Raw genomic sequence first — 284,103 nt, forward strand, 5'->3', positions numbered from 1 at the left:
CTCTCTCTCTCTCTCTTTCTCTTTCCTTCTCTTTCTCTTTCCTTTCTCATTCTTTTCTCTCTTCTCTCTTCTCTCTTCTCTCTTCTCTCTTCTCTCTTCTCTCTTCTCTCTTCTCTCTTCTCTCTCTCTTTTCTCTCTTTTCTCTTTTCTCTTTTCTATTTTCTCTTTTCTCTTTTCTCTTTTCTTTCCTGGAGGAAAAGTCTCTGACTCGATGAGCAGTAAATTCCTCTTCTATGTATGACTCAGAGATATCAAAGCAAACTGAATTACTTCCTCATGTTGGCAATTAGTAACTCTAATTGCAGCGTTCCATTCATTTGCAAGAGAGCTGCACATCCTATTAACCCCATCCTGCCTGCTGCCTTCTTTTAGCAGTTCTAGGAAGAGACAACAGGAGCACAAGTGTGGGGACAGGGTTTGGTCTCTTCTCCCAGCTGACAGGTTCGTGCAGAGCATCAGAGAGATTTTTAAATTAATTAAATTAAAGTTCTTTCTAAAAGAGGCAAGGCAGTGCTTAATGGTTGCAAAAGGCAACACAAATGAAGGTGTGAATTTAAGAGGAAGTCAAACTTGAAAAGCTGCGATTTGTCTTGGTTTTTAATAATTTCTTGATCTTTGTTTTTAATAATTTCTTTTTCCTAGAATAAAGTAGATTTATGGGTTTCAAAGGAAGCTGGTTGGAATATCTCTTTGACATTCAATTGACCTATTATAATAACAACTGAAAAAGCTTGTATAAATTGACTCCTTGCAGAGACAAAGGCAAGAGCTCTTTCTTAAAGTCAGGTCAGAGAAAGTCAATGCAGGAGTGTTTGTGTGACTCCAAGCTCAGCCTGAAGTAGGAATTCTGAAGGTCAGATGAAGAACTGTTTGGTTTTGTACATAAGTAAATAAAAATTCCCATTTCCACGTGGGAAAGAATGAAACAGAACTAACTCCATCATTGGTGTTTTATGAATCAAGATCAGGTGTTGCTCTAAAAATACATTCACCAGTTCAGGTAAGAAATATTTCAGGCAAATTCAGTGCTTCAATGCATGCAGGACTTTGCATCAGTGGCCACAACTGTCACTCCAGTTTTTATAACTTAATAAAACAACCTAATAAGGTACTTTGCTAATCTCAAGCACAACTTTCCCTCCCAGCTCTCCAGATCTCAGAACCTGTCTACATGGAACATTTATGTGGGTGTAAATACAATTTCATTTCTGTTAAAAGGTATCTGCAAGCATGTGATTCAGATTTTTCCATTAAGGTAGCTTGGAAGTTGCTCTAATACTTTCACACCAAAGAAAACAAAGGTAAATCACATTACAGCATGCTGCATCCTGGAAAACCACATCCAAAACAAACAAACAAAAAATCCCCAAATCCCTCTTTTTAAAGTCAATCTCTTGAATCCAGGGGGATGGTGTTGAGGTGTGGTTTTAAGATGCCTGATGATGATATAACTAGAGATGTATGGAACCTGCACAGGTGTGCTCACATAAGCACACAACCCTGTACTCAAACATAAATAAATTTAGGTTGATGTCCAATATTGACACTGAAAGGCTGGAATCTTTTCATCTGGTTCCTGTCAGCACTCAGCAAGTGGGATCAAATGTGGAAAAATAAGAAAAAAACAGGAAAAGGAGAGACAGAAATAAATGTGGTTGAAGAGCCATGACTTTCAGCTGAGAGAGGGAAAATGTCTCAGGTGCACATATCCCTTCAGAGCCAGGCATGAAAGGAACCCCGTGGGGAGAGGGACAGCTGGGCACTGTGGGCAGCTCACAGACACAGCAGCCCCACCCTGTCTCTAATTGTTATGAAAATCCTGGGGCAGGATCAGAAGCAAATGATTTGCATGGAAAATTGAGCCTGTTCTGATCTTCATCTCTTCAGAGGCTTCAGTGTGGGTTTTTAAATTAGAAAAAATATGTGTGCTTGGTAGATGGCAATTAGTGTTCATTAACAAAACATGCTTTGGATCAACTCTGAGCAGTCCCTTTCCCTTCCTCAGGGAAGAAGGAAGTGATGTGTTCCTTGCTTTGAGTGTGGCTGAGGTTTTGATATGGTGCCTTGGCTCCTGAAGATTTTTGTGTTCTTTACACCTAACATGTAGCAAGGCTTGGGCTGGATGAATGTTAAAGCTGTACCAGGTTGTCTGGCTTAATTCTGAGACTGACTTTGGCACCATGAAACATTTTCTGGACTGAAAACCTTGCTCTGGAGCAGGCTAACTCAAAGTCTCAAGTTTCTTATGGGTGATTTCAACCCAATAGCCAAAGGCACAGAGATATTCCAGCTAGAGAAATCCTGCAGGGAGGAGTGTCCAGCTCAGGGTCTGACAAACAAAGGCAGTTTCTCCACAACACTTCATTTCCATAAAGATCAGACGGGATATTTCAGCCATCCTGCATCAGTCACGCTGCTGGGACGGATGGGATGCAAAGCCTGGGAAATGAAACGTCCAGCTGCTCTCACCAGATGTGCAGAGGTCACATCTGGATCTGCAGGGGTCACAGCTGGATCTGCAGAGGTCACATCTGGATCCCACGGGGGTCACAGCTGGATCCTGCACAGGTCACAGCTGGATCCCGCACAGGTCACAGCTGGATCCGCAGGGGTCACAGCTGGACCCTGCAGAGGTCACATCTGGATCCCGCACAGGTCACAGCTGGATCCTGCACAGGTCACAGCTGGATCCGCAGAGATCACATCTGGATCCCGCACAGGTCACAGCTGGATCCTGCACAGGTCACAACTGGATCCGCAGAGATCACAGCTGGATCCGCAGGGGTCACAGCTGGATCCGCAGAGGTCACAGCTGGATCCGCAGGGGTCACAGCTGGATCCCTCAGAGGCCACAGCTGGATCCTGTAGGGGTCACAGCTGGATCCCGCACGGGTCACATCTGGATCCGCAGGGGTCACAGCTGGACCCTGCAGAGGTCACATCTGGATCCCGCACAGGTCACAGCTGGATCCCACACAGGTCACATCTGGATCCGCAGGGGTCACAGCTGGATCCGCAGAGGTCACATCTGGATCCCGCACAGGTCACATCTGGATCTGCAGAGGTCACAGCTGGATCCCGCAGGGGTCACAGCTGGATCCCGCACAGGTCACAGCTGGATCCGCAGAGGTCACAGCTGGATCCGCAGGGGTCACAGCTGGATCCACAGGGGTCACAGCTGGATCTGCAGAGGTCACAGCTGGATCTGCAGAGGTCACAGCTGGATCCGCAGGGGTCACATCTGGATCTGCACAGGTCACAGCTGGATCCCGCACAGGTCACAGCTGGATCCGCAGGGGTCACAGCTGGATCCACAGGGGTCACAGCTGGATCCCGCAGAGGTCACAGCTGGATCCCGCAGAGATCGCAGCTGGATCTGCAGAGGTCACAGCTGGATCTGCAGGGGTCACAGCTGGATCCGCAGGGGTCACAGCTGGATCTGCAGGGGTCACAGCTGGATCCGCAGGGGTCACAGCTGGATCCTGCAGGGGTCACATCTGGATCCGCAGGGGTCACAGCTGGATCCGCAGAGCCAGCAGCCGGCACTGCCCGCAGCCACCGCCAGGGGGCGCTGCGGGCCCGAGCAGCGCCGGGAAAGGGCCCGGAGAGAGGGACAGGGATAGGGGACAGAACCGGGACAGAACCGGGACAGGGATAGGGGACAGAACCGGGACAGAACCGGGACAGAACCGGGACAGAACCGGGACAGAACCGGGACAGAACCGGGACAGAACCGGGACAGAACCGGGACAGGGATAGGGGACAGAACCGGGACAGAACCGGGACAGAACCGGGACATGGATAGGGGACAGAACCGGGACAGAACCGGGACAGAACCGGGACATGGATAGGGGACAGAACCGGGACAGAACCGGGACAGAACCGGGACAGAACCGGGACATGGATAGGGGACAGAACCGGGACAGAACCGGGACAGAACCGGGACAGAACCGGGACAGAACCGGGACAGGGATAGGGGACAGAACCGGGACAGAACCGGGACAGAACCGGGACAGAACCGGGACAGGGATAGGGGACAGAACCGGGACAGAACCGGGACATGGATAGGGGACAGAACCGGGACAGAACCGGGACATGGATAGGGGACAGAACCGGGACAGAACCGGGACATGGATAGGGGACAGAACCGGGACAGAACCGGGACAGAACCGGGACAGAACCGGGACAGGGATAGGGGACAGAACCGGGACAGAACCGGGACAGAACCGGGACATGGATAGGGGACAGAACCGGGACAGAACCGGGACAGAACCGGGACAGAACCGGGACAGAACCGGGACATGGATAGGGGACAGAACCGGGACAGAACCGGGACAGAACCGGGACAGAACCGGGACATGGATAGGGGACAGAACCGGGACAGAACCGGGACAGAACCAGGACATGGATAGGGGACAGAACCGGGACAGAACTGGGACAGAACTGGGACAGAACCGGGACAGAACCGGGACAGGGATAGGGGACAGAACCGGGACAGAACCGGGACAGAACCGGGACAGAACCGGGACAGGGATAGGGGACAGAACCAGGACAGAACCGGGACATGGATAGGGGACAGAACCGGGACAGGGATAGGGGACAGAACCGGGACAGAACTGGGACAGAACTGGGACAGAACTGGAATAGCAGGACAGGGACAGAGCCAGGACAGGGGGACACAGAGCCAGGGAAATGGCCCCAGGAGAGCCGGGACAGGGGGACACACAGCCACAGCCAGGGAGAGGAGAAGGGAACATCACTGCACCATTTTCCTCTCGAGATGAAGGCCAGAGAAGCTAAAAGGCCGAAACAAGTCTTTGTTAACAAGGCATAAAAGGGAATGTGGCCTTGAAACCAGAGAGCAGGGAAAAGAGAGGAAGATTGATAAGATGACATAGAAAACAGCATGTGCACGTTCTGGAGTATTTGTCAGCTCCCAGCTGGTCCTTATTCCCAAACACACTGGTAAGTTACCCAGCCTGCAGGCTCTGCACTGTTTCTCAGGGCATTAAGAATTGGCTAATAAAAATGTGTAAAAATGAGAGGAGAGTGGGAAGCTGGAAACAAAACTAGCTCATTGAAATCAATCAGTTTGACAAAGTTCTTGCCAGTGACATTTCAAAGATCCTGTAAGGTCCTGCTAGAGAAGAGAGCAAACTCCATGCCAGCCTGTGGAAGAGCTGGGGTAATTCAGGTGCTCACCCAGAGTGGATAAATCCTTTCCCCCAGGTCCCTTCTGTCCTTCTACCACTGTGCTGCTGTGCTCCCAGCTCCTGCTGGGATGCTCAGCACATGAAGCTCACGTTTGTTTTCATCCACTGAAGTCCACATGGGACCAGGGGTTTGACCCTCAGAGTACCCAGTACCACCAACCATTTTTCGTTCATCTTATGTGAAACAACATTGTTTTAGTCCTCAGCTGAGTGGGGGCAAGCTGGGCAGCTGCTGTGGCCACCAGGCTCCCACCCTGCAGGGGCTGGGCCACCTCACAGCGACCCTGGCAATGCCCTGGGGATCAGCCTTGGGGCTGCTGCTCTTTGCTTGAAGTTCTGCCCAGAAAAGGCCCCATGGACAAGTCAGGCTGGGATCTTGGTGGATCCCAAGGACTTTTTGCCTTTTTCTATTTATCCTTTAAGACTTAGTGCACTGGAGACCACAGGGAGTCCATTACCTGATCAAATAACCTGCAGGTACAAGGAGTTGTTTTTACCAGGTCTAAAGGAACATAAGGGATCTGTGTGTCACCCCCAAGAGGGCAACATAAAGACAGCAGCTGCCTGAAAACACATTTTCCATTCCTGTTTAGAGGGTTCTTTAAAGATGTGGCTTTTTACACTCTGCTAATTAAAAATGGTTCAGGCTTGCATTGATCATTTGGTATAAGAACTCATATATTCACCTCCATGGAAACTGCAGAAGGCAGGAGCATAAATCCCCAGTGATTTTGTGGAGTTTGTGCTCCTTGTCCTCATCTCACAGTAATTCCTGTTTCTCCTGTGTTTTTTACTTGTTCTCAAAGCAGGTCACTGCTCTGTCCTTCATGGACAGCACAGCAGAGGGGAACTGACATCACAGTGGGATCAGAACCAGTTTGTTCACTCCTAGGCCAGGCCTCACCTAGTTAGACCCCAAAAAATAAAGGATTGTGATTAGAGCAGTTGTTCTAGGCACACCACAGAGGACACTAAACCCATTTATTGCACCCATCTGCCTGCAACCAGTCCGGAAAACAACAAGTTCTTTCTATTGCAATGTCCTTGAAATACAGAACAGCTCATTGAGATTGGATCAGATCCATGCAGCTTTGTGATGGGCATCACCTGAGTGTGTGTCTGTGGAACATTCCTCTCCTCACAGCTCACTTTGGGTCTCACAGTGACTCTGGCACAGCCTTCTGCTCCTTCCCAGGGCTCACAGGCCTTAGCTCTGGGCACTACAAATGAGAGATTTTGTTTTTAAACTCTCAAGTAGATGCACAAGGCAGGAGAGAGCAAGAACTTATTTCAGGAAGGTGTTTGTGGCAGGAGGGTTAAAATTAGACCATTTGTTCCTAAAAAGACAGTGTAGAATGACAAGGACTTGGCAAGAGGCTCTCCAGTTGGGAACGTGACACAGGAAGCTCCTAGATGGCATTTGGCAGTGATGTCACCTGGTTCTGCATGGAAGGGTCCTGGGAAGCTCAGGGATGGAGCCCTGGAAGCTGTTCAGGGCACTCAGTATCTGCAGAGCAGGGCGAGAGGCAGAGGCGTCGACAGCACCCACGGCCCCGCGCTCCCCGATAAGGGAATCTGCAGCCAGCACTCACAGCTGCTATTCCTGCACTATTTGTCTTCAGCAAAGTATCAGCCTCCTCTTCCTGTCATGCCCCCCCTCCTCCTCTTGCTGCTCCAGGAATTCCTGCCTTCGGAGCTCTCTGCCCTCCACACAGCACTTGTGCTTCACAGCCCAGGCTGGCGGGATCATCAGGGAACAAATTGGTGGGCACTGGGCCGAGAAAAGCTCAGCCTGGAGGGTCAGGGATGTTTCCTCAGTGAAGGTGCTTTGAAGCTAAGCTAAGGAGTACCAGAAATCAATGGAAATCAATCAATTGAAATCATTGAAATCAATCAGTTTGACAAAGTTCTTGCCAGTGACATTTCAAAGATCCTGTATGGTCCTGCTGGAGAAGAGAGCAAACTCTATGGGTACTTGCTTTGAAGGGTACTTGCTTTGAAGCCAAGCTAAGGAGTACCAGATCAACCTCTCAGAGCTGCACAAGCTCTGTTCTGAGGTTTAAAGCACAGTGCTGTAGTGGTTAGGGATGTGTGGAAAATAGCTCTGGAAAAGCCACACGGTGTTACTGTTACCTCTCTCTCTCTTTGCCTCTTTTGGGCTCAATTCTCTGTGGATACAACTTTTCTCTAGTTTCTCAGCCTCCTTTGGGCTGAATTCTTCTGGGATCCTCCCTCGTGGGGAGTTCCACTTATCTCAGTCTTTATGATTCGAAGAAAACTCTTGAGCTCGTTAGAATTTTGTTTCTCGTGTTTATTGAAGGATCCTTACAAAACTTAACAGGTCTCTCCAGGCTGGTCACAAGGTTAATCTTTGCAATTTGGCACATTTCTTTCTTCTGATGGTACAAACAAGGCCTTGTGGCTCACTTCGTGTCTGATGCACAAAATGGCCCCGAACTACTCAGTTCTTTTATCTTTATACCTATTTTTACCCAATTAACAATAGACACGTATATTATTTTTCTTAATGACTCAATGACCCATCACCTCTGTGATGCACTGTGGTATTTTCTATCCAATCACTGACTATTACCCAAAAACCTCCAGGAGAAGAACATGAAGAAGAAAGAAGAAGGGACAAGGGACAACACTCTAAATCCTCCATCTTGTCTCTTGTTCTCTAAACTACTTTTTCACCCAGTGATTTAAGAAACTTTCTAATGTACACACTTACACTTTTAGCTTTTTTCATCTAACTTTATCATTTGTTTTCATGTATCACCATGAAAACATGATCATGAATTTTATATTATATGAAATTCAGTGTTTCCTTGAATCCTAGAACTAAAAATTAAAAACAAGGGCACACACTCTGTATCTCAGACTCCAACAGTTACAGTGGGGAAGTGTGAAAGTTTTAAATGCAGAATCTCTCTTCCAGTAGAAATTTTCTGGTCATGAGGCAATTACTGAGTGCCTGCAGAAGCTCTCATTCATTCTTGCTTCTGTGATGTCTCGAGGTCTGTGTAAAGATGCACAAACAATCTCAGGGGTGCAACACACACACATTTTTGCAGGGGAGAAATACAAACAGTTACTGAGACTACAGCCCAGATCATCAAAATGATTCACATTTCCACTTCCCAAAGCAATACTTAAATCCTTGGTCAACCCTTGGCATACAAATGTAATTGTATGCCTCCCATACAAATACAGAATGAAAGACCTAAAGTAGCTAAGTCATAAAAGTCTAAAAAGTCTAAAAAGTCTAAAAAGTCTAAAAAGACTTAAAAGTCATCCTGTTCTTAATACTTGATCCATGGTGAAAGATGAACAGAGTGAATGTGCTCTAGAATTTGGAGAAGTGAGTACCTACAAAACCAGCAGCAAGAGAACATGAGAACTGTCTGCAAGTCAGGTCTGTTTGAACTTTAATCAAAGTTTCCTGTGCTGTGGGAAAAATGAGTCCAAATAACTCAGCCCATGAATCCAAAGGTTCATCTTGACTCTGACTTCAGTGATCAACCCATGGAACCATGGACCAAAAAAAGCCCTCAGCTTTGTAACCCACTGAAGTAAGACCTCACATATAATTTAGCTTATAAACCTCCCTGACTCCCTTTTTAAAAATTATTTTTTTTTAACTGACTAATTTTTTGGTTTACATCAGTTAAAAAATTCAGTTGAAAACAAAATCAGTTGAAAATTCAGTTTTTGATCCAATACTTATAATGATTTATTCTTTCAAATCACCATTAAATTTCCTAGAAAATAAAGTTTGCTGTTTTTCTCCTATTACTACCTTCCCTCCCTTCCACTCCCCAAAAAAGCCATTAATATAGGTGTCTTTTCTGATTTATCTGGAAGGGAATTACTGTTCTAGCTGTGTTTGGAAGTTGGGATCCTGAATTCATCTTAAGCCTGCTGAAGTTAAATAAAAGTCAGATTTGGAGCAGTGTAGTTATTCAGGCCTTTACTCCTCACTGTGTGAGAGCAGCTCTGCTTTATTAGTGTGTCATCTAGAGGGTTTATTTTATTGTCATTCATTTTATTTATGTGTCATCTATGTATTTATTTTATTTAGTGTGTCATCTAGAGGGTTGATTTTATTGTCATTCATTTTATTTATGTGTCATCTATGTATTTATTTTATTTAGTGTGTCATCTAGAGGGTTTATTTTATTGTCATTCATTTTATTTATGTGTCATCTATGTATTTATTTTATTTTGTGTGTCATCTAGAGGGTTTATTTTATTGTCATTCATTTTATTTATGTGTCATTTATGTATTTATTTTATTTAGTGTGTCATCTAGAGGATTTGCACCCTGATTCACCTCTGCCTCTTACAAACCCTCTCTCTGCACTAAAATACCATCATGTGCTAAAGTGTGAAAGATCTCCTTGTCCTGTTAGACTTGTCAGGTGCATCTGACCTATCTAGGCCAAAGAATGTTCATTCTTCCCATGGCCAATATTTTAGGCCTTCTTGGTCATTTCCTGTTCTGCTCTGGCCTCAGATATGATGTCATGGCTCACAATGGTCCTCACACTTCAACACCACGCAAAAAATGTGCTGTTATCCTCGGGGAGGTGACAGGGTAAAGCAAATCCTCTTGGTCAAACAACACAGGAGTTATGTGAGGAATCTCCAGTGGGAAAGGGATACTAAAAGCATTTTCTGCCTCTGTGGCTTCTATCTGTGCAGCCCGTACTGATGTGTTGGTTTTAACAAAACAGTTAAGGCATTTAAAGCACAGGCAACTGTTCATAAAGCAGTTTTTTTTAAAGATGGATTTTGGGTGCTGAAATGAAGGCCCTCTGGAGGGTTCTCCCATGTTTCAGAAAGCACTGAAAATATATTTTCTATAGAAAGCAGATTGTGTGGCTGTATTCTTACCCCACCTTCCCATTACTGCTTATTCTTGCATAGCTTTCCCATCCAACTTTAAAAGATAGAGCAGATAAAAAATTAAATTTTTATTTTATAAATTTTATTTATTTTTAAAATTAAATTTAAATTTCAGAGCAGATAGAGCCCAGTCTGGGGGATGGAGTGAATGGATACCCAGAATAAATTGCTCCCATGATCAGGAAGTTCAGAGATCAAACTCAGCCTTGGCCATTCTGCTCTCAGCAGAGGGGCACAGCGATGTTCCCTGGGGTGTTGAAGGTCTGAATTAAGGGTGGCCATGGAGGAAAGTGAGTCCAGCATTTCCTGCAGCCTCTCAGGGACACACAGACACACTGCACAACCCTTCCCTGTGCTGCTGCTGCTCAGCCCTGACTGCTCCACTGAGTACAAACAAACTAGAAATGATATTTGCTGGGTGGCACACACAAAGCTGACTGTGCTCACTGGGAGCTGGAAGGCAATGGTTTTATTTGTGCAATCAGCCAAAGCCTTCCCTGCAGCAATAGAGCTGTAACATTTATAACAGCAGGGATTTTAGTCCCATACAGGTTGAAAATCTTTCAAGGTTTGGACTGAAACACCTCAAGAGAGGGAGAGAGAGCTACAGCTGTAACTGTGCAGCTGATCAGCACAACCAGTTTCTTGAACCCAGTCTGGTCCACAGTCATATTAACTTAACTAGAAACCTCAATTTTCCAGTGATGTGGTGAACTGAAAACCTTGGTGAAAATTTCTGCTCATTTTCCCCATCCATATAAATCCATTGAAAGTGTGGGAATGACACAGTTTGCCATTACAAAGGAGAGATTTTGTGAGCTGAAGCTGACACCACACGTGTAGGTGGGAGCCTTTGAACCTGCCCTCATCCTGAAGGAGGGATTTAAACTCTAGGTTTTGCAGTGATTAAATTATTTTGATTACAGGAATGATTCTCCTGCCCATTGGCACAGCTGCAAAGGCTTCAGTTTTCTGGTGGCATTCAGTTGTTTAACACAAGTGCATCTTTTGCCCCCATAAATTAATTCAATTAATTTCTGTAATTCCAGAAAACTCTGCCAGCCCATAGACACTAACCAATTGACTCCAAATTAACTTTTATGGAGTGAGACTGAAAGCAACTTGGGAGAAATCATTGCTTTCCTCAGCATCCACAGGAAGATTTAACTGCTTGCCCATGATTTCTGTCTCAGGTGTGAAAAACGAGGTTCACATAATTTTTATAGAATTTAAAAGTTTAATAAAAAAACAATTAGGAGAAAAAATGAAGTATACAGATATGGCTGGGTGTCTCTGCATTCACCTTACTAACAAAGGATTGTCCCTTAAAAACAGAACCCTGCTACATATCCATAAATTCTCATACATATTCAGACATTCTTCTTAGGATCTTTGCTTGCCCCCTTCCCAATAGATCAATCTTCTTGGCACCATTGAGATTTACATTCTCTGATACCAGAAATGCAATAAATTCCTCCCCCAGAGTTCTGGTCACTGTTGTCTTCATCTGGATAAGATAGTTTACAAAAGGAAAAAGAAAGTGTCTCCAGCTATCTTTTTCAGTCTTTGGGTTATACAGACAAAAGTAGTTTTTGTTTTAATACTATGCCATAGCCTAACATTTATGTATTATACCACTATTTCTAAGTTTCATCAATAACAGAAATAAAGAAAACTATATTAATACAACAAAAATTTCCATTCTTATACACATAACATTCATTTTAATATTTGTGAAAAGCCAACAATATAAAATGTATCTATAACACAGGGAATGCATTTGGTGTTCACATCCCCAGGGGAAGCACTGCACATCCCCTTTTATCTGCCCCACTCTTTTATCCAGACAGTGCATCCCAAGGGAAAGGGGTTGACTCCAAAGTTGTGGGTGCCAATCCTTGGTGGCAAATCTCTTCCAGCCCACAGCAATCCCTCAATGTCAGCACAAGGGCACAGGGAGCTGTGCAGCCCCTGGGGACAGCAGCACAGGGCCTGATCCCCCAGTGCTGAGGCTTTGCAGGGAGTGACTGGTGGGAATGGCAGGACCACGGGGTGCCTGGTGTGACAGGGGAGGTGTCACTGTGGTGCTGACACTGGATTTTATCTCAAGCATGAGCACAGCCTCCAGCCCTGTAGCCTGAGCACCTTATCACAGCTTTAGGAGTGTTAAGTTTTTGAAAGGCTGCTCGCCAATCACGCTGGGCTGAGAAGCAACAGCTAAAATATCCTGCCCCTCTGGCCCACTGCCATGCCACCCTCCACCACAAAAGGCTTCAGCTATTTCCAGAAGCTTGGCAACCACAGTGAGTATTTTCTGGGAAAACAAAGAAGAGTTGTCAAATCAAGAACAGTGGGTGATAAGAGCCACCACAGCCACGCTGAGTTCCTGAGACAGAGCAGCTTCCCGAAGCTGTGGATGGAGCTGCATCCTTCCCTCTGCAGCTCACCCACCCAAGGCAAGAAGGTGCCCTCTGTTCACACACAGCCCAATGTGCATCCTCTGCAGAATTCCAGGGAGGCCATCCTGGCACAAACTGCAATGCCTGACATGAAGGATTTGCCTTCTAATCACAATAAGCAAGAGTGGGTACGTGCAAGTGTGCAGTTGTACCTGACCTGATGAGCAGCACTGATGAAAAGGACCGTAAATGTTTGTAGGAAGAAGAATACATGCATGAATCCCAGACAAAAATCAGGGTAGTTTATCTCCCTGTTCTCAAAACACAGGGACTGATCTACAACACTCTCTAGTCAGGCACATTCCACAAATCTGAGATGTGTCAAAACTGTTGGACACTTGGGATCTTGCTCTGGGAATCCAAAATTGAGGTTATGTACAGTGTCACTCTCACAGGATGAACAAAATCTGCTGAGGGTTTTGTGGAGGACAGGCTTTATGTAATGATCACATTTTTAGTTAGTTAGGTTATTTTTAGGTGCATCACCAGTCTGTCAGGGGAGGGAGAAGGGAAGTAAACAAGCCTGCAATGTCTAGGACAGGCGCTGTTTCATTCCTGTAGCTGTTTGGCCATTTCTAGAAATGGCTTCACCTCCTGCACGCTCCACACTGACAAATGGCATGCAGCAATAAATAGCACAATGGGATAGTGTGACCTCTTGCCCCTTGATTTGGCTGCTTGGCAAGAAAACCTTGATCAATGGGTGCTGGTGACACTGTTCCCAGCCATGCCAGGATGAGCTGAGCTGCAAAGAAAAACCTGGCAAGAGTTATCCCAGACAAAATGCTTAAGAAACATCCTCCCTACCTTCATCTCTTCTTACACAAACTCACATTCTGCAAAATCCACGATGAGAGTCCAGATTAACACATCTAGTTATATATAGCTATATATATACATATCTAGTTATATATATATATATATCTAGTGTTAAACTAAGCTCAGCCATCCATGTGACACTCAAACTTTTAAATTTCAGCACAACCATTCATATACCACAAGGGCCTTCCCAAGGCACAGCCCCTCACACACTTCCATGCCTAAACCTCCCAAAAACAGACACTCAGAACCTTGTTGTAATGCATGCACCGTGTTTTTGACTATGAATTAATCGTTTTACTGAAACCTCTCGGTGTCTGGTGTATTTTCTCTGGTTTTAGCAGTTGTTCTCACACTTGAGGCATGCTCTCTGCTCACCAGGAGAGGTCACCACACACCTCAATAACCAAATGATGTTGATGGGATCTCACAGGAGGGACCTTCTGGATGGGCTGGGAAAATGGGATTTGCCATGTCCACACTGCCCACAAAGGGTTCTCTTTCTCTCTCCTGTCAGAAGTGCAGACTGATGCCACAACTTCCCTGTGTGCAGCTGCTCCCACGGAAAATCCAGCCTTTCTCCAGCAAGGCAATAATAACATGTAGACAAATCAGACCTCAGATCAAACACCAAAGGTGTCTCATATTGAGAGTCTGCCAGTTTATTCACCAGCCTTCACAGAAGTAAAGATGAACACCGTTTATTTCTATTATTAACACACCTTTTATAGGGTTCTACAGGGTCTGCAGGCAGAGCAAGCTACTATTGGCCAACACACACAGGTTTACATTCTTTCTCCTACACACAAGGATATTGTTTTGCTTTACTCTCTCTTCTGCAGGAAGGTTTCAAGGACTTCAGCCTTTAATATCACGACTTATTTCAAAGACTGGTTTGTGCAGACAGGCCTTTACTAATATATAAAATATAACAACAGTCTCATAAAACACAGAGAAGGAAAAACTTGGATTCTGAGCAGTTTAGTGCAAGATCAGCCCATGAATTTCTGAGATCCAACTTAAAGATCATGGGGAAGTAAGAATGGATGCCACAGGACTAAAAAGACCTACGTGGCTTAGAAGGACAGCTAATCCATGTCTTGGCTGGAGTGTGAATATCTATTTGTCCATGTAGACATTCCCACCTTCCCAAAACAAGATGAACAGATGCTGCTCATTTTGCTAGAGATGAATCTTAGCCAAAAAAAGGAGTTTCAGGTGAGGATTTGTGGAACATGAGTGCTTCTTTAGGCCTCTGCCTCTCAGCAGGCTCTTGTGCCATTGCTCTGAATTCCTCAGCTTGTTTCCTGTTTGTTTGAGGATCCATGTTAGGCTCTCCCCTCCATCCCTGCAGCTTCCCTGCTGGGCTTCATTAGCATCAGAGGAAGGTGATAAATGTGCCTAACAAGCCTAAAACTAAAATTTTGAGATCAAAACCCAGTTCTCCAGAATCATCTACAGCCTGCTCCTAAACACCAGCCTGCTGCCCTCCTTGTCCTCAGGTGGCCTTGGACCCTTTTTGTGCCAAAGGGCTGGAGAGGAAAACACCCCCTGTCCATCCATTCAAAGAGATCAGTGAGCATTAATTAGTGAGCACAGAACAGATCAAAGCAAATCCATCCAGAGCAGTGAGCAGAGAGGGGTCAGGGCAGCGAGGGGACACCAGGCAGATGTCAGAGCTAAATGTTAAAGCCTCAGTGAGGGGCCCCTGGTGCCAGCTTCCATCACAGACTCTGAGATTCCCACTGCAGAAACGTCACTGCCCTTTCAGCCAGCCAGGGAATGTTGGCCTGAGCAGCTGGGGAGGAGAGGGAGCCTAAAGGGGTCACTGAGCCAGGGAGGAGGGAGATGAGTTACTGCAGCAGTGCTCTCATGGCACCTTACCCAAGCCTAAGATGTGCTATCAGCTTCAGAGCTCAGCTTCCTCACAGCATGAGGACACACATCACACGATTCCAGGATCAGAATCTATCCCCAGAGGAATAGTTTGGCCAATCCTGCTCTTTAATCAGATTTCTGGTGATACAGGAGAAATATCTCAGGAAGCTGGGAAACAATTTGTTGTTGGAGATGAGCAGCACAACCTGCTGCCTTCTTGATTCTTCCTTCCATCCTGTATGAAGGACTTGCCATACAAAGGAACACTTCAAAAAGGGACACAAAGCCATTTCCTACCTCCAAAATATTTTCTGCTGTCCTCAGGGTTTCCTCCCTTCTCCCAGGCTGATGTTTGTGCTGAAGTCTCTGTCTTAGCTGCACCACCTCAATGATAAATCTCTGTGAATATTCAGACATTGAGTTTGATGCTCATCTGAGCCCTGAGAAGATCTGGAATGTAAAGCAGAGATATTTGCTGGATGTATTTCTGTTTCTAGCTACTTGCCACTGCAGCAAACCTGATCTGAACCCAGCTGTGGGTTACCTGGGCTGAAGCTGCTCTTGATGCCTGGGTTATGCAGCACTCTCTGAAATACAATCCCATGGAATGGCATTGTCTGGGGAGATGGAACATCTTTTTGTTGTGTTCATGGACAGCATCCAGCTGCAGTGCATTGAGAGACAATGACACAAATGGCAACAGGAAAAATTCCAAGTAGATATTAGTAAATCATTGTTACTCGAAGGTTTCCAAAACTCAGCTTGACAAGGCATTGAGAAATTTTGTCTAAGCTGGCTCTGCTTTAGCACAAGATTGCACCACAAACCTCTAGAAGTCCTGTCCAGCCTTAATTATTCTTTTACCAACATAGTCATAGATGAGGACTGTACCAGTGTATGAATGTCCAACAGCAACCAGAGACAATTCAGCAGAGCCCCAAAACAACTTCAGAGATCTTGAGCTCCAGAAGATTTATTATCCACATTATACAGACCTGTGACAAGCCAATCAAAGCAACAAAACAATCCTGGGCTTTTGGAGAGGGGAAAAGATGAACCTGAAACTGCTCTGACCTTTTCTTGCTGTGTTGTTACACTGACAAGTGCACACCTCAAACCCCTGGGATGATGATTTCATTTTCTAATAAGATTCATATCAAATGTGCTTTTCACAAACATCAAGAAGAAAAAAACCCCAACAATACAATAACATCAGACACCCCTTTCTGTCACAGAGGGATGTTTTTAAACTGTTTCCTTAAAACACCCATTTTAGAGACACTTAAAATTATGCCTCAAACTGATCTGCCCATGTAAAAACATTGAAAACATTAAACCTGCTGGCACATCACACAATTCCAGGATCAGCAAGTTGATACTGAAAACTGGTTTGCAAGCTTTCAATAACTCAAATATCAGATGAAAAATGCCAGATGGTCCTTAATTTCTATTTTCTCTGTTGAGATCCAGCTTGATGGCCTTTAACTCTGTGCATCACATGTGTGCAAAAATGCCATGAAAGGGCAAGAAGTATTATTGCATACTCAGGAACATTTCCATTTTTCAGTGAAGCCAGATTTCAAGCCTGTTCTTCCTTTCAGACTGATTGCAGATTTAATATAAATTGTGTACAATAGACTGAGAAAGATCACATAAAGGAATTATTTTAAGCTGGATCCAGGGAAAGAGGAATTTCTTCCTCAGTTTAAGCCTTGTAGAAGCTGTCTGTGCATGTCAGTCTGGTTTTGGCCACACTCACAGTCATTCAGGCCAATAACCACTGCAACTTGTCATATCTGTAAGACTTAATTTTTCCCTTCTTCTCCACACTCTTTCACCTCTTCAGTCAATAACATCATATTAATAAGTTATATTATAATGTTGTGATATCATTATTATGTAATAACACTCAGTTCTTACACAGCCTGTTTTCTTAGCCCATCACTCTGGTTTGGTGCTTGACAGTGACAAAGGAGCCAGGTGAATGTGTGGTGGATTCCATTCCCCTCCTTTCTCACTTTATGGTTCTCTCACAGTTGTTTTTCTCTGGATGAAGAAGAAAGGTTTAGCAGTCAGCCCAAGGAGCACAGAGCTCTGCTCACTCATGGACATCAGTGGCACCAAAGCAGCAGAATGATGCTGCATTGCCTAAGTGGAAAATGCTCCTTTAATTCACCACCAGAAAAGAGAACTATTTCTTCCCTCCTCCTCCTCCTCTTCCTCCTCCTCCTCCTGGGTGGATGAAAACAGATCAAAACCTCAAACCAATCCTTGCTCTAGAAGGAGCTCAAAAGGTAGATTTGGGAGGGGTTGGAGGAAGATATAAATGCTGATAGCTGGAGACACAGAGCAACACTGAACTGGAGAGACTTAAGGGAAGAGGAATCAGAGACACCAAACATGAATCTGAAACTTCTTTTTTCCCCTGGATTCCTTCTGCTGCTTATTGTCAGTCAAAACCAGGCAGAAGCCAGATCCATTTCCAGCTTACAGGTAAGTGATGGGCAGCTCAAGAGATTCTCCTTTAGCAATTAGACATGTCAGATGAGCTCTGTTTCTTCCAACCCCATTTAAAAGAGACATCATGACAGCAGAAATGCTGAGATAGGCAGACACAAAGCTGTTAAATGGAGGAGACTAAAGTGATTGATCACTGGATTTAAATTTCTAATCACATGAGGCAACTGAAAGGAAAATATTTGGGTTTTTTTCCCTGTGGGTTCAGTTAGGGGATTGTACATTTAGGCTCATCTGGTTACTGAGTGTAGCAATAAGCTTTTGGAGTAAAAGAAATTATTCTGGAAGGACTGTGGTCTAAAGCCCTAGAGCAGTCACCTGAATGCTCCTCCCTGAAGCCCCCAGTTTTAGCTGAAAAAGGAATTAAGGGGCTGTACCTGCAGGATCTCTTCCTCAGCTCTGCAGAGATGCAGCCCCTGCTTGTGACTACCAGGTATAAAATAGAAGAAAAAGTGTGTGTGTGTGTACCTATGTGCATTTGTCTGTGCAGGAATTCCAAGTCATTAAGCAAAAACATTTCAGTTTCTGCACTGGGGAGCTGGAATTGCCAGTGTGCAAAGAAATGCATAACATAATCCTTCAGAACCAATTTCAGCACGTCTCCTGCCATTGCATTAATTCTCTTAGATATCAACTATTTTTTTTTTCTTGTTCCTTATTCACACTTTACCAGGTCTTTTTCAAATTTTTCATCATTTATCCCATAAGCCCAATTCCAGGAAAGGCTTCACTGGCAGTCTGACAGCTCAGAAATACATCCTCAAACTTAGCACTGAGTATGGCTTACATGGAAATAATGAGAGTTCCCAAACCCCTCCTTCTCCTCTCTTCCCTTTCCACCTTCTTCTCTTCCCTTTTTCCAGAATGTGGCCAAATTGTTAAATGAGGAGCTGGAGCAGCCCCCTGTCTCAGAAGAGAGGGACCATGAGCAAGATGAGCTGATCCCAGCAGGAGTCTTTGATCAGCCAGACCCTGAACTCCAGTGGATCCCAACCCCCAGGGACCAGCCCGAGAACATTTCCATGGGTGACGGCGCCATCCAGAGATTCTTCAGCGACCTCCTGAGTTTGTCCCGTAGATACCAAGGCAGAAGAAAAAAGGGGCTCTCCAGGGGCTGTTTTGGTGTCAGATTAGACAGAATTGGGTCACTGAGTGGACTGGGATGCTGACTCTGCTATGGTAAGAGAAGGGCAGAGGCTGCTGGTCTGTGTATTCATGTATAACTTACAGAAATATGCAAAAAAGCAGCGTTAATTCAGCTTGAAGGAAATGGTGCCTTAAAGTAAGTTTTACTTTCCTGTCAGTTTATTATTTTACCTTCCTCAGAATTCACTGATGTAGACTTAAAACCTGTGAATGCCACACCTCTGCTTTTCTTGCTTTCCCTCCTTCCTCTCAGTCAGCTGTAAGCATTTCATATTGTATCAGAAGATGAGAGAGCTTTTTCACCAGCTCCACAGGGATACTTGTTTCAATCCAAACAAATTCTGAGCAGAACAGTGGGGCTAAATCTGCCACTAGAACAGTAAGAAACCAGTTAATTTCCATGTGTGAAATGCTGTATGCTTATCTTTCTATTATTTATTCATCTTTATTGACAGGATTGTGGTGTTTCAAAGCACCCCTTGCTTTCTACCTGATGTACAAATGCACCCACCTCTCCCCTGATATACCTGGCCAACAAAACACACCTTTGCTCTACTGCCTGTTTGTATCAGAGAAGTTATTTGTGAACATCTATCTGAAAATTAACCACAGAAAATACATTTGTACTGTTTGTTTACTGAATGTATAAATGAACAAGTCTCATTATATCACAGGTAATAAATTGTTTTCCGTAATGTAACGAATTTGCTTCAAGGTTTGCTGTGTGATTTGTTCATGTTTCATTCCTGAAGCAGAGCCCTGGTTTGCAGTTAGACATGAGAATTCAGGAGCATTTCAGAGGGCTGCTGTCTGCTAAACACAAACCAGGACACAAAGCCCCAAGTCTCTGCCCCACAGTTTGAACAAAGGGCAGCTCTCTTGGCAGACATCACTAGAGAGCAGTGACTCTGTGTTTAGATCTGCCACTGATGGAGAAAAAAAAAAATTTCTTAGTAGTATAACTCATTAAAAAAAAAAAAAAGAAGAAAAAAAGAACCCCCAACCAAACAAAAAAACCCAAAACCAAAACAATACTACCCTCCTTTGAAGGAAATTCAAAGGCACCCTACTCTTCCATAGGCAGATCCAGGTATTTCAAAGCACTGAGAAGAAAATTGAAAAACATATCCTGAAGGCTTCTTTGTTTAACATTTTTGGTTAGGTCTAATGTTGTTTTCTAGTTAATCTGTTTAAATTAACTTTATTAACAAAGCAGCAGCAGCTGTGAAAATTATCTGTTGCCATATATATAGGCAACATAGCTCTCCACTGATGGATTAGTCCATAATGAATTTATTACACTCTGAATTGCCTTTCTTAAAAAAAAACAAAAAAACAAGAAAATTAGGATTTACAGTAATCAAATGAAGAATTAGAGTCCAGAATGAAAATTGTGTTATTCTTCCAGCATGATTCCATACCAATAGCTAGTCTATGGATTAAAACCAAGTATTTACTTAGGCTAAGAAGAAGCAGATTACTTGGGGGAGCTCAACAGAAAGCATCCAGCTTTCTTGGAGTCCCTCTTCAGGTGTGCTACCCCAGGGCTGGCCCAGGTACAGCCCCTGTGGTGGAAAGGTTAATAATCCCCAGAGCCCATCAGGATGTCAAACAATGCAGAGCTGGTGTTAATGGGAAATTTACAGCCTCCTTTCTAATAAATCTGAGCCTAAAGCTTGTTCACAGCTCCCAGTAATTCTACAGCAGGGAGGATCTCACAGACATAAAGGGTTTTTAATGTTGAAATTTCACTGAAAACCCAGTGAAGGACAAGCACTAGTGAAGTTTATTTGCAGAAAAATAAAAGACTTCAGAGTTGGTTGAAGTCTGAGCTGTGAGCACTTGTGAAAAGAATCCTTCAGAAGATGAATAAGAAACAGATAAGAGTTGCAATTACAGAGGTCGAGCTGGTAATGTGCCATCCCATCACCTGGCATTTTGTGGAAACATTTTAAAAAGGCACTTTTCTCAGAGCAAGAACCATTTATTTCACATTAAAGGCTCTATAATTAGATCCCCAGGACTGAAGCCAGGTGTGTTTGTAATTCAGGTAATTCGCTGAGTTCTATTAGCATTTAAATAATCAAAGCTAAGCTTTGAAGTGAGGATGCCACTCAGATGAGGGAAGCTCATCTTGAGCTGTGCCATTTCCATCTTTGCTAAGAAGTAGTGCATGAATTTACAGCCCAGGGTAACAGCAGTTGCTGAGGAGAAAAGCCTCCAATAAAAGAACTCCTACATGGAAAGAAACAAGCAGATATCTTCTCAAATATGTGGGCTTTTGATGTACCTGATTTTAAGTGATGTTAGGCAGCAATTGAGATTTGGTCTCATCAAATATTCACTTCTGGCTAGTTTATTAATAGAGGGCCTGTTTTATTTATTCCCCTTGATAATCACACAGATCCTGTTCAGTCTCACTGCTTTATCTTTCTCCACTTCTGTCTTCAGTACACACAAAATTGAGGATAATGCACATCCTCGCCCAGATCTGCTTTCATTTTCTATCAACAATAACCCTCTCACCTGACATCATCCTTCATTCAGCTACTGTGCTTTCAAAACACACCTCTCCTTTCTCTGCCAGGTTCTTTGCTGTGCTGCTTTAAACAAACCCACTTGCCAGCTGTTAAAACAGCTGGATGCAAAAATCACTGTCCCACACCAGTTGATATTGCTGGTTTGATTCCATTCTAAGCAAATGAAGAGGGCAGAAGGCAGAGGCTTAGTGAAATTGTTTTAATATTACCCAGGCAGTGAATGAAAGGACCCTGCCTGCTGTTCTGCCTCTTACAGAGGGAAAGGTAAGGAAGGGTTTGGTGACAATGCCAGAGGAACTTTCAAAGAAGGAAAATCTCCTAAACCCAAGTCTCGGGACATGGTCTACTCACATAGCACAGAAATTTGTATACAGAGATGAAAAAGCTGCTGTCCCAAGAGCTGCTGCAGACAGATGAACACTTTCAATTCCTCCCACTTGTCTCCCTCACGGAGAAATGATCTATCCCTCAGCCCCCTGGAGGGGAAATCAACCCAGCTCTCAGCTCCTGTGTGTCTGAGGCAGAGCAAACAGGCTGAAAGTGCAAAGTTCTTTCACTGCATCAACTCCTTCCTAACAGTGATGGAGAGTGGAGGGAGAGGAAATCACTGGAAGAGCTGGTGCCAGGCAGGGGAGATGGCTAAGGGCACTTCTGTCCCTCTGGAGCAGCTGCTGCACTCAGGAGACCCCCAGCTCCTGCAGGGTGACCTCTGGGGCAGTTGCCACTGTTCCCTTATCCATGCCAGAGGCTCCAGTGCAGCACCTCGGCTTCCAAAGGGACCTGGAAGGAGGCAGCTGAGCTCCCTCCGGGCAGAGTGGGGATAGAAGGACAGACATCCATGGGCAAAGGAGCAATGCAGAATTTACATTATAGATAGAGAAAGGGGGGGATATAGGGAGATAGGGATAGGGATAGGGATAGGGATAGGGATAGGGATAGGGATAGGGATAGGGATAGGGATAGGGATAGGGACAGGGATAGGGATAGGGATAGGGATAGGGATAGGGATAGGGATAGGGATAGGGATAGGGATAGGGATAGGGACAGGGATAGGATGCAGGTCCCGGCTCTCTGCTGCTGCCCGCTATGCCCTGGGCAGAGGAGCTCGGTGCAGAGGTGCGGTCCCTGCGGGTACCGGGGCAGAGGAGCTCGGTGTGGAGGTGCGGTCCCTGCAGGTACCGGGGCAGAGGAGCTCCGTGCGGAGGTGCGGTCCCTGCGGGTACTGGGGCCGGGGCTCCAGGGCGGCCACCCGCACCCGTCCCGCCGGGGCAAAGCGGCAGGAGCGGCGCTCCCCGTCCCTCCTCTCCTTCCCTTTCCTCTCCAGAGTCTCCTGCAGTCGCTGCGGCAGCTCCGGGAAGAGGAAGGGGAGCCGAGCCTGGGAGCTGAGCCGGGGGCCGGGGCTGAGGACGGCGGCTGCGATCCGGAGCTCCCGGCTCCGGTCCCGGCCCCAGCCCTCCCCGGCCAGCCGAGGGACAGAGCCAGTGAAGGAGTGAAGGAAACGCCTGTCCTCCCTCCGACAGAGACACTTCTGCCGCTGCTTAGGGACGAGGATGAGGAGAGCCGGAGCGCAGACGGGCTGCGATGGGAGCGGAGCGGGGAAAGCCGGGGCTGCCGCTGGAGCTGCCGCTGTCCCCGGCTGAAAGCCTCGGAGCGGCTCCCCCCGCAGCTCTCTGAGCTCCTCTCACAGGTTTCTGGAGCAGATGGAGGAGCTGAAGCCGGCACCGGCTGCCCAGAGGTTCCTGAGTCTCCGTTTCAGCAGCCATAGCACCAGGCTGCCCTCGGACCCGACACGGAGCAATAAACCTGGTGCCAAGCCTACATCGCCTTTTTTGAGTGGGGTTTTTTTTTGGTCACGGTTTAGCAGATGGTCAGAGGATACAGAAACCCCCTCCAGAGCGCTCGTCTCCCTCTGCTTTAAGGGCTCCATCCTGACCCTGCCTAGAACACCCCACCCGTTCTGGAAAGCCTTTTGCTGGAGGGTCGCAGCAGCAGCAAGGATGCTGATTGCATCCTTCCAGGACTGTCAGTGACCCTGCACACTGCACTGAAGTGGGACCGTGGCAGTGAGAAAGCCATGCCTTTCCCGATGGCTTCACTGCTGCCACCAGGGAATCCTCCCCGGAGGACAGGGGTTAATTCCAGGTGCTGTCCTACACACGCCGCTGTACCGTGGGCTGAGCCGCATCAGTGCCAGGCTTGGCACAGGGGGGTTTCTAAAGGCAGAGGGGCTCCATGGCTTTAAAAATACACCCGGCAGCGCTGCCTCTGCAGGAGAAGGGGTGCGAGGGCTTCAGCACCCGGGACAGACGCCAATCGCCCCGAGCGCCTGCCCGGGGCTCCCTGCAGCCTGCACTCAGCAAAGGAATGGACAGCCGCATCTCAGAGATAATGTATCACGATCACCGGGAGAAACAATCCGTGGTTAGCATGAAAATTAATTTCTCCCCTTGGAAAAAATGAGAAATGAGGCAGCACTTCATTGCAGGATGACCACTCCAGACATTTTTATATTTGTGTTTTGATTCTTGTCTGATGGCCTCACCTATTAATTTCCTTCTCAGTCTAACTAACATGCAGGGAGAGAGCCTGGGTGGGATGTGGCATAGTTTTATCGAAGGTTTGGTCACCGGGAGATGGAAGGAATCCAATTGCAGCCTCTTCCTCAGAACAGGAGGCTGTGTACAAGCAGCTCCCACTCTCCAGCTCAGAATGGCAGTAGGAGAACAGATCACTGGCAGGATGTGCAGCAGGTCAGGGCAGCACCTGGGGCAGGTCCATCCATCAGCAGATGGAACCCACATGGTGCCAGCCCCTGAGTTTGTGGTCCTTAGCCTCACAGGGCTGAAAAACAAGGACACAGAATCATCTTGCAGGGGAAGGGACAATGTCACCTCAGCTGAGCTCTGTCCATCGTCATCACAGGATCCACACATGGGCTGCCAGCAGAAGCCTTGGTGCTGTCCCTCTCTGATCTGAGCAACCAGAGCTGCTCTAACGCAGCCTCATGTCACCACACCTCCCATCCCATCCCATCCCCTGGGAAGGGGGAAATGGGACAGATTCCCAACCCTAAAACCACTCACAGTAAACTTTTTAGAAGACCCTGCTGCCCTGTCAAGGCAGATATTTTACCAGGGAAATGCCCAGCTGAGCATGGGCAATGCCTGGATCTTGATTCTCCACTACTGGGCTATAAAGCCTAAAGTTCATATTAATTTACCAAGGTGATAACACTGAGATAAACAAGTGACTTTTATAGCTTTAACAATGATGAGCTGAGTTCTGACATTTCTGCTTTAGCAGAACTACAAGATGGATAATCGAGGGCAGAATTTGGCTGTGAAAATACAGCTGCTGCTGTGCTGGGCAGTCATTTAATCCCATCTCTGCACTTGACTGCATTGTACATGGAATACAGCACAAAACTTCCTGTCTTAGAAAAGTATTGTTGAGGCTGAAGTCATGCTGCTGCATCTTATTTATCTGCCATGGAACACAGAAGATGAAAAAGAATGAAGCAGTAAAGAAAATACAATCTCAGGGTCCAACTTAATGACTAAAATCGTGGGAAATTAGATTGTTTCACAGGGACAGGTCACACAAAGCAAAATATTTCACATCTGAGATTTTAATATTGTATTTCTCACATTTCTTGCTGCTGGGTTTGTGCTCCAGGGGCTGCTGTACAAAAAAATACCCCAAAAACAGACACAAAGGAAAACTCAGAGCAAGCTACAAACAGTTTTGTACAGAGCGAGCAGTAGAGAATACTTAGTGTGTAGGGGGGTGTGAAAGGAAAGAAACAAGAAATACAACAATAACAGATTTTAATTATCTTAAATTAGACACTCAAAATCAATGAATAATTCTGGTTTATCTTCTCCCATTTTTGCAGTTTACAAAACAAACTAACACCTTGGCACACACATACACACAACAAGACCAGCAGGAAGAGAATAATTGTAACTAATTAATGAATTATACAGACACTGCAGTACAGAGTATTAATTTTAAAAATGAAGCTATCAGGATCTTAGCTATTTTTTAAAATAGGAAAGTGTTGGAGCACATAATAATAGGAAAAAACTACTATTGCCTCCATATTCTGAAAAGAAAAACATTGAGGAAAAATAGAGCTCTTATAATAAAATGCTTCATCAGAACATATGCAGAGTTGGGCTGACTTTGGGCTGTATTAGGAAAAAGTAGCAAAAGCAACATTTGAGTGTGACTTCACAACCTTGAGAATGTCCTTTCTAGTATAATTTTGGTAGCTGATCATGTGAACAGTATGTGCACATGTTTGTACATAAACACCATGTTAAGACATTTAAGACATGGGAAATATTTTATCATTCTATTATTATTATTTTGAAAGTGTACTCAGGAGATTCTTCTAAGATCTATGTTCATATAAAGAGTCAACAAATTATTACTAGACTGACATTCAACTTACTCATACATTTGTTGTTGTTTCAATTTAAAATAACAAGAAACATTAGGAAAATGTAAAAAAAGCCATTGCTTCACGATTTAGAACTCTTGCATTTCTGTAAAAAGATTAATTTTTAGTTATACTATAAGCACAAAGACAACAGTGGAAGAGAAATTTGAAGCATTTCTGTACTTTTGTAATTTCTTATTTAAGAATAGGCAGTTGCTAGCTAATTTTAAGACATTCAGCACTTAAACAAAACAAATAAATACTTTTCGTTTTTGATATATTAAATTAAAGATTTTGTTTTAACTCCTCACAAAACACACATACACACAAATTCACCCATTCTTTCTTTGGGACAAATTCTGATACCTTTCTGAATAACACCAAAAGCTATCTATTTAAATTCTCATCAAACAAGTTTCTTGTAAAAGAAGATTATTGCTGAATCTGACTGATTGTTCTTTAAATTTTATTGATGCAGGGTCAAGCCTTACCATCAATTCTTAAAGAAATCCCATTATTTAAAGGTTTGGCTGTTAATAAACACTAACGCTTTTCAGCGGTGCCGCCGCCGGTTGTCGCGGAGGGCTGGAGGCACTCGCTCTCAGCGTGCACTGAGGTGCAGATGGAGGTGCTGCCCTTGTTGGTAAAACACAAAATCTCAGTGGTGATATCACCTCAGCAGCAATGGGAAAAAAATCTGGGATTTTCAGCACACTGAAAATCCCAATCACACACTCCGTGGTGTGCGGTGGCCGCGCGTATTCCATATATAGAAGGAAAGCACGTCCTGAAAGTCAATTTATCTTCATTCTTGACTCTTCAACAAATACTCATCTGAAAGTCTGTTGTTTCCCCTGTAAAAGGCAATTTCCTTATGGAAATCTTCTAACTGAGCAAAGTTTAGAGGAGTTTTGGGATTGTTTCCCATCTCTGTAAATCTGACCATAGGGGTCTCTTGAAAGAGAATTGCTAAGAATTTCCAACTGGACTATGTAATCACAGCGCCTGGTATCAAGAGGAGGGGGAGTGACATGAAATCACTGACTTGTGACATACATTCCTCAGCAACAGCAGCTGCTGCCTAATGACAGCTAATAAAGGGAATCTTCCCTTGACAGAGCTGCATGCCTGCAGTGGGACTGGAATGTGCCCAAGATAAACCCACTGATAACCTAGGAAGCAGGGATCACCCAAAGAGTATAAAAGACAAGCTTCAGAAGGCAGACAACAGGACAAGGAAGAGAGAGACTTGAAGGGACATCTCAGAAGAAACAGCTTGAACTTCCCCATTCCCAACCAAGTCAGCGCCATGGACACTAAAGGCTCATTTTTCTATGGCTTCCTCTTGCTGCTGCTCATCCAGCTCCAGCCCAGCAGAGCCAACCCTATCTACAGCCTCAGCCCTGCCAAAGAACTGGCCAGCATGGAGGTGAGCACTCTCATTTTAAACTTTTGGGGTGTGAGGTGTGTTTTTGGAGTGTGAGCTGGTGCTTTGCCCTCCTTTTGCATGGTTGGACTGCAATAACCACAAAGCCATCGCATGCCAGGGGACAAAGCCTCAGCTCTACAAAGGGGTTCAGAGAAGCTCTGTAGGGAAATATCTTCCCTTGTTTGGTTCACCTGAGCTCCTGGGCAGCAGTGGGAAACAAAATTGGGATGTTGTAGGATATCTGCTTTGGCATTTCAGTTATTTTTCTTTTAAAGATACATCTTCCTGGGAACAAAGTTCCAGGGAAGGAAAAAAATCATCAGAGTAGCTCTGTAAGAACAAACAGAAAACTTTGAGGTGGGGTCCTGCCTGTCCTGCTGTCTATTTGTCTATCCCTGCTCCACAGGGCAGCCATGTGGCTCTAGCTTTGCGAATTTGAGAGATCTGGTTGTGTATGGATGATGAGGAGGCAAAGTGGAGCACCCAAAGACAAACTTTTAGAAATATTACTAGAGGAATAACAATCATTTAGTGTGGCTCATCCAGAAAAGCTTCCAGAGCTATAAAGTTACCAGCTAAGAATTTGAATAAATTATAAAGAAAATCCATTGTTACAGCACAGTGCAAACTTGAGACTCTGATGGGATCTGAAAGCTCAAACCTTTCCTTGGGCTGGTACCAGTGCCCAGCTTCTCAAAGCTGTTCTCAGGCCCTAAGAACAAACTCCCTGAGCTAATAAAGACAACTTAAAGCTGCCTCTGGGCTGTTTTCAGCAACCAGGAAGAGTGGCTTCCAAATGCACTCACTGTCAGGCAAGCCATAAGGCTCATTCCTCTCTATTCATATTCTAGAGATGGGAAATTACATTCCTCTAATTGGGAATTAGAGCTGCCTTTGAGGAGGTTATCTGACACAAAGCTTTACAAATTACAAGTGGTACCCAGGAAGCAATCACACATTATTTTACCATACAGGTATTTTTAGTTACTTTAAGGAGTAATCCTGCAATCCCTGGGGCAGAGATTAGTGAAAACACCAAGAGCTTCTCCAAGTGATGTCCATTGAAATAGCCAGGGGTGACAAATCAGCAGCTTCTGAGAACGTGGGAGCGGGTGTGTGGCTAGAGGTTCTCTCAGACTGTACCATGGGTGGCTGAGTGGTATTTCCCTGTGCAACCCACATCTTGAATCCTCTCCTCTGCCAAGATATCTTCCAACCTTGCCAGTAAAACACACATGGTGGCAAGCAGCTCCACTCAGTTCACAGGGTGAAGCTGTATCTTCCCATAGATGGAATTACTGTGAACAGGGATATATAATGCAGAGGACAGAGCCCAACCACCACCAGTAAGGCCAGGATTCAACCTGTCAGTCCCTAGGGTGGGCTATCAATAAATGCAGAACAGAATCACTGGAAGAGTTAACAAATGACCACAAAACAAGGAGTTTCATTAATTTAATTCTTCTCTTGCAGGCTCTGCTGGAGAGACTGGAGGATAAGTTTGCAATGATTGAAGCCCTGGAGTCCAACCCTGACCTGCAAGAACCCAAAACCCAGGAGGAGATCCTGTCAGAACTCGATGACAGTGACAACCAGAAGGCTGAACCCAGGATTGCCCCCAACACCCCTCTGTCCTACAGGAACCCCTTCCTCAAGAGACTGAGGGGGCTGCAGATGCCCAGGATGATGAGAGATTCTGGCTGTTTTGGGAGGAGGATCGATCGGATCGGCTCCCTGAGTGGGATGGGCTGCAATGGTGAGTCCTGTCCAAGCCACTTCCCTGAATTAGCACATTAGTGTCCGTGTCGTGGGACAGGGAGGGAGCAGCTTCTCATTTAAGTCTTTAGAAAGACACAGTTTGAGAATGGAATTAATCTGAGCCCAGTATTTAAGCTAGTGTTGGTTTTTCAAAAGCACTGCTGACAATGGTGACATGCACCAAGACAAAAACAGATTCTAACAACATTTATTTCATGTTTGGTTCGCAGGTTCCCGGAGAAATTAGGATCAACTTCCTTATTCCCTGCTCTGAAGAATGCTTTACAGTACCCCTTCCTCCCAAGATGAAAGCCAGATGCTTTCTAAGCTCCTCAACAGAAAGTTATTCCTATTTTTATTTATTTATTTATTTATTTATTTGATGTTTTTTTAAAGAACATTTCTTACTCTAGCACTGACAGACCATCTTTAAATAAAACTAACACATTAGACATCTGTGCTGGACCTCTCTCCTGTCTGTTGCATTAAATTATCTTGTGTTTGCCTAAAGTTAAAAATCTTAAATTTTCTTGATATTCTGGTACCCACAAGCCTGGATCTTACTTACATGAGACAGAGAAAGCATCAACTTGGTAAAAACGAAAATGAGTTTTTGACTAGAGGCTTTTCCTCTGCAGTAAAATGCTAAGAGGTTAGCAGGGAAAAAAAAACCAACTTGCTTAACATTGAAAGATCATCACAAGTCCTCCTATAGACAGGGTTTCAGTAATAAGAGAGTCCTTTTGCTGATTCAGATTATTCAGTCATGGGAACTACCACAAATGCTTCATGTAAGCAAAAGTTACATGAAAAGAAATAAATAAAATCATTACACTCCACAAGTTTTAAAATAACCAGAGGGAGGAAAGGGAATTAATTGTATCTGTTTTCTAGCAGTGACCAAATAAAGGTTACGAGCATCAACAGAAAGATACATCATTAACTGTGTCTTGTCTCACTCTGCACCTGGCTGAGATGCTGAATCCCAGAATTTCTTGAAGGTTCCTCAAAGGGTTTGAATATTATCATGATGTTCCTCATGAGAGGGCAGGTGGGATCACTTAACTACACTGCAGCTTGTACAGAACATTTATCACTTTCTGGGAATGGCTCCTCACAAAGCTGTTCTAACACAGCTAATGGCAACACTGGAAGTCTCATTAAGATTTATTTAACCTTAGTTGCTAGATTTCACACCTAGCAGCTGAATTTGACCCAAAACATATTCTAGTAGCCCACCAAAGAAGGTAATATTGCCAAAAAAACATTCAGTCAGCATCCCAAGAACAAAGAGCTTGGATCCCCATGTGAGCCCTGGCAATGGCATCGAGCCTGGCTCAACACCACTGTCCTGTGAGTGACTGCACGTACTGCTAGGGACTGTGTTATTTTGAGCACCTCATGAGCCTCATTCCCAGAATCTCAGGGTATGGATGCTAACTCTGAAACAGAGTGACTGTAGAAATTACAGGCCACACAGCTTTCTCAGTCTTGCCTGAGAAAGTGGCCTGGGAAATTATGAGGAGGATTTAAAACAATCCTCAGAGACAGAAAACAGCCTTGCAGGTGCTGTTTGTCTGTTCCTTGTTTTCTGGCAAGAGAAGGTCGAGGGGTGGTGAACCCCAGTGACCAATGATGGTGATGTGTTAGTTTACTGACCAATAAGAGTTTCCTTTCTGTACTTTCCATGTATTGGTCTATAAAAAAGACCTGAAGCAATAAACTGAGAGAAATTCTCCTGATTGACTCCTGAGAGAGTCTGTGTCGTTCTTCCAGCTGTTCCTGATAGAGCGACATCAGGGCATTCCCAGTCTCATTCCCACGTACCTGAGTACCCTGAGAAGATTGTTCAGGGCTTAAGAAGGCAGCACCAGGACAGACACAGCTGGAACAGTCCAATTCTGACTCTGCTTATGCAAATGCACCTGGGGACAGAAATGCTACCTGGTGAGGAGAAGGTGTGGAAGGCAGGTGTTCCAGAGCTGCTGACAACAGCTCTCAGGCACCACAGCTCCAGGGAAAGGGTAAATTCAAGCACACACTCATCCTGCACAGGGCCAGTCACAGCTAAGGCTGCTGCAACACTTAACTGGGGCTCATGTCACACATCACATTTCTGACACCCTCCCAATCGCTCCCTGTACTGCTGACATGGCCTCCAAGAGGGATCTGTGTGCTCCTCTCCACACTGGGCCTTGGGATTCTTTCCTAGGGAAGAAGGGCAGAAGTCCAATCTGAGGGAATAATTTTGCTGCACTCCAACAGAAAACCACAGACAGTGTCATATAAATCCTCTCCTTCCAGCAGCACCAGCTACAGATAAAATACTTTGTGGAATAGTGTCCACACAGATTTCCCTGAAAGAAAAATAAATTCCCAGGTTAAGATTCCCAGCAGTATCCATGGGAAATCTCTGCAGTGAAAGCTACAGTGACTTTGCATTTATGCAATTTCACAGATCAAGAGGGTGTGAAGTCACCCTTTGGGGAGCCCTTGTGGGGACAATGGAGCTTTGTCTTCTAAAAAGGCTTTCCAAACACACCCATTGCAGCACGATGGGAACATGCAGATGGACCCCTCCACACCAGCAGTGGGAAACAGCCTGACTTCCCCTGTGCTGCTGAAAGTAGAAACAATTCATGTACTCTAACAATAGCTCTTGTTGGAGCTGAATTTTACCCAGTCAAGCACAACTTGCACAGACACTGTAAACTGTCCCTCCCTGTCAGCCCCTCAAGGCACAAATCACTGATTAGTTCAGTGGAATGTGCTAAAAATGGCAAGAAGAGGCAATGCAGCCTGACCTAAAGCCAGGTGGGTCCAGTATTAACAGCAAGCCAGTTCCTGGTGGAACAAGTCTGTATTGGCTTGCAGACAGTATGTTAATAGACCCTGAGGTCTGGGAGAACCTAATTGAGGGTAAGCAATCGAGGAAAAAAGCATCTCTGACTGGATTTTTACTGCTACTCCCATACACACACTGAGCTGTAAAGCACCCTCAGGGAAATCTCACAGCCAGGTCAGAATAGTGCTGCACTCAGGAGTAAGCACTGGGAAAAGCTGAATGGGAGAAACTGGACAGTGATCAGTTCTACAGGCAAACATCACCCCTAAGGATGAAAAAAAGTTGCCACTGTTGCTATGAGAGCTGGATCAGCGAGAGCAGGGAACAATCCTGGGAACAGCCATCATGTAAATGAAGAAATATCCCAGTAGGACCAGAGAGGCTAACACCCTCCACAGAGCTATTGTGACATTTGCCACCTCCTGCCCTGCCAGACTTCATTCTAACTTCCTAACAGTACCCATGATGGGCCCTGCATAATTCAGCAGCTTGCTTTGCTTTGGTTTCTGAAACACAGTAATTCCATTAGTGTGCTCCATGCACTCTGTAAGGCATGAGCCTTGTTTGGAATAGGGGTCTGCTTGGCATGGGATATATTTGCAAATTAGATTTAATGATTTCTTTGCTCCCTCAGACACTGCACCATCCCTACCCAGCCTCCCACTAAACCAAATGCTTCCACTGAAATCCAGGTTGGCAGGCAAGATTGCCAAGAGGAGCTGTCAGCACTGCTGGGTTTCTCTAAGAAATCCTGTGTGAAGTCCAGGGCACACACCCTCCAGTGCTGCAGGGAGACGTGGAGCTGTGCCAGGTCACATCCCAATCTGGCTGCAGCCAGCTTGTTTGATTTACTTCCCCTGAATCTTGGCCCCCAAAGGCCTTTGCTGATTGACATCTGCTTGATAAGTGTGTCCTGCACTTTTATGTGGGAAGGAAGGAAGATTTGGAAGAATTTCTCCCCTCTGTTACCATCTCCTGGCTGCTCTCTTGGAAAACCAGCACAATCCTGTACTTCAAGAGCAGAGTGGGGAGGAGGAGAAGTTTATGAAAATAGAAGGTGGTGGGAAGGCAGCTAGAGTCAGGCCAGTCATGCTGGGAATTGGGAGGATAGAAAGGAGAGATAAAACTGGTGTGTTAATTCAACCATCCCAGAGATATTCTCTCTGCTGATATAGGCAACAAAAAGCTGCTGGGGGAGTCAACAAAGGTCTCAGAGTTGTCATGTCTGATCTGTTTGTTGTAAGTTTTCAACACAGTATTGTTTTCTACTGAAACTGTATATATGGGTTCCAGTCTCTGCTCCAAAATGTTTAGAGGATCAGTAAGATGTGTGTTAAACCATACATAGTCCATACAGGAATTGAAGCAGCCTGGAGAAAGGGACATCCTGCTCACTTTTAAAAAATTATCTCAATCTCCAGATCTCACTGACTGATTCCCCTTGTGGAGCTCACTGATGTCTCATCCCAGCTCCCAGGAAGCCTTTTCAGACTCTGCATTTGAGCAGTGGATGCAGAGGAGGCTGAGTGTGTCCCACTGCCGCTGAAAAGCCCTTCAGCACCCTGGACAAGAAGAGCAGCTTCACTCTCTCCTTCCACCCCTGCAACAGCCAAAGCTCTGGGCAGCCATCCTCTGTTCCTTCCAGTGCCTGCTGCATGATCACAACAGGGAATGCACATGCCTGTGAGGATGCACACACACTGAAGAGGCAGCTTGTATCCTGCTAGCAAAGCAAAAATTTAAAAAATAATAATAATAATCTCACTGGACACCAATATTTTTTTTCTGCTAGGACCCCAGTGTGTTGTTACAGGGACAATGACACGTGGTTGGACTCAACAAGTCTATAAACCTCTCCCATTCCCTCCTGTGTTGCTGCATTTATGACCAAAGGCAGCACAGAGCTGCAGCAGTTCCCCCAGTCCTTTCTCCTGATGACTCCTTCCTACCCTGCTAGGTTATCCCTCCTATTCCTTGCTCAGTTAAGACCACTGTGGCACTTCTTCAGCTCCTCAAATCAGATTTTCTGCCATTCCCTCCCAAGAGATGGTTTTACCTAACTCAGGCTTTCCCTGGCATGACATACCCACCAAGGGAGAGCCAGAGGGCAGGAGGCAGACAAGCTGCTGGCTAACTCTGTGTTACAGAGCCTCAGAAAGCTACCACGTGCATCCTGTGCAACACAGCTCCCTGATGCACACAAACATGGAAAAGCAGCGAGCTTTTTGGGTCAGATTATTTCTACAGTGCTCAAAGACTTGTATTTTTTGCCTGTAAGCATGTGATGAAAACTCAAAAATTGTCACAAATTCTTTTCTGTAAGGCAGACAGCAGGACACAGTAGGAAAGATAGCCACAAATTAAATAAACATTAAAGATGGAATTAAGATCTTTCACATCCTGGAGAGGTAAAGCAAGAGGTGCCACACTGTAGTCTAAACCTCTTTCATAAACTTACTGGGAGGAAGGTGAGTTCCCAGGTAAGAAAAGCAGCACAATGTGCACAATTTAGCTCCTTATCAAACGTGGCAATTCCCACCTTTGAAACAGCTGTTGTGAGAATGTGGAACTCCAGTGGTCACAACCTAATGGATCACAGCCATTCCTCTCTGCCTGGCTCAGGGCACCTTCTGCACAAACTGTTAGATCCACACAGTTCACAAATAGCAGCTACTCAACTACTTCAAATAATTTTCTTGGATATTGCCATGTTCTACTAGTTTTATTATCATAAAGGGCAAAAATAAAACAATACTAAAAACATCAAAAGGCCTTGAAAGTGCTGAAGGAGACACACAAACATTTTACTCTCAGACATGTTACAGCTACATGAATACTTCCCAAGTGCCATAGTTCAAATAAAAATATATTCATACAAATTTAAAAAAAATACAATTTATATACACACACCATGGAATTAGCTTACATCATTTTGTAACAAAAAACAGTGCAAAAAAAAAAAAACCACAAATGGAAAGGTAAGTTGCTACCATTGGAATGGTTCACAGTAATTAATAATAGGAAATAATAATTCAAAACTGCATAATTAACACTGCACAGGAAACCACGAGGCAAGGGAGAAGGCCCCAGACTAAGCCCCTAACCTTGCCATCAGAACTAACCCAGTTCTGGGTTATCTTTCCCTTAGTGTTGCTCTGTTAAAACGTTACAGGCACCTATGTTAGAGTAAGTTTCTTGATAAATCACTAAGCAACTACAGCCAGGGTAGAAGTAGTGTGTTGTAAGAAGGGAATTAAGTAACTGAAGTGTGAGAAAAAGACTGATTCAACACAAGCTCCTTGGCATCAGTCCTCATCAGAAGGGAAATGCTGCATCTCCAAATGTCAGGTGAACTTGAAATTCCTTTTCTGCAGGCTACAGAATGGTAACTGGACACTGAGATTTCCCTTTAAAGCAGCTGACAGGGTCACCCACCATCCTCACTGAAAATTCCTTTACTGAAAGAATAAAAGGGTGTGTTTTCCAGCTGAAACATTTGACTAAGATGCCCAGGCAGAGCAGACAGTGCTGCCAAAAGGTACTTGGGGAAGCATCTGGTGCCCAGAAAAACCTCAACAAGATTCTCCAGCCTGACTTGTCTGAATTGACCAGCTCTAGCCTCAGCAGCAAAGACATCCTGCAGCAAAATACCCTGCTGTTTGTGTAAAGAAATAAAACAGGACCAGCTCATGGCAAACAACCTAAGGAGCCTTATTCATGTGCAGGAAGAGGAACCCTCCCTTCCACACACATTCAACATGAGCAAGAGGAAAAACATTTGTCATGGGGGGACACAGGGCATTCTTGACAGGTGCTCTAACAGTACAGGATTGCCAATTCCACATGAGTGATCTGAAATCCCACAGAATCCCACAGGATTGCTACGATTCGTAACTACTCAGGAGCACAAATCTTTTGAATGAAAGGTAACCTAACATAAGCATATTTCAAATGTAGAGTCCAACTTCAGGGAGTGCAAATGGGTGCTGGAAGGTTCCTGGGAGAGCTCAGTGTAAGACCAGAGCTCAGGGAAAAGGCATTTTAGACAACACCTGCAGAGACTATCCTGACAGAACAAACATCCTTACTCTACTTAAAGGGAAAGAACTCACAAATCAAGAGTAGTAGCAATAGCAACTCCTATTCTCTAAGGAAATAGAGAAAATCAACAATTGCCTTTCTTCTGTCGCAATTCCCACCTAAGCAGCTCCTTATGGCAGACAACAGGTTAACTGGATGGCTCAGAGGCTGAAGTAGAAGCTTTTCTGGAATATATTCCCCATGTAACTTGTCCCAGGATCTTGGCTGAGAGAATGCTCTGTGCTTTATCAAGCCAATCAGCTCTGCAGTCCCTGAGGCACAGCACTGGCTTCCCACTGAGGGTTATCTGCACAGAGAACTCAGGAGGGCAGGTACCTGCTGGAACAATACAGGTGCTGGCCAGGATGGTACCTGCTAAAGCACTGAACTGGCTCCAACTGGTTCCTAAGTGCTGATTTTACCCTTACGGGTTGCAAACATTATCCCAAACATTTTTAGAGCACAGACAGCCCCACTTATCACCTGTAGGAGATCCTGCCTTAGTCACCAGCACTAAGTATCCCTCCTTATGGCAGCCTGAAACTACAGCAGCTCCTCCATGACACAGAGATAACTCAACCAAGCCCAGAGACCGTCAGTTCTGTTTGCCTCCAGCAACACTTCTCCATGATCTGAGGATGTGGAGTTCCCTGGTCTCTGACTCCAGCTGGAAAGGTGCACCAGGCTCTCACTGTTTGAGCAGTGCAAGGACAAAGTGCCTACAAATGCCAAGAAATGCAGGAATGTCAAAGTGGAGTGCCACCAAGCATCTCAGAACAGTCTCTTAGAGGGAAATAATATCAACAGCTAACAGGAAAGAGATATCCCTTCTCTGAGATGCTTTGCAAATGTATTAAACATTTATAAACCCAAACAGTAACTGAAATGTAACCATTTTGAACTCCAGATCTGCTGAGCTGCTCTCAAAAGTCATCTGCTGTCAAAAACATCACAGAAGAAACACTTCCTCATGAAAGAAGGACAGAAATTAATGAATCCAGAGTGAAAAAACATGGGCAAAGGATATATATATAGAAAAGAAGTATACCTGTCTTGCAAAGACAGGTGTATTTCCAAAATGCTGGATTTTTTTAATCCTGCTTTTGCAAGAAACCACCCTCCAGAGCAGCTACTTGATATCTGCAAACTTCAGTATCTCCTCTCAGCGGTGACAGCAACCGCCTTCTCACACAAATAAGGCAACAGTTGCAGGAACAAGGGAGGAAGAGGAAAAGGGAGACATACAGGAGGAAGGGAAAGATGCTGCAGTTCTTTGCCCAGAGTAAGGGCAGTGGAGGGAAATGGTTCTTTTTTCCAACTCTCCAGAAAACCCCAAAACAAAACGGCAGAACACACAGTGTCAGGACAACATCTGATGGAAGGAGATAACTGGGGGACAGGGGAAGAAAACACCTGGATCAAGAGTTGTCAAACCAAGTGCCTGAGGCCAATCAACAGCTCTGGGCTCAGGCAGCTCCTCTAATTCTCTGGCAAGCAAGATGTTTTCCAGTTCCCCAGGCTTGATATGCATGTGAGAAGCCAAACGGCGAGTCCTGGGCCTGGTGCGGCCCAAGCAGAATGCGAGCGTGTGTGCAGGCTTGGAGGAGGGAGGAAGCCACACTGACAGAGGGGCAGGGGCATCAAATGGTCTGATAGTGTTGTCTCAGTCTTGCCTGCAGGAATTCATGGGTCAGGTTGTGCCGAGTGATTATCCCAACAACCTTAAACAGGAAGAAAAGAGGAAGAGAAAAGTCAGTATCAGAGATGTGCCACTAACAGACATCCATAATAAAGTGGTCGTTCTTTTCAACACCCCAAAAAGAAGAAACCTGAAAGCAGTTCTTGACCAATGCTGAGTTAAAGTGGATTCAAGTTGAAATTCACAGAAACAAAGTCCCTCCCCTCTCCCAACATTTACTCTCCAGGCAAGGATGCTGATTTAACTACACCCAAACAAACAGTGTAACCATTGCTGTGGTGTCTGGCACCAGCAGGAAGGGAAATCCTTTCCATGTCAGATGGCATAAGGATGTAAAATCCTTCAGGAAGTGAAAACTGCAGTTGGAAATAACAAAGCTGTCTTTTAGGGCTTCATTCAAGACATTTCTCGTATTCCACATGGCATGACTTCAGATGGCTCCTATCAGACACATTCAAGGAAGCTCTAAAGGCCAAAACAGAGAAATGGCCAATTCTAGCTAAGAGGTGACTGCACACTGGCAGGTGACAAAAGGGACCCTCTCCCAGCCTGCTGTGGATGCAGTCAAACCACTTGTTTCAGCTGATGAAACACCTCACTGATTTTACACATGGAAAGATTTTAGAACTAGGCTGTTCTCTGGTACAGCAAGAGCATCTTGTACTAAAATGGGACAAGCCAACATCTCCTGTGTGCAACTCACAGGCCTTGCAGAGTAACTCTGGGGAACCCTGAGGCAGAAAAAGCAGTGCTGCCTTACAACAGACCAGGTCAGGCTTAAGGGAAACAGCTCCTCATTGTGGTTATAGGAGGTTGCTGACATCTACTGACTGTTCCTGAGCATTGTAGATGGCAGAGACAAGGACAGTGAGTCAAGCACAAACCATTTAAACACTCCTTTGCTTTGCTGTTCCTTTGAGTAGGAACAGAATACAACTCCCTTCCTACAGAAAAACCTCTTGCCCCGACATACAGGAAATTTTGCTCCTGGCTTTGAATAAAGCTGTGAAAGGAAAGGCAAATTAGTAGCTTCTGATGAGCTCAAGGCCTCTCAACAGATATGAAAATGGGACAGCTTCTGTCCCACACAGAGCTTCTGAGACAGGAGAGATGCACCTCCTGCTCTTTGCAGGTAAAGGGGAAGCAAGCTAGGACACAAAAGATGGCAACAGTCACAGTAATCAAGCCTTCATGGCCCTAAAAAAACCACATTCTGATCTCTTTAAAGCTTTTCTGTTTGATGTTAGAAAAGATCTTAATTGTCCCAAAGATGGAAAATGTTGCACAAATACTGTGGCTTCCTTGTTCTGCTAAGACAAGACAAGGACTCACCTCTCCAACTGCATTCACAACCGGTAAATGCCTGAGTCCCATTGTCCTGAACAGATTGAAGACTTGTGACACATGAGTATTTGGAGAGACAGTAAAGGGTGATGGGTTCATGTATGGGGTGACATCCTAAGAAAGAAAAACCATCATGTTATTTACCAGAGGCATTTTCACTGTTTCTGGGAATCATTAACAAGCAACTCCTACAAGTCCTCCACGGCACTGATGCCTGGACAGAATATTTGACTGTGGTCATCTTCTATTTCTGCACAAATATGACACTAATTTGGTTTGGTTTGTTGAGAAGCATTGGACAGGCAACACCTTATTTTAGAAGTAAAGCACAAATGAACACTGTTACCTCACAGCAGAGGATTTCCACATGCAGAGAAGGCTGAGTGCTTGAGGAGCACAGGATGTTGGTCACTGCACCAAAGAGTGTATCAAACATGCTCCCAATGTTTGTAGTTGTAAATATGTATCAGAAGACACTGTCACTCTGCAGTGCATATCTTACCACTATCATACGAGGGTTCAGCAATGTGAGGTCCAGATCATGGATATCTGGATAGCGGGGATAATCCTCTGACATCTCTGCGTGGGACAGACGGGGCTGACTTGCACTCTGCAATTGAAAGAAACCCCAATGAACTCATGTGTCACCATTCCAGACAATGCAAGCAGCACAGCAAACCACGCTCCCTAATTGCTCCCCCAGATCTCCTCCTCCCACACCCACATCCACCTTCTGCAGAAGTGCTGTTACCCAGACCTATGCAGACTTTCAGCTGATAGAGAATGGACCTGCTCCCCAACCTCTGACAAATCTACACTCAACACTGCAGGGCAGCAGAAACCAGCCTTGTGGGAGCTGGGCCTCAGATACTCTCACTGATCTCAGTGACACAGCTGACATTGTTCTGCTAAGACCTCTACACACAGCAGTAAAACACACAGTATATACTGCTGGGTGCTCTGTTTGCATTTAATATCTGCCCTCTGTTCTCCAGTTCTGCATATCTTTATGCCATAGATTCATATCTTATATTCTTTGTATCTTCATGCAACAAATGAGTCTGCTGGATTACTTTTTAAACACTGGCTGTCCTTTCCCTAGGGATATTTTCAACTTCCTTTACTCTAAGAGCTGCAAGAGTGAATTCACATTACCTGTCTGCAACTTTTAGAATACACATGCATTCCTTAAAGTGTAAAAATAGATATATTCTTTTTGGCAGCCCATGAATATTGTTCCCAGCCTCCTCAGCTGAGCAGACAGGGATGTCTGCTGCAGTTCCTGAACAGGAAGACTCACCGACTGGCTCTCGGAGTAGCAAACCCCCCGGTCAAGAAGGGTGACCAGCTGTGAGCGCAAGATCAAGCCATGAAAGGTCAAGGGTCTGAAGCGTTCCTCCATGGTCCACTCCTCACTGGGAGACTGGTCAGGGTACAGGTTGGGGTAAGGAGTGTATCTGTGATGGATTTAACACCATGTGTTACAAGCTTCACATACCCCAACTCCCAAAAGAGCAGCTATTTCAGCTCTTTGCAACTTTCTCCTGAACATTTCAGGGACTCTTGCTAGGGACAAGCAAGTCTTCAATGCACAAAAAAAAATAGGAGAGAGGGGTCAACAGCCATTAAGTGATCAGAGCAGCAGAACAGGACAGTCTCCTGACTCAATTTCAAATCACTTGCTATTAAAGCAATTTTCAGTGCCAAATTACTCAGATTCTAATAAAAGCTGAAGCATCTGGAAAAATGTCAGGGTCAGGATGCTGCCATTCATGAAAGTCACTATCACTGACTTAGGAAATTATCCACTAGACTGTGCTTCTGCTTGGAAGTAACAGCAAGGCAAGCCTGGTGACTCAGCCCAGTTACCAGAAAGTAATCATGGGATCAGTATCATGGCACCAGGTCATTAGCTGGGATTAAGTGAGCTTTCCAGAGCTCTCATGTTTTTGCAGACAAGAGGACATTGATTTCTACAGAGATCTTCCCAGGTACTCCATCCTCTCCAGGAAATATGTCTGTATAGGTGTTTGAAGGAAATGTAAGAAGCTGGACATAATCAACCCACTTGCCTGGGACTTAGTCACAGGTGTGAGCCACAGCACTGGCTCCTCAGACCTGACAAATCCCTTCTAAAACATGGACACCAGCACTGTCTCCACTGACATATGAAACGACAGAGACTGTATGAAACACTCTCTACAATACACCTCAACATATGGAGAAACCCTGTTTCCATACATTTGTGCCTACCAGGACCTCACCTTCTCTCCAGCATCTGTTGCAGCAGATCCTCCTTTTCAGGAGGCTCCTCTGTTGCTATGTGCTCATCACACATGTTCCTCAGCTCACTCGAAGGGTAGGATTTCATGGACTGGCTACGCTTGCGCTGCTCTCCAGCTCGGGTGAGGATGCTGGATTTCTGGACACAACAATTTTCAGATACTCACTAAGCAAGTCAACAATTATCCAAGAATGACTATGAACTATTAGATCATAGCTTTGTGCCACCACATAACATGTTCATTAGCCACTGCTGCTGCAGGACTTGCAATAATAGCCAATAGGACTGTGCAATTCAGTAACAAATCCAAATGTTTCCATGTCTATGCTAAACAGATTACTTTGTCCTCTTAACTCTTGCCTCTAGGAATGCACCCCACTCTTCTGTCTCTACCATCACCCAGAGAATGGAATGGAGTTCTTAAAAATTTTGTATTGCAGTAGGTACTTATCTCTGACCTGAATTCTGCCCCAAAGCCTAAATAACTACAGCAAAACAAAGCTCTCTACTTTTCAACCTATCAAACAAGCAACTCTTTACCTTGAATTTGATGTTGTTACTTATCAGCTGATTTCCCTTCATGAACTCCCTCTCATTGCCCCGATTCTCTGTCACCACAGGGAAGGCATGATGGACAGTCGTGCGCAGGATGCTAACGAGGGACTGGATCCGGGTGTGTGGGTACACATACGTCAAGTTGGGTTCCATGATGTCACTGGCTCGTAGTCTGAAGAAAGAGAAATCCAAGACTGCTGTATGCATCACATCAGTGACAGAAGGCTGGTGATGAACAAACATGGAAACAAACCAGTCCCTAAACAAGACCCTGAAGGAATCTGCTGCAGTTAAGTTCTGCTAGCTCCTTTTTTACCTGTATGTTCACCTTCACTGTGGTATCAGCAGTGGTGGCACATCTGATTTTTTAAATTTGTTTTCTTTTTATAACAAAACATTGTATCAGTAATGCACTAGAGGAAAGGTAGAATGTTTTAATTTGTAATAATGTTTCTAAACACTACTGGGAAGAAACAACAGGTGGGAAGAAGATGACATTCCACAAGAAGGGAAGTCCAATGGAATGTTTTCACAAAGTTCTTGCTGAACCTCCCAAATGCACCCTGCAGATTTACATCCATCCACCCTCTCAGAAAGGGCTTCAGCATCTCTTTCCTGCTGCAGGCCTGGTGCACAAGTCCTTTCACAGCAGCCCTCACGGTTGCTCCTCAGAGCAACCATGTTCATTGGAGATGAAGCATCATCCTCCTGAATTAAAGCATTTCTGAGCAAGAATCCCCACCACAAACTCTAACCCACAGCCTGGCCATGAAGAGCAGCCTTACTTATCCATTTCCACCTCTGTTTCCCACTCCAGAAGAGGCACTCCTCGCAAATTCACATGGATGTCATAGATGCCTTTGTTGAAAAAGTCTCCTGTCCACTTGGCTACCTGCATGGCAAACACAAGGTCTACTGAGTTGTTGTTCCAAGACTTCTTGGCTTATGACAGCCCTGAAAGTAACGAAGATTCAGGGCCAGCACATGTTCAAGCAATCTGCAGAAAGCCAGAGCTAAGGCCCTGCACTCACCATGAGGGTGATCATTATGGGGAGCCCATAGGTGATCTCGTTGGTGGACTCGATGAGGATGACAGTCAGGCTGATGGTCATGCGGACCACTCCTCCCAGGAATGCTGCTGCCCCGATCAGTGCAAAGGTTCCTGAGTAGATGTGATCCAGGCCAATGTAGCTAGAGCAAAGCACAGAGCCCTCAGATTAGAAAAACCTGCCTGAGAGCTCATGGTGCACCTGCAGCACATCCCTCACACGCACACTTGATGCACCTTTTGAGGAGGTTGGCGACCAGGCGTCCGAAGGCAGCCCCACAAAGCAGTGATGGTACAAACAGACCACTGGGCACAGAGATCCCATATGTCCAGCAGGAGAGTAAGAAATAGAGAAGGAAGAACAGGGATAGGGTGACTGGGCTGAAAGTACCTGCAACACAAGAAGAATCATGACTAAAGGGGTACAGGTCTGTCCAAGATAGAGTCTTGCACCATCTACCCCTCAGCTCACAGCAGGCTCATCTCACAACAGCTACTGAGCCTCCCAGTCCGAACACACAGACAATGAGTAAGTGAAAAGAGAGGAAAAGCAGGCCTTTCTTCCCATAAAGGAGACTTTCACCAGTTGTACTAGCAGTCCTCCAGAACCATGAAGGCCTGAAGATGCTCCTAGCCTTGTGGTATTGTTTCAGGTAAGATGAAGCTCTGAAGCTTAAGTGTGGGATGAGGCAGTCTCTTCTAAGTACTCACCGTCCTGGTGGAAAAGCTGCAGGATAGCTGACTCTTGAGGGTTGAAGAAGAGTGTGGCCATGTCATTGTACGTTTCATTTGGGCAAAAAAAAGTTTTGATGCTTGAATTCACATCCTCTGATATATCCTAATGCAGGACACAAAAGACACAAATAAAATTTTAGAATTCGCTGTCTCCTACATTAGCCTTTGGGCAGAATGGGAATAACACTTCTGTTACTGTTAGCCTTGCTTTGGCAAGTTCAAATAGCAGACATGGGGCCTGCAACATCAATGGGCTCCTTGACTCAGAGCCTGAGTTGCTTTTTATAAAAGCACAATGTTGCTTTCATTATTACCCTAAACTCCTGCAGCCCTCCATGGGCTCTCACTGCAGTTCTGTTATGTACTGCATGCTGTCAAAAGCTCATTACATGCCTGTGCTTCTCTGCAGGGTGAACAATATGACAGGGAATATAATTTTCAGATAAGAATGCCTCACCTGCAGGCTCAGGGTGTCATTGCCACTGTGCCTGCTGGAAGACATCTGCCGGCATTCCCCCAGAACCATGGAGGCTACAAAGACCGTGACGGTGGTGGTCAGTGACACAAGCAAGCTCTCCAAGACTCTGAAAGACACAACATAAATCATACATTGAAGCCACACTCAGCACTGTAACCTATTCCCAGTTCTCAAATGACTTTGATAAGGCTGCAAGAAGCAGCAGTCACTGTAGCTTAGCATCAGAACAAGGGACACTGCAAATCAAGTTGAATTATGACTTGGTTCCCAGGGATTGCCTTAGCTCCCCTTTTTAATTACCTGCCCCAAAAAGAAGCTATTTCTGCCCAGAGAACACACAGCAGTCACACATGAAAAGCCCCAGGGTTCAGTAATGAGGCTGTTCACATGGAAACAATGTTCTGTACATCCTTACAGGGTCAAAGGGTAGATAGAGAGACTGTGCATCACCCTGCCCAGTCCTATCTCTTTTCTAACTGCTGAAATACACTTCTTTTTCTTTTTAAACCTGAGTTTTGTGTTTAGAAGATGTCTAGAGCAAACAAACAGCTACTTTCAGAATAACACAGAAGATCCCTCTCTAAATAGCACAGATACTGTGGATTTAATTAACCAACATGATTTATGAAAGTGAGATCAGCTATTCCTTCCATATCAGTTTGGACAAGGATACAAAAAAATCCTGCATGGAGACAAAGCTATGGTTTGTTCAGCCTTTATTATAAAGAGGTCCCTCCACTGCCCTTATTAGAGGGATTGCAATTATCTCTGTACCACCAAAATCATCAAAAAATTACAGAGACTGTAATATTTGGTTTCTGTGTTCACTTTTAAATTCTGTGTAGGCTTCATTTTGTGATTTTTAAAATAACCAGTGTGGGATTTCCTTCAATCCTACTCACAGGGACTTCCAGACTGATGCTTTTGCTATGGGAGCAGAGATCCCTGTGCAAACTCAAGAGAGCACATATACCTGACCAGCTTTGGCTTGGGATGAACATTGCGCATGCGGTACTTGGCAAGTCTCTTGTTCAGGCAGTTAAAGGTGGCTCCAAGAAGGCCTCCTACAATCCCCATCAGAATGAAGAAGCCCAAGTCCACAGCTGTCCAGAGGTGGCATTTCTTATCAGACTCAGAGCACTGTGCAGGAAAAGTGTGAAAAAAAGCATTAAAGTAATTGCTGCAGTTTCCTACCAATGCTTCTGTCTCCATAACTAGAGATTTTGGGTAGCTAAGACCAATTCTGAGGGTATCAACATATTGCAGCTAAGTATCAAGTACCTTCCACTGAAATACATGTGTCAAAAGAAGCCTTCAAACCAACAGACAGAAGAAACACAGGACTAAGAAAAGACTGGAGAGTGGGGAAGTAACAATAAATCTTACCTTGAATTCCCCGAAGTTCAGCAGCCCAGGGAGCTGGAAAGCCCCCCAGCTTCCAAACTGAATCCCAGAGCGGAAAAAATTTAGGGTGAAGGTGGCAGCCATGGAACAGAAAAGCTGGGGAAGTAGAACAAAAAACAAAAAAAAGGGGAAACAAAGGTTCCCAAAATTAAGATTGGCACGGTCAGTTCTTTGCTGAGACTTATGCCTAGGGGAAGGAACTGACTGTGGAAGAACTCAAACTGCAGACTGCCCTGGCACAAAAGCCCCTCTCTCCCAGGTACACTAAATCTGCTGCCTGAAGCTGTCCCATAGTTCCAGATAATACCAGGCTCATCTCTGCCCTTGGTCTGTAGTAGTTCTGGAACACTGATGGAGCAGACAACCTCCTGCCAAGAGAGCTCAGGAAGAGACAGGATAATCTGAACACCCTCATGGACAAGCCCTACCAAGGGGAGCCCTTTTCTTAAGGAAGAGACAGACAACCAGAATCATCACTCACCACTTTCCATGTAAGTCCCTGGTTCCAGAAGGAGGAACCCTCTTCCAGACTAAAAAGAGTGCCTCCAATTGGGGCTCCAAAGGCAGCTGCAACCCCTGCAGCTGCTCCAGCAGATACAAAATCCCTTTTATCCCTGAAATGAAGAGAAAAACAATCTCAATTTAGCAAATTAGAGCTCTGGAGATGCTTAGGTTCTGCAAAGTAAAAGATCATCCCCATTTATGGATATATCCCAGGGATTCAGGAATGAGAGCTGGGAGCAAAGCTGGCCATGACAGACACTGCCATTTTTTCATTAAGCTGAAACATCTTGCTCTTTCTGTAGAGTACAAACATAGAACAAAACTCTGGTACTACACAACTGCCAGGTGTGTGAGGAACCATCCCAAACCATGGACTTCAGTGTCATTTGAAAGAATTACAGAGATGAAAGGGCAAGAATTTGTTCACATTCAGAAGAACTAGCTTTCTCTGTAGTATATCCTAATCAGAAGGGGTGACTAACTGAGCTTTCAACCATCTACATGACAGGTTTGAAATGGGTAGAGATCTGCTGAGCAGCACAAGAGAACATATGTGAGCATGAAGATCAGAGCAGCTTGGAAGAGTCACATCCTGGTGTTGTCTTGCTGCAGAATAACTGCAGAACTCTAGAAAGAAACTGATAAAACAACTGACTGGTTCAGCCCAGCCCACCACCCTTCTCCCAAGGAAGTCTGCTCACTCATCCTCCTCTCCCCTCCTCCACATCCTGGGTACAGTACCTGTCACTTCGGAAATAGGGAAAGTTAAACTGGATCTTCCTCAAAGAGATGCTCTGGAACTACAAACAAAGTAAAGATTTAGAAACACAGGAGATGGAAACTTACTCTTAAAAAGTGTGACCAGGACAGTGACTCAGGCCAGCACTAACCTGTGGCAAGCCTGCACCCACAACAGCACCGCTGTGAATCATTGGACCCTCCTTCCCGACAAAAAGACCTGGAAAAACAGGGCTCATGAGGGAACACACTGACTCCACTGCCTCCCTCCCTTGCTGACAAGGCCAGAAGAGATCAGCCCTGTGCCCCACCACTCCCATGCCATGGCACAGCTCAGTGTGCCAAGCCTGCAGCTTCTCACATGGAGGTGCTGACCTCCTGCTCACTCAACAACCCCAAATGTTTGTGAAGACTTGCAGAGATTCTGCACTCCAAGTGGATGGAATCCTTGAAAAACAACTGTTACAAGGACTCTGAACTCTCCAGGTTATTCTGCCCTGTTGCCTTCAGGCTACTCCTGACAATGTGTCCTGGAACATTCCATGTCTCTCTCCTGGATTCTGCCACAGAGACTCACATCTGACTAGCCCACTCAGAAAAACACCATTTTCCCTCATATTTCTGATCATTCTGTTTATTCTCTATAAATGCACTCAGGGCTCATGACTTTACTACAAATCAGAAAAATTATTTTACTGGAAAGACAGGGCCCTCTGTGCCCTATGTAAGCAGAGAAAGGATTTATTCCCCTTCAGTGACTCCTTCCCCCAGAGCCCTCCTTACCTCCTGCCACACTGAAGAGCACTCCTGTAGCTTTGCACACCACTGTCCGCAGACGCACAACCCCTGGAACCTTCACTCCATTGAGGTAGCACTTAATTTCAGGAATTCCTGACCCAGCTGCTACAGGCTACGGAAAAGAAACACTGACATTATGGTACACTGATTTCATACCTGACCAACAACATCTCATCAGAGAGCAAGGGACCAAGAGACCCTGCTTAGCTAAATCAAGTAGCACTGTGAAGCTAGTTTGATGTTTTGGGCCAGAAAGTGTTTTTAGCAAGGATATTTCATATCAAGGATTTGTGTGAGAGGAAAGTAAAGTTGTGTAAAGAGCAGCAATGGACTAAGTCTTACTTGGATCAGGACAAGAAGACTGGCAAGAAAAACAAAGGTCAGGTTGAACCCCAGCAGCTCCAACAAGGACAGTGCAAGGCAGCCTTTCTCAGTGCATTCCTCCACCGCTGCAGGGATCAAGGTCAAGGAAAACAACATTCCCCACACCAACACACAATCACTTGGTAATATCTGGGCCTCCCATTGGCATCAAGAGCCAAGCTTGAGCTTCCTAATGCAACCAGAGCAGCTAACACAACCTGTCAGGAAGCCAGGTTTCCTTTTCAAAGCTCAATACTGAATTATGAGGAAGGGAAACCACTCATTCTTTCAGTCTCTGCTTACGTACCTGATACTGGAAACATTTCTTGGTTTCAAGGGCTGAATTACATAAGCAAGTTGAAAACTTGCTTAATCATGAACAACATGCCCAGTGGCAGAATTTTAAGAGTCAGCTGTTTTGAGCAAAACATGGGAACAGAAAGGAAAAGGTCACTTGGGTCTAACAAGGCCCATGGTAAAAGATACAGCTCTGTACCACCTGAAACTTGAGCTGGGTAAAGAGCCGCACAAAGAAATCCACAAAGAGGCCCACCTGGGAAAAAGAAGACAGAATTGATGTCAAGAATTGCTACATACAAATAACAAATATCACCCTCTAGTTAACACTAGTTAGTTTTACCAGAAAGATTTAAGCAGGGAAGAACAGAAGATGAAAAAGACAAAAGAAGCATCGTGCAGAGTAAAGCAGCTTTAGAAACTCTTCCCTCTCCCTCAATGGTACAGATCCATCCTAGAATTATTCCTGAAGAGATGCACTTCTGCATCTGATTAGTAGCCTTAGGAAAGTACTAATCTGGCAGCATTTTTAATACCCTCAGCATACTTAAGGGTACAGAAGAAAACTGGTATTTAATTGAGGCATAAACTGTCATCCTTTTTTAATATGTTGTTTGCTTTGGAAAAGTTTTCCTGTTTTAAAGGACATGCCAGACTACTTTAAAAAGAAAACCATGCAAGTTCTAAAAGAAAAAGCTTCCTGAAAAATAGTCTATAATAACATGATATAATTCCCAGAAGACAACTCCAGCTACTAAGCTCTCATGACCATGAAAGAGAATGCTTCCTCTTCTTTACTCCTTAGCCACTGACTTCTAAATTATTCCTGCTTAGTCTCCTGAATATTCCTCATTCCCCAAAGAGCACAATCCTTACCAGTCCTGTACAGACTCCAATAGCAAAAACCAGCACCCACTTCACTGCTTCATATCTCTGGGCTTTCTGTTTGGAAAGAGAATTTAAAAAAAAATAAATAAAATAAAATAAAAGCAACAAAGAAACTGGGATTTTCTGGAAGGTGGGCTTAGGCTCGACAGCTCAACAGCCAGAAGGATAAATTAACAGAAGATTGTGACAACAGCAAATTGAAAATAGGACACTGAAAGACTCAACATCTTGCTCACTTTAAACCTGAAGATCACAAGAGATGCTGGGAGCTATAATCTCCACAATTTTTTTTGTAATAAAGAAACCAGAAGAACACATATCATTTCTGTCATAAAGAAGAAAAAAACCATAAAACTTCATGCAGTGGAGGAATGACATTCACAGAATGACCTGGGTTGGAAGGGACCTTAAAGCTCATGGACAGGAACAACTTCTCCTTCCAGGCTGTGTCAAAGCCACATCCAAAAAGGCTCTGAACACTTCCACAGTTTCTCTAGACAATTTCCATAGTTTTAACTTATGAAAGAACAAGGTCCTACCTTGTTGTCCATGCTCTCCAAAATTTCCAAGTAGGGGTCATTGATACAGCGATCATAATCCAGGCTCTGAAATGCCAAAAGGTCAATTTAGGAGAATCAGCTGCAACAGATGGTGAAAAAAGTATGTCTAGAAGACCTTGTTAAAGACTACAGAAGTCATTACTACCCTCACAGTAGATTTTCCAAACAACAGTAGGAGAAAATACTCCTGGAAACAACTTTAAATATTTTGATCATTCAGACCCTGAAAATCACAAAGTGAAAGAAAAGAACTATTTCACTGCTTAAGCTGAGAGAGACAGGGAAAGAAACAGAAGCACAACTGATCTATATATCTTTATGTTAGAGAAGTCACATTGCACAGTTTAAGACTTCTTTAAGTGTCTCCACTTTGACAGTGCAGGGGATAACACTGGATCTTTATATCCACCCTCTCGCTGAAACTGCTAGGAGCACTAGCTAGGAACTCCTCTCCAGATGAACAGTATCAATCCTTCAGTTTACCACAGCAGGACATTAACAGCAATAGTTTCCCAGTCACACTCATGAAACTCCACCAGTTCTATCCATATCTTCACCTTTTCAAGCCAAGCAGTAACAGGCTGGGCAGGTGACACCCATACTGACAGCAACTGCTCTAAATACTTCAGGGCCACCATGCAGTGATGCAAAAAGCAAAAATCTCCTGTAAGCAGGAGAAACTGATATATGGGAACATCTGCTGTGAGCCAGCATGACAACACAGACAGCAGAAAGGCAACAGTGACCAAGAAGGTACAGATGCTTTCTACAGTCACCAGAAAACAAGGCCACCAGAGCTTGTGAATCTCACATTGAAGAAGTGAGAAAATGCATCAGACTCTGAAAATGAATTTTCTCAACAAGAGTCTGACTTGAGAGCAGCCATTCAACCTACTCACAGGGCTTCATCCCAGAAACATACAAAGACAAGGAACAGTTCTATGCAAGCACAGCAACTCCTGGTATTTCTGCTGATGCCAACGCAACCTAGTGATCCATATTGAGTACCTGCCCTATTACAAACTCAAACAGATCAAAACCTGTCTGCACTTCTTATCATATTAATATTAGGCTGTTATTAGCTAATTCCCTACCTCATAGTCTTTGCGTGGAAGGATCTCATCCTCCTCTTCATGAGTTTCTCCTAGGATCGTCTGCAAAACAAATGCAGGAAAGGAAAATCATGAAGGGAATGAATGCATCAACAGCTGTTCACGAACACTGGAAGCAATGTCAAAATTGCAGAAGTTCTATACCATTGTTACTTATAAATTGAGAGTGTGGATTACCAGATCACCACTTTGTGGTAACGCTAACGGGTCTTACCTTACAGTTTGTCCCTTACCCAGAACACACATCACTTGTATATAGGAGCTCCTGACAACAAAGTCCTAACCCACATCCCGTTTCCTTCACAGCAACAGGTTACAGGAGAGCACAGGACAACAATTTTGAAGAGAGCACTCTGCAGTGCTAGACTCAGAAAGAGCCCCTGCCAGCACCACTCCCGCCTACAGCTGCAAGGAGCAAAAGCTTCAGGGGTTGGGATACGAGGCCCAGACAAAGAATGCGGGCCGGGGTAGTGACAGCGCGGGGCTCCGGCACTGGCGGTGGAGTACCAGGCCCGGCAGTAAAAGGAGTAGGAACGGGCTGTGGCACCGGGACGAGCATCGCAGGAGAGACTGAGCCAGAAGCAGCACCCTGAGGTGCCGACACCGCGCCCTGAGGCGCCGGGCCCAACACCACAGCAGCGCTCAGCGCCCGCCCTCAGGCGCTCCCCAGAACCGGGCGGGGCCGGGCCGAGACTCGGGCTGAAGGGGCTCCGCCAGCACGCAGGAGCCCGGGGTTGGGGGTCAGAGGGGACTGGGGGAGCGCGGGGCGGCGGCCGTACCAGCTCCTCGGGGGTGCGGCTCTCCCGCTCGCCGCAGCAGCAGCAGCACAGCCCGGCCCCACACCCGCATCGCGCCATCTTCCGCCGCCAGAGCCGCCCCGCCCCGCCGCGCGTCACTCCGTGCGCCGGCCCCGCCCCGCAGCCTGGCCCCCTCATAGCATGGCCCCGCCCCACGGCATGGCCCCGCCCCACGGCATGGCCCCGCCCCACGGCATGGCCCCGCCCCACGGCATGGCCCCGCCCCACGGCATGGCCCCGCCCCACAGCATGACCCGCCCCACAGCATGACCCGCCCCACAGCATGACCCGCCCCACAGCATGACCCGCCCCACAGCATGACCCGCCCCACAGCATGACCCGCCCCACAGCATGACCCGCCCCACAGCATGACCCGCCCCACAGCATGACCCGCCCCACAGCATGGCCCCGCCCCACAGCATGACCCGCCCCACAGCATGACCCGCCCCACAGCATGACCCGCCCCATAGCATGGCCCCGCCCCACAGCATGGCCCCGCCCCACAGCATGGCCCCGCCCCACAGCATGGCCCCGCCCCACAGCATGGCCCCGCCCCAAAGCATGGCCCCGCCCCACAGCATGGCCGCGCCCCGTAGCCCCCGCGGCCCCTCTTGGCCTCTCCTGCACGTGGCCGCGCTCCCAGAACCGGCCCGCCGCGCCCCCGCCCTGCCCCGCCCGCGCCGCCTCACCTGGCCGCGTCCCCGTCCCTTGGCGACAGCGATCCCCGAGCCCCGCTGGTCCCGCCTGGCCGGCCCGCTCTGGCCGCGCCCCCGGAGCCTCGGGCGGCCCCGCCCCGCGGCGCCATGTCGGGTGAGGGCAGCCGCAGGGCCCCGCGTGACCCGCCCGGCCGCGGCCGCCTTTAAAGAGCGGCGGGCGGGCGGCCCGGGCAGCGCCCGGCACCGGCCGCAGGTGAGCGGGGCCCGGGAACGGGGATCCTATCGCCGCCGCAGCGCCGGGGCTTCCCCGCGGCGGGTCTGGCTGCTCCGGGCCGGGCCGTGCTCCCGGCGGGGTCGGCTGAGGTGAAGGGGCGATCGAGCTGCAGTGTCCGGCCCCGAGCCTCCCCCGGCACTAGAGACCGCAGGTGCTGCTGCTCCCCTTCTCCCCCGGCGGCCCGTGGGGCTCCCTCCGGCCCTTCCCCCGGGCTGTCCCGGGGCCGAGCCGCTGCCCCATCGGCTGTTCTGGCCCGCGGGCCCGGGGCTGCCCGCCCGGCTCTCAGCCTCCTGATAGCGTGGCCCTGGAGCAGCCTGTGAGAAACCTGCAGCTGGTGCAGCCCAGTTTAGTCTTGAGGGTAAAACTGAGCTTAGGGGGATGCAGACTCCACCCTCTGTGTGTTGGTGGCAGCTCAGGGCTGGAAGGAGTTTGAATGCCATCAGCATCATAAAAACACAGCAGGTAAATCCATGCTGAGCATCAGCAATGTGCTGAGCCACGGATCTTTGAGCTCTGCAATGTGACACAGACAGGAGCAGGAGTGTTGACAGGTGTTTAAAATTGTCTTTGTTGTTCTTGTTGTTTAGGTTTATCTTTTTTCTCTTTGCAATAAGTATCTGCCAGCAAATTTGTGATGCATATCATGGTAAGGAAATGGTTCCAAATGCTGCCTACAGACAAAAATCTAAGTGAACCTTTCTCATATCTTTGTGATTTGATATTGTTAGTAAGATACAGACCTTTCCTCAACAGCAAATCTCATTTTATAGAGGCATAAAGATGTGAACACTTTTTCCATGTGATGGATGTTAAATCTCAAATCAGAAAACAAAGCTCCTTTGATTTACCTACGGTGCTGTGCTATGCTTGCTAGGAATGAGATATTGGGAGTTGACAGCATGTGATTGTGAGCCGCTAGCTCGATCACCAGTGTGTGCTTGTGGATAATTCTCCCAGATTAGTGCCATGTGGGTGTTAGGCAAAGTCCTTTCAGCTTGGTCAGGGCTGTGACTGTTCACCTATTTGGGTTTGCTTCACTTGTCATTAAGTCTGTGCTGCTGATTTTTACCACAGCTGCTATGTTGGTACACAAGAGATCTAAGGCTCCCACTTCCTCTTGGAACAGAAGGCCTGCGCTTCTTTCTCACATCTCCTGCCAGCTGGAGAGTTTCCTCAGGTGGTAAAAGTAGACTTTCTCCCAGAGGGTTTTGCTTGGCAACTCAAGTGTAAACAGTAGAAGATGAGTTCAAAGTCTTCTTGGCTGAACTAAACCCACAGAGCTTATGATAAGGACTGAAAGTGTGCTGGCTCATGCAACCGCTTCCTCCAAAACGGGCTCCCAAGTTATGTAATGCTTGGACAACATGCTGCTTCCCAGTGACAATTTTAAGTTTTGACAGGTACTAAAGCAAATAACACAGATCCAAATTTTGTGGTAGCTCTTGCATAACTGTCTGTAATCCCTACTTCATTTTAAAGGCACAGGCTGGGGCATTTTGTGGAGCTAAGTGGAACTGGGTTTCCTAAACCTACTTGTAGCACTGACTTGCAGTGTTTTTGTTGCAAAGCAATGAGAGGAGGATGGTCTCTGCTGCCCTTATTTCCAGGCAGCCACAATTACTGACAAAGGGAACAGTGTATCTGGTAAAGAGGTAGTTGAGTGTGTGCAATGGGACTGGCACAGGGGGCAGTTGTCTGTGGAAATAGTGTGTCTCGTGGAGAAGGCTCATGGTTGGAAATGCAGGTGTCATGCCAGCAAAGAAAACAAAGGACACTTTGTGGGGATGGCCTGGTCAGAGGAGATTCTGTACTTTGCACAAAGTATTGCTATGTCAGAAACATTCTGGAGTACCTGACCCATTAGCACTGACTGTCCTAACTACACTGTAATGCAGTGCTGCCTTTTGGGAACAAACAGGATGAAAACTCTGAAAATGGATACAGTCCAAGAAGCAGCTGCAGTAGGCAAAAAAAATAAATCTGCTGGCATGCCCAGCCCAAGGCCACAAGATGACAGAGGCCACCACCTAATTCACATGGACATCCTGGCTTGCTGAGCTGTAGTCAGGGCAAAAGTGATGTTGACCTGATTCTTCTGAGAGCCAGTTTTGACCCAGCAGAGAAGAGCTGCGCCAAAGTGGCATGAAGTTATTTCTCTCAGCTGTATCTGAGTATCACATATGCTTTTTATTGTGTTTTGGCCAGATCCCCCACTACAGCTTACAGTGAAAGCTGGCAAAAGGGACTCCTTGATGGTGATGAGTGTTGGGTCTTGGTGTAGGCTTCTTTAATCATCTGCTGCCCACCCCAGCGATACCTTCTCTGTGCAGAGACCCATGTACTGACCGTGCCCCTTCTGCTCTCCTCTCCAGAGCTCTCACCATGGTTAATGAGACCCAGCATACCTGCAGTGCCAGTTCCAGCTCCAGGTCTGATGGCGGCAGCAGCAGCGGAAGCGAGAGCTCCAAGGACAACTCGCGCTGCTCGACGCCCGTCCTTGACGCTGACCGACACGAGCGGCTGCGGGAGAAGATGCGCCGCCGGCAGGATGCTGGAGACAAGTGGTTCTCCCTGGAGTTCTTCCCTCCACGCACAGCCAATGCTGCTGTCAATCTCATCTCCAGGTGAGCGCTGCAGGGTAGGAGAGGGGAAATATCTGTGGTGGAGGGCAGGGAAATAGCTAACGAGGCAGGCTCTGCCCCATGCTCTGTCTCCCCTTCCAGGTGATGATGAAGCAGGTAATGGGGCTGTGCTTTCCTGCTGAGGAGGGTAATGGACACCAAGTAACTTGTCTTCCTTGGAGGCCCTGAAGAGTTAAGTGTCACGGTGGGATTACTGAGGGGCCAGGTTGTTTCCCCTCTCCCATGCCCTGGGAAGATGGAGTAACCCCAGTGTCATATTCTGGGTCTGAAGCACAATGCTGGGCAGAATACTACCTGGTAAAAGCAGATAATATTCCTTGATGGACAGTGTGGCAAAATCTCTGAAACAGATTCCCATTTCCTTTCAATATTCAGCCAGCCACTATGGTTTGTGCCTCAGTACTACAGTTTTAGCCTCTGGCATGGGTGTCCACATCTATATACTAAATGAGAGCTGATAGGTCTCAGCAGAGCTAGGAGTTATTCTGGGGCCCCAGGAGCTACCATGTACTTACCTGGAGGAAATAATTCTTTTTGTAATTGTTATATGCCAATGCCATATGTTAAGCAGAGGGACCTGTTAGACCTTGGAGCAGGAGAGAAACAAGTTAGGGAAGCCCTTGTCTCCTCTTTAAGGCAGACTTAGGAACACAACACAGTTCTGGTCCATCTTTTTGGTTTTGTGGCCTCCACAGTTCACACTGGCAACAGGGGGCTGCAACATAGTCTCCCATCTCAAAAAGAATGGGATTGCTATCTGTCAGAAGCTTTATCAGTCTATTGCAGCATGCAGGGAGAAGTCTGTTGTGCAGAGAACACCTCAGTTGCCTCATCTTCTAAGAAACTGTAAGCTCTTCCCCATAGAGCCTTCAAGGATGCCTTTCCTTATTTCCATTGGCCACTTGCTAAACTCTTAGTGCAACACTTTTGTGGTCTATGCTGCTGCTGGCATTCTAGCAGTGAGCAAGGTATTTGAGGCACAGGGAGGAGATTTGGCTGCCTGCTGTAGACTATCACAGCTCTAAACCCCACAGGTTTGACCGCATGGGAGCAGGTGGTCCCCTCTTCATTGATGTGACGTGGCACCCTGCAGGGGACCCAGGATCTGACAAGGAAACCTCTTCCATGATTATTGCCAACACTGCAGTGAACTACTGTGGCCTGGAGACCATCCTGCACATGACATGCTGCAACCAGACCAAGGATGACATCACAGGGCATCTGCAGAAGGCCAAGCGGCTCGGGTTGAAGAACATCATGGCGCTGCGTGGAGGTGAATCCTTCTGTCCTGTGATGTGTAGTGCAGAGGCTGTGCTGCTGTTGTGTTCCATTCCAGAGTAAAAACAGAGAAGGTTTAGAGCCTCCTGCTGCAGGAATTGAATGCTAAGACTGTGTTTCATCTGAGCCCTTTGTTAGCAGTCCCTCCAGCTCAAGGGCAGACAAAACCAGTCCATAGGTGAAACTGCAGATTTGGGAGTTCATCTGTCTTCCTTTTGATACCAGGAGGTTTTTACAGAACTAGCAGATGTGAGTTCAGCAGATAGTTGGAGAGAACTGTGGATTTGTTCTCTTTTCAGATCCTTCTGGTGAGGAATGGGAGGAAGAAGTAGAAGGTTTCAACTATGCTGTTGATCTGGTTAAGCATATTCGCAATGAGTTTGATGATTACTTCGACATCTGTGTGGCAGGTAAATGCCTTCTATCACAGAGTGTGTGCTAGGGTCTGAGACAGAGAAATCAGCTCAGCAGTCCCTCTCTGGACCTGGGCTGTGACAGTACAATCAGATTGGATACTTCATAATTCCTGCATGTTGCCCTGACATTTTTCATTCCTTCTCCCCAAAGGCTACCCCAAGGGTCATCCTGAAGCAGAGAGCTATGAGGCAGACCTGAGGCACCTGAAGGAGAAAGTCTTTGCTGGAGCAGACTTCATCATTACACAGCTTTTCTTCCGTCCAGAAACCTTCCTCAAGTTCATGAAGGATTGTCAAGCCATTGGCATTACCTGCCCCATTATTCCTGGCATCTTCCCTATACAGGTGAAATCCTGTAATTTGGATTTAGGGAGGGAATAAGGATCTGGGATGTTTGGTATTTGTGGGTCAGAGCCTGGGAGAGGTCTGTAAAATATCCTCCACAAAATTTCAGGGAAGAGAGACTGCTGAGTGTAATAAAGCTGTAGGTGGTTTGCCAAATTAAATTCTTAGGCAGCTGTTAACAAGATGAAAAGGTTTCTTGTGCCCATATGGCAAAAAGGGATATAAAGGACAATGGTCTGCAAGTCCTGAGGTCACTGTCAGCATGCTGGGCTCAGGCAAGGACGTGGAGAGAAATCACCTAAAGTGACATGACCTGGACTGTGTTACAATCCTAGAGATGGGGCCAGGGAGTAGATTCCAGGAGCCACAATTCTAAATCTCCTGCCACAAAATTGAGATCAAGTACCTGTGTTACTGGGATGGCAAAAAGGGGTCTTGGAAAAATGACAATCTGCATCCTCATTGCAGGGTTACCACTCCCTGCGCCAGCTGGTGAAGCTCTCTAAGCTGGAAGTGCCTCAGGAAATCAAAGATGTGATTGAACCCATCAAGGACAACGACGCCGCGATCCGGAGCTATGGGGTGGAGCTGGCAGTGTCCATGTGCCGGGAGCTGCTGGACAGTGGAATGGTGCACGGGCTCCACTTCTACACCCTCAACCGGGAGGTGGCTACGACTGAAGTCCTGAAGCGCCTGGGCATATGGAAAGAGGACCCAAGGTGAGCAGAATGTGTTGGCTGCTGTTAGATCCCTCCATCCCTCCATCCCTCCATCCCTCCATCCCTCCATCCCTCCATCCCTCCATCCCTCCATCCCTCCATCCCTCCATCCCTCCATCCCTCCATCCCTCCATCCCTCCATCCCTCCATCCCTCCATCCCTCCATCCCTCCATCCCTCCATCCCTCCATCCCTCCATCCCTCCATCCCTCCATCCCTCCATCCCTCCATCCCTCCATCCCCTGTACTCTCCATTTTTTCCTTTTTTTGTTTTTTCTTTTATCACCTTTTGCATTGCCACAGATCTCCAGCAAAAGCTGGGAGGAATAGAGGAGACAGCCAAGGGAGGAATTTGTTTTAGTCAAGTAGCTTTAAAGTAGCCATTCTGGGACTTAAAAAACCTAGAGCTTAGAGCTGCCACTTAAGAAGCATGCTTTTGATCCCTATCACAACCCTTATGCTCCCACTGTGTATTTCTAGGGTTCTCTGCAGCTGAGAAAGGGAATGAGCTGAGAAAGACTTCTCTCTGAGTCCACAGACAAGATGAAGCAAAGGAAAATTGACAACTGTTTTTTATTTTCCCTTGAAATAACTTCCCATAGTGCTTCGCCCTTACCTTTTCCAATTTCAGGGGTTAGTCCTGTACCTTAACATTAAATAGACCCTACTGAGCATCCTGTGAAGGAACTAATTAGGAAATATTTTCCATAAAGGAAGAAGAGTTTCCTGTCCTACTTCTTGACAGACAGAACTCCTCTCAGCCCCTGTTATTTTTCCCCAGGGGCAAATTGCACCATGGGAAAGGTTTCCAGCCCTTAGTGGGAAGTCAGCAGAGGAACTGTGTTAACATCTGCTCATCCCATGCAGGCGGCCTCTGCCCTGGGCAGTCAGTGCTCACCCCAAGAGAAGAGTGGAAGATGTCAGGCCAATCTTCTGGGCCTCCAGGCCAAAGAGTTACATCTATCGAACCCAAGAGTGGGATGACTTCCCCAATGGCCGATGGTAAGCTGTCACCTGCAGTAAGGCAGAGCTGTGGTAAGAAAGCCTGATGTCCTGGGCACACTTGAGGTGGCTTTGTAACAAAGTGGTTCCCTGTTGCTTGGATTTGAGTGAGGTGAGGCGAATGGCACCAAGATGTTGAGACTTTTGGTGTCTAGGTGGGTTTTGTTGTGTACTTCTCGTGCTGGTTGGCTGTCTTCCTGCATCACCAGATCAGCTCATCTTCCTCAGTGACTTCAGGTGTGTGTCTTCTACCCTCACAGGGGTAACTCCTCCTCTCCAGCTTTTGGGGAACTGAAGGACTATTACCTCTTCTATCTGAAGAGTAAGTCTCCCCGGGAGGAGCTTCTGAAGATGTGGGGAGAAGAACTGACTGGTGAGGAAAGTGTCTTTGAGGTGTTCACATGTTACATCACCGGAGAACCCAACAGGAATGGGTACAAGGTGAGTGAGAGCCCAGGAAAGGACAGTCAGTGTGGCACAAGCAATAATGCACATTTCTTCTTGCTCCTGGTACCACATTGTTCTTCTAAAGAAGAACTGGCACTTTGTCCAAAAGGATTTGTTGGCACACAGGTTGAAGGGGGTCCAGCAGCCAGAGCTAAGGCTCAACATAAAAGGAAAGGTACTACAGTATGATAGGACCAGTATTGATTGACTTCAGCAGTCAGTTGTGCATATCCTAATCCTTGAACCAAACTTGGGAATTCTCTCCTGAAGCAGGTGTGTTTGAGGCACTGCTGAATTCCTTCAACACCTAGATGATTAATCAAAGGATTCTTACATCCATTGTGAGCCATCCTTTCTCCTCATGGTAGGTTACATGTATGCCTTGGAATGATGACCCTCTTGCCACTGAAACCAACCTTCTGAAGGACCAACTGGAGAAGGTCAACAGACGAGGAATCCTGACCATCAACTCCCAGCCAAACATCAATGGCAAACCATCCACAGACCCCATAGTAGGCTGGGGGCCCAGTGGAGGTTATGTTTTCCAAAAGGTACTGTATTACTCTGGGCTAGGCAGCAAAGTTTGACCTAGTTTGGTTTGTGTTAGGCTGGGAGGTCCCAGGCTTACATCCACATAATCCTGCCCTCGCCTTATCTTAATGTATTCTTGGTGAGATAAGGCAAAGCTCCTTTGCTGTCTTAAGAGCCATAATTCCATCTCTATGGCTGACTTCACAGCTGTTTTTCCCCACCTCAAAACATCTATTGAACATCTGTAGAGTTTCATGGTGTTATTCTCAGCAAGTAATTATTGGTAATTAATTAATCTAGAGCAGGGCTGTGAGATTTTATATATACACACGTGCCTGTCCCCAGTTCAGTGATGCACAAAGCATCCAGGTTTTTCACAAAATGGGAATCAGTGAGGTAGCATCTCTACCACCCAGCAAGTTCATGGTGACAAAGGGGTATTTAAAAACTTCCTCTGTCCTTCTGTATGGCAGAGTTCTCTACAGCTGCCCCTGGCCCATGCACTGTGCTGTTCACACAACGTTCCTTTCCTTCCCTGGCCTGCAAACAGTCATGCCTGCCATGCCTGTCTCCCCTGTCAGGCATTTCAGGCCCTAGAGCCTTGCCTAATGGCTGTGACAGGAATATCCCATCAAGGTAGATGTCAGGCAAGTAACTCATACTGGATAACAAAGCATCCTTGTTCAAAAGGGATCCAAACGGTAAAGCCAGAGACCAGCAGATGGCAAATGCAGTTATGTTTTCAAAGGAAAAAATTCCCCTGAGGTGAGGGAAATCCATCATCTCACGAAATAGCCAGGAAATGGGGGGAGGGGAAGCAGTTGTTGGGAGCAGCCAAGCACAGAATTTGGCTGTATAAGCACATGGGGAGAATTGTGAACAAAAGATGAGGACAGGGAGTGGTGCTTGGGAGAGCCCAGCTGAGACCCCTGAGTTCTGCTCTCACCAGGCTGGGCTGCCTTGGCAAGACACTGCTGTAAAATAAAGATTAAGCTCAGGCTTCTTCCAAGCATTCTGGCAGACTGCTTCCTTGTGCAGCAGTTGTGGTAATACTGGAGTTCATTCCAGCTTGTCTACTTGTGTGGATGCAAAACAGGAAGTGTGTAGCTTTCTTGAGTGCACTGTTCCTGGGCTGTTCTCCCCAGTTATTTTTTTCCCTAGCTCACTTACTAATTTGCTCTGCCCTTTGCTCAAGCCTCTGTAGTACATGTCTCTGGGGATGAACATAAAAAGCAGCCCAGACTCTATAAATGTCATAGTTTACCTGTGTTTGTCCAGTTCTGCTGTGATTTAAGGCCCTGATTCTTTCCCCCTTCTCCATCCCTCCCTGCAGGCGTACCTGGAGTTCTTCACCTCCAGTGAAATTGTTACGGCACTGCTCAAAGTGCTGAAGAAGTACGAGTTACGAGTGAACTACCACATTGTCAACGTCAAGGTAAAGCTGTTATTCACAGGACACTCTTTTCACCACCCTGGGAAAGAGAAATACCAAATATTCAGACATGAGGGCTGAAGAAGGGAAGGGAAAATAAAGCAAGTCAGCTGCAGTGTGCAGCAGCTGTCTGATCCCTTAACAAGGAGGGGGTAAATATGCTTTTTAATAAAAACTTACTCAATCCCTCCTCCAGCACTTGCTTCAGAAAAGTTTTCCTTCCTTTGGCAGGGCCAGAATATCACCAATGCTCCAGATCTGCAACCCAATGCTGTCACCTGGGGTATCTTTCCAGGAAGGGAGATCATCCAGCCCACTGTGGTGGATCCTGTAAGCTTCCTCTCCTGGAAGGTGAGTCCTCCCTTCTCTTGGATACATTGCTGTGATGCCCTGGAAGTTCAGAATGTCTGGTTTAGTTTTAGTTTCTGACACTCCTCACAGCTGAGGGCTGTTGCTATATTGGTTTGCAGAGGTACAGGTCTTGCTCCTCCTGCTTCAGCTCCAGCAAGAGCTGTTCCCAGACACAAAGCACCCAGTAATTGGGATCTGGAGCCACTACTGTCACTGCACCAGGCCTCAGAGCGCTGGACAGTGGCTCTTCCTCCCCTCTTACACACACAGGGGCAGCATTGAGCCATCCATTGTACTGCAAATGTGTCTCCTTTCAGCTCTGGGTACTTCCCACTGACTGGAAAGTACAAAGCTCCTTGTTCAACTCTTGCCATTTTTACTGAGAAGAAACAAGCCACAGTTTAGCCAGACATGTGTAACACTGGGTATCTTAAGTAACATGGGGATGTTTCACAAGTGACAAATCTTTTTTGTTCCCATGGCAGGACGAGGCCTTTGCGCTGTGGATCGAGCAATGGGCCAAGCTCTATGAAGAGGAGTCACCCTCTCGCATGATCATCCAGTACATCCATGACAACTATTACTTGGTCAACCTGGTGGACAATGACTTCCCACTAGAGAACTGCCTCTGGCAGGTTGTGGAGGATACATTTGAGCTGTTGAACTCTCCAACTCAGCAGTGAAAATTCTCCTAATCTCTTACTTCCTCCTTCCGTCCACTGACTTTGGGGAAAGCAGCAGCTCCTGTGCTGACAATGGACACACTCCTAAACCATGAGCAGGGTGCTGCTCTGATCCACCCACACTGTGCTCTTCTGTCCCCAACACAAAGGCTCCCTGAGCCATTCTCACTGAACAATAGCCAGAACTACCTGCACCTCTGAGCTCAGGCTCCAGACTAAGCCCAAAGGCCAGGGTCTGCAGGATGAAGAGCTGCTAATCATGGTTATGCCAATTACAGTAACAGATTCTGGTAACTTTCCCATGCCAGAAATGCTGGCAGGGGGACTGAAACACTCCTGTCAGCTGTACCTATGCAAGGGGATTATATCAGCAGTTACCAGCCTGGAAAAGAAGGTCAAATTGCTTTTATATTGCACTCCTAAACTGTATTTCTTCATAGTTGATCATCTTGCACATTTGCACTCACTCCAGACGAAGGTTCAAATTTTCTTCCTAACTTTTCTCCTTGTATTGTATTTCCTGTTTTCTTTTTAATAGGACTATGGGAATTCCCATTCTGGATAAGACTAAGTAGGAATGACACTATTTCCTAGATTATATACAATAAAATGCAAATGTCTCTTGTACTAGGCCATGCTTTAGCAGAGACTGGTGTTGTTTGCTAATTAATCACCTGGCACAAGGGAATTGATTTTGTTTCTGGGGCAGTTCTGCCCTCACTTTCAAAGCATATCCTGAGTATGGCCCAAGCTCCGTGGTAGAGTGGAGAAAGCTTAAATCCTAGAATTCACCAAAAGTAAACAGCTACTGCTATTTAGCTCAATTCTGCAAGGTCATGTATTCTTTTCCTGTGCCTGTAGGGAAAGATAAGCTTAGATCAGGAAAGATAACCTCTCTTTCCTGACCTAATGACTCTTAACAGCCTTAGGCCCCATGGCATTGGAATAAGGGGTTGGGAAAGCTACTGAGACTGCTTTGTGTACTTAACAATCCTGCAAAGCTGCCACAGGCTAGGAAAATGACCCCGGAGCAGTTCCCAGTGGGATTTCAAGATCCCCACCATGCTGTGAGCATCTCTTTCAAACAAGAAGGAAGAAAAGCCTTGTCCAGATTCTTCAGACCCTCTTGTTACAGCTGTCTGAGACCGGGCTCATATATCCAGGGTAATTACAAGGCATCAATCACAGAGGCAAGTAATGGGAAGGCTGGGGATCAGACACGCCTGTCTCGCCTCAGCAACGCTTTTGGTGCTCAGCTGTTCCCAGCAGGTTTCTTCATACCTTGCCCATTCAGCACAGAAATGAACCAGCAGGAAGCAGTCAGGAGGTTGGCCACCCACTGAAAAGCTTAATGAAGAGCTGATGGACCTAGACAGGGGGAGGAGGTGGGTGCCTGGTGGAAATCTGCCCCCACCCCCACCAGGGTAAAAGCCAAATCTAAAAATAATAAAAATAAAGAGCTGTGTTTGCACCTACCCAGGTGCTGACTTCGGAATCAACAGGATCCAGCACCCACAAACTCCTGCTCATCTCTAAGACTGTATTTGCATACTCCCCCTTGACACCAAACTCCTGTCCAGGGGGAAAAAACCACTGAGTAAAAGGAAAGTCTATAAGGTGGGTTTTTTTGACCTTTAATCAGAACTCCAGCAAAAGCAGGGTCCAGAGAAGAAGAGAATGCAACCTCACAACTGTGAGTAACTTTTCCATTTGTGCTGCTAAGCAGATAGAAGTCCTTTCAAGAGGACCTTTCACTAGGTACCATCTCTTCCTGGTTGTTCTTTGGCTGTCATCCTTCTGGCCAGCAGCTCTGCTTTTATTGTAAGAGCAGAGTGTTCTCTCTCTTGATGGCACAGGACCAGCTCTTTGTTGTGACAGGAGCCATATCCTCCACGTGTTCTGAAATGAGCAGCAGCTGCAGGCAGGCCCCCTCCATTCAGCAGGATCCTTTGTCCTTGCGCTGGAATGCTGTGAGCTGCCGCCACCTTCCAAAGGCCTGAAAGAGGAAAGTGGACAAATCAAACACTTGGGTTACCCCTGAGGGGCTGCAGCCATTCTCACAGAACCTGTAAACATAGCTTTCCTTCTAGTAAACAGAGCTTTCCTTCTAGTAAACAGAGCTTTCCTTCTAGCTATGGCTCTGCCAGCTGCCTCACCCTTCACTCAAAACCCTTCCCTGTCTCTCCTGGAGCCAATATGGGGCATGCAGAGTACAAATCAATGTGGGAGAAGAAAGACAAGAAGGACCCTCTAATTTCAGTACCTCCTTAAAGCAGGACCTAATCCTACATGAATCTTTGGGAGGCAGGCAGAGGAGCCAAACTGGGTATGAGTTCTAAGGCTTTGCCTGCTTGCTCAAATTCACAGTGATTTGCTTGCCCCTGGGTGCAAGTCAGCACCGTCCTCCTGCACCAATGTGGAGCCTGTTTCTTCCCTGAATGGGGTCTCAGGAGAGAGGGATTAGGGGATTAACATCACTAATAACAGCAGAGAAGGGGGCACACGTCAGGGAAATTGACTCCTGACACAAAGCTTTGAAAAACACCCATAGATGAACCCATGTAAAGCTGGAAGCTTTTTTCCTTTTTTATTGGCAAGTCCCATTCCTTGATGTATTCAACTTCTCCCTAAGCAAGTGCATTGTGCAGGGAGAGAGATACAGGGAGCACCAGTTGTCCCTTGGGGGTGCTTTTTCGTACCACTGAATTGAAGAAGGCATAAATGCTTACCTGACACAAGAGGCTCCTGGCTTCCTCCTCCAAAAGATTCTGCACCACACAGCTTTGCAAATATCTTCGTCTCCACACCCTCCAGGCCTTTTCTATCAGGCGCTGCTGGTCCTGCCAGGAACAGAGGCAGCACACAGATTAACTGGGTTCTGGCAGGCAAACTACCTCACTTCCCTCCAGTCCCACCTTGTTCCAGTTGATTTCCTGAGTCCCTCTTAAAAGACTTTGCACTGGTAACAGAACTCTTGCTGAACTACTCTCTCCAGCACAGTGTGGCTAAGTCCCAGTACCCTGGGGAGAGGACAGTGCCCCACTCTGCTCCAGCACAGCTCCTCTGTGACTACAGATATCCTCACACTACACAGGCATTATCTTGTTACCAGGGCAGGCCAGAACACATCTCACACAGCTAATGCCCAGGAACCAGGCAGAACATGAGGATGAGCAGAAAGGAAAGTAAAAATGACAGCTCTTGGTAAGATGTAGACACCAGTGGGATGTATCAGGTACACAGATGAGGACAAAGATTGTAATAATTGCTGTGAACTTTTTCCACAGTCTACAGACAATCTAGACAAATCCTGTTTCAGCTTCCCATCTGTAAGGGCAAAGCACAGCTAAATCTGTGGATATGCCAGTTTGTCAAGCTGACATTTCAAAAAGAACAATGGAAAAACTAGCCACAGCACTAAACCAGGATTTTACTTGTTAAACCCCCAGGTCTCATCTCTCAAGATGTATGTGGGGCTACAGGCAGAGCAGGCTTGCCCAGTAACACCCATCACTGCCACCCCAGTGGCCCCAGACACTCACCAACACCTGAGCCAGTATCACCACCCTGCTGGCTTCCCTCCACTGATGCCATCCCCTTGCCAGACAGAGCAGTTTCCTGTCATGCTGGTACTGGCGCAGTACCACTGTGTGATGCCACCACCTCAGATACTTCCTCCTGCAGCCAAATGAAGCAAATGAGTTTTACCAGCCATACAAGGGAGCCCTTCCCTGATGGTATCAGCAAGAGGCAGCTCAGAGCCCTCCACTTCACTTACCCAAGATGCCTCTTAGCCCAATCCTCCAAGTCCACCTCTGCTGTGTTCCCCTGGATCCTGCCATGTGCACGAGAGGGTCCTACCACATCAGGTCTCTCCAGCAGCCTTCCAGGTCTGTTTTGGCTCCTGTAGATCACCAGCCAGCGCTGAATGGCACTGGGGAAAAGTCCAGTTGGTGCTGAATCTTCTTCTCTGCCTCTTCTGCTTTCTAAGAAACAAAAGAGGAATCACACAGGAGCTAACCTTGGAGCTAGAGAGGGAGACATCAGAGCTGCCATGAGCCCTTAGTCCTTCAACTCATGAACACAGAAGAAATCCACTGTGTTTGAGTGCCATGAGCTCCTATTCCACAGAAGAATCCCAGTCATTAAGCTGGTAAACCCTAATCCCCTTCCCTCATCACCCACACTCCCCACATGGGTCTGCGAAAGGAAGAGAGGAGGGAGAATCCTCTTACTCATGGGCCAAGAGAGAGACATCTTCCTGCTTTTCCTAACACCTATGAGGGTACTGCGCTGCCGTAAGCACTGGGAAAAGGCAGCTGCTCTTGTCCAGTAGTTGCAGGCCTGCAAACAGAAATAACACAGCTGCAGCCAAGAGTAAACACAATGCACACAGCACTCACACAAACCAGTCTTAGAGAGACAGGCTCCCAGCTCTGCAGGTAGCTTAATGTGCTAGACCCCAGGCTGGAAACTGCACAGATGAGATCTCAGCAGGACTGACTCAGCCCTTCCAAATCAATCGACCTCTTTGTAGTTTGCTAGCTGTGAATCTTTTGAAAAAAGCTGCAACTCTGACAGCTCACTCTGCTCTGCAGGGACAGTGATTATCCCATCTTATCTTTGAGCAGAGAGGAAGGAGTGCTCTCATCTCTCTGGTCAAAATGTCCCTTTTCCTTATTGCTGTGCTCCATATGGTTGTTGCAATCAGTGCCAGATTACGGTGATGAAGTTGTGTGCACAGTCTGTGAAGAATTTCACAGCAGGAACTAAGCAGTCACCACAAATCAAACCAGGTTTTTATACATGCCTTGTCACACTATCTCAGTGCCTTGTGACTCACTGAGTTAATAATAACTGTCTCATAAGGACCTGTATCTTTTCTTACTTGTTTGACAGTAGCCACGGATCCCAGGCGCAGGGCTTGCTGTCCTCTTGCAGCCACTCGCCAGCGGTGACAGGCTTTACCTGGAGAGGGCTCCTGCCACTTGTGGTTTCTCCCTCCTGGCACTTGTTCAGCTCTAAAGAGTTTGTCCCTCCACTTAGTAAAGCTCACAACCAGGAGACGGTGCTCTCTGACTCTTTTAAAGTAAGAGAGGGCTTCACGCTGCCTCAGTCTATGTGCAGTGACCTGGGCCCAAGTGACAATGCACCTGAAAAATAGTTACAAGCACGGAAAAGAAGCAGATACATAAAGTAACAATTCCATGTCAGGCCTAATTTCACCTTCCCACCTACCCTGCAGTGTCCAGCATTCAACAAGAAAAAAGTCTGCTCCTATTATTCCTTCTGCAGTCAAGATTTATGCATTGATCTCCATGCTATGTAGTTTTCCAGAGCCTCATCTTTGGGAGGTCCAAGTTCAGACTCTTCAACTATCCTGCAGAAAACCTGCCCTCATTTTACTTCAGGTTCCCAGCACTGTTACCTCTCACCTACTCAAAGTCCAAGAGACTTTTCTTCACTCTGGCCATTTTAGCATTTCCTCCTCTTCAAAGGCCTCTGCAAACTGAATCCAATCTTGTACTACGTTTTTCCTTTGCCTACAAAACAAATGCTTTTCCTAGGCTGCCTTGCCAGTACACATACTGGATGCCCCCACAAAAAAAAGGAGATAATTAATTAGTCAGTCTTCAATCTACCTCTGTGCTACCAGCTGACCAGAAAGATGGTGCTTGATGAAGGCTTTTATTTTTTCTTTCATTATGGGATAAGAGTAAAACTGCTAAAATCTCCTTCAGCATGAAACCCAGCAGATTCCTGGCTTTCAGAATTTATGACAGCCGCTTGTTGTCAAGATTCAGATTTTGTTTCTTGGCTGTCACAAACTAAGCCCCTGTGTATGTGGGATGTACAACTAGAATCTTGATGAAGACAATTTTATTCCAAAAAATCAACAACTTCAGGAGCTAAGTATTACCAGCACTGTAAATCTGCACCCACAATAATCTCTGTATCTTGCAGGCTGACACACAGGAGGCCAGTCTTCCTCTGCAACCAGAGAATCCAATCTGCTTTTAACTCCTGGCTTATCCTTTTGGTTCCTTTTTCCATTTTCATTATGCAAATCATCCCACTGCACCATAGGGTAGAGGTGTAAATATCCTGTGCCTGGCAAGCTTTATGGAAGATCAAGAGAAGCTATTGCAGGTTATCCTAGCATGAAAAATGCCCCCCTCAGAAGAGACAGAGCTCAGCCTGTACCATATCCAGGTGAGAAATTAGAAGCACTCTGTCATCAAAGGAGACTCAGAAGGAAGATTAATGGTGGAGACATACTCAACAGGAAGGAGCAACATTAAGGGTTTCTCCCAAATACAATTCCCATGAGGGAGCCATACAGATGGACTTGCAGAGGAAAATGAAATTGGGTGGGGTAAGTGAAGAGTCTAAACACCACAGCCACCAAAATTTTACTGGGTTTCTAGTTGCTTTTTCCTCTGCAGATCTTTGTGTCCTCTCAGTCTGAATCTGCAATTCAAAAGAAAACCTACTAGGGCCAAACTTGCACTTCTCATGCCTTAAATGAACCCTTAGCATAAATAATCTTATTCATTCTTATCCTCCTGAATTATTTCAGAGAAACACTTCAGAAATCCTGGTTCACTATAGCTGGACACTTCTCTGCACTTCAGGCAGGCACCAGCGTCACACAACATAAAGCACAAACAAAACTGTTTTCAATGAGAAGGCCACTGAACACAATTAAGAGAGAAAAGAAATTAAATTCTTGTCTTTTGGGGATCTGCAATATATGACTCAAAGACAGACTACAACTTCTCCTATATTGTAATAAAACCAAGATGAGTTGAACATCATGGTTCTCCCTCCATAAGCTTTATACTGCTTTGCTGCAGGAACAAATTGAACTCAATTTTTCACATTAAATTAAAATCAACACACTGTGTCCACAATCCTAAAAGACTCAGATTTGTAAACATCAGAGCTCTGTAAGATCTCTGCCCACTACTCCTTTCAGCAAATACTGAAGTGCAAATGAGGCTTCCAATTTTTAAACTACACAAATTTGTTTGCATCTCTCCCTCAGTGCACAAATACCACTCTGTGTAACTAAGACTGAACACAAGTTCTGGAAGGAAAATAATTTTTAAATGGGAAAAATGAGGTGGGGTGTGAGGCTTTAGGTAAGAGAGCTCTTAATATAGACACATCTCCATTTATGCATGAGCTATTCACACTTTCAAACCCAAACTCTGCTCTTAATACAGTGGATACTACTACATAAATTGCTCTTCATGCAGCTCTTCCCTTGGAAATGCTTTGAGAGCAAGAAACAAACCTGTGCAGGAGAAAACGTTCCCAGAATAAAACAGCATATTTCTGCTTCCTTGTTTGGCAATACCATATCTGCAGGACCAGCCTCTTCTTCTCCTGGCAGCTGTGCCAAGCCCATTGCTGCTCCAGTTCTCTCAGAGCATGCTTCCCTGCAAGACAGCACAGCTTCCTGAGCTCAGCCCAATGATTTTCCATTGCAGAGTGCAGACAAGAGCAAAGAACACATCTGCTGTGAACACCAAAAGGGACCAAACTTGCTAAGATTTCCTGTCCCCTCTTCAGTAGCTAAAGACTTTTCAACTCACCTTGTAGTTTTTTGTCTGCAAGGTAGTCAGACCCTCTTTCAAATTTTCCCTTCAAGACATCACAGATTACTACCACTCTTATCTGCAAGGCAGTTTTCCATTAAAAATTGGGAGTTTTTCTTCCCTGGCACAGCGTAAGTACTTAGAGCATATGGAATTCCTTGAGGGATAAGGATTGTTAAACCAACCCAAAAGACACACCCTGTTCCCACTGAAGCAAAAGGTACTGCTTGGGCTGAGGAGACATGTTCAGACTTGGAATGCTGCATGGAACTCCATTTAACTCCTCAGCTGCTAAAATACACTGCTTGAACACTCTTTTGGTAGTGCCAAAGGAGCATCTTCCCTAACATAAAGCACTACAAAAGAGCAGGGCACGTGTCCTGCTGACAGCCAGAAGAATGCAGTGACCCATGCACCTACTGACTCCTGAAGTAGAATGTGACTTTCCACAGGAGCAGTGCACAGAATTACAGCCAAAAGTGTGACTTTCTCCATCCCAACCATTGCAAAAGCTTCTCTCTTCCATAGACACAAGTGATGCAGTGGGATGGGGTAACTCACTTTGCCAGCAGGAATGCCAATGCCACAGAGCATCAGCAGTCATCTGGTGAATGTGACACCTGAATCTCCGGTCAGCTTCCACTTTCTGGGCCAGTCTCCTTTTCCACAGGCTGAAAGCCATCTGGGAGCAATGAAGTCTGTGTTTTAGGGCTGCTGCTGCTTTTTGGTTCTTATTTTCCATGACCCAGTGGTGCCAGCTGTGAAAGGCTCTGAGAAGAACAAAGGTTGATGCACTGATTGCAGGAACAGCTCACAGAGATACACACCTTTGTAATGGAATATTTAGCAACAAACATACACACGAGGGAATTTCGGAAACACATCTGATCTGTTAACATCCTTTCCCCATGAAATGCCAGGGGAAATGATGGGCAGGGACAAGCTGCTGGGAGTAAATTGTTCTGTCCTGGCTGTGCCAAGCCTGTTGTGCTCTTCAGCTCTAGAATCAGTAGAGAGCAAGGCCAGTTCAGTGGAAAGGAAGTTACCAGGACTTGTTACGAGCAGAGCTGAGCTTGCTCTAATTTGTGAGGCATCCCATCAAACCAGAAATGATTGTGTTCCTACATAACAATTGTGAAGCTGGAAAAACCCCAAAATAATAGGCTGCAAAACTCCCACTGAAGACAAAAAAAGCTAGAGGGAGAATTATTTTCCTTTTTTTTATTAAAGGAAGTGTAAAGCTTTCAAAACAGAGAGCTTTAGGAAACTTCTGGAAAGCATGATCCCTACCGAGACAGCTGAATGTGCCTGCAGTACTGCTGGGCCTTCACATGATGTTGAGTTTGAGCTGACCAGACAAGGAAGCACCTCTGCAGGCAATATTTCTCTGCTTGCTGCCAGCAACTCTTCACCTCCTTGTCAGAACTGCAGCCCTGTAATCCAGAAAGGCAAGAAAGAGCCTTGAACTGCTGTAGTGTCAGTTATTCCACACAGCTCAGCTGCCTCAGAGTCACACTCAGTGCCACTGTGACTTCTGTGATTGCCCAGCTCTGTTGCTAACCCACACACCCCACATGAACACCCAGACATGAGGGTCTAACACATCCCTTTTAAATCCTTGACACCTGCCCTATTTCCACTCAGCTGACAAATGGTGAGGAAGAGTTACACTGAGAAAAGCCTCAATCTCCCAAATCATCTCTTTGAGAGAGAACAAAAAAGATAAAATAGCAGTGAGACCTTCCATATGCTGATATTGAAATCCAAAGGCTCTTTGCTAAATTTGAATATGCAGAAAACACTTGTATATTTACATTTTACACAGCACTTTCTAGCCTCACCTCTTCCCATGCAGAGTAACTGGTGAGAGGCTGGGAATTATTATCTGGACTCTGCAGCACCAAAGACTGGAACTGATTTTCCACAAACCTATTTCTTCTGCAAGACAAAAGGGTTGGGTGAGGAGGGAAAGGAAGAAGAAGATCAAGTCCCCTGGAAGGATGGTGTGACATGACATGAGAGATTATCCAGAAGGAAGGAATTCAGCCAGTCCAAACAAGGGGTCACTCCTACCAGCATCCCAAAAAAACAGTCTCCAACTCACCCAGATGCAGGGAAGGAGGTCTGCAAGCACAGCTCCCCACCCAGCTCAGCTGGCAGCTCTGTGCACTGGTGGAGGTGCAGGAAAGAGCCGTGACATGAGATGTGTGTGACATCCTCAGCAGTCAGAAGGGAGAAGCCGTGCTGGCTGCTCTCACTAAGACTGCATTCCTGCAGGTATGAAGGGAGGAAGATGCTGTGAGGTGAGTGTCCTCACAGTGCAAGAACTCAGCTAACAGCTCTGACCATGCCATTTTCTCCTTTTTTTATTGAGGATTCAGGCAAATCCAGAAAGCATCCCTAGGAACTGCAGGCTAGCCATGATACCTCTGGAGAGCAAACATGTAAGTGATGGGAAAGTTATTTCTATACTAATAATTTCCATAGTGAATCCAGAAATACATGTATTTCTATACTGAGAAAAGGGGAAATGGGCTGTCTCAGGGAGGAAGGTTTTTATATCTCATCCTTTCCACCTTGCAGACACAAACTGAAGCAAGTGTACAAGGGAACCTCACTAGCTCAGCACCTTCCTAAATTAGCACATCTCTAAATGATGAACCAGAAAAGGCACAGAGAGCATTGACTTTACACTTTCAGATTTCATTTCAGCATCAGGACCCCACAGATTCAGCACTAAATTTTAAGCACAGTTTGCTGATGACAATATCATGTTGAAGCAGAAATTTTCCCCTGAAAAATCCCAACAATTTAATACCTCAGAGCAGTCTGAGTGCACCAAAACCTTCTCACCTTTTCCAATGAGCTTTGAGAGGTCAGAGTAGCTGGTGCACTGCTGTCAAAGCCAGATGATGTTGAGAGATCCTCAGAAAACAGCATAGCAAGAGGTTCCTCATAGACATCTCTATGCAAGTGCGTAGAACTTTGTTCAATTGTCTTCAGCATGAGATACTTCTGGTGCCATAATTTCAAAGTTTTTCTGAGTTTACACTGCTCCAAAGTCTGAGAGAAAGAACTGAGACAGAAGATACTGAGACAGTAAAGTGACAGAAGAACACCAGAGGAGGGGTGAGTAGCACAGACATGATGGACAATAGATAGGGTAAAAGGGGTTCTTGCAAAAGGTTCAGAAAGTCAAGTGGACACTACTAATGGGGGCAGGACTACAGGGACTGGCTCTTCTGCACTCACTCAGCTTTGTGATGCTCACACAGCCTTGTTTTCCACAGCAGATACACTCTCTGCAGCTTCAGTTTTTGGCAGAAGTCATCAAAAGAGTAGACTGTTTTCTCCAGAAACTGTCTCTCTCCAATCCATGATGTCTGACCTTCATGCCTCTTTGTCACAGCTCCTAAACCAGTTACATAAAGGAACAAGAGATTGTCTGCAGGCATTCCAACTCAGCCCAGCTCAACCCTCAAACTGTTTCTTTTCAGCAAGGTTTAAGAGTTTATGTTTGGTTTATGAAGCAGAGTGACAAACCTCCCTGTACCTTCACTGACATACCCAGAACCAGTCCTCTGCCCACTCTGGTTTGTTCATATCTGTATCATCTGAGCCCCTCTGTTTTCAGGCTGTTTTCAGTGTACAAGAAGAGGAAGGAGCCTAAGCACCTCTAAAGTTTAGATTCTGCACAGACTCCAAACTTCTCACCATAATGCCGCCTCCATTGTAGCAGGAAGAGGTTCACCACTGCCTGCTTATCACCTCCTCTGACCTGCAGCATCTCAACCCACTGCTGGAAGTGCTTCCTCAGTGATACTGCTCTGAGATGGGCCAGGTTGCACCTGTCAAGTGCCTTCTGCTCAACAGCCTCCTTCCATGTACAGAAGCACCTGAGAATACCAAAGGAAAATGCTGACAAACACTTACACAAGCTTATGTGTCTTCCTGAGGCTGGGTTTAGTTCAGGAAAGACAGGCAGAAGCTGCCCCATGAGCTTCTATTTGTTCATTTCAGTAAAAAGCCACTGTCATGCTTAGAGCACAACAGCACAGTGGCTCTTGGGTTTGGTATTTCAGGACATCAAAAGTTGGGACAAAAAAGTTTTGGCAGTTCACAGGAGGTAAGTCGTAACATTTCTGGCCACAGAAGTTCCTTTTCATATTTTTACCCTTATTTTCATCTTTATTAACTCCTAAAACAAAAGGATAGATGTCTTTAAGATGGAACAACTACTACTGTCTGGGTTGGCTCTGTTATTCTTTGGACTTTCACAGCAAACAGATTTTTCACATGAAAACCAGATCTCATCAACTCACCGGGAGACCAAGTTCCTTTCGATTTGAGCTGTCAGTGTTAGAATCTGTTTCATTTCCAAGCTTTGGGAATGCCACATCCAGAAAATGTTTTGTAGCTTCTTTTTTTCCAGCAGAGCACGGGCTTCCAAAAGCCTGGCTTCCTCTTTGCTCAGCAGCTCCTTCTGCAGGCGCCACAGTCTGAAAGCTGCTGTGTCACAGGGCAGGAAGAGATTGACAGAAGAGAAATAACAGAAGAACTTCAAACAGCTTAGTGTCACACAGCAAACATTCCCTGGCTTTACTCCAAGCTGCCAGAGGAAGGACACTTAAGGAAGGCAGCTCACATTGCTGGAGCAACACATGCTGCAGCTGAATTAATACAAGGAATGAGGCAAAACTTGTATGACATGGTGAGTGGCCATCCTCCACCATCACAGATACTGGTCCAGCTACTTGCAAGATCACATTCTGAAAGAGCTCAAAGCAACAACTAGACACAAACCACAAAAACTGGTGAAACAGTGAATACCTCCAAGCTGCTCCAAGGCTATGGAATGTGTGCTTACCAGCCAGCCGTCTCATGTCTCTGATTGCTTCAGCTCTCCAGCAAAACTCAGCTGCTCTCTGCCTATGACAAAGCTGTGTCCACAGCTCTCCCTCCACCCTGAAAGAGCCACCAGCATGCCTTAACATCCACCTGTCCACAGAGCAGAATCCAGGGCTTTCCCCTCTCTTTTTGTCCTTCTACCTTCAGAATTAGAAGCTCAACAAAAGGCTTTTCTTTTGACACCTCTGCTGTCAAACTACTGCTAGACACTGTAGTATTGCCTCACTCCAAACTCATTTACACCTGTATCACACATGCAGGTGATAGCTGAAGCCAATAATTAGTACAGGAGTATTTCTGTCAGACACTCAAATCAGACTGCAAACACTGGTGCAAGAAGCTCTGAAATAGGATTGTTTAGTTCTTGACACTAAACTACTAATTCTTGCAGTGTTTTTGCACAGCAGTAAATCCAAGGACATGGAAACAAGTCTGCCATCATTTGAGAAAAAAATTCCCTGTGTTTGTAAACCTCCCTTTGTCCAAGATAACAGAAAGAGAATGCTCTCTGCTTACCTACGAGCCTGCTCTGCTTCCTTTGAGTATCCTGTTCCAAGCTGATGCTGAGCTGAAGTTGTCATAGTTGCTGATCTTCCTACTCCAAAAATCCCTGCTGATGAACTTTGGGTAAAGGAGTAAGGCTCAGGCTGCAGAGCTTTCTTCTTGCTCTGTTTTGCCACAGCTTCCTTCCACTGAAAAAGAAACCACATGATTAGAACAAACTGCAGGCAGAGTATTGGTACCAGGGTTTACACCACTGAATTTCACACAGGGTACCCCTTCCTTCTCCCTATCCAAACAGGATTTTGTGCCCTGTCTGACTGCACAACAGAAAGCTCCCAGCACTGTCCCCAGCCAGTGCTCACCTTTTGGAAGCTGGCAGCTAGCAGAGTTGAAGCATATCTCTGCTGGGCCACCTCCAATTGTGTCCTCCTTTGGTGCACAGTCCACTGCAGAGCACCAAAGCCCTTCTGAAGCAGCTGGTGTCTGTAAAGCTGCCTGGCTGCCCTCTTCCAAAGGATATGTCTCCTCCAGGCTTGGAAACACCTTGTTAGGATTTGTTTGTCACACAAGTGCCAGAAACTTAAAAACAAAAACCAGAGGTGAGTTCCTGTTAACAGAAAGGAAAGTTAAACCATCCAGGAGGTGGCAATCAGAGTTCAGCCATCAAGCTGTAAAGAGGTTATTTCAAATCATTCTCTCTAAAGAATGGAAAACATGAAATCTCACACCAAATTTAGGAATTGTTGCTAAACTGGTAGCAACCTCATTCATGTCTTGTCCACAAATTTGAATTCCACCTCATGGGTAAGTCTAGCTCTTGATCTTCTCTGTGCAGTGAGCACACTGGAATTTGCTGCACCAAAGAATAGCACTGATGGTACCAACAATTCTTCATTGCCAGCAACAACCAAGGCTGAATTTAGAAGACAGCATTGAAAAGATACAGAAATAATTTTTTAGATTATGTTCCATTCCAAATGACAACCCTCTGAAAAGAAGTGGATGCAGCTCCTCAGCCAAGCACAGCAGATTAATGTAGGCTAAGTCCTAAACCCAAATGTTCCTATGCACATGGCTCCTTAGCCTCTTTCCAGAAGTGCTCTTCTGTTAACTACCAGCACACCCATACTTAAACACAGAGTCTTTTTACCTTTGCTCATTCACCTTCAATGACCAGAAGCTGTTCTCTGAGATCTGCAAACAGACAAGAGACAGTAATTCACAGTTATTCACACTGCTCCACTCTGTTGAAGAATTTGATTTTGTGGCACACATCATTTTGGATGGAGACCAGAGCAGGACTGCCTCAAGGTCGTGTATTATGTAGGATGCCTTGGACACTGCTCCCACACCACTTCTGTGTGAATATTATTATATACTTCAGACATGAAAAGGCACAAAAAGCCTGAAATCTCAGGGCCCTGCAACAATGTGCAGAGTAAAAACCAGTTTAATGCTTTCCCTCGGCATGCAGATCAGAGAATATAAACAGGGTTTACATTCCCAAAACAACCAAGTTGACAAGCTGGTATTTAGGAAGAAGCATAAGAGATGGAAAGAGGGATGAAGAAGGACTGTAAGAGGACGGATTCTGGCCACTCAGTGAGAAGAAAAAACTATACAAGGGACAAGCATCACCATCACTTGTACCTCAATGCTGCACCTCTAGCAAGTGGCAGAAACAAGCACAAGTAATACCTGTGAACAGAGATGCTTCACAGTGAGCACACCCTCACCTCTCTGGGCACAGTTTTCTGTGTCTGGCTCCCTTCTTCACAGCACCGTGGTTCTTTGGCATTCCTTTCTACAGAACATTCTTCAGACTGCTGGAGATTGCCATCAGCTTCCAAATTCCTCCGGCTGCTTTGGGAGGAGTATTTGTTTCTCCTTCTTTCTCTGCTCATGTTCATACAATCTACATCAGAATGTTCATTAAAGCTTTCTTCAGCTGGTGTACCCAAAGGATTGGACTGGCTGCTGCCCACTGCAGCCATTCTTCTGGCTGCTCGTGATCTGGAGTCACACACCTCTTCTGACTCTTTGCTGCACTTAACATGAGACTTGTTGACTTCTACAGATTTAACACTAAGCTGCTGGCCTGGTCTAAGCTCTTTATCTCCAGGATGAGAAGTGATGCTCACACACACTTCTGTAGGAGTCCCACACATGGCTACACCAACATTCATCTGAGCCCCCCCCAAATCTGTCTCCAGTAACACCTGCAGACCCTCTGGATCTGGACTGGCTGAAAGGTCTTTCTTACAAGACTCAACACATGGAGATGCCCCATTAGATGTCTGTTCTCCTTTAACAACCTTTCCAGGAGAATGACTTTTTCTGTGAACATAAAGACTTCCAGTTTCCAGAGATGGCTTTACCAGGGACTGGCATCTGAAGAAAGGGGAGCAATTGAAGGAAGAATCTGCTTCTTTGTCCACTAGACTGCCAGAGCCCACTCCAGAAGCAAGGGTTTGTGGTTGGATGCCACCTGAAATGTTGGTTCTCCATGTGTTTGAGCCAATGTAACCATATCTGTGAGAGACAGAGAAAAGCTCAGCAGGACTGAGGTTCCTTGTCACTGCACTAAGGCTCCAGTCTTTAGCAAATGGGACACCCCATTTCAATCTTGCCTGAGCAGCACTGGTTTTTACTGCAGCTACCTGTTCTCCCATGGTCAGGATACTGGGACCTAAATTATCAGGAGCAAAGCATGAATGGCCAGTGACTGGAGAAGACTTGGGCTCCAGAGGGAGGGAAGCCCGTAGCCCCATCAAAGCACTTTCTTGCTTAAGCCTCTGGACTGAACAGTACAAGCTAGCAGAAATCTGTGAGGATTGCAAAAGACACTGAAAAGACTCCAAATTAGATGGATTGAGATTCCCCAGGCCTGAACTGTGACAAGAGTTCACACTTTTACTTGAGCTTCTTAAAGAAGGACCCACCACTACTTCATGCCCAAGAGGGGAATCTGCAGCATGGGATGACAAATGTGCATTGACCAGTGAAGGGTTCACAGGATCCATACAAGAAGCAGCAGAAGGCTGATGCTGTTGGTTTTCCACCAGATAGTCACAATTCTTGTTCCTTCTTTCTGAACAGTGATGGTGAGCAGTGGGTATGCAGCAGCTACCAGCTGCCTTTGCTTCCTGATGGTGTTAAGGAAAGTCAATACTCTCACTCCTTCTCCCTTCCAAAACACAAGCCTCAAGGTGCAAGTGCCTCTGGGGGAGATTCACAGCAGGGAGCACTGACAAAGCAAGATGGGGACTCTCTGAACCACACACTTAGAGCTGTGCTGCTGCAACCTAGAGCACAGATTATTCTGCTGCAGCAAGCAGGGAACTGCAGAACTGGCTGGCAGTGTCCAGGAACGGCTGAGAAGGGCAGGAGAGATTAGTCTGTCTCAGACTGGGATCTCTTCCCATCTGACAGAGGTGTGGTACACAGCTAGCCCTGTGCTGCTGTCTCTGGGCTTACATCAAATCCTGTAGCCTCAGGCCAGGGATGAGAAATGTCTACTCGACTTCTAGTGCCCAAATACAGATTGAAATTCACGTTCTTCTGAATGTTTCTTTGCTCTGAAGGAAAAGAAGAAGAAATATAAGCAAACGACCGTATGTATTTCCTATCTCATCTTGCCTAGTTTTCCAAAGCCTTTGGGTACTTTCCTTGTGAATTTCTTGTCTCTCATCCACCAGTCTCAGTCCTGAAAGTGTTATGGACACTACTCTCTTCCTGTTTTACAGCAGACAATCATACCTGGCAGAGCAGGAATGACTGAAAAGGGCAGATTCAGTTCTCAACAAAGAACCTGGAAAACAAAGACTTCCAGCATTATACACCTGCAGACTCAGAATGAATTTGTTGCTAGCAAGGCTGAATTATCCTGCTGCCAAGACAAAGTGTGCAGAAGCTTTTACTGCATGCTTCGCATTTCACCAGGTCTACATGACACTGACCAACAACAGGTCTAAAAAAAATGTTTTCACAGAAGTCAGAGCAACATGGTTCCAGCTGGCATACAACACTTACCCCTCATCACTGATGGGAAATCCAGCTCAGATCTCCTCCACACTCATATTTTCTCCAGGGCTTGTAGGAAAGGTAGGGCCTTGATTTAAAGTTCTCTTTAACTGCTTTACAAGTGAAAATCTGTTCACATATCATGCTACAGCCCTGCAAAGGTCCAAGGCTACACAGACCTACTTCTTCTTAGTCCACACTAAAGGATGAAACCATGTTTACATATTCATAAAAGCCACACTGTCCCCTAATCTGGAAGAATTACAGCATAGCTGAAAGACCTACTTTGCAGTCTAGCCACTAAGTCTGATGGTTATACATATAACACTCATGCTGAAAATGGATTCTTAAATTGCTGCTAATAGGTAAGTGCAATTTCAGAGGACTGTGCTTCCAATGCCTCAGATTTTAAAAGCGAGTTGTCAATCACTGTCATTCTAACCACCATTTTTTCCACCTCTCTTTTAAAAAATGAAAATGGTATTGTATAAAGACACACACTTCTCTATCATCTTAAAAACCCCTAGTCAATCTGAGAAGAGACAGCAATGAAATCAATGCCCATTGTTTTTTTCAAACACACTCCCAGAAAGCCTCTTGTCAAATTGCACTGTTTCCAAGATGTGTTTATCCCATTCTCTTCTAAGGCAGCATTTGAGGCTCAGTTGTCCCTGTTTGTAACAGCTCATTTTTCCCTCTCACATGCAAACTCCTTCAGTAATCACCACAATCTGGGGAGCAAACACAGTTCCTAAAGCAGCAGGAGACAGTCAGCCGGTGCTGCAATTAGCCCTGGGAACTGCTGTTACTGCCTTTCATATATCACCAAGGGTGCCATGAACGGAAAGATCCCATTATTTTTTCCAGACAAGTTGAAGTTGGCAACTACAGAGTGAACAGACAAAGCACAGCTGCCTTCCTTAGGGTGCCTATCACTGCATGAATATAACCACAAAATGCAGTGGACTGGTGTTCCATGGAAGCACTCCTTGCATCCCAGAAATATCCAATCAACAAGCAATGGCTCACAAAAGGAGGTTACAAAGGATTCAAATCGCAGAAGGACATAAACCCACCATGTTTTTCAGTGTTGTTTTCCTCTATGAATACCCAAAAAGCCAGTTCTGGACTACCTTATGCTCAAGAATCTGGACATAATCTATTTTCTTGATAATAATCTATTTTCTTGATAACTTGTGATTTTTTTAGCTCTCCATTTCAGTTCTTTTTGCTAGGTACCGAGTTCTCAACACATCACCATGGTTATTTCAGGCGGTGTCCTTCACCTCACTCATTCCTAATTTCAGTCTCATTGAGATCTGGAAGAAATAGCATCCTTTCAAAATCATGTTTATCTGCCTTCTGAAATTACTGCTCAGGACTTTAACATAACAACTTTTAAGCAGTAGGGTTAATTTCACAACAAGATTTTATGAAGATCTTTTTTTAAACTTCTTCTGAGGCCAAAAGAGATACTCAAGGCAAACTGCACATTCTGTAAACTGCAAAATCCATGACCAATGGATTTTATATTAGTTTTTATCATTCCAACTAAAACATTTAATGCATGCTTACAATATACACACTTTGCAGCAACTCGCTAATGCATTAAAACCCGAAACAAATTAAATTAAGCAAATAAAAATTAAGATGATCAAGTTATTTATGTTGTTATAGGCAAAAGGAAATAAATAGCAGAGTTCATGAAAGGTAAATCAAGCTCTTTCAAGCAAATGCCATTTCAGCAATACGGTAACAACGCCAGACCCATAATAAACACATTTGGCCGCACACCCAGAGCTTATTTCCCCATCCCTGCAGACCAAGGCTGATCCATTTCATATTCCAAGCAGGGGCCAGTGATTACTCCGAGACCACATTCCATCTGCCTTAGAAAGAGGGTTCTTCCCAAGCACTGCTCAGCGCTCCAAACCAAACCATCAGGCACGCACAGGTGTCTTCCCTCCCCAGGGCTGCCATCCACGCACCCGCCGCTGTCCCAGGCTGCAGCAGCGAGAAGCGAGAAGCGAGAAGCGAGAAGCTCCTGGCCCAGGCTCCGCTGCCCCCGAGGGCTGCACTCACCCGGCCCGAGAGGCACCGGCTGCGCTGCTGGGCCCCGGGGACCGGCCCCACGCGCTTCCTTCGCGGCCACAGCCACCCTCGGCCCGCTCCAGCTGGGGCTCCGTAAGCAGCTTATCCCCGCGATTAGGTCGGTGACCGGGGCTACAGATGGCCGGGGAAAGCCGCTCTGGGCCATGGCTAATTAAAGCCGGGGCCCGGCCGGGGAGAGGGGGGCTCATGGCGGGCGGGAGCTGTGCCCGTCCCGGGCAGTGCCTCAGGACAGGCGCCATGTCTTCCTCTTCCCGCGCTCCGCCGGAGCCCGGCCCGCCAGCGCTGAGGGAGCCACCGGCCCTGGGCGGGCCAGGCGTCATCCTGGGGAGCTGCCACCAAAACCCCGGGCACAGCAGGACCCGAGCATCTGAAAAAACAAAGCAAAAGCCGCATGGAGCATCGCACCTGTCTGGGTGAGATTTCGCTGAGAGCCCCGGCGTGAAGCCAGCGAGGCCATGCCCCGGCACAGCAGGTCCGTGAACCCCCTCATGCCCTCCTGAACCAGATACAAACACTCTCTTCCTTCTCAGTCAGGAGAGGGGTCTGTTTTTAGCATCACCTCTGATTTATTGCTCAAAATAGGTATCCTTGAGGCACTGTAAGATGAATGTTACTCATGCCTTACTCTGCTTCCTGGAGCTCCCAAATGTACCAAATTTTCCACAGTAAAACACATGGCAGGTCAGCTAGATGAGTATTTCTGATGTACAATATCTGGGAATGCCTCCCTAGATATAACTGACTGTCCCAACACCCAAACCCCACAGCATTAAAAGCAGTGATTTTCACTCGGTGGTCCATTGGTCTAGGTAAAAAAAGCCCTGAGCATTTAAATGTCCTATTCAGGGATCTATGCTGTGACTGTAAAGTTCTGAAGAGCTGAAAAAACCCAATCACATAAAGGTTCTGGAACTCAACAAGCTCCAGCAATTTCTGCCTACTCTTTTCCTTCTTTGCTATCTAATAACAAGAACAGGCCAATTCCTATTCTTGTGCCCTATTATATGTAAAGCCTGTAAAAAGAATGCACAACACTTCTATGGCACTTACCATGTGCTTGGTTTAGGTACACCAAGAGATCACTGTAGTGCTTGTGCAGCGAAGTAAAGGAAGCATCTGCTTACGTTTGAAGTGATCAAAGTTGGGAGAAAACTGCTTGGTTTTAAAAATATAAATGGCATGCTTCTGGAGGTTAGAGCAAAGTCAACAGGGTTCTTGGTTACTGAAGAATCAACACAGCAGCAGGTCTTGTCAAGAGAAATGCAGTTGTAAAATAACAGATATAAACTTTGGAAATGAACTTGCTTCAGGAAAATACCTATCTTCCTAACACTAGAATTCTGACGAAGCTAACATACTCATTTTCTTCTGTAAATGAGTCCTGTTGAAATTTATTTGTTTGTTTGTTTGTTTGTTTGCTTCTGGGGTTTTGTTTGTTTGGTTTTCTTTTTTTAGAATCTTACCTGAAAGCCACAGCAGGATGGATTTATCACACATAACAACAGAGTCTATAGTTTGTCACACCCAATGGAACTCACGTCTACAGTGTAAATAAGTCTATCTTTCCTCAATTCCCATTTTATTAGCCCATCTTCCCACCCACACAATTATGAGCAGTGTCTTCTACTTCTCAGAGTAAAGCTTAGACTAAAATCCATCAGGGCCCTGTAGACCTTCCCCCATAATGACCCTCCCAGACTGCCTGGCCCTCAGGAAAAGCTACATTTTCAAATGAGACAAAAGTGACCAGTGTAACTTTTTCTAACACAGAAAAACTGTGTTCATTTTATAGTTTTCTTAGAAAAATGTAACATTTCAAGTTCTGTTAAGACAAGCAGCTGAAGGCAAAAGGATATTTCAAGGCACAAAGGGTCTATAATCTACATTCAACAGTCATTTAAAGTATCCTGAAGGACATTCAACTTGTGTAAAAGCATCACTTAATAAAACCTAAGTCCAGCTACTGGGAGCACAAGAAGTTAAATAATGCCATCAAAAACAGCTCTTGGGAACTCCCACATGTTTCCTGGAAATATATCTGCATAAAATCAGGCTACACTGTATTGTTTTAGGACAACCCATAAGCCTTTTAAAGATTGCTTGTCCAGGAGTACTTTGAGTGGTTCTCTTATAACGAAGAGGAAGCACAAGGAAAGACTGGAGGACTGCAGAACGTGCATCCAGTCACATACAGAGAAGGGATTTAGGGGGAGGGAGGAAAGGAGAATACTGGGATTACAGTGAGTCACTGTGCTTAACATGACACCTCCAAAATCTTCTGGACTTACTGCAGAACCCATCTGCCTAACCTTTAGGTAGGCAAAAGAAATATCAGCTCTCCTGTTTGCCCAGTAGCAGGTGCTGCTCCACGGGAAGAGCGGGAGGCTGGGCTGGGTGAGGGCGGTGTCTGTGCTCATGCAGGGTGCCTCAGTACGGCGGCTGGGCTGCCTTGCCTGGGGAAGGCCACTGTGGAGGCACATCTGGCTGATCAATGGGCTCGTAGGTGCTGCGGTCCTGGCCTGCACTGGTGACACCTGAATGGAGAAGGAAGAGAACAAGCTTGGGACAGAGCACAAGAACTGAATGCTCTAGAAGAAAACAACAGCTCAGGAACGCACATTTTACCAGCTCCCAGCACCTGTGGTCTGTGATCCTCACTGAACAGGCAGGAGGTAAGAAAAGTCACCCTTCCAACAAGCCTATTCTTTCCCTGAGAAATGCTCTCTTAGTAGCCACCTGGCTGTGTGGAAAGCAAGACCCACATAGCAGCACAACAGGTTTCTGCAACAGTGTATTTCAGCAAGATAAAGTGTGTGAGAGCTCATGGAAAAATGAACAGACAGAGCCAGAAGCTGCAGGAACTGTAGCTAGCTGACAGCATAGATATAAAGGCATGATACATCCACAAACCACTCTTCCCAACAATGCAGCTATGCCTCAAGTGTGGCACCAAATTTGAATCCAACAGTGCTCCTAACTGCACTATCAACAATTTATCTGTGCAAAATCATGTTATTCTCCAGGGCATGAGCAGGGAAAGAGGAGGCAGAGAATGTGCATGGATAGCTCTTTATCTATGGGCCAGGCATTTGCCATGGGGAGAAAGCAGTCTGAATCACAGATAGCCACCAGACTATGAGGGATTTGTTCTAAGCAGCAAGGATGCTCCCAAGCAACAAAGAGGGACTTCATGTAGAAGGAAAACAAGACAGAAAAGGCCAGGAAAATTTCAACACTGCTGGGTTCAAAAGAAAATGCCAGATAGCAGGAGAATGAGAAGAAATTTGTCAAGCACATTCAGCAACACAGTACAGAAAATCTTGTAAGAAAGGCAGTTCAGTAGGGGATGTGAAACTACAAAGTGTCTGAATTCCCACCTGTGCCTGAGAGGAGACTCAGTTTGGGATAGTGTGGTTGAAAAGAAGTGCTGCCAAATTCCAAGCAAAGAGATGAACTCCTCAATGACACCTAGACTTTCAATGGGATACACAGATTGAACCCAAATTACAAGCACAGTGAGCAGCTAGTAAAAACTGACACAAAAAAGGCACTGCATGTGATTCACATGCCTCCTCTCCTCCAAGACCTATCCATCTGGATTTTCACAAGTAGCTGGCAGAGAGAATATCCACACTCCACTAGCAAAGAGGTGCAAATAGCACACAGTGCCCTAAGCCATCATTTCCTTCCATGGCTTCTCCTCCTCTGCAGGTTTCCACCTCTTTTCACAGGAGTGTGATCTTTGCTACCACCAAAGCAGAATAAGAGACAGCTTCCAGACACTAATGCAGGTACACCATCTTTTGTCCTTCACAGCCTTCTTAGGATAACAAATAGAACTGTGACAAGCTGCAGGTTTTGCCAGCATGAATTCAAACAATCCCTGGCAAACAATCAATCCCTGGCAGCTGCCCAGGCATGCACTAGTACCTGGAATGCTTGGCAAAGCTGACCAAGACCCAGAACATCTAGCCACAGCACATCCTCTCTGCAAATCTCCCACATTATCACTGTCAAATACTGGGGGAAAAATTAAATGTCTCCAAGCTAACTTCCATCAGGTAAACATTAGTCCCATATTCCATGTAAGGAACAAAGTCCAAAGCAATCAAGGTAAATAGGACATGTGAGGCACACAGAAAGCTTGGAGTTAGAAATCCAGCTTTATTTCCCTCTTGATCATAATCCAGCCAGAGGAAATACTGCCTCTACTTTCCTGCAGAAGGAAAAGAAAGGGTTGACACAGGCACACAGAAAGCTTGGAGTTAGAAATCCAGCTTTATTTCCCTCTTGATCATAATCCAGCCAGAGGAAATACTGCCTCTACTTTCCTGCAGAAGGAAAAGAAAGGGTTGACAAAGAATGGACACCCAAAAGACTCCAACAAACACACACAAATGCAGAAGGAGGAAGAACGAAAAGCTGCTCAACACCATTGTGGGCAAAATGGCTTCAAAAACCTCAGGTCTGCAAGGAGAGAGAGGAAGAATACAAATATAAAGCCAAACACACACCAGGATGACAAAATGGGAGAACAAACATGAGCAATACAGAGCAAGCACCCTGTCTGCCTGGAAAGGAGGGCAGAATCCAGAGCTCAAGCTGAAGGGCCCAAAGTGCAAGGCAGTCCTGAGGAGCTGGCCCACACTGAAGCAGAAAAAACGTCCTACCTATGTTAAAGGTGTACTCTCCTCCACGCTCCCGATACATTCGATACACCAAGTAGCAGGACACAGGTTTGAGGAGGAGACTGAAGATGGCCATGCCTATACTGAAACGCTTCACATCACTGAGGAAGTCGTGTGAAGGGTAGAAGATAGAGATGTGGATGATGTCTGTGAGGACTGTGAGCAGCAGGCCAGTCAAGAACTAGAAACAAGGACAGAGAATGGGACATGAACAGAACAAGGGTTTAACCACTGGCAGTAACAGTCAGCATCTGTTTCCTGTGAGGTCTATGTTGCACAATCATCCTTCACCCCAGTATCACACAGCACTCTTGGTACTGCCCCAGGCAGACAGATACTCCTAGATGAATGATCTTGTATTTTGTGCCTTTTCCTGTCAGATGTTTTCTCATAATATATTCTAGAATTGTTTATTTTTGTTTGCCAATCTATTCAATGTTCAGAAAAGGGTTTTACAAAGCCCCTCCAACTCAAGCATATTAAACACTTTGAGTCCTCATCTGGCATTACAAGTCACAACAGCAGATAAAAAAAGGAAGAATCAAGTATGTCTCATCTCTGAGAAGAAAAATGATTGGCAGTGAGTGCTTCTCACCATGGTTTACAGAGCTCATAGATTTATATGCTCTCTTAATAAAAAACAACAAACCCACCCAAACAGGGAACTGCTGTATTGGGAACAGATGAAAATCATCACTAGCTCAAAGACTCTGCCCTCCACCCTCTTCCTGAGCAGCCTGGGGGAGACCAATACACTCACCATCGTTATGGCATCAAGGGAATCTCGCTGCACAATGGCCCAGATCCCAACTGCAAGGACACTGAAATTCCCCCAGGCATAGGAGATTGGCAACATGTAATTCATGCATCCCCTACCAAATGAGACAAAAAAACCAGCTCACATTCACAATAATCCTGCAACAGTTTGGTTTTGTCCCTGTTCCCATACAAACACCTCACTCTTATATTTAGGATCTTCCTGCACACAGGCACGAACAGGGAGTGCTGATTCCCAGGGAACATCCCATTCTTAGTTTGAAGGAATACCCTCTTCTCCCCCAGGCCAGACACTAATCACTCACCACACTGTGAGCAGCCAATGTACCAGAATGATAGCCTATGAAAAAAAAAAACAAAACAGGAAGACAGGTCAGCAATGTTGGGAGAACTCTGGGAGGATCAATGTGAAACAGCACGTTCTTGTTCCCAAGGGATGGGTGGAAGAGTGGCCTGGACCCATGAACCAGTGCAGAAAGATGGTAAAGCAACTGGGACAGTGTAGACAAAGCTATTTTTCTCCACATCTGCTGCTGAGTATTTCCTGTGGTGCTACAGTGTAATCATTCATTCTTCTTGTCATCTCTGTCCACAGCTGATTCAGGGACCACTTAGCCTTTTCTAAATGGGTTATTAATTTTGGAACTCCAGACAAGTTTGCACAGAAAGCCAGGCAATCTGATTCACGCTGTGCTAGCACAGTTTATACATGACCAATCTGGCATCCCATTACCAAAAAGCCCATGGACAGCCATGCCTGCAGCTCCCACAATTTCATTCCAGTCCTCAGCAAATACTTCTTTCCAGTCTGTTCAGAGCAGTGGTCCAACCTCACTGCAGTATTAACAGACCTGAAGGCTTCTTCCAGAACTCTGTGAACTGATCCTGCCAGAGCACACAGCTCTTTTCACTCCCAGTGAAGCCACCAGGTCCAACAGTGCCCTGAGGAGCAGTAAGACAATGCTGTCACAAATTCTGTACTCTGCATGTGTCTTTAATGATCCTGGCCCTTGTGCTTAATGGGACAAATTCAAGAGGAAAGGATTGTACTGTAATAAGTGATACAAGGATTCTCTTCACCACCACCACTTGCCATTTTTGTAACCAAGGAAACACCCTACATGTTTATTCAGAGAGCAAATGGGAACAATTTGTCACTTCAGGCTTCTTCTACATCTGTAGCCCGCTGGTCACTCCAACAAAGGGAGATGCCTCATATTTGCTCTCTAAACATTTGTGAAAACAAAAATAGGGAAGACAGGCTCTATAATCGGCCTGAGTAAAGAAAGGCTGAAGCCTGGACATATCAGAGGATCCATGGGATACAGGCACACATTCATTTTTTCCTAGCTGTGAGAAAGGCTTCAGCTTGGCATTTCTGCTGGCAAACCCCCATTACCAAAACCCCTCTGAAGCACACTCCCCCCCAAAGGAAAGAAAAGAAAATTGGGAACTGAGTACGTAGCAAAAGCCCAAGTTACTCAGTGGGCACAGGAAAGCTGTATGCAGACAGGAACATTAAGACACAAAGAAGAAATTAAGATCTACTGACACCTTGCTAGATTCTTTGACTTAAAACATCTCTCCATGCTCTAACTCAAAACAAAACTAGTTGTAGGAGAAGAGAGTGGAGCTGTGGAATAAGTGAAACAGAGTCAAGAAAGCCCAGGGGTGGCCACTGGCTGCAGCTCACACTGCTCTGCCAGGACACCACAATGCAAAGGACTTCCAGCTCTTCCTTCACTGCAGTGCCCCATCAGCTGCTGAGCACTCACTAGACCTTGCTTCCAACTTCCATCACTCATTAGACAGATTTTTATTAATTATTTTTTTTTAATTGATCATGAAAGCTTACAAAATGCTTCACGACCCCTCACGCTTCCCCTTCTCCCAAATTGTACCACAGACACAATGGAAAAACTGCTAATCAGTAAAATACAAGATGCTCCTGGATAAGAATGGAGACGTGCAAATACTATTTCCTCAAGAGACTATCACAACATCAGGAAAATTCTTAATTAGGTAGTATTTAATTGCATGTTACATACCCACAAGACCCCTCAAGGCTCACCAGTTAGCATAATTAGGCAGGGTGGGTTTTTATTTAAAGCTGTCTAGATCAATACTGCAGCTACTAAATTATGAAGTATGTTTAGTCATCAGCATAAAACCAGGCTGATACTATGAGTGACTGCTGAAATAAAACCAAGATATTCCCTTTTTAGTTATTAGTCCCATTTACCTGACAGTACATCAGTGCACTGTGGAATTGACTGGTGGTGTTGGTATGCTTTAACATAGAAAATATAGTGTAAATGAAAAACTACAGTTACTATGTGAGATTAGTTAATTTGCAGGCAGTCTCCTGATAAGACAGCAGAAGAATTTAAATTTTTTCCATCTGTCCAAGGATTTAAGACTGTAGCTAAGACAGACATACATTTCTTCATTAACTCCTAAGACTTGAACTAGTGGTGAGAGCAGAAAATAAGAAAGGTAGGTCCTTTGTCCCCATCTCTTCTGGGAAAAAGGATGGCCATGTAATTAAAAGCATCCCATTGGAAACTGGGGAGAGCTAAGGAGAATTCCTACCTCCTTTGCAAATCCCAGCATGTGATGGAACTAATTGCCAAGCATAAAAAGAGCCTAGGTCTGCCAGGGTCTCATTAGATGGGAAACTCTTTGGAATAGGAACTCCTTTAAACATGCTTCAGCACAGAATTTAGCACAAGGTTGAATTTTGAGTTAAAAATGAAACAGTTCCAAATTACAATTATTTTCTTGTTGTATCTAAATTTCTATTTTACTTACTTTTTTTGTATTTTTTATTTTAGAGTGAGCTCACCTACTCTATGAGTGACATTCACCTAAAAACACACAAAATCAAAATATGAATCTGAGTGGCCACCTGTGAGGATGCTCCTCATTATTATAACAGAATAATAATAATGAGAGTGCTTAAGCAGTGGGACAGGCTATCCAATGGGGCTGTCATGGCTCTGCTCTTCTTTTAAAACTCAGCTGATTTTTTTGAGTTGAGCTATTTGATCTAACTTTGCACTTTGCCTTGCTTTGAGCAGGAGGTTTAATCACATGACATACAGACATCTCTATTATTCCTTGATTCTGTGACTTAGCATTTAAAATTGCCTAAGCACAAAATGTGTGTTTCCACGGATTACAGAGCACTGCCTAGGCTTGATCAAAGTCAAACATTATATTTCAAAGCTCTGCATGATTATTTCAATAATCATAGGTGTCAAGCTGTCATGGTAGAAGTATGGCTCTGCTGCTTCCCCCATGTTTTGCTGAGCATGGCTGTCAGAACCGAGCCAGTAGATCCTGTTCCATGAGAACGTTCCCCACCCACTCCAGGGCAAAGCCTGCTACATTAATTTTATAGCTCTTCAAGCAGCTTAAAGAGAGACCCTGAGGCTAAGATACTGCTACATTCTGGCACAAACACAGCTCAGTCATGCAGCTTTCTTGGAACTACTTCTATCACGAGGCTCATCTTTATAATCTCACAGAACCAGTAAGCAGATCATGCCAATGAATAGTAGCAGTGTGTGTTATTTCCAGGCCCCTTCTGAGTAAGAATCTTCCCCACCTTTGTCGTATTTTCCAGGGAATCAGGCCCTAACTTGGGAACAGTATGAAGTGTAGGTACAACTATTAACTGCCTATTCCTGCCTTTGCAGCTCAGAGCAGAACTGGCAGACGTGACAAGGAATTTCTTAATGCTGAAAACAGTTCACTCAGGACAAACACACGCTTATCTAGTAAGAGATTGGGGAATGGTTGTCTGAAACATGAGAAGAAAGGCAACATTTTAGTTTTGTTGTCTTTGTGACTCATTCATTGAAAAATCTGTTTCTCAGCTCCCCTATCTCCATTTCCCATGGTAGAACATGTATTTCGTGTTGGCAAATTTTTTAATTAAATGTCCTTTGTTTTCACTGTTGTTTTAGCATGGAGAAAAAACAATCAAATCAAGTTAAAAAACAAAGCAGAAGACAAGATCTTTTAATATTCCTAGTGCCCTGGGAATCACACAATAGTCCAAACTTGTCAGAGCAAAGTATCAGCTAGTTTCCAGAATGTAATATAATCCACATGCTGGGCCTTGAAAAATCCATTTGCTTACTTGCCTCTAACAAGGGAAGTTGCTTTTCTTGGTGAACTAGTAAGAGGGGTATTCATCATTATATGAATACCCATCTTTTATTTAATACAGCCACATGAAAGCTGTCCTGTACAAAGCTGAATTAATAATGGTAGCTGAGATAATACTGTTCTCACATCCAACCCATAGGCAGCCTGGTCCAAGGCCACTGCTCACAGCAAAAAAAAACTCTGATGTGATCTGTGATGCTTTCACTCTCTGGGCAAAGCTTTAACCAAAGAAAGCATCTGAACCATGCTGTATTAAATGAAATCACAAAGTAGTGAAGCTGGGAAAGGACACACACACTTAGAAATCTCAGGGCTCTGAAAATGTAAAAGACAAAAAAATAATAGAGGAAAATGTCACGTGTCTGGTAGCACAGAAGACATCAGAATCAAACATCATCCTCAAAAGCAAACAGCGTGATTTTAACATCCACCTGGCTTGTCAGCAAGGAAGTGCTTCTTCCAGAAGTGAAAAATGTAAGGTTAAGTCTCTTATATCTCCTTTCTCTGGTTATCAGATATTCACTGAAATTTCCAAAGTGCCCTCAAGTGGAGCCTGCCCTCCCCAGAGGAGAAGCAATTGCAGTTATCCATCAGATGATAACCCCCAAGTAAGTGGGCTTATTTTTCTAAGATACTTTGCCTGACAAGCAAAAACTTTGTCTCCTGAGGATCTCGTGCAGTGTTTATCTTGGCTGAGCTCTGGTCAGCTGAGCTGGAAACCTCCATGGACACTAGTTAATAGCCAGCTGTTGTCTCTGCCCAGTCCTTGGTCACTTTAGCAACATCCCTGAAGTAAGAGCAAATTTTGGAGTCATCACCTGGTGGGTTTAACCATGAATCATAGAATACACTGAGTTGGAAGGGACCCATCAGGACCACCAACTCCTGGCCCTGCACAAGACACCTCAAGAATTCCACCCCGTGCTTGAGAGCGTTGCCCAAATACTCCTTGAACTCAGATAGGCTTGGTGCTGTGACCACTGCCCTGGGGAGCCTGTTCAGTGCCTGATCACCCTCTGGGAAAAACGTTTTCCTGATATCCAACTTAAAACTTCCCCGACTCGGCCTCATGGCGTTCAGAACTTCTACAGCCTTTGCCCATGTTAAAGAAAAAAAAGTAGGAACTTCAGTTTTTCCTCTTCACAGGGCTCCGCAGTTCCGAGCAGGGCCTCAGCCAGGATGAGCACCAGGCATAGGGCTGGAGAACATGCGAGAGGAGAGGAGGGATACAGGGAGGGCCGATCCCAGCGCCCGCGGCTCAGCCCCAGCCGCCCTCCCGCTGCCCTGGCCCCGCTCCCGAGCCCCGGGGCCAGGGGAAGCCCCTACCTTGAGGCTGACGGCCGGCAGCTCCATCGCAGCAGCCCCGGGACCGCCGGCGGGGCCGCTCCGCGGGGCAGGGCCGGGCTCGGGGCCGGCGAGGGGCGGAGGAGCCGGGACACCGCCCCCGGGCCCGCCCTGCCCGCGCCCGGACACGGCGGGCGGTGCCGGCGGTTCTGGACGGGCCGGGGCCTTGGCTCGGCTCCGTGAGGGGCTGGGAGCCCGTGGAGGCTGGGGGGGTCCAGCCGAGTCCGGCTGCTCTGCCTGCCTGATGTGAGCCGCACGGCTTCTGATCTCCTCAATGCCTCCAAGGCGGGTGCCACGAGGATGGTGCCAGACTCTTCCCAGCGGTACCCAGTCACAGGATAATGGGCATAAAATAAAACAACACAAGTTCTAGCTCAACGTGAGAAAGAACTTTACGTTGAGGGTGGTGGAGCACTGGGACAGGCTGCCCGAGAAGGGCATGGAGTCTCTGGAGACATTCCAGACCCAGCTGGACACGTTCCTGTGTCACCTGCTCCAGGTGACCCTGCCTTGGCAGGGAGAGGGGGCGGCAGGAGTTGGACTATATCATCTCCAGAGGGAGGCCCCTTCCAACCTAACAATTCTGTGATTTTGTTTCCAAAGCCACCACTAAGTTAAAAATATGCACGGATCAGTTTGTTGGCTGCAAACACCCAGCCAAACTCCTCCTGCTGCTTGCACATGCTGTGTAGTGAGACAAGATTGGACATTATACTTTGCTTGTAATCGGTGTACAGGAAAGCTACTGCTTGTGAAGGACTTATGAGCTTTCTGCAGGAAGAGTTTTTGTGCATATATCTCTGACCAAAGAGTGAGGAGTGACAAAGAAACTGTTGATAGACCCCAATAAAAATGTTATTTTAAGATGCTGATTGTGGTCAGCCATGTCACCCAACAGCTAAGTCAAAATAAGGTCAGTCTTAGGGGTTGAGCCAGGTGACTAGGATGGCTGGCAGGTACTTAGCTGCTTCCTTTGGCCCTGGATTTTTCCCTAGAACTAGATGACTGAAACCTTTGCCTAAAAACCTGGTACAAATAACAAGTTCTTAATTTCTTATTCTGAAAGAAAGCTGGTTTCATTTTAGAGCTAAGTTGGTAAGTGACCAGTTCAACCCCACACAGTTCAGCTATAACTTACCATTTCCTGTCCAGTTCATGCCAGCAGCCTTCTCCCCAAGTCTGACAAACAAAGTAACAGAGCCCAGAGGTCAGGATGACACTTCTCAAACCCTCCCATCCTTGCCTAATGTGTGCTGTCTGCAGTGTAAGACTGCAATGTCTTACTAGGTCAGCTCCTTTCTTGTCATTATTCCTTCTTACAGAAAAGATGGGGCCTCTAAGAAATTAGCTGGGTCAGAGGTTCATTGCAGAAGTTGGATGTGGAAATGCACGAGTCATCCTCCAGTCTCATTTCCAGTTCAAGCAGTGAGAATTGTGCAGTGCTGAATCTCCTGTCAGACATTCTCAAACCAGCCACAAATGTAGTGCTATCCAGCCTGTCCTTGACCATGTCCTGAGTGCTACTGGCTGCTTGTATGCAGCACACTTCAAGATTTCCCAAGGCCAAGCATTACGTGCCAAAATGAAATTACCTAGAAAATGCTAGAAAGCATCAGGATAAAACTGACTGGCTGCATAGCTCAGAATAACAATAAAAAACCCAAAAAGGCTGTGAAAGTCCCCTCAGGAATCTCTGAATGTGTCACTTTCAAAGGAAAGATTGAAATATAACTCATCTATTGCCACATGACACGTGAGCTGTGACTTCACTTCCATTATTGTGTCTTGCAGGGAAGTTCTGCCTCTGTCTACAGAAGTAGTGGTATCAAATGAGATCAATGCTAGTGGTTCCAGTAATGTCAAGGAATGACTGGATTTTAATGTAAATGACAAAATTATGACACTTGGGATGGTGGGAAAGACAGACTGAACAGCCATTTTGCTGGCTCAGTGTGAAGTGCACTAGGATGCCCTTCTGCCAAGACAGGTATTTATTAAAGGAGAACTGTTTGTTATGAAGACAAATTCCACTGTCCCAGCTGAATGATAAGCACTGTTTGGATGCAGCAGCATGTGGGCGTCTTTGCTCCCTTCAGCATTCTCACTCAGCCTGAGACAGTCTCATTATCATTTATGCAGCATGAGCCATCATTTGAATTGATGTGTCCACTGTTTAATGCAAAGCATTTCTCCTTGTACAATAAAAGCACTTTACTTCATTTTGTTCATCAATGTATTGTGTAGTTAATTCATCCCTGCTTATTATATCCTGGGCTTGCATATCATGGACTCAAGGGACATAGAAATATCTTAATGATCTCATGGATATGAAAACAATGAGAGCTATAACCAACATTATGCATTTATGTCTCTCACACCTGTGTGATCTGGGGATTGCTTGTTTTTTATTTCTACTTTGTGCTGCTTGTACCTTGTAAATTGCCTCTCTGTGTAACCCAGTCTCTTCCCTTCCCCAGGTTTGATAAAGCAACACAACATGGCAAGAAAGATAAGCAGCAAGTTAAAGAAGACCTGCAGGGAGAAGCAGATGACGCTGAAGACTGGATACAGAGATTTTTGTGACTAAAAGACTGCTCCAGGTGAGTTCAGTTCACTGCAAGCAATACCCAACAATTAGCTGCTTTATGCAAAATCTGTTGTTTCAAAAAATCTATCAGTTTGCCTTGTGCAGACTGAGTAAAAGCCTAATACACAGCTGGATCCCCTCCTGATAGCATAAAAGTGAGGCTAACAAGGCAGAAATGTTTTCCTTTGCATTTTCAGGACACTGTACCCTTGGTGCATAAGGTGATAGCAATTCCACAGGGAAGTGAAGGAGTTAATACAATTGCTCCTGCTGTCCTTATCTGGCCCATGGAGGTGGAGACAAGCTCACCCCTCATAGTTCTGCCCTTCTTCCCCTCCCTAGGGGTTCAGTCTGACGATAACTAAAGGCTGCAGCTGACACGGTATCTCTGAGTTTTGCCCCTGGCTATGGAGTTGAGAGCAATGAAGGCACCAGCTCAGCACAAATACATATATTAGCCACAGAGCCCTTCTGAATCAGTAGTGAGGAAGGGCATATAGAGAGTTGCCTGACTCTACAAACTCCCTTTTAAATCTCAGTGGGAGATTCTGAGCAAACAGAATCATTATCTGGATTGGAGGGGAAACTGAAGGCATCTTGCAATGCTGGTGGAAAACCTCCTCCTGCAATTGCACTGCAAAACAGACTATGACAAGGTGATTTGGGGAGTGGAGAGGGTCACATTAATGTGGTGTCTTGACAAATGCACTTGGAAGTCGTGATCTCAGCAGCAACAACCTGCTCCTCTAATTTTCTAAAATCTAACTAAAGCTTGAGATATCATTAAGAGACCACTCTTCAAGATTCACTGACACTCCAGAAAATGAACTGACATACCAGAAGTGGTTTTATGGAGCACATATGCTCACTCAGAACATTCCAAGAAAACAACAGCCCTTGGGTTTTTTTCTGATAAAAAATATGAAAGCGATGTTTTTTCCAGGCTTCATGTAGCAGAGAATGACTGTCATGGATGTGAACAATTTGGTATAGCATGGGTTTCAAATTGAAGCACTTTCACACACTGTGGATTTACAACAGGGTAATTACTGGGGGAGGGAGGGAAGAGAGAGGGTTTCAATAAAACACCTCCACACGAAAATGAATGCAGACTATTACAGACCCGAGACAGAATGATTCCCAAGTGTTTTAATTTGTGCTTCCACTCCTTGCCTTTCTTGCAGTCATAATTTTGGCAACTACCAGCAACATCCCTGAGATTCAACAGCACTTGCAGAGCAGGCAGCTACTGAAATGATTATGTCAAATCAGCATGCTGTTCTCTCTTTTCCATGTTTAATGATTCTCACCCTTGGAGAAGCAGTTTAAAGTGATGCATAACCCTTGGACTCTCAGAGGCTACTATCAGCAGTAGCTTTAGAACAGGACTTTGGGTGGGATTTTGTCACTCACCTTTCTTGCATGCATGCTCTGTGATTAACTTTAGAAATTATTGCACAGAGCCCTGCTATGGCTGGTTTGGGCCTGGTCCAAAGTCTTTCAAGACAATAGACAATCTTGCAAGAGCTCTGACTTAAATTCTCTGGGGGCAGCAGAGAAGCTGAGCTTGTGTGAATTCTTAATTTGAGTTCCTTAAACAATCAGTTGAGAAGAACATATAAATCAGGTCTTGCTTGACATTTGTATCTCTCTCTTGTTCAGACCTAATGCCCCCAAAGGCAAAACTGTCACTGATGGCACCATGACTATGAGATACTGGGAAGGAAGGGGAAAGCTGCTAAAAGTAACCCGTGATGGTGATGCTCTGCAGCTGCTGTCATGCCTTTGAGACAGCACAGAGTGGCACTAAAAAGCTTTGCTGTGCTCACAAGTGGGTTGGACTTATACAAATGTTGCCCTGGGGTTTTGTATCACAGGCTGCTCTTGCATTCCACACCTTTGCACTTTGTTATTTATTCAACAGCTTTCCTTTGCACTGCAATTGTGAAGTCAGTAGTTGATCTGGCTGATCCATAATTCAGGCTACTTCTTTTCACGCTGCTGTGGCTATGCAGCATGTGCCTGTAGCACTGCTCACCCTTCCTGCTCCACCTCTGCAACATCACAGCTTGACTCGGCAGGAATGACACCTGGTCACAGGCTGTCTTTCTGAAACTCCAATGAGAGCAATCAATCCAGTAATCCCTGACTTGACTGATAATAGTTAACTGAATTTTCTCTAACCTTAACTAATCCCACCAATTAAGAATAATCTTTATATTCAGAGTTAATAGCAGACTGAAGGCTGAAAAAGCAAGAACTGAAGGAGTAAGTCTCCTTTTAGAGTCTAAAAGCTCTGACTAAATTCAGACTTGCTTGTATTTCACAATTTGCAACACAGTCTTGCCTTAAACACTGCCCATGATCCTACAAGGATCCCATATGTAGAGTAAGAGGCAAGGAATACCTGCATCACCAAGGATGAAGACACCTGCAAAATTTCCTGCTCACTTTCCATTGCACTATTCTCCCCATATCTTGGCTCCTACACTAAAAAGCAGTGTGATATCAAACCTGGTTTTGATAGTGCCTGTGCATGTGGTTCTCATCAGTGTCATATAGACCAGAGGCTGAGAGCTGTGCAATTGAATGTGATCAATTAGGAGTCTTTTTCCCCTTTATGCTTTCACTGACAATGGCACTGGCAGCACCACCCACTATTCTGCATCTGGACTGAAGGAGGGGCTGCATTGCCTCCCCTGGGTTAACAAATTGAATCCTTGCTGCTGTGGAATCAAGCTGAAGGCAAACCACCTTTCTTTACTTCTGTCTTTTGTGCTAAGGCTGTCATGCTGTAAACAGAAACCTAAACAGCTACATCCCACCCTGTGGTAGGTTTTGCCTAAGAGCTCCTGTACAAATTCCTCCTTCAGCAGGTGTGCACAGGTCAGAAGTGACATTCTATTCACAGTATCTCTCTGTGGCCATGACTGGGCACTCATTATATTAGAGATGTAAAGTGTAATGTTCACAGTCTTTGAGTGAATACACAATGCAAAGTGGCACCACAGCGTAAACAGGATTGCAAATTGGAGGTTTGACTAACTAAATGGAACACAGGAGGTTTGGGGAAGCTGTGTAAAGAGGATTCTGCCCACAGCACTACAATTAATATTTCTGTTCCTAAAGAAAGTGCTATACATCTCCAGGCTCTTGGATATAAAAAGCTCCATAGCTGCCTCCCTGCAGGAGTCAGGGCATTGGGGTGTTAGCAGGAGCAAAGAACATCTTCACCAGCTACCACCTCTCCAGGTTAACACAGGTAGCCTTTGTTGCTCCAATGTATCAGTAATTAAGTATTAATATAAAGAAGTTTGAAACACCTGTGTGGCTACACTAGGCAGAAACAGTTACCTGAAATTTGACTGAGAATACAGGCAACTTTGGGCAGAGAAATTTTCCTACGAGTGGCACAATTGTTCTGTGTGATTACCTCAAGCCATCAATGTTACCTGCTGACCAACTTCCTTATAGGCTTTCCTGGCTCCTCCACATCCTTGGGTGCAGTCAAAAAGCAGAAGAGTTTCACAAAGGACATCCATTATATCTTTATTTACATATCACAGAAACACACATGCAACATGTCACAGGTTTTACTACAATGGAACAGCCTGTCCCTATCTCCTGTTATCAAAAACTTTATTTTTGGCTCACTAGGAAAACTATCACTTCCCCAGAAAGCTCCTAAAAATATTAAAAATAACAGACCTGGCAGGATAGCTAAATGAGTGAAAGCTACAGGCTGGGATGTCTTGCCACATCCTTGCAGAAACCAGGTGGTTCTCTGTAAGCAAGAAAGGAAGGAAGGATGGAGTGGGATTGGATGGTCCCAAAGATGACAGGTAGGAAGTGGTAGTGTGTAACAGCTAGGGAATATGTCTGGAGCAGTGAAAAAGGGAGAGAGCAAGAGGTCTGCCAGAGGGTCCTCTCTCACCTAGGCAGGCAGCTTCCCGCTGATCCATTTCCCATCTTTGTTTCCACCTGCTACAAATTTCCTCTCTTCTAGGAACTTCCAGTCCTTAAGGAGGATCTATCTACCTTTATTCTCAAGCAATAATTAAGGGGCAAAGCTTAAGCTCATATCCCCTTTGCCCTGAAGGATCTTCCACATCTTGCCTCTCTTGAGAGGAGGAGATGAAACTGCAGAGCCTTTTCCTGCCAGGACCATCAGAATGGGAGTCATGTTCATAGCTTACTTACTAGGAGAGGAGGACTCAGTTCAATGGCAGGAATGTGCTGAGGGAAGGGATGGGGAGTGCAGTCCTGCTATGGAAAAGGTTCATGCCATTCTATTTATAATGAACATGAGTTTCAGTCTAGCTGGGACCTGGCATGTTCAGAGCCTGCAGCTTCCATCATTTGCTCAACTTTTCCCTCTAATTCCCATTGCTAGGTATAAACAGTTTGACCCCAGCTCCTGACCATAGAGGCAGGAGTCCCATCCTCCTAAACATTAATGAAAGATCCCTGCTCTCCATTGGCGGATTCAGGCTCCACACAGCGCCCTTTCCTCCGGGTCACTCTTCGGTTCCGGTGGAATTTGGCATAACAGCGTAGCCCTATGGAAAAACATGCAGAAGTGAGGAGGGACCAGGGCAGTAACACCATCTCTCTGCCTCAGACACTGCTGCACTGGGGACAGTCCCAGTGCTGTGTCAAACAGGGTGGCAGAGAAATGCCTCACACAGACAAGGCATATTGCTCTCTGGGCACTGGCATTCTGTTTGGCTCACTGTTCTGGTTTGGGATGCATTGTTCAGGCAGGTTTCACTGGCTTCTTGAAATACCAATGAATTATTCCAATTGTTTCCAGTGATTTTATGGAAGCCCTGCTTGGTTTCCCCCTATTACTTCCCATTACTGTCTAAGCAATCTCTCCATTGGGAAATTACTATAGACTTAATGTGCAGCAGCAATGACTAGGGACCTCCCCTTGCTATTTATTTCCCTGAAGCCTCAAGAGAGAAGGGAAGAATCTTTGAAGTGTTATTACTGGGAGGTCTGATCCAAAGCCCACTGCTCATCTCCTTTAATTTCTCTGTTTTAGATGCTCAATATGCAGGGTCTGAAGAAAGCTAGCTAATATAGCATGGGTGAGTATGAAGGGGAAAAAGGCATTTTATTTATAAAAACCGTAAGTACATACTGTCCCATGGCAGTGGAAGGCAATGGGAGCCTCTGGTCATGGTAACTACTTGGTTTCTGGCCCAAAGAGGTTGATTTTATGGTATTTCTTGTCTATGTTACACCAGAATGCATAACTAGTTGGGCCAGACAGGGTACAGCCTATGGGTAAATAATTCTCATGAAAACTCTGCTTTTCAGTAGTGCAGGATCTCATCATTGGGGTTGGCAGGATCTGATTTGATCATTCTAGAAACTGCAGCTCTTTTAACTTCCAGAGCAGGCAGCAGAGGATTTATAGCTTTTGTCATAAGACAGCTCAAAACTGTCCTTGGTTGTACACTGGAGACACAGATGATGTCACAGAGCAGTCTTTTGGAGTTATGACCCTGGGCTACACTGAGACCAGCTACCTTAAAAAGTTGGGTTTGTGCCCCTCATTACCAGTCACCCCAGGGCAAACTGGCCTCCTAGGAGAGCATGCAAGATCAGAGCTCTGCTCCTATCTAAGCCTCTTGTCTATCTTACCTGGATCTTCCATCTCTGGGGATCTTTTTTATGCTACACAAGATGCACATTTACTATCAACTTGTAACTAGCTTAAGGATAAAGCAGGGCCTGGGGCAGCCTCATTAGGGATTGCAGAAACACGTTTCAGGCTAGTCTATCACAAGGGCATCTCTGATTAGGACCTTGCGGTGTTACACAACACGCCCAAGGTGAAGCCTATCATTTCCTGCAGCTCCAGGAAAGCTACCCATTTAACTGGGTAAAAAGTAGGCAAACAGCCTGGTCAAATCACTGGGTAGCTAATGCAGGTCACAAAACTTGGCAAAGTTTTGTTCTGGCAGGCAAGACACAGTGCCTGGAGCTGACCCTGAACATGTTTAGACTAGAAGAGCGCCTTTTTACACTTTTGTAATGCACCTGCCTAGTAAGGGCTGCTGTGGATTCTTCAGAAATAGTTTTAAGAAACAAAAGCCTGAGTCCTTCCCACATCTACTAAATTGCTACAAGCTCAATTGAAATTAACTTGGGAAAGTCATGTTAGGCACAAGGTCACAAAACCCAGTGTTTTCATAGTCTATGATACTTGAAAGCACCACTAAAATGTTAATATATTGTGGCTTCTTGTGTTAGGTGTCAGGATCTTTGTTTTCAAGACTGAAAACAAGATATCTAGAAGACTCAATAGCAACACTGTGACCAATGGCAGAGTAAGGCTAAGAGCAGGAGAGCTTGGCTCCTGCTTTTACATACAAACCACTATTCCAAGTCAATGCCAAAAGTTGGGGAGTGTCTTGGGGATGCTTTATATCCCATAATCATTTTTGGTTTTGTTTCATGTCCAGAATGGTCACTGCCTCCCCCAGCTCCAGGAATATTGTGATGGGTGAGGGGCAGCCTGGGATGCTGCAGGGCTTGTGGACAAGGGACCGCACTTCCTTCCAGCAGGGGATTGGCGAGGCAGCCACATGGTATGGTGGGCCTGACCTGAGATCCTGCTGCCCTGTGGTTTTTACCTTTTTCTTTTTATTTCCCTCTTAATTTTTTTTTTCCTTCAGCACTGTGACTAGGGCTTGCTCCTCTGCCACTTGGGAGCCCAGAGCCGGTGTGTGCTGTGCCAGGACCCCGGCCGAACACCCCTCACCAGTGTTCTGTGCCAGGGAGTGATCTCCCATCCAGCCCCTGCAGTTTCTTGTCACTGCTTTGGGCATTTTGCTACACTTTAGCCCAACACCCATTGTCCACCAGGACCCTCCCCTGCTTCTGCTTCTGCCACTGCTTGGGGCTTAGTGCTACATTTCAATTTACCACTCTGGGGGGGTCTGCTCGTCTCTGCTGTTCCAGCCTGCCGCTCTGAGGCTCCTGCTGCAGCCCATTTTGCCATGCAGAGGGGCACCGTGCTCGGCTGCCAAGGGTTTGTGAAGAAGCAAAGCCTCTCTCCCATCCCTTCCCGTCCCAGGCACGCCGCCATTGCCGTGTGGAGAGGCGGCCCCGCCACAGCGCCCCCTGCAGGCGCGGGGGAATCCCCGCCCCGCCCGGCCCGGAGCCAGCAGCGCCCCTGCCGGCCGTGCCCGGAACTGCGGCAGGGGCAGCGCCTGAGCCGGGGCTGTGCTGGGGCTGTGCTGCTGCTCCCTGCTCGGCTCTGCTGCTGCTCCCTGCTCGGCCCTGCTGCTGCTCCCTGCTCGGCTGTGCTGCTGCTCCCTGCTCGGCCGTGCTGCTGCTCCCTGCTCGGCCGTGCTGCTGCTCCCTGCTCGGCTGTGCTGCTGCTCCCTGCTCGGCTGTGCTGCTGCTCCCTGCTCGGCTCTGCTGCTGCTCCCTGCTCGGCCCTGCTGCTGCTCCCTGCTCGGCCGTGCTGCTGCTCCCTGCTCGGCCCTGCTGCTGCTCCCTGCTCGGCCGTGCTGCTGCTCCCTGCTCGGCTCTGCTGCTGCTCCCTGCTCGGCTCTGCTGCTGCTGCTCCCTGCTCGGCTCTGCTGCTGCTCCCTGCTCGGCCCTGCTGCTGCTCCCTGCTCGGCTCTGCTGCTGCTCCCTGCTCGGCCCTGCTGCTGCTCCCTGCTCGGCCCTGCTGCTGCTCCCTGCTCGGCTCTGCTGCTGCTCCCTGCTCGGCTCTGCTGCTGCTCCCTGCTCGGCCGTGCTGCTGCTCCCTGCTCGGCCGTGCTGCTGCTCCCTGCTCGGCTCTGCTGCTGCTCCCTGCTCGGCCGTGCTGCTGCTCCCTGCTCGGCCCTGCTGCTGCTCCCTGCTCGGCTCTGCTGCTGCTGCTCCCTGCTCGGCTCTGCTGCTGCTCCCTGCTCGGCCCTGCTGCTGCTGCTCCCTGCTCGGCTCTGCTGCTGCTCCCTGCTCGGCTCTGCTGCTGCTCCCTGCTCGGCCCTGCTGCTGCTCCCTGCTCGGCCCTGCTGCTGCTCCCTGCTCGGCCCTGCTGCTGCTGCTCCCTGCTCGGCTCTGCTGCTGCTCCCTGCTCGGCTCTGCTGCTGCTCCCTGCTCGGCCCTGCTGCTGCTGCTCCCTGCTCGGCTCTGCTGCTGCTCCCTGCTCGGCTGGCTGCACACACACAGACACACACAGAGACACACACACAGACACACACACACACACAGAGACACACAGACACAGCCACGCACACAGACACACACACACACACACACGCACACACGCAGAGACACACAGACACACACACACACACACACACAGACACACACAAACACACACACAGACACACACACACACACAAACACACACACACACACAGAGACATAGACACACAGGCACACAAACACACATACACACACACAGACACACACACAGACACAGACACACACACACACACAGACACACACACACAGACACAGACACACACACACACACACAGACACACACACACAGACACAGACACACACACACACACACAGACACACAGACACACACACAGACACACACAGACACAGACACACACACACACACACACACAAACACACACACACACACACACGGGAACAACTGCTATGCCTTTCACATAGCTTTGCCTGAAAGCCCCCTAATTTCTGTTACAATAATTCAGAGGGAGGGCGGTTACATTTTCCATTCCAAGGGAGGTTCCCGCCTTCCTTGGCAGCACCTGTCCTTTAAACCAAGACAGGGAGCAAAGAACTGGCCTCACCTTCAGTGCACATACAGTCATCATAACACTTGTTGTTAAGGCCTCGATTGTGTGGTTTGCAGAGGTGTTCACGCAAGTCGCAGCAAGAGCCTGCAACAGAGGACCAGGGGTCAGCACAGCTCAGGTATCCCCTTACCTGTAGGGCTACTGACACCCATGACAGCTCCATTGTACAGACATCATCCCACAACATGCCTAGAGACCCTCTGCCCTTCCCCTGCATACCACTTCTTATCAGTAGTAGAAATCAGGATGCATGTCTTAAAACCTGGGCTAGATTTCAAACATCTCATGTTTGGAGAAATGACTTTGCCAAGCTGATCCTGACCTGGGAGGCAGTCAAGGTGGTGATCACATGGCTCTCCTTCAGTTGTCATGGTTTCATTTCCACTGTTGGGGCTCTTACTGCGGCGTTTTTCTATGGGGGAAAAAAAAAAAAAAGGTGCTGATAGAAAATTTCACACTAGTGTTTTCATTTTGGAGAGTATATTGGTCCAGGGTAAAAACAGCCTCAAATCTCAAGTTTGAAGTCTAAGTCTTCATAGTCTACTCTCCTCCCTACTTCTCAACTCTCCATTTATCATTTTTCCTCTGCCTCCAAATATGCATCCAAAATGAGAAACATTCTGAAGCTGAGCACAAAACTCAATTGGCATTATGCTGCTTCTCTCTTTCCCCACCGCTATCATCTCATGTCCTTCAGCATATCTATGAATACTAACCGTAGACAAGCCTTACAGGATGACTTTTGGGAAAGAGGACAGGGAGGTTTAGCACCTTTCTTTTTAGCAGATGGCCACATTTCTGGTTTGAGATCCTCATAATCGGTCCAGTCAAAGAGTGCCATATCCAAGGTGGGCATCACATCCCCATCTTGCCTGTGGCGGGCCTGCAAACCACAAAAAAAAGCCAGACAGACAATGAATTACACTTCTGTAGAGATACTGAAGTCTTTGCAAATTTTCATGGTGCTTTTACACTTTAAAAAAGGTTTTATGATTTCCCCTCCCCTCCTCTACTCCTGTCTTATCCACTGGTGATTCCTGGCATCTGGTTTTCAAAAGTGAAGAGCTGTCCCTTGTTGAGGCTGAAGCCAAGAAGGAAGTTTCCACTTCTTCTGTGTGAGAACAAAAGGTGAGCAATGAGCATTAGGACATGCTGGCTCTTCAGCCAAGGGCTCTTACTGTCTCTCTGGTCCTTGAAACTCAGTGAAGTTGGATAGCTGAGGGAGAGGCAAAGCTTGGAGGTACAGAACAGTTTCCAGCTGTCTCTTTACCTGTGACCGTGGTGAAGTGGCTGGAAGGACAGGAGGCTCTTCTGTGGAAACAGCTGTGTCCAGTGCAGCAGTGAGGAGCATGGTGGGAGTCAGACTTGTAGCTTCCTCTGCCTGAAGATTTTGAAACTGTTCTTCAAAGCTTTTGGGTCTCTTGTACAGGGAGCTTGGCCCAGCATCAGGATTCTTCCCTGCAGAGGACAACAGGTTCAGTGGCATTACCTTTCTCACCCCTTTTCTCCATGTGACAGATTTGAGTCAAAGGAATTCATGTTTCATCCAGTCACTGACCACTGCTCCATGACCCTGAGCTACTGTTTAGACCACTGTAAAACAGAGTAATGAGCTATAACAGTGATAAATCAGGTCCATGAATATATGCAGCTTGGTTCTTGCATGCTTAAGACATACATAATCACACCTTCCTGAAGATATGTCTATGCTTTGTTTAAGAAGCAAAATATGTCTTGTTCTGGTCTCTAGAGTAAAAAATGTACCTGTTTAACCATTTTTAAAGCATTGCATTAAGCTGTTGCAAATAGCTGTGAATACGTTCTTACTTGATTTTAGTAGTGAGTTATTTCAATTTAGCTCAAGTCAGGACTTACCTAACTTGAAATTATCTTCACAGATATATCCCTCTTCTTCATAAGTATTAATTTAAATATAGACCTTAAGTTAACCTCAAGAAATAAGCCCTGTTTTTAGTCTGCAAATATTGCTTCAAACCAGCTTTGTTGCATACTCTTCTATATTACTAACACAAGCTGTTTAGTCGGTCCCCTGAAAAAACAATAGAGCTCTTCTTACTGAGGCAGGGAGGAGTGATAGATGGAACTCAAGGACGTGACACCCAGCTTGTTACATAGTGTAGATTGACACAGATTGCCTTGCTTTAACAGAACTCAAGGTTTACCACACTGAGCTCATACCACAGAGACACACACCCACAACTTGACCTGCAAAGGAAAGCAGCCCCAATCAAAACCAAGCAACATTTTAAAGTTATCAGTGCAATTTCATATATGCAAAATCTGAATTTGTTGTTGTTGTTGTTGTTCAGCATAAACATAGAAGTATAGAAGCTCTGGTGAGAAGAAACTGGTCTTCAAAGCAAAAGGTGGGGGCTGTGTTTTTTCTAATTCTCATCATTTTTTGAAGTCATGGAGAGACTGAGCATGGCTCAGACATACTTGTTCCTAAATTGGGCTGTTTGCTAAAAAGGAAAAAAAACCCAACAAAGCAGGCCACCCCAAAAGAGCCCCTCAAGTCTTAAGGACTCTCAGAGCTCCCCCTGTAAGACAAACCAGGTCATTTTCACAAAACTGCAGCCAGCACTAAAATTCTCTGGTTCTGCAGTTCCCCTTTTTTCTTGTGCCTCTTTTGTTTGGCAGATTTCTCCCCAGAGCAGGCACACACTCCACACCCTCCACACACCCATGTGGCTCCACCACAGCTGCGTCTTCTTGCCCTCACACAAGAGATGCTCATTTCCAGTGACACAACAGCCCCAGCTTCCCTTGGAGCTCAATTACCTCGGTGGTGTTTGAGCCTGTCCCTGCGGCTGTGTCGACGCTGCTCTCGGTTCTGCTTCTTTCCTTTCTCAGAGCCCGGGGACTGGTTTTCTCTCTCAGGATACAACAATTCAAACCCCAGGAACACATCCTTATTCTGTTTCAAGGCTGCTGGCTGTCCCTCTGCCACTAGATCTTCCACAGCTGAAGCTCCGCTGCCCATCTTGAGGGTCTCTTCCCCAGCCAGCTGCCCTCTTGAAGGCATGGCATGGACCCTCTCCTTCTTGGCCGAGCCTTGCCTGTGATGGCGCCCAGTTCTGGGCTGCTGCAGCCACATCTCTTGGTTTTGAAGGTGGTTGTTGTTCTCTGGGGCATTTTTGAGCTTTGTGCCAGGGTTCAGGGAGACTGCAAGACTGATGTCAGAAAGAACCAGCACGCACAGGAAAAGGAAAGAGGAGAAGGTGAAAGAAGTTTCCATAATCATGGGTGCTCTGTCTCACCTGCAATTAAAAAAGAAAAACAAAAAAATAACAACCAACACTTAGAAACTGTAAAGGCCATGAAGATTCAGTCCTAGGACACTTAGATGAAAACCATTATGGTGTTCTGAGCTGGAAGCAAGTTATTCCCTCTTTGCTTATCTTCTCCCAGCCCTGGTTACAGCAGCTGAGACACATCTGCAGGGCCTGCAGGGCTGAGAGGTCCCAGTTTCATGTGCAAATGAGGCCATCAATCAGTAGGACACTTCCCTTTGATTCCTCACTAGCCCCCCTACCCTCCTATTCACAGCCCACCATCTGAGGGGCTGGGGGGGCTGGCTCCTGCCCACAGCTCCTAAGCCTGGCACCACACCAGCTGCCCAGCCAGGCCTGTCTGCTGCCAGGTTGGCATCCTGGGCCAGGGGCACTGGCCCCTCCTCACAGCTGGTTTCCTTGCAATGAAGATGTCAAAATGAACAGAGCTGGGGGCAGAGGGTGGCCTCACAGGACCAGCAACAGCCCTGAGTAGCTCAAGACAGAGACTTCCACACATGCTTGTTTCAGGGTGGCTGAAATTCGTCAAAGAAAGAAAAAACACAGGAGATTTTGTGCTGGTACCTCATGGCATAGCAGGGAAATAAAAAGGCTCTCAGCAGAGCAGGGGCTGCTGGTCTAAGGACCAAGGGGCAGAGAGGCAGACTGAGGTTTCTTTAGCTTGTCCCACTTTCCCTCCTTGATCCTGCACAGGTCACCAGGCAAGGCTGTCACTGGGAGGGCAATTTAAGTCCCAAGGACATTAGGACCAAGTTTCATTCAGTCCACCAGCACAGTGGCTGCAGACTGTTCTCATTCATTCTGCTTCACTGTCATATTTTTGAGGGTCCTCTTTCATCCTCGTGTTTGTGTTACAAGACATGGCTTTGGGATGTTGCACAGGTCAGAGCATTCTCTAATTAAGTTATTCAGTCATTCTTCCCTGTCCTTTCCCACAAAATGGGGAAAGGTATTTGCAGCATTTCTAGTGCAGGTTTTCCAGATTGTCCCTCTCCCTCTGTACAGCATGAAGACATGCTTAAAAACAAAGTTCCCTGGGACTGCCAGAAAACCAGGCCTGTGCTTCCATTTGAGAAATACTGTCACAGAGTTACAGCCACAGCTTTTCACTCAGCCTCATCACATTTTTTCCTGCACTTCAAGCCCTTGGCTGCACCTGATTTCCATCTGTTCACCAGGAGAATCACTTTGCTGCTTAGGGCTCACACTCCCTCCTCCAGTTGATTTTCTGCTTGACCAGTGTGTTGATTTGGCATTGCCTGGTTTATGGCAGCAGGGAGGGCCACTGAGGTGGCTTCTGTGAGAAGCTGCTGGAAGCTTCCACCACGTCTGACAGAGCCAATCTCCGATGGCTCTGAAGATGGCCATGCTGCCGGCCCAGTCAGAGGTTGGTAACACCTCTGCGATGACACATTTTAGAAGAAAATCAGAACAGCAGAAGCGCGGTTTTCCCAGGGGTGCCGAGGCTCTGCGGCCATCCTGGCATGGCCCGGGGTGAGCCGTGCCTGCCTGGCCGCCCCTGGGCAGCCGTGCCGTGGGCAGAAGGGCAGGGCTGGCGGTGGCTTCTCCTCCCGGTGCCCTGCATGAGGAGAGGCGTCAAACAGCGCCCGCGCCGCGGCGGCCACCACTGCCCGCACCATGGCGGCTGGGCCGCCCGGCCAGCCATGGAAACGTGGGAGTGACTCCCGACACGAAACCCAGACGAAATCAACTTCTCGGTGCCGTGAGGTCCTGCCAGCATTCTTCAACTGGGGGAACTTGTTGGCAATGGTACCTACGAGCAGCAGTTCTCTTCAGTCAGAGGAGAGGAGGAAGTGAGGACGTGTGAGGGAAAACAACGTGGCGGCACCGAGGGCAGCGGGGAAAAAGGAAGGGGAGGAGGCGCTTCAGGTGCCAGAGCTGAGATTCCTCTGCAGGCCATGGTGAGGAGCGTGGGGAAACAAACTGTGCCCTGGTCATGCATGAAGTCCACGGGGAATGCAGAGATCCACTCACAGCCCATGGGAAAAGTGCTCAAAGCAGAGCGGGTGGATGCCAGAGAAAGCTGTGATCTACTGGGAGACGTGAATAGACAGAGAGGGGCCTGATCCCAGAGATGGAGAGAGGGGCCTGATCCCAGAGATGGAGAGAGGGCCCTGATCCCAGAGATGGAGAGAGAGGGTCCCTGATCCCAGAGATGGAGAGAGAGGGCAGAGAGGGTCCCTGATCCCAGAGATGGAGAGAGAGGGCAGAGAGGGTCCCTGATCCCAGAGATGGAGAGAGAAGGCTCTGCTCCCAAACTAGAGCAGCTGATCCTTCGAGGACTGCACCCCAGGATGAGTGACTCACTCCACAACAGTTTTGGGAAGGCTGTTTGCCCATGGCAGGGACCCCACGGCATAGCAGAGGAAAGATTCCCCTCCCTGAGCAAACAGAACAAGATCTCGAGTAATGAACTGACTAAAACCTCCATGCCTGTCTGCCTGTGCTGTCGGTGGGAAAGAGGGAAGGGCTGCGGAGGGCAAAAGGTGTTTTAAAGCCTTCTACTTCTCATTGTCCTCCTGTGACTCTGTTAATAACCTTATACTCTGTTAATATACCTTATACCTTTAAATTTGAATCTGTTTCACCCTTTGAGTGTTTTCCTCCCAATCCTTAATTTGTGAGTTTTGTGATTTTTTTTTTTCCCTCTCCTCTGCCCAACTTTAGCATAAGAGGTTGAGCAAACAACATTTGTGGGTGCCTGGTGTTTGGGCACTATCAAACCACGACAGACCAGCCATTGTCACCTGTGAAGGCCGGCAGGTAACAGCCTTTGAGGCCAATTCTGACTCCAATTTTTGTGGAGTTAACAGAAGATACCGTAGGAGTAGCCTGGGCTCTTCCTTTCCCCTTTTCTTTCAGCCTGAGAGACAGATGTGGAGAATTTTGAGTCAGTGGAAACTCTGCCATCACAGCAGCCCAGCATCCTGGAGTTAAGAGAGAGATGCCTTCATCCTGTTACTTGAAAAAGCCCTGCTCATGCACTCACCAGCCAATCCTGCCTTCCAAATCTTTCCAAGATTCCTCTTTGTTGCTGTTCATAGCCTGGGAACATGTTTTCAGTTCAGCCATTCCCTGGAAATAGGCAGGCAGCACAGGGGCCTTCTTTTCATGCAGTTTTCAAAAAGCAGGTCTTTCTACTGGCCATAAAAGACAATAAACTGTTCCTTGAGGACTGATTTAGGAGGCACTGGGAAGCTCACTTGCTGAAGGCATAATGCTAGAAATATTATTTTATTGGCAACTACCTGGAAAAAAGGAAAACCAGACTGACAGCTAAATCTATTAAAAAAAGCATTTGAAGTTCTTCTTCAAAACTACTAGAACAAATAGAAATGCACAGCTCTGCATGGGGTCATTTGCTTTTTCCCCAGACCATGGGGTCTTTGTTTTTTTCCTAGGATTTTCTCTTTAACAACCACAGCAAACCAGCTGGATTAAGACATCACTCAGAACAACTCAAAGAGCTAGAAAGAGCATCTTACCTTTTCATCTGCAGGCAAAATACCAAGAGGAGAGAACAAGTGCAAAGAGAATGCAAGGGTGTCTCCAATCTCACTCTCACAGACATGGCCCTTTGATGGTAAACCTGACAGACACATTTTGATTTTCAATGGGAGCTGGGAGGCAGCTAAATGCTGCAGGGCAGTTAAACAGAAGGTCTGCTTCAAAGCATAGGGGGCATTTATTTAAGCTGCCCAGCTGTCTTGTTGGCATGAGCCAGGAGGAAAATGCAGGTAGAAACACAGATTGCCTCATCCCTGCACTGGCAGAGTGGGCAGGTTAATGTGCTATGTTACTGTTACTGGGAATTTTGCAGTAATAATGCAGATAAATACCTGTGCTACACTGTTGTCAGGGGAGATCTGAGCTGTTTGCTAAAGTAAACCACTGCATGGACAAGTTTTGGGTTAATGCAACACGGCTGTGCTAGAGGCTACAGTCCCAGCCTTCTGTTTCCATGTCCTGATCTATCTTTAATTCCAGAAACCTCTTCGTACCTCTTTCATTTTTCTTACCCTATAGAATTCACGCTTACAGAAGACAGCTAGCTAACACAACAGCATCCTTAGTTCTCAGTGCTCAGGTTCTTCAATGGCTGAGCACCAAAGTAAACTTCACCCTCTTTTCTAGCAGGACCAGAGTCCACAAAAGAAGCCCATGCTAGCCCTGGCCTCGTTGTAGGTGACAGTAAAGCTCTCACCCTGCTGATGTAGCCTGCAAAAGATGAAATTCTGCCTGAGACACACACCAGGCAGAAAGAAGTCTGGCCTTGTAAGGAGCTGCCTTTCCTAAATTGCTATAAACAAACATACATGACAACAAAGCCCAGAATTTGTCCTCTTCTTAGGGCTCATATATTAGTAAGGGAAATAGATTTGCCAGGTTAAGCTATCCCTGTATTTCTTCACAACACCAGACCTACATCCTTATTGCTCCACCCCTTTTCCTGCACTGCTTTATATACCCTCAGGATTACAAGCCAGCTGTGGTAGCAAATCTGCCTCTCACATGAACACATGTGCAGCAGAGAGCTGTCCAGAGTAAAGACTTGGGGCTGGGGAGTGACTTGCAGTGGTTTTCCAGCCACAGTTTCTGATCCATTTTGGGTCAGTAGTGGATGGTTACAGTCCTGTAAGTGAAATTGCATCTTGGATAACTTTCCCTGTAGGAAGTTTCCTTCTCTGGACTCACTAATATAATTGCTATTTCTCTGCTCTCTATTTGTAATTCTGCACTGAGCAGGTACACAGAAATTCATGCATGTTTTTCCCCTACAAATACAGTTGTGTCACCTTGGCTCTGAAACAGACTCTGAAACTGTCCCTGGTGGATTTGTTTTGTAGTGGACAAATCAGATCATTTACATTCATTCACATATCTCACTTAAAGTCATATCTGACAGTCCTAGTTTTAACTTTTCACATATGTTCTTCATGTCACAGCCAAGAGGAACAAAACCCTTGAACCAAGAAATTGTCAAGATCCTTGATGCATTTAGTATGCTCAAGGGCTGAACCAAGTTGGACCCAAGCACATGTGCTGGGCCAGGCTTCTTTTTGGCTCTGATAAGCTCAGACTTTGGCAGACGTGTGCTAAGATTTCCTGGACTCCAGACAATCCCAGCCTGCAGCAATACACAAAGTGTATGGGCATCTACATGGGTGTTGTGTGTATGTGCCTGTGTGGCAGGGATGACAGACAATAAACCCAGCTTTGTGTGCCAGGCTCCCTGTAAATAAGAAGCCATGGGGTGATGGATGGGCTTGAGAAGGCCTGGAGCAGAATGGATGGGGTAGGCTCTATGGTGGCTGACATGCAGAGAGCTGGCTGGAGCCATGAGGATGGCATTGTGCAGATAAATGAGATTTCACTTCCCTGCTGGGTCTCTTTCCATCTGTTTTTCTGTTTCTGGAGGCAAATGCTGGAAAGCTTCATAAACAGTCTGCCAAGAGACTTTCCCATTTCTAAAAGCTCAGTCCCAGTTTTCTAGGGTCTCCCAAAGCAGGCAGGTAATATTTGCCCTTCTCTTTTCCTCTCCAGGGCAAAAGTACTAACACTTTTATTCTTTCCAACACTTCCTGTATACTTGATTTGCAAAGAATTTAAATTGTTTTTGCTGTTGTCCCAGACATCCTTGGGATGACAGAACAGCAGAATTTCCCACTCACAGATCTTCAGTCCTTTTGTGTTCCTTTTCAGAGCTGCCCTGCTTTTTAGGTTTCCTGTTTCCATCATCACCATTCCTCCCTATCTTGCTTTTCATACTTACTGGACTCCCAAGTTTCTTTGTCCCTCATGGCTGTGATGCAAGACATTTCCTCTCTGCAGATATTCAGGCTACCTGAACACCCCCCACCCCCTTTTCCCTTTGAAACATCTGGTTCCTTTACCTGAGCTGTTTTCTCTCACTTTTGTTATCCCCAGACAGCACTCCAGAATAGAAAGGGCCAAATTCAGTAATATACCAGTTGCATTAGTGGCACAAGAGACAGAGGATGCAGATTTGCATTAAGGCATTAAGTTGTAGTTGTAGCTGCCCCTTCACAAAGTCTCTCCCTGGGGCAATTTGTATCCAGTGACCACTTGAAACTTGATTCACTCAACATTAGTTGTAGGGCTGGATCTGGGACTCTCCTCACACATCAGCTCTGGCTGGCAGTCTGTGCTCCTGATCAGAACAGAAGTCATCAGTTCACACAGCACAGCCCAGGGAGCTCCCTCTTCTGCAGCCCAGGCTTGTGAGCTTCCCGAGTCCCTGCTGAGCTCCAGCACCCCAGTTTTGGTCCACACTGGACACCTTCAGGTCACTACCTGTCCCCTAGCCACAGCTGTGCCACCCTTTCTTCCGAGCCTAGTCCAGCCTGCCCTGAGAGCTTCCCAGCACAACATCTGCCAGGGACAGGTCAGCCCAGCGAGTCACTGCACTGAAGGGGAAGAGGGGCCCATGCATGAATATGCAGTACCCTCTGCTCTGCTTCCCTCTGGGACTTCACAGTGTGCCTGACGCAGCCATCACAAGCGACCTGCTATCAAACAGAGCCTACTCTACCCAATAATGAGACTAAAATAGCAATGAGCCCGAGATTAGCATCCAAGATATAGTTGCTTGCTGTCAGCATGGCAGAGAAGACTCTTCAGTTTCATGCACAATGCCAGGTGACAAATGGGACACAATCAATAGGAAAGGTCATTGCTCACCCGGCTGGAAAGTACTCGCCAGTGTTACAGGGAAGAATGGGATAGATTTACCCTAATCTTTGCTGGGAGGGAGACATGGATGTGTCCCGATTGGCAGAACAGTTTGGCTGTGCTTTCAACATTCTTCCTTGAATGACATTCTCACTTTGAACCATACCTATAAAATTAATGCCTCCTTCTTCAAGGGAGAGGAGACGGGAATGCAAAACCACTTCCATTAAACCCTCTGGCTGACAGAAAACTTCAGGTGTGAATTGGAGAAGTGTCACTTAAATTCTACGTGATGAATTACTAGCTGCAATAAGCCATTAACTGATGCCAAACTGATTTAATTCAGAAATGAGATCTCACGTTTATCAACAGAGAGAGGACAAGCCGCGGGTACCCAGGGGCTCGGTGCATGGCAGCGCACGGCTCTGTAAACACAATGACTCGGTGGGAAAAGCTTCCGTCGCCCCTCGGCATCTCTGGCTCGGAGCCGGGACATACCCCTGGGGTGCGAGAGGAGCTCAGGCCCTGCGAAGGATGGTGCCTCTGTCCGAGGCGACTTTGCTTCCAGGAGCGATCTGGGGAGGGAGCTCGCAGGAGTGACCCACAGCGGGGCGGTGGGACGCGAGCCCCGGAGCCCGTACCGCACATCCCTGCGAGGCTCACGGAGCAGGGCACGGAGGCGACCCGTGTGACAGAGCCGCGGGGGCAGCGGTACAGTCCGGAGCCCGCTCCCCTGCACGGGTGACAATAGGTCTGACCGAAGGCACCGCGCCCCGGCACCGGCGCTGTCCGAGCTCTGTGCTCGCTCGCACCGCTGAGCGATGCCGCCGTGCCCGGAGCTCCGCGCGCATCCCGACGACGGCAGGAGCGGGGATCCCCGTCACCCCCAGTCTTTGTCTCCTCCGGGGCGCACGGAAAGTGGGAAGGTGTCCCCCACTCCTCCCCAGTCCCTGAGACAGCAGAGGGGAATCAGCTCGGCGGAGCATCCACCCCCGACCCCGGGGCGGGGTGAGCAGGGCGCGAGCAGCGCTGCCTACCTGTGCGGAGGTGCCGGTGTGGCGGAGCCCGGCACGCAGGGCAGGGCAGGGCAGAGCTGTGCGAGCGGCGGAGGGGAGGCAGGTCTGCGGGGGGCAAGGGGTGTTCAAACCCGAGAGGAGGAGGAGGAGGAGGAGGAGGAGGAGACAGGGGGAAGGCAGTGGGGGAATGTGGAGAGGAACCGGGGACGTCGGGAATCCCGGGGGAGCGGGGTGCATGGTGCGGGAGGAGGTGGGGCTGGGAGGGGCGGAGGGGCTCCGGCCGTGCGGGGGGGCACAGGGGGAGTGCAGGGGCATGCCAGGGGAGCGTGCTGCGGGGCAGCCCGGGGCTAAGGAGGAGGTGGGTGCGAGAGCGCAGGGTGCTGGTGGCAGCAGCGGTCCCCGCCCCGGGCACGGACGGGACAGACAAAGACCGGAGACAAAGGCGTGGCAGCCCGGGGGAGCGGAGGGGGGAGCGGGTGAGCCGGTGAGCCCCGCTCACCTGCGCGGTGGGGCGGGCTCCGCGCTCCCGGGGGGTTCCCCCGCGTTATGGTCACGGCGCGGGAGCCCCGCTGGCGGCTCGGCGAGCCCCGCTCCCTGCACCGAGCCCCCGGCCCCGCCGTGGCGGGGGAGCTGCGGGGGTGCCGGGACCCCGCGGGGGCAGCGCGGCCACCCCGCGCCCGCTCCTCCCGCCCGCCGGGGGGCGCTGCCGGCCCCGCCCTGACGTCACCCGCGCGCGCCGCCACCGCCCCCGCGCTGGGCGGGCGTGAGGGGCGGCGGGCCCGGTAGGGAGCGGGGGGGGCGCCGGGGCGAGAAGCGACACCGGGAGGGGACACGGGGACGGGGAGGAGCACTGGGGGAACAGGGGGAAACACGGGGCCGGCCGGCGGGTGCGCTGGGCGGCAGTGGGGGCGGCGGGCCGTGCGAGGAGCCCCGTTTCGGGAGGGAGCAGCGGCGAGCGGGCGGTCCCCGGGCTCGGGAGTGCTGAGGGAAGGCGGTGCCGCGCGTCCAGCGGGACCGGGACGCTCGAGGGAGCTGTCCCCGTCCACCCTCCCTTCTCTTGAGACACCGGAGTGGGCGAGGGAGCGGCGGTGAGCACGGGCAGGGCACGGCGGGGCTGCTGCGGTGGCCTGTGCCGGCTGTTCTGGGCTAGTGCTCTATAGTGACAGGCACGGGAAGGATGCTGGGTTATAGCACATGGTATTCCCCATCCCTGGAAATGTCCGAGGCCAGGATGGATGGAGTTTGAACCAGCTGGGATAGTGGAAGGTGGCCCTGCTTCTGGCAGGGTGTTGTAATACGCTGAGCTTTAAGGTCCCTTCCAACCCAAACTGTTGTGTGATTCCATGACCTTCCAGCCTGCACAGTCCTTGAGCGTACAATGCCTAGTTCCTACTTTGTGACTGTGTGGAAAGGTGGATCCTTTGGGTTGTTTGAGCCTCTCTTTAAGAAGGGTTGAAGTTTAAGTGAGGATGTGAACCTAAACCTAGAAACACAGATTGTTTATGATACTCTAGATTTTTTTGTATTAGTATGAGTATTTGTATTGTACATATATGTGTACAAATTAATACTAGCATTAATACTAATACTAGTATTAATTTGTATTATTACTTTTTGTACTAGTTTGAGACACTGTGGCTGGAGTGCTAGAGAGATGTTTAACTATCTTAATTTTATTTAGTGTAGCAGATCACTAATATTCCAGGAAGTCTTTGTATACAGTGGTTTATCTCTGTTTTTTAAAAACTGGGGATGAGAGTAGCCCCTGTTTTGTGCAGGTTGAACAAATTCTTCATAGGTCTGAAAAACATGTTTTGTTGCAGCTGAAACAGCTTGAAAATCAGTGTCTAAAGAGCTGATTGGAACATTTGTGGTTTGTCAAAAGTCTTTGTAGGATACCCGAGTTACCGGTGGAGCCAGGGTGCTCCACAGGCATTTAAAGACCTCTACAGTTCATGAACGGTGCTGCTGTTAGTGATTAGAATTTGCTTGCATGCAGAGAGTGTGGATAAAATAATGAAACAAATTAAAGTTTTTAATAGATAATTATGTACACTGTGTCTTAAATTGTGTAAGGCATGGAGTCTGCTATGCAGGGAAAGCTTCTGGGAAGCTGAACTCCAGCATCTGCTGTTTGATTGTTGGCATGTGAAACTCAATTTGTCACCATAATGTGTTGCCCTTTGTAGCTCACAAGTTTCAGGCTCCCCAGGGATGTAGGCCCTACAGAGTTCAAGAAGCAGCTGAATGATGCTCTAGGTCACATAGTTTAGTTTTAGGTGGTCCTTTAGGTGGTGAGGAGCAGGGAGTTGTACTCTGTGATCCTTTTGGGTGCTTTCCAACCTGAGGTATTCCATAATCCTGTGTGACAGAGTTAACTTAATTATGCAGCTCTGCAGGGTTTGGGTTCCTTGGGACTGCACAGAGAAACTCAGAAGCTGTTGGCAGTGGCAGCAGGTGAGAACCTGTGTGATGGTGTGTCAGTGGAGGATGTAGCTCCAAGCTTGGAGAAGCAATGGTTCATGGTGGTGTTAGAATAAACCCAAAACCCTGAGAAGTTCTTGTGTTATAGCAGGAGATAGGGCTTAGAAAAGCCAAGTACTGTGAAGCTTTAGAAAAACAGTGTTTCTTGTGTTACTAGAAAGTATTTGCCTGAACTTTCCTGTATCCCAGAAAGGGAGAGAGACTGAAAACCCCTGGAATTAAATTATGAATGATCTCTCATCCTGAGGTTTGTGCACTGCTGGTAATTCCTGAGGATGTGTTGTGCTTATGGGGGGGTGCTCACACCTCTCACTGTGGGTTCACAGGTCTCCTGGTGTACAGCTCCATGAACTGACTAGATGAATAATACAGGAGCCAGAGGATAACCATTCCTTTTGTGGTTACTTCCAGGGCCTGGGGAAGATGACCACTCTCACACGGCAGGACCTTAACTTTGGGCAAGGTAAGGTGCTGTACAGAGTGCAGCTGGTGTCCTTGTGAGGCTCCTGGGTACTGAGCTTGGGGGAGTGTTGCTGTAGGGTTGCTCTGCCCCTAAACTTTCTGCAGCTAAGAGGAGGCAGCTGGAATTTATGCAGAAAAAAATACTTGTAAAAGTTCCCCTGAGCCTATGGTATTGCTCTACTTTCCCACACCCTATTCCAGCATCCTTTACTTCTGTTTTTCAGTTGTTGCAGATGTTCTTTCAGAATTCCTGGAAGTGGCTGTTCACCTCATCTTGTACGTCAGAGAAGTTTACCCTATTGGGATCTTCCAGAAGAGGAAGAAATACAACGTACCTGTCCAGGTAGGAGATTTTTCCTGGAAGCTGACAACCACATGGACAAGCAAAACAGCCAACACTCACCAGAACAAACTTACACTCTGGAAGTCATTGTTTAATGTACAGCCTGATTTTTGAGGAGAGCTTAGTTCCTCTCATAAGAGAGAACAGCCCTGTAGCTGAGGATACAGCAAGTGCTCATGGAACAAGGAGGTCATGGACAACAGTAGTGGAAGGCTTCCCAGCTCTGCAGTGAGGTAGCAGCATGTTTCCTAGGAAGTAGAGATGGTTGGAATATGCTGTTCTAAATATGCTGTTGTGGGTATACCTTCCAGATACACAACAACTGTGTGGGTGCCATGATCTACTTCAGCTGATTAACCCTTCCCTGAAAGAATTGCTGGTTTGAATGGGCAACTCAGCATTTTCCAGCACTATTTGACAGCATGACTTGAATGCCTTGTACACACTGGTGCTTCTGTTTAAATCTTCCCTTTTAGTATTGTCCTGGCTCAAATCAAACACAGCTCTGACTCTTCCCTGTGTTTGCTACAGATGTCCTGCCACCCAGAGCTGAACCAGTACATCCAGGACACGCTGCACTGTGTAAAGCCACTGCTGGAGAAGGTGAGCTCAGACCGGGGACCTGGGCTAAAATACTGCAAGTGGATTTGATAGAAAGTAAGACAACATAAATATTACCTTAACTGCAACATTTGTTTACAAATTTACCGTATACAATATACTAGCTGATAAAAGTTCCTAACAAAACTAAAACCTAAAATCATAATTTTTCCTGGCAGTTAAGACCCTGCCTTGCTTGTCTCATATACCACACAAGGACATGTCTGTATATTTCCAGTTACATCATTCTACCATTCTGCTTTACAATCCATCCCAATTTAAGCACCTGTTGTGGCAGAACAGTTTGAATGCTTTGCTGTGAACCAGCAAGCAAAGGTAGGTCTGGACTCCAGGTTTTTTGAGAGAAGGATGTGACCAATGAAACATTCCAGGAGGCTGCTGGCAGGCTTTGTATGCCTCACTCTTTATAGACAATTTGAATGCACATGTAGAAAATGGAATTAGGTCTATTTTAAATTGTGGTTGTATAAAACTCTTCTGTTTAGGCAATGGTCTGAATGTATCTTAACTTCATTGGTGTCCAGAGTGATGCAGTGAGATGGCTGTGCATTTCCTCCCTTGTTCCAAAACAGGATCTAGAGGAATTTAGCACACTTCATCTCCCCCAGCCTTAGCCACCCAGCAAGAAATGGCTTTGCAAAGGCATTTTTTCTGATTGCTAAGAATAATCTGAACTCAGGTTTTGGATAAAGGTTTGTTCTCTTGGCCCCAGCAACTGAGTGTACTCCACTGCATCAAAGTACAGTGAAGCACACTGTGGGCAGCAGACAGCTCATATTAAGGAAGGGATTTTTGTCTTGGCTCCTGCAGAACGATGTGGAGAAAGTTGTGGTTGTAATCCTGGATAAAGAGCACCACCCCGTGGAGAGATTTGTCTTTGAGATCACCCAGCCACCTCTTCTTTCCATTAGGTGAGTTTTCCACTCCTGCTTGCCCATGGCATCCAACACCCAGTCCTGGGAGATATTCTGGGAGAAACTTTAGGCCTTTGCTGCATGCCAGTAACAACTGCTGTCTCCTCCACAGTTCTGAGTCCCTGCTGTCCCACGTGGAGCAGTTACTGCGTGCCTTCATCCTGAAAATCAGCGTTTGTGATGCCGTGCTGGACAACAACCCCCCAGGTAAATAAATGTCACTTGGATCCCAGCAGCCTCATGCTTGGCATTCCTTGGCTTGGCCAATCCTCTGGGAGCTGTCCCCTGAGCTGGAACCTGATACTTCTCTTAGGTTGCACCTTCACAGTTCTGGTTCACACACGGGAGGCTGCCACACGCAACATGGAAAAGATCCAGGTGATAAAGGTGAGTGATATCCTTGGACACCTGATTGTGTGTAAAAAGCTGCAGAGCAAAGACTGGGCAGTGCAGTTTTGGCATCTCTAAGGTTAAGGCAGAGAGGTATTTTGAACATAGGTTGGTGCCACATGACAACATAACTGTACTTGAAACGTGGTGAAATGTGCTGGTGAGCTGACAACACATTTGCCACACACAGCCACAACTTCAGATAACTTCAAGTCTTGAAATAGATTGTAACAATACTCACTGCCCAGTGCTTGCTTAGAAACACTTAGAAATACTCAGGCATGTAGAATAGGTACTTGAATTTAATCAAGCAAAAAAACCCTCACCCACCATCCACTGTGTGGTAGCTGATTTTGTGTAAAGAACAAGAAAGATGAAGATTCAAGTAAGGAGTAGGTTTGGGGGCACAAATACATTTTATCTTGCAGGAAACTGTGTGCAGAACACTTTTATAAAGGAAGACTATTCTTATAGAATCTTTGCTTAGATACAAGGAACTTTTTTCCTGAGTCAAGTTATTTTAGGTGTCTTAAGGCACAAGAAATAAAGCTAGCCAAGTATAAAATTGTTTCAAAATGAAAGTCTGTTCTGCACTGCTTAGAAATGGAAACTTGTGGTGTAGCAGACCCACCTTTAGACTTCCAAGGCAGGATGGAAACCCATGCCCTAAGCATTCTGGAGTTGCAGTTAAATCCTGGTGTACTGAACTGGGCATGGTAGCTCAGGACAGCTGAGAGTGTATCTTACTCATCTCACTTTAAAGTTAGAGACGTCACCTCTGCAGTAAGTGAAGTGGGTTGACCTCACAGTTTGATGCTGAAACTGAAAATAATTATGCTGAGCATGAGGGACAAGTGTGTAAGTGTTTTGTTGTGGTGGAAGTTTTGAATTACCTGTTCCCTCAGCCAGTCTGTCTCTCTTTTAACACAAAACAAGTGCTGAGGAGGAGCTCACAGCACTGCTGGGTTCTGCCAGTAACACCTTGTGTTCCTGCCCCCAGGATTTCCCTTGGATCCTTGCTGATGAGCAAGATGTGCATATGCACGACCCCCGGCTTATTCCCCTGAAAACCATGACATCTGACATCTTAAAGGTGAGCAGAGTATTCTGACCAAGAGGTGCTGAACCTGCTGTAGTTCTGAACTTTGAATGCTCTGACACCAACTCTGCAGTTTTCTGTGGTGTTACAACTTTAAAAAATACTGGTGAGCAGTAGCTTAGTCTTACAGATGTCTGTGCCAATAATCAAAGCAGGGCAAGACTCCTCATAGTAAAATAGGAAACCTGGTTATGGGGGAAGGTATAAACACCACCTATTCAGCCTGTTGCAGGCCTTTTTTTTTTTTTCCATTCACCTACCTGTATACCAACTCTGGACTGTTGCTTTTTCTCCCTCTAGATGCAGCTGTACGTAGAAGAGCGAGCTCACAAAGGCACCTGATTTCAAATCTTCCTTGCCTTCAAGCTTCATCTGATCTTCCAGTGGAGTAAGATCTGTCACAAACTGTATCTTGATAACCATCTCTTCAGCTGGCCTTCTGGGTGAATGTAGAGCAGCTGCTGCCTCTTTGTTTTAAGTGCTCTTACCACTGTATAAAGAACTGACTTGGGATGGGGAGCCAGAGCCTGTTCCCATGTTGACTTGTGTGAGAGTACAGTGCATCCCTGGGGAGTCAGTGCTTTATTACCAGCCCAGTTCTCACCTGAAAAGGGCAGCTCCATTGCACACAGGCAGTGACAGACAGCAAGGAGCTGTCACACAATCCATGAGAGCAACATTTGTGCTAAGGGGGAGTGAGGCCTTATGTAGTGTCTGTCCACTGTGACTATCCCAATTAGTCTTCAATAAATATTAAGTTTTACCCCAGTTGAACTGGGCTGGGTTCTGTCAAAACCAGGCTCCTTTCTTCGATGAGGAAGTATTTTTATTTTCTGTGGAGCTTCCACCACTTTTCTGGCCCACATGTGGACTCTGTCAATTCCTCTGAAAGGCTGTACAACCTTGGTCTCTCCCCTTTCACTCAGAGGTGGCATTAGCAATGTGGAATTTGTCTCCCCAGCAAGGACATCTGCCAAGTATCCTACTCCTAACAGAGAATAGGTAAGGAAAGCACTGTTAATCCTATGCCTGTCAGAGGAGATGGAATATGGCATTAATTCTGAGTATATAAGGGTGGCAGACACTGTTCACAGTGAGCTGAACTTGTTTGTCAGAGAATTTGGTACACTAGCCTGTCCAGCACCTCCTGCTTCCTCCTAGATCAAGGCTGGACACTGCTTTAACATTTTATATTGGGTTACACTGCTCAGTACAAACCAATGGTGATGTGGGAAAAGCCCAGCACAATCAAAAGGTGCTTGTGTTGTTAGGCAGCTGCCTGAAGGGACTCCCTACCTTCTCTTTCTCTCCCTGTTTATTCAAACACCAAGGGACTGTTTTGGATAGGAAGGCAGATACCATTTTGATCACACACTTGGAAAGAGCAAGGAATTCACTACCAGTGACACAGCACTTAGGAACAAGGGGTGACAGTTTCCTGTGCTAGGAAGTGTATGATGCAGATCATAAATCTTAACTGAATCTTAAAACTGAAACAGGAAAGAAAATACCATACAAAGCAATCTGTGGCAGAGTCCTTGTAGATACCATTGGTAATCTGAAATTAAACATTTTAGCCTTATCTTTCTTAAGTTCCATGAACAAGAAAGTATCTTTAAGACTCTGTGTGTTAGCATAAGAATGTATTAACTAGAAAAGATAGATCTCATATTTAATTGTCCCAGTTTTTCTCTGGAAGGGCACCAGTAACTGGAGTAGCATCCATGGTAGACGAGGATGGAGATGAAGACAGAAGCCCTTCCAAAGGGCTGGGCCTGCAGAAGTTCTGCTGTGAACAAGAGCTGCAAGATAAAGCTAGGACACACCCAGAGAGTACAGGCAAATAGTGCACCTGAGGCCAGCTGCTTACAGTCCTGAGGTAAAAGCAAACCCTTCCACTGTGCTTCATAACGACGTCTGGGGCCCAATGGTGATGCTGCTGTTTGTCACTCGGATCCCGTACCATCCTGCCCAGAACTGGGTGTCCTGGCCTCCGTGCTGAAACCAGATGTAACGAACTCCTTCTGGGTAATTCTGGAAGGTGTGAGAAATCTGGAGACAAAAGAGGATTCCTCTGAATTTGTGTAAATAAACCAGCGCTCACCTAGAAGCTCAGAAAACTCCAGTGTGAGTTCTTAGAATGAGCTCTTCCTGAGCCCAGGTATCTTTCATTGAAAGTGCACCATACCTGCACTTTCTTCCTTTTTTGGGGGATGGGGAGGGGAAAGAAGCCTTTCTCACTCTCCCAAAATCCTGAGTGAAACTAACATTAACCTTGATTCCTAAGTGCATGTATAAGTAACATCTAATGCAGAATGTACAGTAAATCAAACCAGTTAAACACCTCTAACAGTTTAAGGAAAGTTAAGTCTTCAATACTTGGCTATCCATGCAGTAGTTTTAAAACAGATTTTTGATCCAAAAAATCCCTAAAATCTGCTCTTGTTATTTAATTATTTAGATAGAATATTATACAAAACGAAGAAACAATTAAAAAGACTGCACTAAAACAACACAGAAGCCCACAGGATACTCTAGAAAATGCTGGGCACCTAAAAATAGCACCTGTCTCACTGAGGACACAACTGCTTCTTCAGCATCATCAACAGCAAGGACTGACTCACCTTCTCCATGGAGCAGAGGAGGCTGAAGAGCAGAGAAAGTCCACTGGCACTTTTGGCCAAGTAAGACTTGCAACACACAAATGTCACAACACTGCTGTAAAGCTCCTGCCTCCAGGGCTGCTGCTCACCTCTCTCCACTTGGCATCACTCCACTGCTCGATGACCACTGGCTCAGGGTGGAATTCCTCCAGGACGATGTAGTCTTTGGAGAGCAGCCTCACGGTGAGCTCGTAGCGGCACCCGCAGTCAAACCTGGCAGCGTACCTGGAGAGGCAGGAGGAATCAAGGAGCAGGGCTGTGTATACAGCATTCAGTTCTCTTTATTTTTCAAAAGCAGTCTTCAAGGGGATCCCTGTCTGCAGAGGAAAAGGAATGTCATCCCCACAGCTATAGAGAAGTTCTAGAATTTACAGCTCTCCCACCTTTCTGTCATTTCATCATTTCATCACCTTCCAGATTGCCACCTTGTAGTCCACTGAGTAAGTTTAGATTTAGTTTATTCTTTACTCAAGAACTATACCTCTCAAAGAATAAAGAACTGAATTTTTAGCATGAAAAGTTCCAGAAGCCTAGCTTACCTCTAGACCAATGCCAGTAATTCTAATTTTCAGTGGTTCCACTCACCAGTCCTTGACTGTAATTTCAGGCCGTTTCTCATCCATCAGCTGATTCCAGTAGCCTTCTTTCTTCAGGGTAATGAGTTGAGACTTGAAGCATGGCCTGAAACAGACATAGAAATACAGTTCCACAGAATATATCTCTTCTTTCTTGCTGTCCTTTCCCTGACAGCTTTAATAGCCACCCAGATCCTGAAGGCCCACAAAGCTGACCTTGGCTAAACCCTGACTTATCCATATCCTTATCCTTAGCCAGAACCTGACAAAAAATTAACTGAATTAGCTTCACCCCAAGATAAAAAGAATAGTTACCTACAAGCTGGATTAAGAGGAGTCTCTGTACTTAGGTATTGGTAACAGGAAACCAGTGCCTTGTGCTTGTAAAAGCTGTTGATCCTCCTCTGATGACAGCTTTTATTACAAGTCTTAGTGTGACACACCTACCACTCCTGTAGGTTACAGAGCTTTGACCTTGTCATGTAAGTTGATTAAGTTTCCCAGACCCTTAACCTTTCCCTCCCACCTTTGGGAGAGGAGAAGCAGGGATCCCATGTAGATTATCCTAAATACAAAAATTACAGGAAGTTGCTGGTAGGCAGAGATATTTAGCACCTGCTGTGATCAATTCTCTCAGCAGTACCCATCTCTTTAGATTAACTGGCATAAAGGGTTAATGAAGCTCCTTCCTTTTCCCACAGGTGACCTAAGGTTCAGACCCACCAGCAGCCTTCTAACCATGGTGCCTTTTCAGACAGATGGGAGGAAGAAGCTTTCCAGTTGCAGGTTACTGGAATCCAGTTCTTACCCATATGAAGTGACAAAGTATTTGTGTACTGTGGGGTCTGGCATATCATTTCCGTGAGCTCCAGGCAGATCCTCAATCTTCCACTCATCTCCTTCGTTATTATCAAGTGTCCAGTGCTGGAAGTCCTCTAAAAACACAGGTGTCCAAGGTGAGGGTTAGGACCTCACTTCAGCTACCAGCAGGATCTCAGCTTTCATTAGAATCAGCAACAGGAGAATTCTAGGAAGCTGCTTGGTGTTTTCAGATCCACTGTATTTTTCCTACAGCTGTAAGTGACTCCTGTCATTATGCTGCCATTACCTTTAATGTGGCTGTCAGCATCTAGGACAGGAGGTAGCAGATTTCTGACCTCATCAGAAAATCATCAGCAGCAATAAAGTAGGATTAATGTAGTCATACTAATCAAGTCTTTGGTAAGAAAAGTTCTCCAGCTACCCAAATGTTTAATCCCAATACCTGATCATTTCACTACCACATTGTACTTGCAGTGCAAATTAATTGTCACTGCCTGCTGTACTGGAGCCTTATGACTCCAGATTTTCCTGGCTAAACCCACAAAGTATTGGTAAATACATACCTATCTACCTACAGCAGTTTTATTGCAGGAGTTGAGCTGTGAATCTGACCTAGCAGAGCTACACACCCTGGACAGTCCCACAGCACCAGCAGCTGAGGCACGCAGAACACTGACTCATTCTGACTGCTCGGAAACTCTCAGTCCTTTACTATAAATAACGAAACAAACCTTCAGCAGAAGGGTTTTTGATTAAGTTTCTCTTCAAGTGGCAGAGCATATAGAAGATCCTCCAGTCAGAGATGCTTCTGTCCAAGCTCTGACGATAAAACCCATCGCGCTGGCACTTGCGCTTCCACAGGGTGGTGAGGTCCACCACGTACCGCCACTGCGTGCACACCAGGCGGCAGGTGCGGAGCAGGTCCCGGGCGGGCAGCAGCGACAGCAGCTCCACCAGCACGTCCTCGGGGAGGTCGCCGATGGTTGTCATGGCAGACGGCGGGCCGCAGGAGCGCGATGGCAAATCCGCGGCGCCACGGGCCGAGCTGCCGGAAGCAAAGGCAGTTCCGCCTCGTTACGGACAGACCCTCGGACAGCCCGCCCGGCCCCAGGCCCGCTGCCCGCCGTGCCCCGGTCCCGGTCCCGGCCCCGGCCCCACCTGGCTCCGCCCATCTGCGCCTCCCGGACACGGATGTGCGGGGCTGCGGCCCTTCCGCGGGGCGGGGCGGGGCGGGGCGGGGCGGGGCGGGGCGGGGCGGGGCGGGGCGGGGCGGGGCGGGGCGGGGCGGGGCGGGGTCCCGGTTCTTTTTATCACCGGAGCCGGGGTCTTCTTTATAACCAGAGCCTGAGTTCCTTTTTATCACCAGAGCCCGAGTTCTTTTTTTATCTCCGGAGCCCGAGCCGCTCTCCCCAGGCCCGCGGACCCTGATCGCGCAGCAGCGGCCCCGGTAAGAGCGCTCGGTGCCCCCCCTGAGTCCCTGCGGGGTTTTTGGGGTGTCTCCTGGGCAGCCGGGGAGAGAGGAGGGACACGCGTGTGTCCCGAGGGTGTCAAGGGGTGGGTGCCACCCGGGAGCATGTCCGTGATGTAAAGCCGTTCACAGCTTGGATAAAATAACGGGTGGGAAGGGAAAGGTGCCCCTGTCCCGAGTGCGGGAGGAAGCCTGGCTAAGGATGCTCCATCCAGGCAGGGAGCAGCACAGGCTGCTGAAGTTACTGTACGAGATTAAAACAGCATGGTCCCTCCAGCCTACTTTTAAAAAAATTACATTTTAGCCTTCTGGACTGTGGTTGAGGGTTGGAAGTGTGGGGAGAAGGGGAAATCACTGATTCTGTCTCCATAAAAGCCAGGGAATTTTAAATTACAGTTTGGCCCTGCTGGGTGCAATGCAGATAGAGGACATATCTGAACGTCCAGATTTAGGATGCTGTTACAGCAGTGACTCCCTATTTCTTCCCTTCCTTGCCAGGTTTGGCGCTGCTGTATTTTGTTAAGTTGCATGCCAAGGTATTTCACCTGTGTTCTTAGTGCTCTCCCAGGCTTAATGAGTCATTCCTGAGGATTTTGGCTGCATCCATGTGGTTTGCTGCAATCTCAGCAGCTTCCCAGCACCAGGACTCAGCTGACATAAAAGCAATGTCACAGTGCATCCCTCACGGATGACATGGGCTCTGAATCTGCACACTCATCTTTCCATTGTCCTGCAGCATCTGGACCTGCAACTCAGGGCAGCAGAGAGCTGCTTGGGGTTCAGAAATAGCACATGAAGTTGAAGTAAACACTTCTGGCTTAATTTCCCCAGTTAGGAGGCCACAGACAATAGAATATTGGAGAATATCAGCTGAGTTATTTTCAGTTATGCTCAGACCTTTACTTTATACAGGCTCCTGATTAAGGTGATTAAGTGCCAGCACTCTGAGGGAAGCCTGTCAGATACAGAATGAACCACTGCAAAGGTGGCTGGCATGATGCTTAATGCTGATATTTGAGTAGTGCTTTGCGGAATTTGTTATCAGGGATGTTCTTAAAGGCAGAAAAAGCACCCATGTGCCTCCCTCTGTAGAGGAAATCATTATTAAGAAGCTGATTTTTACAGCAGCAGAGATTCTGGAAGGACTGATTCCAGCCTGGAAAATGAACAAACTGCCCACAGCTGAAGTTGTCAAATACATACATTTTGTGGGCAGATTTAATTCAGGGCTTAGAATATAAAAATAGTAATCTGCTTTAGGATATTGAGTTATTAAAGAACAGGAGGCCTTGAGGCTAGGAAGCAAAATCATGCTTTCACATAACACATTTCTTTTCCCTTTTTTTCTACTGTATCAGTGTCTGACATTGCTGAGGGTGGGAAACCCTCACCACTCCTTTCCATCTTTCTCAGACAGCTTTGCCCAGCCTGCCCCAGGGATGGAGTCCCTCCCTGAAGCAGTCCTGATCCGAATCCTGGCTTCCATACCTGCGGTGGATCTGGTGCTGGTGTGCCGCCTGGTCTGCTGCCAGTGGAAAAACCTGGTTGATGGAGCTGAGCTTTGGATCCTGAAGTGTCAGCAGGAAGGCATCACCAGAGATGAGTCAGATGCAGAGAACTGGCAAAACTTCTACTTCCTGAGTAAGAAAAGGAAGAATCTCATCAAGAACCCATGTGGTGAAGGTGAGAGACATCACAACAAGCTTCAAGGTGTCAGAGAGATGATGAGTCACTGAGGATTGCAATCTCTAGTCTGGGAATAGATCTTGGTTGCTGTCAGGTTACAGAATTTTCTCCCTGCTCAAGAGTCAAGTCACTAAATCTGTGCAGCCAATTCATATAATGAGCACAAAGGCCTTTGATAATCAGCCTTTGCAAAGGGCTTTACATGACAATAACTTTATATAACCTCTGCAGGGATCTAAATCACGTTTGAGACACAAAGATGTCCTGTGCAGAAACCATCCAACACAGTAATGGTCGTGGCATTTATTTCTGTATTGCTTCTTGCCAAGCCATGACAGGAGAGATGAAGCCTTTCCCAGCTCAGGGCCGAGTCTGCCTTCAGGCTTCTTTCCTTGGAGCAGCTCAGGCCAGTTGTGTTTTTACCCTCCTCACCTCAGCCCAGGTTAGAGACTGGGCACACACTCCATGTGCCATTATTCTGAATCTAACTTCACTTGCCAGAGCTACGAGCTGCTCAGCAATAAGCAGCAGTAACCAAGCCTCACAACCCAAGCAGCAATAATTTCACACATCATAGACCAAAGCAGTATCAACACAGCTTCCCCATTTTGTTTACTGATGACCTTCTGCAAGCTTTTCCAACATCCAGGTTTCCCTGTCGAAAAGCCCAATGTTTAAGGTCTTATTGCTTCAGGAAATACCACTTGTGCTTTAGAAAACTTAGAAATAAAGCAATCAGCATCTGTCCCCAGAGTCTTTGTGTGCTGTGACACTAAAAATGCTGAAACACTGTGCAGAATACCTAAATTATTTTCCTGGAATACATTCTTAAACACTTGTACACAGGCACTTTGCTGGGGAATGTTAAAGTTTGGTGTGATTAGGCTCAGTCAGACTAAAGGTTTTTGCCTGACTTCTGCTTAACAAACATATCCATAGTCTACATGCAAAATCAGTGCTGTGTCCATTATCAAACTTTCACAAGCCAGAGGAAGGTTCCAGTGGGAGATTCTCAGGTTCCCCACACCCACAGGACTCATCCAAGTCTCTTTTCTGCCATTTGCAGAAGACTTGGAGCACTGGGGAGAGGTAGAGAATGGAGGTGATGGCTGGAAAATTGAAGAGCTCCCAGGGGACTTTGGAAAAGAATTTCCTAGTGAAGAAGTCCATAAATACTTTGTTACATCTTATGAGTAAGGCTGTTTCTTCTCTTATTCAGGAATGGGGGCATTTTTGGTCCCCCCAGTCCCAGGAGAGACTGTGATACCAATGAACACCTTGTGTTTCAGGTGGTGTCGAAAGGCTCAGGTCATTGACCTGAGGGCTGAGGGCTACTGGGAAGAGCTGATGGACACAACCCAGCCTAAAATCATGGTAAGAGACTGGTAAGTATTAAGGAAGGCTCTGAGGACAGGCAGAGGGTTCAGAAAGGAAAGGAAGAGTAGGGAGGAGATAGACCTCATATATTGAGCTTTAAACTGTTGGAGCACATGAACTCTGGAGCCCAGGCTCTGTGGTGAATGAGGGGAGGTGGTGGGCTGGGCTGAGCACCATGGCAGATTTCCATCTCAAACCAAGGCCACAGTAACTTGGTGAGTGTGGTGGAGCCTTGGCAGAGCTCTCACAGGTAATGCCAACAGCTTGGATGTCCTTGTAGGTATGCAGGACGCAGAGATGCTGGCTGCCTCTATGAGCTGTGTGTGAAGCTTCTCTCTGAGAATGAGGATGTGCTGGCTGAGTACAAAAGTGAGACTGTCACCATCCCACAGGAAAATGATGGCAGCTGGAGTGAGGTGAGTTAATGGGCTCAGCAGGTGATACTCAGCTTACATGAATTAGGAATATTTTTAAGCAGAAAAATTCTCCAAGGGGAGTAGAAGGCTCTGTCATGGGTTCTCTGGAGCCATAACCCCATGACTGAAAAAGGAAAAGGGAGGCTGCTTTACAGGAAACTTGGAAACTTGCTGAGTCACCACTAGCAGGTGTAAGGTGAAGGAGATGTCCACCTGGGACAGTTGTCAATGGAGTGATAAAGTGGCCTCAGAACAATGTGATCAAAACTTCTCCCACTGTAAATGTCCCCACTGTTACTCAGCCTGGTGGGTCTGACTGTGGCCAGTGGGGCTAAAGGCTCTGTGCCCTGAACAACACAAGGTTTGTGGTGATTTGACACTTACTAACAACTATTTTGTCTCTTTTCCCAAAGATCTCCCACACCTTTTCCAGCTATGGGCCTGGGGTCCGTTTTGTCCGCTTTGAGCACGGTGGCCAGGACACGCTGTTCTGGAAGGGCTGGTACGGTGTCCGTGTCACCAACAGCAGTGTGACAGTGGAGCCATAGCTGTGTCTAAGCAGGATCTGCATGCTGACTTCCCTCAGGGCATCCCTTAGCCTTTGGATGGTTTCTGCATGGTGCTGCTTCTGGCTATAAGGCCTTTCTGCATAGGAACACGCGTGCAAGATGCCAGGAGCCACCACCCATCCTTCCTCAAGAGGACTATGCAAAGAATGTGAATGAATTTGTGAATGCACCACAAGACTCAGGCTCAGCCCTTGCACTGATGTTCTCTGTCAGACAGGAGATCACCTAAAAATCCTGCAGACCTCCTCTCTTAAGTCTCTAGTCCCCAGAACCCAGCCTGAGTCAGATCTCTCTCCTGCCTGCTTCCAGACTTGGGCACCCCTTAACTTGAAGGGATACTTTATTTTCTGAAAGCTAGTGTGGAAAGAAAAGAATAAAGAAAACCACAGATCAAAGCATAGCAGGGAAACCCAGAGCCTGTCCCCAACTGTTTCCATGACCTGCAGTGAGAACCTTGGCTTCTCCCATTTATAAATGGGTAACATTGTTTAGCACAGAGGGCCTCGAGCTTGGCTGTCAGTGCTGTTAGTTTAATTTTCAGTGATAATGCAAAGCAAGAGATACTGAATCCTTTTCTCTTGCACTGTTCCCAGCATCCATTTATCAAGGAAAGTGTTGGGAAGAGAAACCTGTCTGGTGTCCAACCCTGGGGCTTCAGGGAGCTCCCTCAGATAGATGGCATCTGAGAATAATTGTTAAGGGAGAGAGATGACAACAACTTAGGGGAACAGGTTAGAAAAAATTGGGGGATAGGGTCCAGGAACAAATGAAAGCAAACTCATTTACCCCTTCCTGGCCTCTGCATGCTTCATGCAACAAGCCTCCTGTCATCCAGTGTGACTGCTAGCAGGACACAGAAAGCTGTTGGCTTTTCCACCTCTACTGAGTGTCTGCAAGCAGAACATGTCTGCCTCGTGCTTGCTGACAGGACAGCACTTCATCTCCCACTTGTGCTTCTTGATATCACTCAGGGCTGTGAGCCCCATCCTGAACAGACCCCTGAGTTTTCCTGAACCAAGACTGTCCCTGCTAGTTATTCCACTCAGAAGAGCATCTCCTAACAGAGCTGGTGTTGCCTAGGGAGTGTATTTATATTTTTATATCCATCTGTCTGTCTTCCATCCTGGGCTGCCATTTAAGTGCCCCCTCACATGTGCAGTGACTGCTACTGCCTGCAGCCAAGGGAAAGAGCTTCCCACCTGGACACTGTGCCTGCTGCTTCCTCAGGCTTCCTGCCCAGCTGCAGCCAGGTGCCACACACACCCAGAGTCCAGGCAAACATAATAAAGTGACACGACTGTGTGTGGATTTCCTCTTGTGTGCTGGGTATTTGTCCCCCGTGCTGATTGTGTGGAGCATGTCAGGCAGTTCTCTCTGAAAGCAGGAGTTGTTTATTGTGTGTAATGCCATGGGTGGCCCTGGAAGAGGTTCATGCTCTGCTCCCCAGCAGCCTGGAGCTGTGGGAAGCACTTGATGTGCAATGGGTCTGCAGTGTAACAGCAAGCAGAAGTGCATTTCAAACAGTGGCAATTCTTTCAAGGCACAGAGAAGGTAGAGGAAGGATTCTACAGAGTCCAGCCCTGCTGCACACCCTCCAGGGCACTTGGCACTAGCTCTGCTGTGAGTTCAAGCTTAGTTGTGACCCAGGAGACACCAGAATCAGTTCAGAATTTAATTATTTTCCTTGCCTTACCCCTGCACACGCTGTCATGCAGGGCTGTTTTACCCACCCTTAGTCTTTAATGCAGCTGTTAATTAATATTCAGCTCACTGCCAGCTCCCTGCCCCACAGAAGAAACAATCCCTCCATTTGTTCCTAAGGAATCAGTAAAGTGAGAGGATCAATATTTCACACCTCAGTGCAACTGTTAAACTGAACCTCTCCTAAGTCTCCATCTTACAGTCAGGATAAACCTCAGGATTAATGATATTGTGGCCCTTGTACATAGGAGGTGGGACCATGGTCCCCACTTGGGGTTTATCTGGGCTGAAGCACTAAACACACACAGCCTCCCCAGCACCTCTGGTACACTGAATGCAGCTGCCCAAGGCCTTTTCTCCCCTCTCTTTATGCCTGCACCCCACAATTCACAGGGCTGTCAGACAACCTGCAAAGCTTGTCCTGACCTTCCCACTCCCCTCCAAGAGGTGTTTTTGCAGACACTCGGTGCCTGCAGCCTCGTTACTCACAGAGCTGCTCACAAAAGCCACTGCTGACCTCAGGGGAGCAATTACTCCTCACATTCAGCCATGTCAGTACTGGATTCCCAAAGCAAGTGAGTGTCTGGGTACATGGGGAAAAAAAACCTCTTGCTCACATATTTTGTTCCAAATGCCTTTTGAATTTTGATCAAACACTGTAAATCCGGATACACTGCAGCATACACGTACACCCAGTTCCAAGGCAATATCAATTCAGAGATATAATGGCTTCTCACACCTTACAGACCTCATGGAAATTGAGATGATGCAATTTCATAGGATTACAGAAACTAAGTGTAACTGTGACAAAAGGCCTTACATGTATTAAATCTCCCAGCTGCTGCAGGGTGCTGTCACCCACCACTTCAATGTGGCTTCTTTCTGCTGGCCAGCACCAGTGAGCAGCTGTGTGGCACTACACAGTATCTCCTTGGAACACTAGTGATCAATGCAGATGTGTGCTGTACAGACAGAAAAAGACACAAAAAGACACAAAAAGACACAAAAAAAGACACAAAAAGGTCTGCCCACGTGATTTAAATCAGATATTTGCATCCCCCAGACTCAGAGTACTTAGAAATCTGAGCATTAAAACACAAAGATTGAGTCTTGCTGAAAAATTCATGATGAAGAAAGAAAAAAATTCCCAAAGAGCCAAAACCACCCAAAAGGGTCCTGTCCCAGTCTTGATCATGGCAACAAAAGCTGCAGAAAGGGCTAGTGTTCCTTTGCACATCATGCCCACAAGGCACCCCAGCAGTGCTGAGCTACACTGAACACAGAAGCATTTTCCAAACACCCACAGTGGGATGGAACAGGTGGATGATGGAACTGCAGAGTTTAAGACAGAAACATTTCACTCTTTGCCAAGACACCACGTGAACCCCTCTTACCCCAGCTGTTTTAACACTCCCAGGCACCAGGAGAGGCCCTAGCACAGCACAACATCCCTGTTCTGCTCTTACCTTGTACTTGGTGTCTGCAGTTGTACAAGATAATAATATTATTATTATTTTCTGTAAATAATAATAACTGCAATTTTCTTTTCTACAAAGCCCACTATAATTAATCTTGGATATAAATACCATCATAGTTTAAAGGGGTTTGTTGGTTTGTTTTCTCTTTTGGTTTTTCCCCCTCTCTTGGGATTTTTAGGTTTTGTTGTTGTTGTTGTTGGTTTTGGTTGGGTTTTCTTGTGTTGGTTTTGTGGTGGATTTTTTGTTTGTTTTTTGGGGGTTTTTGTGTGTTTTGGTTTTTTGGTTGGTTGGTTGATTTTTTTTCATATTAACTTCTACAGCAAGTCTCTTGCAGAGGAACAGAACAGAGCAATATGGGGTCCTGGCAAGGAAGCACTATCATACATCTCCTGTCAAATCAAATTGAATTTTTCTATATGAAGCATCTATTATTGCCCACCTGGGGGGTTGTGGACAGATTGAGGAGTTTTCTCCCCCACTAGGCAACTCAAGATTGGGGATGGGACAGTTGGGGGAGAAAATAAAAGTAATCTATCTGAGAATTCCCTGTTGCTTGCAGCCCAGCTGTTCTAGCCAATTGTAAAAGGGAGGGTTTAGGAACTTGATTCCTTCTAAATCAGTTTACAGAGGCTGGGAATGGCACTTCCTGAAAAGACAGGCTAGCAAAGCATCAACTACTGCAGCAGAGAAATCCACCCCAAAACTGTAGCAGAAATTAGCAGATTGACAGATTATTCTGAGTTGGAAGGGACCCAAAATGATCAGAGTCCAACTCTTAAGTAAACCCAGCCCACAGCCTTGGTGTTATGAGTTATTAGCACAAAATGAGATAATCTCAGGGTCAGGTCTCAATAGGGTCACCTGCCTGACACTTGAGGAAGAGATGTCACAGGTACAGATGTTATAGATACATTTTATATTGTTGGCTTTTCACAAATATTAAAATGAATGTTATGTGTATAAGAATGAGAAATTTTGTTGTATTAATATAGTTTTCTTTATTTCTGTTATTGATGAAATTTAGAAATAGTGGTATAATACATATATGTTAGGCTATGGCATAGCATTAAAATAAAAACTGCTTTTGTTTGTATAACCCAAAGATTGAGGAAAAAAAAATAGCCAGAGAACTCCTGCATTTGTAAACTCTCTCATCCAGATGAAGACAGCAGTGACCAGAACTCTGGGGGAGGAATTTATTGCATTTCTGGTATCAGAGAATGTAAATCTCAGTGACACCAAGAGGATTGATCTATTGGGAAGGGGGCAAGAGAAAACTAAACAGAACAACACCAAAGATCCTAAGAAGAATGGATGAATATGGATGAGAATTTATGGATATGTAGCAGGGTTCTGTTTTTAAGGGACAATCCTTTGTTAGTAAGGTGAATGCAGAGACATCCGGCCATATCTGTATACTTTACTTTATTTTTTCTCCTAATCGTTTTTTTATTAAACTTTTAAATTCTATAAAAATTATGTGAACATCGTTTTTCACACAGAGAAGCCAGCCGGGGGCTGTGTCACCCTCCTCGAGCCGTGTCCCTGGGCTGTGACAGCAGAGGGCACTCGGGCTGCAGGCGATGCACAGGAGCTGCAATGTACCGCTCTGGGTGCTGCATTTCTGCTGCTGAGCCCTGCACCTTCTTCTCCCTGGCTGCAGCTTGGCTCCAGTGAGTTTTGCTTCTCATCCTCCTGCAGTGCCTGCTGGCATGGTTTGCAGCACAGCCTTTGCTGCACAGTGTGTCTCGGTTCCAGAAGACAGGTGTCTGCTAGGGAGAGCAGGAGCCTCCCTTGGGATGAAAGAATGTAGACCCCCTCCCTCCGAATTATTATAATTTTGAAATCAAGGGGGCTTTCAGGCAGAGATCTGGGGATAGGAATAACAGTTCTTTACCAGTATAACCAGGTAAACAAACAAACAATAACTACAGCAATAACAAGAAAACAGAACCAGGGACCCCGGGACAGCTTTCTCGGCTGAGACGGGATGGAGGAGAGGCTTTGTTTTCACAAACCCCTCGGACAGTCAGTCCTGCAATGTACCGCTCTGGGTGCTGTGGTTTGGGTTTGCTGCTGAGCCCTGCACCTTCTTCTTGCTGGCTGCAGCTTGGCTCCAGTGAGTTTTGCTTCTCCCCCTCCTGCAGTGCCTGCTGGCATGGTTTGCAGCACAGCCTCTGCTGCTCAGTGTTATCCCTGCCATCTGGGACACCTGAGCACATTTTGGGAGGATTGTTGTCTCTTGGACAGCAGACACAACACACCTATTGCATGCAGGCAGCATTTTAAACTGCAATGAGTAACAGAGCACTGAAAGCTGCCTGAATATACACTAAAGCCTTTCAAATTCAAGTGGAAGCAGCACAATTTGCTCAACACTATCCTGGAGCGTTGAAGTATCACTCAAATTAGTGACATGCTGTCCTGGGGTGACTTTATGATACTGGTATCCCCAATCGTCTGGTTTATGTTATATATTAAGTTCTGCACCTTTAAAGCTGGCTTTGAGAGCAAGAGAGGAGGAAGAAGAAGCTGCAGTTTGTGTTAAAGGAAAACATCACTCCCACACATCTCACTCCTGGACTGTGGTGTCTGCAGCACGGACAGACAGCGGGACAGAGCTTCTCTCTGGCTTTTAGTTTTAGCTAGCTGAGGCAGAGGAGTTCCCTGGACCTTTGTTTTTTCCTTTTCTTGGATCTGTGCAAGCCTGCTCTGGACTGAACACCCAGCCAAACCCCGGGAGCTCACGCCTGTGGCCCACTGGGGCCTGGGCCTCGGCACTTTCCAGCACCGAAAGAACTGATAAAAACCTGAGTGAGCTGAGCTACACCACATGAAAAGGACTTTTCTTCCTAGACTTGCCATCCCATCCAACAGCAAGAGGTTTTATTATTTAATATTATTCAATTTCTGTTAAATAAACAGCTTTTTCCACTTCTCTCCAAGGAATTTTTTTTTTCCCCTTTCCCGGACCAGTTGGTGGGGAGGGGGCATTTCCCTGGGGAAATCCCCATTTGGAGTTTTCCTCCCTAATTTGCCCTAAACTAGGACACATGCCTTTCCTTGCAGAGTATTTTCTAACCTTATTGCAGCTCACAAGACTCAGAGGAGTCTCACCCAGAGCAGCAGAGCTGTGTGTGTCTCCCTGTGCACCGTGCCCAGGCACTCACAGCCCCTCTGCCCACTCCCCTGCATCCCTCCCCAGCCAGGCAGGAGTTCCAGATCCATCCCACACTGACTGACCTCCCCTGCATCCCTCCCCAGCCAGGCAGGAGCCCCAGATCCATCCCACACTGGGTGACCTCCCCTGCATCCCTCCCCAGCCAGGCAGGAGTTCCAGATCCATCCCACACTGACTGACCTCCCCTGCATCCCTCCCAGCCAGGCAGGAGTTCCAGATCCATCCCACACTGACTGACCTCCCCTGCATCCCTCCCAGCCAGGCAGGAGTTCCAGATCCATCCCACACCCTTGGCTGACCTCCCCTGCAGGCACTCTCCTGCATCCCTCCCCAGCCAGGCAGGAGTTCCAGATCCATCCCACACTGACTGACCTCCCCTGCAGGCACTCCCCTGCATCCCTCCCAGCCAGGCAGGAGTTCCAGATCCATCCCACACTGACTGACCTCCCCTGCAGGCACTCAGAGCAGCTCATCTGGAGCTGGGATCTGTGCAGACCCATTAACCACAGTGCAATCAGTGCTCCCCGAGAGGCTGCAATAAAGCCCTGAGAGCTCTCCCTGGGCTGATGGGTCTGGGGAAACAAATCCTCTGCTGCAGGACCCGGGCACTGACAGGGAGGGGAGGAAGCTTTGGCAGCTCTGTGCCTCCCACAGAGCACATTGGAGATGCTCAGAAGCCCTGAAATGCAGTGGGATATAAAAATCCAAGCCTCCCTGAGCACGAAGCTTCTTCTCTGAAGAGCTGAGGGTAGAGAAAGGATGGTATCAAATATCTGCTACTTGCAATCCTTGCTGAAGGTCCTGAAGTCAAGCAGTGCTATTTCTACCTCACCACACATAGTGCAGCTCCTCTCGTTAATATTGACACATGAAGCACTGCAAAATGAAGCAGATAAAATCCTGATCCAGATATGAGTAATGACTTCACATTTTATTTGAAAATTAAACCTAATCTTGTGTTGACTGTGCTATACAAGGCGAAATAATGAAACAGATTAAGATGAGATCTTGTTCACTCTTGCTGAACAAAAGCCAATTAATTGTCAGCAGGATTTTCATGAAGTCTTTCTTCTCCCAGACAAATACAATCAGACAGAGTTTGTGTGCTGGTGCAGGAGGCTGGTTTATTGGTAACTCTGCCTGGGCAGATAAAAACTCTGCAAAGACTCAGGTACCTACAGACACTCCTACCTTGCTTTTCCCCAGTCTCTCCTGCCAACTTGCACACAGGAGAGAGACGCTTTGGAACCAACACACACTTCCAACCTTACAACCCAAATGCCTGCTCCAAGTCCTTTTCTCCTGTCTAACTCAGATCCCTTCCCACCTGTACCTCTCTCCTGACTGATTCACCCAGCCTTTTTTCAAAGCTTTCTGGCTAGAAAGGCTTTACCCTTGCAAATGCTTTCTTACAGTTCCCATCATGGTGAGCTGTGACAAAGCTGAATCCCTGTTGCAGTCTTTCTGCTATTTGTCCATAGCAGAGCCATCTTCTACCTGCCTGCCATGATGACAAGCAATGAAATAATATAAAATATAAAACAGAAATCTGTGAAAAGGCAACGACTGTGGGAGAAGTTTCTAATGTCACTGCTCTCCCAGAAAAATGAGGGAAGACTCAGCACAAGGACTGACTGTGAGACCTGAGGAAAGACTTCAGCACTGCAAGGAATATCACCTGGGAGTGGCTCAGGCACTGCTGGAACATTCCCCACTGTGTGGGAGCCCTAAGGCAGCCCTGGAGTGTGGGACACGAGGAAAGGTGCCACACATGTTGTGGTGAAGGGCAGTGGTACATCACAAAAATAGTTGGCATGGAAAAGCAAATCCTAGTTTTAACTGAGAAGCTTCAGGGTAGGAAGAGAAACCAACACCAGAATACCTGGAAAAAGGAGAACACCTGTGCTGAAGTGCCCCTCTCCCAGGCAGAGTGAAGCTAAAACACACCCTACCTTTCCAACTCATGACAATCCTTTCTCTGACAGTACCCAGAGCCCCACACAGCTCACTGGGGAAGGAGTCTGCAACAGCCAGAAATGAAAGGCCTTGAGAGAATTTGTGAGCAATTTACTTGGAGAAAATACTTCTTACTTTCACACCAGGTTAAAAAAAAAAAAGTAAAATTAAACCCCTCCAAAGCCTGCAGCACCAGCATTGACAGACAAAAATGACTTAACAGAAAAAAAAAACACAGGCAGGGAAAGTGATTTTCTTTGCCTGCATTGCCAGGGGAATTAAATCTTGTTTTTTTCCCCGTCACCACCAAGTGGAATAATCCAATATATTAAAGTTAATGTGCTTCTTGTATTTATTGCTGTGTATTTGACCTAACAGAATTTTATTCCTACATCAAGAATAAAAAAACCATTCCGGAAGGCAAACTGCAAAGCTCTAGATCAATTACTACCTTCTCCAACAGCTGAAAAGTGAGTTATTTCTTGTAAGAGAGAAAAAAAAAAGTAGAAAATAATAATAAAAACAAAAAAATCCTTTTCCCTCTACAGCAAGTTCTGCACTGCAGACCTGGTGAAGTTCAGCAATATTGAGTTTGGTTTCTAGGCGACTTTTAAAGAAATCAGGGAGCATCCCCAGTCAGATGCTCGTGTCCCCCAGTCCTCAGAGCAGTCACCCACTCTCAGTGGGCTGGGCAGAGCAGAGAGCACAGCTCCAGCCCACTCCACCACAGGGATTCGAGACACAATGACCTGTCCAAGGCTGTTGCTGCTGAAGATGAATAAATCACCTGCACACAGGTCGAGGTGTGGTGAAAAGAAGAGAGAGTTTATTTTTCCTCCCAGGATTTATAGGTTTCTGACCACAGCCAGGGATTGGATGGTCAGGATAACACTTTCCCACTGCACTGGCCATGAGAGATGCCCATCACAAGACGTGGAACAGAAAGAATGTCCACATATCTATGTTTACAGTTACTGTCCTGGGAAAGTCCTTAGAAAACCATGGCAGCAAGCTCAGAAGCTGAGTTTTCAGGGTGACACAAGGCTGCTGAGCAAACACCACCACAAAACGCAGCACTCGGTGTGAGAGACCAGGCAGAGTGGACAGAGGCAGGGGGATGACTCAGTGATGATCCAAAATCACTGAAATAAACATGAAAACACTTCTCCTTTGTCCTGTCTTGGGCCAAGGCTGCAGGATGTCCTGGCTGGGGGGGCAGCACACAGCAGCTGACTCCTCTTTATTCCTGTCCAGGCTCTGGCACTTTGCCTGGGGGGGTCATCTGGCACATCTGGGGACCCCCAGAGGCAACACCAGCTCCTCCATCACACCTCAGGGGCTGTCTGCTGGAATATCTGAGGTGAGACCCTTCAGCTCAGCCTTTCACAGCAAGGCTAGGTGCTCACCAGGAGCACTAATCCCTCCTGATGCACTCTCAGGGCATTGGCTGCACTGAAACAAAGAAATTAAGGATTAGGAAGAAATGCTTAAAAGGGGTGTCTGACAAAAACTAGACCCTGACACCCTAATCCACAAGAACAAGAAAAAGAGTCAGACTGCAAGATGAGATAAGGAGCTGGAATACACAAACAAGATGCAAAGACAAAGGCACCACAGGATAAAGGACATTCCTCGGACCCTAAGCCAGAAGAAACGGATTTGAAGTCCCAAAAAAAAGCGGCCAAAAGACTGAAAGGGGCACAGGGCTAATTGTAATATGAAGACAGGCGGGGTTAGGAAATGAATATGTATTAGGCGTATCGTGTAAACCTGCTCTGTAAAGGATAAAAAGGGAAAACCCAATCAAAAAGGTGTGCATGCTTTTGGAGGAGATATCCCCATGCACCTCAGCGCTGAATAAATTCATACCTGCTCTTATAACTACTCTGGGAGTTATAGGGTTCCTTTTATTCCGCAAATCAGCACCACCTGGGGAAGGGGGTGCTGAAAATGTGGCACATTTGAAGCAGCACAGGATTCCTCTAGATTTTAATGGTAGCAGCATTTATAAGGAAAACCAGATAAAACAAAGGAAATTATACTGATTTGTTGCCATTGAGGGCTTCAGCTCAAAGAAATGAGTAGTTGCAGCACTTACTGTTTGACAAATTCATTACAGAAAAGAAGATGCTGCTGACAGACAATCATGAAGGTCAGTGCTTCTTTTCTCAGCAGAGAGTTTGGGATTCAGTATGGATAAAAAAAGGTGAAGAAAGGGGCTCTGATACCGGCATGTAAGCCTAAAAGGCAAGATCATATTTATTAAGAGAAAGAAAAAAAAACGCAAGGGATGCATTTACCCCTGACCTATATCTAGACAGGGTTTGCTCCAAGAATGTGAGACATGAAATAACCATGTGCTTCTGAGCTATTAGCACATTTTATTTCATTTTTACCACGAGCCAGGAATGGCAGAGGATGGCAGAGACATAAGCCTGCCACAGGGGAAGTCTTTGAGCACAGCCACAGATCTGTGCCCACAGCTTTTACCTGACCCACCTTGCCTCCCCATCCAAGCCCCTCTCACTGCTTTGTGCAGCCTCCAGCACAGCACAAGGACACTTGGAAGGGAACTTTGGTCACAGTGAGTACACATTCACAAAAAGTATTTCAACTGTTATGATTTTACTACAACAAAGACAATTCTTCTAAGCAGACATGGCTAAATTAGCTTTTTATTTTCCCACGTGTCAGCATGCTGAGGACACAGTTTAAGGCACTTTGAATAGAAAGAACTGTGAATTACTATTCATGTATAAGTTTCAGTTACATTTAACTCTGACCTCTGGCTCAACTGCAGCCAGTAAATCTGAATAAACTGGTCTTTTGAATAATTTCTTGGAAAGTCTGTTCAAGTGTTTTGTACAAGCAACCCTAACACTCACTTGTCTGGGAATTTTAAATCATTGATCAGGACAAGAGCTCTCCCTTCGTGCACACTCCACCTAATCCTTTCATTTACTGTGCTTTTTGCCTACATGCAAAATGAATGGCATTTCATCTCATTTCCAAGTAATTTCCATGATATTTCCAGCATCAAGGTCTACCTCCCTCAATGACAATTCCCAGCAGATGGGAATGTACACAAGCTCTCACTCCCTGAGCACGTGCTGCTGCTCACCCCTTCGTGGCAGAAAGTTCTGGAAGGGTTGTCATGTCCAGCAGGCAGAGAAAGAGCCAGGAAATACCCAGGGCTGTCTGGCACATGAAGTAGAAAAAAGGAGAGCACAGTGCCTGATATCAGAGAGCAGAGCAGGGCAGGGAAATGTCAGGACAGACACTGGAAACCCATCCTGTGCTGCCCAGCTCCACTCAGGGCCAGAGAACAGCCAGAACCAGCCACACACTGTGAGTTTCCTTCCTCCTGTATGGTGACACCCATCAGCAATGGGTCACCTACAACCTCCCCCTACACGAGGAACAGCTGCCTGCAAAGACCTTTCAACTGCCTGAATAATTCAACATTTTCCTGTCCTCCCTACTAAGCAGCCTGGCCAGGCAGGTCCCCTGCATCCCCAGAGAACATTGGAGCCAGCCAAGAGCCAGAGGTGCTGCTGTTTTCCTAATAACTTGTGTGCCATGACCCTGGCCAAGCTTTTCCAGGCTGCTTTCAAATCCTTCCTTTGCATTCACTCCTTCATAAGTGTAATGATCTCGGATATGAGAAGGTGGGAGAGCCAAGCTGGAAATAATTCCTGTCCAGAGGAACCGATACCTTCCTTTGGACTGTGAACAAATATTTAATGCCTCCATTCACTTTGCTCCTCTGGTCTTTCAAAAGTCCTAATGAAGATTTCCTGGGAACAAATCCTGTTTTACAGGCACAAACCAAAGCAAACGAGCACAACAATGGGATGTAACATACAACAGCCTGAGCACACCCACAGACCCCTACAGACCCCTAAAGACCCCTAAAGACCCCTAAAGACCCCTACAGACCCACACAGACCCACACAGACCCCTACAGACCCCTACAGACCCCTAAAGACCCCTAGAGACCCACACAGACCCACACAGACCCCTACAGACCCCTACAGACCCCTACAGACCCCTACAGACCCACACAGACCCCTAAAGACCCCTACAGACCCCTAAAGACCCCTAAAGACCCCTAGAGACCCCTAGAGACCCCTAGAGACCCCTAAAGACCCACACAGACCCACACAGACCCCTACAGACAGCCACAGTGTCTCCTCTCCCTTCTCTCTGGGTCTTTTCCTTGCTCATCATCCCAACCCATCCCACAGGGAGCTCATCTTCATCGACATTGTCATGGGGTTACTTTACCTTTAAGAAAGTTAAAGTTGCTGGGGACTGCCGGGAGTCTTTTCTCCTGACCAATGATCGGTCATTGCTGAGAATTGACAGCAGTTTCAGCCATTGAAAAGTAAAATCAACTTGTGAACCCCACCTTAAAGTGTACAACCAGAAGTCTGTGGTGTTCTTTGTTTCCTGACTGTGAAGGGTGGCGGAGCTCCGGCTGGCCTCCGGTTCTCTGCCCAAGCCATGCGGCCGGGCGGGGGCCGGGCCGGGCCCGCCGCGTCTCTCGTCTCCCGGCCGGGAGATGAGGCTTGCCCCGGGCCAGGTCGGGCTGGGCTGGGCCCGGCCCGATCTCTGGCTCGGCTGCAGAGTTTTGCTGTAACTACATTCACTAGAAAACTGCCGAGTGAAGAAGGAGAGGAGCTCTGAGCCTGCTGCAAGCAGAGACGGAGACCACGCTCTAAAGCAGTTATGAGTAACTTTCCATCGCAGACAGCTCCAGCTCCTGTTCAGCAGAAATCACCGAACCATCTACAAAAGCTTGGGCAAGATTTTAACTCTTTCTTATCCAGATAAAACTTGCGGATTAATCTTTTTATCCAGAGAGAGAAGAGGAGAGTGATCAACATGAAAAGAGACTTTATAAACTACTAGTGGCAAGAAAGAAAAGAGACTTCAAGAAAAGTAGAGAATTAAGAAGATGCTTTAATTAAGCTGAAATATCTTTCTGTTAAAACTATGGGGATGGACAATGAAGTCCTGAAAAGAACTCCTTTAATTCATAATAGAGTATGGGGAAGAATAGAGTGTTCGAAGTGTAAATTTGAGTAAAAAGTAGAGTAATTATGGTATAGTGAAGTGCTGAGAGATTTGAAGCCTTGAGAGGCAATGAGAAAACTGTTTTCTAGTGAAGCGCACAGAAACAGATGAAAAATACTTTTTGCCTTTGACTAACTTATCCTTAAAAATGCTATCCCCAAACTCATGACCCATAACACATTTCAGAGTGATGTGAAATGGGAGGAGTGAGCTTTGATAACAGCAGCTCTGAGCAGCTGATATCAAAGAAACAGAAAACTGTAACAAAATAGCTTTCTTGTAAGAAACTCCATAAATTAACAGAAAGGAACTTCTGTTTCTCTACAGAAACTGAGGAAAAGACTATAGAAAGAATTGGGACTGTTTAAACCATCAAAATTCTAAAGTTTTTGTCTCTGTTGTCATGTGAACAAAGGAATAGTGAGCAGTGAGAAATGAAAAAGTTTTTCTAGAAGTTTATTCTGGTGTTCTTATTCTTGTAGTTTGTCAATAAACTTTCTTTATTTCTTTTAAGTGTTATGCCTGATTTGCTCTTGTTTTAATCCATATCTCACAGCAAAAATAAATAATCCTTTTTTCCCCTTTTTGTTAATTACTGGTTCAAAACCACGACAGACATGCACAGCAAATCAGGAGTCTGAGGCTGGGCTCAGAGACAGCCCAAATAAATACTTGATACTATCAAGTCCTACCTGGAAAGAGACTTGGAGAAATTACCCTGTATGTAAACTGCAAGTCACTAGAAAAGGAGGAACAGAACCTTTAGAAAGCAGCAAATGTCCCATAAAAAAACCAAAACAACAACACAGTTTGCAACAACTGTGTTTGTACAGAGTGCTAGGGCTGGAAAAAGAGAGACAAAACTCCAGTGAAAAGCAAACTCAGTGCTCCTCCTGGCACGTGCAGGAATGCAAGTGAATGTCAAGAAATCTGATGGTGCTGCTTCAATATCCTCAATACTTTGGGGATTGGTAACCTCAAAAGAGACCCAGTCCCAGGCTGAGCTGCTTTTGTGCATCCCACTGCAGCGTTCCCATCACAGGCAGGGAAGGAAGCAGGGACAGACATCAAGGACAGCTTCAATCCAAGAGTAGACACCATCGATCACATCATGAGTCAATTGACTTACACTCCACTGAGGCATTTATTTGCCACCTGGAAATCTTTTAACCACAGCTCTGAAGACTGTTCAGTGACAGGAATGTTTCTTTGCACTGTCTTTCTTAGGAATTAATTCTAGAAGCTTCATTATAAAGAATAAATAACAAAGGTACATGACAAAGGACTCCTTGAAAGTCCTGGGGGCCGAACTTCTCCCGTTCCTTGAGAGATCTGAGGTTAAAAAAAACCCAAAAAACAACTCAGCACTAAGTCATTGGAGCTCCATGAATAATTCACACTTGCTATGAGGTAAAAACTGAATAGAAATGCTTTCTTGCCTCCTGCACTCTCTCCTGTGCCCCCACCACCCCACCCTCCAGGACTAGCATAGCTGAGTATAGGGTTTTCTCTCCTAGAAGTAAGTAAATAAATAAATATTAAAAAAAAAAGGAAGGAAAAGAAGGAAAGGAAGGAAAAGAAGGAAAAGAAGAAAAGGAAGGAAAAGAAGGAAAGGAAGGGAAGGAAGGGAAGGAAGGGAAGGAAGGGAAGGAAGGGAAGGAAGGGAAGGAAGGGAAGGAAGGGAAGGAAGGGAAGGAAGGGAAGGAAGGGAAGGAAGGGAAGGAAGGGAAGGAAGGGAAGGAAGGGAAGGAAGGGAAGGAAGGGAAGGAAGGGAAGGAAGGGAAGGAAGGAAGGAAGGAAGGAAGGAAGGAAGGAAGGAAGGAAGGAAGGAAGGAAGGAAGGAAGGAAGGAAGGAAGGAAGGAAGAAAGAAAGAAAGAAAGAAAGAAAGAAAGAAAGAAAGAAAGAAAGAAAGAAAGAAAGAAAGAAAGAAAGAAAGAAAGAAAGAAAGAAAGAAAGAAAGAAAGAAAGAAAGAAAGTTGCTCTGTATGGTTTCCCTGCATGGCTCTTGAACATATAATTTCATTTTCAAAGTCTCAGATGCCCACTCACAGACCTTGAAACACCTCTACCACCTGATCCTATCCAAATCAAGCACTGGAGGAAATAAATCCATTTAAAAGTACAGTCATGGAGTACAGTGAGAGGGCTGGGGAAGATGACTCTGCTGACATCTTTCTCCCACTGTGTGCCAGACATCTGCTCTCTCCAGCTCAGCCAGCCAGGTCCTTCTAGTGAGAGCTCCCACCCCATCAGAAAGCTCCTGAAAACGTCTAAAACCCTGAAAAAGTTTAGGTTGGGCATTAAGAAGAAATTCTTCACAGAAAGGGTGACTGGGCATTGGAATGGGCTGCCCAGGGAGGTGGTGGAGTCTCTGTCCCTGGAGGTGTTTAAGGAAATACTGAATGTGACTCTCAGTGCCATGGTCTGGGTGACAAGGAGATGTTAGGTCAGAGGTTGGACTTGATGATTTCAAAGGTTTTTTCCAACCTAGCTGGTTCTGTGATTCTGAGTGAAATTATTCTCTATAGTCCCTTTCATTCCCACAGCCCAGAACACTTTGTCTAACCAACAAGCATGAATAAGATAATTAAATGACATTGCTCCTTTGAGGTGAGAGAAGGGTACCAAGAGATCTCTCAGACCCCAGGAAATGCATTCACCTCTAGATGAAATTAGAAGCTGGGAGTACAAGTTATGCAGACACATTTTGCTTCCTAAGACTCCTCTTAGTTTTGACTCAGTCAGGATTTTCTCCAATTAAGGTATTTGAAATAAAGTTTCCACCATAAATACCATGAACAATTTTTGTAATGTGACTGCAGGAATTAGAACTCCTTGCTATTGATGACAGATAGGAAGAGACTTTCTAAGTCCTGGGGCTTAGATTTACCACAGCTCAGAGATTTTAGTAGAGCTGGTATTCTCATCCTGGCTTCATATTTTCCACTTCATTGCCTGTGCCTATAGGTTATAACCTATAGGTTAGCTCATGCCCCCAAAAAGTTAAAATCCAAGCAGGGCTGGGCATTAAAATTCACCACTATCAAAGTTGTTTGTGTGTTTTTCTACACCAAGCTCGTTGCACAGGATACCTGATAGGGGATAACTTCAGAGTTTGCTCCTCTTCCTCCTGGCCCCCTTGTCCTCTGAGATCATCTCTCAGCACACACCTGCATGTGCCAGCAGGTTGGAAGGGACTGGGACTCTCAGAACCCTCCCCTCATCACCCTCTCCCCTTCTGGAACAACTGCAGGCAAATTTGGCTCTCTATTTTCCCCAGATCAGGGAGCCAGGACAGACAGAAGGAATTAGGGATGTTCTGTACCAGCTGTTAGGGTCAGCCCAGCCCCTGTGCCATGGAGAGCATCAGCCTTTCAACACAAATGATCAACTGTGCAAAGCAGCTTCCACAGGGAACAGGGAAATGAATTCCTCCCTGATTCCCCTCCTGAGCTCAGCTTATCCCTGAAGCATGAGATTAAATTACCCTTATCATTATGGTAGCTTGCCTTGCTAGAAATGTTATTAGCGGTGATGAAATTATCCAGCCTTGTTTTACACTGGAAAGAAATGCAGGAGCCTCCTCATGCCAGCTACAAGGAGTGGGTGATCTCTTCAGCAGAAAAAAAGGGAAAGGCTCTTCTCCAAGTGCCATAATAGCCCCTCCAAAGGAAGGAGCAGGACCTTGGCCTCAATTTATGCAACACACTTCTGTCACTGAAGTCACCAGCTGAGGACCACAGGCAAATGATGGTCAAGAGAATTACACCCCCAGAGAGCTGTGGCATCCAGGCCTTTCATGTAAACCCAGATATTGACATTGCAATTCCTGATCCCATTCCCTTTTTGAGCTCTGGCCCAGGCAGGACATTCCCAAATTGTTCTGTTGAATTTGGATTCATAACACTTCAGTATCAGGAGTGATGGCTGACCTGAAATTGTGCTGGGCAGAGCTCCAGCTTCTCACCTGGGGATGGAGGTAACAGGAGAAGTTTCTGACCTAAGGGACTGTGAGCTCTGCCACAGAGGACTGGAAACACACACACCTCAAGAAAATTCAGGCAGGATTTCATTCATGGAGATCAAGAAGAGATGTGGAAGATGCTGTAGCTTTGTCTTGGGTTACCAAACAGGCCACTGGAACTCAGAGGGTCAGACAGGCTCTGGAGAGCAGCACTTGTCCCAGCTGCACAGCACAGCTGGTGCTGCAGTCTGTGACCTCAGGATCACGTCCAGGGAAGCTGCAGACACTGGGAACCAGCATGGGACAGGAATGAGATGGGTTTCTGTTCATAAAATCATTTATTCAGCATGTGAACGAGACAGGCTTCTGTTCATGAAACCATTTCTTCAGCATGGAACAAACTCAGATCCACAGACAGAGAGCTCTGAGCAAGGCAGGGTGAGGGGTTTTGAGGGACAGAACCCTTGAGGGTCTCCACCTTTGAGGGTGGAGTTTAGGGTCAGGGAGCACCAGAAACACAACAGGGGAGAAACTCCAGGGGCTCAAACCCAATCAAAACTCCTGAGCTGCTCCTCCCAAGGGGTCTGGGGTGGGGTAACTTCATCCAGGCCTCACACTGCCCATCCCCTGTCGTGAGGTGCCTCAGGGAGGCAAAGATTTCGTTTCAGATAAGCATTGTTAAGGTGAGAGGCATGGCTGCAAGCCAAGCTAGTGTGAATTTTGACCTCCTGCTTTGGAGGATGGGCAGTGTTGATGAAGTTACCCCACTCCAGACCTCTTGGGAGGGGCAGCCCAGGAGTTTTGATTGGGTTTGAGCCCCTGGAGTTTCTCCCCTGTTGTGTTTCTGGTGGTCCCTGACCCTGAACTCCACCCTCAAAGGTGGAGACCCTCAAGGGTTCTGTCCCTCAAAACCCCTCACCCTGCCTTTGCTCAGAGCTTTTCTGTCTGTGGATCTGAGTTTGTTCCATGCTGAATAAATGATTTCATGAACAGAAACCTGTTCCTGTCCCATGCTGGTTCCCAGCATCTGCAGCTTCCCTGGCCTGCAACAATCCCCCAAAGCAGGAGGTCCAAATTCACACAAGCCTGGCATTTCAGCCCTGCCTCCACTTTAACAGTGCTTATCTAAAACTAAATCTTCTCCTTCCTGAGGCACCTCACAAACTGGGAGCTGCTTCCCTTCTCCCACTGCTGGCTCCTCTTGGCAGAGACCTGCTGGCCCCTAAAAACAGCAGCTCCCAGGGGCCATCAGGACATGCAAGCCAAGCTCAGAGTTATCAACAGCCAGCACATCCAGGAACTAATGGGGAAAGTGAGGCAGAGACAGCAGGGACACAATTTGGGACCAAATCAGTAATTCCCACCATGTTCTTTATGGTCTTGTTAAGTTTGGTTTTAAGCTGTGTTTACACTTGTGGTCTGCCAGTTCAATAGTTCATCCCCACCCAAGGTCTGTGTCGCCCTTTCCTATTCAATATTATACATCATATGCAGAATTATCTGTATAAATAATATAAAATATAAAATTATTTCCAGATAAAGCTCATGTTGGAGTTCCTGACTGTGTGAATGCTAAATGCACAAAGCACAGAATTTTCCTGTGTACATGTATGAAACATCAGGAGATCACAAGACAGAACAAAAACCAGCCAAGTAGTAGGAATAGGATGTAAGCATTCTACCAAGAATTTAATTAATTGTACTGCATGTATAAAAGGAAACCTTGAAAACCATGCTAGTGTGCAATTTGAAGGCATTGTTTACATTACTGGAAATGAGGTTTTTATGATTTTATTTTTTACTGAGTCAATAGAATTTCACTGACCTGAGGAATCATCATCTCATTCCTCTGAAGAATGCTTTGAAAAAACAATGTATTTAGCAAATGAGTTTTTCTTCCTACATAACGATGACAACAGGATTATAATTATAGATTATATTATTTTAATAATATAATTATAAGACATAATTACAATAATATAATTATAATATTATAATAACAACATTATATAATTATTATTTATTATTTATTATTTATTATTTATTATTATTTATTATTATAAACACAGGTGGGCACCCTCTGCACAGACCTGATCCACTCAGCCTCTGGCTTCCCCCTGCACACTCAGCAATCCCTGAAGGGGCTTGCCTTTTTCCACTCATCTCTAATACCTTATTGTTTTGGTTTTTTTTCTCCCTTTGGAGCAAGTTTTAAATTCATCACTGTTTTTAAGGAAACACTTAAAGAACAAAGCAGAACTGATAGCTAAATTAAGCCTGCTGAGAGTGCTTGTTTAATTGAAAATGCCATCTGTAATTTAAATGTCAGGGCTGGGATGGTTATTAAAATCCTCCTTGATTACTGCACCTCATTTCACAGTTTCAAAACAGACAAGAAAAAGTTGCCTTTTTTTAAAGTGGGTGGTGTAACACAGAACCACCAAGCAATGAATAAACCTCCCACACCCACCAGTGGGGCCAGGCCAGCTTGTCCCCCATGGCAAGGCTGGCTCTTGCCTCTGCCCAGCACCAAGCTGCTGGAGATATCTCCCAGATGGTATTTTCTCTTGGGGGATGCACAGGAGAGCCAGACAGAGCAGGAATTTTAACTCTTGCAGGCCCAGCAGGCAGGGAGTGCTCCTGGAACCCTGGGCAGAGCAGAGTCCCCCTGCAGAGGTGCAGCTGCAGGGGCTGGAGGGGCAGCTCTGTGTCCCTGCCCTGGCTCTGCCCAGCTGCCAGGCAGGTGCTGTTTGCTGCCAGCTCCTCTTTCCTTCCCTCAGCAGAACCCCTGGCACTCCTGGGGCACTACCTGGCTGTCCCCAGGCTTCTCCTGCTTCTCTGAGCAGCCCTCTCTGCCTTGCACCCAGCTCTTCCCAAGGCAAGGGGGAAAGCAGGTGGTTGGTGGGGTGGGAGGAAAAGGAGCAAACTCATGCTGAGATCAAGGTCAGAGAAATCTCTGCCTTGCCCTGATCCCAGCTCTGATGCAGGGGAGGGGAGAAAACAAATCAGCAGCTGCTGAGGTAGCAGCAGCAAAGGCAGGCTTGCCATCCATCATTCCAAGAGTGCAGTTTATAAAGCACTGGGCCTCAGGAAATTACAGCAGGAGCCAGAGGAGCAAGCAGGCCACCATGAGCACGGGCTGAAAACCATCTCCTTCCTCCTCTCCTGGGGCAGAAGAGCTGCCAGCATTCCCCAGTGCTTGCTGCCAGGGAGGAAGCTTGTCCCAGCAGAGCTGGATTGACAGACAGCCAAACCCATCAGCAGCCTTGGCCACAGCAGCACAGCTGATTCCTTGGTCAGGCTGGGGCCCTGCATGCCCTGTAGATCCCCCTTTTCTGCATGGGTACCACTGTCACCCTGAAATTACAGCCTTCTGATTGTATGGAGTATTGTATTTTCCTGTTATTTATCCTTTTGATTGTTTATAATGTTGCTAGTTTCTTTGTTCATTTTGCTTTTTTTCTTTTCTTTTTGTTAAACCAAAAAGGGCGAGGTGTCACCCTGAAAACTCAGCTTCTGAGCTTGCTGACATGGTTTTCTAAGGACTTTCCCAGGACAGTAACTGTAAACATAGATATGTGGACATTCTTTCTGTTCCACGTCTTGTGATGGGCATCTCTCATGGCCAGTGCAGTGAGAAAGTGTTATCCTGACCATCCAATCCCTGGCTGTGGTCAGAAACCTATAAATCCTGGGAGGAAAAATAAACTCTCTCTTCCTTTCACCACACCTCGAGCTGTGTCTGTGTGATCTACTCATCTTCAGCAGCGACATACCAGTCTGGTTAAGTTAATCAGTGGGGGTAGTGGGAGCCATTAATTAGTCATTAATGGTCATTATAGAGTTGGAGGAGACTTCAGTGAGTACCTGGCCACAGGAACTATAGCCAGGTGCCTCTTTCCATCTCCTCTGCTCTCCCAATTTACCACTAGGTTTAGTCAGTTGCTGAGTTTAGGGCATGAAATCCATCACCCCTTTGACATCAGCAGCAAGAAGAGAACAGGGATGAGGTGAACCAGTGCCCAGTTCTGTGCCCCAGCCCTGGATTCCTTGTTGCAGCAACACAAACAGTAAAGAATCACAGCTGATGAGGATTTTGCACACCCTCCCCAAACCTTGACCTTCCTGGTTGTTTTTAATTTACACATTGGCTTCACAATGCGAAGAATGTAAAAAGAAATAATTGAGATATTATGAAATGTATCAAGAGATGAGCTAGGACAAAGGGTAATTAATATTGCCCCTCAGCTACCTCTATGAAGTCCACTGTAATTGGATGGTAAAACACTGCTTTATGTGAGAAAAAAAGGGAGCACAAAGAGACTCACATTACAGAAGGCACATCCCACATTAAAAATTACAGTAATCAAAGCCATAATGAGCTGTAACATTTAATGAAACTTTTCAACAATATCTTTAGGCTTTAACTTTAGAAATGGTAATGTTTAAAGAAAAACATAAAAGGACACTATAGGAGAAAGATCATTGGGGAAGGATCTGCTGGCTGTCGCTGCCAAGGAGCTGATCCTACCCATCAACAGCGTGCCAGACCCCAGGGACAGTCTTGGCAGCCTCCCAGGAGCACAAGGTGGGAAGGGGTTGGACCTTCCAAAGGTGTTTTATACCCAATTGTCACCAAAACAGACACAGGGCCCTTGGAAAGGTCACACCTGAACAGCTGGAGTATCTTCACCTAGCAGAGCCCCAGCTTTACACAGATTGTATTTGTATTTGTCTATCCCAAATACACAGCCCCACAACTGCTTCCAGTACAAGAAAATGAGGTTTAGAAAGGCATTTAAAAGTAATTCTCTGTATCAGAGCTCAGTGGGGGAGTATCAGAACCTTGTAGGAGAAACATAGCACTGTTGGAGTCCCAGGCACAGAAAATGTCCCTTTATCTGTGCTGACAGGCACTCAAGAGAATACCAGGTTTAACTTAAGACCATGGAGAAGGCTTCTAAAACTGAGTGGAGAAGCTGGGAATATGAATATGTGAATTAGATAGAATTAGGTTAAGTCACTGGGTGAAAAATAGAGTTTGATATATAGAAGTGAGTAAGAGGCAAGATGGAGGTTCTTGGTTCTTACCTTTGCCTTTCTTCCTTCTTCAGGGTTTTGGGTGGGATTGGGGGGATTGGACAGAAAAGTCTGTGGTGTGGAACACAGGTGTTTGGCTATTGGGTTAAAAGTAAAAATAAATTAGTTGGCAGCTGATAATTGGGTAGTTTATGTTTAAAAGGCCTGGTGGACAGAGCCTGAGGTCACCATCTGTAGCTTGTCAGGTTAGTGTGTAGAAGTGCTTACTGCCTGGAAAAATGTAATATAGATAAGGAAAAATAAACTTCCCAAGTCTGAACATGAAAGCTGTCTGCTCATCAGTCCTGATCCTGGGTTAAAAAACCTCAGAGACTTTTACACAGCACCATCAAGCTGGCTTCAAACAGAGAACAAAGAGACAGGTCTAATGTTCAGGAGAAAATTGTGCCAGCAAGAAAAGAGGTGCCTCATCTTCATCTGCAAACTGATTTCTGTTCTGACCAGCAGTCCTGGTGTGCCACTAGGTTTTATTTTATTTTTAAGCCTTTGGGACCTATGGCAACTGGTAACATGCAGCACCTGCCCTATTGCTCATGGGTTTGATGGGAGGAACATTCACACAAGCTCAGTCTGGACTAGAACATGAAAACTTTTATTATGCTCAGCTTTTTGTCTGCAGCATCTCTAGGTTTGTAGTAAATTACATCATGGCACAGAGGTAACTCAGCATCACAAATGCTACCACAGGACTCACCTGCAAATATCTGAGCTGAGGGTACAATATTCCCCCTACAAGTATGACAAGGACCAGCTGCTGTCTTCTGGCACACAGCAATTCATGAATCTGTGGGAAAAGAGACATGGGAGAAAAATGTTTTGCCCCTTTTCTGTTTATTGACTCATTCCTCCCTTTGTTCTAGGTAAAAAAGTCTTTTCTTTTTGGGCAGGCAGACTCTGGACAGTTGTAGCCATAAAATTTCAGATTTCTTTCTGCATCAGCTATTCCATGCAACATTAAATTAGGATAGTTGTTAATGCTCCAAAATAATTGCCTTCTCCTTTCTAAGGAGTTAAGTAGTGTCATGCAATGAAAGTAGAATAGATTCTATTAATTAGGAGCAGGATAAGAGTCTGCAGATTTTCCTAACTTGAGATGAGAAAGGCTCACTTCCAGCTGCAATTCTGAGTTTTCCCTCCCCTGGCAAACAGTAACCTGGAGGAAGTTCACAGCAGAAGAAGCTGAGGCAAGCTTGACTCTGAGTGTGCTTGAGAGCCCTGGCATCAGTCCAATGAAGCACTCAGAGCCCTGATTAACTGTAATCACAGGTATGTCCTAGAGACATGCCCTGTTGTGTTATTTTAAGATTCACTACTATATATTTGTGAGTAGAAAAATGCTAAACTAAATACTCAAAACTGTAATAAAGGCTGATTCTGCAGACAGAGAAATTGCAGTACAAGGAAGGAAAACAGATGTGCTTGTCTAAGGCTCCCCATGAGTCAGCACCACTTTGTGTGGTAATGATGGGCACACAAATCAAAATTATAGAAAGGCCTGGGCTGGAAGGGCCCTTAAAGACCATCCAGTTCCAACCTCCCTGCCAAGGCCAGGGACATTTTCCCCTAGATCAGGTTCCACAGGGCCCCATTCAGCCTGGTCATGAACATTTCCAGGGATGGGGCAGCCACAGCTTCTCTGGGCAACCTGTGCCAGGGCCTTTACCATGCTCTGAATAAAGAACTTCTTCCTAACATCGAATCTAAATCTCTCCTATTTTAGTTTAAAACCATTCCTCCTTCTCCTATCACTATCCATGATATAAAGCCACTCTCCCTCCTTTTTTATAAGCCCTTTCCAAGTTCTGGAAGGCTGCAGTGACATCTCCCCAGAGCCTTCTCCTCATCCTGCTCCCAGTCACCTCCCAGACCCAACACCTGCCTCAGGAGAGAGGGGATTCACCCACTGTGGCTTCCCACAGCAGAGCTCAGAAGTGCTCACGTGGAGGAAGAAAGAAAATTCTGACTGACCAGGGGAACAGTCACAAACCCCAACCCTCACTGCAAGCCCCCCTGTACAGAAATCACTACAAACTCTCCTCCAGAGCCTCAGCCCCCTCAGCAGCACCTTCCCCAAAGACAGAAACACAGAACCACTGGGCCAGTGGCACACATCAGACACCAGGAGACTACAGGGAGGTGTAAAACCTTGGCAAGAGTGCATTTATCAGAGCCCAGTAAGACTCAGCACTTCCACAGCCAATATTCCATGTGTAGCTCACAGACCAGAGAAACCAAGAGAAACCAGAGAAACCAAGGCACAGAGCAGCAGCACTTTCCACAAACATGTGGCTTGTGGAGCTCAGATGAGTGAAAGTTCTCTGGGTTCCCATCTCTTCCTTCAGCCCCAGCAGGGCACAGCTGGTGCAATGCACCAGATCACCTTCCTCACCCTTTGTGAGACAATCTCACCCATGGTTTCTGCTGCTCAGCAGGCTCCTGATCACACCAGCCTCTACCTGCTGTGCCTCAAGCACAACCTCAGACACAGAAAGCTCTGGCTTCAGCTATTCCTGTCCCTGCTCACAGCACTGGGACAGCTTCTACCAGCCCAGCATCCTCAGAAAGCCTTTACTACATATTCCATAGAAAACTAGAAATGCAAAACTGGTTATGTCTTACCAGAGCAGAAAAGGGACTAGACAGCAAGAAATTTCAGATTCATATATGCCAAACACCATTTCTTGTATCAATAACTGATTTTTTTTGTTTTATAAATGGGAAGAGGTACTTTCCAGAGTCTGATCTCAGCAGCATAGGTGAGATCATCCCTAAGCTCTTTTAACTTACTCCTGTGCATTGTATATAGTTAAATCACTTTTATTATCACTTTTGAAAGAAACCAAGCAACTCAAAGAACATCCTTCTATTAATCCTAAAAAATTCCCTGAGGATTTTTCCATTCTGCACCTGAGCATGTATTTACATGATGGATTCATTACACCTCATTGAGTGAGGGATGGTGCATTTTTAAGCACACTTATAAATATGTATTCATCTGATAGACTGGAGGAACTAATCTGGGTTAGAGAAGGTCCACAATTATGAATTTACAAGCTCTTCCCTAATTGTCCCTAAGGGATAGGGTAGGGATGGGAGAAAAGATGAGCATCTGGAGCTACAGGGAGATTGTACACATCAGTGATGCTTCTGAACACAGCAGCTTCCAGAATTCACAGAGTATGGAAAGAACTGCTTAAGTACAGGAAAATGGGAATCAGGCTGATAGCTTGGCACAGAGGCAACCCACACACATACAAGGGATGCAAATAACCTGAGTTTCCAAGGCTGTTCTCTCCCTTTCCTCAGCATCTCTGAGCAATGCCACCTTAGAAAAGACAGGAACAAAACCACAGCCCAGCTCTCCTGCTAAACAAGCCACATAATTAGCAGAGCATTGCTATAATTCTACATCTTCTTGTCCTAATTTGTATCTATTAGAGATTCTGCTGCTGTCATGTGAGCAAGAAACAAAAGCCAGTTACACATGAAAACGTTCCAAGTTTCTCCCACCATGGCTCCCTTTTTGAAGGGGAAAGAAGATTTTGGCCCAATCATCTCAGCTTTGTGACTCCAAGGGCAGCTGCCCAGTTCTGCTCCTCTCTCACATCTCCCAAGCAGCTCAGCTCAAGGCAGACCAAGCAGGTCAGTGCCAGGGGAGCTCCAGAGCATTTCTGATCCTTCAGATCAGAGGCTGATCAGTCCTTGGAGCATCTCCCTCTATCTTCCTCCCCTGAGAGTAACCAGGAGTTGGGGAAATACTCTGGACACGTGGCAGCTGCACCTTTGGTGTGCTTCATGCTCCCTGCACAGACAGCTGGACCCTCAGGATCATGCATTTAAACATTTCTGCAGAAATTGCATTACCCTTCCATTTGATTTGTGCTTTATATTTGTGCACCTCAGTCAAACCCAGATTTTATTGCCTTCCTAATTTCCTTGAGATGCTGGAGTTTCTAATTAACCAGAAAAGCTTTTTATTCCTTAAAACTCTCCAGTTATGAATAATTATACTAGCTCATAAATGAAAATTGTCTTTCTATTTAAATTCTATAATTCTGGGGGGGTACATGAGGTAAAAAGCAAGCATGAAGCTGTGGCCCTTAGGTCATTTGCAACTTATTAATTTCAAGCAGAGCTCTTAGCTAGCTTATTAACACTGAGTATACTGCAGTGGAATTTAATGGCTAGGATATTAATTACCTTGCAGGCTTTCAGATATAGAAAATGGTTTATTTTTATTTTATGTTACAAAGCAGCTGTACCAATGGGATCACTCAGCACTCCCTGGGCTGGGCAGGTCCTTACAAGGCTGGTCCTTACAAGGCTGGTTCTAGCAAGGATGGGATGAGGGTGCAGTGAGCCTGGCACTGTGGCTCTGCAGGATGCTCTGGGACAGGAATTGTCCTCAGAAGGGCTGGGTCCTGCTGCTTTTCCCCAAACTGAGGCAGCCTGGGAGCAAGGCACAGCTCCACCCTGTAGGAGACACTTTCTGGGGACGGTCTGAGACACAGCAGAGACCTCTATAATCGAGTGAGGTGTTAGGAGTTTATTTCAGGGTGTGGGAGAGAGAGAGAGAGAGAGAGGGAGCTCTGCTATGAGCCAGCAGATAGAGCTCAAAGCAGGCTCAGAGAGAACAATACAAAAAGGGGTAAAATATGAATACATGAGCTCAAGACTTCAGATTGCTAAGAAAGAGAGGGACAGAACAGAAGTGAGAGAACCAGGGAAAAAGAGCAGCAAGAGGCAAGAGGGCTAAGAGAGTGTAGCAAGAGAGTAGCAAGAGAGACCAAGAGAGAACTCTCTTTTACAATTACTTATATAACATACCTTTGAATATTCTATTCCTTCACTAACCAATCTTTCTAAGTATACTAATACAGTAACATTTGTGTGTGACCTATAGAAATCGCTATTTTTGCATATTTTTAGTTATCTCAGGGTCCTTCAGTCCTTTCCTTATGAGGCTGGGGAGAGGGGTCTCAGCTTGGTTTTATTGGGGGACAGAATATGTTCTGGAACACCAGACTGGTTTATTTGAATTATTCAAACTGTGCTTTCATTTGTATTTCTTCCTTAGCCTTTCTGGCTACAGAGTCATATTTATAATTCCTTTCTAATTCTACCTTCCCAACACCACCCTGCCCAAACAAAGCTGGCACATGGCATAAACCACAGCTGAGGTGTCTGTGGCAGTTCTGCCCCTGGAACAATCCCTCTGCAATCACCCCACAGCAGATCCCTGTACCTGCACAAGCTGTTTTGGCACAGAAACAGGACAAACCTAAGCAGCTGCCCATGGGGACCAAGCTCTCAGGACACACACAGCAGCCCCAAGGAGCCTGTCTGGGTGACCACTGAGAGCCCTTTTAAATGTCAGAGTACTTTGGATGTTATCTACTCCCATGGATTTTAATATAATTCATAAGGCACATAAATGGCCCTCTCACCCATGCTTAGAGGAGACACCTGTCTCTGTCCCCCTTGCCACTGACTCATTAAATTCTAATCCCAGGGCTGTTCCTGCAGAGTGCAGGTCAGACAATTGACTGTAAATGGAAGCAAATAAAATGCAGCAGCACTTTACAGTCACTGCTCAGTGCTCTGCAGAAATAGTAAAGCTATGATGTGACTTTCCTTGGCATTTTCTCTCGAGGAAGAATTGCACCTGCTTTAGGATTCAATACAAGAACAGCAGTAATTGGCACCTCTGTTAAAACAATCTCACCCCTGTAGCTGCCATGTGGTCACTCCCATAGCTGCATACACCATAAAAACTGCTTGCCCTCCTACATTGTCATTAAAAGAACTGATAAACAAAACCAGAATTCCCCAAAAAAATCCCAGTGGAGAAAACTGGATTATAATTTATATATACAATCAAACCACTGAAGAAAAAATGTAGTCTCACTGCTAAAGCAGCTGCTATTATCTCAAGTTCATAGATGCCCCCAAACCTAAGCACAGTTGTCCCTCTTCACCCATCAAAAGCCGTGGCTGTTTGCTTGGGAGTGCAATGTATATTTTTCAGATGACATAAACATCTGTTAAAGGATGCAAAGACAGACATCATCCCAAATACCTTTATCTGACACACAGCCTGGGGCTTTCAGCAAAGGAAAGGAGCAGAGAGGACAGTTACAGGTTAAAATTATGATTTTCCTCCCCTCTGTCTCTTGTATTTTTAAACCCTGCTAATTTCCTTCTCCCTCCCCACTTAAAATAAGTTTCTCGAAGAAGTTAAAGGATCTGGCACTTTCTCTCCCCTTTGTTCCTTCTTCAGATGCATCTGTTGAATATGGAAGAGCCCTCCTTTTATATCCCTCAAAAGGATCAAAACAAGGATCTGGGGACTGGTGTCTGCATTGTTACTAGGACAGAAACTCAAATGCATTGATGTTAAAATATATCCTGCCTCTGGTCTCTCAGATACTCCCCAGTTCCTTCAGCCCTGTGCATCTGTCTTTATATCTCCATTATTTCATGGAGAAACCATGGCCAACGAGGCAAGATATTCCTCTTCATCACATTTTTCATGTCAAAATGTAACTTCACCTAAGCCAGAGTCTCAGAGGTGGGTGAGGATTTTATGTTTACAAAACAAGTATTTGTTGGAGGTGGGGATGTGGATAGACATCAGAGTTGTTCCAGTGATTGTTTATAGCTCCAGAGTTTCTCATCCCACCTTGACTAGTGTCCCTGCCTCTCTGGGGATCTCTTCAAGCTCCTTTCCCCTGGTTTTTCTGGAGCTTGCCCCTCTCAGGCCCTGGGTCACATCAGCCTTTGTGTGACCAGCTCACATTTGTGTTCAGGGAGGTGGGGACAGCTCAGGGAACCAAGGGGAAGCCACAGGATCCCATGGCACTGCCCTCATCCTCCTCCCCCAGCTGCCTGGGAAATGAGGTGACTATTATCTTGATGTAATGAAGGTTCATTAATTCCTCCAGGCAGATGTTCCCCAGCAATGACAGCCCAGAGGTCAAAGCACTTTTTTCACTGAAATCAAAGCAGGATCATGTGGCTGAGTCTTCCCCATTTTTAATGACTGCTCACAGGGCACTTCAGGAGTCTCTTGTTTTGTCCCAGCTGGAATTATGGGCAGTCCTACTAAAAGGACTTTTCTGTGGTGCAGATAGATGCACTAATCTGTTTTAATGGCTTTTCCAGCAAAGCCTTTGACACATTTTCATTACAGTAATGCTTTAATGCAGAAAGCATCCATAGAATTAGGATAAAGTTTTCAGGATCACCTCTTTATGAGGGCTTCTTTTTATTCATGCTTTCAACTCACACAGCAGGACCAGCTTCAAAAAGCTGCTTTGTACAGGCCAAACTGGACCAATTCCATCCTTTAACAACAAAATAAAACCCCTACCAAACAAACCCCTAACTTCCTATTTACTAGGTCAGCAGCACAGCTGGTGTATAAACATGCATCATCCTCCTCCATAATCCTGGCCATGGCAGAGCAGAGTGTTTCACAGCCAAGTGCCAGCTCAGGATATTATCCAGTTTCCACAGTGTCTCAATTTCGAGACAAATTTCAGGAGAAAATGCCCTGGAATGAACATTTCCTCTAAGGAGAAAGGGCTTCAATAATTCCCTTTTCTTCTGTCAATGAGAGAAGAATCTTTATCACTCTCTACAACTCCCTGAAAGGTTTCTGCAGTCAGGTGGGGTCAGTCTCTTTCTCCAGACAGCCACTGACAGAATGAGGGGACAAAAACTTCAACTGTGCCAAGGGAAATATAGGTTGGATATTAGGAAAAAGTTTTTACACAAAGAGAGACAAAAAAATTGGAATTCTCAGCCTGGGGAGGTGCTGGAGTCACCATCCCTGGCTGTGTTTAAAAAAGACTGGATGTGACACTCATGGTTTAGTTGAGGTGTTAGGGATGGCTTGGATTCAATGATCTTAAAGGTCTCTTCCATCCTGGTGGTTCTGGGATCTTGGCTGTGTGAAAGCTCCAGCCAGGCTCAGCTCTCAGTACCTGTGTTCCCCCTGAAGAAGTTTCTCCCATGAGCTAATATTTTACCAGACTGGTGGTTGTTACTTAGGAGAGCAGCTGGACAGGGGAGACACTGTCGCTCTATCAGGAATGGTGAGAAGAACGACACAGACTCTCTCAGGAGTCAATCAGGAGAATTTCTCTCAGTTTATTGCTTCAGGTCTTTTTTATAGACTGATACATGAACACTACAGAAAGAAACTCTTATTGGTCAGTAAACTAACACATCACCATCATTGGTCACTGGGGTTCACCACCCCTCGACCTTCTCTTGCAAGAAAACAAGGAACAGACAAACAGCACCTGCAAGGCTGTTTTTTGTCTCTGAGGATTGTTTTAATTCCTCCCTTTGATTTCCCAGGCCACTTTTCCAGGCAAGACTGAGAAAGCTGTGTGGCCTGTAATTTCCACAGGCACTGTGCTCTCTGTTTCACTGTTACCATCCATAAGACACCACTCCTAATATTTTTCCTTCAATTATGCAAAGTTTTGGACTCGATGATCTCAAAGGTCTCTTCCAACCTGGTGATTCTGAGAAATGGATATTAGGGGTTGAAAGTGAAAAAAACCTCCTGCTTATTAACAAATATATATATATATATATATATATATATATAAAAGTTTGTCCAGCAAGCATTACTCATCCTGCAATGATCCTGCTTCAGACAGGGAGGTTTATTTCAGGCTGTGAGCAGGCTGCCTCAGAGGACAGGTTTATTCTTAATGGGAAAAACAAGGAAACCCCTTGCCTCTTCATTTCACACTGATGATGTGAATGAATTTTCTATTGGCTTGAAATTATATTTCAACAGGAGATGACTGCCAGCAGAGGGGGTGGTGGGTTTTCCATCTGCCCTGCTGAGAAGAAAGGGCTCTTGTGAAAGGCAGAGCTGGCAGCATTTCAGCTCCACTGGAGCAACAGAGAGAGATCTCTTCCCTCAGCAGTGAGGGAACAGTGCACAGGGACAGTGTGGGGAACAGGGACTGAGCCTCACAGAGACAGCCACAAGTCAGAGGGAAATACCAGGGATGGAGAGAAAATACCAGGGATGGAGAGAAAATACCAGGGATGGAGAGAAAATACCAGGGATGGAGAGAATACCAGGGATGGAGAGAATGCCAGGGATGGAGAGAAAATGCCAGGGATGGAGAGAATGCCAGGGATGAAGAGAATGCCAGGGATGAAGAGAATGCCAGGGATGAAGAGAAAATACCAGGGATAAAGAGAATACAAGTATGAAGAGAATGGCAGGGATGGAGAGAATGCCGGGGATTAAGAGAATGGCAGGGATGGAGAGAAAATACCAGGGATGGAGAGAAAATACCAGGGATGGAGAGAATGCCAGGGATGGAGAGAATGCCAGGGATGAAGAGAGAATGCCAGGGATGAAGAGAAAATACCAGGAATGAAGAGAATACCAGGGATTAAGAGAATACCAGGGATTAAGAGAATGCCAGGGATGAAGAGAAAATACCAGGGATAAAGAGAATACAAGTATGAAGAGAATGCCAGGGATGAAGAGAATGCCAGGGATGAAGAGAATGCCAGGGATGAAGAGAATGCCAGGGATGAAGAGAATGCCAGGGATTAAGAGAATGGCAGGGATGGAGAGAAAATACCAGGGATGGAGAGAATGCCAGGGATGGAGAGAATGCCAGGGATGGAGAGAATGCCAGGGATGAAGAGCAAGCAGCAGCTCCCTTCCCAGATGACATAACAAGGACAACACGTGTCCTCACACCCATCTGGCTCTGGTGGGAGATGGAGCACTGAGGTTTCCTGGACACTCTGGAGCCTGCTGTAGTCTCAGCTTTCCACAGACTTCACCACCACTGCAGAATAACCACAAACTCTGCAGAGCCATGTCCTGCCTCCAAGTACAAATCAACCCCAAGCTGAACAGCATTTCTACCAGAACTGAGATGCAGTTGGACAGGTCAGAACTACCCCACAGCACACTGGGAATACACTGGGAATACACTGGGAATACACTGGGAATACACTGGGAATACTCTGGGAATACACTGGGAATACTCTGGGAATACACTGGGAATACACTGGGAATACTCTGGGAATACACTGGGAATACACTGGGAATACTCTGGGAATACTCTGGGAATACACTGGGAATACTCTGGGAATACACTGGGAATACACTGGGAATACTCTGGGAATACACTGGGAATACTCTGGGAATACACTGGGAATGAATACACTCATTTCTGACCAACCTGGAGGTGAGACAAGTGTTTCCCAGTGCTTCTGAAAAATGTGAGCAAGGGAAAAAGACAGTTCATTTATCCTCCCGTGTCTTACAACTCCCCATTGTGCCCACAGGCTGCACCCTCTGCAGTGGTGACCTTTCCTCAGAAGAAAGGAGAGTTTTTCCCTCATTTTTGGGGGTGCATGACTGACTGAGGTCATCTTTGCCCCAGCCTCCCACCAGCAGGGCAGAGCACCCTGATCTGTGCAATTTCCTGGCAGAAAACAGTTGTTACAGTGTTAATTGATTGCTGCCAAACATTATTAAGTGTGCAGCGTGACAGTGGGATATAGGTACAGCACATCTGCTGAGGCAGGAGCGCCATCCCCATCTGGAGTCTCACTCTTCCCCATCACTGCTCACAAACTGCAGTGTCAGTGCAGGGCTTTCCCTCCAAACATCAGCTGATGAGAGGGCACTGCAGGAACAAGCTGAACAGGGTAGCCCAGGTTAATGGGGAATCTGTCACTTGAAATGTCACCAGTAATGTTGCAATGATTAAATTCCAGTCTGAAGTCCCCAGCCCATTTTTTACTGATTAAATCAAGTGTGTTATATTGACAGGGTTTCTGTACACTGTGCCAAGGCACAGAGAAATCAATTCAGTATTAGACTAGCCAGGCCACAAAGGCAAATCTGAACATAAAATTCCGAATAAAAACTGAGAAATCTGGTGCTTTTCCTGCCATAATTCAATCCTACCCTTCACATCTTACCTCTGCCCTCAAAAGTCTGATGGATGCTGTGAGTGACAGGCACCAAGGAAAGGAGACACAGCTCCATCCTTAACCAATATCCCCACTCAACACCTGCCAGGGCTCTGCTCTCTGCACCCTCACTCCAGACAGTGCCCACTGGGCCAAAAGACAAAGCCTCTTGCCCAAGCTGGGAATATTTTAACTGTATTGTGCATCACTTGGCTTTCCTGGGGTTTATTTCTCTCTCTCTCTCTCTGTATTTTTTTTTTTTTTCACTTCAATTATTATGGTATTTTGCCTTATTTTAATTATTAACTGTTCTTATCTCGACCCACAGGTTTTACCTTTTCTGATTTCCCCCATCCCCGTGGGGATGATGCCACAGTGAGTGGCTGGGGGTGCTCAGGTTCCAGTGGGGTTAAACCATGGCAGAACCCTATTGATAAAGGGGGAAAAGCTGAGACAAAATGAGCCAGCTCTACATCTCAACAGCCTAAGCTGAACAAATATCCATTTTCCTCACACATCTCATATTTAGTGCCCAGGTACCCAGTGGAGCAATTACCAGATGCTCTAAGCCCCTGCATCTTCTGCCAAGGGGTGTTTAAAGGGTTACTCCTGCCATTTCTATGCCACCCTCCATCCCCTCTAGAAATGGGATCACTCAAAATGAGCATTTCTGGAGTATGGGGCTGGAGTAACTGGCCAGGCATTTCTCATGCTAAATGGGACAGAAAAACAAAACCTGTCAGGAGGGACACACAGCAACAACCCTCTGAGACAGTCTGTAAAAATATGGAGGGAAACAGCTCTACAGCTGTGCACAGGAACAAACCATGGACCTGTCCCACAGTCTTTTATTTAAAAAAAAAAAAAGAAAGAAAAGAAATTACTGTTATCTAACACACCATGATAGCAAAATCAATTCCTTTGCACCAAATTACCTGTATTTAAATAGATTTATTTTATGCCACTCGCCAGAGAAATGCATCTTCTATTGACAGTAAAGCAAGGCTCTTTGTTCCTTTTTAAAGGAAAGGAAGCTTTTCACAATGTGTTAGCAGCAGGGAAGATGTTGGATGGGCTCTTATTTTCTTAGTACTCTCAGTAATAGGACTGCTTATGGAGCTTGAAAAGGAGCAGAGTTTTTACAGTTAAGAGGTACAGGGAGCTCTGAAACATCAAACAAGCACCCCAGCCCTGCAGAATTGAGCAAAGTGTGCTCTTGCCTTCCCTGGAGTGTGTGGGGAACATGGGCTGGACACAAATGCAGAACTGTCAGTGGCTGAGACCTGCATTCCCTGGCCACCAGAGACACCCCAGCCCCTCCATCTGTGTCACTCAAGCTTCTCCTCGTGGTTTCTTCATCCCCTTCACTCTCCCAGGCACAGGACAAACGAAGAGATGCTGGCAGGGACACTGCCATACCAGCTCTGGAGTCAGTCTGAGGGATTGTTATTGCATCTCTGTGCCATTAACCACTTGTTAATGGGTGGAAGGAGCATTTGCAGCAATAACCTCTATTCATCATCCCATGCTCAGCTGAAGGCAGAGCCAGGAGTGCTCAGCAGCACTCCAGAGTCTTTCTTCTGCCAGGATCCAACGAGGCAGGGCCTCCACCAAACACCCACTGATGATCCAGCACCCCTCCCCATGACACCCCAAAAAGCCAGGGGCACAAGGGAGTGTTGGGGTCCAAGCAAGGCTGGTACCCTGGCTGGAACCAGCACGGGCGGCTATCCTCAGCCACACAGTCCACATCCCACTGCATCAATGTGATGGATGGCAATATGGTGATTTATTGCAGGGAAACTTAACATTTTATAGTCTGGGGTCACTGTGTTACTCCCATCTGCTTACATCACACCTGGGTGCTATTGGCTAATTGCAGAAGTTTTTACTATCCTAACAGAGAGGGGTGGGTTACTGGCTTTCCGTTACATCCCGATATCTTCCGCAGAGCAAGGCCTTAACTGCAACAAGGGAGAGCCTGCTCAGCCCAATCACAGCAGAATCTCTAATAGAAACAAATTTCCCAGCACAGCCACCCTGCCCAGGACTGCTACCAACACAGAGACTCAGAAATCCTCCCTGGCATCACCAAGGCAGCAGAGAAGGAAGCAGAGACCATAACCTTGAAAGGGGAGGACAGGCCAGAATTTAACTTGGCTCCTCCCCTGAGCCATGGAGGAGACAGGCAGATAATCCATTTACTCCAGCAGGATGTGTACCACTGTTTTTTTCCCAATTAAGCTCCAATTAAACACTGACACAGAGGAATCAGAGAACCCAATTAAGAAAAATGCTAGGACACAAATTCAGTTAGGGCCAAGTCAAGAGTACTTAAGTACCCAGAAATAAACGTGCCTGACATCTGGATAGACAATTATTCTTTCCAAGCCATTGAGCAAGTACTGAGCACTTGGCCACCCCATTCTCCCCTGGACCGAGCAAGTGCAGGCAATTCCTCCTCATCAGCTGGGAGGCTTCATCAGAGCAGACCATGGGAAGAGGGAGGAAAGCCAGGCATCAGCACCTGAGCAAGTCACACACATTTAGGTGCTTTTGCAATTGCTCATACCCCAGCCAGGTCTAAAAGGCCCTGAATCAGCACAGTGGGACTGGAAAGTGCTCCCTGCTTGAAGCAGCTTGGACCACAAACACACACCAGGAGGAAAGAGCTTGTTCTCATCACTCACAGATCTTCACAGGGCATGTGGGACCATGGAAAACCCCAGCTGGACCAGCCTGGCTTGCAGAGCCACTGCTCTGGGTATCAGAAGAGAGACACAGACAAGGAGGCACAGTCTGGTCACTCTGAGCTCCTCACAGGACCTCAGGTTTCCCAGCACAGCTCCAGGAGTCCTGGCTTACAGAGATAGTACAGACATGCAAGAAAGCTTTTTCCAGTCCTGTAAATGCTGACTTCCAAAACATGCCCTTGATTGCCCAAGCTGAGCAGGGTGGGAAAATACCAAGAACATCTCAAAAGAGCCAAACAGTTTTACTTCATCCACTCTCACAACTTGCCAGGGAAGTTCACTTGCAGGCAGTAACTCAGCCCAGCAAACAGGAGCAATGTCACACTGCTGATCTCAGGCTGGGCAAAGCAGAAAATCAATGAGGTGCTTGGGATTTGTGTCAGTGACAGGGAAAGCATCAAAGATAAACACAATGGATTTTTACTTCTTTTCATCTGTTTGCTCCAATCGAGCTGAGATGATGCTCAGTTTATATTCCACCAAGAAATGAGCCTGAAGATTGAAGCACCCTTTCATATCCTCCAAATTCCTCCTCCTGCTCTTTCCAGTGTCTTTGGCCTTTTTTGAATTTCCTTAACAAGTCTAATCTCCAGCACAGAAGAGCTGTTCTTCAACTGAATAGTAATGGGGCAGACTGCAGGGCCCACAGGTCCCAGCAGCTTACAGGACAACTGAGAAAAATCCCAGACTGCTCAATTGGCAGATAAAGAACTAATCCCAACAGAAAATTCACTTTCCATAATATTGTGCATTCTGCAAAAGGAAAATGGAAGAGGCTGGAGGGGGCTCAGATTGTACTCAGCAATTATTGTTATACTGTGAAACCTGTCTGCAAGGAGCTGAGCTGGGAGCTGGGCCACACAGGATCCCTGTGTGAAAAACGAGGTTCACATAATTTTTATAGAATTTAAAAGTTTAATAAAAAAAAAAAAATAGGAGAAAAAAATAAATAGAGCACACCTTACTAACAAAGGATTGTCCCTTAAAAACAGAACCCTGCTACATATCCATAAATTCTCATCCATATTCATCCATTCTTCTTAGGATCTTTGGTGTTCTTCTGTTTAGTTTTCTCTTGCCCCCTTCCCAATAGATCAATCCTCTTGGTGCCATTGAGATTTACATTCTCTGATACCAGAAATGCAATAAATTCCTCCCCCAGAGTTCTGGTCACTGCTGTCTTCATCTGGATAAGAGAGTTTACAAAAGGAAAAAGAAAGAGTCTCCAGCTATCTTTTTCAGTCTTTGGGTTATACAGACAGAAGTAGTTTTTGTTTTAATGCTATATCATAGCTTAACATACATGTATTATACCACTATTTCTAAGTTTCATTAATAACAGAGATAAAGAAGACTATATTATTACAGCTAAATATTCTAATCTTATACATATAATATTCATTATAATACTTGCAAAAAGCCAATATGATATGCATTTATAACACCTGGACCTACTAGAGAAAGTCAAACCTCATCCAGGTGAAGGGACACCACAGGAGCCTGGTCTGTCTTGTCCAGCACCAACACTTGCCAAAAGCAAGAGCAAAGGAGAGAAAACTGCAGCTAGAAATAGCAGATGTAAGGAGTATTCCTCACTGAGGACCATTTCACCCTAACCTCATTAAAAGAGGGCTGGGATTTATACCTCAAATGTTGTTTTCTCTCCAACATTTATTTTTAAATCCTTTCTCTCAGGACTTTAAGCACACATTCCCATGCCCACACATTTGCTGTGATGTACTTCAGGGGCAAGCTGCACAGGATAACTTGTCCTTCCACATTGACCCAAGAGGTGTGGTAGGGAGGAAAGAGAAAAAGTATTTCCTTCTTGTCACATTTAAACCACCACCAGCAGCTGTGGAATTACAAAGCCTGGCTGCCCTCCCTCCTTGAATTAAGGGTCAGGTCCCTTGGTCCTGCAAGGAAACAGTTGAGCCATGGACCTGACAATTAACATGTGAGACAGGAAAGAACCAGGGCTCATTTTCAACTTGTCAGGGCCCGCAAAATAAATTACAGAATAAAATCCCAGAATGACAGAATAATGAGCAATTCATTTGAAATGTAAAATAAATAGGTAAATCTCTAGTGAGCTGGCAGAATAAATGGGATTCAGCTGACATTTGGTGATTAAATTAAACAGTAATGACCTCATGAATAATGGGCTACAGGATTGAATTTGGAGGGCAATATTTTCTTAAGTGGGGGCAGAGGGACAGCACATCCAGTAAGAGCCAAGCTACACTTTTTGCATTATTTTCAATGCTCTGCACAAACTCCCCACTTCTGAAAAGCTGCAATGTCTGAGGAGGACACAGCCCTCTTGTCCCAAGCTCTCCAAGTATGAAGATCCCCAGCTCCAAAGGGGATTCCTCCTCTCCCAGCAGACATCTGCAGTGTTAGTTCAGGGCATGAATAGGAGCACAAATCCTGCTGCTCCCTTTGGAGTGGGGAAAAAGTTAAAACCAGTAATTAAAATTGATTGTAATTAAAAGTAATTGAGGCATGCATCCTGTGCTCAGAGAGATCCACCCTCACCTGTGGCCCAGCCTGGGCACACACTGTCCTCTCTCACATCAATCCACACCAGAGCAGGGCCAGTTTTCCCAGCTCTGCCCTCAGCTGCTGGTTTTATGTTGGTGTTATTAAAGGATTATGTTATCAGGGCTTCTCTGGTAATGGCAGCTGCTGTTTCTCGACCTGCAGCTCTGAGCTTCGTCTTCTCAGCCACAGACAGAGCTGTCACTGACCCCAGCTGCTGTTTTCAGCTGAATTCATTCACCAATAAATGAATGAATGAATGCCAAGATGCCTTCCCCAATCTGCTGCTGGCCACCTTCTTCTTGTTATAAATGCATATCATATTATTGGCTTTTCGCAAGTATTGTAATGAATATTATATGTGTAAGATTAGAAAATTTAGCTGTAATAATATAGTCTTCTTTATCTCTGTTATTAATGAAACTTAGAAATAGTGGTATAATACATATATGTTAAGCTATGACATAGCATTAAAACAAAAACTACTTCTGTCTGTATAACCCAAAGACTGAAAAAGATAGCTGGAGATCTTTTTTTTTCTTTTATAAACTATCTTATCCAGATGAAGACAGCAGTGACCAGAACTCTGGGGGGGAATTTATTGCATTTCTGGTATCAGAGAATGTAAATCTCAATGGTGCCAAGAAGATTGATCTATTGGGAAGGGGGCAAGAGAAAACTAAACAGAAGAACACCAAAGATCCTAAGAAGAATGGATGAATATGTGTGAGAATTTATGGATATGTAGCAGGGTTCTGTTTTTAAGGGACAATCCTTTGTTAGTAAGGTGTGCTCTCTTGGCTGAATGCAGAGACACCCGGCTGCATCTGTATACTTTACTTTATTTTTTTCTCCTAATTGTTTTTTTTTTATTAAACTTTTAAATTCTATAAAAATTATGTGAACCTCGTTTTTCACATTCTCCAAAAACTCCAGGATCCCCAAGGATCCAGGGCCAATTTCTCCTTTCTCAGCCAAAATCTTGGCAGCCTGGGGAAGGACTTGATTCAGTGAGTTCATTTCTTTGGTTTCTTTAACTTTGTAATTCACTGAGAAAGATGTGAAAAGTGAAATTTCCTGCTGGTTCAAGTCCAGAAAATTCTGGTTTGTATCAAATGGAAGAAAAATAAAGACTTTGTTTTAAAACATACTTAAACATTTCTGAACAAAACACAAATTCTGAAACTTAAAATATTTTTCTTCCTGCCTCACTTCACCCTCCTGGCATCAACTTTGGCTCAAAACTTCATTTCACAGGTATGCTTGAAAAAAAGCTTTTTTTTCTTAAACTCAGATATGCAATATTGAGGGACAGTGGTTATCCCAAGATGGGAAAGGAGAATAATTAACTCATCAAGATAACACCCAGTGTGTGAAGTATAGTTTGCTTAACCTACATCACAAAACACAGATGATTTGCTCAAGAACAGTTCCCTTTACTAATGCAGAACAAACTTGCTGGTCTAATAACTTTTCCCCCTCTACAAATCAAAGCTAAGCAGAAGTGTTGCCACAGGCCAATAGATTGAGAGCAGGGAAATAAATCAAGACCTACAGAGATATAAAACCTAATAATTCTATTAAGACCAAGTTAAGACAATTAAATACTGGTGAGACATCAAAAAGCTAAGTAGCCTGAAGATGATGATTTTATAAATGAACCAATTCATTTAAATCTATGCCCTCATTAATTGCATTTAATCCTTGCTACACATCTCAAGCTCCAAACCTCTCCTGCTGGAAGTCACAGTCCCAAGCATGTTCTGCTAAGAGTCACAGGGGAGAAGTGCTGCTGTCTTCATCTTGGATCAGTAAGGAGTGAGCGTGGTTGAGGAGCCTCAAAAGGTCTCTTCTTTCCCCATACCTGCCTAGCACAGAGCCTCTGGACCTGCCAGGACCTGGAGACCAGCTCTCCCAGTTCAGATCCAGACCAGTGGCACTGCTGCTGGCACTCTGGTTACAGGCTGCCTAGCCCACTTCATCCTGCAAGCCAAATGCCTTCAGAAAACCAGCAAAGTTGGTTAATTATTATTTATAGTTAATATTATTTATAGTTAATTTATGCCTTAGCCCTCAGCAGCCTGTGAAGCGATGGACATTCCTCTCCTGTAACACAAGGACCAGAGTTATCAGAAGAGAAAGTAACTTACATGAGCAGCACCAGTCATAAAAGAGATGAAGAGGATTTAAGTACACAGCTCTTCACAAAGCAAAATCCCTGCAATATTCCTGTAAAGGCTGAAACAGCCCAGCTCCTGTGAGCTCTGGGTAATGCTGCCTTGGACGTGTCTCAAGAAAAGTTATCCCAAACTGTGACTGATCCCAGTCAAATCAAATAATAAAAACATCAGATGGCTAAAATCCTGTACATCAGCTCCTGATGCTTCGGCTGAGAGACCAAATTTCTGCTGATTCTGTTCCAATTCACAATATCTTGGAAGAATAGGACAAGTTATACAAATGAAAAATGTGACACAACTTACCCTCTCCTAACCTCTCTCTCCCCACTTCCCTCCCAATGCTCCTTCTTCAGTATCTCCATGACTGTCCACACCCTCCTTCCTTCTTTCCAGATCTGTGGATTTATCTGCACAGCCTCAGGGACTGAAAACCCTGACAAAGAACATCTCTCCTTGAGACAGGAATGGAATGTTTGGAAAGGGATGATTTGGGTGGGGAGATTTGGGAAGGAAATGATTTGGAGAGGGATGATTTGGGTATGGAATGTTTCAGTAGGGAGGTGTGGGAGGGGATGATTTGGATCCTGATAATTTTGGAAGGGCTGATTTGGGCAGGTGTGGTTTGGGAAAGGAAGATCTGGGTGGGGAGGATTTGGGAATGATCTGGGAAAGGAAGGTTTGTGAGAAGATGGGATTTGAGAATGGAGGTTTTTGGGAATATCCCCATATTTGGGCAGGAATTATTTGAGGAAAGCAATGATTTGGGTAGGGATGATTTGAGAAGGGAAGTTTTGGGTAAGGAGGATCTGGATAGGGATGATTTGGGTGGGGAATATCAGGGAAGGGATGATTTGGGAAAGGAAGGTTTGGGTAGGGAAGAGTTGGGAGGATTTGGGATGGTCTGCTTTGGGTGGCGATATTATGGGGAAGGGCTGATTTTGGATGGGGATGTTTTGGGAAGTTTTGGGAGGATCTGGGAAGAAATGTTTTGGGAAATGAGGATTTGGGAATAGAAGGTTTGGGAAGGGATGATTTGAATGGGGAATATCTAGGAAGGGATGGTTTGGGTAGGCAGGATTTGGGAAAGGAAGATTTATGAATGATTGATTTGGGTAGAGCTGATTTTAGAGAGGATGATTTGGAAAGAAAAGTTTTGGGTTGGGATAATCTGGGAAAAAATTATTTGGGTAAGGAAGATTTGGGAAAGGGATATTTGGGTAGGGAGGGTTTGGGTAAGGAGATTTTAGAAAAGGAAAGTTTGGGAAAGGCTGATTTGAGTGGGGATAATTTAGGGAGGTCTGACTTGGGCAGGTGAGGTTTGGGTAGGGATGATTTGGGAAAGAAAAGGACGATTTGGGAAGGGATGATCAGGGTAGAAATGCTTTGGGAAGGGAGGATTTGGGAAAGGAATGTTTTGGAAGGGATGATTCGAACACCTTGCAGGCTTTGCTCACATTCACCCACGCACTGCCTGCAAAGCCTGGTGCTCTACTTGAAAACTTTTGCCAAGAAATCTAAATAGGTTCCAGCTGAGGTTTCAGCTGCAGAGGTACAGCAGGGGAAGCCCAAGAAGCCCAAATACAGCACCAAGAGAGACTACAGCAAACTCAGCTGAGCATCCTCACAGTGACAGAGCAACCTCACACTAAGACCAGGAATAAAAACTATCCTGGGGTGATTTTATGAGGATATTGTATTTCCTAATCCTCTGCTTCATGCCCAGAAATGGCTGCTGTAGCTTTAATGTGAATGCAGAGGAGGGGTGGGGAGCCCTGGGGGCTCCTGTTCAGAGATTCCCTCTGGAGCAGCACGGCTGCCATGCATTGATGACCTTATGCCATGATCTTATATTGTTGCTTTGGCTAGATTATTTATTTTGCTAGTTTAAGAAAGAAATTTCCTTTTTTTTTTTCCTTCCCCTGGCCTGCACCAGCAATCCTTTCAGCAGCTTCTGTCTTGTTTTCTCTGGAACTGTTCAGTTGGTTTTTAGTCTGAAGTCGGGTGGTTGCTGATGAGATCATCCAGGACCTGCAGGTCATTTCTCTCATTGGCAGAAAGGGGAGGTTACTGAAGCCCTTCATTTTAGAGAAAACACTCATCTCAGTGTTTTCTCCTGAATTTGTCTCTAAACCAAGACCCTGGTGCCTTTAAATAATGGTTGGCCTTGGAGTGGGTGAAGATCTTTCTCCCCTTCAGCTCGTTCTGACTGATTGCCAAGAGCCAATTTCTGCACTAACACATTCTCTAGCCTGGCAATCACAGCACAGAGCCTTTGCCTCCCTTGCTCCATGGCAGAGCAAGCCTTGATTCAGCAGCAGAACTGAGGAGCTCCAGCTCAGCTCCTCTGTGAGGAGTTCAGGCAGCAGCAGCAGAGCTGAGCCTGCTCTGGGAGCACAGCCCAGTGCTCCACTGCTGTTCCCATCCCTCGCTGCTGCTGCTCCTCCTGGAGCTGGCTCAGACCCCAGCAGTGATCCAGCACTGGGGAGACCCCCTCCCATCAGCTCTTCCTTGTAACTTTTCTCTAAAAAGTCTTTTTTTTTTCTGTTTCTTTGTTTCTGCTGCATCTCTTCTGTATTTTTCTTTTTATTCTTGGATTTCTCAGCCTCCTTTGGACTGAATTCTTTTGGGATCCTCCCTCGTGGGGAGCCCTGCTTATCTCAGTCCTTATGATTCTAAGAAAACTCCCGAGCTTGTTACAATCTTGTTTCTTGTGTTTATTAAAAGGGCATCACGAAACTTAACAGGTCTCTCCAGGCTGGTCACAAGGTTAATCTTTGCAATTTGGCACATTTCTTTCTTCTGATGGTACAAACAAGGCCTTGTGGCTCACTTCATGTCTGATACACAAAATGGCCCTGAACTACGCAGTTCTTTTATCTTTATACCTATTTTTACTCAATTAACAATAGACACGTATATTATTTTTCTTAATGACCCAATGACCCATCACCTCTGTGATGCACTGTGGCATTTTCTATCCAATCACTGACTATTACCCAAAAACCTCCAGGAGAAGAACATGAAGAAGAAAGAAGAAGGGACAAGGGACAACACCCTAAATCCTCCATCTTGTCTCCTGTTCTCTAAACTAACTTTTTCACCCAGTGATTTAAAAAACTTTCTAATCTACACACTTACACTTTCAGCTTTTTCTATCTAACTTCAACATTTGTTTTCATGTATCACCATGAAAACATGCTCATGAATTTCATATTATATGAAATTCAGTGTTTTTCTGGATCTTATAACTAAGTATCAGAAACAAGGGCACACACTCTGTATTTCAGACTCCAACATTCCTGGGCTGGCAGCAGAGTGGGCACTCCACACAATCCTCCACACACTGCAGGGGAAAGGCACATTGTTTACATGAAAGCCTGGCTCAACCCTGGCATTTCAAACATTTCTGCTCACTTTTCCCACTTAAACGAGTGGTGTTACAATAGGAGTCCCCCTGGTGAGAGCCTGATAAAGCAGATTATGTGCTTTAAGTCTGATTCCCACTAGGTCCCACTTGGCAAGGTGTCAGATCTTAGCCCAGCTGTACAAAAATATTCACCAGACGTGTGCCAGCCTTGGCAGTTCCTCCAAAGCTTCCCACAGCATCCAAATCCTTTTCTGGAGCAAAAGACAACACCCAGAGCACTGCAAGGAAAAACTTCCCCTGTCCTTACATGCTTCACCTCAGCACTACAAGGAAGGGACAAAAGCATTTTGATTATAAAGAGCGTTTGCAAAGGTCAAAGCACAGTTATTACTTGTAATTACAGTGTCCCAGTTCAGCATAAGGACATCCTCTTATGCAGGTCTAGCCAGAGAAAGTGTTGTTTTTACAGATACCTCTTACCTTACCAAACAAAGACCTTTAAAAAGCTGTTATTTGCTGAATTCTGCATTAGCACATCATCCTCCAAAGTCTCCTTACAGCCTCCTGAAACAAAGCAAAGCCCAGTCCAAACAATATCAAGATCTACCACAAACAACCTTTCCAGCTATTATATTGCAGGTTTACATTCTACACATTCAGCAGAAACTGCTTGCTGTAAAGGCTACAGTTATTAAAATACACATACATTAGTTCTTTAGAGCCCCAAGAGCCACAGCCTCGACAATTTACATGCACTCATTTTCATCTCTGCTACACCCACACCTTGCTGTTGCTACCCTAAATTTTAGTGAAAAGCTTTCCAGGTTTGTCCTGATGCAAACAAAGATCAGCCCCTGGTTGTGAAGAGAGATGGAGCAGATGCAGTTTTTTTTTTTTTATTTATAAAACCTCCCACTCTCTGCCTCCTGGCAAATCATATATCCTGCCAAGTCAGTACACACTGAAACCGAAATTAAAATACAATAAACTATCATAAGAAAAAAGGGCTGAAAACTCACACTCATAACATTTCCAGAGATGAAGACAGCTGAGTATAGAGATCCAATTAGGGATAGAAAGAAGGGCTTTTTAAAAGGCTGTGTTTGCATGCAGAACATGGTGCTGGCAGGACAGGGGAGCAGTGTCTGAGACTGGGACTGTCACCACAAGAACTGGCAGGTTTTGGCTGACCTACAAGTGTTAGGGGTTGGATGGAGGGAGCTGAACCCTAACTAGGGTCATTCCAGCAGTGGGAGCCTGGACAACTCCCAAGAAAATGATGGGGCTTGTTGGAGTCTGAAATACAGACTGTGTGCCCTTGCTTTTAATGTTTAGTGCTGAGATCCAAGAAAACACTGAATTTCATATAATATGAAATTCATGAGCATGTTTTCATAGTGATACATGAAAACAAATGCTAAAGTTAGATAAAAAAGGTAGGTGTGTAGATTAGAAAGTTTCTTAAATCACTGGGTAAAAAAGTAGTTTAGAGAACAGGAGACAATATGGAGGATTTAGGGTGTTGTCCCTTGTCCTTCTTCTTTCTTCTTCATGTTCTTCTCCTGGAGGTTTTTGGGTAATAGTCAGTGATTGGATAGAAAATGCCACAGTGCATCACAGAGGTGATGGGTCATTGGGTCATTAAGAAAAATAATATACATGTCTATTGTTAATTGGATAAAAGTAGGTATAAAGATAAAAGAACTGCGTAGTTCAGGGCCATTTTGTGTATCAGACATGAAGTGTGCCACAAGGCCCTGTTTGTACCATCAGAAGAAAGAAATGTGCCAAATTGCAAAGATTAACCTTGTAACCAGCCTGAAGAAACCTGTTAAGTTTTGTAAGGATCCTTCAATAAACACGAGAAACAAGATTCTAACGAGCTCGAGAGTTTACTTCGAATAATGAGAACTGAGATAAGTGAGACTCCCCACGAGGGAGGATCCCGGGAGAATTCAGCCCAAAGGAGGCTGAGAAACTATAGAAAGGCTGTATCTACAGAAAATTCAGCCCAGAGGAGGCTGGGAGACTATAGAAAGCTCTATTCACAGAGAATTGAGCCCAGAGAAGGCTGAGAGACTAAAGAAAAGATATATCCACAGAGAACAGAGCCCAAAGGAGACAAAGAAAAGAGAGACAGAGGTAACAGGGCTGCTCCAGCACCAATTTGCCCATGTGCAGGATGAGGCCAGTGAAGATCAGGGCTCTGGGCCAAGTCTCCAGAGCACCTCATTTCTGCTTCTCCCATCAATCTTCAGGACAGATGAAGAGCAGAAACCTTCTCGTGGCACCTCCTGATGGTGACAAATGCCACACAACAGCATCTTGGTAAACAGGCACCTCACTTCCCCTGCAGAATGAGCTGGATACCTCTGTCCCCTGCCAGTCACATCCACTTGGAGTGTAATCCTTCAAACCAACTGCATCCTTCCCCTTCACAAGGGCAGTGGGCGGCACAGGGGAGCCCTGATCTCAGCCAGGCCAGACCAGCCTCCAGAAAAAGTAATAACACTGTAATCACAAGGCATATTACTCTAGCAGCAGGTGAAACCCCACATTAGAAAAACCTCTTGCAGATCACATTTGCCCAGAAACCACATCAGGGGAATGTGAGTGCCCTTGAAAAGTCTGCTCCACCTTCCACGGCTCTGGAAGGCTATTCCTCACCCAAGATAAATAGCCCTCTGCTCAGCAGGGCATCAGAGTGTTTACAGATTAATTTTTCTTTCCCCAAAAGAACATCTACTCCATAAAACAACAATTAGCTGCACTCTGGATTTATGAGTGTAATTTGCAGTACTGTTAAAGCACGGGCAGCCGTGGCTTTCGTGCAGGGGTGATTGCATGGCTGTGAAGGAGCCTGAATAAGGCACTCTGCTGGTTTTGGGGATTGCTGGAAAAATGAGAGGCTCTTGTTCTTCATGGAAGAGAACTGCCACCACCTTGGTGGGCACACACTTGGTGCCATTATCACCTGCAGTGATGCAGTGACCACCCCAAAAACATTTGATTAGATTCTGACCACACAGAGTGGTGGGAAGGATTATGTTGTGAGTTTTGGCTACCAGATTTCTCATCTTGGCTGCATCAGCAAGAACCAGATGAGGCAAAGAGGACCAAGCAAAGCTGGAAGCAAAGCTTTTCAGAAAGGCAATAGTAATGAAAAGACTTTGCATAATTGAGACATGAAGGAAAAGCATTAGGAGTGGTGTCTCCCCTGTCCAGCTGCTCTCCTAAGTAACAACCACCAGTCTGGTAAAATATTAGCTCATGGGAGAAACTTCTTCAGGGGGAACACAGGTATTGAGAGCTGAGCCTGGCTGGAGCTTTCACACAGCCAAGATCCCAGAACCACCAGGATGGAAGAGACCTTTAAGATCATTGAATCCAAGCCAGCCCTAACACCTCAACTAAACCATGAGTGTCACATCCAGTCTTTTTTAAACACAGCCAGGGATGGTGACTCCAGCACCTCCCCAGGCAGAAATTCCAATATTTTATCACTCTTTGTGTACAAAACTTTACCCTAATATCAAACCTGTATTTCCCTTGGCACAGTTTAAGATCCCCAGTGGAAGTTAATTCATTCACATATCCAGCCACTCAGCATTGGCTTGTGCCAAATAACCATCTTGTGGAAAGATGCTTTCCCATAAATCTCTCTCTCTAGGTTCTTTTCAACACCTCTGGAAGCACAGGTAAGGCTAAAGGATGCAATATCTTCTCAGTTGGTATAAATTTCATCTTTACAATGATCACCCACTGTTTAAAGGCACCTTTCCACTTGGTAAAGAGCACTGGTAGAAGGAAATTATAGCTTTATCTTAAATTATTTGAATCATCAGCTGGCATTTACAAGAAAGGTACATCTAAATGTGATGTGTATGGTGCAGGGAGGGAGATATTCTCACTAAATTTCAATAGTCTGATCTTTACATCCAAAATATTTTTTTAATGCCAAGGATGAGGTCAATTTTGCAAAGGTTGGAAGCAATAGCTCATGTAAACATCCAGCCACAGACTGGAGACTGCACTCCACAAGTACTGCCAACAAAATCCATTTCCATGGCCTTTGAATTCACAAGTTATTGTCTATAAGACTGAGAACATAATCCTCCAGGCACTCAGCCTGCCCATCCATGGCACCGAGGGCATTGTTTGGGCAGAGAATCCTCCACAGCCTCCCACTCCAAACACACCTGAGCCAGGTGAGGGAAGCCCCTTTGTCCCTCCCATGGCCTTGGTTGGACATCTCTCCCTGTGTCCCCCCTGCAGTCACTCAGCCTGGGGTAGCACTCACCTCCTGGAGGAGGAATTCAGCAGAAATTCTTCTGCCTCATGCATGAGGGTGATGTGACATGAAAAGCCCAGGCTGTGACATTATTAATGCCAGCAGAAGTCCATGGAAATGCTCACCAAGGCAGCAGAGCTGCTCCAGGTGACACCAGGCTGGACCTCCTGAGCACTGACCATTGGCCAAACTGGACCATCCATCACTGGCACCTCAGGGCTCTGAGCTGCACCCCCTGTGCCAGCACACACAAACCACTCAGGCTGTCCCTGAAAGCATTCACAACATTTGCAGGCACAGTGAAATGGCAGAAAAAGAAAACCAAAGAGTAAAAAAATCAAAGAGTCAGACAGACAGAGCTGACACAGGAGACTGAAGCTGCCTCCTGGGCTCTCACAGCAGCAGCAAGAGCACTTCAGCATCCCTCAGGCTGGCCTCAGACTCCACCTCAGACTCCTCACCACCCCAGTTTTAATAGATTTGGGGACACATTCCTCTCTTAAAACCATAACAAGAATTCAGATGAGTATTTTTTTACAGTGCTATGAACTCCAAGGCTGTTTACTGCTACCTTAATGTTGCACCTGGAGTTAATATGTACCAAAAGAAAGTTACAACACAAGGAATGTGCAAAGAGTGCGCTTGCTGCAGTGATGGAGACAGTCAGCACTTTTTTCACAGATCAATATTGAACTTAAATGTGACCACCACTCCAATTACTGCCTCAATTACAGACACAAGTGTTCTCCTGCACATCTACTCTTCTGCTGAAAAAACACCTTGCATAAGCTGTCCCTTGAAAAGGTACCTGTGGGAAATCATTAACCCACTAATTTGAAATCAATTTAAAGTCCATTTGCCTAATGACATGAGCACTGTAAATTATCTATCAATTGTTAATTTATGAGAATATGACATCAGAATTTTTGTTTTATTAATTGGCTTTTCCAGATGCAAGTTATTTCTGAAGCTTTATAATCCATGTCTCTGGGTGAGCAAACGTTCAAACCCGCTTAATAAGACAACTTTTATGCCAAGAAGAAGAATAAAATGAGTAAACCAACTCTTGTGAACACTTCAGTATAAGGGTTTATGCATTCATCCTAGCAATTAGAGAAGAAGTCACAGAGAGATTGAAAAAAGGTCCTTTGAGTGTCTGTTCACGTTCTTGAACAAAATTGGTTCCAACCACATTTGCATTTTTCAGAAGCAAAACTCCTCTAAGTGCAGAAACCGACATCAGCCCAGGTCACCTCTTCCATCATCCCCATCCCTCCTTGGCAAGGACTCAGCCAGGCACAGACTGAACTAAGAACACATCTCTCAGCAAATATTTGAGTGACAGACTCACTGGCCAGAGCATTTGTAGGAAATGATTCTCAAAGTCTGTGTTGTGGGACCACATTGTGATTTCTTTGCTGATATGGAGGTAGCAGAGAATAAATTTTCCTATCTACTACTAATACAGAAGGGCAGAGACTTCAGATTATTTTCTTGTAATATCATGTACACAGAAGTTAAGTATCTCATCACCTAACTCTTATTTCAGTCTCTCACTCCTGCTGGGTCTGTATTTTGATGTCCCATGCCATACCACAGATCCCAAATTTCCCTCCTACCCCAGAGAGCTGCTCGGGAATTGCTCACACTCCACCCACAGAAGTCAAGTCCATTTCATTTCTCTACTCCATGGTAACCAGGCAACATGACTGAAATTTTCAAATATCAATATTTATCGACAAAAAATACGAATGCAAAGAAATCAGGGTTTGACTGACCCCAAAGAACAAATGCACCTGAGGAACCTGCATCCTCCACCCAGACAATCCCTGGGCACAAATCTAGTGCAGATGAGTTTTTGGTACTCATCTTTACTGAACAATCAGAAATAAAATCTTCAGATGCACCATGACCTTGACAAGAAGAAAAGAAGAAAAAAAAAAAAGGAGTATAATGATTTCAGCTTCTGTCTGATGTTCAGCAAATCTTTCAGCACTGGCCTTTCCAATTTCAGTATGATTTTAAGGGAAAGGAGTACAGGAGCAAGGTAATGGGAGCTCAGCAGAGCCAGCCTGGAAGACAGCCAGGCAGCAGGGAGAGGCACTGCTCAGCAGTGCTTCAAAGCCTCAGTTCCCACCTGAGAAGAAAGACAAAGCCACCAGATCTCTCCCAGATGAGTCCTGCAGCAACTTGCAGGTCATCAGGCCAGTCAGCTTCAGCTACGTCTGGAGAAAGGCAAGTGAGCCCAAAGCTGGTGACATTACTGCTCCTTCCACCATGGTGCACTCACACATGGTTAGCCAGCTCCATTCCCTCTCTTCCTGACGTTTTTAAGACTTGATCCAAAAAATTCCCCCAATCAGCACGGAGGCCCTGAGGAGTGCTTGTGTGCACACAAATGAAAGCTTCTCCCAACCACCCCTGCACTCCAGCAGCAGCTGGCATGCACAGAAAGATCCTTTTTTTTTTATATTTTTTTGCCAGAATAGAAAGCTGCAATCTCAAAGATTCCCTCTTCCCTTAATGCTCTATTTAGGTTAGTCTTTGAATCTGTCTGCATTATAAACCCATCCTCTCCCAACAAAGGCCCTTCCCAGACAGCCCTCCCCTCCTCTCTGCTAAATAGACACTAAATATAAATATATAGCCAGGAGAATGTGTTGGGGGAAAAAGAGGATGGGGATTTTTAAAATCTTCCCTGTCCTTCATCTACTCCACAAACACACCAGAACAGAGCTGCTTTGTTTTTGGCTTTCATAGTTTCTAATTGAGAGCTCATCCCTCCTCTGCTGGCATTCATTGCCACAGCTTCTGCTGCAGAGTGCAGTGCTGGGAATACCTTTCTGCTGGGAATATCTTTCTGCAGGGAATACCTTTCTGCAGGGAATATCTTTCTGCAGGGAATATCTTTCTGTAGGGAATACCTTTCTGCAGGGAATACCTTTCTGCAGGGAATACCTTTCTGCTGGGAATATCTTTCTGTAGGGAATACCTTTCTGCAGGGAATATCTTTCTGTAGGGAATATCTTTCTGCTGGGAATATCTTTCTGTAGGGAATACCTTTCTTCTGGGAATATCTTTCTGCTGGGAATCTCTTATGCAGGGAATATCTTTCTGTAGGGAATATCTTTCTGTAGGGAATATCTTTCTGCAGGGAATATCTTATGCAGGGAATACCTTTCTGCTGGGAATACCTTTCTGCTGGGAATACCTTTCTGCTGGGAATACCTTTCTTCTGGAAATATCTTTCTGCAGGGAATCTCTTATGCAGGGAATACCTCTCTGCTGGGAATACCTTTCTTCTGGGAATATCTTTCTGCTGGGAATATCTTTCTGCAGGGATAGCCAAGCCTCTCTGCTGCTCTGCCCCAGCAGATCCCTGCTCTGCACTGACAGGGCAAGTGATGAATGCAAGAGTGCTCAAAGAAAAGCTGCCAGATGAATGCTGGCCCTATTGCCCAATCCTTTAGAGAAACCAATCCAGTTGGAAAAATTCTTTCCTGCTGATATGTCAATAGTGTAAACAAGCTTTAATTGTTTTCCCAGCACTGCCTGTGCCACTTGCACACCCACACCAGCCTCCCTCTGCCACACCTGCCCAAAGAGAGGAGGCACTGGCTGCTATGGGGCTGTTCTGCATGTCCCACTTGTTCTCTGAATGTATTTATTCTGGTGTGAAATCACAGCAAACTGTTCTGATCATGTCAAAGTTCCCATTTAAAAGAAAACACCCTTAGGGTGGATGAGAGCCTATAAGAGAATCCAGCAGTCCTTGTAATCCTGCTCTTGAAAACAGGAGGGGAAAGGTGGGTGGGTGAAGGTACTGGAGGGATCAGAGAGTGACACAGCATTGGGTGAAGGTGCTGGGGGGATCAGAGAGTGACAGCATTGGGTGAAGGTACTGGAGAGATCAGAGAGTGACAGCATTGGGTGAAGGTACTGGAGAGATCAGAGAGTGACAGCATTGGGTGAAGGTGCTGAGGGGATCAGAGAGTGACAGCATTGGGTGAAGGTACTGAGGGGATCAGAGAGTGACAGCATTGGGTGAAGGTGCTGGGGGGATCAGAGAGTGACACAGCATTGGGTGAAGGTGCTGGAGGGATCAGAGAGTGACACAGCATTGGGTGAAGGTGCTGGAGGGATCAGAGAGTGACAGCATTGGGTGAAGGTGCTGAGGGGATCAGAGAGTGACAGCATTGGGTGAAAGTGCTGGAGAGATCAGAGTGACAGCATTGGGTGAAAGTGCTGGAGAGATCAGAGTGACAGCATTGGGTGAAGGTGCTGGAGAGATCAGAGTGACAGCATTGGGTGAAGGTGCTGGGGGGATCAGAGAGTGACAGCAGTGGGTGAAGGTACTGGGGGGATCAGAGAGTGACAGCATTGGGTGAAGGTGCTGGGGGGATCAGAGAGTGACAGCATTGGGTGAAGGTGCTGGGGGGATCAGAGAGTCACACAGCATTGGGTGAAGGTGCTGGAGACATCAGAGAGTGACACAGCATTGGGTGAAGGTGCTGGAGAGATCAGAGAGTGACACAGCATTGGGTGAAGGTGCTGGAGACATCAGTGAGTGACAGCATTGGGTGAAGGTACTGGAGGGATCAGAGAGTGACAACATTGGGTGAAGGTGCTGGAGAGATCAGAGAGTGACAGCATTGGGTGAAGGTACTGGGGGGATCAGAGTGACACATCATCAGATGAAGGTACTGGAGAGATCAGAGAGTGACAGCATTGGGTGAAGGTGCTGGAGGGATCAGAGAGTGACACAGCACTGGGTGAAGGTACTGGAGACATCAGAGAGTGACACAGCATCCTTATCCAGCCCACACTCCTCGTCTGCAGCTCCTTCAGAGCTGGACCAGAACCCAGCAGTGACTGAGCTGGAGGTAACACACCTGCACAGGGTTGAGCTTTGCTGCTCTAGGGATGCAGAGGTGGCTGATCAAACTAACTCACCTCCTTTCCATCAAACATGTTTCCTCCAATTTTGTGCTGACATTAAACAAGCATTTCATTTGCTCTAGCTTTCTGTTCAGAGAGGCTGTGGCTTACAGTCCCCCAGGCATGTCATGATATGCCTGGCCCTCAGGAGGACTTTGTTGTCCCCACAGAAATAATCATTTTCCTCCACAGCCTCCTGTAGTAGTTTGTTCCCAGTCCCTCCCCTTGCCCTGAATTTGAGCTCTAAGCTCCCCCAATAACACAGCCCTGCTTCAGGCTGGACCCAAACATCACAGTTCTGCCCACACTGTCATGTAATCAATGTTATCCAGGACAAGACCTCTGCAGTGTTCCCAAGGAAGAAGAAGCTTTTGACCAGCAACTCCTCCTCTCTCTTCTCCAAATTTTCTTCCCCAGCTAACACATCCTTCCTTGAGAGGAGGTTGCATAACCTGATGCAGATAAGACACCAGAGAACCTCAGTGTTGTCTCTTCCCAGGTACAATGCAAGGCTTTGCCAAGCTCCCTGGAAACATCTTTGGTTTTATGTTTATTTTTCAGTGTGATCATCAAGCAAGACAGCAAACTGACTCATCACCATCCATCACGACCTTCACTGTTTAGTAATAAGATGTATTGCCCCCTTGCAGCAAAATAACACTCCAGCCACAGCTCCCATTTGTTATGATCTGGCTGACTAGGACAGCTGTTCATGTCAATGCTGTAAACACTCCATTTGGAGCAGAGACAGCATGTTTTAACTGCTAATAAATGGGACAGCAGGCTGCAAGTGCACACGAGGTTAGCAGCTGGTCACCAGCAGCCTTCCCCAGCCAGTGCTGCCCTTCAAACACAGGACAGGGAGCGTGGCAGGATATCCCAGCTCTGTCCCACATGTGCACACAGTTAACCCTGGGAGAACCATCCCACAGTGCCCCCAAAATCCAGCTGCCACATCAGCAGATAGTTTGGTATGAGTCAGGTGGGTAAGGCAGTGTGAAAAACGAGGTTCACATAATTTTTATAGAATTTAAAAGATTAATAAAAAAAGCAATTAGGAGAAAAAAAAATAAAGTATACAGATACAGCCGGGTGTCTCTGCATTCACCTTACTAACAAAGGATTGTCCCTTAAAAACAGAATCCTACTACATATCCATAAATTCTCATACATATTCATCCATTCTTCTTAGGATCTTTGGGGTTCTTCTGTTTAGTTTTCTCTTGCCCCCTTCCCAATAGATCAATCCTCTTGGCACCATCGAGATTTACATTCTCTGATACCAGAAATGCAATAAATTCCTCCCCCCAGAGTTTTGGTCACTGCTGACTTCATCTGGATGAGAGAGTTTACAAAAGGAAAAAGAAAGTGTCTCCAGCTATCTTTTTCAGTCTTTGGGTTATACAGACAGAAGTAGTTTTTGTTTTAATGCTATGTCATAGCTTAACATACATGTATTATACCACTAAGTTTCATCAATAACAGAAATAAAGAAAACTATATTAATACAACAAAAATTTCCATTCTTATACACATAACATTCATTTTAATATTTGTGAAAAGCCAACAATATAACATGTATCTATAACAGCAGTTTTCTCAGCTCAGAGGAATGGGCTCAGAGTAGCTGTGCTGGAGAAAATAAATTTACCTGTCTCCATGCACTGGGAGCAAGCTGAACCTGATTTTCTGTAGTTAGCTTTATTAGAAATGGCCCCAGCAAAACAGACAGCAGAGAGAAAACCTGGGAGAGCACTGGCAGACTTCTCCAGTAGCACACAATGATAATGTGGAGGACAAAATTAATGCTTATTTGGGTGTCTCTGATCTGGTGCCCTCTCTGCTTTCCAGGGCTAAGCCATGCTCTTCTCTCAGGTGATTACCAGACTGCTCAGCCCTAAAGCTCCAGAGCAGAAAAGCCCAGCTTGGAGTTTTCCTTCCTAATTTGCCCTAAACTAGGACACCCAGCAAAGCTGAGGCTCCAGCAGCAGCTGGAAGATGATACCTGCATACTGGAGGGTGAGATCTGTCACCACAGCAGATGCCTAAACACACAGTGGGGCAGCTGAGAGCATCCTCTGCCCACATGAGCTCCACTGTGGCCAGTGTAAGGCAGCACCAAGGAAACAGCAGCATTCCCATATTCCCAGCCAGGGAAAAGAGCCCTGGGACATGCTGACAGTGCCTGCAAAGCAGCTGAGCAAGGGCAGAGCAGCTCTAGATGATGCATGAGGGTCTTCTGGCAGCATCCATCAGCACATTTCACTGAGGTCACAGCCTCACATTAGACACAGATGTCACTTCCATTTTTACATCAGGAAAAATGAAGCTTAAAAACTTACAGACACAAAGCACTGGCAAGATATCGTGATTTATCATCACTGTCACTCCAAGCACTCACAACAGCCTTTGGTTGCCTTATAGCAGCTCCTTTAAGAGCTACATGAATGTAGGGGATGGATCTGTTTATTCACACCTATGTCTGTGACAAACTAAAACCTTCAGGAAAACTGCAAGAGTTAAATTATTTTAAATAATTTTAAAATTAAAAGCTACCATCCTCTGCAGCCAACCTTAAAAACTGCCATCAGGAGCAGTTCACCCCCAAAGAGAATACAGTGGGAACACTACCCAGAGTTAGCTCAATAGCAGTTGCAAGGAAAATAAAAAGCTGGTTTAGCTCTCCCAGAGTTCAGTCAGACCCTTGGACTGTTTCAGGCAGTGTCTCAGTGCCAGAGTGCAGAGACTGAGCCTAAAGACAGAACTGGTAAAGGCAGCAAACATCACCAAAGCAGCACATCTCCACTATCTTCCCTTGAGCAGTCAGGCAGCTTAAGAGGGAATTTCTCTAGTTGGAAACTTCCCCCTCTCCAAAGAGCTGGAAAGAAAATCCCCCAGGCAGCATTTGTTGGGCTGTATCTCATCCAGAAAACAACCACGAGTCCAGCTGGCACTGAAGGTGATGAACTGCCCCTGCTCCCTTCTCAAGAGACAAAACTTTCTTGTCCATCAAACACAAACTCTGTGAAGCAGAGCAGCCACAGCAAACTCATCACACCCTGAGTGCCACCAAGGGCCAGCCCTGTCTCACACCCTTTCTGAAGGATGTTACAGAGTGTAAAATTGGCTTTTCACAAGTATGAATGGATGAAATCAGATGAATCAGATGAATGCTGTATGTGTAACATTAAAATGTTTGAACTGGGTGATCAGTTAGGATAAATTCAATGAACAGATGATGGGGACCCTGCTGATTATCAACACTCAACCTCTGTGGAAAGAAGGAGCCAAGGCCCAAATTAAAAGGTGATAAGAAGAGGATTAAAACCACAAGCCAAGAAACACACGTGCTCTAAAAAGGTGGCTCCAAGGAGTGGTGAAACAGTTCCTGGAAAATGTAAACTAGTTAATAGAAAAGTCTGAATATGCATGAAGATCTATGAACATGCATCAAGTTGATGCAATAGAAATGTTCTATAAAGTTTCCAAAACACCAGGTGTGCTCTTGGGAGAGTGCCAAGAACCCAGCCTTTTTAACCCTTTGCTTTATTGTCTTTGTTTCTTATTGTCTTTTTTATTAAACCTTTTAGAATTTTCCACAACAATGAATTAATTTTTCACAAGGAGAGCCTTTAATGTATGAGATAGGTTGTGATTTAGGCAGGCAGTAGAAATGTTCTGTTTGTAATTTAATTCACTCTCCTCCTCATCCCACCAGAAGCTGTTTGCTGGCTGCTGCCTTCCAGCCCAGCCAAGGCTGCCCAGATTAATCCATTGTCAACCCCACCTGGCAAAATAGCTCCTCTGCTTCAAATCTAGGTTTGAAACAAAATTTTTGGCAATTTTTTTTTCACCCTGGATGAAGACACTTCAGGCCTTATTCAGCTCCTTTTCTGCTTTTCTCCAAGTCAAAACACCCATCAGAGTGCTATAAAAGGCTTCCTGGCCCTGCCTACTGCTTGTTGCAGTATTCAATTTTAAATTTTAATGTTTATTGCATTCAATAAACTTGCTCTGACTTGAGAGGGGAAAAAAAAAATAAAAAATAAGGTAACAAGAAATAGGCATCATGGGCCAGCACTTAGAAAATCACAATCCACAAAGCTTTGGGGCTCCCATTGCTTTGGGCTCAGCTCCTGCAGTGGCTGAAGGAGAGCCTGGCACAGAGCCTGGCTTCTGCTCATCACCATCCTCAGCTTTATTCAGTAGTAACTGAATAAAGGAGGATAAAAAAGGAGCATCCCAGAGGCACAGCTCCCCACGGAGCAGCCAGAGCTCTTGGAAAAGCCACTAAGATGTGTCACTTACAGGGTGACAAATCACTGGGGAGGAGGGTGACTGATCCTGTTTGTCTGCCCTCTGTGCCAGAGGGAGAAGGCTGTTCCCCAGCTACTCACAAATGGGTAAAGAGCCATGTGGGGCTCTCAGGAACCAACCAGGGACCAAACTCAAATGCCCCTGGTGGCTCTGTCTCAGAGAGGATGGGCAAGTGGCAGCCAGCACAGCATGGGGCAGAAAAACATCAAGGAGTAAAACCTAATTAAAAAAAAAAAACCAACTATTTTTTATATATATTAAAATATAAATTTTTATTTATTTATTTATTTATATTTATTATGTATATTATATATTATTTATTTATTTATTTATTTGTTTATTTATTTATTTATTTATTATGTGTATTATATATTATTTATTTATTTATTTATATTATTTATATAATATATTTATATATTAAAACCTATAAAAACCTATTTTATATATTAAAATATAAATTTATATTTATTTATTTATTTATATTTATTATGTATATTATATATTATATATATTTATTTATTTTATTATTAATTTATTTATTTATTTATTATGTATATTATATATTATTAATTTATTTATTTATATTATTTATATAATATATTTATATATTAAAACCTATAAAAACCTATTTTTATATATTAAAATATAAATTTATATTTGTTTATTTATTTATATTTATTATGTATATTATATATTATATATATTTATTTATTTTATTATTTATTTATTTATCTATTTATTATGTATATTATATATTATTTATTTATTTATATTATTTATATAATATATTTATATATTAAAACCTATAAAAACCTATTTTTTATATATTAAAATATAAATTTATATTTATTTATTTATTTATATTTATTATGTATATTATATATTATATATATATTTATTTATTTATTTTTTATTTATTTATTTATTATGTATATTATATATTATTTATTTATTTATTTATATAATATATTTATATATTAAAACCTATTAAAAACTTATTTTTATATATATTAAAATATAAATTTATGTTTATAGAAAAATGATATTTAATGTACACATTTATATATATACTTTCTAATTTAATTTATATTTAATTTCTATTTATTAAAAATTTCTATTTCTATAAAATACACATTTATATTTTATATTTTAAAAATACTATTTTTTTTTTTTCCCCCTTATCAGCATGACTGGATCAAGCAAGGGTAAGGTTTAAAAGCTATTTCTGTGCTTAAGCCACCAGCAGTGGAGGGGACAGGGAAGTGGCACAGGTTCTGAGGGCACAGACCTTGACATGGAGTTTCTCCTTGGGTTGGCACCAGGTGTGTCCTGTTGGAAGCAGCTGAGCTGAGGCAGCACACACACCCCCTGTCCCCTAGGAAAAGATAAAAAGATAAAAGATAAAAGATAAAAAGATGATAAAAGCAGCCCCCTACCCCAGGCCTACTTCAGGCCCTTCAGCATTTTCCCCTCAAAGAAAGGGGCACCCACGAGCCCAGCCTACCTCTGCAGCTCCTCAGAAACCTCACTGGGACAGGGGGGGTCACACAGGTACATCCTCATCATCATCATCATCCTCCTCCTCATCATCATCATCTGACAGTCTGGCAGAGAGAAGGAGGCTTTTCCCTTTTAAAGGCCCTGAACTGGGGGGTGGTTTTGGGTTTTGGGCTGGGAAGGAGTTTGTGGGAGAAGGCAGCAGGAAGCACAGGCAGAGCCCCCAAAGGCTGGTGTGGAAATACTGGAGACCTTCCTGTGCCAGAGGCTGGCAGGAGAGATGGGGAAATTCACTGTGTGTGATGAAGACATGGGGAAATTCACTGTGTGTGATGGAGACACGGGGAAATTCACTGTGTGTGATGAAGACACGGGGAAATTCACTGTGTGTGATGAAGACACGGGGGAATTCACTGTGTGTGATGAAGACACGGGGAAATTCACTGTGTGTGATGAAGACATGGGGGAATTCACTGTGTGTGATGAAGACATGGGGGAATTCACTGTGTGTGATGAAGACACGGGGAAATTCACTGTGTGTGATGAAGACACGGGGGAATTCACTGTGTGTGATGAAGACACGGGGAAATTCACTGTGTGTGATGAAGACATGGGGGAATTCACTGTGTGTGATGGAGACACAGGGGAATTTGCTGTGTGTGATGAAGACTTTGCACCAGACCTGCTCACCAGGAAGGAGACATGGGGCTCTGCTAATGGTAGGCAGCAGGTTTTGGAGTGTGGACTGTCAGGATGAGCCAGCAGCCTGTGTTGGACAGGTTCCCCCAGATGGAAACACAATTCCCTCTCTCCTCTGTGAGCTTAAAATGAACACCAAGCAGCTGTCACCCCATGTAATCCCTCCTCCAAGCTCCTTTTTTTTGTCCCAAACCTTTCCTCAGTCCAGCAGCTGTTTTCTGAGGAGCTCTGGACACCCAGCCCATCTCTGGCCATGCCTGCAGCTGTCTGACCCCATCCCTGTGCCCTCATTCCCTGGGCACCCACCACTGCCAGGTGGTCCCACAGTCCTGGGAAGGGCACCCTGTGTCTCCTCTGTGGTCCACAGGTGTCACAAATCTCCCTGTGTGTCAGGGAGTGCTGTCACAGCTGCTCCTGGGGCCAGGGACTGAATTTGTAACCAAAGAGAACCCATTTCCAGCCTTGGCAATTTCCCAGCAGCAAGGTCAAACATAAACCCTCCCCTACCTGCAATCCCCAATTGCTCATTAAAGGAAACACGTTCCTCCTTCCTGTGGATGCTGCATTTTTTGTGCATGTCAGGCCATGACCCAGAGCCTTCCTGGTGCTTAATAACAACAGAGATTTCACCAGAAATGTTGGCCTCAAGCACAGAAATGAGGGCTGGAGGTCACAGGAGGTTCAGTGCTGCCCTTCCCAGCAGAGCTGGACCTGGCTGCAGTGTGAGCACACCCAGAGGGGCTGAGGGGCTCTTCCTCCTGCCCCACTGCTGCTCTCTCTGCATCAGCTCAGTGGGGTCCTGGGAGGTGCAGAACAACCCTGCAGGGCAGGACAGAGGGACAAACCTCCAGGAGAAGCTCATGGTTTGTGTGATGTGGGAAACTGAGGTGCTGCAGGAGCAGGCAGGTGAGCCCCATCCTCACGGAGTCACAGCAGGGCAATCTTCACTCACTGGAAGGAGCAGAGCATGAAATGGAGGAGTAAAAACCTTCCACAAACCATGGCTAAAGCTCTTCCTCGAGCCAGTCCTCTTGCAGACCTGTGGGGGTTCTTGCACTGCCTTTTCCAGATTGCCAGCTCTCCTGGAAGTGATAAATTGGCTTCAAGGGACCCAATTTCAGCAGCAGGAGAAGACAATCCTGTGCACTGTGACCTGATCCCCAGTGCATTTCACACAACACAGATCCTGTCAGTGCCGCTCTGGCAGTCATGAACAGTAATGGGAGTGAGGGACCCAAACGTGCGAATGTCAAAATCTTTTTTATTTACAACAGTCTCCAAAAAATCAAGGAACACTGAAAATAGTGAGGGTAGGAGACAACTTACAAAAGTGACACGCATACATGGGGAATTGTGCTACATCACTCTGAGAACTGACACTCGAAGGTCCGCACGCGACGCGGTGGAATGGCAGCGCCCTCCCTCCCACTGTCCATGGGGTGCTCACTCCTCTTCTCCCCTTCTGTTTTGAACCATCCTCTCTCCCATTTGTTCTGTTTCTGCCTCCAAACCTTTCTCATCTGCTTGTTGCTCTGCCTCTGGCCCTGGTCACTGCCCCCCACCTCCCTTCAGGAATTGCCCAAAGGAGGAGCAGAGAAGAAAAAGGCAAAACCCTCTGTCCTCAGGATGGAGACAGGAATTGAAAGAAGTCTTAGCTCTGGGATGCTGGGTATTAATCCAGGGCAGAGTAATTAGCAGAAGCTTTTGAAATATCTGTGAACTATGGCTTATATGCTATCTGGGGTGAGGAGTGATTTTGGAAGAAGTAACCAAGACACTGAATTTGTCCTGCCTGGCTGCAAATCAGTCTGCACAGCTTCCTTGGTGGAGAGCGTGGGAGGATATATCTGTGTCATGAGGTTAAACAAAAAGCCTTTTATAACCTTCCAAAAGGGCAGGCTGCTCTGCTACAGAAATTCAGTGCAGGGCAAGCTAAAAGACACTGTGACATAAAGCAACATCCCAGTTTGCTCCAGTGGAGGCAAAGCCAGGGTCTCTGGAGACCATTGCCTCCAGACTGCTCTATCAATGGTCCCAGCAGCTCTCCAAGTGCCAACATGTCTCTCTCCTTGGGGATATTCCTCAGGCTGCCTTTGCTCTGGTGTATTTTTAGATCCAGCAGGAACTGAGAAAGACAGTCCAGCTCAGCCACTGATTCCTTTCAGAATCTGCAGCCCTGGCAAGTGCTGAGGTCAGTGGCCAAATCTGATGCCCCGGTTGCCCAAGCACATCAAGAGGCACCACAACATAAAGAAACAAACAGAGCGAGGTGTCATGGATCTTTTCCTCCCTCTGATGCTGAACTCTGCTCCTCCCTACTCCAAAGCTGATGTGGACAGGGCTGTTGTGAGCAGGGACTCTTTCTCTGAGTGTCCACAGCCATGGGGAGCCCTGGACTCACTCAGTAGCTCTACTGAAGGCAAAGAGCAGTCACACCAGCTCTGTGGGTGAATCTCAGAACTTCAGCACCAAGGAGCAGTGTCCTTCTGCTACTGCCCTGCACTGGGAGAGAATTTCTGGGCAGGACAAGACCCACTCTGTTTTGTAGGAGACTGCACAGTTCCAGAATGATCCCCTCCTGAAATAACCTAACTTTTCAGAGGTTAAGCCTCAAACCAGGATTTACTAGAAATAAAGGAATGGGCAGTTAACAGGCAGATTCCATTGCCATGTGCTAACTGAAAATTCCTGTATGCTTTTTAATTGCACCAAGATCGTTTTGAAATGGAAAATTAGAGCATTTTCTTCCAAGTAAGGCCCATCTGATGTGTTCTGCTTAGAAACATCAAAACTGAAAGCTTTGTGCAAAGTTGTTTAACTCCCTGGCTTCCTCTTCCTAAGGAAATTCTCAAGACTTCTCCAGCCACTTTCAGTCCAGACTCTGTGAGCAGCTTAGGCACAGACACCCACCATGGAGAAGGCTGAACCTTGCTCAGCAAGACAGCAGGGCCCAGGAGATGGCCTGTGGAACGGAGGAGAAAGAAGACAGGCAAAGATGAATTGATTAAGGTGAACATCTGCTCCTGGAACAGCACCAGAGAGGTGAGGCCTTGCTTTTTAATGCTATGAGCATCTGCCTTGGAGCACCAATTCCCAGCAGGGCTGTCAGCTCCACCTCCACACTTGCTCAGATAAATCCCTTTTCTTACTTCTATCATTTTGTGAGTATTCTGTAATCACAAGGACGACACTGCCTATGTGGACATGGATATACACATCTGCTACTCATTTGCTGTCTCCACAGATGTCTGGGGACATCAGGATGTTTGAAGTGTTTTGCAGAAGGCTGGGCCTCACCTTTAAGTCTCTGTCACTCCACTGCATGTGGAGAAAGCACCAGCCACCCTGACCACAGAGCTGTGTTTAATCAGGGTCTCAGGTTACAACATTCACTGAGTCCTTGCAGTGTAAAACATCACCTAGGATCCTCTACTGGCTCCTCTGCCGTCCTGCTACATCTGGTGTAAGTTCCTCCTCCTCTCCTTGCCTCAGTTTCCCTCCTGGAGGGGCACAATCTCCTCAGCATGCCTTTGTGAATAATTTCCACTCATCCTGGCCTTCCCTCTTCCTTCTGAATCGTTCTGGCCATTGCATTCCCAGTATCACTTTGGGCAATGAAAGCCAAGGCGATGCCCTGCTCCTGCTAGTGCCAGCCAGTCCTTCTGCACTGAGGGAGCCAGGGCTGCCTGCAGAGGAGGAGGGAAAATGATAGCTTGTCCTTTTCCCTAGCTGCTTCAGAAAACAGGATGGATCCTGTCAGGTGCCAAGAACTCTTGTTATTTTTGTCTGCAGATCAGACGCTGCCAGATCAGACCCAAGAGACATAAAAGGTTTCCCTCTACTTTAAAATTAGTCTTTGCCTCCCCACAGTGCCTGAATGAATGTTCCCAGCATGGCATGTCCAGAATCACACTGGAGGTGGGGGTTTATGTAGCCTCTTTATAGTGAGCAGGAACACAGGATACCAGGGGCTTACACAGGCTTTCAACTTTGCAGGATTCAAAGCACATCTGTGCCTTTCCTTAAAGGCCTTTAAAGCTTTCTTCATACTTACAGAAGGAGGAACTTCCTCTAAGGGTGCCCTCAGCACCTTATTCTTTTGTCTGCTGACCTGGAAATATCCATCAGCTTTAATCACCCAGAAGAGGTTTGAAATGCTTGCTAAGTTCAAGCCAAGCCACCAGCCAGAGCATCCTTGGCCACAGCAGCAGGGACACCTCGCTGTCCCCTGCAGCACCTGCAGAGCCACACAGGTCCCACAGGGCACTCTATCACTCTTGCCCTCCCCAGTCACTGCCACTTAGGAGTGCTCAGGGCACCACCAAGAGTTAAATCTGGAGCACAGGCATAGGGAACAGCGTGGCTCACAGATCAAGGATGGGGCTGAGCTGTGAACAGCAGCCATCAAAGCAGCACAGCTTAAGGAGAGTGAAAAATCCTTTCCAGAAGCATTTCTCCATGGGCACAGCGCTCATTATGAAGGAGCTGGTGCAGATTAGAGGTAGGTGCCAAGAAACATTTAACACTTTGCAGAAAGGGGTGATTCAGTTGTGCCATGGGATAGCAAGGAGTAAACCAGGCTACTCACGTTCTCAGGACCCTCACAGAGCAGGATTGCTCTGAAGTCCACCTGGAAATAATAACCCCTCTCAGCAGCTTGGGGAACCGTGGGGACACCTTGGGGAACCTACTTTAGAAAGAAGTATTTGATCCAGTTTCACAGGGATGACACAATGTGAAGGTGTAAGGCTGGCAGGGATCAGAGCAGGGATGCACTGAGCCAAGTGGAAGCAGCTCAGTCTCTCAGCAGTGCAGGCCCCACAAATTGGCTGGCAGTGGGGTTGGACTTCATGGAATTTTCATCTTAAAAAGAGGGATTGATGCAGACTGAGAACACAAAGCCACCAGGACATGGAATCTGCAAAGAAATTGAATCAGGCTGCTTCCTGGCCACATTACTCTATTTGCACCCTTGTAAATACTGGTTAATGCATCTCCCAGTGGGCCTGACCCTCCCCTTCTGCCAAGGATCAGATGTGCTGTATATTAATGCACACTTAGCTATTTCAATTTTAAAAATACGATAGAGTCAGTGATGCTTAAAATGTACTTGTTAATGGCAGCAGTTTGTGATTTCATTTTACTTTAATAAAAACCATCTGCTCAGAGCAGACAGCAGCTGCAGCTCTGCTGCCCTCGAGTCTCCTCACAGGAGGTGTCTCTGAGCTGCCACAGAGGATGCTGTGCCTACCAGCAGCTATGGGCTCTGCCTTGTCCTCAGGCTAAGGGCTGACTGCTGTGACCAAAGACCTCTGCAGGAACATCAGGGCTCTCTTTTCTCTCCACCAGGAAGAGCAGAGGCAGTGACTGGTGAGGTGACCAGGGGGGACTGGGCACTGAAACTGCCTTGAGCTCACTACTGAGATGAGGGAGAGGAGGGCAGGCTGCTGAGGGCACCATCTGCTTCCTGATGGATGGATCCTGATGGATCCATGAGATCCCAGCACAAGGTGCTGTCCCTCCAGAAAGAAAGGGAATGCCGTGTGTCCCAACATCCTCCCTGAATCATGAAAGCAGGTCCACTGCAGGTGGTGCCACCCAGCAGCTCTGGTTTGGATCCCAAAGTGACACCCACGAGAGCTCCTGTGCAGCAAGTTTTGGGTACAGTGCCTGGCAAAGGGATCCAGAAAGGTTCTTCCCCAGTCCAACAGCTCACTGCTGCTCTTGAAGGCTCAAGTAACGAGGCACAGGCTTGGTGTGGGAGTAGGACATCACCTCAAGAGTCATCGTTGCAATCCTGACCCTGAACAAGTGGAGGGGAAGGACGGAGGGAAGGGTTTTTGACAGGATCAGATGACCTTCCCAAATCCTCCCATTTTAGCTTTGTGGGTCCAGAAAGCCCTGTTTGTTAAAAATAAATTAAAAGACCAAGAAAACAAAACAAAACAAAAAAATAGCAGAAAGAAAACTGAGAGAAGGAAACCTCCTCCTCTACTGTTCATGGGCTGAGGTATTCCCTGGGCAGCCCTCACTGTCCGTCATCCATCCATCACTACCCAAAATAAATACAAGTTTAGAGCAAAACCCATTAGAAAATAAAGTGCATCTGGAGTTGAAAAACTTCATGAAAAAAGGGACTTTTTTTTTCCTCTTTTTTTTCTTACAAAAAATATTCTTTAAAAAGAAGAAAAAAAAAAAGAAAAAAAAGAAAGGGAGCAAGAGAACAGAGAACGCGGCTCTCGGCCTGGGGTCTACAGGACTGTCCCGTTGGGGAGGGGGATCTTAAATCCACTCTTCAGCAGGGCAAGGCAGATGCAGAGAGCCAGCAGGCCGGCCAGGAGCACCCCCAGCAGTGCCTTGAGGCAGGAAGTCCTGCTGCGGGTGAAGGTGCCAGGCCCCATGACGCTCAGCAGGGCCGTGCTCACAGTTAACGTGTACAGGATGGACACTCCCGTGTTGAGGGCCACGATCTTCCCAAACTTAGCAAAGGGGGCGATGATGCAGAAGAACAGAGGGACGGTGGCGATGACGGTGGTGACGGCGCTGGACACGATCGCCACACCCACGTGCCGGACGGCTTCCATCGTCCTCCACTGGCGGCACGCCGTGGGGTCCTGCTGGAAGGGACAGCCCTGTTATTTCAGCACTGGTATTTTAGGTTTTGAAGAGGCTGCCTCAAACTGTGCAGTCTCTGAGCAAAGAGCCACAGGCTTAGAAGCCAGCAGAGGCTGCTGGAGTTTGTGCCTCCTTTCTGCCACATCAGCCTGATTGCTGGGCCTACACCGCACAGGACAGCCCTGTTATTTCAGCACTGGTATTTTAGGCTTTGAAGAGGCTGCCTCAAACAATCTGTGCAGTCTCTGAGCACTCTGAGCAAAGAGCCACAGGCTTAGAAGCCAGCAGAGGCTGCTGGATTTTGTGCCTCCTTTCCACCACATCAGCCTCATTGCTGGGCCTACACAGGGACTGCATGCAGACACCACAGCTGGCATCAGAGATCCCAGGCTTTTGTGGTCTGTTGTAGATAAGGCCTTGCGCTGCGGAAGATATCGGGATGTTACGGAAAGTTAGCTAACCCCCCTCTCTCTAGGATAGTAAAACCTTCTGCAATTAGCCAATAGCATCTAGGTGTGATGTAAGCAAATGGGAGTAACACAGTGACCCCAGACTATAAAATGTTAAGTTTCCCTGCAATAAATTGCCATATTGCCATCCATCACATTGATGCAGTGGAGTGTGGACCGCGCAGCTGAGGATAGCTGCCTGTGCTGGTTCCAGCCAGGGTACCAGCCTTGCTTGAACCCCCACAGTGGTCTCCATCTTCCCAATGAGACAAAATATGTTAACAAGGCCAGAGGCGAGCTGGTGGTCCAGCAAAGCAGCTGTCACCCCAGGACAGCAGTTTTCAGAGGTTACAGCTAGTGCAGAGCTGTTCCAGCACACACATTTCACCTGGACATGAATATAGGCTGCTTTGGACACAGCTGTGGCCAGCAAGAAAGGGACAACCATGTGGGCTGGAAACCCTCATCTGATTTTACTGTGCTCAGGTACACAAGCTCACAGTCTGGAGCAGTCAGCAGGACAAGCAGCAAATACCACAGCCCAGGGATGCTCTGAGGGTGCCAGGACATTTCCCCCCCCCCTTCCTTATCACGTGTCCTTCATCACATGAATGTTCCCAGCATGGCATGTCCAGAATCACACTGGAGGTGGGGGTTTATGTAGCCTCTTTATAGTGAGCAGGAACACAGGATACCAGGGGCTTACACAGGCTTTCAACTTTGCAGGATTCAAAGCACATCTGTGCCTTTCCTTAAAGGCCTTTAAAGCTTTCTTCATACTTACAGAAGGAGGAACTTCCTCTAAGGGTGCCCTCAGCACCTTATTCTTTTGTCTGCTGACCTGGAAATATCCATCAGCTTTAATCACCCAGAAGAGGTTTGAAGTGTTTGCTAAGTTCAAGCCTGAGTGGCACAAGAGGAATGAAATGCAAAGCTGCAGGAAGAAGAGCTCACCTGTGCCTGGTGGAGTGGCAGGTTCTCCCCTGCCAGCAGGTAGCCCTCCACCAAGTGCACACAGTAATCAACAGAGGAGCCAACGAGGATGGAGAGGGAAATGGCTTCCACAGCTCCCATTTCCCAGCCAGACCAGTACATGATGGTCACCACAAGGCAGACGACCCCTGTGTGAGGAAGGTGTTGTTAGGCAAATTAAAGGACTCTGGGACTGCTGCACAAGCCTGCTGGTACAAGTGGATCCCTGGGGAGTTTGGGCTCAGACCCCACAGGTCTGTGTGGCACCCAGCCTGAGTCTGGCACCCACTCCCCTGCCACAGAGACAAACACTTCCCTCACCTTCCACAGAGACAAACACTTCCCTCACCTTCCCTCAGCACAGGGACACTGTGTAAGGGACCAGACCTGCTGGGGCTAGTGGAACACCCAGTTAAATATCAGGCAAACTGACAGATTGATGCCAATCTAAACTCTTGCTAAGTGAATCCAAGCCCAGAGAATTGTCCATGTGTGCACACAAACACCACAGGGAAGTGAGCCTGTTGTTTTGCTTGCTGGAGTTACACAAAGGCTGAGCACACTTCTTTGAAGGCAAAGAGAACTGTTGGTTTGTGAGTCATATGTGGGAGACTAAGTGCTTCCAAAATGATAGATTTGATTTTTAAACTGAGAAGTTTAGCAACACACTTAGACCACAATATTATCAAATCACCAGCCAGGGAGAGGAAACTATTTACAATTTTGCTTCAAATACTAAAACACTGCTAAAATACTCAGCTTTTAACACCTCCCACTGCTTGGAAATAGCAGCCATGGTGCAGGTTCTTGGAAAGTAGTGCAATTGTTATTCAGAGCTTGTGGGACTTAATCACATTATTATACATAACAGGTAGAGATGGCATTTGTGTAGCTAAAACCCTCATTTAAACAAATAAAAGGGATTGTGTAGATAAAACACACTGGGAATTAGACACACAAATCTACTTTCCCAGTGAGGTTCCTGTGCATTTGTTGAGAGTTTCTTCTGTTCACTTAGCCAGTCTGTTCTCCAGCACTGGCTCCTGGAAAGCCAAAAGGGTTTACACAGAATACGAGAGACAGAGAATCAGCAGTGCCACAATCCAACAATTTCAGGACAAATGAGAGCCTGACACATTGGAATTGGTGTTTTTTACCTAAGATGCTGAGCAGCACTGGCAGCAGGAGGAGGATGTGTGTGGTGAACACTGCCACGGCAGCCACACAGATGACCAGCGAGAGGACAAGACCATACAGGGCACTCTGCACTCCTGGAAGGAAACAGCCAGCTGATATGAATCCTGGAAGCTGCGATGAGAAAGGCACCGTGTTCCTGCTGGCAACAAGGCAGGCAGGGACTCACACTGGGGAAGACAGGAAGGGGAGGATGAAAGTGGAAAGAAGGTGATCGGTTTCTTGAATCTCGCAGCAGCAGGGCTGAGTCCCTTCCCTTACCTGTTCCCTTGGGCTTTGCCTAATTCTGACAATTCCCATTGCTTAGGGCAGGAACAGACTTTAGGAGTTTGCACAGCAATGGAAGGGACTGCAGATATAACCCATGCCCACCATATGGGACAGAGTGTGCTGTGAAGATGTGTCAGAGAGCGTGGGTTCCCCCAGGGAGAGAAATATGGCATCACTTGCCTATAATCTCCATGAAAATCTGCTTCCAGTGCTCACAGGTCTGGAAACCATGCCGGAGAGCAGAGCCCTCTGGGAAGAGCTGGAGCTGCTGCTGCAGGAATGTCTCCCATTTCAGATAGTCAGCATATGTCTGGAAGGATGATTTCCCCTTGTAGGTTGTCTGTAACAAGATAAACACATCACTCATGTCCTGCTCTTTGGGCAGGGGATGCATGGCAAGGAAAAGGGCAGAACAACCTAGCTCGAGTGGCAGCACCAGGCAGAACTGGCAGTGGCATTTGAGCAAACCTGCCACCAGCTTCTGGCCTAATTGTGGTGTAACAGCCACTTCTACCAACTTGTGAGTGCAGGCAACTGTCTGCAACAAACACTAATAAACACTAAATTATGGCTGCAAATGGAAGTGGCCAGTGCAGAAAGAGCAGAGCTAAACCCCCAGAAGTCACTGTCAGCAGAATGACAATGTCACCAGGTGATGCCATGTGCTCACCGATTCAAATGCCATGGAGATCCACTGCACCTTCCCATCCTTCACCCCCACTGCCCCGTGAGAGAGCTGCCCAGGCAGCAGGTTTGGCTCAGGGATATTCTTGCACTCAGGGTGCAACATCTGCAGGAAGGAGGAGATGCTGTAACCTGGAGAGAAAGAAAGAGCAAGAGATGGAGTGCAGAACAGGGAAAGGAAGCACACTGGAGCAAGGGGATGAAAAAAAAACCCAACCAACAACCCAAAATGAGAGCCCCAAGAGTCACAGGACCCATCTGTCCACAGCTGCTTCCCCTTGCCACTCTGGTTTGCCAAAGCCCTTGAGGTCTCAGCATCACAGCTCTCATGTGGCTCTGTCAGCAGCATGGGACAGGACAGTGCTGTCTGTTTGTCCCCAGCTGTCAGGAACAGCACAAAGAGCAAGGGATGTCTGCCTGGCCTGGCAGGGATTTGCTCCAGGCATGAAAATGACTTTTAGCCTCAAGACAATATACCAAATGCCAAACTACCACAACTTGCTAGCTCAGCTCCACAACCTTGTGACCTCTGAAGTTGGGGGAGATGGTCACTGGTCAGGTGTGCAAAGCCAGAGACAGTGAGTAGCCCCACTGCAACGAGATCAGGTGTGAGTTCACTGTTATTCAGGAGGTATTAAGAAGATATTTACTGAATCAAAATGTTTTCTCTCAAGCAATACCCATGACTGGAAAGAACAAATGCAATCCTGTTCTTATCTTTCTGGATTAAATCCCAAAGAATCTACCCAGTGTCTTTGGCATTAAAGAGACCACCTTTCTTACTTTCTGTCCCAAAAAGCACAACCAGTGACATGTTCTAGAAGGGTCAAGCTGCCTTGGGAAGAAGAGGAGACAGCAAGAAGCAGTCACCCTTTCTGGTTTGCTGTTGAGGACCCCAGCTGAAGCAAGCACAGGTAGGGCTGCAGAGGAGTTAGTCTAACCTACCCGAGGGCAGGCACTGAGCCCCTCCGGGCTTCACCAGCTCAGAGTTGCTGGCAATGGCTTTGCAGAGGCGGCACAGGTTGCCAATCTCTTTGAAGAGGTCAAAGCTGTCATCGTAGATAACACTGCCCTTTCACAAGGAGACACAATGACAAGAGCACCGCACGTGAGACACACACACAGCAACTGGAGCTCAGCTGCCTGCATTTCTCACTGCCCCTTCAGAGGAAACAGGCAAAGGCTGGGTCTGCACACTACCCCCAAATCACAGAGCAGGAAGAACAGCAGAAAGCTCAAGTGCATCAGCCAAGCTAAGCATAATTTTTCTAGGGAAAGACTGTCATGTGTCAAGGTATCAGATCTCAGAGATAAGCTGTTATTAGAAAAGTCACATTTAGTAACCTTTCCCTAGAGTAAGTGATTTTTATTTTTTGTTAGTACTTCATAACAAGATATATATATATTATAGAAAAATATCAGTTTCCTCAGTCTTGAATTTGTAGTGAGATTTTGAGATGGGTTAGTTTCTAAAACCCTCAAGAAAGCCAGGTTTAGACTCAAAATTAGAAGGTTATATATTGCACTCAGAGGGATTTTCTGGAAAGTCTGAAGTGGCTTTTTTTTTTCAGTAAGAACTTCCTGATCTCCATTATTTTGTCAAATTGCTAAAACAGAACTCTACTGGCTCATCACAATGCTACAACCTCTGCCCTTCCATCTGTCCACCCTGGGCTGTGGGTATTAACTAAAAACCATCCAGAGAGCCCAGACAGGGTGTACCATGTCTCCAATGACGTGGTTGTCCGGGTGTCGCGTGCGATTGACGCCTCTGATTCCGAACACCACGAACACCATGGCTCCCGTGTCCACCAGCGGCCGCACCGCCGGCTTCCCGCAGCCCGCGTTCACGCACGGGTTAAATCCAGACGTGGCTGACAGCTTGGCTTTGGGTGCTGCTGTCAAATACAGAATAATTGGTTACTTCAGGTGGCAGGAGAAGGTGGGATTGTGTGGATCTCGGCGTGGTTGAAGGGTGTTGGGGAGGATGAAGCAGGGAAACCTGAATGTGTTTGTTTAACAAAAGATTCTGAAGGCATGAGGCCTAGAATTGAGATAGAAATGAAAGCCTGCTTTGAGTCATAAGATACTGAGTACTGGTTACTATATGACCAAAGGACAATAGCCTAGCCAGTAGAAGGAGAATCCCTGCTGACAAACCAATGTCCTGTTGACAGGAAAGTCCAGAGGTAAAGAAACAAGGATAGAACTGGTAAAGCTCTGTGAAGTGTAAAATGCAACACTGTATGTTAAAATAGGGAAGCGCATAGGCTGTATGTAAATTCTTTAGTGGGTGTGTCTCATGGTGATTGGTTACTAAGAATTAGAATATTCACTATAGGAAAGCATATAATCGATTGTAACAGTAGCCTCGCTCTCTTACTCCCTCCCTCCCCCATCCAACCTCTACTCCCCTGCTCTACCTGTTCTCTCTCCCCTCCCCCGGACCACGTGGACGCCGAGGCTGGTGGTGGACACGGGTCTCCCCTCCTTTTACCCTTATAATAAATTGCTTATACTTGAACAGCTTGACCCTGGAGAAGTCTCTCACCGCGAGCGAGAATTATTACACTGCAATAGAAGGGTTTTACCTTTCTCACTGGGAACGTACAGGATGCCTTTGGTGGGTCCGTCTGGGCTGGAGCTGAGCAGGCAGCCTGGAGGAGCCACACACACTCGGCCGTGGTAAGGGGGCTTGTGTGACTGGGCAAAGTACAATTTCCTGTGCAGCAAAGAAAGTTTGTTAAGGGGAGACAGAGGTAGGGAAGATGAAGCATTCAAAGTATTACATGGAAACAGATATTCTCAGGGACAGAAGCAAAGGGAAAGGTGAACATCTGCACACCTGGAACCCTAGCTATTCCATATTCTGTGCTGCCCATTCAGCCCAAGAATTCAGGTGGATAAGGGCAAAAAACAGATCAGCAACATCTTTCTGCCACCCAAAGAAGCCCCCAGACACAGTCTGTCAGGCTTTTGCATGTAAATGATGCTATGGGTCTGCAAAGTGACTGCAGAGATTGGGTACATGTGCAGCAAAGCAATTCCAGAGCCATGGATGTCACTGATTGAGGGCAGGACTAGCAGTGGCCATTCTGGCATCTCACATCAGCCTCTCAGCTGGGCTGCTCCTGAGGGGGGTTTGGGAAGGTTACCGTGTTCGCTGCTGCTCCTTGGAGGCCACGTAGAAACTGAAATCGAACTTCCAGCCCTTCTTGGTGTCACAGGACAAGGTGGTCATCATCCACTTCCTGGGGCTCATCTGCTTAAGCAGCCCTACTGTGGACACACAAGCTGTCAGCTTCCTGGTGAAGTTACCGAAAGGCACTCTATACACCTAAGCAACGGATTAATGAAAACAGACACTTAACTCCACGGGGTTGCAGCCTGTTGCACATCAGCATCACACTCTCCCCTCCTCCCTGAGCGCTGGCACAGCCACACAGAACGAGCACTGCAGGCACAGCCCCCAGCCTGCCCCTTCCCAGCGATGGGCAGGTGTGACAGGCCCCTTAACACCCCCATTCCCAGTGGCCTAGGCTGAATGGTGGCTGCTGTGCCCAGGGTGAGGGACATCTGCCCTAGAGACACCCACAGTTTTGCTCCCATCACTGAGAGTCACCTCACAACAGCAACAGGTGAAGTCTTGTGGCACTCCGAGGTATTGTCTCAGATGATGCCAAGCAAAATGCCTTCTGTGTTAACTACCCTACTGCAGTGCCCTGAAAACGTCACCCAGAGCTACACAGGACCCCATGGAGAGACAGGAGGAGGCTCTTGTGCTCACCTGCTGAGTGCTGCCCTCTTGCTAGAGGGGTCCAACATCCTGGACCGACTTACCTGGAATGAAGGCACCTCCCCGTCTCCCGGTGACACCATCTGCCAGGGCGCAGGGACGCTGGCATTGAGTGAGAATCTGTAGATGGCTGGTCTTCCCTTGCTCCTGGACTTGGAGATATACACAGTCCCCTGGAGCTCTGAAGGAAACAGAGGGCATGAGGTTTGGTGCTACTTCTTAAATCAGCAAATCCTACAGACACAGGCAGAGCAAAGGAGGGTTGTTATTCTCTGCTGTCTGCTCTGGGACACCAGGCACAGCCTCTGCCTTCTGGCAGTGCAGCACACCTTTCAAAGGCTATCACAAATACACCCTGAGCTGCAGTAATTCCTGGTGGCTTAATGATTCATGTCATCTTGGGACCTGGCCCAGTAACTGTTTTATCCTCAAAATCCCCTGCAAACTGAATTTACTCTCCTGTGACCTGCCAACAAGGTTGTGAACAGGACTGGGATGTGAACTGTACTCAGATCAGAGGGATATGACACCAGACAATGCTGCCAGCTGGGTTACAGGACCATGTCCTAGGGAGCAGTAGGTATTCAGGGAAAGGGGGATTCTAAAGATGCTCCATACATCCAGCACCAACCTAGGGCTCAGTGGGGCAGGCTCTGAAGAGAATTATTCCCCATCAGCTATTCAGAGAGCATGTGCTTTAGTTTGTACCCCAGTGGATCCTTGAGCCCTGGCTGCTAATGTGGCCAGAGCCACCATGCCCCACTCACCTTGCTGCCCTGTATCACTCATGCTGCCTTTGCTTCCCCAAGGTGACCCTGAGCCCCTCTTCTTTTTTTCCAAGGAAGTTCGGATGTTGTTCTGCAAACTGTGGGGCTTTTCCTGAAACAAACCTGTCCCACAAGGTTAGTCAGGGAGGCCAGAGTGAATGGCATGAGAAAAGATGCACCAGGCCCGTGTGTACCACAGACTCTGCAGCTGAATACCAAACCCTGAGCAGGCAACACAGACCCTCAGCTGGGCACTGACATGAGCCCAGCACTTATGAGTAAAAATAGTCAGTTTTCATATCAATCCCTGTGAAGGGATTGCTCCAGAAGAAATATTCATGCAGTTCATGGCTAAAGCAGGGAATACTTTTCTGAATACCCCACTCCTACAGGCAACTCAACCATCCCATTCCCAATGGGTGCCTCCTTTCCACGAGCTCCATCCGATGTCCAATGAGATATTTGAACATTGTAGGCGTCTGCCTCACATTTCAACTCCTCCAGTCCAGGACTTGGGCCAGGCTGGGCTGCACCCACCATGGTTTGGGGATCAGTGTTCTCACCTGAGCAGGTAATGCAGGAGATACCTTCAGCACTCAGGTTGTATTTCAGGTCCAGGAGCACCTGGATGTTTGTGTCTGGCCGGAACAAGACTGGAGCACGGCTGGCTGGGTGGAGGCGGCTGGCAAAGAATATGGACAGGAGCAAAACAAGGAGAAAGAGCCCTGCAAGGAGAAACCTGGGTAAATGTGGGACCCTACGTGCACCTCACACATGCTCAGAGAGCAGGGATGGTATTTTCAGCTGGAAAAAGAACAGCCACTAAAGCACAGTGGCAGCAGGGCTTTCTTCTCCCCATGCCTGGAAAAAGCTCCATCAGGATCTGCCACTTTAGATCTGAGTGAGAAGAAAGGGATGGAAAAGTCCCTCAGGGACTGAATGTTCTGGGAGCACTCTTCCACTGTGTTAGAAGCTGTCTCCCATGTCCCTTTTCCCACCTCTTGTCACTAATAATCAAGGCTTGGAGACTGATTGAAATGTCAAACCCCCTAAAATCCATGTAGATGCAAATCTCCTCCTTCCTTACCCACAATCACCCATCTGCTCTTCACTGCAGACCACAGCACCCAGTGTTCCAGCAGCTCCTGCAGATGAGTTATCAAGTGACCCCTGTTGCTCTTCTCTGCAGAGAGCTGCAGATTTTCTGGCATCACAGACACCAAGGGGACATCCCCCATTTCCAGGGAGACTAGAATAGAGAGAAATCAAAAACAGTCTCAGTTTCGTGTCTCTCAGAGCTCTCTGCCCTCCTTTATCAAACCTTCTGCAAGGTGCCGTACTACTCACTCAAGCTAAAGAGATGGAGTAAGACCCTGGCAGAGGCAGTGATTCCAGCATGTTATAAGCAGCATCTTTGTCAAGTCACTGCCATGCAACAGCTACAATGTAAATCCATAGCTCAGTCCAAATCTGTGCTTCAGGCTATTCTTTGCTCTACCAAACCCCACAAACGTTGTCCATAAGGTCACAGGGACACTGCATGCTTCTTGGGCCAAGCAGAATTTGTCCCTGTCCTACTAAATTAGTCTTCCTGCTAATTACACACAGCTGACCTCTTCCTGACTGCAGCCTGGCTCCTCCCTGATTCTCCAATCTCCAGATCAGGGATGCCAAGGGAACTGCCCCCTTCTCTGTGTGTGACAAGTGGGCACTTGCTGTGCTGGGATGATGCCTGGCACACTGCAAACCACAAACCACGCTTGGTCAGCGACTGGAACAATCTGCTTTGCTTCTTCACAGTTCCCTGATGCCCAGGGGCCCTGGAGGAAAACATTCTGCTGTTTGCAGGGAAGAGGGGGATTATTTCCATACATCACCACTGCATGTGGCTCTGGCATACTAAAGAGAACTCACAGAGCCAGAGCTTCTCTGCCTGCCTGTCAAAGGCATCTCAGAGCCCACTCTGCAGCAAGGGCTCTGCACATGCCATGGAACTGGTTTAGTTATCTCCAGCTCCAGTTTGCTTCCAGGCCTGAAAGGTACTCACTGCTGTTGGGGGTTTTAAAAGGATGAGATTCCAGCAAGTTTTAAAAGCCAAGTACAAGAGAGCACGACCTTTTTCTTGCCATCAGGGCTGGAAGGATTATCTCCTGCCAACAACAGACAGGGAATTTCTGGGCTTTTTTTCTAGATTGCTTATGTGATATCAGGCAAGACACTGCCCTCTTCATACCATGATGATGGAGCTGCTCTAGGGGGCTGATGCTGGAGAACAACAGTGCTCTTTTTCCTGCTTCCCAAATGCAGAGCTCCAAATGGCAGGGAAGAAGGGAAAACTTTACTCCATGTATGAGCTGTCCTGGTGTTATGGATTAGATGTTTCATGGCTACATCCATGTCACAATCAGTGATTCCAGGCAGAAAGCAGACCACAGTGGACACAGAGAATTAGCAAAGTAGTTAAGAAAGCATGCATTGACACTCACTGAAGATCCCAAAGCAAAGTTACAAAGAATACTGAGTTGTGACTCCTACAACCTCCCATGATGGCTCCAGTTTACACTTTGGGGTACTGAGGCAAGGACCAGTGTCAGGGGTAGGGAGAACTGCAGGATGCAGAGGGCAGTGTGATCCCCTAAAGGCAGCGCACAGCACACACATACCAGGCTCCTCCTCCACGCTGAGCAGGGGGATGTCATCATCAAGGTAGGGAAGGGTCTCTCTGCCTGCTCTGGAGGTGGTGTCTGAGGCAATGAAGAGATCTTCAGCCAGGTGCAAGGCACTCTTTTTGGTGCACTTCTGGCTGCAGCTGCATTGAAGCAGGAAAGGAGACAAAGGGAAGAGTTTTAAGCCACATACCCTGTGAAGAGTTACCAGTGGGCTCCTTCAGTGGCAAGGAGCGCAGCAACAGCCTGCTCCAATAAACTGGAAAGACAACAGGCACTGCCAGGAGCAAATTCCATTGCTGAGTGCTGAAAGGGCAAGGGCTGGGCTGGATTCACAGAGCAGGGCTGAGCCATGGACACTGGGTGCTGAGTGATGGGACTTTCAGCAGTTCATCTCTCTTCTAATGAATTAAATCAGGCCAGGTCATCTGCAGTGCTAAAGAGCAGGGGAAGAGGAAATGTGCTGACTTTCAAACACAAATCTCCACGTCCTGCTTGTGCTCACAGGCAGGAGCAATGGTGATCTGCCTGCCTTGCAGGGCTTGTGTCCACTGCTTGAAGGTTTAGTTGTGCATTAAGGCTCTGAGGAAACAAATGGTCCAGTACTCCATGGGATTCAACCAAGAGGATTGAGAGAGTGAGACTGGGACTTGACCCTTCCATTTTGCTCCATCCTTCTGTCAGAGCCAAAGCCAAGCTGCTTGAGGGGAATGAGGACAAACTGACATGATAGGGAAGGAATTTGCAAACCTCCTTGACTGTAAATTCCACAGCTTCCCACCCATAGGCTCCAGGGCTCACCTGGCTTGGCAGGAGCTCTCTAATGGGGACACATAAAGGGTCCATATTCCAAGAGCAGCTGGCATGGTGAAGAGCACAGCTACCCAGCAGCAGGACACAATCAGTGACATGAAGAGTCCGAAGTCGTGCACAGCTGGGATCTGCATGAGGAGAGAGAACACAGGGCTGGGATCAACTGGGGCAGGACTGCTGGAGAGGCAGCAGATGTCTGGAGGAACCTCAGAATAGCACATCTTGACCTCAGTCATGATAACCAGGAAACCTGGTGGGTAAAGCACTGAGACAGAGCCCGTTTGATCAGTGGCACAGAAGTATTTCCTTGGATAATCCACTGCCTTACAGCAGGTAAGAGACAGCCCTGCAAGCAGCAGGTCTGGCAGGTTCCTGATCCATCAGGTCTTTTGGCAGAAATGAAAACCCCAAATCCCAAAGGTGCAGGGTACCTGAGAGAAGATGTTGGCAGCATATGCTGCAGCTGTGGTCAGGGAGGTGAAGAAGGTGGCCTTTCCTGCTGTCTGGATAGTGTGGATCATGCGCAGGCGCAGGTCCTTGAGGTGGGTGGCTTGGCGGTAGGTGTTGATGAAAACAAAGACATCATCAACCCCTGGAAAAAGACAGCAGAAATATTGATACCCTGCTCACAGAGGTGATACCTGCTGAAAATCTGATTTCCCCTTTGGCATTTGACCTGCAAATACTAAACTTACAGGTAATGGAAAAGGGCCTGAAAATTCAATCTGCATTTGCCACCATCACCTTCTTCTCTCCTGCAGGCAGAAGGCAGGGCAAGGCAGCACAGGTAAAGCACAGGCTTGGAGTAAAGATGAGCTTACCAATCCCCACGATGACAAAGGCAGCCACACCATTGAGTATACCCAGATACTGGATCCCAAACACGACGTGGTACAGGAACAGAGCCACCAGGCAGCTTAGCCCAATGCTGGCAATGCCAAAGAATGACAGAAACACTACAGCAGAAAAGAAACATGGAGAAAATAATATCTCTGACCAAGCCCAGGAGAACAACACCTCCCACCTGCCCTGCTGGGATACTGGTTCCCATGAGTGTGTTGGTGACAGAAAACAGTTCAAGGCTGCAGGATACTGCTTGCAGACTCTATCCCATGAGGCTCATGCAAAAAATTACATCAGATTTATGCCAGTGTTAGTAAGATGTGCATTCACATCTTATTCCTGATTTCCTGTGAGTCTTTCCCTCACCCTGCCCATAAAAATCTCGACTCTGGAGAATGAGACTGGCTTGCCCTTCTGCATGCTGCTGTGCCACACAGCCACACTGGTGCCAGGGCATCAGAGCCTCTCCCTGGGCTTGCACAGACACAGACAGACACTGCACATCTGGATTTGTGTTAGAACAGGGTAGCTGTGACTCCAGCCTACCTGAGCAGGAGGTGAGGATGTAGACCAAGACAGCTATGCAGCTACTGCTGATGAAGGCCAGCAACATGTCATTGTTGAAAGTCCTCCTCACTTCATAGTCAAACAAATCTGTCCCTCCATACAGCACCTGCACTTTGCTAGGGTAGGAAGATATGAAAGAAGAGGAATAGTTGAGCACAAAAGGAGCAGAGCCCAGTGGTTTAAAGCACAGTTTCTCCTCCAGAGCCAAAGGAGGTCACTGCTCTAATGACCTGGCAGTTCTCTGAGAAAACAGAACAGTGAGAGCAGGTTGAACAAAGTTGCTGTTGGAGGTGAAATTCACACAGGGAAGGGGAAAAATAAAGAGCAGGTCTAATATTTTTTAAATTCCTCCACTGCATGGTGGGTCTTGGGCACTAATAAACAGCTCCTGGAGCTTTCAAAGCCAATTCCATCTGGAATCCTAATCATTGCTTATTATATTAGCACAGCGGATGCAGGCAGAGTGAGAGCTTAATCAGAAACCATATGATTTACCAGCTTCTGCCTCTGGAAGCAGGCTCAGAGCAGAAGTAATCCAACATAATTTAACCAGGACTACAATAATGCTGCACCATAGGAGGCTATCAGGGCTTTGGAACTGAGCCTTGGCCTCAATTCCCTTTTGGCTTGTCAGAAGCACAACCTGCTTTCCCAGCCCATTGCTGAGAATGCTCTGTGGCTGCCTGCATTCCAACCTGCTTCTGAAGATCAGCATCCCTTCGTTCTGGGAAGTACTGAGACTCAGGGGAATAGAAAGTCTGAAGTCTAAGAAGGTACAGAGACTTCTGTCAGCTGCCTGAGTACTGGGATGCTCTTTTAGCTCTTTTTATCTCTGTTTTATCATCTCTCTCACACAAGCACTGAGCAAAGCTCTGTCCAACCAAGTCATACAGACCTGGTGGTTAGAAAAGCCTGCACTTCCTGAAACTTATCCTGCTCTGAGACTCCCCTCCCCACCTCTCTGTACAAAAAGCAAAAGCAGGATTGGATCCACATGTTGAGCAGCCTTGAGTAAAGACCATTTCATCCCCTGCATCAAACCAGTGGTGGCCAAATTCAGAGCAGGAAGGCAGTTCTGTTTGAGTGGTGGAACTGGATTTCTAAGATAGAAGCAAAAAGATCCAGTGCCACACAAGGACTCAGTGGAAAGGCAGGCAGCAGATTCAAACTTTGTCCCCTTTTCATTGTCTCTGCTGGTGTCTCTGGCATGTTGCTGCAGTAGGAAGTGGCAGCAAAGGGGAGCAGATGAGTAGTTTTCTGCCATATGCTCCCCACCATCATTCACAGCTCCAGCTTCAGTGGAGATGCTTTTTCTCCTTCATCTGGAACATTATTCCATGGCCACTGTTGAAGTCTGTCCAGCAGTCCAAGCTAGCATGTCTGGGTGCCTGGTGCCTTCCCAGTGAAGCCAAATGGAACACGGCTATCAGAATGGAACAGGCCCTCCTGCTCTGCTGTGAACCTTCAGGCAGAGCTTTAGCCCTGAAAGGTCTATTCCATCCTCTGCCCTTCCCTCACCTGCACACACCCTCACCTCGTGGACTGCTTGGCCAGCATGGCCACATAGGTGATGACAAAGTTCTGGAACTTGTGGCGCTGCTCCTCCCAGCGATCCTCCACCGAGTAGTAGTTGGGCAGCGGTGCCCCGAAGAGGATCTCGCTCCGCAGCAGGGAGCTCTTCATGTTCTCAGCAGACAGCCCCTCATCCACGTACCAGTAGAACTCGGGGTGGGTCATGGCCAGCTCCAGGGACCCTGCAGGAGAAAGCAGAGCCACTTTTGTTAGGTCCTGCTTAATTGGCTTGGCAAGGCACAGGGTCTAGTGTGCAACAGAGAGACTGGGAGTCGTCCTGTCCTTCATCAGAGTGATGCTGGCTGCTGCTGCTGCCTTCCAGAGACCAAGGAGGGCCAGGAAAACCTGGATTGCAAAGTCTCACATCCTACTCCTGTTCTGTGACTGCTTGTGTTGCTGCCCACACACACTTCCCCATCAGGGACACATCTTCCACCTGACTGACCTGACCCACAGCACCCCCAGCCAACAACACCCCCATCAATACTCCCACTCCTTCTCTTTCTTCTCTTACATGGGGACAAGATTTTCTCCATTACACCTGGAAGCCCAAGAAGTAAACAATGCCTGTGGAAGAGAAGTCCTGGCTCTGCTGTGACCTGCTACCTCTGCCATCTGTGAGGGATGCAGAGATGGAGGCACTCAGCTTGTTCTTACTAAGAGACACTGCCTATCTATTCCCAAAATCCAGCTCCCTCCAGTTCATACCAGAAAGCCCAGGAACTATGCTCTTTCCTGTTTTGGTAACAAATTGTTACTGGAGCAGATGGACTTCATTCTTTGCTTGCTCCCTGCATGGCCCCTGGACAGCCACCCTCTGCAGCCTGGCTTGGGAGACAGATGGAGGGAACATCCCACAGCCACATCACACCCACAGACTCTTCATGAGTCACCTCTTTGTCACCACTCAGAGCCTCTGTTCCAGGAGAGGAGCACAGAACAGGGCCCAGAGCTGGGAGGAGGCGGCAGGGCCTCTCTCCTCCTCTCCTTATAGAAACCTTTCCAGTTGGTGACTCACAAGCTGCTGGAGCAGCCCACAGACCTCTTTAATCTGCTCTGTACCGCAGGGAAGCTCATCCCTATTGTCTTTCCAAGCCCTGGCATTGCTCCAGTTAACCACAACCATCTACAGGGGACAAGGGTCAGCAGAAGACATCTGTACCATGCAGGACACTCCCTCACTTGTCCCTCTCGCTTGCCTGTGGGGGTCTGTGACCTGTGACTGGCACTGCAGGGTTGAAAAGGAGCCCTGGTGCAGAAAAGACAATTCCTGAAGGCACAGCCCAGCACCATCTTCCTCTCCATACAAGGCAGTCACTCCTCTTAGCTGCACACCACAGACTGCCTGAACCTGAGGAGAGGCATTCCTTGAGCATTCCAGCCCCTTGCCCATGGCCCTCAGCTCACCTTGGATGTCAGCGAGGTCTTGTCCCATGCCATCATAGTAAATCTTCCCTCCTCTCTCAGTGGGGAAGAAGTAGGTCATGAGGGAGCTGGGAGGGGAACAGTAGGAGTAAGAACCCAGGGGCAGATCCTTCAAGACCTCGTGGGGCTTCCAGCAGAACTCCCTGAAGCGAGGGTGGTCCATGATCTTGCGCTCAACCTCGTGGATGGTGACCAGGCGCTCGGTGGTGAAGATGTTGTTCTCCGAGTCCCCCCGCGCCAGAAAAATGAGCTCGATGCGCCAGTGAGCGTGTGCCTGTGTGTTGGCACTGATGTAAGTGCTGGAGTAGTCCCAGCGTGGGGCTCCCCTCCCGACCCTGGAAGTCTGGTTTCCTGTGCCCAGCCGAGGCTGGGGCTGCACGGAGCTGGTCCTGACCCCCGGCGGGCTGCGCTTGACCCGCGCGCTCACCCCAAGATGGGAAGCGTTGAGGTGAAGCTGCTGGAGCTGCTCGAAGATGAGCCTCTGCAGGGTTTCTGAGGTAAAGTCAGCCAGGTCCCGGCGGTTCCTCCCCCACGACCCAAACTGGGATTTGAGGGCCAAGGCGAGGGCGTCGAAGCGCTGCGAGGACTCGTGGTTGCGGATCTCGAAAGCGTTGTAGGAGATGTCAATATCCAGGGCAGGGTAGTGCAGGAACATGACAACAGCAAGCACGGCAGGGATGGCACAGCCCAGGAAAAGTATGAAACCAGCACAGTACGGGTTGGTAAACACCCAACCAACAATATTCCAGAAGCCAGACACAGGCAGCGTGACACACAGGGGCCTGACTCTGCACGGGCTTTTCCCACACAACAGAGCACCCTCTTGCCTCTTCCGGGAGCTGAAGGCTTCCTCTTCATCTTCCTCCTCTAGCCAGGCGTCCTGTAACAATGGGTCATCCTCTGTGTCCATGTCAGGCACCTGCAGACAGACAGAGCAGGGCAGTCAGCAGGGCCCAGCAGCAGTGGCACAGGCACAGGCTCGCAGCAGCACAGCCAGGCACACTCCAATTCCCTCAGGAGGAAAGAATCACTCCTTCCAAACCCCACAGATCTGCTGCAGCCCCTGAAACCACAGCCTTGCCATGAGGTATCCCACACTCTGCCTGGCAGAGGAACCAGAGAGGGAGAAGTGACAGTCCCAGAGCCCAGTGCTGTGGCAGAGGAAGGCTCTGCATGGCTCCAGCAGCAGCAGGCATGGGGACTGCAGGGATTCACAGATTCACAGCTCCTGCAGCAGCAGGAACATTTAATTAGCTAACCTGGAACATTTAATCAGCTAACCTGGAACATTTAATTAGCTAACCTGGAACATTTAATCAGCTAACCTGGAACATTTAATCAGCTAACCTGGTTCTCACACCCAGGACCAATTCATGCTACCAGAATGATACGAAATGCTAAGGGAGCATTATCTTCCTCTCCTTAGAACTGTTAATGATTTCCCCCAGCTCTTTACAGCAGTATTCATCTTTCCCATGAAGTGTGCTTGTGTGTGCACAGATCCAGGAGCACACACCCACACCTGCACACATCAACCCCTCCCAGAAGTCACTGTGACCCTGCTCTGGTTCCTGATGGGATATCCACTGACAGCATGGGAAGGGAAAGGGCTGAACAACCTGCCTTCCTTCCACTCCTGCAGGATATTGTTAGTGGAGTGTGTTTTTCCCATTCCTACAGAACAACCGGGAAGAAAATGCAGTTACTGCTTTCATGGAATGAAGGAGGAAACCCTCCCTGATCAGCCCAGACTTGGACAGGAAAGAAAGGGATAATCCCTGGGAGGTGCTCTCCTTAGCAAGGGTCTCCCAGGTTCCCAGAGTTACCCTGGGTGTCTCACAGGGATCCACTGGTGGTGGTCCCTCAGAGCAAAACCCTGACCCTGAAAGTGTCCCTCCCTTTTCTGGCTCCAGGCAGCAAAGCCCTTGGCACTGAATGAATGAACAAACAGGCTCAGTTTGTTACCTGACCCTGGGAGTTGAAAGCAATTTACACACAGGCCAGAAAAAATTTACTAGCTTTGCTGCTAACCAGTGTTTCAGTTTTAACTGGCCTCATGTCAGCAGAAAGATAAATTGCCCATACCTCTTAACTCTACATCCTCAGAAGGCCTAGGAGCTGCATGAACTTGAACTGAGAGGAGAAAGCAATGTGACAAAAATGTTCTCTGGCAGAGGAGCATTGGTGCAAAGCAGCAAGGATCACAGCAAGGATCACAGCAACCTCTCTGGCTCTGGCCAGTCTGAGCAATGCCAGTGGATTTGCTCACAGAGAGCTCACAGGATCCACAGCAGCTCCCACGGGATTCAGCCTGGTCTGGACAGCATCTGTGCACATCTGGGCAGAGGTTCCCCTCATCACAGAACCTGTGGAGAACAGGGAACCTCCGAGCTCCTGCTCCCTGCTCCAGCCCACACCAAGGAAAGCAAGAATGTTCATCAGTGGCTTTAATCTGCAACTGATCTTGTCCCAAAATATCCCATCCTTCCTGTCAGAGTGAGAGCAGGGGCTCTCCCAGCCCCTCACCCTGGCTCGGCTCGTACTGTAGGACTCTCCCACCTCAAGCTGGACTGTGGAGACAGTGCAGGAGGGCACCTGTGAGCCTTCTGCAGCTCAGGAAAGGAACACACAGGCACCACTGCTGGCCACAGCCCCGCTCCTGCCAGACCTTCAACCCTCAGCAGGCTGAGAAATAGGGAAGAGAGGTCAGCTCATAAAACTCTTCTGTGCTGTTGCTCCCTTCACATGAAGGGCTGAGACAGCAAGAGGAAAACACAGGATGGGTGGTGTCTCTTCAATCCTCTGGAAAGGTTAGGAGTAATCTAGCTGGTTTTAGACTCCACTGAGATTAATATTTAGGATGCATAATCCTAAACAACCAAGGAGTGCCTGAAAGCTTCCCTGAATACACATGGATCACTGTGTGAGCCCTTTGCACTGGGACAAAGCCAAGAGTGTCAAAATGCTGCTGCCCAGGACAGGCATTGGACTGCAGGAGCTGCTCAGCTTCATGGGAACACACACCCAAGCACTTTTGTGCTGCTGCTTGCAAAGCCTGATTTGCGTCATGACAGGGAGGAAGCTTTCCCAAGTCTCTGAATCTGCAAATTAATCCTCTCCTGGAGGATTCTTACCACAGTCCTGCCTTCTCTCTCACACTCTACACTCCCAAACACAACCATAATCCCATCCAAGATGACAAGATACGTGTCCAAAGGCTGCTGGCATGGCACCCCCAAACACAGCACCTTGTCACCCCACACTGCTCACCTGTGCCAGGCATCCCCAGCACACCTGGTGTGTGACCCCTGTCCTTCACTCAGCTGACAGGGACCCTTCAGCCTCTAAGGGACAGCTCCAGGTCACATTGCTGTGGACTGATGCTGCAGGAACCCAGGTGTAAATCTCAGCCATCCCCCCCTGGGCAGGTTGGTGTGTGCCTGCAGGGACCTCCCCTGCACCCCCAACTTCTCTCCCCATGGCCTGGGCTCTCCTTCAACAGAATGGAGTCACTGTGAGATCTGAACAAGCACATTCTCTGTAATTCTCTCTTTAGAAAGAGAGGTTAAGAGCCATAATACTTTCCCATTTTACTGAAGAGAAGGAGGGAAAAGATTCTTATCCTGAGACAGAAGAACCTGTATGTGACAAGAAAGGGAAATGAGAGAGAGCAACACAATAGTAAGGCAGCAGAAAAGGGATCACACCATCTTCTTTCTTAACCAAGTGCTAAATCCTCAGCTTAAGGATGTGATCAGATCTCAGGCATCTCCCTCTGACTTTTCCATCAATTGTCATGGTGAAGCAAACCCCAATTTGTAACACATGGGAACCTGTAATGTCTGGTGACCAACATGTGTTACACTCTAGCTGCAGACTGGCACAAATTCTGGCACTGGTGTGAACTCCAGCACAGAAATTTCTGGAGAAGCCCCTATACACACTCATATGAGTCAGGGAAGGATCAAGACTTGATCTGGAACAGAGGCAAGGGCAGGGTGGGTGGCCCCTGGGCTGTCCCCAGGCTCCCTCTGCTCACAGGGTACACACACGCCTGCATCCACTGAACCATCCATCATCCATCTGAACCATCCATCATCCATCTGAACCATCCATCATCCATCTGAACCCCCTGCAGCAGAGCTGGTTCAGCTCCAAAGCCAGACATGGCACACTTAGCATTGCCCTTGGGGCTCATCTGGCTTTGCCACCTTCCTCAGATCCTGCCTGGCTCAGGATGAAAGCCTATCCAACCTAAAACATGGCAAATGGAAATGGCAGGGGAGATAAACCCTCAAATCATCCAGAAGGGAACTGAAATGCATTTTTTCTGCTTGAATTTTACTTAGGGACTGGCCTGTTTTCCCTCCATCACTTTTCATACTATCCAGAGACTCCCAGCACTGAATCAGGGCCCAATTACTTTTTCAGCTCCAGGATATACACAGAGAACTTAATCCTGCAGCCTTCATTAAAGCTCTGCCTCACTCCTGTGCAAGCTTAGCCTGTGCCTGGTTGAAAGAGGCAGAGGATTAGAACACTCCTTGGAGTCCTGGGTCTGTTTCTTTCGAGAGAAGGCACTGATTCAGCTGGTTTGGGTAGGCATTAAGATTTCTTGGGCTTCCCTCTGCTGTTTCCAAAGCAAACAGGCTTCCTGCAGGCAGGATCCAGCTCAAACCCCAACAGCCCCACAGGGATTGTCACTCCCTTGCACCTCAACCAGGAAAAACACCCATGCAGCTCCCACAAGACAGTTCTTTTTCAGTGACATCTAGGATAGAAGAAAGTCACTGGCAAGTTGGAGAGAAGCAGCGACAGATGAGGAAGCTAATTACACCCGACCTGACTAATTAATGCTGACTTTCACATTAAAAAATCCTCACTAGTGTTCCATTTCAATTACCCAGTTGTTCCTTCCTACAGGAAAAAGGAAGCCTTGTGCAACAGCAAGCTAGAAAGAAAAAATGAAAGAAAGCTCAAGACTAGAAGGGAGGGAAAGACAATTTTTGTAATATAGGAGATTCTCATTGACAAAATAATCAAACTTCACACTGGTTTCTCCCACAGGCAGAGCTTTTAGAGCAGAACCAGCAGTTTTGTGTTCCTATTTATATTCCTGAAATCTCCTGGAGTTTCTACCAAAGGCAGCTTTAGCCCCCTTTGATAGCTACATGAAGTTCCTTATAAGAGGGAGAGAAATAGCTTTTGTGTTTCCAAATCATCCTAAGAACATCCAGGTCCTGCCGAAAGCCACAGAGCTGCACACAGCTCTGGCCATGTAGAACAACTGGAGGGCATCATTAATGTACCACACTAAAGCAGAGCTCCACAGGGACACCAGGACACAGCACCACAGCCTCGCTCTACACTTGAATCACTGAGATTAATCCAGAAGTCTAATTTAAAAACACAGCCAAGAAGGGTTTGCTCAGGTCCCTGTTCTCCCTTATCAACACAGCTATCACCGAGTGCATGGAGTCCCTCTCCCAGTGTAAATTTCATTTCATGAATTGTTAAACAAAACAATAGGGAGAACTGGACATGGTTTTCCTCTAATTGGAGTATTGCACTCCTGGCAAAGTAAAGCAGGCCATGGACACAGGACCCTGAATCTCCTATAATACTTCTCAAAACATTGACTTAATTCAGCCACAGATCAGAACCTGTGCCTGGGGATACAGCACAGACAGAACCTGTTTCAGTGGGATATGAACCCAGAGATGCACATTCTGCTCAAAAGCACTGGTTTGATCTGCTGGCTGAGCTGGCTCCACCATTATTAGTTAAGCAGCTTCACTTTCCAGCTGCAAGCACAACACAACAACAAAGCTTTAATCTATTTTCTTTCTGTGTGCTTTGCATTTCCCTTTCCACTTGCTTTAAATTCTTTAGTAAGATGCAGAAAAACACTGCTTGACCCCAGGCACTTTGTAGATCAGAATGATATCAGAATGCTCCAGCAGCACAGAGCTGTTGGAATTACAGTGTAATTATATAAATATGTGTTTGCTGGGGGAAAAAAAAAAGTTCAACAGAAGTATTTTAAACACACATATATATATTAAAACTCTACAGTCTATAATTCCACTTGCCCACAGAAAGCAAGACAATAGGCAGGGCTGAATATAGGAAAGAGGATTATCAGATCTCAAGCTTTATGAAATCAAGCACAGGCACATGCAGCCTCACCTCTTACTGAGGTGTTCCCTTCCACTGCTGACTGTTGCACCCCTCTCCCACCTGACAGGAACTTTCACACCCTGGCTAAGATAAGAGCAGCTGGAAACAGAAGGATCCATGATCTTAACAGATTAAATTCAATGATCTTTTCCAACCTAAATGATTCCACAATCCCTGACCAGCTTTCAGACTGGACAAAGGCTGCTTAGAGCACTCTCAGCCTTCTGTGTCTCTGCATGCACCTGCCTGTTGTTCCAGGCTTTGACAAACACTGATTAGATCTACTCATAATTGCATGCCAAAAACAGAGAGGAAATATTAGCTGCAAAGTCGAGCACTCACCAGTCAGGAAATGCCAAATTCAGGGCCAACACAGCATCCTTAATTTGTCCCTCTTTCCTAATGCTCTGCAGTGTAGTTTTGCTCCCAAGCTCAGTGTCCAAGGCAAGGACTCTGCCTTCCACCAGTGCAAGCGATGGATGACGCTCCCCAAATCCAGTTATTCCCCCTGTTCTCTCCTCATCATTCAGCGTGTGGCCTCATGCCTCATTTCCTGCACGCCGCTCATGCCTTGCCTCACAGGCAGAATTATTAATTTCCTCGTGAGCTTTTTAACACTGCCTGTCACGACAGAGTCTGAGGGCTGAACAAACGGGGCTGAACTGAATCTTCTCCCAGCATCTCGGGGAAGGAGGGGGTGGTGGAGTCTGCATCTGACAGATGCTGGAGCTCAGGAGATGAAGGAAGACGTAGACATTTATTTTGGGTGCCTAGTTTGACACACAAGATAGCGAAAGAGGGCAAAAATGGGGGCTGTGTGCAACAAACCACAAACTCTGCCGTGTTCTGCAAGTATAATTTGAGCTGTATCATCAAACACAACTGTTATAAATTCACTCGAGAGAGTGTTAAAGTTTAATAAAGGGAAGTTTTATTAATTATAGCAATTATAATTTATTAATTTATTAATTTATTAATTTATTAATAATATAATATAATATAATATAATATAATATAATATAATATAATATAATATAATATAATATAATATAATATAATATAATATAATATAATATAATATAACATAACATAACATAACATAACATAACATAACATAATATAATAATAATATAATAATATAATATAATATAATTAATTAATTTATTAATTAAAGCAAGGGATCGCTTTCCGGCTGTCCAGCGCTGTATTTTGCTTATTGCTTGCTTGCTATAATTAATAAAATTTCCCTTTATTAAACTTTAACACTCTCTCGAGTGAATTTATAGCAACAACCATCACTGTGCAACATAACCTTGATGCTGGTGAGGGATATCCAACCTCCACACTGAGAGCCAAATTCACACCATTTACATTACCAAAAAGAACCCAATAAATTGCCCCAAAATACATGCTTTAAAGTACTGGAATTGGCACTTTTCAAAGGCAAAGGTCACCAAGATTTACATGCACATTTAGTGCCCTGACATCCTGGGATTGCTGCAGAAGTGATTGAGCACTTCGCTAACATGCTTGTCACTGCCAAAGAAAGTTAATTTCCTGATAAAATAATTTGCTTCTGGTTATTGTAACTAATGATTGTAGGTGTCAGAAGCAGTGTCTTGGTTATAATCTCACAAAACGTGCCTGGCAGCCCTGTGCCATGTTTACAACTCACGTTACTTGTTTGTGCTGGTGATAAGCGCTGCTGTCACTCAGGCATGTGGCACTTTCTGCAAACAGGTACCAAGCAGCTACAGGCTCTGATATGCTTCAGACATGACTTACCTCACACTACAAAAATGACTGTGATTTTGTCTGAACCCCAGCCAGTTGTTGCTGCTAAGTAAAGGGATTGTTTCTGGCTCAGCTGGGTGCCTTGACACATTTCAAAATCCAGATCCCACCTGCCAGGGCCCAAAGGAAGAAGATTCCCAAAGGTATGTGGATTCCCACACTCCACTGCCTACCCCTAAGCACCTGTGCTCAGAGCAAAGCTTTTACAGATCATTAAATGTGGATGGCTGCCACAAACCAGGGCCCTGCTATCCCACCAGGAATCGCTCCAGGAAGGAATGGCAGATCACAGGAGGGAATCATCAATTCCCAAGCCAATGGAATAATCCCCAAAGCTTGTGTGCTGCTGTTTTACAGATACACCCCAGCTTTACACATCACTGTCACCCTGAAAAGGAAAGCCAGATCCTGCTGGCAGAGCCTACCAGTCATTTATTATTCTAACCCATGCTCAGTCTCCCCAGTTTACGTTCACCACGGTGTTATAGATACATTTTATATTGTTGGCTTTTTGCAAATATTAAAATGAATGTTATGTGTATAAGAATGAGAAATTTTGTCTTTATTTCTGTTATTGATGAAATTTAGCAATAGTAGTATAATACATATATGTTAGGCTATGGCATAGTATTAAAATAAAAACTGCTTTTGTTTATATAACCCAAAGATTGAGGAGAAAAAAAAAAAAATAGCTGGAGAACTCCTGCATTTGTAAACTCTCTTACCCAGATGAAGACAGCAGTGACCAGAACTCTGGGGGAGGAATTTATTGCATTTCTGGTATCAGAGAATGTAAATCTCGATGGTGCCAAGAAGATTGATCTATTGGGAAGGGGGCAAGAGAAAACTAAACAGAAGAACACCAAAGATCCTAAGAAGAATGGATGAATATGTATGAGAATTTATGGATATGTAGAAGGGTTCTGTTTTTAAGGGACAATCCTTTGTTAGTAAGGTGAATGCAGAGACATCCGCCCATATCTGTATACTTTATTTTTTTCTCCTAATTGTTTTTTTATTAAACTTTTAAATTCTATAAAAATTATGTGAACCTCGTTTTTCACAACCAGCACTGATCTCACTCTGTGCTCAGCTGCAGGATTCCCATGCAGACCCTGACCCCTCTCCCCACACCCATCCCTTGCAGTGAGAGGAAGGACACAGACCAGGGCTGCCTGTGCAGCCTCATCCATGTGCAGTTCTCCAGCAATACCCTGCAGGTGTGCAACCACTTCTGGGACTGACCAAAACACCCTCTCCTAAAAAGCTCCTCTCCACAATATTCATCCCTGAGAAGGAAAAATTCTTCCTCACCCTCCACCTGAGCTGTTTCTCTCAGCAGCTCAAGCAGCAGAGGAGGCTTTGCTGGTTGTGGTTCTGTGGGCAGCAATTTGAGAGGTAAGGCAGGAATTCCAACCTGTGCTGCCAGACCTTCCTGCCATCCACAGCACAGGCAGCTGCTTCAGCTACAGCTCTTGCCACTCCAACTTAAAAAGTACAATGAGGTTAAAAGAAAATGTTTCAAGTGTTCCACCTGAAGAGTGCACTTAGCCAGCTCTGCTCCTTGTGCTCTGACCTTCCAGAAAGAGGAGGAACAGGCACAAAGTCCCATCTGCACGTGTGGAGTCATGCAGGTCACACTGCCTCGCTCCAGGTTCTACCCATTTCCATGTAATGGATCTAAAGGTCTTATTTTTCACTGATACAATTTACTGACATCAGAAAGGGCCAGATTTGGAAGGCTGTAAGGCTGCAATCTGGGGTGAGGACACAGCTCCCCTGGTATTTCAGTCACATTCACTTCTTCAGCAGCGCTTTCCACACACCAGCACGAGAGGAGTGGGGTATGGATGCTAAATCTGAACCAGAGTGCCTGTACAAATTACAGGCTGCATAGCTCCTCAGTCTTACCTAAGAAAGTAGTCTGGAAAAACATGAGAAAGAATTAAAACAATCCTCAGGGACAGAAAACAGCCTTGCAGGTGTTGTTTTCTATCCCTTGTTTTCTTTGCAAGAGAAAGTCAGGGGGTGTTGTGCCCCACTGACCAATGATGGTGATGTAGCAGTTTACTGACCAATAAGAGTTTCCTTTCTGTACTTTCTACGTATCAGTCTATAAAACAGAGCTGAAGCAATAAACTAGAAAAAATTCTCCTGAGTAACTCCTAGAGAGTCTGTGTCGTCTCTTCCCAGCCGTTCCTTAATAGAGCGACAGTGGGGGATCTGTAGCACTCTCCCAAAATGAGGGAGCAGCAGGAATACTGAAATACTCATGCACCATCCCAGCTCCATCTGTGGCACAGACACAGCCTCCTGTTTCTCAGAATGTGAGGGTGAATTCTGGGGGGAATTCATCCCTGACAGCCACTACAACTGAGTGAGAATAACTGCAGCAAAACATTCTTTAGAATGACCCATGGAAAACTTGCTTCTGGATCAGGAGGGACTCACACAGCAGCTTTTAGCTGGCTGGCTTTCAGCAGCCTGAAAAGTAGGATCTGAGCAGGTATGTCTTTCTTACCTCCCACACATCTCTCTCTCCCCCAGACAGATGCAGCTACCTGCTCTCCTCCTATGAAAAGCCAGTGCTTGTGGAATTAGATTAATTAGCACTGCTATTTCTCATCTTCCAAGAATCAGTGAGCAATCTGGAAGCAGATGTGCGATATCCAGAGGCTGTAGAGCCTCTAGTGCCACACAGCTCACTGCTCCAGAGCAGGACCTGGGCAAGCACAAGGTTTTTCAGAATAGAAGGAAAGCTTCTTGAGGGGAAGATGTGGAGACAAGACAAGCTGCCTCAGTGCCTGAGCAGCAGGTCAGCAGATCCCCTGCCAGTACAATGAGTTAAAGCTTATTGCCAGCTGCACCAGCCATGCAGAAACTCACATTAAATATTACTACAGCTCAATGAGCACAGTCCTGCAGACCATTAGCAGAGGAGGGGGCAGGGTCTCAGAATAAGCAAACAGGCTTTAATGACACATTTATGTCAGAAAAAGTCCAGGATGCTTCCGAATACAAACAAGAGACACCATGAGCTGGTTCCTGTTAGTCACTGTGCAAGGGAAATGTTGCTTGCAGCAGCTCCCAGAAGCTGCCAGTGAAGCCACGTCTCTAGGATACAGATTTAGGCCAGCAGAACTGAGCTGAGACAGCAGGAATGTCCCTCCTCTCTGCCCTCTTCTCCTCCCTTCCCAGCACAGACCTGGAGTATCACCCTGAAATTACAGCCTTCTGATTGTATGGAGTATTGTATTTTCCTGTTATTTATCCTTTTGATTGTTTATAATGTTGCTAGTTTCTTTGTTCATTTTGCTTTTTTTCTTTTCTTTTTGTTAAACCAAAAAGGGTGAGATGTCACCCTGAAAACTCAGCTTCTGAGCTTGCTGACATGGTTTTCTAAGGACTTTCCCAGGACAGTAACTGTAAACATAGATATGTGGACATTCTTTCTGTTCCACGTCTTGTGATGGGCATCTCTCATGGCCAGTGCAGTGAGAAAGTGTTATCCTGACCATCCAATCCCTGGCTGTGGTCAGAAACCTATAAATCCTGGGAGGAAAAATAAACTTTCTCTTCTTTTCACCACACCTTGACCTGTGTGTGTGTGATCTGCTCATCTTCAGTGGTAACACTGGAGCTCTGTGATCTGAAGCAGTCCAGAAAGAGGCAAACATCACCCTTGTCCTTATTCCCTTCTGCCACCAAAGATGAGGATTCACAGGAGCCACAAGAGCTGCACAGGACCTGCTCCTGAGTGACAACCAGCCAACCCAAAGGGACAGGAACTGCCACCTGGAAGGCTCAAAGAATTTCAGCCAATTGTTCCCAGCTTCTTACTGCATCCCACATTTCCAGACAGATGTTCTCAGGCTGAGATGCTACTTGTGCCATCTCAAATGACCAAGTCCTGCAGTTAAAACACCAAAATGAAGAAAAGAATATAATTTGTGGCTCTACTGTGTAGCTTTTCCAGCTTTCCTGAGGCAAAGCACATCATCTGCTCTGAACTGCTCTCAGATTTTGGAGTTTGAGACTTCCATCCTTTCACAACATGCCTTGTTCAAAATGGGATTCCCCTTCACAAGGAAACACAGGCTATTTTTAGCAAAAACATTTGTAAACTGATTTTCAAGGGACTCACTCTGCAGCCCTGTGTGGATGTGGAACTGTGTCTGGCCCTCTGGAAACCAGGCTGTTGGCTGAGTACAAGAGGAAAATCACTGCAGGCACTTCCCAAATCAGCCAAAGAAATGGAAGTGTAAAATCAGGATCCACAATACAACCAAATAAACAAGCAGGTAGGCAGGCTGGTGTACATGCAGGAATGAATTTAGCTGCATATAAGCCAAGATTTGTATCCAGAAGAAATTATCTCCCCCACAACACATCAGAAATACAAGGGACTGCAAGAGGTCTGTAAAGGAAACGTCATCAAAATCTTATTTGTCTGCTACTTACAGCAGAGCTCTCTGTTATTGGCATCTAAACAAGGCCAGATGCTTTCCTGTGCCACAAACCCAAGCTATGAACTCTGCAGTTCCTGGGAGGAAACCTGCACCAAGGAATTGGCTCCAGACAGCAGATTTACAGGAATGAAGCTTTGCTTCTTTGGCGTAAGCACTGCCACAGGGGATGAAACATTTACCTGCTGATATATCTTGTTCTCAGTTGTTGTAGACTGGTGTTTTATAGCTCCCTACGATGCTGCAGCTTTTCTGCCACGCTCTGAGCACAAGAACATTGGCACCACAGACCAGAAATGGACCAAAAACCACCACAGAGCCAGCTCAGCTGCACATCTCTGAGCCCTGAGTGAAGGGACAGAGCTGAGGTGCAAGCCTTAGGATGAGGAGAAAGAGAAGGGATGGCCTTGGATGTAAAATTCAGCTTGGATGTGGAAAGAAATGGCTTGCAGCATGTACATCAGATTCTGAGACACTCCACTGAGTGAAACACATCCAGAGAGTGATGCTCTGGATGTCCAGTCCGGTCTGGATGGCAAGTCCAAGGCACTGGCAGGTGCTCTGTGGGTCCTGAAGAAGCCCAGCCTGGAATGCCCAGAGGTTGGAAATTGCAAATGTTGGCAGGAAGCACCAGAAGGAGCAGCTTTCACATGGTCCAAGAGCTAGTCTGAGCTTTCAGGCAAAATAAATTTAGCTTTAAAAACAAGTTGATGTCCATATTGTCCAGACTCCCAGTTTAACTGGAGCCCATTGTGTTACTGAGTCACTTTGATGCTCTTGTGGGCTCTCCCCATTTCAACTCAGCTATAAAAACTGGCTTGGAGATTAAACCTGGTGCCTGAGTTTTAGCTGGAGAGCAAGTGGGAAGGTGTGCAAGGCAGGAGGTGGAAGGAAAGTGGTGGCAGTGGAAATATGAAGACAAATGGCCAGGTTTGATTTATAAGCAGGAGTCAGGGTTGCTTCAGGCATCTCCCAAACATGTTAAAAATGCCCCATTGGGCTCTAGTTCAAACCTGAGTCTGTAGCCCCATCTACCTCAGTAATTCATTTCCCTTGTTAAAAGGAGGAACAAAGAGAGAACTTGTTTGATTCAAGAAATCAAGTGTGCTGCATGTGCAGCAGAACCCCAAGCACCAGAAGGGCTAGGTGCTATTCTGTGGGGGCTTTTTCCAAATTGTCTCCAATTATTTTAATGCAGCTCAAAGCAGCTCATTCTCAGCTCCTGGGTATAACACAGAGCCAAGAAATAAGCCAACATCCCCCTAGGAGCAAAGAGCACTTTGTGCATCATGTATCAGAGACTGCATAAACCCTTTGCAAACACCTATCAAATCCAATTCTTTATTGCTCTAGGGAAATGGATAGGATTATATGCAAGTTCACAAATGAATTAAGCAAGGTTCCACAGTCAAGCTTCATCTCTGATGGAGTTCATCTGTTACTTTTGCTGATTTTCACAGAAGCTAAATACAGACCAAGCAAATTATAGCTAACATCATTCAGCTCTAGTTGCCAAATGAGGAGCAGCAGTGTCACATTTGAGAGTGACACAGAGACCCTCTGACATGCTAGCCCAAAATCAGCCCAGTGAGCTCAGAGTAAAACTAAAGATCCCCCAGAACATTCCTCTTTGTTCAAGTCAGAGATTTCTGCTATGCAGAAATAAGATGGGGAGTCTGTGGCAGTATCAGAAGGGATGCCCTGAAGCCCAAATTAGCTTATCCCAGGTAAGATTCCCAGTAACATCCAAAGTGACCTCACTGAGTGACTGCAAGTGAGATGCAGCTGCAGAACCAGACCCCAAAAGCAACAGCATTCACACCTTCAAGTCCAGGCAGAAAAATCAGGCTCACCCTTAAATCTCCCCTCATAAAGCAGCAGAGAATCAAGGCCAGCAGAAGCTCAAGAATCAGATGACTGCCAGTGTGTCTTTCCACCACTTTTAAACACACTGGCCTCTCCCCTTTCTGCACTATGAAACATGAGCTGCCTTCTATTCTGGAGAAGCTGTTCTGTATTAACAGAGCTTGGCAAAGATCAGCAAGTGACTGTGCCAACTTTCAAGCCTGCTGCCTTTAAGGCAGATGGCAGGGAAAGTATCCCAGCCTTGTCCCCCAAACCACTTCTCCCAGCAAGCAGAGAGAACTCAAAAACAGGAAAAAACGGTGAGGTATCTGTGAAATCCTAATTTCAGTGCAGGAAACAGCCTCTGTCTGGGGTGTCCTGCTCTGCAGTGGGTGTGCTGCTGTGAAAAACGATGTTCACATAATTTTTATAGAATTTAAAAGTTTAATTAAAAAAAAACAATTAGGAGAAAAAATAAAGTAAAGTATACAGACATGGCCGGGTGTCTCTGCATTCACCTTACTAACAAAGGATTGTCTCTTAAAAACAGAACCCTGCTACATATCCATAAATTCTCACCCATATTCATCCATTCTTCTTAGGATCTTTGGGGTTCTTCTGTTTAGTTTTCTTTTGCCCCCTTCCCAATAGATCAATCTTCTTGGTGCCATTGAGATTTACATTCTCTGATACCAGAAATGCAATAAATTCCTCCCCCCAGAGTTCTGGTCACTGCTGTCTTCATCTGGATAAGAGAGTTTACAAATGCAGGAGTTCTCCAGCTATCTTTTTCAGTCTTTGGGTTATACAGACAAAAGTAGTTTTTGTTTTAATGCTATGTCATAGCTTAACATTTATGTATTATACCACTATTTCTAAGTTTCATCAATAACAGAAATAAAGAAAACTATATTAATACAACAAATATTTCCATTCTTATACACATAACATTCATTTTAATATTTGCAAAAAGCCAACAATATAAAATGTATCTATAACACTTCTGTCCCCACAGGAAAGCAAAGGCTGCCAGAATCTGCAGGCTCAGAACAAAGGCACAGGTGGCACTGGAGTTTTGATATGTTGAGTTACAACCAGAAGGAGGAGATGTCCTGCCCCTCTGAGTCGATGATGCTGCCACCATGAATAAAATCAGCACTGCTAGTGGCTGTGCTGAACTTTCATGGGAAGGTAAATCCCTCTGGAGCAGCTGGCAGGACAGAATCCCCAGGTGCTACCTGAAAACAAGAGCTGCAGGTGCAGAGCATCCTCTGGTTCCCAGCAGCAGAATTGCTCTGCCTTTCCCACATCAGATCTCCCAGGGGCAGTTGCAGTCCCTGGGGGTTCAATTCACCCCAGGAAAGCGAATCACACTGGCAGAGCAGGCACAAGTGGACTCCTGAGCCAGAAAGGCTGAGTGTCCAGCTGTGGTGAGATCCCTGTCACAGGCAATTGCCTTGTTCTTGCAGGAGGAGAGGCATTCCTGCCTCTAAGCAACCAAAATGAAACCTTTGAAGCTTGTTTTGCCAACCTTTTTGTGCCTGTATTTTCTCCTGTTAATGGTGTGGCACTCAGTTATTAATATTTTCTGGTTTCAGTACTATAAAAGTGTGACTGAATAGCCATGCTCAGGCCTCAGGAAGCTTCCCTTAGGTGCTGCAGAGGTTTAATGACACTACAGCAAGCAAGAGAGTCAAAAATAACATGGAGATGGGTGCAAATGCTGCAGCTCATGCCTGAAGCACATTGCTATCAATGGAACAATTTACAAACTCACACGTAGTTAAGCTTTGCTGAAACCTATCCTGGACAGGGGTCAATGGAAAGTCTTTTGCTGCCTTCACCTAGAGCTGGATTAAACACTTAACTCTTCCTCTGTCTCCTCCATACTCCTGAATTATTCATTACGGCCCAGACACTGCAATCCATAGTCATACTGAGCTTAATCTGTCCTTTAAATTGACTTGCATTAGTCTGAGTCACAGGCACCACAGCCTTTTTCTTCAGCATCCTCAGTGAATGCAGCAGAGCTGTTCACGAAATGAGGCTCTGCTCTGGAAGAGGGGGCAGGATCCTCTGCAAAGGAATCGGTAAAGGCAGATCTGAGAGAAAATTCACCCCGGTAAAGCTACAAGAAGATGAATGAACTCAGGTAAATCTGTGTGAAATCAATCATTTAAAGAGATAGCCCGTTCTGTGGTATCACACGGGGGGAGATTGAGTGAGTTCTAGGAACTAATATTTCACTGCTCAACTTCATCATGAGGTCTGAAAACATTCCCAGGCCCCTGGCCACACACTGACAGAGCAGAACGAGTTTTCACACACACCTTGAGAGGGGCTGCTTATCTCTGGAGAGAGAGAAACAGCGAGGGATGTGCAAAAGAAGCAGGCAAAGGACATCTTCTGCTCTTCTTGACTGGCACAGAAGCAATAAAAAGTGCCCAGGACTGCTGTCACCGAGGAGGAAAGGAGAGCTCCCACTCAGTGGAAACTCCTTCCTCTGCCAGGCTCTCAGGCCACTCCACTTGCTCCAGTCCTAAAATCCCCTCCAGCTGCTCAAACCACAGATAAACTCACATCACTCCAGAGCTGATTACCTGCACCTTTCACCACTAAACCCAAATCTATAGTCTGATACCTCTAAACAAACAATGGATTAAAAAAAATAAGCTAATCAGGTAAGTAAAAGGAGAAATATTTCGCATTGAGAAATGTAATGGGATTTGATTTTTTAGAATGAACTAATCTGTTCAGTTCTCATTTATGTTAGTGCTTGATAAAATTAGAGGATTAAACCAATTGTATGCTAAATACTTTATGCTGAAGAGAGTCCTGCAAGGATTCACTGCATGCACTGAGACAACAGCATCACCCAGAGACCCTGGGACTCACAGAAGGATCTGTTCAAACTTCAGAAATAAAAATCACAGCTTATCCAGATCTTCCATATGCACCAGGGTATGAACTTCTATCCCACTCCACTTTCACTCAAGCTTAATTATTAAGTACTCATACCCAACAGGCAAGTCTTTGTATAAGCAGCACTTATCTGGGAGCACTGGCATCACAAGAGGATTACAGATGTGCTCTGGCTTTTTTGGATGCAAAATGTTAACACTGTGTGCATACCCTCTCCCTGTGCCAAACTGAAATGCACCCATCCTATTGCTCTCATGTGATCTGATCACCTACACCACACATTGCAGCCATCCCAAAAACTCCTGCAAAATGCAGCTCGTTAACAACACTTCATTTGCAGTTCAGAAATGATAGATACAGAAGGGGTCAGAGTTCTCCTGTAACTTAACTGCCTCTTCTGTTGGTGTGACAAAGGCATTTGTGATGTTTAATTCATTAATGCTGAAAAAATACAAGATCTTGGGAGGCACAGCCAAGGACACACCAGGTACTGAGAGAATTTTTAGCACGTTTCCCCTAAACATCTGAAAATTAACAGCAATTTCACCAGTGTGAAATCCCTCATTTATGTGTCCCCAGGTTACACAGAAGCAGTCAGATATTGCCACCTTGACTCCCTGTAAGTGCCCTATTCTGTGGTAAGGAGACTATGCACAAAAAGGGAAATCTGCACAGTGTCAGTGACTTCAGCTTGTGTTTGGGGTTGTGGTTTGGGGCTTTTTCCTACCCCTCAGGATGAACTTGCCCTGTACAGTGCAGAAACTGAATCACAGCCATCACCACTGTGGGCATTTGAAGACTGGATGATGCTGATGCTTTTTCCCAAACTCCAGTGCAGTTCTCACACTGTTACACACTGCTCTGAGCCACTGCTCCCTTCACTTTCCCCTTGTGCCTCGAGGTGAAAGGGACACAAACACTGAATTTCCCTTGAATTGCTTTCCTATTAGACAAGCATTCTCTCTCTGTAAAGAAGTATCTTCCCCATGGGAATACTGCAGGTATTCACAGGGCCAGCAGGAAGAAAGGAAGAATGGATCTTTTATCATATTAAGCATTTCCATTCCATCTGTGTTGTCTTTTTCACTAGCTCAGTTTTGTTTTATTCCAGGCTTAGGGAATCAAGCTATAAGGCTCCAAGGGGTAAAGAGACTTGCTTGATGAGTCTAACCTCTAAAGATGCATCCAGGGTGATAAAAGAAGTGTAGCTATTGAAACATCTCCTTTCAATACAGTTGTTGTGTTGCTAGGTTTCCATCTAGATACACAGTCTAAAAGAGCAATTAAAGGAAGCTGATGCTGTGGATTCTATCTTTATCAATGCTTTACAAGGTTACTGGCAAGAAAGAGGGAAAAATATTGTCCCCAAGCAAAGTTGTTCTGATTAGAACAGGCAGCTAGTTTCAAAAGCTTACACGAATTTTCATGGGGAAATATTTTTTAAAAGCCTGAGTTTCTTGGCTTTAAAATCTGCTTCTAGGGTAGCAGATTTTATGTGTATCAGGATGTGGCTTTGTGAGCAAAAAGTCTGTGTGTTTATTTGTCATTTGAATTGCTCTTCCAAAGCACAAGTCCTCACCCCACTTAACTGGTCTGTCTTACCACAGCAGACGAGGGCATGCATCAGCCTGGTTTGAAAGGAACTTATTTGTTTGTGCATGACATTAAACACTAGCAGACCCTGCACAGCTGTCAAAATACTACTCTAATAATTGCATAAGTGAAGGTTGTTAACCAGCACGCTGCTACGTCTGTGCACAAAACAGAGGTGCAAGAGACACAGGATGCAGCAGCAAGGCAGCTGCAAGGTCCCAGATGTGCCTGGGGGACCGGCCACCTCCAGCTCACCCTGTCTGGCCTGGAGTTTTGTGGTTACACTCAGCTCCCAGTCTCTCAAATGCTCTTAAATACTTGGGCAGTAGCAACCAGCCCTGCTCCTTTGGCTGGGTCATCGCATCACCAAGGAAAAAGCAGATCCTTTCCTCCAGGACAGTGGCTGTTTTACTGGCACATCTTTAGAGACCACCTGAATGGTCATAAGGACCAAGCTGAGTTGGGACTGTTGCTAAGCAATGAAATGTCCTTATTAAGTGGTGCGGTGTTTTTAGATAGGAAAAGTCCATTTCTGCACCAGCTGGTATAAAACAGGAAGGTTACCTTACGTGTAAATGAAGCTCTATCTATCTTTTGGGCACACAGATGAGAATCCTGCCTGGCTGGACCTGCTAACACCACTGACTCTGCTCCTCCTCAGGGGAAGCCTCCGAGCAGCCGGGGACACAAAGCTCCTCAGTTCTGGCACCCAACTTTTCCCCCAGGAGAGCAGCCCTGCTGCAGGCAGCTCATTACAGAGGCAGCCTCCCGGGAAACGATCTCCCTGTGCATATTCATGAACTATCCAGAGCTTCTAGGGAGAGTTGGCTAAACACACAACTGAGGGATTTAGCTGCTGGATTCCCAGGAGGAAAGAAAAAAGGGGAAGGGGAATGGGGGTAGAAGGGGAATGGGGAGGGGGGTAAAGGCACGATTGCAAGCGCTGCAAGCTCCAAGCACTGCGGGACCCGGGAGCCCGACCGACACCCCGGGCCACCCCCCCCCGGGCAGAGCCGAGTGCTGAGAGCTACAGACCGTGCTCACAGACCGCCAAGCCCCCCGCAGACCCCCGGGGCCGCGGAGCGCATCACTCACCTGGGCCCCGCCGGGCGGCAGCGGCGCTGGGCTCGCAGCGATGCCGGGCAGCGCCGGCTCTCCCGGTACCGGGGCTCGCTGCAGCGCCGGCGGCCGCGGCCGTGCCGCTCCCGCAGCCCCGAACCAGCCCCGAACCAGCCCCGAAGCGGCCGTGCCGCTCCCGCAGCCCCGAACCGGCCCCGCCGCCGCCTTTTGATGCCGCGGCCGCCGCGGGCGGAAGGGCGGGCGGGTGACCGGTGCCTGCCGCGGAGCGGAGCGCTGTGGAGAGGAGCTCTGTGGAGCGGTGCGCTGTGGAGAGGAGCTCTGTGGAGCTCTGTGGATCGGTGTGGAGCTCTGTGGAGCGGTGCGGAGCTGTGTGGAGCTCCGTGGAGCGGTGCGATGTAGTGCGGTGCGGTGCGGAGCGGAGCGGAGCTGCGGGGCTGCCGCCGCCCCGCCAGGCTGCGGGAGGCGCTGTGGCCGCGCTATGAACCGCGTACATCAACCGCGTGTTTAAACCGCGTATTTAAACCGTGAGCATAAACCCCGTATATAAACTGCGTGTTTAAACCGCGTATTTAAACCGTGTGCATAAACCCCGTATATAAACTGCGTGTTTAAACCGCGTATTTAAACCGTGAGCATAAACCCCGTACATAAACCGCGTATTTAAACTCCGTATATAAACCCCGCATATATAAACCAGGTGTATAAACCCCATATATAAACCCCGTATATAAACCCCGTATATAAACCCCTATATAAACCGGGTATATAAACCACGTATATAAACCGGGTATATAAACCACGTATATAAACCGGGTATATAAACCCCAATATAAACCCCGTATATAAACCCCTATATAAACTGGATATATAAACCAGGTATATAAACCGGGTATATAAACCCCTATATAAACCGGGTATATAAACCCCTATATAAACCGGGTATATAAACCGTGTATATAAACCCCGTATATAAACCGGGTGTATAAACCCCTATATAAACCCCGTATATAAACCGGGTATATAAAGCGGGTATATAAACCCCTATATAAAGAGGGTATATAAACCGTGTATACGGGCCGTGCCCCGTGCCCGGTGCGGTGGCGGTGGCCGGGCAGTCCCGGTGGGGAGGCAGCCGCACCCCGGGCCCGGCACAGCCGGGAGAGCGGCGAGGATGCTGCGCTGAGGATCGGACCCGGTGCCAGCCCGTCCGCAGCGCTCCTGAGCGGACAGAGCCGGGAACGGAGCCGGGAGCTGCGGGGCCCGTGTCCCCTCCCTGCCCGTGTCCCTTCCGAGCCGTGTCCCCCCCTGCCCGTGTCCCCTCCGGGCCCGTGTCCCCTCCCTGCCCGTGTCCCCTCCCTGCCCGTGTCCCCTCCGGGCCGCACAGCCAGCCCTGGGTGGACAGGCTGCCGTTCGGAGAGGGATGTTCGTGCCTCGTGTGAATCATTGCAGGCTGGGGATGGGAATCCGGCTCTGCCACCACCCCCAGACCGGGCACGTCCCGGGACAGAAACTTCCAGAAGCTTTTGCAGCACCTGGGTGGTGCTGCAGGTCCAGCCCGTCTTAGGGGCAGGGCTTTGGGAAGGACTCATCATCGCTGGTTCCCTCACTGCTAGAGAAATGCTCTGTACATGCATTAAGTGGCAGAAAAATGCTGCAACAACCCCTGAATTAAGTAAAAGTCATTAAATGGGAGGAAGCAAGACTTATTAATTAGGGTGGTAGAGAAAATCTTTTATTATACATTCCTACTTGCCTTTCATGGAGCAAAGCATTCTGCACAGATGGTCAGCTTGCCCTGCCCTTGCCTTGGCTTTCAGGAGATGGAATCCCATCTGTGATAAAGACATCCCTGAGTACAGGGGCTTTGCTTAGTGTTGATGGATGGTCTCCCTTTACTGTGTTGGATACAGTGGTTTTGTATTTATTTATTTTGTGCTCTTCTGGCTTTAGAGGCAAAGAGAAAGAACAACAGTTCCCCCCATCCTTGGCCTGTTAATCAGTGACCTGTTACTGTAATGTGGACTCCTGCAAGAACAGGAGTATGTCAGTAAATTGCTGAACCCATTGGTAATGGCTTTTAATTAGGCTACATTACCTCTGTAATGTAGCCTAAGCTTGGTTTGCCCTATATTCTCACTTATTTGAGTGTTGATGGTGCTTAGGAAAAATCTCTATTTTCAGACAGATTTGTCAAGTCAATAAGAAATAGAAAGCAGCTCAATAAAACAGGACCATCACCCCAGTCTGTCTCCAAGCAGGCTGTGTCAAAAGCTCTTTCTGATGCATTAGCCAAAGTGAACAGGAAGTGAAGCAGATAAAGCCAGACCATCATCTTCCTTGTGGGGCTCCAAGGAATGCAAATTTAATGAGGCTTCTGAAGCAAAAATGCAGAGAAGGTGACGGTGTGGGGTTTAGCAATTTCACTGAGTGTACAATAAAGGGAAAAACTGCTTTTCCTCACTTTGCTGGTGATGGAAGCACAGCCCACCCTGATGCGAGGGACAGCACTCAATCAATCACCCAGCAGAGCCCAGCACACTGCAGGAGTTACCAGCTGCTCCCAGGCACTCAGACAGCACCAGGAGCCTCCTGAGCAGTGTTTCTGACTCTGACAACCTTCCAGGTGCAGACAGACACACACCCCATGAGCTGGCCCTGCTCACCTCAGGGCTCCCCAGGTTGTGTGATGCAAACAGGAGAGAACAGCCACAGAGCTCTGCTGTTCCATTCCCATCTGCTCTCACCTGCTTCCCACCTCCTCTCTGCACAAATCAACTCAAATGCTTCAGCTTTTAAAACTTGTACATGGTTTTCCAAAGCGTGACACCTTCCTGCACATGCACACCCCAGAGCTACACTGAACTGGAATTTTCTCTTGCTGTGCCAGCACCTACAATATGTACATGAAGAATATGCCTTCCATGTCAATATAGAGACACTCCAGCTGCCACATCTGACATTAAATATCACTACATGAACACCTCTGCACAGCACTGAAAAATGGAATACTCACCTGGATGGACAGGGCTGACAATCCTGTGCTGTGGGAACCTCTGTGATTTCAGTCTCTTTTCATTCTGCATTGGAAAGAAATAAAACATTTCAAATATTTGGGGATGAGAGGCCCAGGAGGAATCTTCATACACGGTTTAGCATTTCCTTCCATGTCCCTCTGTGTTCATAGGGCATCAGATTCTAACTGATTCGAACACTTTCCTCCCTCAGGCCTCATAGAAGTGTTCAATCAAACATGGCATGTGCTGCCAAAATGAAGACATAGCTCATTACTTGCTTAAATCAGCAATACTGAGTATGTTTTACTCAGACACAAGTTGAAACTGTCTGTGTGAGCAACACATTAACACAAAACTGTGTCCAGCTGTGACTGCATTACTTGCACATAACTGTACACAAAGGTGTCAGGGCCTTATTGCAGGCTCCACTAACAATGGAAATGCATCTAGAAATAATTAGCATTATCTGTGGCTCTTATTAATGGCACACATGGCCAGGCAAACAGTGCTGCACACTGCTGTCCTCAGCCACGCAGGTAGAAACACACACACAACACCAGGGGACATCAGCACTGCTCATTGCAAGAGCTCATTGCACTCTTGGGTAGCAGCTCTGTCCACAGAGGAGCAGTCACAGGCAGCCAGGAAAGAGATTCTACTGCTCCTGAAGCCATTCCTGGCTAAAGGATGCACTTTGGAGTTGGGAAAGTGAAGAAAAACCCTTCTCCTTTATTCATGTCTCACAGCCTCAGCACAACTGCCTTCCACACCAAGATCAGGCATCATTGGCCATTCCACCGGCTCGTATTTATGGCCCCTCTCTGAAATTCTGACTGCTCATCAATGCAGAATAAAATTACCTAAGCAATCTTTCCTGTCCAGGTGCTCATTACTAAAGCGTTAAATAATGCCAAGCAGACTCTCTTAGGCCTTATAAATTTTATTTGGGGAACTTTCAGCTTCCACAAAGTCTGTTACTTCTTGATTGCCCAAAAGGCTTTGTACCAGCCAGCCACAGAGCAGAGAGGGCTGGGGAACAGCCAAGCACTGAGCTTCCATCAAACACAAGGGCTGGCCTGGGAGCTCAGGATGGAGGAATGTGTCCATATGAGGCCAAAAAAGTCTGTCAGCACACACAGGGCTACCTGGAGCACACACAGGGCTACCAGGGCTCGTGCACATGGAGATGTCTGTGTGCTTGGAGTTAAAGCACCTGGATTGAAAGGTGTGTGTTGGTTTGCACAGCCTGGATTTTGGTAGCAGGAGGCCACAGAGGTGGCTCCTGTGAGGAGCTGCTGGAAGCTTCCACCATGTCCAGCAGAGCCAGTCCCTGATGGCTCTGAAGATGGACATGCTGCTGGCCAAAGCTGGGCCAATGAGAGATGATGAGGACGCCTCTGTGATTACAGATTTAAGGAGAAAATCAAAACAAAGGTAGTGGTGCAGTTTTAATTCCAGCCAGAGAGAAGGAGGAGGTGAGAACGTGTGAGGGAAACAACGTGGAAACACCGAGGTCAGTGGAAAAGGAGGGGCAGGAGATGAGATGAGATTCCTCTGCAGCCTTGGTGAGACCATGGTGAGGCAGCTGTGCCCTGCAGCCCCTGGGGATCCACAGGGATCCAGAGATCCCCCCACAGCCCCTGGGGATCCACAGGGATCCAGAGATCCACCCCCAGCCCCTGGGGATCCACAGGGATCCAGAGATCCTCCCACAGCCCCTGGGGATCCACAGGGATCCAGAGATCCACCCCCAGCCCCTGGGGATCCACAGGGATCCAGAGATCCACCCACACTCCCTGGGGATCCACAGGGATGGAGAGATCCACCCACAGCTCCTGGGGATCCAAGGGGGTGCAGAAATCCACCCACAGCCCCTGGGGATCCACAGAGGTTCAGAGATCCACCCCCAGCCCCTGGGGATCCACAGGGATGCAGAGATCCTCCCACAGCCCCTGGGGATCCACAGGGATCCAGAGATCCACCCACAGCCCCTGGGGATCCACAGGGATGGAGAGATCCACCCCCAGCCCCTGGGGATCCATGGGGGAGCAGAGATCCCCCCACAGCTCCTGGGGATCCAAGGGGATGCAGAAATCCACCCACAGCCCCTGGGGATCCACAGGGATGCAGAGATCCTCCCACAGCCCCTGGGGATCCACAGGGATGCAGAGATCCACCCCCAGCCCATGGGGGAGAAGAAAGAGCAATAGCTCCTAATCCAGAGAGGAAATCTCCTAATCCAGAGAAGAAAGGGGAATCTCCTAATCCAGAGAAGAAAGGGGAATCTCCTAATCCAGAGAGGTTCTTTTTCATCAGCTGCCAACAAAGTGTCCCAGAAGAATCTGCAGCTGCATCCCACAGCCCTGTCAGACCCCTCAGCTCCTCTGGATCCCCCTGGAGGATGCTGAGTTGCAGGTAAAGCATTTTTTTTCAGATTAAAAGAATGGGGAGTGGGGGGAAAAAATGGTCTTTTTAGAAACTTCCCTCAGCTGTTTTTTCCTATGTCTTCCTTTCATAGAATTGAGACCTTTTCTTCCCATCTTTCCAAACATCCTGCTTGACAGAACATCAAGGAAAGGGACATTTCCTATCTGTCCATAAAACTAACAAAGCCACATTACTATCTATTTCTATGTGCTGTGTATTTTTATAAACCCCAGCCCTGACCTGACCAAGCAAAATATCTTCGAGTTACCACAGACTGAGGCCTGAATTCTAATTGCCAGCCTATTATTTCTTACTCAGGCAACACTAGCACTCAAAGATTCTGTTAAACATTTCCCAGATGCAGAAACCATCACTTCCCCAAAGAGCACAGGTGAAGGCACACAGCCCCCTCTTTTAGTGGAGAACATTTCTCATATATTTCACGAGAGCCAGATGGCACCATCTGAACAGCAGTGAGCTCAGGAGCCTCCAGCCACATCAGGAGATGCTGTGGGAAGCTGTCCCTGCTTGGGCACACACGAGAACAGAGCTCTCCTGCAGAAATTCACATGTGGAAAGCTAAATCACCACTGCTGACAGGTAAAATACTACAGTTTTGAGGGCAGGAAGAGTATCCCCAGTCCTGAAGCTCACTGGCAAAGAGAAATCCTTCTGCAGATTGCCACAGAGAAAGAAAGAGATGTAAAGAGAGACAGAGTGTGTCCTAAAACCCTGCTGTGTGTGGAGCTTTTTCCTTGCAATTAAGAGAAGCTAATGGCTTTATGGAAGTTATTTGCTGAAAAGGCCTTCAGTGCAGTATTTAATGGAGTTTCTCCAGCGTTCCCCAAAGGTTTCCAGGCTGCATTAGTATCCCACAGCTCACAGGAAAACAACCTTCTCTACCCTGGGTCTGTGGAGTGTAGGAGTATCAGGACTGCAGTGCCTCCTGTGCCTCCTCACTGAAGTCTTGAAGCCCCAGGATGTAATGAATATTCACAACACAAACATTAGCAATAAGTATTGTGCTATTAGGACAAAAATATATTTTGGGGGGGGAAAAAAAAAATGGGAGAGAAAAAAAAAAAAAATCTACTGAATGTCATTTTCCTGAGCTGTAACTGGTGGTTTTTAAAATGCAAATCAGTCTTGGGTTTCTGAGAGACATTGTAAAAAAAAAAACCCAAAAAACCAGATCCATGGAGCAAAGCTTTATTGTATTGTAATGAATGTGAGATTTGCAGAGCTGCCTCCGTGCCAGTGATGCACAGTGGATGCAGGCCAGGGGCTTGGGAAGCCCTTGTCTCCAGCTGGCTTCTGCCACCAACTCGCTGTGTGACCTTGAACAAGACATCCCTTCCTCTCTGGCAGGGTGTGGAAACTGACAATGGTCAAATAAGAGATTTTTAGGCTTCAGGCATTAGCTTGAGCCTGTGTGAAAATAAGTCATACAACGTTCTCACTCTGGCCTGGGAAATCATGAGGAGGAATCCAAACAGTCCTTGGAGAGGGAAAACCTTGGCAGGTGTGTTGCTCTATTAGGAATGGTGAGAAGAATGACACAGACTCTCTTGGGAGTCAATCAGGAGAATTTCTCCCTGGTTTATTACCTCAGGTCTTTTTTATAGACCGATACATGAAAAGTACAGAAAAGAAACTCTTATTGGTTAGTAAACTAACTCATCACCATCATTGGTCACTGGGGTTCACCACCCCTCGACTTTCTCCTGCAAGAAAACAAGGAACAGACAAACAGCACCTGCAAGGCTGTTTTCTGTCTCTGAGGACTGTTTTAATTCCTCCTTATGAATTCCCAGGCCACTTTCCCAGGCAAGACTGAGAAAGCTGTGTGGCCTGTAATTTCCACAGGCACTGTGCTCTCTGTTTCACATTTAGCATCCACACTGGTGTTGTTTGTTCCTTGTTGTTTACATGCAATAAACACTCAAGGGGTGCTGTTCCAATTGACCAGTGATGGTGATGTGTTGGTTTAATGACCAATGACAGTTTTACCTTTCGGACCATCTTGGACCTGTCTGTAAAAGAAGATCTGGAATAATAAAACTTGTTTGACCCAGCTAGAGAGTCTGTGAGGTACTTTCACCATTCCTAAAACAGTGTGGCAGCAGTGTGGAGCACACAGGGGGAGGGAGAGAGATGAGATGAGAGATGATTCCGTAGCTCCTGGTGAGGTTATCCACTCCAGGCCACTCTGAGGCAGAAAACAGCAGAACTAACACAGCAGATGTTTTCCTGCAGGGCTCAACAGGGCAGTGTTGCCCCATTCTCAGTGGCAGATAGTGCTCAACCTTCTTTACTCTTTTTCCTATCCCTGTTCCACAGTTTATCTTTGCTCTCATGTCTCCCTTGTGTCTTCCTACAGAGCTGGTCCCCTCCTGGAGCTCCAGTATCTGTAGAAACAACTCTGCAATCAATCATTCAACTGTTCTTATTCACATCCACCTGCAGAGCACCTAAAATTCCCTTTTTCCTGCCCTGCAGTTCCAGAGCTGTCCCTAAACAGACTTTACCAGATCACAGTAGAGTTGAACATAGAAGGGGAGACCTAATAAGGGAAGCTTTGATACAGATTTCCTTCAAATTATTAATGGTATAAACATAAATAGTAACCATCTACAGAGGAGGGACAGTCTGTGTGACATCACAATCTGATGGACACCTCTGTTCCTCTGTTCCTGGGCCTCCAGAATTCACTCTGGGATCTTGAATGAGTCATTCTGGTTATTTCCACCTTGGCTTTCCTCTAGCCTTCCCTTTCCTTCTGTACATCTGGGTGGTGGGAGACATTGGAGGTGTCATTTATTTGTTCACTGTTGCCTCTTCTTATCATCTGCCTTCACCACACTCATCCCCCTGGGTTGGTGAGCTCGGAAGGGTTAATTGGTGATTTCTAAACCTGACCCTTCAAAGCTGTCCTCTGCCACCCACAGCCTGCACATCCCTCCTGCCACACCCAGCCACGCTTGCTCCCAAGCACTGCACTGAAGGAAAGCTGCTGAATCTGGATTTGGAAACTAAATTCACTCCACAAGGTCACATCAAGGAGGCCAAAAATCCCAGTCAGCCAGCACTAACCTTCACTTATTGCTCACCAGAGGGAATAAGAACTGCTAAAACAAAGAGTGCCATGTTCCATTAGCAATCCCCTGAGCTCCCAGTCAAACACCCTGGAGTGAGAGCTGCTACCTGAGCTCCCTGACTGGATTTTCATGAGCAGAAATGCCCCAGCAGCTGCTGACCTTCCTGTAGCAGAAGTTTCAGGTCCTCTCAGCTGCTGTGTGTCACAGACACAAATCACTCAGAGTCTTTTGATGCATTTCAGAAATTATTTCTCTGATGAATGCAAAATCCCAAAGGGGGAACATATCTTGAAGAGGTCACACTGAGGAAAAGTCAGTGCACCTCAACAATAAAATCCCAAAAACTTCAAATCCAGAAGCCAAAAGGTAGGTTTTCAAATCAATATTTAAACCTCTAAGCATCAAACCTGAAGCTCTCATTACATGTAACATAATTTGTGAGTACTCAAGGCTTTTAAACCTTGGTCATTTATTTCCAGATATGTAAATATTCCTATTTACATAAAAAACTTCTCAAAAAATGTTCTACATTACCAGCAGAACATTTCAGCTCTTCCCTGGAAATACAAATCTTTAAGATGCACTGACTGGAACAAAAATATATTAGTTTAACCTGAAATATTTAGAGTTTCAGCCATTCCTTTTAGAAGCAATTAAAATGTACTTAAGCAAAGCATTATTTTTGACTCCTTCTCCACCAGGTATGCAGACAATCAGAAGATTTTGCATATTGGTAGCAGCAGTAAAAAAGTGCTTCTGAAAATCAGAAGGTGGGGGAAATGCCGGCTCCAGGAAGGCAGAACAGAATAAGGAATATAAAGAGGAGGACAGGAACTCAAATTAACCTATTCACACACTGAAGGGCAAGTGCATAGCCACTACCACTTTGGAAATGTTACCAATCTCTTCAACTACTGCAGAACTGAACCAGGAGAACTTGCAGAAACGATTCAAGGTCAGAAGATTTCCAGAAAGCAAACAATTTTTATAAAACAAAAAATTCCTAGGAAAGTTCTAAGCCAGAAATCACTTGCAAGCAAAAGGATTCCTCAAAATCAAACCTTCCTCCACTGGTGTAGATTGCTCTGAACAATTTGTGGGAAATGTTCTTGTGTGCACACAGCAAACACAGGGCACATTATAGCCTAGTGATTAATGCAAGAGAAGATGTCTTTCAAATTCCACACATTTATATCTGGTATTTTTCCTGTTGATGTTATCTCTGTGGAAAAAAGAATTAACTGTAGGGAGAAATTATTATTGTCTTTTTCCCAACCTAGAAATGAAACTTGAGATGATTTTGGTAAGGAGGTGATACAAGAGCAGATATTTATTGGAAGGCCTTCAAAGGCAGTTATGGAAAGATGTCCAAAAACACCAAATTCACCTCCAGGGGTGAATATATCTTTATAGGCTTTAGGAAATGAGCATAACTGATAAAAATTAGGTAATGATGCAATTCCCCCCAGGCCAAGCTCCTTCTCTGGAGTCCCCTCCTCAGCACTGGTCGTGCTCTGTCCGTGGAATTCATCTCCAAGAGTTGTTCTCAACCTTGGATCCCAGGAAGAACCAAGACAGAGCTGGGGCTTTGCTCCCCCTGGGGCTTGGAGCTCTGGAATTTTTTGTCTTCCTACCTAGGGAAAGGCCATGGAAAAGTACTGGGAAAATGAGCTGCTAATACAATAGGCTACAGAACTACAAATAGATGTGCGAAGAATACAGAGAACATATAAAAGAAAAAAGGTAAAAACTAAACGGGATGATTAGGAACAAACTTTGTAGCTGTTATAAATCAATCCTGTTCCATTTTGACCTCAGAAAGGTTGGGCTGTTCCTAGCAATGGAGTTTATGACTCATTACCTGGCTATTCAAACACCAGCCTGGAAGTTCTATATGGTACCTGCTTGGAAAATGAGTCTTTTGTCCCCCCACACCCAGAGTTATCTCCAAACAGCTACTGGGAAACCAAGCAGCTAAATATTCCTTTATCCTGCAAGTCCTTCCTCTGAGCAAGAAAAGCATTCTGCCATAGACAATGAAAGTGAATAAAGCTATTTTCACACCCTGAGCAAATGGAGCGCAATCGAAACCCTCCATCTATTCTCAGCCTTTGTGTTTTGCCTTGTGCAGGCTTTTTCATCTGAACATCAACCTGCTTGAACTGCTGATGTGGGAGAAAGGCTGATCTACCTGTGGGTGAGGAAGCCATCAATTGGTGTGGTTCTTTCTGGGGGAGCAATGGAAAGGAGCCACTTGTGTGTCTGAGCAGCCCAGGCAGGAGATGGAGTTGCTTTTTTGATAAAAGCAGTGGCTTCATGCCCTGCCAGGGCAGCTCCTCCTGTGGTGGCTCCACTGCTTCAGTGGGTTTGTGGTGGTGTGGAAGACAGTCCCAGCTGGAACTGGGGACCACTGGGAATTCAAAACATGTCTGTAAAAGAGCTCCTGGTGCCTCAAGATGGAGAAAAGCCCTGAGAGATGGGGATGGAGAAATATCTTTTGCAGTTGCCCTTATTTGCCAACACAGTGTTATTAGAATAAAGGTAAAGTGAGAAGTATAAGCAGGGAAGCAGACAGACAATACACAGCCAGGAAAAAGCTAAACAATACCTAAAACCAGACTGGCAGATTGATAAAATATTCTTAGGTAAGAAACAGTCTGAAAGACAGGAAGATGGAGAGAGAGATTTAGAGCTGAACTTAATACTTCTGTGATTTATTTGCATTAAGCTCAAGCAGTGTGTGTGGCTTGGGTTTTACTTGTTTGTTTTGCTTCCCTGACTGCTTCAGGTGCTGGCAGAGAATTGTTTTGCTGAAGCTGCAGTCCATGGGATGTTTTGGGAATTCATTGTCCATGGGAAAAAAATGAGGACCACCTTACAAAATTCTGGAAAACTTCTTCAAGTCCCAAAACTCCAAAGAAAAAGAGTTACATGGGAAGTGGTTCAACCTCTTCCCTACAGTGAAAGTCCAGCTTTGTCTCCTCAGAGATCAGAAAATACCAGCAACCTTCCTACTGTGCTTTGCATGAGGACAGTGTGCAAATTATGGAAATTTTGTTCATCCAGCCATCCTGCAACAGATGGCAAAGCAGTGAGAATGGCCAGAGCTGGTGGGTGGCATGGATTGTTTACTCTAATATGGCCCTGAGATTAAAGTTCCACCAGTGCCCATCAGCAGTCTGCTACATTCATTCATTTATAATTATTTCCTCTTTCTCCCTGCAGTTATGTTTTAGAATTGCTGTTATTTAGGTATCTGTAAGAATCCAATGTAGCTCACATGACCCTGACTCAAAGCAGGACAAATGAGATCCATTCCAGGATCCCACTTGTAATCCAAGCCCAGGCATCAGGCTCTGGGACACTGAACCCCTTGCAGCCAGAGGCAGGACTGTGCTATTGCAGAACCTCTTCTGCCATCATCATCCTGTCTGAAAGAGCAGGAAGGAGAGTGAAAAAGTGAGGAAATATGTGGGTATTAGGAAGGAGAATACTCAGAAGAGAAAAAGTGTGAAGGAGACAGGTGAGGGATTAAAAATACATTAAAAAATACAACAGAAGTTTTAGAAAACCAGTTCTACAGCATAGGTCTGGTACCTATAATCTCTGCTACAGAACTTCTGCATTAGATGGACAGAAAAGTTGCAGAGAAGGAAATTCCTTACATTTAGTGTTAAACTCCAGGAAAAGTATTAATAGAAAGAAAAATGAGAAAGTTAAATAGGAATAGGAACAGGAACAGGAACAGGAACAGGAACAGGAACAGGAACAGGAACAGGAACAGGAATAGGAATAGGAATAGGAATAGGAATAGGAATAGGAATAGGAATAGGAATAGGAATAGGAATAGGAAACAGCCCCTGAAAGCCAAAGTACCTGAGTGCTGGAGGAAGAGGAAGGGAAAGGTAGCTAATGAAGGAGTTTGTTGGAACTCCATTAAAAAATCAGTTGCTTCTAGAGGTAAAGTGATCCATGCTGCCTTCAAAATCTCAGCGTGGAGCAGCATCCATTTTTTGGGTGCTCGAGTACCAGGGAGCTGTACTCTCTCAGGTGCTGTTGGCTTCTGATGGATGCTGCTGTGATAGGTGCATTAAACCTAGCAAAAGTGAGCTTTATTATGCTCTGAAAACCAGGGTCCATCACTTCTCAGAATACTTATGAAACAGTCTGGCTGGAGACGGATGCCAGCATTCCCACAGCATGCAGAGCATGGCTGATGGCAGCACGAGTCCTCCCACAAACTCTGTATTTATTCAAGCCCTGCAACACACAGCAAACTGGGAAGCTGTCACATCCCCTCCTTAAAATGATTAGTGTTTCCTCTCAAGGAGACTTGTGGTTAGTGGCAGGTTATCATGAAAGCCTCAGGTGGGCTTCAGGAAGTTGCATCCCACCACCACCAGTCACTCAGTTTGCAGGACAGATCTGTGGATGGGACACAATGGGTCAAATGATGTTTTTGACTTATGGGATTCATATCACCACAAAGAAAACCCTATATGTAGGCTGGGTCACAGGACAAAAATGTGGTTTTTAGGCTTTACTAAAGCCACAGACTCATTACCCAGCTCCTGTTTCCAGGGAGGAGCAAGTGGGTGAGAGCTCAGCCTCATGTGAGTCCAGATCTCAGGCAAAGGCTGACAGACTGTCACTGTCTCCTGCTGTGGCTCTGATTTTGCTGTCACTTGAGCCAACAGTAGTGCCAGCCCAGTTGTGACCTTCTCTGCCCCTAAGGCTGGATCCCCCAACACTCCCTTATCTCCCAGCAGCTTTTGCAGAGAATCTCACTCTCTGCTCCTGTAATGAGCTGCCCAGCTCGATATGGAATTAGTAGAATCTGAGTTATTAATTGTCTACAACAATTAGCCAGGACACCTGGGCCTTCTGGCAGCTTGGTTACTCTGTGGGAGCCAATTACAGTCTCGTGCATATTCATGGATTTCATCCACAAGCCATGAAAGCTGCTTCCCCAGCTCTCTTCCCATCTCCTCCACTCTGATGCACATCCAGTCCACCCTGAGACAGGGAGAAGTAGTTTCCTTTCTTTTCACGTTTCTCTGAAGTCAAATATTAGCAGTGTACATAATTGATGTAATGGAAATGCAGACTAGCACATTTGACAGGGAAGAACAGAAAAGGCCTTCCCAAAGCTCGCTCATGCCTCAAAAGAGGAGATGAAGAGATCTTGCTGGACTTCATCCCCTGCAGCCACTTGCTCAGTCAGCAGACCCCATCATCCAGATGAGCTGAGTGAGAGACATTTCTCATAGTCTGCAACCCCTCCAACTCCATCTGGGACCAGCTCTGATGGTGCAGATCATGCAGTGCCAGTGAATCTGATGGATTTATCCCAGTTTACCCCCACTGAGGACCTTGGCAGTAAGTGCTGAGTGAAGCACTGGGCTGTGGATGCTAACTCTGAAACAGAGAGCTGTAGAAACTGCAGGCCACACAGCTTTCTCAATCTTGCCTGAGAAAGTGGCCTGGGAATTCATAAGGAGGAATTAAAACAATCCTCAGAGACAGAGAACAGCCTTGCAGGTGCTGTTTGTCTGTTCCTTGTTTTCTGGCAAGAGAAGGTTGAGGGGTGGTGAACCCCAGTGACCAATGATGGTGATGTGTTAGTTTACTGACCAATAAGAGTTTCTTTTCTGTACTTTCCACGTATTGGTCTATAAAAAAGACCTGAAGTAATAAACTGAGAGAAATTCTCCTGATTGACTCCATAGAGAGTCTGTGTCGCTCTTTTCGCCGTTCCTAATAAAGCGACACTGGGCGGTGCCAGATGTGCCACTTGTGTGTGATCCTCCTGCTTCCCAAGGCTCCTCTGAGGTTACATCCACAATATCCATGCTCCTAGGAAAACAGCAGCGCTGTGAATACATCACTGCCACCATGAATCCACTCCAGCAGGAGCTGGAGCTGGTGCTGGGATGAGTGCTCAGAGCTCCAAGTGTTCTGCAGGCTCTGAGCCCAGCCAGGCAGGGAAATGCATCTCTCTGGGATCCACTGATGCACCAGAGTTAATATCCCTCCCACAGCAGCCATCTGGCATCTAAAGTGTTAAATCCATAACCTGCTCTCCAGATTTATTGTCCTGAAGGCTATTAAGACTTTCATGAACTTTGGAATGCAAAACAATATTAGAAACTCACATTATTTATCCGACACACTAGAGTGGCTCCTCCTCAGCCGCTGCTGCTGAGGAAATAAATCCCTGTTCTGTGTTCAGAAAACAAAGCTATTTCTGTCACACAGGAGACCATCTGAAGCTCTTGAAAGAATCTGTTTTTAATATTACTAATCCTTGCTTTTTGTTTTTGTGCACCAATCAGGCCCCTTCACAAACAACTTTGTTTTCACAGACTTTGTGAAGGGGACTGATTGATTTTGCCTTTCCAGTCGTTTTTAATCATCATCTTTGCAGGCTGGTAAGAGGCTGGTCACAATTTTCATTAGTGATTTGTGATTTGGGTTGCTCCAATTCTGTTATAGACACCACCTCAGTAAAAATCAATAACAAATTAGATCACAGTAGGCAGTGTGACCAGTGAAGAGTGAGAGGGAAAAAGTTTGTATTTTTTTAAAATTAGAGATAAATTGAAAAGAGAGAACTTTTTGTCTTCACCAGAAGTAGCCATGCTAGAAAGGTAATGGGTAAACACAGACTGTATTTTAGATCCTCCATCACATTAATTCATGACTAGAAAGTGGTATTGGCCACTGCTGGGAAGTGTTCTCTGTGTAGTGCACTACACAGCCTGGTTCTCCCCCATTACTCCTGATTTATTCCATCTAACACCATTAACTTGAAGAAGTTTCCTTCTGACTTAATACCAGTATGAGACCAAAACCAGATTCTTCATTCTGAGACACTGAAAAAGAGAGTTGTGCAGTCTTCTACTCGAGCCTCCCACAAACATTTTCCAGCTCTCCTGACTCTGTGAGGAACAAACCTTTCTGCTTTAAATTCACAAACCTGTGAGCTCTCCCAGGCCAGTGGGACAGACATCAGAAACAGATTTTAGGTCTCCCCCATGTGCTTTTCAGTGTCTGTTTTGTTTCTCTACATCACCACAGCTCCCCTGAAAAGCAGCAGTGTGACTGGAATTTCCCACTCCAAGCCCCAGCCTTGCAATCTCAATATCTCAAGTTATTACCTGGTTTTACACCAAGGTTCCTGACATGTGGCAACCTGTGTCTGGTAAATGCAAACATTTTCTCTTTGAACAACTTCTTTTAACATCTCAGTTATCTGTTGCTTTCTTTTTTCCCTTTTGTCTGCTCCATAGTTTATATTTCTTTTCTTCATAGTAGGGATTTTGCCCGTTAGAGGAACATTACAGAAGGGAAAATAAACACATCAGTATTTGATGTTCTGCCTTCTGTTTAGAAGTTTCTCTTTCTTCTCCCATTATATCAATATTACCATGTTGATCCATAAGCAAAATAAAGTATATAAATATACTTTTTTTTTTCATTTTGAATAATAAAACTTGAAGTTATAGTTCCCACAGCAACAGTAACTCAACCTTAATGTGCACATACATTAGAGGCAGGGAAATTAACACCCAACACAGCAACAGAATATGTGTGAGGGAATTATGCTACTGGTTGAAATCCCAAAGATGTGAAACATTTCGTGTCTGTTTGTGACAATCTATCACCAAAAAAAAAAGAAGCTATCTCAAAGATCTTGATCTTTATGGACATAAATGGAATTCAACCTTGCAATATGCAGAATTATTTTATTGTGGTGGTGTTACCTTTATTGTTGAACTCCACTGGGTTTAAAGATGCCAAGGCCCTCCAGAGCTCAGGAGAGTGCACTGAGCGCACGTGTGTGAGCTTCTCTGTTGTGCAGAGCACCTGGGGTGACCCAGAACCACACAGAGAAGGGTCTGACATGTCCCCAGACCAGGGCATGAACCAAATTCCAGACCACAAAGCTGGAAGAATCATTAGAGGACCTACTGCATTCATATTCTCACCATGTCATCCATCTCACCTCTTCCAGGCCTGTATGTCACTCCTATTTTCAGCTGATCTCTGGGAGAAACACAGTTCTGAAACACAGGAAAGGATTAGAGGGATTGGATTAAAATGATTGGAGCCCACAGGGATGCAGATGAAAGGCTGGGAGTGTCCACAGGCAAGAGGTCTCAGCCCCTCCAGCTCTTCTATAGTGGCTGCCAAAGTAGCCACTCACTGCAGGGAAGTGTTTTTAACACAAACTGCATCCCAGGGGACCTTGGCTAAGTTATTCTAATTATTTATACAATAAGATGAAAGAGCAATGTGTTCCCATTTCATAAAAGCTTCAGCAAATCGAATCTACCAGGTGCTGATGCTCCTTTGTGAGGCCTGAGAGCTGAGAACTAATTAGTCTCAAATTATACCCCTGACAAAGACACAGCAAGGAAGCAGGAAACACATGCACATGCCAAACCACTACAATGCACTTTCAAATGGCAGATCAAATAGACATCACCACTTCAGAGGGTCAAGGATGCCTCCAGCAACCCGTTGGTGTTTACCTTAAATAGCAAAGAGAAAGGCAGAGGAGAGGAAAGGGAAACATCAAAAGGGCTGGCAGACCTCACTCTCCTGAATCCTCTCCATGCTGTTCCCACAGGAAAGGGGTTTTCCCTCAAATTTAGACTTTTGGGATCTGCATAATTGCTTTCAGCACCATTTGCTGTCATTTTCCATTGGATGTAGTTTTGTACAAGCTTCACAGTCGGCTCATTTAAATAAATATGAAGGCAGTAACTTTGGAGATTACAGCTGGAGTTTGAAGACATGCTGTTTATTGTATTCCATGATGCAGGAAGTTGTGTGTGATCCTACAATTAAAGGCTCATCACAGCCCAGCCCAGAAGGGTTAACACCATTTTCCTTTCTTGTTTCCTGCCTGTGCAAGGTAATGCTGGGTACTCCTTTCACTCCTGAACAGTCTTTCTTAAAGCTCTCACCAGTGTTGCAAAGAGAAGACTCTCACCCTCTTCCAAGCCTTCAAAATTAAATAATCCTGCCAATAACCTGGGCAGGGCAGAGATGTATCTCTGTCAGTCTAGGGAATGCCTGAGGGGAGACACAATTTCACACTGAGAGTGTTCTGCAAGCAGTCCTCAGCATTCTCCTTCCATGTCTTCACTCGATGAGTGCTGTGCAGTGAACCCAGTTTATGTTTTCTGCTGAAGAACAAATCCTTGTCCTCTTCTAGTGGAACCATCCTGGACTAGACAAACCATCCCCTGTTACATCCTGGCATCCCCACAGCTCATCTCACCCTGGAGCACTTTCAAACCAACTCCTCTGCCTGGGTCAGAGTGGTTCTAACCTGGCAGTGACATGCATGATGCCACCTTCAGCTCACAAAGTCCTAAAGCTTATCCTGGAGCATAAGGCCTCAAAATGAATGCAACAAACCCTTAGTCCATTAATTCCATTCTGAGAAAAGGATTTTCAGAAGGGAGATCAGAAGCTGTGTCAGAGCTCAGCCCAGTTTTGGCCTGGGAAATCCCACAGAAATCCCCGAGGAGCACCCAGCTGTCTGGGGAAACAGAGTTGAGGCCAGGAATGAGCCAAATACCCAATATTCTTCTTCATACCAATTTCTCTCCTTTCCTCCCATTTTCCTTTCTCAGACCTGTGATTCATTAATGTTGGCATGATCTGCTGATCACATCTGGACTGTTCTTTGCTAAGAGAGAAGTTTGAAGTGCCAGGGTTCCATGTTAACACCATCCAGGACTCTGTTTACCCTCCCAAAGCTGCCTGGGATAATGTGCCTTCAGTTTTTAACTTGGGAGCAATAATGTGGTGCTCAGTGCAGGCAGATATGTGGTACAACAGGCTCCTGGCAGAACTAAAACACTTGCCAGAGTTACTGGGGGCTGTTGGCATCTCATGATGCAGACACTCAGGTAGGAAGACCCAAAAAAGCACCCAAACAGCTCAGTGACCATTCCTATTCACAGCCAAACACCCAAACTGCTTGGGTGCTTTGAACTTCTTGCTGGATGTGTTTCTCTGTCTTCATCTGTAGGTGCCTCCATACCTTTGAACATTTGTTCCAAAGCAGAGCAAGTCAGGAATGCTACAGACTTTCTCACTGGAGGGTAATTATTGAGTTAATAATACATTAATAACCTGTGAGATGTAAGATTGGAACAAGCACCAGCACCCAGCACTTTTTCTGGCCCTTGCCTTTGGGATTTAATTAATCCATCTTGGCACAGCTCTGTTCTCCTTACTGACCAGCACCTCATCCCTGGAAAAACAGGTCAAACACAAGTTGCTAAATCCCCTTGCCCTTAGCCATTCCCCTGATGTAAGGCTGAATGCCCTTGTGCCATAAATTGTGTTTATCATAACAAGAAACAAAGAAGGAAGAGAACAAAGGAAAAGGGAAAGAGGAGAGAAAACAAGAAAGGAAAAGACAAACAGAAGAGTGAAAGGGAGGGATATAGATAGACCCATTAATTTGCCTCTGTTTGCTCTGGGGTTTAAACAACAAGCCTCTGTGTCTCTGGTTTATCTTGGTTCCTCAGCTGTGCTCCAGTGTTTTCTGAGCTTTAGAGATTTGCTGGGAAGCTGGGAATGAAGCAAGAGGCTCAGCAAACAGAGATAGCAGAGGCAGCCTCATACATCACACTCAGAGGAAATTCATTCCTTTCAGCACTGCCCATGGGTGAAATTACATTATATTCTGTTTGGATAAGTGGATGTCATATACCACCCACCCTGTTATGGGATGGCATTTCCTTCCATAACGATGCTGTTAGCTGCATCCCAGGACAGAGCTGCATCCCAAGGCAAAGGTTCCATGAAATACAGAGGAAAAAGTAAGGACACAGAAGTTCTGGCTCCAAAAAGTCCTCGTTCCAAACTGGACCTCTCAGGGTCAGGTTAGTAACAGAGAGGGTGAAGGACAGAGCATACAGAACAAGAATGAGATGAAGAAATGAAAGGGAAGGAAGCAAATCTATGAGGAGAGAAAAGGAGGAGGAGAAGGGAAAATGGATTAATTTAGGGGTTTTTTTCCCCAGCACAAACACAAAGCATTTTCTTCTTAAATTGTGAGGTGGGCTGCACAGTCCTTTTAGCTAGAAACTCACTGTGGGGACAATCCTGTCCCACTGCAGGGACAGGTCACATTACATCTGCCTGGGAATCCTGCAAAAATGCAGCAGTTTTCTTTGATCTCAGACACTGAGGATCACAGAAGTATTCCAAGACTCCCAGCCATGCCTTGCTACCTTTTATAATTACCATTTACCTACATTTTATCTAAAACACCCTCAATTGTGCCCTCATTGTGTCCTTTCTTGCATCACCTCACTCCAGCTCATTGATGGCTTTTTAATAGCACAGTTAGAGCTGTCACACAAGTCAGAGGACAATTTCAGGTGTCATATTGTCTCAGTGAATCCTGGGAGCTCCATCTGGCTCAAGCAAACTAATTTTATCGAAATAATATCTCCTCCCTGCTCGTTATTGAACCGTCTTGGCTCAATGGCCTCGCTCAATATCAATTTTTCATGCTTAATAATTAGTGCACAGAGTAGAGTTTCATTGAATAAGTGTTTAATGTCACACATGATTAAGAGACACAAAGATGACCTAACTAGGAATTCAATTTGGGGCCTACAAAAAGATGTTAGTCCTTATTTTTCCACCTGAGGTGTGCTGATCCCCTCTGCAATGAGCTTCTTCAGAAATCTATGCTACTATTAGTTGATTGCAACAATTGCTGCAATTCTCCTCTTTAACATGAGAAGAGTTGCCAAGTTTGGAAGGAATTTCCAAGCACAAACAGGCAAATACCCATTTTCACAGCTGCTTTTAAGTGCCAGTGTGATGATGTCTCTGTCCCAAACCACAGAGGCTCATTTCCCAAAGAGAACAGAAATCAAAAAATGATTTGCCACGATGAATCTCAGCTAAACTACAGAAGCAAACCAGGCAGCAGAGAGTGATTTCTTTGCCTGGCTGCTTGTCTCCATTTATCTACACATGTAATTAACATTTCCTACTCATCTATTTGTGCACCAATTTGTGCCCCTGTGCTGTCAGCCCTTCCAATCAGCATCTTTGTGCACTTGGTGGATGCCTGATAGATTTACTCTCCAAAGGCTCTCTGCTAATACCCCCTATAAAATGTAGGGGAAATGAAATTCAGATTAAAAAGTCAAGCCAATAAATATATTTAGGAATGAAGATGAGAGACAGTGACTAATTATTCTGGGTGTCTTCTAAGTGATTTTTTCCATGGCATGTTAAATTGAGTTCTTCCAGTTTTGGGATTACCATCCTGACCAACTTTTCCATATTTAACTGGTTACAAGTGCTCTGCAAATGGTTGTGCTCTTCATGTTCACAGTGACTGAGATCTTGTCTTAAAATATTTCCTACAAAAGTGCTTTTTCCCACTTAAATTCACTAACACACCAATTTATGACTTCATATATATCACACACTGCTCTGAAGAGTGATAATAAGAAAATTTACTCAATTTGCTCAATCAAAACCTACTTTCCTCCCTTTCTCTGGTTCCCTCATCTCTCTTCTCACGGAGCCTTCCCCAGAAACTCTTCTTTTAATAGGATTTGGGGAACATTTGATAGCAGCTGTCAGCAGCTGCACACAGTCCACACTCTGCTCTTCCCCATAAATGTGCACATCGATCTCTCCTCTGCACCATGTGTTTAATTCTCCTGGAACTTCTGAGCAGCCAGCTTGTCCCAGAAGAAAAGGAGTGACTAGATGAGAAATGTGTTTCCTGTTCATAGTGATATTTTATGTGCAAGAGATTGATTTCCTGTGATAGCCACCAACTTCCATACCTGGAAAGCTGGCAGAGCCTTGGACAGCCTCCTGTACCAACCCAAAAGATGCTGTAAATACAGAGCACTGCTCCTCAGCCTGGGAAATAAAGCAGCAGAAACCCCAGCTCACCTCTGTGCCTGTTAGTTGGGTATGTGGGTGTTTCTGTCAGAAAGCTGGAGGAGATTTGGACACTCAGCACCATCCTCCAGGCCACAAATACTTAATTTTAATAAAACAACTGGGAGCTTTTTTTTATTTTGACAATTTCTTCTCAGCCCCTGTGCTGCTGCAGCAGCAGGAGGGAAGTAAGGGGTAGCAGAACACATCAGGGCTAGCCCAGATTATCAAAGTGAGATTCAGCTTCAGAAGAAGCCCAGGCAGTAGAGACCTCTCTAAGAAAAAAACATCTTGATTTCCCAGCTCCTTTAGGGCACCTGGCCAGAACTTCAGCTAATAGGAGTCTGCATCCTGAACAGGATCATTTCAGAAGATTTTCATCAGCTGCTTCTTCTCCACTTCCTTCCTGCACTCTGTATTATTCCTGCTGGGATATCTACAGAACAGCAAGATGGTTTCTTCCTTTCAATGCAGTGAGTAACTATGCATGCAGGCACTAAAAAGAAAAATCTCTTGGATGAATTAGGGACTTTATTTCATTATTTATTTGTGGGAGTGAAAAACTTACTGCAAATGTATTGCTCACGGTAATGAAACACAATTACCTATTCTTCTCCGTCTCAGATGAGAACAAAGGAGCCTGAAAATCTTTGGAATGTGAAGGTGAATTAAAATCAGATTCAAAGAAAAAGGAGAAAAAGAGCTTTGAAAGGAGTGGAGGGACTGTGAGCTTATTTTGCTTTTGAGATCTCTGTTTAAATCAGACATTATTTCAGAGGCTTCCAGCCCTAGCAGATAATTAATGAAATTAAGGTGAGGATTTGCTGCTCAATATTTGCTCATGCTACAAAGGAACGAAACAGTGGCAAAACCACCTGGAATTTTATGGGTAAATAAATCAGGAAAGAGAAGTGTCTCAATTACTCAGACTACAGAGGGGAAATGTACCTCTTTTTACAACAGAGGCTTCTCAGTAAAGGTAAAAATTCCTTGGTTTTCAAAGCCACCCACTGCCTGTATCCAGCTTTGCAGTGGTTAAAGTACTGGGAAAGTGTTTGAAGCACCCTGGGACTGTGGAAAACGGAATCAGGGTCTAGCCAAAAGGGTGACATTTTCAAAGGTGCAAGTGGATTTGGATTCTGCAGCTGGGAAGGCGATGATGGGAACCTTAAACAACCTCTCTCCAAATCTTACAGTGATTGGAGAGCCAGATGAAGGATTGTGGCAATGGATTTTAGGCAGCATGGGAATCCCATACTCTGCTGAGCTCCTGGGCAATTTATTTCTCTGATAATCAGAGAAACTTGTACAAAAGACACAGATTTTCCAGTTTTGATGGTTTCTAAAACCAAAATTAGTAAGTCAGTCCAAACTGAGGAGAGAGGCAGCCTGGCTTAGAGTCTTGAGCTTGGGTAAGGCAGAAGACCAGAGTGGGTGATCACCACGCTGCTTCCAGCTTTAATGTTAATATCTGTGTGCTTCACTGTGCTGTTGGGGGTCAATAATCACTGAATAAAAGCTGTGTAGGGCCATAAATGTGTACCAGCTTTGGCCACCAAGGTAGACATCCACAAAACCAGTGACAACAACCACTTTGGATCCACAGGATGCTTACAAGTAACCTTAGCCTTTAAAAAGGATTTGAATCCAATACTGTAGGAGGGATGAGTTTAGCCTTTTTTGTAATACAAAATTTTAAAATACAAAAATTTTGTAATTTTTGTTAAGCCCAGAGTTAGTTTAGAGAGAGTCAGGCCAGCTTTTGGGTGCTTTGATACCTCAGTCCAACTGGGAAATGCCAGCCCCTCAGCTCCAAGCTGTTTGCACAGTGAGCAGCTATGAAACCTCCTTCTGTCCTGGGAAACCACTTATCTGAGAGAGATTGTCCCAGGGCCTGAGACAGCTTCCAGCTGGAAATGGAAATGGAAATGCCACCTGCAGGAATGTGCAGTTAAAGTGCAGTAAAACCTATAGATGCTAACTCTGAAACAGAGAGCACAGTGCCTGTGGAAATTGCAGGCCACACAGCTTTCTCAGTCTTGCCTGGGAAAGTTGCTGGGAATTATAGAGAAGAATTAAAACAATCCTCAGAGACAGAAAACAGCCTTGCAGGTGCTGTTTGTCTGTTCCTTGTTTTCTGGTAAGAGAAGGTCAAGGGGTGGTGAACCCCAGTGACCAATGATGGTGATGAGTTAGTTTACTGACCAATAAGAGTTTCTTTTCTGTACTTTCCACGTATCGGTCTATAAAAAAGACCTGAAGCAATAAACAGGGAGAAATTCTCCTGATTGACTCCTGAGAGAGTCTGTGTCGTTCTTTCTCACCCTTCCTAATAGAGCAACAAAAGCCAACCATCAGTGAGGATCTGGGAGGGTCTGGATCTCTCAGGCCACCCTTTGCCATGCCTCAGGAATTCCAGCACAGGTATAGCACATCTTTTGTGATGAATATGGGATGTGAGAGGGCAGAAAACAAAATAGGATTCCAATCTAGTCTTCTGTGGACTCTGTGTCTAATTCTGAACCAGAGTGCCTGTACAAATTACAGGTTGCATAGCTCCTCAGTTTTGCCTGAGAAAGTAGTCTGGGAAAAACATGAGAAAGAATTAAAACAATCCTCAGGGACAGAAAACAGCCTTGCAGGTGTTGTTTTCTATCCCTTGATTTCTTTGCAGGAGAAAGTCAGGGGGTGGTGTGCCCCACTGACCAATGATGGTGATGTGTCAGTTTACTGACCAATAAGGGTTTCTTTTCTGTACTTTCCATGTATCGGTCTATAAAAAAGACCTGAAGCAATAAACAGGGAGAAAATTCTCCTGACTGACTCCTGAGAGAGTCTGTGTCGTTCTTCTCACTGTTCCTAACAGCGACAAAAAGCAACCACCAGTGAGGATCTGGGAGGGTCTGGATCTCTCAGGCCACCCTTTGCCATGCCTCAGGAATTCCAGAACATCTTTTGTGATGCACATGGGCTGTGAGAGGGCAGAAAACCAAACAGGATTCCAGTCTAGTCTTCCATGGCAATCCCCAGGTATGTGGGGATGAATAACACACAGTAATAGCAGGTCATTACATCTGCACTGGCAGTGATAAAATATGGGGTCAGCAGAGAATCCAGAGGTTTTCCAGGGGTCTTGCACTCAGCAAGAAATTGCAGGTTAGTGTGTGATAGATGGAGAGGCCACGTTGAGGAGACAGTTAATAAAAAAGGACTAGAAGAATCAATGTATTCTGACACACCAGTGACAGATTGGAGAGAGGGACAGATTTAATATCCCAGAGTTATCCTTTCCCAGCCTAAGGGCTCTGCAATTGATTGAATAAATTAAAGCATTGCTGTGGATGACACTCGAGTTAAGGTCATATCAGCACTTCCATCTTAACTCCCTATTTCCTTCCCTCTGAGGTTTTCTTTTTCAAGTCTTTGCACAGAGAGCTTACTGCTGGGCTACAATTTTGCCAAGAAGATCTCAGACTCCATTCAATTTTGCTACTACAATTCTCAAGAAGAGGGGAAATAGCAAGAAAAGGAGGGAATTACTGGAGGATGAGCTTGATCTATCTGGTGTGCTTTTGAAATGAAAGGATAAACAGGCCATGTCAGGCTACTCATAAAGCTACCATGCTTATTCAATGTCATGGTCAATGTCTCTTTGCAAATAGTGAGCAAAAAAACAGACTTTGAAAAGAAAAATGTACAGAGAACTGAAAAAAAAATATAGCTGTAGGCCAGATTGATCTCTGTGTAGCTTCACTTGCATGCAAAATTCATTCTTTTGTTACTAAAAGCATCTAAGGTAATTGCAGATGAATGCTCTTCCACTTTTATTCTTTATTATCTCTTGACAAGTGTCTCTCAGAATCATCAATAGGATTTTATGTCACAACAAATCAAACTGTTCAAATAGAGTCAGGTGCTATGACAGAACTGGGCCCTTTGTTGAGCTGGTCTGATCATCAGCATTCCCAGGGCACCTCTCACCCACCTACAGAAAAGAGTCTTGGAAAATGCTCAGGATTTTCTTTAAAGCACTAGGCACCCTCATCTGAGGGAAAAAAACTAACCTCTCCCCTCAGAAATGTTCCTTGTCTCTTACAAATCGAGCTTTAAAACCATTCTGTATAATTTTCATTTTTATAGTAATTTTATTTCATTTTTATGTGTCATTGTTGAGAGTCCTGCACCAGCCACCATTGGATAAGTACCATCCCAGATATTACCAAAATGCTACCCAGACATCTGTTGACATGCAGTTGGTTAGCAAATAATAGCAATTATTTATAAAATATATAAAATTATAAAAATAGCAAATAATGGGCCAGTAGACCACGCTCAGAAAGTTAATAAAGAGATAATAAAGATGATTATTATTATTAGAGATAAACAGATAATAAATGTTATGCAGGGCAAATTGCCTCTGCTGTGTGGTTCTTTTCATCAGTGCTTGGTATCACAGCCTCTAAAACCACAGCTCCAGCAGCAGCAACCACTCACTTTTCTCTCACTTTTTAATTTCATTCCACTTACTGGGCATAAAGTGGAATGTTTTCTGCTAAAAAGTATGAGCACTTAGCATATTTCTTATTTTAGCAACTACCAATCTGACCCCAACTCCTCCCTTATCTTTTTGGCAGCATTGATAAGGCACCAGGGAGCAGTTTCAACCTTCTCCCTGTAGGAAGAAGCAGATGCTCAATAACTTCATACAACATAACATTTCACCAGACAACACAACAGGAAAATTCCCCACTCTTCCCTGATTGGCAACAGCCAAAAAGCAGAATGGTTCCTGATAGCTGCATGCTAGGATGTTTTGGGATATAAATGTGCACCTGAGAATGTAGTATGTGAATAATCTTGTCTTTAATGGGAGACACATGGATACAGCCCTGAAGATCTACTTAGAAAATTGTGAGGTTTGGTGTTTTAAAATAAGAAAAAAAAAAAAAAAATTGTACATAAAATGGTTCAGGTCGATATTCAACATGAGGCAAAACCAGCACAGACACAGAACTCAGATTACAGGGGCTAAAGTAACAGAGTCACTGCATGAATCTGCATTTAAACCATGAATTTATGGGATAAACACACCAATGATTCAGGCTCTTGGTGTCAGCCTCTCTGGAACTTCAGTGTGTATCTGGGTCCACAGGCTGTTTGCTTGTGAATATAAATATGGATTGAATGTCAGTGCCTCTTTCCACAAATCAAGGTTTCTCATTTAAAACATCTCACTTGCATGTTAAATAAAGAGCAGTTAGACACTCAAAGGGAGGACAAATCTAAATTGACTAGAAGGTGAAATCAGTTCAGTGCAGGGGCAGTATGGAGGACCTTTGAGCTCTGGTTCTGCTTCTGATAATCATTTGTGTGAGTGTTTTACACCCTCTGAGTTCCACTGCTCCTTGGGTCATCATTTACACCAATATTCAAACAGCCACTGGTGCTGCAGCATCCTACACACATCAAAATTCGTGCAGGGGGACACAAACTTCACATCCTTGTAAATAAATTTGTTATTTTTTCACTCATTTGTCAGAACAGTCAGTGTGAGCTTAACCAGTCCTGCTTCCTGAGCAGTGTAAATGATGGATTTAATTTACTACACCACAGCCATCACCCCTGGAAAAACCACACACCTTTTTGTGAATAATGGGAACCTTCTCATGGATTTTTCTAAATGAAATGGAGCACAGTTGGCTAAAGCAATCTCTAGAGGCTACTCTTTAAACATCAAGCATGGCATCCTCGGGCAGTGAAAGTTTATTAATCTCCCTCTGAAGTTAATGCACTCATTAGTTTTAGGCTGAGGGAGCAGATGGCAGCAGACTTGACCTTCCTTGGACACAAGTGGTAGATTCTGCACTACCCTTCATTAAAGGCTCTGAGACATTACAGAATCTAGTAATTAATCTAAAGATTTAGGCCAAAAAATTTCTTCCCTTCCCCCAGGTCTGGGTTTCCCACCACATCATTACTTAAATAACCAGCACAGCATAGAAACTGAGAAAAAGGGGGAGGGAGGCACAAGGAAAAACAGAATTCACCTTTGTGGCTATGATTTTTATCTAAACAATGCAAAATGTCAGTAATGACATATTGAAATAGGAACTCACATACTTAGAGCAGCAGATTTGAAATTCACCCCAGGCTGAGCCAGAGGCTTGAAAAGATTTGTGAAATTTTGGAGTAAGCTTGAGTCCAGTGAAACATTGTCCAAGGTTCTGCCACCAAACAGAAGGTGGTAAATTTAAACCTGTCTTCAGTTCTCATCAGACCTTTGTAAATCCATTATTTCATTTCAGAAGACTGGAAGAAAGACATTTTGCAGCAGCTGTTGTTAAACCAGGTGGAACTGCTGATTTTTGCTGATTAGCTCTTTCCACTCAAAACAAAAATCAGGAGATCCTCAGCGAAGTGTGGCTGGAGGAAAACTGAGGTAGAGTCACCTCTGTACACACAGCTCAGTTTCTTGATGCTTCTGGAGTTAGACCAGCAGAAAATACAACTTTATAATTAGTGTTTCTGCAACAGATTTTTCTATTGTGTTGCACACAACAAAGTGTGTTTCAGAATGCCACAAAACATCTGAAATGCCTGGCTAGCTCTTCACATCCTGGGAGCGTCACTGCACTTGCATAAATTGATTTGAAAAATGTGTAAACCCAGGGTTCCTTCTTATAAAAGGTCTATAAAGATGTGAGTTTGGAGAAATAGCCTGAAGAATAGTGAAGCAACAGGCTGGAAGCATCAGACACTTGCAACTCCTCCCACCTCAGACCTGAGCCCTGATGCTGCTGTTATAGATACATTTTATATTGTTGGCTTTTTGCAAATATTAAAATGAATGTTATGTGTATAAGAATGAGAAATTTTTTTGTATTAATATAGTTTTCTTTATTTCTGTTATTGATGAAATTTAGAAATAGTAGTATAATACATATATGTTAGGCTATGGCATAGTATTAAAATAAAAACTGCTTTTGTTTATATAACCCAAAGATTGAGGAAAAAAAAAATAGCTGGAGAACTCCTGCATTTGTAAACTCTCTTATCCAGATGAAGACAGCAGTGACCAGAACTCTGGGAGGAAGAATTTATTGCATTTCTGGTATCAGAGAATGTAAATCTCAATGGCACCAAGAGGATTGATCTATTGGGAAGGGGGCAAGAGAAAACTAAACAGAAGAACACCAAAGATCCTAAGAAGAATGGATGAATATGTATGAGAATTTATGGATATGTAGCAGGGTTCTGTTTTTAAGGGACAATCCTTTGTTAGTAAGGTGTGCTCTCTTGGCTGAATGCAGAGACACCCGGCTGTATCTGTATACTTTACTTTATTTTTTTCTCCTAATTGTCTTTTTTTATTAAACTTTTAAATACTATAAAAATTATGTGAACCTCGCTTTTCAAACTGCCTTAGGTCAGGCCCTCAAAACGTTGCTGTCTCCGTCTACAGCAGGTAATGACATCTCGGTTTTGCAAAGTTATTGTTTGGCTAAACTAACTGAATGCTGAGATGTCTGTATAATTGTAATTGCAAATAAATCTCAGTGGCTATTTAAAATTAGGATTTAAAAACTCAGTGGATTTTAGTAGCAGTATTAGTGTTACCACCATAGCCAAGGCCCTTTGCATAGTCTGTGCCCAAATCCTGTAGCTCTAATAATCAAGGGAATGTTTAGTCTTTGAGCTGTAATATTTCTTGCCTTTTAGGATTCATCCCTGACAATAATTAAGTCTCATAAGGATGAAACTTAAATGAGCAGTAGCCTTTGGGGATGGTATTAGTGTGCTAACTGTGTTTGTGGTTTAAATATTAATGTCAAAGTGTAATTACCATCCGCTAAGTTTCAGGCTTGTGTTTGAAAACACATTGAGCTGAGCAGGAAGAATGAGCTGTACCAGTTGGAAGCTTTCAGAGCTGGAACAATTTCTCAAGCAGCAAAGAGCAGAAGGAGACAGGCTTAGTGGGTATTCTTCCTGCAATCCCAGTGTGTGGTGGCTCCCCACGGCTGGCAGAGCTCCTACCTCCAGCAGAAGCCTCAACAGCAGCACCACTCTGATTTAATCTCCTCTCAGGGGAGATCAGGGATGCTGTGTGTCTGCTCTACCATTACAGCTACAGCTGTGTCCCAGGGGAAAAAGCCTCACCAGCTTGAAGGCCACTGTCCTTTTCTCTTTGTAGGCTGTTTGCTGATTCCCTGGAGGCTGAGCAAGGATCCTGCTGGGTTCCCAAGGTCCCTCTGGGTACGAGGGAGGAAGCACAGAACTGTTAGTTCACTTATCACATCTGGGCTCCCTGTGTGAAGCCTTGCACGCTGCTGGAATTCCCAGGGAACATTCAAGATTGGAGCTTGTAGAAGAAGAGTGTACAAAGTGCAGGGATGGTGAGAGCAGGAAGGCAAGGTAGCAGTGAATGCCTGTTAGGTTTGTGTTGTAGTTAAGGCCTTGCGCTGCGGAAGATATCGGGATGTAACGGAAAGCCAGTAACCCACCCCTCTCTGTTAGGATAGTAAAACCTTCTGCAATTAGCCAATAGCATCTAGGTGTGATGTAAGCAAATGGGAGTAACACAGTGACCCCAGACTATAAAATGTTAAGTTTCCCTGCAATAAATCACCATATTCTTTCTCCATCACATTGATGCAGTGGAATGTGGACCGTGCAGCTGAGGATAGCCGCCTGTGCTGGCTCCAGCCAGGGTACCAGCCTTGCTTGGACCCTGACAGGTTTGTAACAGGAGAGAAGGATTCTGGACATGCTGGCACTTGAAAGGGAAAGGAGCACTGCAGTGGAGCCACAAATTGTAAGCCAAACACAATAATGCTCTACTCTCCCTCTAGATCTTGAGCTTGAAACAGGAAGAGGCTGTAAAGCCCTTTACATCTGTTCATTTCAGACAAACAGAAAGTGTAAAGAGGGCATGAAACAGAGCTGACTTCATAAGGCTGGGTGAGCCTGGACACTTGTTATAAGTATTGATAACATATGAGCTATTCCCACTACTCCCAAACCTTTGTGTGATGTCAAAAGTGTGGGCAGGAGGAGAAAAAACTCTGCAAACAAATCTTGCAGAGTGTGGCCTAGACCTTGTTCCTTTCTCCTATACACAGCTACCCTGATCCTCTAGGGAAGACCTCTCTCCAAATAATGCTGTCCCTGTTCAGGACCTCCTTTCATTAGAAATTACCCTTGTGCCCTGCAGGTGATCCCTGCACCTTCTCAGACCTTTGCACAATAGATGACAGATTAAAGATGATTCCTCTGATGCTGCCCTTTGCCTCTGGGGAAAGCAGAGCTCTGAATGGCCATGGAGGACTGTGGGCCACAGATAAATCTTTCATTCAGCATCTGTTGTAAATCCCAAGGAATCTAAAGGGATTTGGCAATTTACTCAAGCCAAGGCTCAGATGATCAAAAGAATTTCCTCAAGTCAGCAGCACTTAGGATGAAAACTAGCCAAAATCTCTAAATACAGTCCCTCAGCAGGATGAAACCATTATTCTTTCTTTTTGAGTTTATATGTCTTTATTTTTATCATCTCTCTGAGACAAGGGAGAGGAGAAAAAGAAAAGTTTAAGAGCATGGCCACATTTGTCCTTGTTCAGATTCTATCCTGAAACACAGCTGTCTCCAACCTCCCAGTGACATTCAGAGACTGATCAGTTGCTGGAAAAGACTCATAGCCAGTGCCCTGATGACCAAAAACCTGCCAGAGGAACTGCAAAATTAACTCTGGTTCTAAATAACTAAGGATTAGGTGAATATTTTCTTCCATTAACTATTCCAGCTGGCACTCCAGCTGCAGGTTTCTCTCTGCCTTCAGTGGAGGGATCACACCTTCAGCTGCTTTGGGATGGGACACTGCAGTTATTTCCAGGCAATTTGGTCTTCTGGCTTTCTCCTGGCAACACTCAGGATCTCACAGAAACCTGGTGCATGTTTTAGGAGGAAACACAGTCATCCAGAATGGATAGCCTCCTTTGGAACACAGAGTTCTCCCTTCTCCCTGCCTCTGTTTCCACTTCTGTAAAATGGCTTTCTGCTCTTTGGAGATAGGAAGGGATTTTTGCTGATGATTGGTAAGGATGGAACAGGATTGATAAATATTGATAGATCTATTGATAAATAGATTTCCTGCCTGTCTGCAGATCCTGAGTCTTCACAGAGCTTTTTACCAACAATCAGGTCCAGCATGGTACTGAGCATTTCCAGCCTCCATGCTAATTCTAATAATAATAAAATAATAAAATAAATAAATAATAGTAATAATAAAACATGATATAAATACTGCTGTCACTTAGAGCAGCCTTTGCTTCTTAAAAAGAACTCACTAAAGTACAGGATTAGGTCCTGCTTACTTTTTTGTCTCTAGTTCTTTCTGCCTTTTTTAAACTTAGTCTCCTTCTCCCTTTCCAGGTATCTTCTACAATGTCCCTTCTGTTCAAATTCTGTATTATCCCAGCTGGAAGCACAGTCCTGGACAAAACATCCTGAGGAATGTGTACACTATTTTCCCTGCTCTGACTTTATGCTGGATCAGGTGTGGCTTTTGTCCTCCCCTGGGCAGTGTGTAAGCTGCCATAAAAGTGTAAACTGGCTTAAAGTCTGAGCTCCAGGCATGGGCTAATCCAACTGAAATGCAGCCATCTGTAACAGAGAGCAAAAATCAAATTTGTCCTGCCAGAAGAACCAGGAATGTACTGATCTTTTACAATGCTTGTGGAATCACAGCTGCACACAGTACCTCGAGATGCTTGCTAAATGGGGAATGGGCCAGGTATAAATCCTAAATCCTTCCTGCTACAGAACATCTTTCCAGGACAGAACCAAGACCTAGATAAGCTGTTATTCATTGTGCACTGACTCTGCAGGTGTGCTGAAATATTTGCTGATACTTCTAGGGGGCTAAATCCATACACAAAAAGAAACATACTACAACATCAAGCTGAGTTAACTTAAAATAATGAAACAAGAATGAAATGTGGCTCCACTCCCTAACTGAGACAGAACTAAACAGACACCAGGCCCTCCCTTGCTATAATTTCTCTGGCAGGGAAAAAGACACAAGTTCAACATGACACTGATGTCCCTAAGATCTGCTGGGGACAGGAGGTGGCACTGCCTGGCCTGTCTGGCAGTGACAGAGACATTCCCAAGGCTCTTTGCTCTTGCCTGTCAGCAGGGAGATTTTTTAATACTTGTGCAAGACTGAATGGTTTAACAAAGCAGAGGTGTAGATCATGTATTCTAAACTAGTGGTCAGCATTGCAGCTGAACCTCTCCTCAACTCCAGGGAGGAGAAAGGAAAAAAGAGAGGAGAAACATTAATGGATTGACCAAACTGCTGTGTTGCACTAAAGGCTGCAGGAGTGCCATACCCAGGTTCTGTGAGCATTCCCTGGTCTTGCACACATTTGTGCCTACAGAATTCTTCCACCTCCAGTCAGAGAGGAGCAGCTGCAGTGAGAGCAGTGGAGTTAGTGCCAAATGATGCTTCTGGTGAGATGCAAGAGGCGTTTCAATTTCAGTGGAAACCACTAACAGCATCTGACAGTGATCAGAATCTAGAGCAGCTCTCTCTGATTCTGGAAACCAGGAAAAAAGCAGCACGTCATTTAAACAAAATCTCACATAATAAGCAGGGCTCATTTGGGTGTCAGGGCAAGTAACAATCCATCAGGCTGTCACCTGTCTCGACAACTGTCACCTGGGACTGACACAATGAGAGAGCACAGTGCTTTCTGTGCTTCTCTCTCATACTGCTCTCCCATGTCCTAGTCCCACAGTTTAAAGCCTTTTTCCATCTCCTACGTGCATTTGATATTCACATCTATTGATTTAACAACATGCTTTTGCCTTTTGTTGACAGTATTCACTTGAGAATGATTAGCCAGACACATTTTTAATGCAACAGCCCCTGAGGTGGGAGTTCTGGGACAGGGCCTTTCCTGATGTGATTTGGAAGGAATTTGGATGCTCACCTGCATCACTTAATGCCCCATCCTGCCACTTCAATTTTCCACTGCATTTCTCCTCTCTCCTTCTTTCTGCTTCTTCCATACAACTTCCAACCCTCTCTCCACACTTTTATTTGTTTATTCATTTTACAATGTCTTTCTTTCAAATACAAGTGGCTAAATACTACCAACCCCAGCAGGAAATAGGGATACAAGGCCAGGTATGAAAGATGTTGCCTACATATGCTACAACTGAACATAAAATCAAGAATTCCAATCAGGAAAGTGGACACCATCTCTGATGGGAAGGAGAGAGTTGTGCCAAGAAATGAAATATCCAAACCTTGTTCTAAAGAAAAGATGAGCATCTTTAAGCCTGCAAAAAGGGAAGCTGCAATACAGAGCTGTTTCAGTCATTACAGTAAAGGTTCTTGACATAAATCAGACATATTGTGCTTTCTTTGATACTGGTACGAATCCTGGATAAACACCACAATTTCACTGGGATTACTTCACATTCATGCTGATGCAAATATTATTAAAATGCCATTTCTCACCGTTATGATGAGAACCCTGCAGCAGCACATCCACCATGCACCTGCTGCTGCTGTAGTTCCTCATTAGAAATAGGTTTATTGAACAAAGATCAGTACAGCATTTTAGCAATTCTTTTTCTTTGTTCTCTCTGTCCCTCCCTCCAGGTGTCATTTAAAGCCAAGGGAAGGGGAAAAAAACAGCATCAGCAATTTCTGTCTACAATGAAATACAAACTCTTCTTCCCAAATTTTCTTGTGAAATCAGCCCTGGCTAACTGGCTGGTTTCTCTCTTCATGAGAGTGACAAAACTCCAGTAGATGACAAATCAGACAGAGAAAATTCTGCTAAAGTTGATGAGCTGGTGTATAATTCTGGTGCTCCCAGAGCACAGTGGCTTGTGACTGTGACAGAATCACTGGCCTTTACAGGGGGCTCTGGAGAGAATCCAGAATTATCTCTGCACTGGAGAACATGCCAGATTCCTGCTGAAATAGATGTATTTGCTGCATTCTAAAGGCAATTTCTGTATAAATCACAGAGTAAAACCCAGAGTCCCAAGCCTCTCAGTCCAAAAATACAGCATCTGCAGCTAAAGCTTAAGCAAAATTCCTTGGGAAACTGCCACAGTAATTCCTTAATCTTGTCTAATTTGGTAGGGACAGATGGATGGATGTATAGACACATACATATTGCTTTTCAGGCTTCTGCTTGTTACTCCTGAGCATCCCTATTGCTTTAGCAGATGTATCACAGGGAAGACCAAGATTTTCCTTATCAGTTTCACATTATCACCATCTTCTCCTGTCTTAGATCATTTGACACTCCTTCCTACTCTGTGGGATTCCCTGATGGAATCTTCTAAGTACAAACAGCTCCAGCTACAATGTTAATTGGTATTTATGCTGCAAACACTGCCTAACTGCATGGTCCTTTGCAAGTTCCCTTGCATCAGTCATTAATAATATTTAACATTGTCAAGTTTCTACATCAAGTTCAGAGTGTTTGGGTCTGCTGACGAAAAAGTAACCCAGAAAACCCAGTCCCTGCCATGGATAGAAGAATATTACTTCTTCAGCTCCTTGCATACAATATACTTGTCTACCAGGATGTTCTTGACAGGATTCTCTACCAATCCCCCCTAATTGTGTTTTTGGAATAGCCTTTAAAGATGTGTCTAGGAGCTGCAGCAGTTGAGGATGGCAGGATTGCATCTCCCCCACCTGCTTGCTTCATATTTGATTCCACTGTTAAAACACACCCCTCACCAGGTCAGGCTGTGCCTGCTGCCATCCCTGTGGGGATAATGAGAACACTGATACATCCCCAGGGATATGGGGAAGGAAAAACCTTATTGGCACTCGGCAGAATCTGTTTTCTGTCGTTGCTTCTGACTCTACCGCATTTCTGAATTAGGAAAATGCATTCAGGGAGTCTTTTAACCATTTTTTCAGTGAATTTGTGCAGACCCACCAGAGACTCACATGCCATTGTCAGTAACCAGGAGACACAGCTTAATACCTCAGAGAGCTCTGTGCAGCACGTGGAACCACTGTTGGCCACAGTTCTGAAAGAATAATAATGGAAAAAAATGTGCTTGCTGTAGGACTGTAGACCTAAGGGAATCAAAATGCTATTGATCCCATCTTGTTCTCATTACAATCTGCTCTGCTACTAGCATCAGGAGTTTTGACATGATCTATTGTTATTAGTGAGGTAAATACATCTTTTGGTGGCATAAATCAGCAGCACTTGCTATTCCAATTTATGGCAACTGCAAATATAGACCACTTTGATATGTGTTGTGTGCAGAGAAATAATATACAGGGTCAGTATGGAAAGCTGCAGTGTGGCTGAGGCTTGCAGAGCATTTGTTTAACTAATCAGCTACACTATGCAATCAGTGTCTATTTTTCCTCTCATAAATAGGCATGCATGAGGGGAAAAAAAGGATTGTTAAATACTCATACAGCAGGTTTTAACAACTGCTGATTTGAGACAAAAAAAACAAGCACAAATAAAGCTTCCCAGCTGCTTATTATATATTTTTTTTTTCCTTCCAGTTGAATAAATAAGTGCCTTTGGCTCATAGAATAAATATAAAACTCCTCAGAAATGGCTACTTAAAAAAGGACCAAAGAAATCTGGCACTTTCAGAAGGAATTCCTCAAGAAACAGCATATGTAGGAGGTAATGAATTAAATATTTTTCTCAGTTCCTCTATGTGAGAGACAATTTAAATTCTGGAATAGCAAAGTAAAGAAAGAAATATTTAATTAATAAACTGAATGAAGAGACAAGAGCATGGCAGAGGAAATAGCAGATGCTTCACTCTGGAGTCCTGAATAAAAGATAAAAAACCAGCAAGACATTACCAGATCATCTCCACTGTAGTTTCATCTTCTAAAACAGGTCTGCATGCTACAGCTTTACTAAGTGCACTAAATAAAATACCACAAATACTTGAGAGAAAGGATTACCATGAGAGGAGGAAGTAAAAAGCAATATGACACTTTTTTCACACACAGAAAAATAAAAACATAGAAAGGCACTGCATGAAGCTGAGCTGGTGGAAGTGTTGGTGCCAACTTCACCATCAAACCACAGGATCTTCTACTTGTAACTCTAATTCCTGAGTTTCTTAGGAACATCAAAGCTTTAAATTATTGCCAGACTGGGATATGACTTTGAGCTTATGACTCAAAGAAAGGATATGACTGTATAATCTTTTTCAACCCATCTTCTTGTAAGGTGGTTTCTATTCATTTAACATCCCTCCATGGTCTTTATTAGCAAACAAAGTGTGAAGTACTTCACATGCTCTGTGTGAATTTTTATGAAGAAGAGCAGCATCAGATGGATGTGTCAACTGGGAGGTCTGGGAGATTGGCTGTAAGAATTTTGAGGAGATAATTTAAAGAAAACAGTAATCAAGGGAAGCTGAAAGAGTGGAAGAATGTCATAAAAAGAAACAAGCTGCTTTTCTTAGCCGAAGGAACTGGGGTGATACGATTCTCTGAGAGTCCCAGACTGGCTGCATCTATTATAAACTTTATTCTATAAACTCCCAGGAAGCTGCATTATTAGAGATTATGATTTACTCCAGATTAAGTAGCCCCATAAATCTTTGCCAGATGGAAAACGGTTTGATTGTTTTAAGAGAATATTATGTAACTAAAAAAATCCAATCTTTTCCTTTCTCCAATTTTCCCAAGTTAAAACATTTTAACAGCAAAGCTGAGTCTTACAAGGAGTGTAACAGGCCAAAATTACTAAATTCTGCTAACATTAAAGCTGTAAAGGGATCAAATTATCCCCAAAGACCCACTTCTCCACTACAGCAAAATCCAGTGAGCCTTCTTTATATCAATCATTCCAGGATAGCAGAGCATTAGGTAACACCTGGCCCTCACATGAGCTCTCTGAAGGTTTGTGTTCATGGCAAGCTTTGTTTGTGTTATAGCTCCAGTGCACTCATTATTTGACTCCTGTCCAAGCTCCAAGTCCCACAGTTTCCATACTGTGGTATTAGCAGCTCAAACTGATTAACAGAGAAAATCAGCACAGCTTGTCTTACATAAAGGTAAAAAAGTTGAACTGTGTAATTCAGTTCTGTTGGCCTCCCTGGGAAAGGAGGGAAAATGTGAGGGTTTTGTCTTAAAAAAAAAAAAAAATGAGGCTCTCAGCATGTTCTGCCTTCCAGCCACAGCAAGAGTTAAAATAGACAGGGACAGTGAGAGAGGGAAGGAAATCATGGGGTCCAGCTGATGTGGCAATATAATTCACACTGCACATTCAAATCAGCTGGCACAGATACTTGAGAATAAAAAGGTGGAAGAAGGTATGATCTGGGCTATTTTGAGATTCTATCAGATCTGAAAGCCTGCAGTAATCTAACATGGGTAGGGCACTGTGCAGCATTTCAGCCAGACATTGCTGCACAGAGCCCAAGAGCTGGTGGTTAGCTTAAAATGTGCCTTTCAGAGAGGCTGCAAAGGTGAAACCCCCATGTTATTGATTCTGGTGCCAAAATGTTCAGTAATTCCAGTGCAAAACTCAGTCCTGAGTCCTGTTTTACTCCAGTTAAACAATGTACCCCAGCTCTCAGCTGCCAGCTCTGGGTTACATTCTGTGCCCTGGGATCAGCAGGGACAGCTCACCAGGGTGAGCAGATCAAAACCTTGTGTTTCCTCATTTCCTTGACAAAAAGACCCCATTGCAAAAGCCACGTCTCACTCTGCTCTGCTGAAGATGCACAAAGGGGGAACAGAGCTCATCCCATTCATTTTCTTGCCTGCATGCAGAAATTGGTAGATCTCTCATCAGACATCTGTGTGTGCTGTTAAACAAGCCCCACAGGCTCCCCTTAGGTGCCAGCAAAATGCTGAAGGGCCATTGTGCTCACATCTGCACTGCCCTGGAATTGTGAAGGTGCCCTTAGAAGAAGCAACTTAATGTCTGTTAATACAGAATTGAAACCTCCCCTTTCACCACTCTATTTCTTATCCATCCTCCTCACTTTCCTCTGGTTCATCCACAATCTTTGTATCTCTCTCTGCCTTTTTCTCCTTTCTGGTGCATAAAGACTTTGCTGAAATGGCAAAAAATGTTTTTCTTCCAGTCCTGGAGTTAAAGTAAATATAAACCAGCCCCTTATCTCCAACTTTAGGTTTTCTATACCTTCAAGGGTGTTTATATTATAATAGCAAATTTTAACTGTCATCTACAGCCACTGATGTGCATGCAAGGAGCTTAAAACCCTTGTTACCACTGCATTAATCCACACTGAGCCTGCAAGCCAGGCAGAGTCTGCCAAAGGTGGACTTTGGCAAGTCAAAATGCATCCAAAAGAGGAGGTGTACATAAGTACACTACACCAGCTACTGTTCCCCTGCTCCCCCATTTCCAGAGCTCCATGTTTAACTCAAATGAAAAAGAAAAAATATGTGTAGGTTTAAAACATGAAAGTACAGCTGCAGAAGTTAAACCTGTCAAAATTACAATGTGAAACAGTGCTGCCTTTACACAGAGATGGCTTTAACCAAAATCAAGTCTGACTTCAGACAATTCATTTGAAAACTGATGGTGATTATGGCAAAATGAGGCTTCTCCTACAAGGCAGGCAAAACTCTGCTGTTTGGAAATGTGGAACATGAGACCTTTATTTTGCCTCATGACATGGAAATGTATAGAAGTAGATGAGGATTGCTGAGTGCAAATTCCTCTAGGGGGAAGAGTCACTTATATCCAGGAATATGTTCTGCTCAGCATCCTCTGGCCATGGAGATCACTGGAGCAATGCCAGGTGAATTGGGTGAAAACATGAAGGGAAAGCTCTTCTCTTTCAGGTACCAGTTCTATTTGCCCCAAGGTTTGCTGATGGCCTGAGGACAGACAAATTGGTGCTCTTGGTCCTAATCCATTCTCATTCCAGCTGCAGGAAACCACAGAAACAAGCACGTGGCAGTAATTCTGGGGCTTGTAAAACACTTGGAAAACATTTCCAGAGTTTTGGCTCAGAAGAAAGGTAAGAGAGATGTGTGGTACTCCAGGAGCACTGGACAGTACAGGTCCCTCTCTAATGGTGGTTGCAGTGGCACCTGATCAAAGGCTACACACAAACACAATCTGGCAATCAAACTAAGTCACCAGTTGCTGACTTAACCAAATGAACATTGTGAGGTTGAATTAGCCACATGCTGGCACTGTAATTCTAGCTGTTTTCAAATACACATTGCAATAAAAGTCCAATTAGCACACATCTCCAAATGGAGCTGATGGCATCCAGGATGGTTTTGCATTACTGACAGGTAATGAAGGATTATACACATTTACACATTCACCTGCTATCTCTGGGATACTTTTCTTCTCACCTTTTTTTTTTTTTTTGGTTTTGTGGTAGGTGTTTTAAATAAGCACAGGAAAACAAGACAGGAAGATCAGGCTGACAAACTGCCTGAGATGAAATATATAGATCAGAACCTCAGGAATGCTGTTGAGCAGAGAACATTTAAATAACATGACTACAGAGCTCTGAATCTAATGCCCCTGTGCTGAGCAGTGTGGTTTAATGACCAGCTGGCAGGAACATGCAGCCCTTTGCAGGTGGGCACACAGATCTATATCCACACCCTCACTGAATGTGAACACACACACACTCTCCAAGTCCTGCAGGCAGTGATCCATCAGCACACAGCCAGCCCCAAACCCCAGCACACACCTTCAACCAAAGACACATTTGCTGTAGCACTGCATCAGAGGTCACAAACACACTTCAGGCTCTTCCCAACCCAGCAGCACCAGGCAGGGGTGAGGAGGAGTGTGACTGGCACCACTGGACATCTCTAGAAAACCTTCTCCCAGCACCTGAAATACTGCCCCATGGCAGGCAGAACAGCAGCATGATGAAGAATGCCTGGAATTATGGATATGATGCTTTTCCTTCCAGTCCTGCTCAGAACAAGGCACAGCAAGCCCTGAACTATTGAGCTTGTGTGATGACCTGTACAGTTTGCAGCAGCCACTGCATACATTAATAATGGCACTGTCTGTGCCAAGGACTGACCCTGCTCCCAGCCAGGGCCAAGGTCCATGGAATATATGCTGTGAAATAGCCCAAATTGTGTGAACACAGAAACAGAATAGCTTGCCATTGGGCCAGTGATCAGAAGATGGAGTAACTTGTTGAAACACAAGCATAGAGTACCCTCATCCTGCACAGCACATGAATAAATGGTGAAGCACCTGTCAGCACAGCCATCTCCATCCCACCCTGGCAGGTGACTCATTATCCTGAAGGCAAACAGCACAGGGTATGAAAGGGAGTGTAGTCCCTTCCCAAACCTACCTGCCTATCCTTTGCCACATTTTTCTCAGCCAGTCAGACCTATGTAAACAGAAGGGAGCCAATTAGTTGCTGTTCTGAGTGGTTCTGTGGAAAGTTATTACTTAAAAGCTAATTAAAATAATTAGGGGGCAGTTTAATTAAAACATCAACTTAAAATGAATGCAGTAGATATCAAGCCCAGCAGGATGCACAGCTAGCAGATTCCCCTTGGAGGTTGCTAATTAGTGTTTGCAGTGACTGCTAACAATAAATAAAATAATAATATTCCTTTAGGCCTTAGAAATTTCAAGAATCTGGTTCCTTTGTGTCCAGTGAATGCCCAGGGCTTAATCCCCACTGCATGCCCAGATACTTTGAAATGGTATTTCAGGATACTAGAAAATTAGAAAGCTGTAGTAACTCAGACTAAGTTTTTTAATGTTCTTGTATCACTTTAATCTAAGTCTCTTGCAGCAGAGAGAAAACCACTGGAATTCCCAGGAACCACAGCACCCACTGGGCCACACTGCAGAGCTGCTGTTTTATGTGGCTCATCTGTTCTCATACCAGTACCACATCCATGAGTGGGTTGTTTATGATCAGAAATTGAAAGAAAACCTTATTTTTCCATACTCTGATATAAATGTTATAGCCTGGGAAAAGTTGTTCCTGGGTGCACATCTGGACAGTCCTGATGTTCCACTGAAAGATCCAGAAAACCACAAAGAGCTCAAGCTCTGAAGGGCCCACCTCTGGTACTGTGTCTCAGTCTCCAAAGAGGGATTCACCAGCCTTTGTCACCTTTGGAAGTTCTGCAAAGCATTTGCTGTAACACTGCAAAGGATCTGATTCTGAGCTCAGTGGCACTGGGGGTGATCCTGAAGCATCTCTTGTTCTCTCACTCTGCACAAACACACCGAGCCTGACTGTGCTGGGCAAAAAGGGAAAAGGTGAGACAGCTGCAGTATTTGAGGGGTCATGCTGGTGATCCATCCATTTAAACAGCTCAAATTAGAATTCTCCAACAGCTACAGGAGATGCTTCATTTCACACAGAAGTTAATTGCCAGGGATTCCAACACAAGACAAGAAGGTCTCTGCAGTAGAAGAGATGATGCTCCCAATAGTATGTGCAGTGCCATGAGGAACACAAATATCTGTTTCTTCAGCTGAACAGAGCTGAGCTGTGTTATCTAATTCCTGAGCTATAGACTGTGAGTTGCCCAAGGGGAGGGGAATGCATCAATTACTTAAGAATCAATTGAACTGCTGCTACTTCAGGTGCTTTGTAATAGAGACAATTCTCAAACAGCAGCTCCTTCTTGTAACACGAGCCATCCCTTGCCCTCACTCCCCAGAGAAGAGCAGGATGGGAGCCTGCAGGACAGGAAACTTTCAGGATGTACAGCAAACTTCTACCAAGCACTGCCCTTGCAAGCTCTTCACCTTGTTCCTACATCCCAGTTTATAAAAGTGCAAAGCAGGTGTGAGCTGTCAGCACTGGGAGTGAGACCCCGTCACACCTACCTCACCCTGCTAAAAATGGTGAAAGCAGGTAAAAAGTAATAAAGAAATGGGTCCAGGGGCTGCTTTCCTTGGAAGGAGATATTGCAGAGTGTCATCAAATTATGTTGAAGGAAGGTCATCTCTTCGTCTCTCTTTTTACCTTCATACACGGAAAATTTATCCACTTCTGGTATGGTCAGAAATAGCAAAATACCTGAGATGTTCTCTTGACTAACTTACCTTGCACCTGAAAGACTCAAAAAAAAGAATCATCAGTTAATTAAAAACTGTGTGAATAGTCTGGAGATCTGTCATGGTTTGACACTGGCCAAATGCCAGGCACTCACAAAAGCAATTCACTTACCCTTTCTTGCTACAGTTGGGCTAAGGAGAGGGAAAAAATTACCAAAGGGCTTATGTGTTAAGGACTGGGAAGAAAAACACTCTAAGGACAAAACAGGTTTAAATATAAAGATATAAAGTAATTAAATAAGTAAATAAGTAATTAAAGATTCAGAGGTGGACAATGAGAAGTAAAAGAAGCCTTTAAAACACCTTTTCCCCTCCCCAGCCCTTCCCTCTTTCCCACCGACAGCACAGGGAGACAGGGCATGGAGGTTTTGGTCAGTTCATCACTCGAGATCTTGTTCTGTTTGCTCAGGGAGTGGAATCTTCAACACCACCCTAGAAGGCAGCACATCAATAATTGTACCCAGTGACAAAGACAGCAGCAGAGGAGCAGTGGCTGAAGGGGAAGCAAAGAACTCATCACTGCAGATCTCAACAAATCTGGATTGCATTTGCATTTTATTCCGATTTAATAAGATAGTTATTGTTTGTTAATTATGTGCCAATTGATTACTGCAGCAACATATTTATTGAAGAGGAATAATTCAGCTGAAGATGAATATTCTATTCATCTAAATTGAATCAAGCAGATTGAAAGAGATGAAGTGTCATGGAGAATTCATCTCCAGTTTACAGGCACTTTGGAAAAACTTCTACAATCTGGAAGACAAGCTGCTCTGTTCCACAGCAACCTGTGACAAGGAGGAAGTATCACCCATGAAGGACTTGAGTGTAAGATGCTGGAAGCCAATTATGAGCCTGCAGACCCTGAAAGCCACAAAACCTTGCTCTGCCAGGAGTCCTCGTAGTGCTGTACAGCAGCTTCTGCCAAGAAGAGCTGTACACAAAAATACAAAGAGAAAACATAGAAATAAATGGGAAAAAACCTCACTCCCAAAACTGGAAGCTGAAATCATAAGAGCCATTGTTCCCATCCATCTTTCCATTAAAAAGCAAGTTCTTGTTTTCACTAAACTCTGCAGAGAGCTGAAAAATCAGGAGGTGTGGCAAAGATCACCCCTACAAAAGGTGAAGAAAAGGCAGAGTTCAGAGCTTGTGTCAGTTCTGGGAAGGAGATGTGGGATATGTGAGGATGGGGGAAAATTAAATCCCATTTGATGAATATGAAAAACTAATGATCCTCTTCATGATGGTCTCTGCACATAAGCAGCTGCAAATGAGAAGACTGCTCCAGCCAGGAAATGTCAATTGTATGGAAATGTCATCTTCATTGCAGAGCTCTCTGGGGGCTGCTGGAAACTGCAACTCCAACTGCATTAATTTCCATCTCTCTTTCTCAGCCTCACTTTCTCTCTTATTTTTCAGTCTTTTAACCTTTATTAAAAGAATTTAGAACAACCACCTTTTCTGCATTCAGAAAAAAATTGTGTCTATAACTGTGCAGAAAGGTTAAAGATTTAAATTAGAAAGGTCACTCCAGGATGATTGTGCAGCTGGATTCATACACTGCCTGCTGTTTGGCAAGTTAAAGACAGCACTGAGTAGCTTCCTGTGTCAGGGATGACATCTCCAGCTTTTTTACTCCCAACAAAAATAAACTTTCAGACCTTACTCTTCAAACAGAGCAAAGTTTCACCGATCTCAGGAAGCTTTCAACAGAGAAAACTGTGATTTGAGTTCAAATCGAAGACCAGATCAAGAGGAAAACAAGATGTATACAATCAGACAATTCCTAGTAGGGGGCCACCACACTCTGAGAGGTGTCTCCAAACTGAGGACACTGGAGCTCTTGACATCTCCAAAGCACCCTCAGCATGAGACAAAGCTCACTGGTAGGTTCATATAACATTGCTGTCTAAACTCCCACTTCCCATATTCCACAATGCTTTCCCCTACCCTAAACTATACCTTGTTTAATAGAAAAATAGATGAATGTATTCCCTGGTGTTGAAACAAGGGAGAAACAACAAGGTGCACAGGAGTGACAAGCATATGGCTGGTCAGGAGAGAGGGATTAGGAGAATTACAATTGATTTTCCACTGTTAATGAACCATGAAGTGCTTGTGATTGCATCTTGAAGAGATTTATAATTATTCATTGAATCTCAGAAGATAATTAAACTTCATTAAACACAGACATGACAAGCTTGCATAGTAAAGAATAAACCCCAGAGCAGGTTCCTTATCAGAGAGGAAGATACCATGTGGGAGATGATAAGGAAAACCAGGGGAAATAAAAGGATTCTTCACTAAACCCACTTTTGCCCAAACAAGAAACCACTGCCCTCAATGTGGCCTTTTCACCTCTTTTTCCTTTGTTTTTAAGGGCTCTTTGATTTGTCTTTCACACACTGCTTTGGACTGGCAGTGAATGCTTTATGTGAATGCCACTTCCCTATTCTGCATCAGTTGCTGTATTAAAATGTTAAGAATGTTCTAGAGCCAGTGGGGACTGGTCTTGTTGCATGTTTACCAAAGTGAATGTGATCTGCAAAGCACAGATTGAGGAGGGAGCAGGGCAGAAACAAGGGGAGACTGTAGTGAGGAGATGCAGTTCATCACTGCATGGATCAGAATGAATATCTCAAACATATCTTTGTCCTTACCTTGTGGCTGTGTGAAAATTTAGCCCATATAGTCAATATTCTAGAGATTTATTAGGACAGACTGGGACATGTACTACAGGCTGTATGGTATGTCCAATACTGATAGAAATCATGCCCCAGTTAGATACAAAACACTGGATAAGCAGAATCTAAGATTATTTCATTAAAATAAGTTATTCATAGAAGAAGGAACCCAATGGAAAAAGAAAAAGCTGACAATAATGTGCACTACTGAGGAGAAAAGGAATCTTGGCCAGCTACTGCTGGTAACCAAAACCATTAATCCACAATAGCAATTGTGAAAAATTTGATTACTTTGCTATTGGGAGCTGTCAGTGATTACAATGCCCCAAATCAAGTAAACATCTGCATCCACTCACTGGAATGTTCTCTTTTCTGCTCATACAAGGTAAGCCAAGATAAGCCAAAAGCCCCCCTGTCTTGTCCTAAGGTGACCTCACTGCCTTTTCCATTTACACTGAATTTCCTGAAACACAGAGAATGAAGAGTTTTCAGTCCTGAGGCAATCTGATTTTATTAAGAATTGCAAATGTTGACATGAAGTTAAAAGATGCTTCTCCCAGTGGGCTTTGCTGAGCACACATGCTCTGTGAGCACAGCACACAGGGGAGGAGACAATGCACTTTGCACTGTGTTTCTGTGATTCTTTTTACCCATCTTTGACACCCAGGGGAATGACTGAGCCCTACAGCTACATCTCTCTCATCTCTCCTTCATTTTCTATTCCTGCCTCCTCTTTCCTTTGCCTAAAACAGATTTTGGAAATACAGGTCTACCCTAGCACAGTGTAACTTAAATCAAAATCTCGTAGCTAGCTTTTCACTATGGTAACATTGCCAGAGATGCACAGGGCACACAGACCAGAAAAAATTATTAGTATAGACAAATCAAAACAGGCAGGCACATAAGAGGCAAATCATCATCTGAGAGCTGTTACTTATTTTCTCCCTTAGACAATCTTTGTACAAAGCCCAGAGTCTCTGGCACAAAGAGGATTCAGGCTTATCAGGTCTAATTGGTACAGCTGAACTAGTGAAATTCCTTCATCAGGTTAAACATTCTGTGAGCCAATTAAGGTAAATTGATTTAATAAAGGAGCAAACCAGTCTTGCTATATATACCCATAGTACTTGCTCCAATTTAGTTGAATTAATTTAAAATCAGTTTCAGAAAATCTTTGCAAAGCTTGTAAAGGGATTTCCGGTTCTTTCAGAGAAGAGAAAGGCTGAAGGGAGACTCTCTCCACCCGAGGCCCTTCCTGTCTCATTTTGCAGTGACTCACACATCCCAGCTTTGCAACGAAGGAGATTTCCAAAGGCAGAGTTTACTCTGGCTCTCACCCCCATCCTGTAGCACCATGTGTTTTACAGCGTTGTCAAACATAATGATTCCTACCCTGGAGAGAAATTGGGTCCCATTTTATATTTTATTACCTAAGAAAGGAGATTTTTTACTTTCCACAGTCCACAGTTGGCAGCAACAGCCCCATAAATCTTGTCAAATGCTTTTTGTTGAAATATTGTCCAGCAAGATGTCTGTGAGGCTGGGGCCTGCACAGAGTAAACAAGTTAATGTCTGAGAAGGAAGGGTGGCAGGGATAAAGAATGCTGCAAAGTCACTGTGAAAAATGAAGTTCACATAATTTTTATAGAATTTAAAAGTTTAATAAAAAAACAATTAGGAGAAAAAAATAAATTAAAGTATACAGATACAGCCGAGTGTCTCTGCATTCAGCCAAGAGAGCACACCTTACTAACAAAGGATTGTCCCTTAAAAACAGAACCCTGCTACATATCCATAAATTCTCATACATATTCATCCATTCTTCTTAGGATCTTTGGTGTTCTTCTGTTTAGTTTTCTCTTGCCCCCTTCCCAATAGATCAATCTTCTTGGCACCATTGAGATTTACATTCTCTAATACCAAAAATGCAATAAATTCCTCCCCCAGAGTTCTGGTCACTGCTGTCTTCATCTGGATAAGAGAGTTTACAAATGCAGGAGTTATTTTTTTTCTCTCAGTCTTTGGGTTATACAAACAAAAGCAGTTTTTATTTTAATGCTATGCCATAGCCTAACATATATGTATTATACCATTATTTCTAAATTTCATCAATAACAGAAATAAAGAAAACTATATTAATACAACAAAATTTCTCATTCTTATACACATAACATTCATTTTAATATTTGCAAAAAGCCAACAATATAAAATGTATCTATAACAGTCACTGCAGGCAGAGTCCAGCAGCTGGTGGGTGAGCTGAGAGACCACTGGGAGTTTGTTTCCCATGCTTCATCCAGAATAAGATGTAAGCTCAAAGCTTCCTGGCTCCCAAGAAAGGAGTCTCATTCAAGAAATGTCACCCAGCCCTGGTGTCAGCACACTCTGCCAATTCTTGTGTTTGCTGCAAGGGCCGGGTTCTCACTGGTGTTATAAATCTGTATTGTGATATTGGCTTTTGCAGGTATTAAGATGAATATTATATTTAAAATACTTTTTGGCTATGTATGTACTTTTGTCTTGCTAACAAGTTTTAAGCTTAAAGGAATCTCCTAAGTACAAAGCAAGGAAACCCCAGAGGGCAAAGACAGTGGGGCCCAAGCTGTTATCAGGAGAACAACAGAGCCCAAACCGTTATCAGCAGAAGATATGAATCCCAGCTGCCCTCAAAGGAAGGATGAGGGGCCTGGACTGTTATCAACACTGACCATTTGCAGAAGAAAAGGAAACCAGACTCAAAATAATGGTGGTCAGCAAGAATAATGATGACCAGCAGAAATAATGATTGTCAGCAAAAATAAAAACTATACAAATCATATTCTAAATAGGTGGAACCAGGGAGGGGACATGCTAAATACTTGTTGAAAAAGTTGGAATATGCATTAAACCCTCACAGCAGGATGGGATAAAAAGGGTGTTCTGGAGATACCAGGTGTGTTCCTGGCAACCCACCAGGGCACGCGGCTGTTTTAACCCTTTGCTTTATTTCTTTTGTCTCCTAATTGTCTTTTTGTTTATATTAAACTTTTTATAATTTATTAAGTGAATCTCGTTTTTAACACCGGGAACCCTGACGGGGGAAACCTGCGGGAGCCACAGAGTGCGCCAGCAGAGCTCATGGAAAGCAGGAAAAGGGATCATTGGAAAGAAGGGAAAGGTGAGAACATACTTGTGAATGCATGTGCATAGAAGCAGATTTCATAACATTCCAGAATGCATTCCAGAATGCACTGGAATGCACAGTGTGAGCACAGAGGAATGCGTGCTGGGGGACACACAACTCCCTGTCCACAGGGAGCAAGCTTGGTACCACTGCTGTGCCTGTGTTCTGCCAGGAGGGTGGGATTGTCAGATGTAACTGAGCTGGATGTGTTTGCAAACAGTTCCTGTAGAGCAGATGAGCTGCTCTGCAGATACAGAGCATGGTTTGGTACCTGTGTTTCTAAATTTAAGTGGACAGTGATGGAAGGAAAGATGATTGTTCTTGCACTATGGGAGCATCCAAGATGTGGATTGCACATGTTTTAGTAGGTGTAGGGGTATATGTAGGTTACAGACTCCCTGAGCCAAGCCTAATTCCTAATAGACTTGTCCTTTTTAGGTGTTGACAGGCCCTCTTCTGAGAAAAAGAGATGTTCAGCTTGATTCCTGTGGGCAGTTAATGAGCCATTTCCCTCCTCTCTGTCTTTTTCCCTGTGCTCCTCCCCACCCTACACCAGCTCTTTGTGGGTAATGAGGAGATCATGCCATAATGGCTGGGTAGGTTCTGCTCAGCCCTCTTGTGATGCCTTGGGACAGCTAAATGCCACTGGAGGGCTCTGTCAACTCATGATCAATGCAGGGTCCCTGTCTGCCTCTCTGGGCTCAGGGGCCTTTCAGTGAACCTTCATCCTGCAAAACCAAACAAAACCTTGCAAGGCCAGACGTCCCCAGCTTTACTGCCCCATACTTTTCCTGCAGCCATGCAGCAGGAATGCAGTCCTACACACACAACCTGTACCAGTTACTGTGGGCTGGCTGTGATTTCTTATGAGTTGGAAATTCTCCTGAGCCTCAAGAATAAAAATACTGCTAACCCTGTCTGGAAGCATAAGGAACAGGAAGAAAGATTGATTGCTATGTAATTAAGTGAGAGCTTTGATAGCCTCATAAGCTGCAAGAGCCAAACTGGTGTAATGTGGAATTAGAGTGGCATGGACTCCCTCCCTCCTGCATCCTGCCACCCTCTCCTGTTAGGAACAGCACCTTAGGATTCTGAGCACGCAGCTGTCCTGCTCCAGGCTTTATAGGCTACAAGTCATTTTAAGGGGAAATGGAAGAAATGAGCTTCCCACAGATGAGTGTGATAGGAGACTCAGGGACTGACTAGAGTGGGAAGGAGCAGGAATCTGCCTCCCACCCTGTGCCTCACCTCCCACTCTCTGCCTCACCTGACTATAAGGTGTCTCTCCACATTAAGCACAGCATTGCATCCATACATAGCCTGTGAACCACGCCTCATATACAGGGCAGGAGGGCACAGGGAGAGGAGGCAGAAGAAGTAGGGAATAATTATCCACCAAGGACTTGAATCCATTGATATTTACACCCTTCCTCAGCCATCAGCATCTCTGTGAGCTCTATAGATAAACACACTTGCTCAGCAGAAGCAAATGCTGCCTGCCAGCCTCCAGCTGCTCAGCCTCCCTGCCTGCAGGTTCACCAAGGATAACCCAATTATCCAGGGGGATGCAGCTCTCTCCACCCTGCTCCTCTCCCATTTGCACACAGCAGTGGTGTCTTCATTGGGTATCTCATTCCCACTATTTGTGGTGTCCCAGGAGGGACAAAGTTTCTTCCCCTTAGCTGAGGGTAATGCTCTGCCTGCCAGCCTTTCATTTCACAGCACAGCCACACCAGTATGTTCCCACACAATGGGATTATTAAAAACGACATTCGCTTAATAAATTATAAAAAGTTTAATATAAACAAAAAGACAATTAGGAGACAAAGGAAATAAAGCAAAGGGTTAAAACGGCCGGGTGCCCTGGTGGGTTGCCAGGAACACACCTGGTATCTCGGGAACACCCTTTTTATCCCCTCCTGCTGTGAGGGTTTAATGCATATTCCAACTTTTTCAACAAATATTTAGCATTTATAGCAATTTTAGCATAGTCCCCTCCCTGGTTCCACCTATTTAGAACATGATATGTATGGGGGTTTTTTCTGCTGGTCAGCATTATTTCTCTTGGTCATCATTATTCTTGCTGACCAACATTATTTTGAGTCTGGTTTCCTTTCTTCTGCAAATGGTCAGTGTTGATAACAGTCCAGGCCCCTCATCCTTCCTTTGAGGGCAGCTGGGCTTCACATCTTCTGCTGATAACAGTTTGGGCTCTATTGTTCACCTGATAACAGCTTGGGCCCCACTGTCTTTGCCCTCTGGGGTTTCCTTGCTGGTTCTTAGAAGA

The 284,103-nt window shown here is 45.8% G+C and overlaps 11 protein-coding genes across 24 annotated transcripts; 5 read left to right on the forward strand and 6 right to left on the reverse strand.

Annotated features, from left to right (window-relative positions):
- Positions 1–21,670: 21,670 nt before the first annotated feature.
- On the forward strand, positions 21,671–23,378 carry LOC131587432 (uncharacterized). Of its 2 annotated transcripts, none has more exons than XM_058855313.1 (2): positions 21,671–22,702; positions 22,808–23,378. In XM_058855313.1, the coding sequence occupies exons 1-2, from the start codon at positions 22,538–22,540 to the stop codon at positions 23,246–23,248; spliced, it is 606 nt and encodes a 201-aa protein (XP_058711296.1). In that variant the 5' UTR covers positions 21,671–22,537; the 3' UTR covers positions 23,249–23,378. The 2 variants fall into 2 exon arrangements, with proteins under 2 accessions (XP_058711296.1, XP_058711297.1); XM_058855314.1 differs by having other exon boundaries at positions 21,674–22,687.
- Positions 23,379–27,138: 3,760 nt separating this feature from the next.
- On the forward strand, positions 27,139–29,570 carry NPPA (natriuretic peptide A). Its single transcript, XM_058855315.1, has 3 exons — positions 27,139–27,356; positions 28,830–29,112; positions 29,345–29,570. Exons 1-3 carry the CDS (start codon positions 27,237–27,239, stop codon positions 29,359–29,361), a joined length of 420 nt encoding a protein of 139 aa, XP_058711298.1. The 5' UTR covers positions 27,139–27,236; the 3' UTR covers positions 29,362–29,570.
- Positions 29,571–34,666: 5,096 nt separating this feature from the next.
- CLCN6 (chloride voltage-gated channel 6) lies at positions 34,667–51,739 on the reverse strand. Its single transcript, XM_058854876.1, has 23 exons — positions 51,626–51,739; positions 50,829–50,888; positions 49,714–49,779; positions 49,163–49,228; positions 48,476–48,542; positions 47,969–48,075; positions 47,612–47,738; positions 46,981–47,048; positions 46,832–46,890; positions 46,068–46,200; positions 45,569–45,682; positions 45,156–45,322; positions 44,162–44,288; positions 43,681–43,807; positions 43,207–43,360; positions 42,953–43,112; positions 42,707–42,813; positions 41,907–42,093; positions 41,347–41,504; positions 40,383–40,539; positions 39,585–39,692; positions 39,071–39,196; positions 34,667–37,760 (listed from the first exon to the last, which is right to left on the reverse strand). The coding sequence occupies exons 1-23, from the start codon at positions 51,701–51,703 to the stop codon at positions 37,680–37,682; spliced, it is 2,604 nt and encodes an 867-aa protein (XP_058710859.1). The 5' UTR covers positions 51,704–51,739; the 3' UTR covers positions 34,667–37,679.
- Positions 51,740–52,404: 665 nt separating this feature from the next.
- Positions 52,405–63,086, forward strand: MTHFR (methylenetetrahydrofolate reductase). 6 transcript variants are annotated; one of them, XM_058854881.1, is made up of 14 exons: positions 52,451–52,552; positions 53,161–53,219; positions 53,648–53,750; positions 54,946–55,197; positions 56,309–56,488; positions 56,793–56,903; positions 57,061–57,254; positions 57,723–57,973; positions 58,840–58,974; positions 59,235–59,415; positions 59,790–59,972; positions 61,286–61,387; positions 61,616–61,735; positions 62,221–63,086. In XM_058854881.1, exons 2-14 carry the CDS (start codon positions 53,208–53,210, stop codon positions 62,416–62,418), a joined length of 2,022 nt encoding a protein of 673 aa, XP_058710864.1. In that variant the 5' UTR covers positions 52,451–52,552; positions 53,161–53,207; the 3' UTR covers positions 62,419–63,086. The 6 variants fall into 6 exon arrangements, with proteins under 6 accessions (XP_058710865.1, XP_058710861.1, XP_058710864.1 ...); XM_058854879.1 differs by having other exon boundaries at positions 52,457–52,552; positions 56,250–56,488; positions 62,221–63,084; XM_058854878.1 differs by lacking the exon at positions 53,161–53,219 and having other exon boundaries at positions 52,413–52,552; positions 56,250–56,488; positions 62,221–63,084.
- Positions 63,087–64,011: 925 nt separating this feature from the next.
- On the reverse strand, positions 64,012–79,055 carry C22H1orf167 (chromosome 22 C1orf167 homolog). Its single transcript, XM_058854877.1, has 20 exons — positions 78,912–79,055; positions 76,585–76,628; positions 75,797–76,013; positions 75,447–75,622; positions 74,890–74,987; positions 74,345–74,531; positions 73,737–73,918; positions 73,275–73,434; positions 72,876–73,098; positions 72,127–72,293; positions 71,864–71,960; positions 71,313–71,455; positions 70,584–70,792; positions 69,719–69,863; positions 67,307–67,571; positions 66,654–66,762; positions 66,197–66,404; positions 65,961–66,096; positions 65,148–65,258; positions 64,012–64,414 (listed from the first exon to the last, which is right to left on the reverse strand). Exons 4-20 carry the CDS (start codon positions 75,509–75,511, stop codon positions 64,355–64,357), a joined length of 2,565 nt encoding a protein of 854 aa, XP_058710860.1. The 5' UTR covers positions 75,512–75,622; positions 75,797–76,013; positions 76,585–76,628; positions 78,912–79,055; the 3' UTR covers positions 64,012–64,354.
- A 4,270-nt stretch (positions 79,056–83,325) lies between these two features.
- Positions 83,326–92,645, reverse strand: AGTRAP (angiotensin II receptor associated protein). 2 transcript variants are annotated; one of them, XM_058855427.1, is made up of 5 exons: positions 92,537–92,645; positions 87,340–87,374; positions 87,018–87,129; positions 86,240–86,438; positions 83,326–84,103 (listed from the first exon to the last, which is right to left on the reverse strand). In XM_058855427.1, the coding sequence occupies exons 1-5, from the start codon at positions 92,561–92,563 to the stop codon at positions 83,997–83,999; spliced, it is 480 nt and encodes a 159-aa protein (XP_058711410.1). In that variant the 5' UTR covers positions 92,564–92,645; the 3' UTR covers positions 83,326–83,996. The 2 variants fall into 2 exon arrangements, with proteins under 2 accessions (XP_058711410.1, XP_058711411.1); XM_058855428.1 differs by lacking the exon at positions 87,018–87,129 and adding an exon at positions 87,886–87,976 and having other exon boundaries at positions 92,537–92,607.
- Positions 92,646–98,673: 6,028 nt separating this feature from the next.
- Positions 98,674–115,669, reverse strand: DRAXIN (dorsal inhibitory axon guidance protein). Of its 2 annotated transcripts, XM_058855278.1 has the most exons (8): positions 115,471–115,669; positions 114,993–115,076; positions 106,730–107,208; positions 105,198–105,385; positions 104,699–104,810; positions 104,250–104,339; positions 103,922–104,011; positions 98,674–99,700 (listed from the first exon to the last, which is right to left on the reverse strand). In XM_058855278.1, the coding sequence occupies exons 3-8, from the start codon at positions 107,190–107,192 to the stop codon at positions 99,588–99,590; spliced, it is 1,056 nt and encodes a 351-aa protein (XP_058711261.1). In that variant the 5' UTR covers positions 107,193–107,208; positions 114,993–115,076; positions 115,471–115,669; the 3' UTR covers positions 98,674–99,587. The 2 variants fall into 2 exon arrangements, with proteins under 2 accessions (XP_058711261.1, XP_058711260.1); XM_058855277.1 differs by lacking the exon at positions 114,993–115,076.
- A 4-nt stretch (positions 115,670–115,673) lies between these two features.
- On the forward strand, positions 115,674–122,079 carry MAD2L2 (mitotic arrest deficient 2 like 2). 4 transcript variants are annotated; one of them, XM_058855287.1, is made up of 9 exons: positions 115,674–115,753; positions 117,867–117,918; positions 118,142–118,260; positions 118,792–118,863; positions 119,692–119,792; positions 119,908–120,002; positions 120,109–120,182; positions 121,186–121,278; positions 121,585–122,079. In XM_058855287.1, exons 2-9 carry the CDS (start codon positions 117,879–117,881, stop codon positions 121,624–121,626), a joined length of 636 nt encoding a protein of 211 aa, XP_058711270.1. In that variant the 5' UTR covers positions 115,674–115,753; positions 117,867–117,878; the 3' UTR covers positions 121,627–122,079. The 4 variants fall into 4 exon arrangements, with proteins under 4 accessions (XP_058711270.1, XP_058711273.1, XP_058711271.1 ...); XM_058855290.1 differs by having other exon boundaries at positions 115,704–115,753; positions 117,782–117,918; XM_058855288.1 differs by lacking the exon at positions 115,674–115,753 and adding an exon at positions 115,931–116,059.
- Positions 122,080–122,906: 827 nt separating this feature from the next.
- On the reverse strand, positions 122,907–126,567 carry LOC131587416 (F-box only protein 6-like). Its single transcript, XM_058855282.1, has 6 exons — positions 126,503–126,567; positions 126,076–126,389; positions 125,331–125,457; positions 124,533–124,628; positions 124,037–124,172; positions 122,907–123,336 (listed from the first exon to the last, which is right to left on the reverse strand). Exons 1-6 carry the CDS (start codon positions 126,514–126,516, stop codon positions 123,190–123,192), a joined length of 834 nt encoding a protein of 277 aa, XP_058711265.1. The 5' UTR covers positions 126,517–126,567; the 3' UTR covers positions 122,907–123,189.
- Positions 126,568–126,697: 130 nt separating this feature from the next.
- On the forward strand, positions 126,698–135,142 carry FBXO2 (F-box protein 2). 3 transcript variants are annotated; one of them, XM_058855283.1, is made up of 6 exons: positions 126,698–126,791; positions 128,226–128,495; positions 129,565–129,691; positions 129,788–129,872; positions 130,139–130,291; positions 130,705–135,142. In XM_058855283.1, exons 2-6 carry the CDS (start codon positions 128,252–128,254, stop codon positions 130,837–130,839), a joined length of 744 nt encoding a protein of 247 aa, XP_058711266.1. In that variant the 5' UTR covers positions 126,698–126,791; positions 128,226–128,251; the 3' UTR covers positions 130,840–135,142. The 3 variants fall into 3 exon arrangements, with proteins under 3 accessions (XP_058711266.1, XP_058711268.1, XP_058711267.1); XM_058855285.1 differs by having other exon boundaries at positions 126,707–126,791; positions 128,171–128,495; positions 129,788–129,883; positions 130,156–130,291; XM_058855284.1 differs by having other exon boundaries at positions 126,729–126,791; positions 128,230–128,495.
- Positions 135,143–196,992: 61,850 nt separating this feature from the next.
- On the reverse strand, positions 196,993–227,838 carry DISP3 (dispatched RND transporter family member 3). The gene is made up of 21 exons (XM_058855274.1): positions 227,807–227,838; positions 213,496–214,432; positions 212,051–212,270; positions 210,496–210,632; positions 209,928–210,062; positions 209,538–209,698; positions 209,095–209,234; positions 208,291–208,436; positions 206,715–206,876; positions 206,191–206,352; positions 205,628–205,750; positions 204,905–205,041; positions 204,220–204,401; positions 203,656–203,786; positions 202,787–202,962; positions 202,010–202,136; positions 201,051–201,196; positions 200,561–200,720; positions 200,074–200,187; positions 198,899–199,065; positions 196,993–197,494 (listed from the first exon to the last, which is right to left on the reverse strand). Exons 1-21 carry the CDS (start codon positions 227,822–227,824, stop codon positions 197,132–197,134), a joined length of 4,044 nt encoding a protein of 1,347 aa, XP_058711257.1. The 5' UTR covers positions 227,825–227,838; the 3' UTR covers positions 196,993–197,131.
- Positions 227,839–284,103: the final 56,265 nt, after the last annotated feature.

Source organism: Poecile atricapillus, chromosome 22, assembly GCF_030490865.1.
Source record: "Poecile atricapillus isolate bPoeAtr1 chromosome 22, bPoeAtr1.hap1, whole genome shotgun sequence".
Classification (NCBI taxonomy): Eukaryota; Metazoa; Chordata; class Aves; order Passeriformes; family Paridae; genus Poecile; species Poecile atricapillus.

Excerpts from the sequence above, each read along its gene's own strand:
- LOC131587432 (XM_058855313.1), top strand. The coding sequence starts at position 22,538 with ATGCAGGTCCCGGCTCTCTGCTGCTGCCCGCTATGCCCTGGGCAGAGG. Across the intron at positions 22,703-22,807 it reads CGGAGGTGCGGTCCCTGCGG|AGTCTCCTGCAGTCGCTGCG; the intron begins GTACTGGGGCCG and ends TTTCCTCTCCAG.
- NPPA (XM_058855315.1), top strand. The coding sequence starts at position 27,237 with ATGGACACTAAAGGCTCATTTTTCTATGGCTTCCTCTTGCTGCTGCTC. Across the intron at positions 27,357-28,829 it reads AAGAACTGGCCAGCATGGAG|GCTCTGCTGGAGAGACTGGA; the intron begins GTGAGCACTCTC and ends CTTCTCTTGCAG.
- CLCN6 (XM_058854876.1), bottom strand. The coding sequence starts at position 51,703 with ATGGCGCGATGCGGGTGTGGGGCCGGGCTGTGCTGCTGCTGCTGCGGC. Across the intron at positions 49,229-49,713 it reads TGGAGAGCATGGACAACAAG|AAAGCCCAGAGATATGAAGC; the intron begins GTAGGACCTTGT and ends CTTTCCAAACAG. Across the intron at positions 42,814-42,952 it reads CCATAATGATCACCCTCATG|GTAGCCAAGTGGACAGGAGA; the intron begins GTGAGTGCAGGG and ends TTTGCCATGCAG.
- MTHFR (XM_058854878.1), top strand. The coding sequence starts at position 53,653 with ATGTTGGTACACAAGAGATCTAAGGCTCCCACTTCCTCTTGGAACAGA. Across the intron at positions 53,751-54,945 it reads CAGCTGGAGAGTTTCCTCAG|AGCTCTCACCATGGTTAATG; the intron begins GTGGTAAAAGTA and ends TCTCCTCTCCAG. Across the intron at positions 59,973-61,285 it reads GAGGTTATGTTTTCCAAAAG|GCGTACCTGGAGTTCTTCAC; the intron begins GTACTGTATTAC and ends CCCTCCCTGCAG.
- C22H1orf167 (XM_058854877.1), bottom strand. The coding sequence starts at position 75,511 with ATGACAACTTCAGCTCAGCATCAGCTTGGAACAGGATACTCAAAGGAA. Across the intron at positions 66,763-67,306 it reads CCGTGGCTACTGTCAAACAA|GCCTGCAACTACTGGACAAG; the intron begins GTAAGAAAAGAT and ends TTCTGTTTGCAG. Across the intron at positions 66,405-66,653 it reads GTCTCTCTCTTGGCCCATGA|AAAGCAGAAGAGGCAGAGAA; the intron begins GTAAGAGGATTC and ends TTTGTTTCTTAG.
- AGTRAP (XM_058855427.1), bottom strand. The coding sequence starts at position 92,563 with ATGGAGCTGCCGGCCGTCAGCCTCAAG. Across the intron at positions 87,130-87,339 it reads CATTGGCTGCTCACAGTGTG|GGGATGCATGAATTACATGT; the intron begins GTGAGTGATTAG and ends CTCATTTGGTAG. Across the intron at positions 86,439-87,017 it reads CCCTTGATGCCATAACGATG|TTCTTGACTGGCCTGCTGCT; the intron begins GTGAGTGTATTG and ends CCTTGTTTCTAG.
- DRAXIN (XM_058855277.1), bottom strand. The coding sequence starts at position 107,192 with ATGATTATGGAAACTTCTTTCACCTTCTCCTCTTTCCTTTTCCTGTGC. Across the intron at positions 105,386-106,729 it reads CAGGCTCAAACACCACCGAG|GGAAGAATCCTGATGCTGGG; the intron begins GTAATTGAGCTC and ends TGTCCTCTGCAG. Across the intron at positions 104,012-104,249 it reads CCACCTTGACTGCCTCCCAG|GCTCTTGCTGCGACTTGCGT; the intron begins GTCAGGATCAGC and ends CCTCTGTTGCAG.
- MAD2L2 (XM_058855286.1), top strand. The coding sequence starts at position 117,357 with ATGCAGCTCTGCAGGGTTTGGGTTCCTTGGGACTGCACAGAGAAACTC. Across the intron at positions 117,919-118,141 it reads GGACCTTAACTTTGGGCAAG|TTGTTGCAGATGTTCTTTCA; the intron begins GTAAGGTGCTGT and ends TCTGTTTTTCAG. Across the intron at positions 120,183-121,185 it reads AAAAGATCCAGGTGATAAAG|GATTTCCCTTGGATCCTTGC; the intron begins GTGAGTGATATC and ends TCCTGCCCCCAG.
- LOC131587416 (XM_058855282.1), bottom strand. Across the intron at positions 124,629-125,330 it reads TACTTTGTCACTTCATATGG|GCCATGCTTCAAGTCTCAAC; the intron begins GTAAGAACTGGA and ends TGTCTGTTTCAG. Across the intron at positions 123,337-124,036 it reads GTGATGCCAAGTGGAGAGAG|ATTTCTCACACCTTCCAGAA; the intron begins GTGAGCAGCAGC and ends TTTTGTCTCCAG.
- FBXO2 (XM_058855283.1), top strand. The coding sequence starts at position 128,252 with ATGGAGTCCCTCCCTGAAGCAGTCCTGATCCGAATCCTGGCTTCCATA. Across the intron at positions 129,873-130,138 it reads CAACCCAGCCTAAAATCATG|CTTGGATGTCCTTGTAGGTA; the intron begins GTAAGAGACTGG and ends TAATGCCAACAG. Across the intron at positions 130,292-130,704 it reads ATGATGGCAGCTGGAGTGAG|ATCTCCCACACCTTTTCCAG; the intron begins GTGAGTTAATGG and ends CTTTTCCCAAAG.
- DISP3 (XM_058855274.1), bottom strand. Across the intron at positions 209,235-209,537 it reads CTGCCAACATCTTCTCTCAG|ATCCCAGCTGTGCACGACTT; the intron begins GTACCCTGCACC and ends CTCCTCATGCAG. Across the intron at positions 202,963-203,655 it reads GTACGTTCCCAGTGAGAAAG|CAGCACCCAAAGCCAAGCTG; the intron begins GTAAAACCCTTC and ends TGTATTTGACAG.